The sequence below is a fragment of the Triturus cristatus genome, chromosome 6, assembly GCF_964204655.1.
Source record: "Triturus cristatus chromosome 6, aTriCri1.1, whole genome shotgun sequence".
NCBI classification, from domain to species: Eukaryota; Metazoa; Chordata; class Amphibia; order Caudata; family Salamandridae; genus Triturus; species Triturus cristatus.
The window spans coordinates 931,432,245-931,720,602 of record NC_140589.1 but is presented as its reverse complement, the minus strand read 5'-3'; the positions used below and the strand labels follow the sequence as shown (position 1 = coordinate 931,720,602).

Here is a 288,358-nt window from a genome sequence, read left to right as displayed (position 1 = left end):
TTGCCTTCAATAATATGTGCTTTATATTAGATATGTATCCTCTTTTTCTCTGCATATCTTGTCTATCTGCACACCTTCAACCCCCTCTCTTTCCTCTTCAGCATCCTCTTTTCACTCTTCCCCGAATGCTCTTCCTCGCATCTCTGTCACTTCACCGAACCCAACATGCACTGCACACCCTCAAATTAAAGTACTTTCATTTCTCTTACTTTTGCTTTGCAAATATTTTGACATCAGTGTAGCCCCTTCACACACATATCCACAGAGTTTCAGTTGCAAATGGAATACACAAACATTGTTCTGTGTGCTCTGCAGACAGGCCACCCACTGACAGGCACTTTGTTTGGTTTTAGCCTTAGCGCCTGAGCGCTCAATCAAAGCCCCTCATAAACACTTGGCATGGCTCAAGCTTCAAAGTATGCACAGAAAGAAATACAGATAAAAAACAACATTATAAAATAGCTAACTAGTGGGGAATGCAAGATTAGGGAAAGCACGTAAAATAAGAGAGATACTAAATCGCTGAAATGCATTCCCGCGATGTTTTCAACATTCATTGTTTGCATGTGTTGTCAATCCATGTTTTTAGTGTCAGTGTTAACTTAGGGGCATGTACTCAGTTTTAATGCCACACATCAGAGAACTGGCCACTGTAAGCACATGTTACACAGTAACCAAATATCTCTTGCTTTGGGCCTGACTTTGTTGTTTGGATCCATTTCGAAAGGGAACAAGAGAGAACCCTGCTCCTTATTTGGATCCATTTTACAAGGAAGCAAATGGTGCAGCTCCACTTCTAAAGGAGCGAGCAATGTGCAGGGAGGGCCTGGGGTGTCATAGTGGGGGAGGTTAGAGTGATGAGGGGTCTCAGCGCAATATACAGAACACAGCATTAGCTTGCAAACACTTACCATTACCCAGAACAAGGCACCGGATCAGACATGCTTGTATCCAATCTCACGTATGACGAAAGGGTGGGATCTAAGTCTTTGAATGAGGGATGTCTGAAATCACGCTGGGATGAAGTCTTCTCCGCTCGAAACCATGAAGCTTATTGCATCACTGGCCTACAGTGTGCATAGCATACAACCAGAGACCCCAAGGCCAATGAAGGGCTTTAAAACAGAAAGCACTGTGCCATGGTTCACATTAAGAAAGTTGATTTACTGCCAGTCTGCTGTCTCCTGCTTCAGAGTGAGGCAGGGCAGGCAGCCTGAAACAGACAAACCAGACTTCAATGCATCAATTTATTTAGAGATACGATTGTATCTCTAAATAAATTGATCTATTTTATATTTTTAATGTAAATGTGTAGGAATTTTCAGAGGGGCACAGCCCCACAGCCCTAATGGAGAAACCGCACCTCCTCAGATCGTTATTCAGCAAACGGAGAGAGCGAGGAAGCACATTTTGAATCTGATCAAACTAAGGGTATCAGGACCTCTCACTCAAGTATCGTTAGCAAGGATCTGACTGGATTCATGCTCTCTAAACAATTTTCTGGTCCAGTGACAGCTTCTCTGCAATGGCAGAGGAGCATCCCCCCACTGCCTGGCTCAGAGCCAGCAAATGTAAAATAAAACAATGTTCTTGCTCTTAGCCATCGGTGTTGGGAGGGAGGCTTGGGAGGAGGGAGAAGGAGTGCTAGTGCACTCCACTCCCTAAGTGCTCATGCATGTTTGGCCAGCCGTCTCAGGCCGACCAAAACACACATGCGCACTTAGGTTTTCTCAAACCCAGCTGCATTGAGCAGCCGGGCTGGAGAGACCCCACAGACTCCCTGGTCTTAGCAGGTCGTCTTTCTTGCCTGCTCAGACCAATCCCTGCACTGCTCTGCAGGACCGGAATTGGAAAGGCAGTCTGTCCCATGGGCTGCTGGGACCCAGGAAGAAGAGGAGAGGCGGCGCGACAAGACGCGACACTGGAGGTGTCCGGTGGCAAAAGGTACGTTTATTTCTTTAAAAAAAATTGTATTCCCCTCCCCCTGCACGACACCTTCCCCGCGACCCCACTCGCACATCCACCCTTTGTTTATGGCGGCCTCAGCTGTTCTGGTCATCTGATTTCAGGGAACATTTTCTATGACCACAACTATTAGTCTACCATTAATAAAGGCGATCAGATTATATCATACACAACAGTTTACCTGGAAAGAAACAGATCAAGACTGTCCAGTGCCCAAGGCAAAACAACATTTTGCTGCTAAAGCATCGAATCCACTAGGAAAACTGGATTTTTTCAGCTGTTTCATTTTATTCCATTTTATGTAGTGGGCGATCACAAAGCAACAACCTTGCTCAGACTTATAGATGCACTGGACTTGAAGGCATTGAATTTGGCCTTATGCACTCCCAGTAGTCCAAACATTATTCCTCTTTAATTATTAGCTTTACCCAGATAGAAGCTGCATTTTAGGGTTACTACGGGCCAGATGTAAGAAGCACCGGTCACAGAATATGAGTCGCAAATTGAGACCAGTGTTTTTGCAATTACTGTGGTATTTTGCGTTCACGCAAATGTTCCAATGATTCATTTTTCAAAATTCGGAATAAGAGTGGGTCACAATCTGGCTTGCCCCATCAATAGTCATGAGATAGGTCATAAATTGCGACTTCCTATGATTAGTTGGCATTGCAGGGATGCTGGCATGTCTGTGATCACTTTCTTAAATTGGTTTCTGTAAATACAGCCCTTGTGCCACAATGGAACTGGGCAACATTTTTTAAAATGTTTATTTGAGAGTAGACAATGGTTCCCTGGACCACTGCCTACTCGCCAACATTTTTTGTTCTAAATCCAGAAATGGGAAGGGGTGCCAAGGGGACCCCTATACTGTTGTGAATTGATTACCACCCCATGTTAGGAGTTGATAACATTTCAATGTTTTGCAATTGAGTTTCAGTTGCAAAACATTGATACATAAGATAATGAATAAATAGGCTACTCTTAACACACCCCTTCCAAATAGTGATTCTTTGTGCCTTTCTAAACCCATTTTACTATTTATTATCCTATTATCAAATCACAAAATGAGTTTCATACACACCCAAAAAGCCATTTTGCAGTAGTAAACCCTATAATTTAGTAAATTACAGGGTTTGCGGCTGCTAAATAGCTCTGAAAATCTTTCCTTACCTTTCACTTTTACAATGTGTTGAATCTAATAAAAAAGATTTAAAACATACTTATGTAACATTAGGTAATTTTCTCACTTTGTCAAAAAAAAACAAGAATGCATAAAAATACTCAAATTAATAGTTGCAGAAAAAATGTAGCACCACAAAGGCAGAAAATGTTTTATTTCTCAATCTAGTTCCTTTACTCTTGACAGCACCAGCAGGCCAATACACACAGCCACTCAGCCGGCAAAGATTCTCATCATATCATCCATGAGCCTCACTTTGCCCTCAGCCAAACACGGCTATCTCTCAAACATCCATGGCCTGCCCTCAGAGACTCTTGGTGTGCCTCAAGAAACCTCCAGCAAGCTCTCAGAGACCCTCAGCCTATCCTCACTCACCCTCAACTGGTACTTACACTTCCCCAGCTACCCCTCAGAAATCCTCGGGTGGACAATAGACACCACTAGCAGGCCCCTCAAACACCATAAGAATGTCTCAGACACCCTTCATTAACCTCTAAATACCACCATCTAGAATTTAGACAACCCGGTCTGGTAGGACTCCCTTGTAGTGACCTGAGACTCATCTAGTATGGCCTCAGAATCCATCAGTGGCCTTCAGACCTTTCCTACCATCAGCTGGTCCTCAAATCCTCCCAGTTACACTCATGAAACTATTAGTGTGCCCTCCGATAACTTGGGCATGACCTCAAGAGATGCTGAGCCTGCTTCCAGACGCAATGAGCTGCCCTCGGAATGTGTCTTTCCGTCATCGGAAACCACCTTGTGGTGCTTAAACACCACCTCAGCTGGCCCTCATACAGAGACATTTTAAGGCATGGGCAAAGTGGGCTCCTGCCAAGGGCCCCAGCCTTTCAGGGGGCCTCCCTGATAGAGCCAGCTCTGTTCTGCAGAGTCTTGCCCTGATGACCTTGAATAATTCTTAACCATGCTGTGTTACAAAAAGTTTTCCTTTAATTTATTTTAATGTGGGTGATATGTGAGACTCCATTACAGACATTTTGCAAATAAACGATTTTGTGTGATTCATGCAACATTCTTAAAAAAGTTCTTTTAGATCAAAACGGGACCTCATTTATGAGAAATGGGAGGGTGTCATGGAGATTATTTACAGTGATATTAGTGAGCTGCTGCTGTGTATTACAATATTGAAAATACACATCACTAGCCCTGAATATTATATGTAAACACATTTAGAATATGGAACAGTGTGCCTGTACAAAATCAGTGACCTGCCCAAATTGGGCATAAAAGTGCTGAAATTGGATCATAAATTTAAAACTGTTCACCACAAGGGCCCCCAAAATACGTTTGGCCCAGGCCCCCAGTTTCATTAAGTTGTCCCTGCCCTCATATCCCCTCAGAGATGTGCCATTCAACTGGACAAAAATGTCCTGGTCTTCAGTGACTAGAGGGCTTCATTCCCCGCACCCCTCATTACATATAGTTATTCTCCTGCCCAAAAGACAGTGTTTATAGCTATTTTTATCACTGCCTAATCTGCAAAAGAATAATTTCTTAGGAGTCTGCTGCTGGCGATGCTAAATACAGGGGTTGGTGGAATAGCAACACTGCCTTGTCTTGATTCCACCTCATGCCTCTTACTTCCACCGCCCTACATTGCCTTTCTCTTTGACTCTTGGATCTTCTTTTTCTCTTCTTGCTCAGTTTTCTGTCTTTCTTTCTCTTGGTGAAATTCCGGTGTTGAAATATAAGTCCCAGTCCCTAAAAAATGTAACTGCAAAAGGCAACTTTGGGGACCCTTGGCCTGGTATGTTTTTGAAACTTGTTTCTCTAAACTGAACCTTCTCTGTGCTTAAGCTACCTGGCTTCGCCGTGGTTTAACCCATATGCTATTGGGCCAACATAGCATTTGTACTAAATGGATCACTCTCGACCTTCTTTACATTTGTGGTTGGCTATGCCTTTTTGTGTTGTTAAAAGTAGTGGGCACCATCACTAATTAGGGCATTTAAGAATGCAAGATCAGTAGTGAAGTGACATACAGATAAATAAATAGGTGCAGTTCACCATTCTCACCTCAAGGGGGGATTTAGTGAACATGGATAGTGTGATTACATTTTTTTTGTCATCATAATTTCAGTCCAACAAATAGATAATCAAGGAGAGTGGAGAGGATGTGGCCTAATGGCTAGAGCAGTTGACCTAGAAGCTGGGGAGCCGGGATCGAGTCTCGGCAGGGACCCTCAACATCCTGTGACTTAATCTCCATGTTATTAACAAAATGAACGTGTCCTTCTGTGACGCAAATGGTGCTCATGTAAAGCGTTCTGATACCTTAGGGTCGATTCTGTGCTATATAAAACTCCCAAAAAATAAGCTGGAAATCCCTTGAGTACGGTGTGTATTGCAGACATAAAAGGAACAGAGATCCCTGTAAGTGGACTGAATCTGTTTAACAGCTTAATGGGAGCTTGCCACTGTCTCTGGTCTTACTAAGTTGGGAGGTGGATGTGTGCACTTCTTACCCAATTGTGGGGTGCCAAAGCCCCTTATCGGTGGGGTGGCACACTACATCACAGTGGCCAGCTTAGTTGGCAGCCTGCTGTATTTGTTGTGATCCCATGTGGGAAGTATTTTGTTATTGTGCACAAGTGACCAGAGAGGTGCTCTTGCCCTGTCGTACAACACCTAACAAACTGATGGAAGAGGAGGTATGAGAGGTAGGTGCACAGAATATTGCAATTAACTAGTAGGTATAATTTACCATGGAGGTCCTTTGGTGTTCTTTTAGTGTTTCTTTCACCTTAAATAAGGGTTCTCCTGAATGGTCTGTGTTATAGGTAGTCTAGTTTAGCTTTTATTGGTAACCTCTGTAACACGAAGAGCACTGCCCATTCCTTCCTTTAATGAGTAATTGGAAAAAAACTAGGGGGGTCTATCATAGGGGAGTCGCCGCTGTAATCAAGGGCATGGCTTAAAACACTTAAGCTAAAAACCTGTGTTTAGCACTGTGTGCTGCCCCACTGGTATTTTGCTGCTTCTGTTTGTTCGTCCAAATATATAACGCCACAAGAAACATTACACCTACTACAAGCCAGGACTATTGGTGTAGTCAATGGTTATAAGTTGCATAAGATAAACAAGTAACAACTATGGCTTTGTGGTATAGAATATTGAAAATGCCACTCGCTCCTGTGGGCGAGGTTGTGGCTAAGGCTACAGCAGCCGATCTTCGAGCTGAGAAAACAGGTTCGAGCCTGACGTGTGATTCAAAAAATGAATATGCCCTTGTGTAATGTAACTCATGTAAAGCGCTCCAGGTTTGCGCTATATAAAACTGAAAAAGTGGGAGGATTATCAGCAACAACCGACGATAATTATTGCTAAGCGCCCTTAGCACTAGGATAATTATCGCCGGCTAGCGTGGATTTTTATCGCGGAGATAGCGGGCTATTAGCAACGCTTATCTCAAAAGCGATAACAATACAAGCGCTAACTGCCAAACGTGAGATTATCACTGGAAACCCAGCGATAATCCCACAAAGTTTGGCGATAGCTTGCTGATAGGGCCTCACATACTTAGCCATGATATCCACCTTCAATAGAATATCATGGCTAAGTCAGTTTCAAAGCAGGCGTAAGGAAAGTAGCGATAACAGAGGTTATCGCTACTTTTCTTGTCACTATGCTGCTTTGTGTGAGGCTTGATAATAGGAGAAATGTCGCTTAGCGAAATTTCTCCCGTTATCCTGGGGAGGAACGCCCACTTTGCATCTCATTAGAGATGCAAAGATGAGCGTTAGGAATTCAGGCGCTAAGGCAAGGTTTCACGCGATAGCGTGACCTTGCTGATATAGCGATAAAATTATCGCCGCTTTTCGGACGACAATGGCCACAAAAGCGGCGATAATTTTATATCGCCGCCTTGTAGATATGCCCCTAGTCTCTTTGAAGTTACATCAAAGGCAGTGACGGGTGGTACTATTTGCAGAGTTAAGGTTTTTTTTTTTCATCCTGAGGGTAAAATTGGAGAGCTCGATAGGGACCCGTTTCTGCACCTGCTTTTAAAAACTGCTGGCGCTGAGCAGCAGCAGGACCCGGAACACTTAAAGCCCTTCTGCCAGGAGTGATGTAAGCTGCAGCAGCTCTTGACAAGAGACCTGGCAATTATATTTTCTTACAAATTACGCAATGGCTCAGTTCATTTAGTGCGTGGCTGTCCTTTGATGAAGAGTGGACCTAGTTTCCTCGCTCTACTCAGCGTACATGCGTCAGTGCGCCAGACAGCGTCCGTGCACGTCTCTCCTGCCTGCTGCTACGGCGGCTGCGCCCTCTTCCTGTATATGTGTCTCAGGGAGAGGATGGCGCTGGATGCACGTGCTCATAGCAGCCCCCAGTCTAAATACAGACAATCTGTCGACAAAGAGGGGCGAAGCTGCCATTGGTACTGCAGGTGTAGTGGCACCAGGGCCCAGAGCGCCGAGCGATCCATTGACCCATGATAATTGTTGTGTTTTGCTACTCCTAACAGAGGTCAAAGGGGCGATTTTCCTTTCTTGCTCCAGGGCACATGGCATCCTTGTTTGCTACTGTCAGCATAACATCAGCTCCTGTGCCCATCACATTCAAAATAATTGGATTTATTTTCGAAGAATGTTGATGGAAGAAAAACTACATCCATTTTGTCTATAGGACATTGTAATGTTTAGAGGTAAGTCGTTTATGCAGCGCTCAATGGAACTATCGGCTGCTTCCAGGCACTGAAACTCCAACTCTCAAAGGGACATATTATCAAGGAGATGCGATAATTATCGCAAATCACGCTTAGCGCGATTTACTTTATCGCTGGATTACATCGCCGTGTTAGCGACATATTATCAACGTTTTGCTAACAGGCGAAGTAATTCCAGCAATTATCCAGGCCGATTATCAGGAATAGCGCGTGAAATCCAGCGATGATTTCACAGTGCTAAGGAGAAGCTTGATGATAGGGGAGTGTGGACCTAACCTGGCAATCGACCACCCATTATCAGTATGCCTAAGTCAATTTAAAAGCAGGCGTAACATTCCTGCGATAACCGCGGTTAGCGCGGTTATTTTTATCGCTTCGCGGGTCTGCTGCATGGCTTGTAAATATCACGAAGCCGTGTTAGCGAGGATTTCCATGTTGTTGTGCTCAGGAACGTCTACTTTGCATGTCATTAGCGATATTGATCGCTGACATGCAAAGTCGCAAGGAAACACGCGCTAATGCTTGTTAGCGTGTCCTTGTGAATAGGGTGATAAAAAATTCCCGCTTTTTCAGCGCTATGTGCTGAAAAAGTGGCGATGTTTCCCTTGATAATATGCCCCGAAGTGTTTTGGGGATCAAGTTGTTACGGAAAGCTTTATGAGGTCACCGTACGCTGAAGTGACGTGAAATCGATTTTTAATATCAGTTATTAAGTGGCATTCCCCAGACATTTACTTCCCCAGAGAGTTAATTCACTAATTATCACAGGCAGATCGGTTTTACTCTTAAAGTTCTGGAACACTTCATTAGTTGTTAAGAGAAATTAAATCAGTACTACAAGTCCAAGTATACAAAGGAAAGAGCAGGTTTGGATGTGCAAATTGCATCTTTCAAATTCTCATTCTCCTTTTTTGGGCCGGGTCCTGCCGGTGTTCATCACAGGCAGTTCTAACAAGCATTGGCATAGCCAATAGGTCTCGCCTTTGGGACCTTATAAGTGTTTAGCCATGCAACAGTTGCATAACTAAACACTTATAAGGTCCCAAAAGCGAGACCTATTGGCTATGCCAATGCTTGTTTTAACTGCTGCAATCTATTGAAGCCTCACGGAGAACATCAAAGCGGCCGCGAAAGTGAAAGTATTTGCGGTAAAACGCGACGCGCGCGCCCGTGCACATGCACTGTAGCTCTAGGCTGGCCTGGTAGCACTTTTTGGAGCCCTCACAAAATGTCTCGCCAGAACAGCGCATGCGCTGGGTCAGGTGAGACCTAAAAAGCAGATGCCGAGACGGGTCCCTACCAAGCTGTCAATTTTTGCCCTCATCCTCAATATGGAAAAATATCATAAGGCTGCAGTAGTAAAACTCATCACTTCCTTTGAGGTAACTTTGAAGAGACTCGTTATAGTCCTTTTACAGTTTCATCATTTCAAAACTGAAGCATTTTTAATGTTCTGTACAATGAAGCCATAGTTGCTTATTTATCTTACTCAACTAACAACCATTGATAAAACCAACAGTCCTGACTTGTTGGTGTAATGTTACTTGTATTATATATTTGGATGCAATGACCAGGGTTGGATTGGGATTAAAAATCGGCACGGGCACGCCACATTTGCATATTGCCTTTCCGCAAAACACTGTGTCAGCGAAATTTTATAAAAAAGGGGGAGGTGGGGGTTTAAAAAAATGCACGCATTAGTTTACACTGGTGAAACACACCTGAAAACAAGTGAGGCCACTTTTGCACAGCCCCCCTGCCCCCGCTCAATATGCATATATTAATGGGCGGCCCAGCGAGCGAAAGGGAGTAACACCTATGCCAGTTGATAAAAGGGTGTTAATGGGCCCATCTACCTTCAGACTGGCCACTCAGGCACCCACTGGGCCGCTGGTGGCATCAAACAACGCAGAAACAGCCTAAATCGGCTCCCCAGGCTGCTCAAAAAAGCAGCCCTAAGCTGGAATTCGTATACCGGCCCCTCGGGCATTGCCCGAGTGCCTGTGTTACCAACCCGACGCTGACAATGACAGAAGCAGCAAAATACCAGTCTGGCGGTACACTATAGTAGCACAGAGTTATTAGGCCACGCCCTTAAATACATCGGTCATGCCCCTTTCAGCCCCCCCCACCCACACACAGTTTTTTCATTCCACTTAAAACCATGGGATAGCCCATGAGAGGCATGGCGCTTCCCACATTGCCACAGGTGGGAGCGACACCAGACCGGGCAACTGGCAGCAGAAACACCACCTCTGGTTGTGAGGCAGGCAGTAGCATAGAACGAATACTACAGTCCTTGAAGCAAGCAATGAAAAAGGCCCTGATGGATGGCTTTGGGGTGGTAAAATACAGCATTGTCAGGGGCCATGAGGCCTCCAGGGGCTCTGGGCCCTGGTTCCACTGCACCTACTGCACCAATCGAGCTACAACTCTGGAGGGAGAAGCGTGCTGCAGCCAGAAGATGTGAAAGGGTTCCCTTTCTCAGTGGGTGAAGTCATAGAGAGGAACACAACGGTGTGGTCTAACGGCAACAGCGGTCCACCTGGGGACCTGGGTTCGAGTCTCGGCAGGAACTCTCGACAACCTGTGATTCTGTGCAAATCACTTAATTTCTCCTTGCCTAACAAAATCAACGTATCGGTCTGTAACGCAACTGATGCCCTACAAAAAGAAGCGTTCTCATACCTTCGGGTGGAGTTCGCGCTATATAAAAATATCCCACAAGCCGAGGGCAGCACTGTGACATTCCTCCTTTCTTTTATTCATTGTTGCAAGTGAGTGCTGACATGAAGGCATGTCTGTCACCAGAACGCAGCTGTAGCATAAAATAAACAATGGGAGTTTATTCAGAAGTGACCGTCTTCCACATTTTAGTGGCTAAAAAGATTACCGTTGTTTGGCTTTGCTCATACCTTCTTTAATATGAGGCTACATCTTTTTTAAATTCCCACAGTTACATCATTAAAAATACTCTTTATTTATAACCTGCATCCAATAAGAAATAAGAAACTAATGGGCTTTCTAACCTTGCGTTATATTCAGTTATGTATGTACCGATGTTTTCAATATTATGTACTTCTGCAATCACACTGTTCTTGAATAAAATGAGCTTAAAAAACCCCTCTTTATTTGCATAAACAGTCGCGCCTTTTCTTTTTCCCAAAACGACAATGCAAACAAGAGATAATAAGCCAATGCATTAATTATACTACTACTGTCTGTATTGCCTTCAATTTAGGGCTTTTCCCTTCATAAATGGCAAATCCTAATGCAAATGATTATTTTCTATTTTTTCTCCCAATTGAAACAATTCTTCATGGAGAGCCCCATCCCCTCCAATTGGACCAAGTTTGTGTGTGCTGCATGCACACCATGAACATTTATCTCCACTGTCCTAGGTAGGATGGGCTCGGTTTGTGGTATTCTCCAATTTCCAGGATATCGTGGACGTTTCCCAACACCGGCTGGGAATAGGATTTATCCATACCTAATATTATACCATAATGTGGTAATATTATGCAGGTGAAAATCAACTTTGGAGTGCAAATTAATCCTTTGTGAATTCCGTGCACTTGTAAATCAGACCATTTGAGTAGGTAAATTGAACTTACATATGCAATGAATCTGTGAGTTGGTCCGCCAGTGTTTCAAAGAATTACATTTTACTTTGGATATTTGTGTGCCTTTTAGTGTACAGGCTAAAAAATACAGCAGGCCTTATTTATGAGCCCTTGCGTCACTTTTGCGCCGCCGGTGCGTCACTTTTTGTGACGCACCAGTGGCGTAAAAGATGCACCGTGTTGTGTCATATTTACAAAGTGATGCATCTAGGTAGATGCGTCACTTTGTAAACCCCTGTGCCACATTATACCTGCGCCAGGTATAATGTATGCAGGGTGGGCGTTCTGACGCAAGTAAGCCTCGTAGAAGTGACACAGTGAAATCTATGAGATTTCACTGCACCACTTCTAGGACGCAAATATGGCAATATCTTACACCTGCCTCGCAGCAGGCGTAAGACTGACGCAGGCACATTGAAATGGGACTTGCCCATGTTAAATGACCCATTGCTAAAGTTGCGTCACTTTTGTGACACGCTCCAGCAATGCGTTGTTTTTGCGCCTACAGATACGTCAGAAATACTGACGTATCTGTAACTCCTTGCGACATGATGCGTCATATTGTAAATATGATGCATCCAGCATGTCGCCAGGAGGGCGCATTGAAAAGTGACGCATCGCTGTTTTCACACAGCGATGCGTCACTTTTCATAAATGAGGCCCAGCATTTTTTGCAGTGCAGCAACAAGAAAGCGCTATTATTATCACTTCTTTAAAACAGTAGATCGTAACCTGTGGTCCATGCAAGCCTTGGGCTCCTCAGCGCCTTTTTAGAAGATTTGCTGACCCATATTTCTTTTAACCATAATTTTCTGTCTACAATCATACGGATTTTGTGCTAAATAACTCTATAAAGGTGTTTCCTCCTCCAAAGACAAGTCTCAACAAGTAACAATATGTCTTAGTTGAAGTCTGCTGTAATTGCTCCCAAATGTATTTCAAAATCAATACAAATACGTAAGAAAATATATAAATATGTATTCAGAAGCCTTTAAAATGTTTAAAGTTAGAAGCTGATTGCTATTACGGGACAAAGCATGTCAGCCACTTTTTCTTCATTCAAATACGCTACGAAGTGAACTAGCATTAAGCTTCTCAATAAAACACTTTTGAATTGCTCATGATTTTCTAAAAATCACATGCACCTGAACACTTCGAGAGCCAGTCTTCTAACACTCAGTGATCTGTGTACACATACTCAAGTAAACTGCCCCAAAGGCCTTTCTAGGCTGCACGATTTCCTATACACTGCTTTACATGTGTTGGCACTTACTGACTCCAAGCAGCTACACTTCTTGGATTAGAAAGGGGCATGCCTGCACTTTCTAGCAGAGCTGAAATGCTTTTAAAGGCAGGATACCCAGTGGCGTAGGTAGGGGAGTGGTCCGCCCCAGATGTCACTTTTCTGGGGGAGGCAGTGAGCCGCAATTCTCGTTGGTGTCACTAAACATCCCCCGCTCCTTCTCGTCTGTTGCCTGCACCCCCTCCACGTCGTCTTTCCGCCTTTCCGTCTTTTGCCACCGCCTCCGCTCACCATCGTCTTTCGCCACTGCCCCCCTCACCCCCCACTCTTATGGGCACTGGGCGGCAAAATAAGGGATCGCCCGGGCGGCCAAAGCTCTAGCTACGCCTCTGAGTATGCCACTTCCCAGTTGACAGCATGTACTCTGGCATAATGGGCACCTGGTCTAATAGCTTTTATGCAGTCACTACCTTTGCAGCCTTTTGACACAAAGACAGGCCGGGACTCCAGCTTTTTCCATATCAAGCTCAATTTCTGTCCTGTGTCTGTCTGAAGTCAATGTTAATGGATTTAGTACTTCTGTCCCACAGCTTCTGCTGAATTCTCTGATTTTGCACAATGTACGTGAATATAAACTGGGTGTTATACAGGTAAGTAGTTGCTCTCATATTTAGACAAGCAGTTGCAGAGGAACGTATGTGTGCTTAGCTCATAAAGGTTATTATTGATGTGGTACAAATCATAGAAAAGGCTTGGAGCCCCTGCCTTCCAGTATTAGTCAATGGGATCCATAAAAGTCAACAAATTAAGATAACAGAGCTCACCATTTGATCACTACATGCCAATGTGGGTCATTAGACCATTTCAGGCAAAACAAGTCAATGGGAATCTAGTATGATGGAGGGTGTAACACAGTGGAAAATTTGTATCAAAACAGTAAGCTCCTCGCCTTTGCAGAAACACAGGAGGTGTTTGGAGGAGCTTCACCCAGTTTCTCCACTATGCAAAACTAAGAAACTCAACTAGGGAAATGTCGATGTGTTTTCCAGACATTCCAAATTAAACAAATATGATGACAACCATACTGAATGCAACGAACAGCAGGAAGTTAATCACAAACCTATGCACATCATTAATGCAGGTGATGGCGCTCTGATACCTGCACCTCAGTTTCTTAGTGAAATCATCGAGCATATTTTCCCACTGGTCATAAGGACCTTTGTTAGCTGACTTGAAGCGCTATGTGGGGGTTAGCATCAGAAATACATTTCCAGTTTGTGAAGCCAATATGATTCCACAATGGAAAACAAAAATCAATCAATCAATTCAGTTATATGGGTTTTTTCGGCACATTAATCCATCCATTATATATGCGAAGTGGAAATAAATTCAGAAAATTCAACAATATAGATTGAATGCTAAAATGTGCCAGTAAGTGAAATCGCAATAAAATGAGATACAAAATAGGAACCACCACAATGCAAAAAAAACCAATTGTTGCAATAAGATGCTCCATGAAGAAACTTCCCTTTTCTAATCTAAGCATAGGTTAAGATCAAAGTATCTAAAGAGCATTCCTCGCCGAGAGCATAGAAGGTGCAGCATTGAGTCAAACCTCTGTAGAAGTTCAGGGAAATCAGAGAAAAGCTCAGCAAAGAGGTCTACCCCCTCTCCAAGTCAAGGGAAAATCTGAGTGACTGTGCAAACACCAATTAAATATAACCATTTTTAGGAACATTAATATCTCTCTCCCACCACCAGGAGCCAATCATATTACCGTGCATGAAGGAAATCGACATACTCTCCAAGTTCCCATCTCAGAATTAGGTATGCAGCTGGTCTCCTTGAACATATCATCCTTTTGGTACGCCATCAGCAGAAGGCCTCCTGTCATCTTCAGTTCCTTGACATCTTCCTCCCCGCATGCCTCGCCATCAGTAGTCTAATACAAACAATAAGCCTTGCTCTAACCAGTGAGAATCATGATAACACCCCTGCCGAAGTAAGAATCAGCACACTGGCAATTTAAAGTAAGCATTTTCAACCAAGGCCTCATGTCAAGGTAGGCTCTTCCAGAAATCAAAATGGATGTCTGTTGCAGTATTATATATTGTATACATAAATACATTGAAAGCAATAATCATCGTTAGATGTGAATTTACAAAGCATGGTTATAGCAGTCAACTATTCAACTTTAATACTCTCATGAGGACATCTTTCGTAGGGAAGAGGTGTGGCGCCGCGGCCAGGGCGACTGACTCCGGAATCTGGGAATCACGGTTGATCCCCGGCGCCGGAGGCAGCTTAGCCCAGCACCATGTGACTCTGGTCAATAGCTTGCTTAATCTTCCCAAAGGCCCCCAGCGTCTAGAGACCCTTACGGGTGATTTTTCGCGTGTACAAATGTGGATTATTTTTGTTTCGTGGTGCAATGGATACATTATATAAATGTGTTTAAATGTAGCACACACGTTAACGAAGTTGAATCATGCGTTGGTGGGGTGGGTCGGAGTGTGTATCTAATTGCTGAATGACCATTTCTAAGTTTACATGTATTTTATGTTTATTTTATGATGCAAAGCTTAGACATTAACAATATTACTATGGAGCAATCTGTGCCTCAGTTGGAATCACAGGACCCTGGTCTCTAGGCTTCACAATCATCCTTGTATTCTATGCTTATTTGCTGCAATGGGGGGACTAAGGGAGTTTTTTCGCACTAGAAACAGCATCTGTGGGCTCCTGAACCAGGATCTGTTCGCAGTCTTCCAGTAAATGATCGATCCTGGCTATTATGCAATTTCTCCCTACCAATTCGCACGTTTTTTGTTTTTTTAAACTTTTCACATAGTTGCTGCCTAAAAGTAACTGATATAATAGGGATGAACCACACAAAAGACAGTAGGAAAAAAGAAACACAGTGACCCAATCTGAATGATAGAGTGTGCCAGGGTCCAATAATAATGCCTGTTGTACAATTTAGAAGAGTCCGCCATTAGAGGCAATAGTACCTTATGAGATGGACATTCGAGGGGGAGCGCAGCCCAGCCTCCTCCGGTCTCTGACCGGCTCTGTACCCGTCCTTTGCCCAGGTGCAGCCCAAGCACACCTGTGCTGTGGGAGTTGATAGAGCTCCCAGACCAGCCCCCAAGTGGCTGATGACACCTCCTGGCGCAGAGTCACCAGGGACTTAGAGTGCCCCTCGACCAGCTGAAGAAACAGCGTACCGCTTGACGGGAGTTGATGCAATGCTTTGTAGCACACCTCAGACTGGCCCCTAAGCGGCTGATGGCGCTTCCTGGAGCAGGGTCATCTGGGACTTGGTATCCCCCTCAACCAGCTAAAGAAACGGCATCCCGCACAGTGGGAGTTGATGCATGTCTTTGTAGCCTACCTCAGACTGGCCCTCCAAGCGGCAGAAAACGCCTCCTGGTGCAGAGTCACCTGGGACTTGGAGTTCCCCTCGAATAGCTGAAGAAACGTCCCAGTATTACTATATCTTTGACTGTCAGACCCACCAAACCATGACCTCCTTCTTCAGGCATTCCCCTCACTACCAGCATCCAATGATTGAGGCAAAAATACCAATATGGTTCTAAACCTATGCCTTGCTATTCTCATGCAGCGCTTTGATTCTAGTTCATGAACCAATATGCCTTATTAGATCTCCAAGTTACAAAACAATCTCTGTGACAGAAGCAGTAATCCACTAAGGCTGTTCTTATCTTTCCTTAGCTTGTCAAGCAAAGGGTTTTCCCTACAGCTTAGGACTCAGTGCAACAGGCAAACCATGTATGTATGTCAGCAAATCATGCTTGTAGGTTCTGCCAGTGCTTATGTTGCACAGTGACTGAGGACATATAAAAATGGTGAAGATAAACTTTCAAAAATGGTTCTAAGAGTAGATTAAAAATCTTTTGCCAATTGAGAAGTCATATGAATGGTAAATTCAATCCACAGTACAAGCAAGGTTCACAAAAACATGACAAAGTCCAGGCTAACAGAAGGATCAAAATACATTTTTGAACATCACGCCCTCACACCAGAAAATGTATGTGAGTGCTGTCACTCAATGCAGACCACAGCCATCAGGAAACAAACTACAAAAGACAATTAACTACAGTCACGAAAATTCAATACGTCTGTGCAAACCAAAGGAGCACAAAGCCTTCTAACAAAATGCAATTATGAAATTGATGCTCCCACCACCACACCACAATGCCTGTGTAAAATAAAAACATGCATCCAATTCACACATGCACACGCATGCACTCTAGCCGTGGACATGGCAATTAACCTCTCTCATAGTGGTAATATGCAGCCCACAAATAGAATGACAGATCAGTAAATATTAAGATAAATTGAGTACAACACAAACCCCATGTTGCCAAAATATATCAAGTAAAACTTCATACGAAATCATGGAAAAGGGCTTACCACTAATGTGGGCCCAATCCAATGCACAAAGACACGGAGCACACTTAGCACCAGACTCACTATGAGATGCATGCACCCACATTGCCCTCCCGCACACAATAGAACAAAAATGTAATTGCCAATGCTGAAGATCCTTTAATACATTCACTTGTTTCGTGCGCATGCAAATTAATTACTGTGACCACTATTTATTTTTTCATATTTTTTCATATTCTGAAATATTCATAAATCTTTTTTGCTTCAAAAACTCATAGAGAGTTGACCAACATACATGAAAGCCAATACTAGCACATTTTTTCAATCCCATTAATAACCCACAACATATTTAATGCAAATCATAACTTATACATGTGAAAAACATCAACAACCTATTCACATCTGTGGGTACACCTCAACTAAATAACCTTGTATCCTGGTTCTAAATTAAATAGCAGACTGAGAGCCACAGTAATTTAATTATTCACCTAGTTCCTATCAGTTTGGGCAAAACCAGAAGCATGACAAAAATTACTTGAATTCAATGAATGGTGCCAGGGATCCATTTTTACATATATTAAACCTAATCATGTTCCCTGTACACCAATAATGTCTTTGAAACACGTCCTCTGGTGTGCAACACTGCCGATTCGTTTCGAACCCTAATACATTTGGGGGTTCTCCTCAGGACGCGAACCAACTGGATACTTAATTGTACTGCAGAACTGATAGATTGGTTCTCCCAATCTTCCTTCTGTTTGAATGTCCCAATAAGTTTTAAATGTAGTAGTGAACCCTAATTAACTTGGGGGTTTTCCTCAGGACGCAGAACAAGTGGATGCTATAAAAGAAAAAATAATATGTTTTAGTGTTTAGTGAATTCTGTGTATGGGGGTAAACAGGGTTGTCTGTGACCCTAAACTGGTTACCTTAATTGTACTGCAGGACCAAAAGTATGGTTCTCCCAATCTTCCTTCTGTGTGAATGTCCCAATAATTTCTATAAAACAAACAAGGGGGTTTATTTAATTACATGGCTAAGTTGTAAAGAACTGGAAATTCATATAATCAGGATGAACTCTCATGCACTCACTTAAATGCAGTAGCGTACAGCATATGCCAATAAGTGTTCAAACCAATAAATGTTTTCATAAAGCTAAACACAGATGCACAGAAACAATTGGATATCTGCCAACTATTGCTGGTAGCATTTAGAGTTGTGAACTCTTGATGAACTCATGTCCAATGTGAGCAGGCGAATTCATGCTTTCAAAAATGTGTGTTAAGACATTCAAAATGGGAGCAACACTCCTCTCCAATGTTGTCAAAGCACAATCAAAATGAGGAAGCTGCTAAACTACATTATTGCACGATTCAGCTCATAAGTTTCTTGCATGCTTGACCACAGTGATAACATATCTCAAACATGCCAAACAGAAAATGTTTACTTCACTACCTTTAAGAAATTAACCCTTCATGGAAGCAGACATTTGTGAGCTTATTCTTCCTGAAACCAAAACATGAGTGCTGTTGGTTCTCCAGTTTAAAAGCAACAGCATCTACAATCTCAGTTTAAACCAAGCATTTCACCTTCAGTCGCACCGCTTACTTTATTGAATAGATTTTCTTCGTGCAACTTTTCAAGCCCTGTAAGAAACAAAGTTCTGTTGGTATCCTAGTGGCTGGCCCTCACTTATTTGAAAGTTCACCTTTCTCCTCCCCATTGAGAATTGTGGCCAATCTGGTCTGTGGGGATGTCTAAATCCAGTAGATGTTCTTATTCTCACAGCCCAACAGCTTTATGGGACATGTAGTGTATAAAATCTGATTAGTGGTAACAAATGCAAACAATGGAAAAATAACAGAAAATCTCAGCATGACTTATTAGGCAGAAGGAAGCAGTCCATATAAAGTAATTCTCAATCGAACAATGGACTAATCTATACTCTCTAAATATACACATGAGTGCTGTAGATCATCAACATTTCGAAACACTGCCCAAGGTACAGTACTCAATGATACGGATATCTAGATCATACAGGATGTTTTGGAATCCTCATGAATTTCTCATACATTTCCCAAAGTGTGCATTGAATGTGTGCTGCCTTGTGCAGCACACATGGAAAAAGCAAAAAGCCTTGGATTGTTTATGTACAGGAACGTCCCCCTTCCTGCACGTAAATAATCTTTGAAAAAAATTACATTTTGGGACTTCCACGGCACGTTCAGGAGACGCACGCCGAGTGGCTCAAGGCGCGCTCCTGCTGCCAAAACGTCCTTTGACATCCTCAACAACCGTGAAGAAAGAAGACGTTATGGAAGGCTCAGGAGAAGCTCCTCGCGGCAACGTAGACAAGGTGAGTTGCGTGCGCCACATTTGAATCAAAATGAAACGCAACCGTCATTATTACTTGCCACGTAGAAGGAACCACACACACCAATAAAATGAAATTTGGAAACAAACTCATTCGTCGCTGTGTAATTCCCACACTTGCAGCAGGCAAAAAAAAACCGGGGAGAACATCAAAAAGCCAGATTAAATTTAAATCGGCATACACATCAGTGCAGCGCTGGTAAGATGTGTAGAGACATTGTGCAGCGCCCACCACTTGAAAATGACAAACCAAAATGAGTCTCTGTGCCATGCTCACCTTGTAGTTGTTTACAGGGTGCTCCTCACATGTTTGTTGAAACGTTTGCTTGTTAATACACTTGAGCTGGATATGAGGCAGGGGCTGTTTCCTTTCTTGTTAAGGTGCTGCTGTAGGAAAAGCAGGCAGAGGATCTTGCACCTTTGGGTTGAGAAGTAGTTTCTTCGGGTTGTCTGTTGAAAAAGACGCTGTAGGGACAGCAAACAGAGCTTTTGAGAAGGTGTAGACTTTTCCAGACGTAGGTAGGCTTACCTTCTCTTGAAGGCACAGCACAGGAAGACACATTGAAGAATGCTTGGCTTACCCTCTCTTGAAGGCACAGCACAGGAAAACACATTGATAAATGCTTGGCTTACCCTCTCTTGAAGGCACAGCACCTGACCAAGGCGTTGTAGAGTGTCAGGCTTACCCTCACTGAGGGCACAGCACGGGAACCAACTGGAAGGATGATGAGGGCGACCGATGTGGGGGTCACTGGTGGGGCTGACGTAGCAGTTTGATGTTAGTACGCAGACAGGTACTGAAACAGATTGCTTGAGGTTCCCAGACACTTCCACTTGAACTTGAGAGGTAGAAATGCAGGATCTTTCTTTAACTCGTCGCCAATAAAATGTAGTAATGAGGTCCACATCCAGAATGTAGTTTAAGGTAGATCTATTGAAGTTGGTTACACGATGTAGGTTCAGTAGTATTCAGCAGTAGATTAGTTGTAATTCAGATGTAATCCAGCCCCACCAGGAGCAGCCAGCAAGGCGCTCAGCCCAACTCCAACTGTGTGTTTCACAGATCAACATTCCACACTACATCATCTCCACAGTGTTTCACTGATGGAGAAGTAAATGGCAAGAACCAAACTATACCAAGATACTACACATGTGTGCTGCATTAAGCAGCACACATGGAAGTGACAGAATGGCATTTAACGATTATTTATGTGCAGGAAGGGAAACCATCCTGTACATAAAAATCTTTCCCCTGCACGAAGACACCCTTGCACTATGGTGTAAGGGTGTCTAATTTGGCACTGCACTGCTTAGTGTAGCACCAGCACAGGGGGAAACGCAAGGCTGCACCATATTCTCATAAACATGGTGCAGCCTTGCGTTTCTGAAGTGGCGGAGTGAGGGGTTAAGCCATGATGGCTAACGCCTCACTCAGCCACTTCAGTTATAAAAAGTTCCCTCAGTTTGCTTAAAATACCACTTTGTAGGCACTCTATCAGAACACCTTGAACTATCTGTACAAGGGCTAAGGTAAGCGCCTGTTGGACTTGGCCCTTTTTCCCAGAAATTTTTCGCTTTTTCTGGGAAATCGCATAAGGTGTGAATGCAAAGCTTGAATGCTGTGTGATAGTGCACGCAGACTGAGTTTTCCCCATTTTAAAACATAGAACTTAAAATGGATGCCATAGCTGTGTGGTTGCGCCATTTGACTGAGCTGGGTTGACAGTCTAGGCGTTATTTCCCAGCAACCCCAGCTTTTGGAGGGAAGCCTGGCACCCAGGGTGCTCTACCCCTCCCCCTAGGCCAGTTAGAGCCAGTTTCCCCAGACGCTTCTAGAAGCTTCTGGCACTGTCTGGAAGGTGGGGTGAGGGGCGTGTAAAGGGCGGAGCTGGGTTGCCATGCAGTCAGTCACAGGGTGGACCAGAGAGAGAGGGGACCTGCTGCCAGGGGTTACCGCCACATGGGCCTGTGTGCTGGGCCCTGAGCCTACCTACCCCCCCTACTGTCCACAGGCCGAGGGAAAGATATAGTTGTGGCAACGCAGACCTGGAGAAGCCCTCGCAGGAGTTTTAGGTGGTAGGATTAGTCAGGGACCTATGCCTCTGAAAGTGACAGGGCTTAGGTGCTGCCTTTCAAGTGAGTGAGGGATCCTGAACTACCCACTGATCTGGCCCGGCGAGAGGAGAATCCAGGGACGACAGGCAGAGACTAATTAGTCTGCCTTCAGCCACCAACGCAATTTCCCCCCCTCAGGAAACCCTCAAACAAGGGGCAGGAACCAGAGAGCGCTATTCACAAGCTGCCTGCAGAGAGAGAGCGCTATTCACAAGCTGCCTGCAGGGAGAGAGCGCTAAATTCAAGCTGCCCGTGGAAGGAGAGCGCTTTAGCTGGTGAGCGCTATATTTGAATTGACTGTGTTAGCTGGTGGGACTGCCCAGCGCCGGGGAAGCGCTATACTCCATAGCCCAGGGGCGCTGTGTGGCCCGGAAGATTTGGTGATGTGCAAGCGCCGCGGGTGCCCACCCCGCGTAATGATGGTGTTTTGCAGGCTCCGGTAACTGATCGGGTGCCCACCCCGCGTGATTGCCGCCGAGGGAGGTCGCCGCATTGCCAGGGAAGCGGGTGCCCACCCCGCGGTATTGCCGCCCTTCGGCAGATTAGAATTAAAGCGGGAGCCTACCCCGCGCTTCAAATTGAGGAAAAATCACCGCCGCCGCCCGGGCGCTGTTTAGAGGAGGTGCCGGGCCTGGGCCGTGCGCGTTGCCCAGCAACCGGGGCACCGACCGCGTCATCGGCCGCGCCCCCGTGACGCCAGGAAGCCGCCCCGAAGACGGCCGAGACCGGAGGACGCCGGTCGAAGAAGTCCGGGGAGAGCGGGAGCCTACCCCGCCTCCCCCCTGGCGAGGAAGTGCCCAAGTGACGGTGGGGGCTCCCCGTGAGGAGTGGAGAGCCCCGCGGAAGAAGTCCCGGGTCTCAGGAGGGGGCCCGGGTGAAGGGGGTGAAGTCCGGAGGCGCCCTGACCCTCGCGGGGCCCGCACCTTGAAAGAAGAGTCCTGCGTGGGGTCACTGTGTCCCGGTGTAGGTCGGCGGAGCTGCAGCAGGGCCCTGACAGGAGCCTAAGGAGCAGAGACCGCAAGAGAAAGCCGGCAAGAGTCCTGAAGGAGCAGGGGACTGTCGAGGCAACTATCGGTGCCTGTCCCCTGCTGGAAGGAGTCCGAGGGTCCGTATTTACAGGCCCTGTTTAAGCGCTATGTCAAATGCCACATTTAAAGTGCTTTTGAGTTGCTGCGTGCAGCGCTATGTGTATCTGCCAAGTTCTGAGGGCTATTGAGTTGCTATGTGCAGCGCTATGTGTATATGCCTGTTTTAAAGCGCTATCGCCTTACTCGGGGCAGCGCTATGTTAAAAGGCTCTATGGGAAGCGCTATTGTTTTGCTCTGTGCAGCGCTAGTTTTAGGTGCCAGGGTTTGATGTGTTGATGCACTGCCTACCCTAGTTTCTGCCTCAGGCTCAGGAGTCAATCATATTGGTGATGCATAAGGGAATGCCATGATGTTTTTATTCCAGGTGTCCCGGACTATTGCTGATGTTGTGCCATGATGCTTTTCTTGCAGGGTTGCAGCTGATGAACTTATTTTTACTATCTTCTAAATCGCAATGATTCCGGCAGGGGCCCGATTGGTCCTGCTCTGTACATAATTACCCCCCCTGTAAATTTGAACCGAGCGCCAGTTGGCGCAGTGTAGAGATTACCTGACACCTTATGGTTTTGACAATACAAAAGTTATTTTTACCTAAACCAGTGTAGTGTCTCTTTTTGTAGTGTGCCTTGTGTGTCGCCTGTGTGTACTGCGTGGATGCTTTGCACATTTCCTCCGGAGTTTGGCCCGCCCGCTCTGCACCACGCTACCCGTTTCCAACATTGGTGTTCAGCGGTGGGATAGGACTTGTGTTTGCACAGTACCGCAGCGACAACGGGTTGCACTGCAAATTGAGCGTTTAAAAGTAATCTCAGGTTTTGGGGAATTATTGTTTTTCCTGATTGTGATTTCCTCCTAGAAGTGTGTTTTTAAATTGTGGCCCCTTGTTGCACTGTGGGTGGTGTGTCCCGGGTGTACCGTGCCAGGATGGGGTTAACCTACAAGGAGGATGATCATATGGAATACACAGAGCAGGAAGTAGTGGATTCTGCAGGGAGAGAGGGATACCCCCAGTAGGCAACATACTCAGGAAGTTATTTCTCTATGAGGCCCTCAAGAGGGGGGAACCCTTAGAGATTGGTGGGAACCTGTCAGATTACCCCTCCGCATATTTAAAGGGTGGATTTAGTGGAGACCCGGAGGAGGACCTCCAGTGTAGGGAGGACTCCGAGAGTGAGAGGGCCCAGTCCATAACCCAGGAGGGGGGTGACACTAACGAGGAGGAAGAAGATGATCGGGGGGAGACGCCAGTAGCGAGTGAGGACACCAGAGTTAGGGAGTCCCGCGCTGGATCCAGTCCCGGGGGCACTGCCCCGTCCCTTTCCCTGTCCCCAGAAGAGTGGGTAGATAGGAGGGAAGAGAGGGAGCATCAGCTGGCGCTGGAAAGGCTCAAGGTGGAGCTAGCGCGGCTGAGGGTGGAGGAGAAGAGGCTAGAGACGGAGAAGGTCCTAGCGCAGGAGAGGATGGCGGAGGCAGAGAGGGCCTTTGCCAGGGAGAGACCAGCTCGGGAGGGTAGGTTGTCCCCTGAGAGTGGTTTTTGTGGTCTGGACTCACCAGTAAGGGTGGGATGCAGTGGTGGCAGCGAGAGTGGATCCAATGTAGGGTGTCCCACTCCCAGAGCCCAGGGGATGGTGCCTGATTCCCAGCAGGAGGGGGACAGGTTGGAGTTCAGGGGCAGGGGAAAACTGTCCCACCAGTCCTGGGGGGAGTTTGAGGAGGTGTGTGGGACTGCATTGGAGGATTGGGTGGTGAGGAGTGCAGTGAGTGAGTGGGAAGGGCTGTGCCAGGTAGTCATCCGGGAGCACATGCTCAGGAATTGTTCCCCAAGGTTGCGTCACCACCTAGTACAGTGTGGGTTCCCCGACCCCAGGGAGCTTGCACAGGACGCAGACCTCTGGGTGAGGGCCAGGGTGTCTGAGGAGGCATTGGGGAGTGACCCTGAAGGAGGTGGTGTAGGGATCTTCCAACCCAGCGAGGTGGGAGAGGTGGCGAATAGCCCAGCTAGGTCCCCGGGAAGAGAGAGGGTTGTAGGGCCTCACGACCTATCCATAGGAAGGAGTGAGACGGGGAGGTGTCCCGAGGTGCCCCAACTGCAGTCTCAGGGCCTGGAGAGTTCCGTAAGGGAGCCCCAGGTTGGGAGCATAGACTGTCCTGATGTTCCGCCCGGTGAGGGGGAGCCCCTAGTGTCAGGAGGACCCGGGGCATCTGTAATCAGAGCTCCTGAGGTTCTGGGGTTGGCCCAGTTGCAGGGTTTAGATCCTGGGCTGGGATGCCAGGTTCAGGGGTTGCCTGACCTGGCGGGTGGGGCATCTGGTAACAGTGTCCCCCCAGAATTGACTTCCAGGGGTACTTCTCCAAGTGGGAGGGTGCGGAACTCTGGAAGGGGGTGCAGAGGGAGGAAGGTCTCACCTCGGGCACCGGCTCAGCCACAGGGCTTAGATCCTGGGTTGGGAGGCCAGGGATGGGTACTGCCTGACCTGGCGGGTGGGACATCTTTTAGCAGTGTCCCCCAGAATTGTCTTCCAGGGGTGCTACTCCCGTTGGGAGGGTGCGGAACTCTGGGAGGGGGTGCAGGGGGAGGGAGGACTCGCCCCTGGCACCGGTGCAGCCTAAGGGTTTAGACCCTAGGCTGGGGAACCAGTTGAAGGGTCAAGGCCCTGGACTGGGGAGAGAGTGGTGGTCTGAGGGTGCCACGCATGGGAGTAGGGTGAGGAACCCCAGAAGGAGAGGTAGGGGGAGGAGAGCCTCGCCCCTGATGGCTGGTCAGCCTGAGGGTGCGGACCCCAGATGGGTGGACCAGTGGCAGTTCGGAACTGCAAGGAGGGAGGAGGAGGGTGGTCAACGGGTACTACGGGCCTGGGGTTACTGCCCCCCACTCTGCGAGACCGCATGGGCCAGAGACATCTGGGTGGCCTAGGGGCCAGTCCTGGCCACAACCAGCTAGGGAACCCCCGGGTGGTGGCTCAGTCGGTCGAGGAAGGTTTGAGAGAGGGAACCTTCGGGTTCCAGAGTGGAGGAGAACCTGCAGGTGCTCCTGCAGTTGCGGGCCTGCGTCCACCTTTTCTCGCCCTAAGCAGGGAAGCCCATCAAGGCGTTGATCGGTCTACCCTGGCTTTTGGCTGGAAGGGGATTGTGTTGGACTTGGCCCTTTTTCCCAGAAATTTTTCACTTTTTCTGGGAAATCGCATAAGGTGTAAATGCAAAGCTTGAATGCTGTGTGATAGTGCATGCAGACTGAGTTTCCCCATTTTAAAACATAGAACTTAAAATGGATGCCATAGCTGTGTGGTTGCGCCGTTTGACTGAGCTGGGTTGACAGTCTAGGCGTTATTTCCCAGCAACCCCAGCTTTTGGAGGGAAGCCTGGCACCCAGGGTGCTCTACCCCTCCCCCTAGGCCAGTTAGAGCCAGTTTCCCCAGATGCTTCTAGAAGCTTCTGGCACTGTCTGGAAGGTGGGGTGAGGGGCGTGTAAAGGGTGGAGCTGGGTTGCCATGCAGTCAGTCAGAGGGTGGACCAGAGAGAGAGGAGACCTGCTGCCAGGGGTAACCGCCACATGGGCCTGTGTGCTGGGCCCTGAGCCTACCTACCCCCCCCCTACTGTCCACAGGGCGAGGGAAAGATATAGTTGTGGCAACGCAGACCTGGAGAAGCCCTCGCAGAAGTTTTAGGCGGTAGGATTAGTCAGGACCTATGTCTCTGAAAGTGACAGGGCTTAGGTGCTGCCTTTCAAGTGAGTGAGGGATCCTGAACTACCCACTGATCTGGCCCGGCGAGAGGAGAATCCAGGGACGACAGGCAGAGACTAATTAGTCCGCCTTCAGCCACCAACACAATTCCCCCCCCTCAGGAAACCCTCAAACAAGGGGCAGGAACCAGAGAGCGCTATTCACAAGCTGCCTGCAGAGAGAGAGCGCTATTCACAAGCTGCCTGCAGAGAGAGAGCGCTAAATTCAAGCTGCCCGTGGAAGGAGAGCGCTATAGCTGGTGAACGCTATATTTGAATTGACTGTGTTAGCTGGTGGGACTGCCCAGCGCCGGGGAAGCGCTATACTCCATAGCCCAGGGGCGCTATGTGGCCCGGAAGATTTGGTGATGTGCAAGCGCCGCGGGTGCCCACCCCGCGTAATGATGGCGTTTTGCAGGCTCCGGTAACTGATCGGGTGCCCACCCCGCGTGATTGCCGCCGAGGGAGGTCGCCGCGTTGCCAGGGAAGCGGGTGCCCACCCCGCGGTATTGCCGCCCTTTGGCAGATTAGAATTATAGAGGGAGCCTACCCCGCACTTCAAATTGAGGAAAAATCCCCGCCGCCGCCCGGGGGCTGTTTGGAGGAGGTGCCGGGCCTGGGTCGCGCGCGTGCGCGTTGCCCAGCAACCGGGGCACCGGCCGCGTCATCGGCCGCGCCCCCGTGACGCCAGGAAGCCGCCCCGAAGACGGCCGAGACCGGAGGACGCCGGTCGCAGAAGTCCGGGGAGAGCGGGAGCCTACCCTGCCTCCCCCCTGGCGAGGAAGTGCCCAAGTGATGGTGGGGGCTCCCCGTGAGGAGAGGAGAGCCCCGCGGAAGAAGTCCCGGGTCCCAGGAGGGGGCCCAGGTGAAGTCTGGTGAGCGGAGCCTCACAGTTAAGCCTGCGACCCCCGGAGCCTCTCAGGCTCCATACGAAGTCCCGGGTCCCAGGAGGGGGCCCGGGTGAAGGGGGTGAAGTCCGGAGGCGCCCTGACCCTCGCGGGGCCCGCACCTTGAAAGAAGAGTTCTGCGTGGGGTCACTGTGTCCCGGTGTAGGTCGGCGGAGCTGCAGCAGGGCCCTGAGAGGAGCCTAAGGAGCAGAGACCGCAAGAGGAAGCTGGCAAGAGTCCTGAAGGAGCAGGGGACTGTCGAGGCAACTATCGGTGCCTGTCCCCTGCTGGAAGGAGTCCGAGGGCCCGAGGAGCTCTCCAGCGAGCCGGTGAGTGGGACTCTAACGTCGTGTGGGACTGGTAGTGGAGGAGGGGGGGCAACGGGGTACATTGCCGGTGCCCGCCCCTGGTGCCAGGAGCCTGCACAGCTGCCCCACCTGACAGCGGGCAGCTGCAACGGGTTGAAGTACTGGTTTACAGCCCCGGAGGGCCGACTTGCCTACGGATGGGCTAAGTAAACCCCCCCGGAGTAGGCATGGATTGGGCCTCATACCAACTGCCCAGATAGTGGCTGTAAGGATGGAACATGCTTAAGGCCCCCCTTGGAGGCCCTGACCTATTGAAATGCTGAGGACTATAATTAAATGCCAGGGTTAGAGCTTTGATTTTGGGCCTCAGGTTATGCTACGTGCAACGCCATATTTACAGGCCCTGTTTAAGCGCTATGTCAAATGCCACATTTAAAGTGCTTTTGAGTTGCTGCGTGCAGCGCTATGTGTATCTGCCAAGTTCTGAGGGCTATTGAGTTGCTATGTGCAGCGCTATGTGTATATGCCTGTTTTAAAGCGCTATCGCCTTACTAGGGGCAGCGCTATGTTAAAAGGCTCTATGGGAAGCGCTATTGTTTTGCTCTGTGCAGCGCTAGTTTTAGGTGCCAGGGTTTGATGTGTTGATGCACTGCCTACCCTAGTTTCTGCCTCAGGCTCAGGAGTCAATCATATTGGTGATGCATAAGGGAATGCCATGATGTTTTTATTCCAGGTGTCCCGGACTATTGCTGATGTTGTGCCATAATGCTTTTCTTGCAGGGTTGCAGCTGATGAACTTATTTTTACTATCTTCTAAATCACAATGAGTCCGGCAGGGGCCCGACTGGCCCTGCCCTGTACATAATTCCCCCCCCTGTAAATTTGAACCGAGCGCCAGTTGGCGCAGTGTAGAGATTACCTGACACCTTGTGGTTTTGACAATACAAAAGTTCTTTTTACCTAAACCAGTGTAGTGTCTCTTTTTGTAGTGTGCCTTGTGTGTCGCCTGTGTGTACTGCGTGGATGCTTTGCACATTTCCTCCGGAGTTTGGCCCGCCCGCTCTGCACCACGCTACCCGTTTCCAACAGCGCCCAAGATGTTCTTATTTATTTTTGGTCGTTGGACGACAGAGCTGCGGCCTGACTGGGGCTTCAGCATGGAAACATGGAGGATCTTATTACACTATGACATCAAGCCTTTGTTTATTTAGAGGAGCATTTAGCTGGCACTGAGAGGTGGATCCATGTTGGAATTGCAGCTCAGCTGATTCCTGTCACCTCATGCAAATTATGCTGTCCAACTCTACACCAAGATGGGCAGTTTGCCGATATTTACCCACAGGTAAAGTGGAGTTAGATCACCCAACAGGCATTTGAAAGATCCACTCTCCTTAGACGCGATAGGGTAGAATGCGGTAGGTAGGAGTACACTATATTATTTCACCATTCTCATAATATTAATTGCATTATTATGTTTCTTTCTATTTATCATAGCAGTGTTGCATTATTATGTTTCTTTCTATTTATCATAGCAGTGCAGATATTTTACTCTAGAATCACAATGTTTCAATAAATATTTAACGATTAACGATAATGGGGTGACCCTGTGTCCCTCTGAACCTGGATATAAGCAATATGATCTACAGTGTGTTCTGTTGGATAAAGCAACTACTTAGTGAACATATGAATTCTGCATTCCAAGATACAGCTGTGTCATTTCCAAATTGGCCTCAGTGTGCAGTATTTAATAAAAAAGAACCTGAAACCACACCAAACAGAATATTCAATTTGACTTTTAAATATATGTTATAGGTGAGAATTAATCAAGTGTGTGGCTGTCACATACAACCCATGAAAAACATATAACACAGAGAAAGTGACTTTTGTGACTCATGTGACATAAAGTGCATAGGTGCTGTACATATATGGAATCAGAGGATACAAATAAACAATATATCAAAAAAGAGGGTTAGTTTTGGTCCGTCCTAGAGATGAAGCTCTACAAATCCCCTTCAGGTTCTCTTCTTCTTAGTTTCAGGGTGATGAGACTATGACCATGGATGAATTAATATGCGTCTATTTTTCGACCCAAGGTGTATGCGTAGATTGTTGTACATCACGGCGGGTCTCCTTCAGGACTGGTTAAAACAAAGTGGGTATCCAAGTGAAACACGAATCAAGAAAACTCCTCCAATCCTGGATGAAGTCTGTAAATTTATGGTACAGAGGGTACATGAGTGATTTCTCAGATGTGGTTGAGTGTATACCAAGTAGAAAATGAAAGAATTCTTTTTAGGTCAAGCCTGAGTCAGCACGCATGCGCTGCTCTGCAAGACTTGTTGTAGTGGAGTATGGAATGGAAGCCCCATCCACTCTCCGCTTATATTTTTCATTGGCTTGTATCTTTGTCCTTCGTAATTGCTAGCTTTTGATTCCTTAATAGGCTTGTTAGTCCCTCCATAGTACCTCCTTGTCTTTATCTGTAACCTCCATTGGCAACTGGCCCCTTTACTTCGGTGGTTACATGGTACGTGTTCTTAAGTCTGTGGGCACTACTTTCTTTAATGAGTTTTTACATGGGGGTAGAATCACCGATGGCGGCTGCCGCTTGTCTTTTTTTGTATCATATTTCCCTTCTTCTTGTTTGCCTCTTCTTGACTTGGGTCTTTGTTTTCTTCTTATAGTCTGATTTACTTTTATCACCGTCACATAATCTCATTTGCCTTCTTCCCGTCTTTTCTTTCGTCTCTTTTTATTTGACCTTCTGAATTCTTTCCTATCATATTTTTGCTTTTACATTATATTAATTTCTGCCTTCCATTTCTTTACCTCTTCTTTCTTCCGAGTATCTCTGCACCCATGCACCCAGCACTCTTTTTCAGGCTTTTCTTAAGTCCAGCGTCCTTGTAGTCACATCAATATATCACCCCTTGTTGACTACCAGTGTCATCTGTGTTATCTTGCAATTGGATGCAAGGCACGCTGTTTCAAGTAACGAAATGTAAAATCATTGCACATTTGCTCTTTGCTGGAAACAAATCGCCCCGGCTTCCGTTAGCATGGTTATCTGACCCCAAAAGCTTGTGAACCAGAGCGACGAGCTCAGTGAAAACTGAATGCCAAAAATTACCTCTCAGTCAGTGGGGAGAGGGCTTGGAGCAGCCTTTACCCAAACTACTTCAACCTCAGAGGGGCAGGAAATGCAAGAGTTCACTCAGCAGATGAAAAGTAGAGTAAAAGATTGTACAGGAGCAAGAAATAAAATCTAGAGTCTGTGAAAACAGAAAACGAATATGCAATAGTTAGACAACGAATTAATAGAGCCTGCTGGAAGATGCCGAGACGTGCACTCACATATCTAACTATGCTTTAGGACTGCCCCTTATTTCCAGTACCTAGTAATCACCTGTGGGTTATTAATGATGGAGTTTGTGAGGCGTTAAGGTGGTGTGACACCAATAATTCAAAACATAAAGAACACACTATTTACAACACTGCGCCCAAATCTAATATACCTCAGGGCCACAAACACAACTACAACAGGGAAGCCGGTTTTAACCCGCTGTGCAGTGTGCAGATCTACTAACTTAGAAGATGTGAAAGAAATCAATGAAGCCTTCTGCACTCACCTTTCACACTACATAATCTGTATCTATGGTACAATCAACAAGCATTTGCAATGTAATAGGTTCGCAATTACAAGACTGATCTCTTGGCATTGTAAATGACAATGCCTTTTATTTGTGTTTAAAAAACCTGCAATAATAAAAGGCATAGTCATTTACAATACCAATAAGTCAACGTTTCTAAAAAGCGAGACCTATTGCATTGCAAGTGCTTGCTATATTTATGTAGATCCTTCCAAATTTGCAACATGCTGAATATATGATTTTTAAAGTTGTATAACCTTTACTGAAATCTGGCACTGTATGCCGAAGTTAACCGTCACCCCATAACTCTCCTTTACTTGTAGCCTTCCATTGCTGACTTTGAGGGATTACTTTTTTTTTCTTTTTGCTTAAGCACTCTATGCTGAAACTGCCTTGCTCAGTCCCGGCGCTGATCACATTTAGCAAGTGAGCAGCACCAGTATTGGTAAGAATGGCCTCGCCCAGCGCTCCACAGGTCCCTGGAGGCCTGCACTGTCTCTCAACTCTGCTGTCTTAAGGGAGGTTTAAAGAGTGCATGTGAGGCTGGCCATTGCAAGACGGCCGGCCAAAAAGCCATGCACACCTTAAACAGTGCCATACCAGTACTGAGTGAGATGCTTCTGTCACTCAGTAGCGGCCCTGCCTCTGCCCTGATGCTCGGCTCGAGACGCAGGATGAAAAATAAAATGGTAATTAATTACCATTTTATTTTTCATCTTTGGGGGAATTTTTAAGTGGGGCGACGCACCTTCGGTCTAACGGAGGAGCTTCCCCTGATTATCAGAGCTTATTAGTCTCAGAAGCAAGACCTATTGGCTTTCCCACTGCTTGTTAACTTCTTACCATTCCTACTTTTCGTAGCTACACCTCTACTCTTTCCTTGCAAAGCACTAATTAGCTCAGATGCAGACACACCAGGTTCAAATCTATGCAATCTTTAGTGAAGAGAGGGCCAAAAGTCACCCAATTTTTCTGCATCATGATTTAAAATCATGCACCATGTTGGAAGGTCCTCTGAATAATTTGGTGCCATATGAAATGAAAAGATGGAGTAAACTAGCATTGTCGTTGCCTGGGTTTTTCCAGTTGACACTGTTCTTGATTTCATTATGTGCCATAAACATTAATCTTTGAAGCATTAATTCATTAACTTGATTCGCCAAATTTCTGACACACATAGTAGGACCTGAGATCATCCAGTGACCTTGAGTGGGGAACTGAATGTACTACGTTTCCATTGGCCATCTTCGCGCTGACGTCACAACCCCCAGAGGAATGACAGGCAGCACAAGAGAGTGGAGACACGGGTGTAGGGACTCAGAAGTAAACATAAATTCTCTGTCCGGTAAAACGATGATTTATTGTTTCATTTCAAATTTTCTGCTGCATCTGGAGAGTCATTTTTGGATGAGTTAAAAAAAGCACTGGGTCTGAGCAAAAACGCTACCTAGACAAAAGCTGAATCCTATTTATTCAGCATTCCCTTGCACACCCAAACACAGTACTTTTCCACATAAAGGAACGTTTAATAAAATAACTTTTAAAAGGGGGAGTAGTAATATGATATCCCTCAGTCGTCTATGTGAAAACATTCTCATTTTTTGATTCCTATAAGCCAGGGAGTTGCCCAAGTTGACACACTGCTTTGCAGTGCTCCTCCACAAAAAAGTGGCAATTTGCTTTTTGGGGGGATAGAACGCAAATTGCTCTGTCGTTTGGAGGGGTGCATTATAATCTTGGGTAGTCTACACCCGCATATGATCCTTTATCGTGTTAACATTTGTGCCATTAGAGCTTGTAATGCAATAACGTGTAAAGAGAAGTGATAGGCATAATTTTGTATAACGTGGAGAAATCGGCATTGCAATTGCGCAGGATTATATGAAAACCTCAATGTGAAGGATGTTATATGTGACTAATGAACGTTATAATTCATTTGTGTGTAAAGCATTGATTTAAATATGTAGTGACAATGATCATGTATGCGTGTGCTTAGTGAAATTACATGCCGTTTCGTACGTTGGCCCAATTCTTTAGGCCTGATGTGTATTTCTCCCTGCAGCTCTTAAGTTAGATTTGCTAGTAGAATTCATGTGTATGAAGAACTTGTTCTTTCTCACTTTTCTGTTGCAGGTGGAGAAACGTATCATTGTTAGTTAGAATAATGTCTTTGTTTTAGGAGTTAGGCTTAGGGACCAGAAGATACATTGAACGGCGATGCTGATAAAGTGGGATGGTGTTCTTTCCACCAGAGAGAGCCTGGGAATCAAGATCATTGAGCCAAGGCCTGGGAGCATCGCTGCTGGATGGAAAGTTACCAATGAGGAAGTGTCTTGTGTGGATGGGGTGATGTCGCAAAGCCCTATGGGACGTCTAAATTGATTCTTCTATTGGAGTTAGGGACAGACTCTGGGGACTTCTACCATGCCTTGAGAGAGAGAGCATCTTCGAACAAGCTCTGTAGCTTCATGCTACCTGACGCATTCACGGTGAATGGTCTTCTTAGGAAGCCTTTACTTGCTGACTCCTTTAAAGAACTTGCCTTGGAAATGCTAAAAAGGGATGTCACGTTAACGATAGTGTAGGGACAGACTAATGCTCTTTACCTATGAACCTCTGATGAAGGGGACTCTTGACGTAAGGGCAGCCATATTCAGTGTTCTGATTCTAGAATTGGCTATTTTGTGCATGCTGCATCGTCTTAACTTCACCCATGGGTTTGGCGTTGTATTAGGTCCAATATATTTCTACACCGTCATTTTGAGGCGTTTGTATGTCCAACTGTTCTTGACTTTGTAATAAACTAACTAACTTTGAATCTGGAGTATGTGATTTTTCAGAATCATGGTTCATTGGAACTGTAATGCACAATTGGCTAATGATAATTGTTCTCGCCTCCAAACTTTCAAGCAGGCAAAAAGAGTCATCGGCCAGGGGTTCCAGAGTAAATCAAGAATGTGGAACCAGGCTCCTGAAGGGGCAAGGCAAAACCAACCAATTCCCAACAGCTTGGCAAAGCTGTGTTGTGCCACATTTGACCTAGTATAAACCATTGGGGGCACATCATTTATAAAGTCGAATATCTATTAAATAAAATAGTTACAACATTTTGTAATGTTTTCTGCTGATAGATTTCTTGCTATACCCTCTGGTCTGGTCTGCACCATTGATACTCAAGTCAAATATTGTTGTTCGCTTATGATGCTGTTCATGGAGATGTATTGAAGGCTTTGATGGATGTGGTGGCAAAACAGTTGTAAATAAATGTAGATAAAACTAAAGTCATGATTAAGAAATCAAATGTTGTTTTGGAACATTCCTCTTTGTCATTTCTCATTAATGACCCACATCAATCGGCGGACAAGTTTGATTATTTGGGTAAGCATTTTGATATAAGACTGACATGGAGGCAGCATTGAGATTGAGAGAGAAGCAAATCATGGCTGCTTTTATCAGATGCAAAGTAAAGATATGAGATCAGCATGTAAGTATTTTATTGCATGCATACAAATCGAAATCAATATCCACAGCCGTCTATGAGGCAGAGATCGAGGATTACATGAATACTGCTGCTCTACCATTTTTCTGAGGTCATTTCTGCACCTGAGCCGAGGAACTCCCTTGATTGGTCTTTATTTGCAATTGGGTATTAAACTCATCTCTGACATTAATGCTGTTATCCCATCTCTATACTGGATCTGCTTGCATAAGAACCACTGTGTGGGTATTTATTTGAAATCTTTTTGGCAGATGGAATTCTTTGCAGCTGCAAACATGATGCAAACATGATGCAATGGTGGACTCAAAACACCCAAAATTACTTGATCTTGAATCCATGTATGAAGATTCTTCAACTATTACACACCTATGAGAATCATCGAAGCATTCTGGCAGTATTAAATCAAGGATGTTAGCAGTAAGGTTGAATATGATTCGCTGGCACATAGATACTCTCCGGATAAAAGTCAGTTTGGTTTTGATACTTACCTAGATGAGATTTACCCTGAAGAATAGCGCACTTAATATATGAAATTCAGACATGGTATGCTACCGCTGAAGACATATACTGCTAAATGGAATAAAGGAAAAGATTGTGATCACCGCTTCAATTGTGTAATGGGGGATAGTGAAACTATGTGTATTTTATGTTGATAAGCTCTAAGATGACAGCTGTTTGTATGAAAAGGCTTGTGCCTCTATTTGGAATTTATACCATATTTGATTGTTCTGATGCTTTTGCTGCGTACTATAGAACCAAGCAGTTGCTTCTTCTATCTGGACCTCTGGGATCGCGACTGGATTCATGGACTTGACTGATCGCTTCTTTTCAATGTCCGCTTGAGTTATCTGATTTCTTCCATACCCCATAATTACGACTCATAGTAGACAGATTGCTAAAGGAAAAGCCCAACAGGGTTAGAATTTAAAAATTGCACAAATACTAGTTATACAAGGAATTATCTACATTTTTATCTAGATATTGTGCATTTAAAATGTATGTTGTCCACTATTTATTACTTACAGAGGAAAGCCGTTTGTTTGAAATTATGCCAAACAATGACTATTATTTGTAATAATGCAATGGCTAGTTTTAGAATGTATTCTTACAAAGTGCTGACCTTTTAAAATCTTTTTGAATGTATTGTTAAGGCTTACGCAGTACTAGGTGTTTCCAATAAATAAATAAATAAATAAATACATTGACTTGAAGTACTGAAAGATTGATTAAAATTTCACAATACAAATTTATGTAGATCGACAGCATACAACTGTATACCAGCATAACAGCATCCACAGAACTCTTACAATGCATCTCTAGCCTTCTCTATTGTGAACTGCTATCTTTCCAGGGTGGAGAAATGCACCAAGCACTCTCAAAACACCACTACCTTGAATGGCACTGTATACTTGTATCCCAATATTGAGACAGTTACTTAGCACATTTATCCCGAATATCAGTATTTACTTGTGTCCACGTGGTGAGATCTAATCAAAGCTCTCAAAGTGGACTCTAGGTGTATCTACACTATGCACTAATATTCCAGCACTGAAACATCAAAAGAGCTCCCATGATTGACGCTTAACCTGATGTGTCATGCACCATTGCCCTACTATAGAGACATATTCAGAAATCTCACAGGCCCCACTACCCCTGCCTGTCACACATAGCTATTCCAGTACTGAACCCCCTATAGTTCCAGTTCTCAGGGCCATGCTAAGCTCAAGGTTAGTTAGTCAATCCCTGCATCAAATATTGCAACTTTGGCTAGAAATGCAGGACAGAGATAATTCTGGAAGCTAATAGAAATACAACATACCTCATTTTCCAGATCTGATGTTCTGGGGTGTAATGTGGAAAAGTCACATTTTACACTCGGAAGCTAGTGAGGGATACTATGGGTCTGATTACGAGTTTGGTGGATGAGTTACTCCATCACAAACGTGACGGATATCCTGCCCGCTGTATTACGAGTTCCATTATATTAAATGGCACATAATGGAACTCGTAATAAGTCGGATGGGATATCCGTCACTTTTGTGATGGAGTGACCCATCCACCAAACTCATAATCAGGCCCTATATCTAGATCAGTTACAGAATAATAGGGGAACCCGAACATCCTCCGGACCTGGGTAAGATACAGTACAAAAATAATGGTCACAGGGGAAATTTGTTTTACCATTAAATCAAAACATCACCTTGATAAATCAATTAATACGATTTATTCATATTCAAAATATGCTTATATTCATATTTAGATGACAGCACAATTATCAGTACATTTCCTAAAAAAGGTGCTTCAAGAAAGGGAAAGAGAAGGTGCTCAAAATGGGTGTGCGCTTGTGAGTGTTGTGGAAAAGGATAGGTGATGTGCAATATATACATTACAGACTGATAGAGACCTATCCAGCCACATGAAGGCAAATTATGCAAGAAACATAGTATCCTCGTGACACAGGAAATCAATTTCTGTTGTCTGTACGTGACAAAAAAAGAAAGACAGTCGCCATTTCGACCCCCTTGCTGTGGAGACACCATTAGAACCACCTAGACAAATCTGGCAGTAGAATTTGAAAAAATGGCTGCGTAAGCTCCTGCGTCATAGAGGCGAGTAGAGAGGACTCACAGTAATTTCTTTGTGAGTTGGTGTGGCGTCAGGGTTAATCATACACGACCCTCTGTGTAAGATCCAAATTGTTTTAACGGCTTGATAAATACGTGGATTTAATCAAAATCCACTGTGGCCTGTGTCCTAGTGGCAACCTGTTCGTGGATGTCTTTTTACGACCAATGGTGTCAGAGATGCCCACTTATCTTAAAGACACTTCCGATGTCTTACGGATGTTGCCAGATATCGAGTTCAACACCAGTACCGATATTTTGGCGAGTTATGATGTAGAGTCACTCTACACGTGTATTCCGCAACTAGAGACTCTGGATTCCATCAAAAGACTCTTGGAAGCACGTGATTTGAATAGCATGACCCCCGTCTATTTTATTATGGAGTGTGCCAGGATAGCCATGACTGAAAATTTCTTTAGATTCGAAGATCAGATCTTTTTACAAATCTCTGGCACCTCTATGGGGAGTGTTTTTGCGCCTAGCCTCGCCAACCTCTATGTTCATCTGTTTGAACAACATCATGTACTGAACCACAGCAACCCCTTTTGCAAACATCTGGTGCTGTGGAAGAGGTACATAGACGATATACTAGTGGTATGGCGAGGCACGAGCCAAGAGATCGAGGCTTTTCATACTTGGCTTAACCAGCAAAATGCCTTTTTGAAGTTCACCATCGAGTATAATCAACAACGTTTATCCTTCCTAGACATTTCCATCTTTCCCGTTGGGGACACACTACACTGTGAACTTTTCAAAAAACCAATGTCAAGAAACTCTCTCCTCTCATTTGACAGTTATCACCCCAGGGCCCTCAGAGAGAATCTTCCTGTGGGCCAGTTCCTACGTGTGAGGAGGAACTGCTCCACTAGGGACCTCTTTGATAAACATGCCAGAGAATTGGCACTCCAACTTCGGTCGCGTCAGTATCCTAAGCGACTAGTGCGTCAGGCTTGGAAGAGAGCATCCAACAATAATCGGGATGCGCTGTTGGATAACAGCACTCCTAGGACTCCCAACGACAGGCTTACTTTTGTAACTACCTTTTGCACCCTCTCCAACAGATTACAAAAAACTGTACGCAAACACTGGCACATTCTCAATGTGGCCTCAGATAACATCCCACTTCCCCTGTTTGCATTTAAAAAGGGTCCTAGTTTACGGAATAGCCTGGTGCATACACGACCATCATCACAGCCCGTACGTACCGTTAACACCCTGTGGTCATTACCCCCGGTACGAGGTCATTACCCCTGTGGCTCTTGCAGCGTTTGTCCTCAGACAACTAAGATTGCATCAGTTGATATAGGAACAAGTCGCCCCTGGATACTAAACAGTCACACGAACTGTAATTCTGAGTGCGTGATATACATGATTACATGCCCTTGCTCTCTACACTATATTGGGCGTACTACACGCAAAGTCAAGCTCCGCATCAGTGAGCATAAGAGCACGATCCGATGTAAGAAGCAGTCTACCTGCCTCACAGATCATTTCCTGGCTAAACAACACAAAGCCGATGATCTGAGGTGGATCGTGCTCGAACGACCTTCTATTCCTGAGCATGTAACAGACACTTCATGGTTTCTGTTTTCGAGAGAGCAGAGGTGGATTTTCAAAATGAAAACAGACATACACGGTCTGAATGATAGCATTCCATGGACCTCCATCTGAACTGTATGATTATTCGATCTTCACAATTCACCAACACCTCCATACCCTATTAGGGATTCCATTACGAACGAGAAATTGTGTCCATGATAATTAGGACTTTTGATCAGCACGAACCTCCATGAAACTGCATTTATGAGGACCTAATTGCAGGATCATCGGATGCATTAACATGATTCCCACATACCTTACCCGAGACTTTAAACATCTCTGTGCAAGATATAGGTGAATGAGATAAAGTGATCAGGACTATTGGTTGTCCCTGTGACTGTGTTTTGCCTGTTCACAAGCTGTATGTGAAGCATATGTCCTAATGGTACAGGCCTTCTCTTATAGCCTTAGATTTGACATATAGTGTTAAGGCTGGTCATCTTTAAACATCTTAAACATTTAACATGGGTAAGCTCCCCTAATCATCAAGTGCCTGTGCTGCGATAGTATCCGCTGTACGGGTGTCACCTACAGGTTGGCCAGAGTTAAAAACTTCAGCCCTCAGTCCCTCGTTGTGCTCGAGGTGTGTCATATCATGGTGAGTTTGTTCTGAGCCTCTGCTCGACTTCACTGATGCCCCAGCTGATATCGTGTGTGGTAGTTGTCTTAGCCTCTGTGCATTTTGTTGTTGGTTCCCACTGGGCATGGCTCTGATGCTATGACATGCTGAATACATGTCTGATCTATCTGCATCGAGCCGGGGTGAAAGACCAGTACGAGTGCATTTCATTTTATTAATTGTGTTGTTGATTGCACTCATTTAGCAGAGAGGGGTGGAAGCCTTCCTTCACTGTATATGCCTGTTCTGGTTGTCTTGCGTAGGACAATTCAGGTGTAGCGCGCTTTTTGTGATTCACTTGGCGCATGCGCTTGTTGCAGGATACTGTGGTCATCGCTATTGTTTCGACCAGTCCCTGTCGGGCACATGCGTGGAGACTAGTGTCTCAGCACGCATGTTTCTAGGGAGAGGTTTATACTAGACATCGGAGTGGAATGGTAGGTCCTGGTCCCGTACTCAAAAGGGGAATGATTACGGATGCCCGGAGGTTTGATCCCGGGCATTTTTTGGTGCTTAATTTGATGATTTGGAGACCGGCGACCCCAGCAATTTAGCGCGCTCATGAGCGTGAGAGAGACGCTATATTCTCTCAAGTAGTCCGGTTCGCGCATGCGTATGGAGACGAGTGTCGCTATACTCACGCATGCGCGTTCGGACGCACGGGCTCGTAGAGAAGACAAATACCAGCACCTGTTTCTCAAATGAATAATTGTCCCAATTAGAGCAGATATTTAAGGAGTCCCCTCCTTCCTGCCGTCACCTCCCAGACCGCTCGCAGTCTGGCTCGAAGTACCGATGGACAGGTAAGGAGAGGGGAGCTCCTGGTTCTGCAAATAGTAGGGTTATACATCTGGTTTGAATCCACTGTGGCGTTTTGGGAAGGAGACAGTGCTTTTGGATTATCTCCCTTTGAATAAATAAATAGGGTGGCAGTGCTCTCTCCAAGACTTGATGGCACAAGTCTGTAGAGAGAGGTTGACACTTTTAAACCACATGGAGGGTGGCAGTTCCCCTTGCCCCCCCTCATTTGACTGCACTGAGTTGCTTAATAGTGGTTTATCCTCCTGTTTTTGGGTATGAGGGTCTCTCCTTATGGACTGGATTGGTAAGACAACAACTTCCCCGCACACCTGGCCTGTCATGCTCATGGGGCAGGTTCCCTAAAGTCGAGGTTTTATTGGTTTTGGGGCATTAAATACATTGTAGGGAGTGCAGACGGACGAGTATCTGTGTGCAACTTGTTCTTTTCTGTCCTTACATTTTAACAGAGCGGTGCCTCCTTCACCGAGCAGTCAGCCGGGTGAGGTGAGGCTTTCCTCCCACAGAAAGCTGGGTGAGTTGAATCTATGTTTTCAAAACTTTACTTACTTGTAACCACGTTTTGGGTTTTTGATAACAAGTGCAGTGCACAAATGGCACAGCAGAATAGTAGTCATTGATGCTGTATACGGTTATGTGATATACCTTTCTAATGGTTTGATTCTCCTAACTCCTTTCAGGAAAGAAGACAAAGTTCTTATACCCAAGCAAAAAGGTTGCTTGTCTGGTAGGGTGGCTATCGCCACATACTTACCTGATGATTATAATTTAATGATTTTAAAGGATCTTTGTTCTTCACATTATCTTCACTGAATATGTTAATCCTGCAGTAGCCTTGATTTCCATCAATTTAGGTCCTGAAGAAAGCCGGGTCAGTTGACCACTTCGGCTGAAACATGTCGACCTCACAAGACCAAGTCAGGAAATAGTCAATTTTTTCAAGACTATTTGGTCTTTTAGATATGACACCTGGTCAATCCTTAATAAACATATTTTTTGCCCGCGTAGTCATTTTTAATACACTTTCACGTTAGAGCACTGCACATTTTTTGAGTCCCCACAAAGTTGGATTACACACTGTGGCAGGAGTTTTTCTCTACCTTGGGATCATTAGGTCAGGTACCCGGCAGGGCCGGCTGGCCCGATATTGCGGGCCAAGACCTTGACCCCTTAGAGTCTCAGATGACGATGCTCCGCCAATAAGGGTGGGCAGATGGACTCTTAACTCCTGACATAGTGATGTACTAACTATTTGAAGAGGCTTTCACTATGTTTATAGCATCAAGTGGCTTTCTGTTCTTTGTGTTTGGACTTAATACCTTCTGTTAGTTGTTTTAACCTGTGTGTGTCATCACGGTGAATCAGCAATATGGAGTAAATCAATGCTTACTGTGTGTTCAGTCCGAGATCATCAGTATCCTGATGTCTAGATCAGGCTGTAGATGTATTGGTTGTAATAAATATAACATCCAAGCAGTGTTAAACTTTTATTTAAAAAAATAAGAAAATATGCCTAAAAATAAATTTACACCATTGAAATTATCATCATTTGACCAGGTATCCTAATTTACTTTGTAACTAAACTACTCTAAACTTGTGTACATTAATATGTGTTACATTCATGAGGTAACACACAAGAAGAGTTTGATACCTAACGGTCTTTGATGTTCTTGTTGGGGGTGGTCTATATACCTAAGGGGTATACCCAACTCCCTCTCCTATATCTGGGTATGAAATACAATCATGTATAAAAGAACAATGATACAGAGGAATTAATATCTTGTTTTTATTTCAGTGTAGGGAACATTCAATTACCCTCACTAAAGGTCTTTAATTCTTACGGATGTATTACCTGAATTAATGTAAGGTACACATACACAATAGGACCGATCTTCAAACAAACAAAATAACAATCAGTTGTACAAAAACCATAAAAATGTACATAAAGAAATATATATACAACACAAAAACAAATACAAACAACTTTATGATGCCAACACCCTGGAATATATTTTCTATAGCTGGTGTCTGCCCAGTATTTTGGGCGGTCCACTCAGAGGTAGTCAAACAAATGTGTGCACAGAGGCAAAAAGTGCCCTTCCTGTAGCTCTCTTGTGTCACAAACAATATTTTATATATCAATAAATAAATTTGACATTTAAGCCATACATTCACATTATCTGACTTTGCAGCTCACCGAGCTCCAGGGGGCAGTGGGTGAAGGCAATGGTGGGTACCACAGTTTTGGGTGCACTGTAGAACATGGAATCAGGGGTGGAAAGGATGGAAAGAGGACCTTGTAGTGGGAGGCGGGAGTGGAGGCACACAATGCTCATGTTCAGTCATTTCTTGAGGAAGTTCTGATTCATGAGAGTTGTGGTACACATGCCATTCATGGTTGTGAGTCGCTTGGAGAATTGATGTGGTGCATGAAAATTAGCATAAGTGGGCCATGCAGGGTCAATAGTCACTTGCAGAAATGGTGTGGTACATATAGTCAGGGCACGTGGACCAGGCCCGATCATAATTGACATGAAAAAATGATGTGGCGATGCAGGGTTCTGGCACACAGGATTTTCATAATCATCTGGCTCTGTTGAGGATGCAGCGATTCAGGATCAATCACAGAAGCTTTGGAGGCCATGTGCAAACTACAACGCAGATCCCTCTGAGCAGTAGTTCACAACTGCTGATTTTGCAGGTTTGACTTATCCAGGATCCTCATGGCCACATGCTACTGCCCAACATAGTCTCTGGCTGAATAGAGAAGGCTCTTTCCACCAGACAATGTATCTCTGAGTTCATCAGAAGCAGCAGAAACAATCTTTCTTCTCAGTCTCCAGGTTGCAGTTCTTTCCCTTAGAAGAGAGACTGCCAAGTGTTTTGTCTCTGGTTCTTGCCTTTTTCTACACTGCTATGCAGACCTTCTATTAGACAAGACCTGTTCATATTCAGTCCATGGGATAGTTTTCTCTTATCAGCTGCAGCATTTGCACCAAACTGTGGGAGCAACAAATCACAGTGAAGTGTATCTTACCTTTAACTTCCCACAGCTCCTTAGCTAACCATCTGTAGGTGAAACTGCCAGATCCCTTTTGTGGATTTCAGTTTGAGGGTTTTTGAACACGTACAATGCACAGGGAGCCGGGATGGGCCTCCAACTCTAGTTAATGAGAAGGAGATCACAATTTGAGCAAAAAAGAGGGTTTTTTTCTCTTTCTAAATGGACATGCATTGCCAGGGCGGAAGTTATGTGTGAAACAGTACACCATGTGCCAATTCTTAAGAGAAGCAGGAACAAATACAATGAAATTTGTGGTCACCTTCCTTGCCTCCCAACTAAGTGAGACATACAAATACAGTGATGGCTGCATCCATATTTTTTCATCCCTTCCTGAAAATTAATATGTCCTACCCAAAAACTGTGAGTAATATAATTTAATTTCTGCTGAACTTCTTCCCTAACAATCAATTGATAATAGGATGTCAAATTGGTTGACTATATCAAACTTAGACGTACCCAATTTGTTCACAATTTGCCTCTTTTTTACCAGTAAGAGGGTATATTTGATCTTTTAGTCAACATTCCTTTGCTCGGCTTCAAAGCCATAAAATTATACTCATAAAATGCAACAAATAGTACATGGTTAGAAACAAAAATAACAATAACATAGTTTCAATGAATTACGCTATATAGCAATGGGGTGGCCTTCAAGTATTAAAAGCAATGAAAAGCTCTATATATTTTCCTTTCAGTTAGAGCACTGTTAGACCCAGATTTACTGAAATCACACGCAACGCAGCATAGCAGCAAAAAATGATACGCTGCATTGTGTGAGAAGGAGAGAGTAGGAGAGCGCCATATTTACAGAAACATGGCACTCTCCTCCCCCTCTCATTAGCACCAGCTCAGACATTTGCTCGCATGCTCCACTCACACATATTTGACCCTAGTGCAAGGGTATCTGCATGAGTCTAACATAGGTTTTGTACTGGAAGGGTATCCTTCCAGTGCAAAATGCTATGCTTAAACTAACTTTTAAAATGTTCCTACTTTGTATGTGTGCTGTACAGAACAGTACATATGCAAAGTCAAAAAAGAAAGGAGAAATAAATGCATTTCTCCATGATAGCGCCTAGTTGAAATGGACACTGTCTTTCGCTGCAAAACACTATCTACTTTTTGTTTTAGCTAATATGGTTTTGAGTCAAAAAGCATGGGTGATTTCATGGGAACACCCATACACATCCCTTGGAACACCCCCTCGATGCTAAGTAATGCAAAGCAAGTTTTGCCACTGGAAAGTAAATTGGTAAAAAAAAAGATTTTATGTCAATTTGCATTACTTTTGTGACACAAACACTTCGCAAAGGCTTAGTAACTATACCCCTATGAGTCTTAATTATTTGCTTAATGGCAGATCTGTGTGGTTTGCGCAGATCCTGATGGCTGACAAAGCATGCAGTAAGAATTTTATGCTATCTAAAATTAACTGCTCACAGTATCAGTGCTGTTCATAGGGCATAAAGTGAGTAGAGAGTTATGTGTGAGATTAGGGCTAAGGGAAATTCCAGGGATTGAGACAGAAGATTTCAGAGTTCAGTGACCAAATGTGCACACACATAACACACACTCTAAAAGAAAGGAAACATGTTTAAGAGCAAGAAAATCAACATTTCACGAACAATTTAACCCTGAATATTTTATGCTTTCGATTAACACTATAGCTCTTCATTCGCTATGCCAAAATTTAGCGGTCTTTCTGTTAGTATGTCACAAATGTGAGAAACCTGTTTTCATGAGGAGGATTTCTTTAGAAGTTGATTGTCAAGCATAGAGAATAGGCCTTAGACACTTAGGGCCAGAAGTACAAATCATTTAAATAGTTGCAAAGGCCTCAATTCAGTATTTGTGTATGTTAAAATGCTTTTTCTTATCTACTAATTGCAAAGTTTTCTGACCCCTACAATGGGATTCCGCAGTTCTACTGATTCAGTATCTGGAGGGAGCATGTTGTAAGTGTCCATTCCAAATACTGAATCAGTATCTTATGTATCACTGGTTTCTGACCATTGCTATTTTACCAACACCTCTTGAGGTTGTAATGTATTTGCAAAAGGGAAGGGGTCCCCTTTAGGCCCATTCCCCTTTGTGAAGGTAAAAATCCACTACTTTTGCTTCCCCATGCGCCCTCCATGTTGCTCTGTGCTAGCCCTCGATGTTGCTTCCCCTCTAAAAGTTGCGTCCTCTATCAGTTTTCCATCCCCAACCCTCATGTTGCTTCCCCCCACCCCTGCTACTTTAATTTTTGTTTTGTTTACCGATCCTACTCAGATCGGCAAATAAAAAAGAAATAAAAGGGTTTGCATCATTTTCTAGGAGCGCTTACCTTTAAAAATGACATGGTCGACAACATATGACGTTTCTTTTTTGAAAGCTATGCCGCACAACATTGTAGTTGCTGCACAGCCAGGTGTTAACCATTAGCTAAGCCAATAGGTCCCAAAGGTGAGGCCTATTGGCTTTGTCAATATTTGTTGGATAAGTATGTGTTTTCAAACCTCCCTCCCCAATTGCATTCTGGAAATTATTACCTTTGTTTAAGTTTCCTATGTCTCATACAGCCAAGACAATGACCTAGGGCACTGTAAAACCCATAAATGTGCATATTGATTACCTACACTGTCATTTGTGAGAAATATTCATTGTGTTTTTTCTACATACTGTTGGCTGCCATAGGCTTGTATGTTTTTTAACCCTGTACATAACATCAGTTACAATTACCCAAGGTACTGTAACAAAGTGTCTTGACCAAAATTGATCGTATAAAGGTTTATTTAAGTAGGATATAACAACGCTTCATCCACGATCCAGCCCTCAGTCTCCAACCGCCAACCTTCAGCCTTAGAACCTCTGGACCCCCGCAATCCACATCCTCCTGCTAGCGTGCAAATTAAAAAAAAAAGTTCCACAAAAGGTGCCACCGCAAAACGTACTTAGAGAAACTAGGAATTCCACACTTTTCTTGCCGGGTGAATCTTTGCCAATGTTTTTGAATGGAGCATTACACATCAAAGACATCAATAATCACTTTTGATGTTCAGTCAATAAAGAGAGTTGTTGAAGTTCTAAAAGTTTATTCCCTCATTTTAGTAGATTAGTCAGTATATTTGGATCAAATTAGTGACAAATCGTTTACAGAAATAATAAGATATAAGATTGGTTAGAACATGCATACAGGAAAAAAACTGAGTGCTCTATTCTAAACTAGAAGGACCTATCCTATCCTAACAAGAAGCCATAGAGAGTTCCTTCTGGAATAGAGCAAATAGATCAAATAACTAAGAGGAACCTCGAACTCTCCATAAAGGGTAGTTCTGGAGACTCAGTTGAGGTCTCAAGACAATTGCAGTAGCTGCTGTCTGAAAAGGTAAGAAGGAAAGAGTCATAGCAGTAGCTATGATCAGCATAAAACAGAAAAGTCTCCTCACAAAGTGCAAGGAAAACAAGAAATCATGTAAGCAGTGGCTTATGGCAAGTCAGGCTAGTACAGCAAAGTGCCAAGGGGCATGGCAGGGTAGGGGTGCATGGAATAAATCGTGATGAGTGCTATTACCTATCTAACTAGGAACACATACTATGTAGAAAGCAGCTAAACATGTTGCAAAAACAAGTGAATGTCATCATTACAGTCCAATGGTGATACGTCTTCCTATGGTTTGTCGTCTCACCTTCCGTTCCCACAGTAAACGTCCACACCAACATGAAGTCAGTTATTAATGGATACAGTGTATTACAAAAAGTCACATCTACAAAGTTTCTCATGAGAACCTTTTGCAAGCCTACTCTGTTAGCTATCTAGTGTCTCGTTGTATAACAATGAGCTGCTCTATGAAATGAAACATTTAAATTCTGGTAGGTCTTGGTTAGATCACGAAATGTAAGCTACAACAATTGTTTGCTTTTCATTAAAACACTTGTTCATTTTGCATATGTGGCAAATAAAACAATATAAGCACAGTGAAGTCATATGGTGTGGGGAAAGAAGGAATACATTTTTCCAAGACACAGCACATTTCAGTAAAAGTCAAACCTTAGGGTTTAATTATAACGTTAAATCTCTATTTTATGAAAACCATTTATTTTCTTAAAGATACAGAGCAGGATAAATGAGCAGTATGGCCTAGCAAATGGAGAACGATAGACATGAAAGCTTTCTGCAGAATTTAAACAGCTTTTTTTAAATGTGCCCGTTTGAAAAAGGCACATTTTTCTACTGTCAAGTTTTTATGCATTTTTCATGTTTATATGTAACGCATTTCTATATTATTATGTGGTGAAATGTGCGTATTCATTTTCAGCTTTCACAATTTTCCCATCTGATGATTTTCTAAAATTAGCACACATCTATGTTTCTCATATGAGTGCAACTTTATCATCAGTTGAGTCTCATCTTTTTCTTTTCAACCCTCTACAGTTTAGAGAGTTCATGTAGTCGTCATTCATTATGCTGTGTATTTCCATGTCCCTCCTATATAGTTTCTTTTGAAATTTTTCTTGGCTTTTTCAGAGTATGTATTTGCAGCTTAGAAGTAGAACACAAAGAAATATAAGACAAAGCTCTATTATCACTATTGGCATTAATGTAGCTTTCAGTATACCTTTCACTGCTGTTGAAAACCAGTTCCCAATTGTGGCAATTCTTTTCCCAAAATTTTCATACAACCTTGGTGTTTCCAATTTCATGTAATTCAGGTTCTAAACCTGAAATGTTCTTTGCAAATCTTTCCATTTCCCTACTCTTGTCAGGTATGTTTGTGCAGGAGTGAGTTAATTTCAGCATCCGGCAGACTCCGCCCTTTTCGGCAAGTAAAATGTCTAATGCGAGCCAGTCTTGTAGAACCATTGATCGTATAGCTATTAGTTCTGTATTTATTACAAGCAAAGCTCCTGATGTACTGGTTGCAATTTTGTCAACAACAGTTGACAGCTTTCTAATCTTTTCACTGTTTCAAAAGACTCCTACAGGTGGAATGATAGCTCCAAATATGTCCCCTACTAACCCGGCTCCTGTTTCGGTTCTACCTTTCTGTCTATGTGCGGGTGTTAGTGTCAGTGCATTTACACTCTTTACATGATACATCTTTGGAATTAATATGCCTAAGTAGCAGATCCCCTCCCAGTCAGCTGGCAATAGAAAGTAAGCGTTTCCTCCACAGATGTAATAAACTCATGGAATAACATTTTTGTTCCCAGCAAAATTTGCCAAGGTCCACCTGTCAGTTTAAATGTGTATTGACAGCTACTAGTCCCTATATGCCTAGTTCTTATAGGTGTCTGTCTTCTGTATATACAAATTTTCCCTTTGTGTTGGCTGTGAAGTCTCGGTTTAGGGTAGATCATCTTCTTTGTAAATTCATTTATTCTCTAAAACATCACTCTTTATATCAGTAGTCGGTGTCATTTTGGTGCATCTTTCTGCCAAAGCCATTATGTAAGCCTTTTCTATAGGTCGCATTAAACAGGTTAGATTGTCTTTATAGGCATTTACACTATCTATAGGTCTAATGTGACAGAAATAGTACTAGGATGTGTCCCTTTCTTTTATATGTGTGTATAAGTTAATGCTTTCTATTAATGGTACTTGGGAAAGAATTAGATCATGATTAGGATGAAAGTACTCAAAGTGTCCTCTTCTAAAAATTATTTTCGATAAGATACTGCAAGAAATAGCATAGGATAAAGGCATGCTATAGTAGGTAAACTCCTCTGACACTGATGCGGGTAAGTGAGCACAAACATAGCAATCGTTTGCATTCATTGTTTTAGTGTATTCTTGTGTTAACATAGAATAGACATTAGTAGAACAGTCATCTTTCTTGTAGCTTACAAATTAACAACTAAAGGGATCTTCCGTGGGATCATATAAATGTGAATTAGTAATGTTCTTGTCTTTAAACTCTGACTCTGGTGTTAAGTAAAATCATATCAGTACTATAATGATCATTATTATTGTTAATACAACAACTGAACGCATAATATATTTACATTTATTTCTAATGCAACACATTCTCTGAGTCAGTTCAAAGCACTTGTTTAATAGCTAGTGATGATGTTTATTGAATAGTTTCTTTAGTGTGGTTATTTATAATTTTTCTTCTTTCTTCTTCAATAAAACTCCCTTCCAGACAATCCTTAGCCCTACTCTGTGTTCCTCTAAAATGTTATCCCTATGCTTCTGTAACTTGCAGATCAGACCCAGGTTAGTCTTCTGTAAAGTAACAAACTAAACTAACAATATCTAATAGGCACAGTTCAGGTTCTTTCTTTTTCTTTAGATTTTTCTCAATTATTTTCACTTGTTTTGTTTCCTTTTCCTTTCAGGGAAGTGTAAATAGTTCAGGGTTCAACTTGCACAAGTCTTCCAATGTAACATTCAAAGCAGTGTTTACAAAGTATGACCATTCAGGTGCTAAATATCTAGGACAAGGCACCCATGGTCTTTTTGATCTTCAAAGGTTTTGCTGATTTAGATCGTTTCTAAAATTTGATTTATTGAAGCACTTCTCCTTGGATTTCTGTTTCATAGCCTTGTGGCCATTCTGCTTGTATATTGTTTCTCCTTATTCCAATGCTTGTTCCTTCGCCTAGATATTCATCTCTCAAAGCCACATTCGAAACTCTTCCACTTGGTGACTCGATCTCTGCTTCTCTTTTGTTAGAGATCTTCAAATCACTCTGGGTTATTTCTGGTACTTGCACTTGATTTTCTATCCACTGTTCTTCACCCCTTTCTTCCCCGTTTTGCTGAACTGGGAACAGTGTCACTGGTCTCGATGGTCTCTCAACTGGTGGTGTAATCACCACCGAAGGCACTTCTTTTAGATCTCTCACTCTATTTGTGTGTGAAGCATGAATCCAGGCCGGTACTCCAGTGTACTTAACAGGCGTGTGTGTAGTAAGGATCACTTGAAAGGGGCCTTTCCATCTAGGTTCAAGGCAAGTCTTCCAAACCTGCTTCTTGATCACGACCCAGTCACCTGAATTGAGGTCATGGTACTGTTCTTGATGCTAATTTTGTGTGGCAAAGAAGAGACCGGATGATATACAGAACGGACTATGTCAGCCAGCTCCTTACAATAGTCCAAGATAATGTCAGTAATGTTCAAGAGAGCATTTGTGGGAACAGCAGGTAATCTCATCTCCCTCCCCATCAGTATTATGTATGGAGATAACCTTGTCTTGCTGTCAGGTGTACTTCGAATACTCATCAGCACCAATGGTAAAACATATGGCCATTTCAGAGAGGTGGATGCACGGATGTTTGCCAATCTAGACCTGATGGTACTGTTGACCTGCTCAACAATACCAGAGGCTTCTGGTCTGTAAATGCAATGCACTCTTTGTTCGATCTGTAAGGCTGTGCAGATCATCTACATGACTTTGTTGTTGAAGTGTGTTCCTCTATCTGACTAAAGGGTAAATAGGTATGCCGAACCTGGGGATCAGTTCACGTAATAAAATGTTTGCTACTGTGAGTCTGTCATTTCCTCTAGTTGGGTAGGCTTCCACCCATCTTGAGAAGGCACACACTATCACTAGGATATATCTCAACCCACTATGGACAGGCATCGCGAGAAAATCCATCTGCATCCTATTGAATGGGCTGCCTGATCTCCCTAGGTGTATTTGTGTGACATGTGTTCACTTCCCTATATTTAGCTGTTGACAAATTATACACCTAAGGCAAACCTCTTCTGCCAGCATCCTGAATCCCAGGTTATACCAACTCTGTCTGAAAAGTCTCACCATGGCGTCTCTTCCCTAATGTGTGTATCCATGGTAATATTGCATCATTGGAAACAACAAGCTGTCTGGTAGTACTGGTCTCCCATCTGCTGACATCCAGAAGTCATTTGCATTTTTCTCAGAACCTGCTTTTACACAACTGTTCTGCTTCTGATACATTTTCCTGCATTCTCGTCAGCTCATCCCACTTATCAGTGATTTGCGTCAACATGGTAAAAGAACACTCCGTCTCAGACTTACATGCAAAACCTCCATTAAATGAACAGGAGGTTAACAGAGCACGGTATCTGGCATCTGAGTCAGCATATTAGTTGCCCATGGCAATGTATCCGCTTCCTCTTTGATGTGCTAAGCACTTCACCACAGCAGTTTTCCCTGGAAACTGTAGTGCATCCAGCAGGTTCTTGACATGCGTTCTGTCTTTATGGGGGTTCCTCAGGATATAAGAAAGCCTTGCTGTGACCGAAACTGTCCGAAATCATGGACTGTACCAAACCCATATTAACTGTCAGTAAACATGGTGACTATCATTTGGGCAGTTAAACTACATTCTCTAGTAAGAGTAATTAATTCAGCAATTTGGCTGAGAATAATTTTTTGGAGCCATGAGGGCTCGACCACATCATTTATGGTGCACACAGCATATGCTGCTCTGAGTGTGCCACCATTATTTCTCAAGCATCAGCTGTCTACAAATAACACATGATCGAGCTCAATCAGGGGTTCATCCTTAATGTAAGGGCGGGGTTTGTTCATATTTTGTCAGTCTATTACGGGTAATGTTGTGGGTCTTTGTTCTGGCAAACAACAACTCCACAGAGTGTGAGACCATGACAGTTAATGGCTATCCCATCACTATGTTCTCGCTCTTTTACTTGCTAGTACTTACCACAGCCACCGGTTTAAAGCAACCGAGAAGTTCTACTGCTACAGTCTCAAGAGTGGTAGAATAATAAGCAACAGGTTTTCAAGATCCGCCCTATATTTGTGTCCAAAACCGAGAGTGCTCACCCATCTCTCTCACTGCAAAATAGTGTGGACTGTAGTGTTTGACATTCCTAGTGCTGCTGCGTGGCAAAGTTAATCTTTCAGCTTCAGGAATGCTTTTGCACATTCAGTGTCCCATGAAATCAGATCAGACACATCTCTGTGTGTTAGTCTTAGTAGAGGCTTTGCCACCAAGGAAAATTTTGTTATTCACTGTCTACAGTAGCCAACCATTCCCCAAAACATCCTGATTTCTTTCTGAGTTTGTGGTGGGTTCCTTTACAAAATAGCTTCCACTCTTTTTGGTGACCCAAACGTCTCCATTCACTGTTTCTCTCAGATCTTTAGGTAATTCATCAGCAGTTAACAAAGGAAATAGTTCTGCCTTGGTTCGTTGTCTGATCAATTTGAAATCCACATCCTTATCATGTGTGTGGAATGCTACACCATTCAGTGTACAGTAAATAATGCAATTTAACTTGCACAATAAATCTCACCCTAACAAGTTTACAGGACCTGTTTTCCAAACAACAGTTTGATGCTACCCTTCAAAAGATCCTATTTTTACTGGTACTTTATCAGAAATTGGAATTTGAATTTTTTTATTTGTTACCCCTACAACTTGGATTGTTGTTCTAACAGTGGACCGGGTAGCACCGGTATCAATGAGAAAGTATACGGGCTGGCCATAAACCTCTGCATCCACTTATGGGCCACTCTGGTCTAACTCTAAGACTGTGCCAAGTACACAATCTTCTTCCTCTCTCAGGCACCATCATTGTGAATTCTCGTAGCCAGAACCATCTGTATCAAATAATGGGAATTGTTGCAAGGTATTGTGATTTGGGTTCTGAAACTGTGGCATGGCATTTTCAAATGAATTTGTATTCATTTTTGGAATCTGGTTTAAATAAAATATAGGATTCCTAATCTGTGCAGTTACCAGTGGCATCATTGGGACCTCTCCCTGTGTTGTCACTAGCATTCCCTGACTGGGCACATTTTGCAAATGCATACTTTGTGGCATTTGCATATTTACTTCAGAAATGTTAAGATGATATCGTCATTCCCTCTTCCAATGCCCGATTTTATGGCAGATGTGACAAACAGTAATCTTCCTCACAGAAGCAACATCTGATCCAGATCCTGTAACCACAGGAACTCCTGTAACTCCTCCCTGTGATACAGGCATGCCTTCTTGACTTCCTTGGAAACCTGTTTGCAGCATCAAAACACCCTGCTTATGTCATTGGTTTCCTACAAAAGATGGGCTCTGAAAACCTTTCTGAGCCAGCTTAATCTGAGCCAACATGAACTTTTCTTTTATCGTTTTTTGCTTCATGTCCAACTCATTGTTACAATATTCAGCATATCTCAGGATTTCGCTGTGTGAACTATTTTGCCAGCAAATCAAGCTTTGAGTTATATGTTAACTGATTTCTGGTTTCAGTGTGTTTGCCTAATACAAACTCGGCCACAAAAATCCCCATATCCTTTTCCTCAGGATACTCATGTCCACTGTGCTGCTGGAATACCTGCAACAATCTCTCATAATATTCATGAACAGTCTCTTTTGGATCTTGGATAGTTCTTTTAATTTTGAACCAATCGCAGTCATGTTGGCGGTCCTACCACCGCCACACTGTGAGACCACCTGCAGAATTACAAGTGTGGTGGTTGGACCACCACAGAACTGCTGCTGCCACCACGGATCAAGGATCCTGCAGCGGCCTGGCGGTGGTTTGAGGCCAAAATATAGAATATGCTGGTGTGGTGCAGCGGCACAGCCAAGCTTATCTTGAGTTGCCTCACTACCACCCTTTTCATGGCGGTCGCACCACCATGAAAAGGGTGGTGGTGAGGCAATAAAGGGGACCCTACAGGGCCCCCTTGTGCACCTGTGCATGGGGGTGCATGCAGGGGGGCACCCGTTGTGTTCCCTTGTAGTTATGCACCCCCAGTTTCTGTATGGGAAGGAATGCACAACATGATGCATTTCTTCCCATGCAGGAACGTGCACTAGCTGATACGTGGCATTGCTGCGTAAGGCTCGCAATGAGATTTTAAACAGCACCTCTGCAGGACCACCACGCCACCCGTCCACCAGACCACAAAATTGCTTGCAATCTGGCAAGAGGGCGACAGTTGATTTTGGCAGTCCTGGAGCGGAGTTGATCAACCAAAGTTGATCATATAAAGGTTTATTTAAGAAGGAGACAACGCCTCATCCACCTTCCAGCCCTCAGTCACGAACCACCAACCATCATCCTCAGAACCTCTGTACCCCGCATTCGACAATCTCACTTTCCTCGTAATCCTGGATACCACTGACACCCTTTCAATTACTTCTGAAGGATGAACGAATGAGTCTGCTTCCTTGAATTCAAAGCGTTTACATGGAAATTGCACATATAACTGTGAACCAGTTAGATTTATTATCCAAAATATATAACCCAAATGATTGCCAAAGCGTGGCTTTGATTCACAAGTAGCAATCCTCACCAAACATCATTGTAAGATGTATACTTTTTAAAAACACTCTTACATAGCTGCCAAGCTTCCCAGGTCCATGAGTGATATTCTGCCCCAGTACAGTGTTTTGCACTCTGAGACTGTTAGTCCTGTTCTATAATTGAATAAAGAAGACTACAAGTCCCAGAATGCAAAGGAAAACCACAACTTCAGCAGCACATCACACATGGACCTGTGAAACTAAGCAGGGCTGCTCTTATGTCTAAATGGGTTTCATGGCTCGGAGAGTAAAAATAAACCCATCATTATTTTTTAAAGAAAGCAGAGCAAGTTCCAGAAACCAGGCACTTGTACCGAAAAATGGACGCAGAATCATATTTTGAAAAGAACATTAATCCATTAAAGTCAGCACATTCATCTTAACAGCATTAGAAAACAATATTTTCTTTACATTTTTCACGTAAGGGCTGATCTATATTGTCACTTGTGTGCTCATGCAACGCTTTCACGTTGCCTAGGACCATGTGTGATTAACTCATCTAGTCTATTCTTTTGCTGAGCATTCTTGGACTTGTTGTCCTGAATTCATGAAGTAATAAACAGGACTAAAAGTCACAGAATGCCAAGAAAAGGACATGGCCTGAATGAGCTACTCATGCATGGACTTGCTGCAGCTTGAGAGCTCTGATTTGTTTGTCCTGAATATCACATGCCAGGGTTCGCTGTAATTATTGTCACGTTTTGCAAGACAGAACTAACATCGTGGCTCAATTCGATTGGCTTTTCAAAGAAGCTTTTTGGTACAATATTTCTGATAATTTCTTCTGTTCCCTTTTTTTCACTTTGCACAGACGTTGGACAGCACAACCTGAACCAAAGCGCAGCACAGATACAGTGTGCAAGGATAGGGGTGAAATGGAACCCACCCACAGCAAATAGCAGCAGTAACTAGCGCAAGCAATTCATATATTTCCATTCAGCACTTACCTTTTTTTCTTATTAAGGAATCGCTCTTTTTAAAAAAAAAATGGGGGCATTTATCAATGAAAAACACAAAAACAAGGGAGCTCAGTCACGGATATCCACTTGGGTGTTTAGGCTATACATTTCTATTTTTATAATTCACTGAGTACATATGATACTGAGGCCAGAGCGAACCAACTCATGCCATAAACAGGCATTATAGTATGGAGTGTTATTCTGCAAAGAATTGGACCAACAAATAGGTTCTGACTCTTCAATGTGTCGTCCAACGCCTGCATACCACAACAGGGGTACCCATGCATTATCTCAAATGGGGGGCTGAGGCAGCATCCTGATCACCATCCTATATGGTATGTGACTCCCAATATGACTTACGAGTTATCGACAAAGAAGAATGGTGTTGGCAAAGAAAAGAAAGGAAGGGCTCCCATATGTCTTTGAGATGGGAGTGTAAAGGCATTAGCTCCTAATAATTTAGGGGCATATCAGCAAGGCGAGGCGATAGAATTATCGCCGCTTTTGCGGCCGTTTTCGGGCGAAAAGCGGCGATAATTTTATCGCCTAATTAGCAAGCTCATGCTAATGCGTGAAAACTTGTGTTAGCGTAGGAATTCCTAACGCCCAGCTTTGCATCTCTAATGAGATGCAAAGTGGGCGATCCTGACCTGACATGACAGGAGAAATGTCGCTAAGCGACATTTCTCCTATCATCAAGCCCCACGCTATGAAGCATAGCGGCAAGAAAAGTAGCGAAAACCCCTGTTATCGCTACTTTCCTTACGCCTGCTTCAGGACTGACTTAGCCATGATATCCTATGGAAGGTGGATAGCATGGCTAAGTTTGTGAGTCCCTATCAGCAAGCTAACGCCACATTGCGTGAGATTATCGCTGAGTTTCCAGCGATAATCTCACGTTAGGCAGTTAGCGTGAGGATTTTTATCGCTTTTGAGATAAGCGTTGCTAATAGCACGCTATCTCAGCGATAAAAATCCACGCTAGCCGTTGATAATTATCCTAGCGCTAAGTGCCCTTAGCGATAATTATCGCCGGTTGTTGCTGATATGCCACAATTTAATTGCTCCTGACAATATGTGACATCTCACATCCATGTCCTAAATGTAGGCCCCTGTTCCCGCCCCCAATGCATGGCCACTCTGCGATTATCAAGGAGTCATGCTAGTGGGTGTGCCTTGGTGTGGGCCTCGCAGCTCACTGTGGAATAGGAACTCAAGCTGCTCCTCACTGGCGATGATCAATGAGGGCGAACGGTGCTTGCATTATCATTCAGAGTAGCCATTCGGGCTGGACTGTCCCATTTTGAGCAGCACCCAGACTACATTATGGCTGGTCCCTGTTTGTGATGGCTTAGTCAGTATTCAAAGTACTCAGAGTAATTATCAATGGTTGAGATGAATTCAGGCATTTAATCTATCACTACAAATGGTTCCGATCAGGTTTATCAGTCCAATTGTTTTAAAGAAGCCATCCATGGTAGAGAAAAAAATTGTTCCCTTCGCCCTTACCTGTACCTCTAACAATCCCCAGCAATACTTCTTCCAGAATGTTGCTGATGTCTGTTAGGGTATTGAAATCTATTGTGATCTGTTTTGACAGATGGGCCCACTACGGCTACAACCCCCCAGAACATACTAGGTTCTTAAATAAAAGCACAGGGCCAGAAAACATGATGTCCTGATGTCATGGAGGCAGGAAGCAGTCCTAATGTTTTTTGGCATGTCAATGTGAAAATGGAATTCACAATTGATCTGCCAAAACGCCTCTTTGAGATGCTCCAAGCTTCTCCAAAATTGCTACGGTGCAAGCCTTCAGGATTGTTTTTTCAACCAGCTGATCTAACTCTGGGCAGCTCCTAAATTCCCTATAGACAACCAATAGAACTAATAGGTTAAGAACATTAAACATTTTAATGACGTGGCCATGCTTTCAAATCACCGTGCTGTGACAAACAAGCCACAAAACAAAAAAAGCTGTCAAAAGGGTTTTAATCGCAACAATATACCGTTTTTTGCTCTGAAGAGCTTTTTTATTAAATACAAAATCTTTTTTGCACATCAGCTGTCGAATACCCATTCCTTCAGAAGACTTACCATTTCCTACAGATTATGGGGAGAAGTGATGGGCACACACTGGTCCTGCAACCCTTTATACGAGGTTGCACACCCACAATAGGTCTTTGTTGTTGTGCGTTACATTTTCCTGTTCGGATTTGTGACTGAATACCTTAAGTAAGGTTTAGGGAGTGAACCAGTTATTTCGATTCACTAGGTAGCAATAAAAAGGGCAAATAGAGGTGGCCGTGGACTCATCAATGTTGGTCCATTGGTTCCTCAGATTATGTTTATATGTAACTATCGGTTTCACACTGGCTCCTTAGGAGCCCGTGGAGATGACTCCTAAGCCACCATCTCAAAGGAGGATGTAGGACCATTGAGAGTAAGGGTGGGCGTAGTTCGCGAAGTAGCACTTCGCGAAGCTACGCAAAGTGAAGTTCGCACTACGCGAGCTACGCGTAGCACTTCGCGAACTGCGAAGTAACATGTTCGCACTGTGCAATATGTTGTTTTCAATGATTGCACAGTGCGGACAAGCAACCGGCACTGTGCAATCATTGAAAATGGCATCTTGCACAGTGCGAGCTGTAGTTTTCTGCTGCTCGAGTAGATTTTTACTCGAGCTGCAGCTTTCTCAACGCGAACTGGTAGTTTCTCATCGCGAGCGGACGCGAGCATACGCGACCCCTCGCAATGAGAAACCTGACCTTCTCGCGTTGGGAATCTCGCCGGGAGGTTTATTTTCCATGCTCGCGATCGCGAACAAGGAAAAAGTCTCGCCAGGATGTCATTTTGCTTGCTCGCGGTCGCCAACTTGACGTTGAGGACCGCGAGCAAGCAAAAAATGACCGCAGCACTACGCAACACTACGCTACGCGTGTTCGCACTGTGCTACGTGCAGTTCGCGTAGCGCGAAGTAGCGCGAACTTCGCAAACTACGCGAGCGTAGCGTAGTGCTTCGCCCAGGCCTAATTGAGAGGAGGTGGGAGACGGGGGCCGCTTAGCCTGTTCGGGTATGCCAATCCCTTCACGATCCCAAAGAACCACTATATCAGATCTCAGCAACTTTGGTCTGTCAAGGTTTAATAACTCAGTTTTGGTGATTTCATAATCGGGTACAAAATAAAATTCCATTCACTGTGTAAATATTGCCCCCAATATTTTGGCCAGAGGTGTGTCCTGGCATGCAGGGCTTTAAGTGGGACGGAAAAAACTGTCACGGTCTCTCAAAGGGGCATAGCCGATGCAGTTAAGGGCGTGGCTTAAAAACACATAAGCTAAAGAATCTATACTTAGCATAGTGTGCCCCCCTCTGCTATTTTGCTGCCTCTGTGATTGAATCCAAATATATAATACAACAATTAACATTACACATACAACAAGCCAGGGCTATTGGTCTTGTCAATGGTTGTTAGTTGTGTAAGATAAATAAGCAACAACTATGGCTTTGTTTTATATAATATTGAAATGCTTCCGTTCTGAAATGATGAAACTGTGAAAGAACTATATGTGAAAGAACTATAACTAGTCTCCTTGAAGTTACCTCAAACGAGTGAAGTGAACTGTGGTATAGCTGCAGAATTAATATTGTTTTTTCACCCCGAGGGTGAGGTCAAAAATGGAGAGCCCGATAGGGATCCATCTCAGCACCTGCTTTTTAGCTCTCGGCTGGCGATAGCAGCGCGCATGCGCTGCTCTCGGCATTCGAGAGCTTCTTGGAAGCAATACAGATTCCGAAGCTCTCGGAGGCGGAGTTGAAGCCCTGTCCATCTTTTAAATTGGGTAGCGTCATCTTCCATGCAAAACGCTGGCTTCTGATTGGCTTCAACTTCTAAACACAGGTCCCACTCATTGTGCCGGTCACTTACTGGACCCGATCCTATCTAACCTGTCCCTAGATTGTTCTCGTGAAGCCCTACAAATTACCTGGTCCGACCACTTAGCTGTCCCCTTCTCTTATGACATGGCTGATACAGTAATAAGACCTGAGGTGGAAACTACGCGGCCAGTTCGGAATTGGGGGAAGATTAACTTGCCAGAACTCAATAAACTACTGATTAAAACACTTCCATGTGTTGAACTACCAACTGCCGCTCTCAATTGCGCCACTGAACTCTGGCTAACCACTGCAGTTAATACAGCGCTTCCAATGACATCAAAGCCCGCATTTTCACACCACCCTCCTGCTCCATGGTATTCGGAACAACTTAAAAGCCTCCGCTCACATTGTAAGACCGTGGAGCGTAAATGGAGACAAGGCTATTCTCCTTCACGTAAAGCCACATATAAAGAAGCCTTAAAAAAATACCACTACAGTTGTAAAACTGCTAAAGCAGACTACACAAGGAAAACTGTGACTGATGCACAAAACTGCCCAAAGGTGCTATTCTCTGTTGTCAAAAAATTGACTGGTGCTAACTCGATCCCTCCTCCCCCGGCACTTGATGGCACTCAGTGTCAGTCCTTAGCGGATTACTTCATAGATAAAGTTGATCTTATCTATGAAAATTTCACTACACCTCCAGGTACTATGTACACTGCCCTTGACATAGTCCAAAAATTGGAAAACAATGACACTGATGCAGTAGTCACTACTTGGCAGCCCTTAGACGCCATTTCTTTCCTCTCCTGTTTAAATAGTGTGAGATCGGGCTCCCCACAGGACGCTCTCCCGGCCAAAATATTAAAACAATTAGACCCCCTCACTCATCCCCCCATCATTAAATTACTCAACGCTTCTCTGAGCGAGGCCCATGTCCCACAACCTTGGAAACACGCCATGGTTGTACCGTTATTAAAAAAACAGGGTGCAGATCCTTCAAATCCTGCTAACTTTCGCCCTATATCTTTGTTGCCAATTTTCTCAAAGATATTGGAGAGACATATAAATTCTCAGCTCTCCAAACTGGTTGAAAACACTGGATTTCTCCATCCTTCTCAGTCGGGCTTTCGGCCTAGGCACTCAACCGAGACAGCCCTCCTGGGGGTGACAGAGAGTCTTAGGCACGGTGTCGATCAGGGAAACACCATGGCGCTCATCCTGCTGGATTTGAGCGCAGCTTTCGACACCGTGTCACATTCCATCCTCATTGACTCTCTGAAATCTCTAGGTGTGGCAGGCCAGGCCTTGGCCTGGCTGGCGTCTTTCCTTAGTGACCGAAGCTTCCAAGTGTTTTCTTCTAAAGCTGCCTCCGCCATTTGTCCTTCCACCCGTGGCGTCCCCCAGGGCTCAATTCTTAGCCCTTTATTATTTAATATTTATGTTAAACCCTTGGCAACCATAGTCGAACAAGCTGGGCTAACCCTGTTTTCCTACGCAGATGACACCCAGATTGTCTTCTCCTTGTCAGGGAGAGACGTAAACAACATCTCCGCACTCAAGTCGGGCCTCACTCTTGTGGCCGACTGGATGCGGAGAAATTGTCTCAAGCTGAATGGGGAGAAGACCGAGGTGGTCATTCTAGGACAGAACAAACATCTTTGGGGTCCTCGCCATTGGCCCATCGAACTGGGAAATGCGCCTACACCATCTACTGCAGTTCGCAACCTGGGCGTCATTACTGACGACAGGCTAACTATGAGACAACAGGCTATTAAGGTCTCAGCCATCTGCTTTTCAACCTTGCGATGGCTTCACAAGATTTTGTGGATGCTCCCCCTCTCCTCTCGCAGAACTGTAGTCCAGGCACTTGTAACATCACGCCTGGACTATGGCAACATTCTCTATTTGGGCGCAGATAAAGCTACTATACATGTGCTGCAGGTGGTGCAAAATGCGGCCGCGCGCCTGCTAAAGAATGTCCCCAGACGCACCTCAGCCACTGCCGCTTTGCGTGACCTCCATTGGTTGAGCATCCCAGAACGCGTTAAATTCAAGGCACTCTGCTATATGTTCAAGGCTAAGCAGGGTAGCGCCCCAGTATATGTTCAGGGGCTGGTAAAACCCTATAGACCCCTGCGCTCATTAAGGTCATCGGACATTGGCAATTTCACAGTACCAAGATGGAAGCTGGCAAAAATGGGAGGCCGTTCCTTTTCCACTCTTGGTCCTAAATACTGGAACTCCCTCCCATTGGCATTAAAATCTGAGACCAACTTACTCCGCTTCCGTAAGGCTTTGAAGACCCTGCTCTTTACTAAGCGTGACCAATAGTCGGCAGAGGCCTTAAGTCAAGGTGACATTCTCTTTTCTTCTACAGTCTATCCCAGGCGCCGGGAAACCCATTGTGGGTAGCTGTGCGCGGTACAAGCTTAAATAAATAAAATAAAATAAATAAAGGAGGCTTCTTAGTCCCTCCTTGTTGCCGCCTTGTCTCCTTTTGGCCCCGCCCACCGGGATTGGATCGTTTACTGGCGGCGTGACACTCTCTCCTTCATTGGTCGGTACGCACTTTTTTCTTCAGATTCGGCTTTGGCAAAGTCAGCCGCGTGATTTTTTTCACATCGCGCTTTCACTTAAAGTAAAACCGCGATGCGAAAATAAACACGCGCCTGCCTTTGCGGCACCGCGCTTGCCTCTACATATTTACACGTGCCAGCCTTCTGTGAACGTGGCTGCTGTTTCTGTTAGTGGTTGCTCCCAGTGGTGGATTGATTGTGGGGTATAATGGGCCCCTGAGCTTCATCATCTCTTGAGGGAAGCTCCGCGGCAAGGGGTGGTGGGGTGTTTGGGTATTCTCGGCTACACTTGTGTCCCCCCTCCCCCTCCAGAGCGGCAGTTTTACGGCACCGGTTTCAGATTTCTTTCCTCAGCAGAGTCTTCTCCAGCCGGGCAGTGTTTTGCTCTTCCGCATTCCTCTGAGCAGGGAGAGGGTCTCAGTGCTGCGCACTTTAAGATGCTCGCTAAATTGTGATCTGCGGGAAGCCTGGTATTCTTGCGCGTCCCTGTCCTGACATTCATTAGCAAAACATGAATGTATTATTCAGAGCCCCTGGGCCCAGATCCCCACAGGCTACTTGGGGCAGCTTGAGGTGAACGCCAGCGGCTAATGAGGCCAGTGGAGCCCGCACGGGGGCCTGGCACTTCTGCTGGTGTGCAGTCTGGGAGGGGGTGTGTGCCTCCCCGCAAAGGGCAGCAGTAGCGCTGCTATTCGGGGACTGCTGCGGTCTGTGTAAACGTGAAGTAGACGTGAAGCTATGCTGGGGTAATAACACCACGTGAGGGTTACTGTATCCCTAGGAATGCCACTCCACGTCTGCCTGCTGTTACGACTCAGCCGAGCTCATGGTATGTATCGTGATAGTGAGAGAGGTCTTAAGTTGCCGAAGAGCTGCACTGCTCAGAGAGCAGGGGTTGCATCGGATGTGTAAAATGGCTAATCCATTGAATGGATCTTCCTGAATATTTGTCATTTCCGTGGGCTTTCCCGCATTTTACAGTTCGGAACAGTTTTTTGTTTAGTTAGCTTCCTGTGCCCCAGGCAGCGCAATGCATGATTAGTGCAGAAATTGAGTAATGCACAGATCCGTTTCCAGTGCCAAGATGTCTAGAGTATGATCGCGCTTTATACATTATTTTAATTTTCATTGGTCAGCTGAAAAGTACTAATTTCAGCGATTTTTTTTAAAAAGTAATTGTATTTGGTGCACTGTTGCTTTTTTAAAAGAAAAAGCAAATCTGTCATAGAATCTCAAAATATCAGCGCAATCAGATTTCTAGATTTGTGTGTTTCTAAAGTGCAGAATCCTGTAATGAGTAATTCGTACATCTGGATAGTAAAGCCTTTTGTTCCTTCTCTTATGCTCAGAGGGAGGCCTGATGCATTAAGTTAGTGTGGCGGGGTATTATGGAACACTGTTGGGAGGGAGGAGCAATGGCGTCAGATATGTTGCAAATTCTGCAGAATGGCCAATCAGGGAAAAGAACAATCACGAGGCTGTGTATAGAAACAATAGGAGGAGCTACTTAGTTCAATAGACGTGCCTCTCAGCCTTTGAATCTCCTAGGAGAGTGAGTGTAAATGGCCTTGGAGGGATATGTGTTCTTGTAAAATTAATGGCGATGCAAACATGTTTTTGGGTGGGTGAAGAGTGTTTTCCGGGCTAGTGATCCCATTGAAGTCAGTGCTAAATTAGGGGCATATTATCAAGACAGGCGATAAAATTATCGCCGCTTTAGCGGCAGAAAACTGCCGCTAAAACAGCGATAATGGGCTTGATAATATGCTCTATGGAATTCCAATTGAAGCCCATGTTAGATGTGAAGGACATCTAACCTGAGCTTAGTAATTGGAATTATGCCCCTCAGTTCTCTGGTTAGAAGATGGGTCCAGAGGGGAACCCCTCTGGACCCATGAAAGTCAGTTAAGAGGTAAAACAATATTGCCAGGACACCTATGCCTCCTTCACTTTTGTCACCATAACAAGGAACGGACATTCCGAAACTTCAGGTGCTGGTCAGTTCTCGCCGAACGGGATTACAAACAAATTCTAGACTTTGCCCTTATTGCAGCATCTCAAACAAGCGTTGAAAATTCAATAGGTCTCGCCTTGCTTTGCTATACAATACCATTAGCAAAGCAAATGGCTTTAACTTAATGAAAGGCAAGACCTATTGCATTTTTAATGCTTGTTAGAACTGCCAGTGCTGAGTATTTTAAGCCGTGCCGCCATGCCACCCCACTACATTAGACACCCTTCCTGCTATAGATGCTAAAACTTTTTCAACTCTCCTGGCACGGGTTAAGTCTGGATCACCCGATGACATCTGCCCACCCCACATTTTTACAGAGATTGGGCACTCTATCCCTCACGGGATCCTCTCTCTGCTTAACGACTCACTTAACCAGGGAAAGGTACCGGCAGGATTTAAGCATGCTCTATTGATTCCCCTGATCAAAAAACCCAGTCTTGATTCTCACGATCCATCTAATTACCGCCCGATATCCCTGCTGCCATTCCTATCAAAAATCCTGGAGGCACACGTTGCTAGCTGCCTTTCTAGCTTCGTTGAAACCACTGGATATCTGGAGCATAACCAAGCTGGGTTTCGACCAGGGCATTCAACCGAGATGGTGACACTGGCGGTCCAGAATGTACTAAGAAGCAATGCAGATAGGGACATTCACCAAGCATTGGTACTTCTCGACCTATCGGCCGCATTCGACACGGTCGACCACACCATCTTGGTCGACCGTGTCGAACAGGCTGGCCTGAGAGGCTCGGCACTTAGATGGCTGAAGTCATTTATCTCGGAGCGTACCCAGGCAGTGAGATTGGGAACTTTTACAGCGCCCAAAATCAAAAATGAATGTGGAGTCCCCCAGGGCTCGTCCCTGTCCCCACTTTTGTTTAATTTGTACTTACGACCCTTGTTATTTTCATTAAAAAAGTTTAGCGCCTTAATTTTTAACTATGCAGATGATCTGCAACTGATCTTCTGTCTGGACTCCCCTGGCGCTGCCACCGAATTTCGGGAGGTCATGGTTCACATTCAGAGATGGATGGGCCTAAATCATCTGAAACTCAACCCAGGCAAAACTGAACTGATTTTGCCTGGGAAGAGTGAACTGCATTGGGGACCACACTTCTGGCCTCCAGAAATGGGAGATCCTCCAGCTAAATCCCAAACAGTTAAGAGCTTAGGTATCACTTTTAATGAAGATCTTTCGCTCAAAAGCCAGGTAGGGACTGTGGTATCTGCAAGTTTCTTCCAACTTCGCAAGATTAAGAAGATCGCCCACCTTTTAATCCACCCTGCTCTGATTCAGGTCATCATTGCTCTTGTGCTGTCCCGTTTGGATTATTCCAATAGTTTATATCTGGGCCTACCGGCGGGGCAGCTCAAGAGACTCCAACTGGTTCAGAACCAAGCGGCCAGGTTGATCTGTAAAATTCCTAAGTGGCAGTCTATTAGACCTGGACTGGCCAGTCTCCACTGGCTGCCTGTAGCGCAGAGAGCAGCATTTAAAGCGGGATGCATTATCTTCAGGGCTCTACAAGGTAAGGGCCCTGGATTCATTAGCTGCCTGCTGGTCAGTTACACTCCCTCCCGTGCTCTCCGTTCTGGCCAAAAGAATTTGTTAGTCGTGCCCCGGATCAGGAAACAACGCCAGGGAGGAGGATCTTTCCACTTCCTAGCTTCCTCCCTGTGGAACTCCTTGCCACTGCCACTAAGACTCCACGAAGATCTGTTAGCCTTTAGACAGGCTTTTAAGACTTGGCTCTTTAAGCAAGCTTATCCTTAGTTAAATTTTCTTTCTTTCTGTCACATGTTATGTTTTGCTAGTCTTCCACAGCGCCATGAAGCCTACGGGCGTACGTGCGCTTAATAAATTTAATTTAACATAACATAACATAACATGCCCATAAGTCTGCGGCCGATCACACACGCCGTATCCCCACTTTGGCAAGCCACTTTGCCATCCTACTGCTGTTGTACGTGACCTCTCAGGCATGACCAAGAACTCAAAAACACGCCCCTAAGATTGTGTAAAGAGAACTTGCTGAAAGGAGCAGGCGACAATTGTCAACCGAGAGAATAACTGCACGTCGTCAGGGGCAGTGTGAATAAAAAAAAAAGTCCTTACATTCTTGGAGATACAAATCACATTTCTCAGAGTAGCTTTTAAAAAAAAAGTTTAAGGCTTACATTTACTGAGTTTGCAGAGATTTACAGAGAACAGCAGATCAGGAAACTGTAGTGTTGAGTGAAGTAGGAGTTCACAGGAAGCAGATCTCTGATTGACCTCAGTATGAACCCAGAGAGAACAGCAATGGTCTTTGTGCTAACCAGCCTGTTGACATTGAAAAGGATAAACTTAGTAATTGGAGTCCTTTAATGAGTCTTCGTAATATCTTTTTTTAAAGTTCAGTAAATGTTTCAACTACTTGAGGTATGCTAAATTCTGCAAAATGTTGTGATGTCGGTGCAGTTATCCACTCTGTAATAGGTTCTCTCAATTATAAAAATAGGTATATTGCGATTAAATGCCCCATAGGTTCCCTTGGGGAAATACAATTTTACAATTATGTGTAATGTTTCTGGTTTCAGGTCTGTGATTTATCATCATGTCACCAGAAGCCTTCCATAGCATTATTAGCAATACCTGTATGCGTAGATGTCAGTTTGTAGATGACAATACTAGCATAGATCATGAACGCATTTTTAAAACACCTAATCTACTAAAAATTATGGATATGACTACATTTTCCCAATATAATGCCATGTTTGCAGGCGCGGCTGGCACAAATAAGAGCGGCGGAGCGGTGCGGAGTGGGAGCGGGAAGTCAACAGACGACGGGATAGGTAAACTTAAATAAAAAAAATAATAAAACCACTTATTTTGCGCTAACCGCATTGCCCCCATCCACCACTCTTACCTGTGCCGGCCGCCCCTGCATATAAAACGGAAATTTGAGTTTTGTGTTTTCTTGCTTTTATTCGCTTATGTTGCACCAAGTTATGGACAGTAGCTATTTAGCTTCAAACATGCGATATTTGTACCCATTTATTTTCTTCTGGTGGTCAATGGTGTTTTACAGCAGTAAAATTAATGCTGAGCATTGATTTTTGCTGCCACAAAGCAGCAGTGACTGCTGAAAAAGCAAATAGAGTAAATTAGTGCAGCCTGACAATATGCATTGTGATGCTATACAACACCTTGTACCAAAATAGCAATCCATGACTGTTAATATAATGATGCCAAAACTAGGGAAGGTAGATTCACAATGAAATTTTTTTTAATAAACTTTATTGAGTACCACTTATCTTATATTGAAACTAGTGATATATATATTGCAAATATAATATGGTTATATATAATGATGCAAAACATTTAAAAACAGACGAGTTGCAGTTTCCTATTTTCAAAATCATAAAATGAAAAAAATGAGATGGGTAAATAAGATATAAGAGTAAAAGAGAAGAAAAGACAAAGACCAGAAAAAAAGGGTTCCAAATTGTCTTAGCGAAGTGTAAATCAACATGAAATCTAAAGGCATACTAATATTGTAGACGCCAACACAGGCGTTAATTGGCATTATGGAGGTATATTACTTAGGGAGTCTGCAAAATCTCATCATTACTAGACATATGCAATGCAATTCAAAATAAATAGGAATTTGAGGGTAACCACATTAATTGTCATTTAATAGCTAATGCTTACAATTAGGTAATCATTACCAAGGTCCAGCACATGAGTTGTGAAGTGAGGGGCTTCCGTGTGTCGTTGTCAGTAATCCTATAAACAAAGTTGGATGTCCCTGTGAACAAATGATGAGTGGGTTTTCATTTAATCGAATGTGACAGTTCTTCTTGTGCGTTTTAATAATGTGAAAATGTGATTTTCTCCATACATATAAATTTGTTTTTACAAGAACTGCTTAGGTGTTTACCAGTGGTTAATTTGTACAACAATAAGTGCCAGGAGGCAGCTTGCACCAGCCCATTTCTACTGTTAGTACCTCCTAAAACAGAACCAACTACCAACCATGAAACTTAGGAGAGGATGTATAATGGCCAGAGTTGCCGACATCGGAGCTAGGAAACAAGATTTGAGTCCCAGCGTTGGCTGAATGTCCTGTGATTCTGGTCAAATCACTTAATTGCCCCATGCCTATTATAAATGAATGTGCCCTTAAGTGGTGCTTATGAAAAGCACCGGTGTTGATGATTAAGTGCCGGTGCTGAGCACTGGAAACCACTGTCTCAAATTAAGCACTGGTATTTAGTAGTGCAAACATTACTGTTTAGGTCGAGGACCGTCCGGTCTGCCGAAGGCAGAACCGGAAGTCGGAGATTTAATGTTTTGGAGAAGAGGGGCTTGAACCCGCCCCTCTTCTCCCCTCTTCTCCCTTGGCTGGCCTCTTGAATGCTGGCCAGCCATTGGAGAAGAGGCTTTGTCACTCCGAACAGGCCCCGTCCTTTTCGGATTCGGGGGCGTGTTTTTTCGTTACTTTTCTAATTATCTCCTCCAGCCAATGACAAGAGGAGAGAAAAAGAAAGACACGCCCCCGAATCCGAAAACGCCACTGCGTTTCTCCGAGGCATTTCTGCTTCGCCTCGGAGAAAGGCGGTGGCGTTTCTTTTGGCGGTGCGCATGTCGGTGTTATCTCGTGAACACTCGTTCACGAGTGTTCACGAGATAGACGTATTTGAAACTAGCGACCAGGAGCTGTGGTGAGGGTGGATTGCGTCATGCAGCTGACTATTTTCCACTATCGGGCATACCTCGAGAACGCAGTTATCACACGCGGTCGCCCTTGTTGTCTACCCACTTTTAAACGGAGGCTATTTTTTTGTACTGTCTTGATTTATGCCTGTGTTGTTCGGCGTTGTAGTCTGTTGTTTCCTGGGTGCACGTGTTGGGGTGTCGTTCTTTGTGCCGTCGACATAAGTACTGCCTGAGGACCTTACAAGGTCAGTGGGTGGTAGCCTTTCAGCTCTCGTTTCTAGTTGAGCGGGCGGTCAGAGAAGAGGGTGCCTTTGTGCATGGCTGTGTTTTTTTTGGGGGGGGGATGAGAAGAGCTTAACTCATCCTCGATGTTGCTGGAGCGTTTGGTGTTGTGGTCAATGTGTACTGTGAAAAGACGTGCGGGCGTCTCTTTTTTGCCTGGTATTTAGTGTCATGAACACTCATCGAAGGCGGATGCTGACAGGCGTTTTTAAAACTTGTGGTCGAGTTATGGTTGATGCGGAGATTCGTTTCTCGTTAAAAACCTGTTTTGATGGTGGTGATCGCCCAATTGGAGACCGTGGGTGCCTTTCTGCTGAGCTCTTGAGGGCATCGGAAGAGAGCGGCCCTTTCCACTGTGATTAACCGTTCACTTTTGTGCATGAGCGAAGCATTTCCGACCCATGTATGTTTTAACGTTCGATGTGTGTGTTTTTTAGCTTCATCCTGACTTAGTCTTTTTTGTCGCTGAAAACTACTATTTTGAGCTGCTTAAACATATGCCCCTTTTTTTGTTGACGTACTTTGGATGGAATTACTGTTGTAAACTTGTATTCTGTTAACGGCGAAAACGCCAATATGAACTTTAAAAGCACTCGATGTGTAGTAGGGGTTTGTTAGGCTGAAGTATTAGATCACTATCTTCTCGACTGTAATTATAAATCATGGGGAATTTACCGAGGAGCGGGGCAGAAGAATCGGGTCCTGTCGGTCTAAACTGCACACAGTTCAGATACGCCAATACGTTTGTTTTATCCAATTATCCACCGTCACCACAAGTTTATTCAGTCAACGCACTAACCCTTTCAGTTGAGGTGAAACTTTCCCTCAACTATTAAGTGTCCCTGAAAGTGTATACTTTGCGGGGATGGGCTTGTGTGCTGTACAACCATACTCTCATAAACACTTTTCTATGGGTGTGCCATTTGAAATCCCCATTACCTTTTTGCAAGACATATGAGAACCCTAATAGTTCTGTATTATCATTTCAATTTTGAAACATATAGACAACTGCTGGTCATTTAAGTAGTGGTCCGGGTGATGATTGAATAAGAAGGGCCAGATGAATTGTGATGAATCTTTCAGTTGTCATTTCAAAGAGTAATTGCTGCTGCTTAACTGTATAGTAGCAATCAATTCTTTATCATATGGTCATAAAACGGTGATATTGCCATGTGCAGCATCACTTGTAAACAATATGGGGACCATAAGAGCTACATGTTTATTTTCAAGGAGAGTGAATCTTCCTGTGTTCCGACTTGATCCTGAACTGGCCTTAGCCTACATGGTGGCTAGCATTTTAACTCTTGTCTCTTTGTGTCCAATCATGGTTTTGCTCTCTCCTCTTGCTGCCCTCTCCACCATCGTTTTCACACATGTGGTGTCTAACATTTGAACTTTATTCCTGCATGTCTAATTCAACCCCATCGCACGTTCCCCTCGTGACTTGTTGCGCCTTTTGTGTCCTAATATGACCCTAGTGTCACTAACTTCCTGTTCTTATTCCAGTCTCTGTCCTATTGCACCTCTTGTGTCTCTGTTGGCCCATGTCCCTACAATACCAGGCACCTTGCCTCAAATTAATTTGCATACCCAAGATGGTGGTGGCCATACCGCATAACTTGGTCAGATACAGCTATTTAATTATGGCTTTGTCTAGCTGTACTGAGAATACCTATTCTCCCTGAAATTCCATCGTCAGTAAGTTGAGCACTCGCTTCAGATTCATGCGACCTGCAGTTCACTGCATTGGCACAAAGACCTTATAAGGCATGGGAAATTGTCCATGCTTTTAAAGTTATTGGGACAGTAAAACAAAACCTTGCTTGTTATCCTGCTGTATTTTACCCTCTTCTATTTACCCACCCCTTCTTCCCTATTCTACTTTTCTATCAATCTCTTTTCTTCTCTCCACTCTTATCAAACTCTTTTCTAAGTCATATCTTGCTGTATGTGGGAACTGACACAAAGGAAACCAGCATGCAAATTCAGGTAGATTGAATTATTCCTTTATAAAGTTGCAAAGGTGAAGGAGCCCACAACCTGTGCCTCAGTGAGCCACGAAAATCTGCCTCTAAACGACGTGCAAGCCGCATCGGGTAAGCTCAACCGGTCTCAAAACTAAACATACAACAGGTTAATGGCACATGCATACAAACAACATTGCAGGTGAAAGTTCCCTTTTAAAACAATACCATGCTATGTGGAAAGTGCACTGTGTCCTTAGCCGCTCTAGAGTGCAGCACATGAAGCCACACATGTACGGACTTGAGTGGCACAAGATCAACAAATGAGCCGCTCTTGCAAACGTTACTGGGCAGTCAGTTGTCTGAACAAGAAGCTTCACCATTTGTTGTCTAATGAACCTACTCATTAGGACCAGGAGCAACCATCAACGACTGAGAGAGCATAAATTCTTGTCCATTCCCCACAAAATCATAACTTTGATCCACGCTCAAACCTTTCATGTTTCTCTTTACCAGCTCCTCAGTGGCCCTAACTAGATCTCTCTTTACTCCACCAATCCGTGTTCTGGACAACACTGAACTTGAACCTTTCTCCACCTGGACAGGGGAAGAAAACAAACTCTTAACTTCCTCGCTCTGGTAGGCATTTTCACCAACACCCAATCACCACGTGAACTGGCATTAAACTATATTTCCTGTAAAACAGAACCTTGGTATGACCTTGTCTGGAGGCAACCCGGGATGCCACCAACCCACACATCAAATTTGCCTTTACTCGTATGTCAGAGCCAGTCTAGCCAGAAAACACACCTGGCAAATCTTTTGCGCTACAGACCCAAATGACATACCACAATGGTGCTGTGGGGGAGTCACCAAATATGACTCCTCAACCTACCCAAACAAGCATTTACAATGCAATGGTCTCGGCATTGGTAAAGTTAGAGCTATTGGCATTGCTCATGACATTATTTTTGTTTATCTTTTTGTTTTTAAAACATTTAAAGAAACGGCATTGTCACGAGCAATGCCAATAGCTCTAACTTTAACAATGCGGAGACCGTTGAATTGTAAATGCTTGTCTTAACAAGTGTTTGAGCTAGCTTTTATAGCCCAGTCAAGCAAAATCGTGAATGAAGTCTGCACACGGCCCACCTATGAGCAGAGCTTATTGTTGTAATCAAAGCTTTGCAGTTTCCAACTCTGCACAGCAGTAGGGCTGACTTCAGCGCTGGTGACGACCAGGTGCAATAGTCCTTTTTGGTGCCTCCATGACCACCTTCTCCAAGAATTCCCTCACTACGGGGCATATTATCAAGCTCGGCGTTAAAATTATCGCCACTTTAGCGGCAGAAAACTGCCGCTAAAGCGGCGATAATGGGCTTGATATTATGCCGCAGAGAATTCCAATAGAAGCCCATGCTGACACCAGAACATGGGTTTCTATGGGAATTCTCAAGGGCTTATTATCAAGCCCATTATCGCCGCTTTAGCTGCAGTTTTCTGCCGCTAAAGCGGTGATAATTTTAACGCCGTTTCTTGATAATATGCCCCCATCACTCTCCAAAAGTGCACCTCATCTCTCCATAGCCTCTCTCTGACATACATTTCATTTTTTCTAGTGCTACTCATAGTTCAGTCACACTCAGTTCTGTGATCTGCATGGTACACGTTCTTTGCAGCAGGCTCATTAACCCTGGGGGCAACTTTATGATAAACCTAAACTTCCCCATGAAAATATTCTGATGTCTCATCAGTAGGAATATTAATAACCAGAATTATCTTGACACTTTTATTGTTGCCTGAAAACTGTTGTACGCACAAGTAAGTTCACTTCCTTTTAAACCAAAAGTTATTTTTAAGCACAGTGTCCCCCACCAAAGTCAGAGCCAGGTGTGGCTGCACCGGCTGCACCACCCTATAGATCCCCTGCTCAGAAGGGCTTGGCCTGTGGCACCTATTGCCTACAAGGGCCATAGGTAAGGCGCAAACTGTCCTATCTTTTGAGGGGGTCCTATTTATCACTCCCTTCAATGTCTTGAGTAATGCGCTGTAAAAAGGTGCACCTCTCACAGTGTGGACTCGTGCCACTGTTGCACAAATTAGGAGGCAAAACTCTATAGGTCATGAATGACAGTTGCAATCAACCAATGGCTGGTAAGTAAATTACACTTACAATAACCAATGGATAAGTGGTTTGATCCTATCCTTCGGCACGTGTGCAAGTTCAACAGTTTATTACAGTTAGAAATATATAAATGTGGAAAATATTTTAGATTATCGCTTGCTCTCATATACACTTTAAACCTATTTAGATACCATACGTCTATGACGTAACACAGGGCCTGGCAGCTTGCACTCGTCGCATACGGAACGCGCAGCCGGCGCGACCCTAAACTTATATGACGTAACGCGCGTATTGGTACCGCGCACCCGTCGCATACCAAACTAGGAGCTGGTGCGACCTTATAAGTATATGATGTTAGGCGGGACACGGTGCTACGAAGCCGTCCGATACGAAATGCGCATCCTTAATGAGTTTCGCAATATGGCGGATAGGATTCGCGTGGTGATGGAGCTTGGTACACTACCGGTACGGGAGTCTAGTTTTCTCAAAACAAAAAAATATATATACATGCTTTTTTTTTAAGATATAAAAAATTACATAATTTTTCAAATAAGAAAAAAGGATAATAGAGTTCCAAAATATTACAAAAAAATTGAAAAAATATAGGTTTTATAAATATTAAAATATGAAATTAACATTTAAAAAAACCTTTGAAATTCACTGAAAAAAAACATAGATTTTACAGACGTTATTGTTAGGAATTAGCATTTAAAAAACCTTAGAAATTCACAGAAAAAACCATAGGTTTCAGGAACGTTATAGTTAGTTGGACATTTGACTCATAGTAAGTAATTCCAAATGTTTCCTGTTTTATTCATTCTTTTTTTATTCATTGTTTGAAAAAACACAAAAAAAAACTACAAAATCGTTCAAAAAAATACAAAAGAAAAAAGAAGACAAAAAAAGTTCTTATCAGAACTACCTTACCTGGTTAAAGAAAGAACTATAATTGCAAGGTAATGTGTGAAAGTTTGGTTGAATGTATGTATGCAGCATGATTGACTGAAAGAATGCATTAGTAGTGTATGGTGAATTTATAGGTGAAGATTTATGAGGAAGTACTGCAGTATGACACTGCAAGCTCTTTAGCTGCACTGCACTGTGGCACTTCCGAAGCACAGGGCTGTGACATATGTACATGAATATGTTGCAACTCTGTGCTTCCCTCTGCACTGCTGCACAAACTGCAGCCATGCGGTGACACAGGCACCCTTGGACCATGGTGCAAGGATGTCTGTGTCGTGTGGAGATGGTTTTTGTGCAGGAAGGGACACCTTCCTGCACAAAAACAATCAGTAAAGGCATTTTCCTCTTTCAATGTATGCTGTGGAATGCAGCATGCATTGAAAGAGGAAAAATGAGGAGAAATGAAAACAATTCTCCTTGTTGCGCCTTGCTACACCAACTCTAGGATGGCGCAGCATTCACACACATCTCCAGATTTACGATTTCTCATAAATCTGGAGATGTGTCTTGTTCTATGGCTGTTGTGTGGGACCACCCACAGCAACACCTATGGGATGCCTCTTCAACGCAAAGTTCTGTGTATGAAGGGGTCGTATTTACAAGGAGAGGAAAAACCACGCAGGGTGGCTTTTCCTCTCCTTGTAAATATGAAGGAGTGCCTGGCGCCATCACTACGTTACAAAACGTGACGTACTGGTGGCGCAGGGTGCTTGTAAATCTGCCCCATACGTGCTTAGGTATTGGCAGACTGATACAATAAGAACATAGTGCTGGATGGGTGATTGAAGAATTGCATGAGACTGACAGGAGGTATCCTACGCTGCATGGGTACTACTTCAGTATTTAATGGAGTGGACCAATAGTATGTATTTGCTTAGAGATTTGTAGGGATTATGCACAGAATATTTTATGAGTACTTGTGTTGGTGCCTAGGTCATTTTATAGGAAATACCACTAGTAACTGGAATGATGACAGTGCTGCAAACAGAGTGAACACTTCATTTATAAGTGCTTACGTATTGGTGGAGTGATAGGATAAGTAGATAGTGGTAGATAAGTGATTAAAGAAGTGCACGGGACAGACTGGACAATTCCTACACTGCATGAGTACTAACAGGGTATTTAGAAGAGTGTTTTAATAGTATGTAGCTAGTTAGAGGTCAGCTTGGATAGTGCACAAAATATTATAGATGTACTTGTGTTAGTAGCTAGGCCATTCCATAAGTTCATGACTAGTAACTAGAATATTTACAGTATTACAAACAGAGTGTATAGTGAATTTATAAGTGCTTAGGTATTGGTGGAGTAATAGGATAAGTAGATAGTGCTGGATGGGTGATTGGAGAAATGCATGGGACAGCAGGAGGATTTCTACATGGCATAGGTACTAACTGTGTATTTAGAAGAGCGCATCAATAGTTTGTAGCTGGTTAGAGGTGTGCATGCATAGTGTACAAAATATTGTACCTGCACTTGTGTTTTTGACTATGCCATTCCTTAAGTATACAACTAATAACTGGAGTAATTTCAGTGTTGCAAAGAAAGAGCGTGCTGAATTTATAAGTCCTTAGGTATTGGTGGAGTGATAGGATACGTAGATACTGCTGGATGGGTGAATGGAGAAGTGCATGGGACAGACAGATGGATTCCTAGACAGCATAGGTACTAACTGAGTATTTAAAAGACTGTATCAAAGCTATGTAGCTGATTAGAGGTCTGAATGCATAGTGCACAGAATATTGTAGCTGTACTAGTATTGGTGTGTCTATGGCTTTGAGAATGGTAGTCTGTATTTTAGGGTGTGAGGAGGTGCATCAGATAATCACGTAGATGATGTCATCAGTGATGTCAGTTGAGATGTCATCAGTGATGTCATCAGTGATGTCATTGACCATGTCATGACTGATGTAATATGTGACGTCATCAGCAGTGCATTACTTTAATCTAAAAAGCTGGCGGCCATATTGGCCTGGTCACGATGTGAAAATTCAGGAATTTATACAATAAAGAAAAAAAAACAAGTGTTAATATGCACACAATGTCATTTCAGAATATCTTGCCCCATGACCGGCATACCTGTATGTTCGTCAACGTGCCTTATTCATAATAAACATACTTAGAATTTAAAACATCAACATAAACAATGGACTACACATTACTTTAAAGTGAAAGGCTATCGGCCATATTAATCTGGGCATGTTGCGTATTATAATGGTTCTTACACGAAAGAAAAGGAAAAAAAGGGGTGTTAATATACACACACTATCCCTAAATAAAGTTCTAGTGATTATAGTTCCATTCCATTCACAGCTCCTTTGAGATGTCATGAGTAATGTCACTGACCATGTCATGAATGATGTAATGTCTGAGGTCATCAGCAGTACATTGCGGGGGCGTAAGTTGTAGTTAGCTCAGGTAACTATAACTGCTGAATTTCACTGGTTGTGTATGAGTGAAATCTGAGTCTAACTATACCGTCCCTGTACTCTTTGTTTTTTTCAGCAAATTTCTAGGTTTTTTTTTAACGTTAAGTAAGATGTATATCACAATGGATGGTGGGGGTTGGAAGTAGGGCCTGGCATTGTGCTGCCCTCACCCAAGCTTGCTGCTCCTGCCTTCCCTCCTCCTAACCATCCATTGTCCAAGTCCATATCCCTGCTCCCTTATTACAGCCCTATGTGGCTGTTGTTCTGCCACTGGCCTTCTCGTCTTCTCTGAACAGTTAGCTTGCTGCCCCATCCACCTCCTCCCTATCCTCTGTTGTCTGCATCCATGGACTCCTCCCTCCTGCCATGCATGGTCTGATGTGCTGCCACTGCCATCCATTTAGCATGATGTACCAGTCCACTCCTCCTGCCCTCCATTGCCCAATTCTATGCCCCATCATTGACATCCTGCTTAGCCTCTGTGCTTAGCTTGCTGCCCCTATTCTCCTTCCCCCTGCCCTCCAATGTTTTTGTGCATGCCCCTGCTCCATCAAGTTTGCCCACTGTGTTCCATGGACCTGCCAATCCTATCTACTCTGAGTATTCTGTTGAGCTGCCACTCCCCTCCCACCTGCTTAGCATTGTCAGATGACTCTAACCTGTCCCTGACACCTCCACCCTGCCTGTCCACATTCCATGCCCCTATCCCCTTCCTCCTGTCCTCCATGTTCCATTTTACTGCCACACCCTTCTGCCCTCCCTGGTCTGTTGTGCTGCAGCTGCTCCTTCTGCCTGCCCTGCGTGGTCTGTTGTGAGGCCCCTTCACCTGAACTCTCTTGTCTGTGCCCAGGTCCTGACCCTCCCTTCTATCCTCCATGGTCCTTTGTGCATGCCCCTGCACCCTCCTTCTTACCCATCATAGCCATTGTGCTGCCACTAACCCTCCCGCTTGCCATGCATGGTCTTCTGTGCTGCCACGGCCTCTCCCACCTTCCCTGTGTGGTCAGCTAGCTGCCCCTGACCCCCTCCCACCTTCCCTCCATGGTCTGTGTGTATGCCATCATAGTCTCACTGTTGTTCTCCATGGTGTGTCTTGCTTCAAGGGCCCATCCTGCCAGACCTCCATGGTCATCTTGCTGCTCCTGCCCTGCCCCCTTGCCCCCAGCCCTCTGTTTCCATGTGCAGACCCCAATTCACGCCCTCCTGGCTTGTCTGTTCCATTGTAATGCCCCTGATCCGTCCCTCCTGCCCTTTCTGGTCTGTTATGCTGCAGCTTTCTCTCCTATCTGTCCATTATGGTCAGCTAGCTACCATTGCCTCTTTCTCCTCTGTTCTCTGTTGTCCATGTGCATGGTCCTGTCCCCTCCCTATTGCTTTCTATGGATTGTTGTGCTGCACTCCCATCCTGCATGCCCTGTGTGGTGTATTGTGCTGCTGCAAACCCTGATGCCTGCCCTGTAGGGTCAGTTTGGTGCACCTCTCCATGTCCCTCCTGTCCTCTGTTATCCGAGTCCACGTCCCTACCCCAATTCCTCCTGCCTTACATGATCCAATGTACCATACTTGCTAACATTTTGAACTTTGTAAGAGGGAGATTTTGAAAAAAAAACTGGGGTATTGATTTTCCCCTTTGACTTACATTGAAAAAGAGGAGATTGTAGACAGGAGATAAATCAAATAAAGCCCATTTGAGCTTAAAAACATTGGACGTTTCCTGGCTGAATCGGGCCTGTTGGCATGTATGGTTGTACTACCACTGCCTCTTCCTGCTGCCCACAATGGCCTATTATGTTGCCACATCCTCTCTTGCCAGTCCTGTATTGTTGGTTTGTTGCCCCAGCCCCCCTTTCCACTGCCCTCCATAGTCTGTTGTGCTGCCACTGCCCTTCCTGCCTGCCCAGTGTGGTCAAATTGTTGCCTCTGCACCCTCCTATCTGCCTTCAATTTTCAGAGTCCGTGCCCCTGGCCTCTGCCTCTCAACAGTATCCTAATGACCAACTCGATTGCTAACATTCTATATTTATTACAAAAGTGTGGAACGCCTGACGTCATCTTGATGTAATCAAAACTGTAATACCTAGAGCATTTCCTTTAGAAATTACATATATGAGAGGGTCTTATTTGCATCAAAATTATGGTTAGTGCTCTAAAAAACTAAAATAAGGACATATTTTCAGAGTTTACAAATAGCGACAAAGCACTTTTAAATTATTTGTTATCTTTATGTTTTTTTATCCAGTTGACCACTTGATTAAATGTTGCACTTAGGGGAGAGGATGTGGTGTTACTTCCAGAGCTGCAGACTTTGCAACTGGGGAACCAGGTTGGAGTTTCTGCTTCAGCTCGACGTGCTGTGATTCTCGTCAAATCACTTAATCTCCCCATGTCTACAACCAAAATGAATTTGTTCTTGTGTGACGTAACCAATGCTCATGTAAAGCACTCCAATACCTGACAAGTCTGCACTATATAAAACTGCAAAAACACAAAAAATAAAAAATGTGTTTTGCACACTTCTGTCATTGGGCTACATGTGGGCTACATCTGGCTGATATTTGTGCTACATTTGGGCTCTTTTGTCTCTGGTGGCCATCTTGAGAGATTTATGTGTTATGAAGTTTCCTAATTTCCTCATTTACTGCAGTCTCCTCAGTAGGAAATGCTTTTAGTTTTTTACTTTGATTCCATCAAGAAGGTATTCAGATATGTCACACATTTGCCATACATTCTGAATGTTAGCACTCTAGTTGCTCATTAGATCACTGCAGTAAAGCTACTGCTCACCACGGAAGTCTGCTGCTGGTATTAAAACTGCATGTTTCAGCCTGCATGTCAGAATTTTTTAATGAAATAGAAGAGGATTTGAGAAGTCACTCAAAATGTGCCCTAATTTTTCTTTCTTCAGCACTAATCATAATTTCTATGGCAAAATGAACCCCCTCATTGTGTTCCTTTTTAAATTAAATGTTTTAAGTGTTACCAGTTTATTCCAATCAAGATGGCTTCAGGTGTGCCATACTTTTGTCATAAGTAAGACAGTAAGCGCTCTAGTTGTTCTTAAGAACACTCTGGGACATTCTGTCATTGGGCTATACTTGGGCTACATCTGGGTGATATTCGTGCTACGTTTGGGCTCTTTTGTCTCTGGTGGTCATCTTGGGAGACTTATTTGTTATGAAGTTTCCTAATTTCCTCATTTACTGCAGTCTCCTCAGTAGGAAATACTTTCAGTTTTTTACTTTGGTTCCATAAAGAAGGCATTCAGATGTGGCACACATTTGCCATAAATTCAGAATGTTAGCACTCTAGTTGCTCATTAGATCACTGTAGTAAAGCTACTGCTCACCAGGGAAGTCTGCTGCTGGTATTGAAAGTGCATGTTTCAGTCTGCATGTCAGAATTTTTTACTGATATAGAATAGGATTTGAGAAGTCACTCAAAATGTGCCCTAATTTTTCTTTCTGCAGCACTAATCATACTTTCTATGGCAAAATTAACCCCCTCATTTTGTTCCTTTTTAAAATAAATGTTTTAAAAGTTACCACCTTATTCCAATCAAGATGGCTTCAGGTGTGCAATACGTTTGTCATTAGTAGGACTCTAGTCTAGTAGCTCTAGTTGTTCTTTAGAACACTCTGGGAAGCTGCAGTAGAACACAAAGGAATCGACTGACAGTCTCTGCCCTTGTTGGATGTACATGTTTTACTGAGAATGTCAGACTTTATTCTCACATGACTGAGAAAGATAATGTGAATTTACAGAAAATATGCTCTCAGTTTAGCTTATAGATCACCTTCCAAACCTCTGTGGGAAAAGCATAAGAAAATAGTTTTCTCTCAAACATGATTCATGATATCCCAGCAGAAGGCTTTTACACATGGTAAAATCACCTTAGAACACACCACAATTCCTAAAATGAGTATGGTACCATCAACAAATGATTTATAATGTAACTAAAGTCTTAAAACCTTCTATTAACTGCAATGCTTTTAAATGAGATGTTATCATGTATATTGGTCCCAAGATGGCTGCCAACGCTTCTTGGATGAAGTGCTGACAGCCAATCAGATCTCACGATGAGATGTGTGGTTAGGCTCCGCCCAGATATATATATTTCTGTTTCCATTAATATTTTAGAAACTACTGAACTGATTTAGACCATTTAACTAAAAGGCATGACAGCCAATTAGAATACAGCTCGCGCACGGCAGGGTGCGCGGATCCTCTGAGGCCATAGATATATATCTACTTTTAATGTCATTTTCTCAGGAACTACTGAACGGATTTACACCATTTAAGCAAAAGGCACGAGACTGAACCAAGGGCTACCTTTTTGCCAAATTTGGTGTAATTCCGTTCAGCAGTTCGGGCTGTAGCTGCGACTAAAGGTTCCTATGGAAAATTGCATGGGGAAAACATGTTTTGGGATCCCCCTTTTTTCTCAGACCTCGCTTGATGAATCACCCCGAGACTTCAGGATAGGAGGGGACCAGAGCTGGCCAAAGGTTTTGAAAATTTCGCGAAGATTCGTCAACCGGCGCTAAAGTTATTGGGAACAGAATGTTGCGGATTTCCTATGGAAAATAGGTCCTAACTTTACCTACCTACTAGCGTCCGCCAGTAGGTAATATGTAAATAAAATAAAAATCCAACATATTTAAACATAACATTGAAATAATGTAAAAGAAATGCTTTTTAATATTTTAACTTTATATAAATATATACTAATGAATATATTGAAACATATATAGATATATGTATGTTTATATATACATATATAATGCAACACTATTATTAAAAAGAAATTTTAATTTATATTGTATTTGTTAAATTATTGTTTTTTATTTAAAAGCATCAATAAAAGATACATTTGTATATCTAAATGAAACATAAAAAATATTAAAACACAAGTACAAAACATTGAACAAAATTACTAAATTAGTAAAAAAATAAAAAATATAAACTTAAACAAAATGTCTTAAACTTATCACAAAAATTAAAATAATATCTATACATCATCATCATTCACAGCTTTATTTCGGTTAAAAACCATAAAAGCACAGGTATATAGTACAAAAATACAATGATAAAAATTCATAGTACCTACTCAGCCATAATACAATAGATAAAATAGTTAAAATATGCTTAGAAAACAATATCGACAATAAAAACAGTTAGTGACCAGGAAGAGGAAAATTAGATCTATAAATAGAATAACATAATGCTACACATGGTTTGCCTTAATCATTACATTTCTTGCGAACCACATGGAGAGAAGAAATCTCGAAGTGGCAAAGACAAACACAGGGGTAGTATCAAATTTTAATAGTCTAAAGACTTCCCTGTAATCCCTAAGACCTCTTAAATTGCAAAGGGAAATGATCCATTTAAATAAAGCCCTGTTATAGGAGGGTCAGAAAAGCAAAACATGCACATCAGTCTCATCTACATGCTCGCAATCAGGGCAAGGGCACCACCTGGATGACGAGGGCATCCATTTGTTTGTCAAAGCCCTCATAGGTAAAGATCCGTGTCTGAACTGAAGATAAAGTTTTTTTGCTAGTGAGGGCTGGATGTCATCTAAAAACTTTTCAAAAGCATAATAGTCCTTCACCTCCAAGAATTTAAGAGACAGCCTGCCCATGCTAGATTCCAGATCTCGGAGATTCAGGTGATGCTGTTTAAGAATGCCCCCCAACGCCCTCTTGCTAGTCAGAGGGCAAGATGTTTCTGGTGAGGTCCACAAATCTTCCCTATGTATATCGTAGCAGAGTTGTTTGACATGTTTAAGCCACGCAATTTTGCCCGATCCCCTTGTAGACAAAAGGTCGACTAACTCCTCCTTGTAGCTTAATAACTCTGGAGTAGACCAAAGTCTCCTCCAGTAAAACAGAGGTCGATGAAGAATAGTCTCCTGGATAGGACACAATCCCAAATCAATCTTAAGGGGATCAAAGGGGTACTCTTAGGGAGGTTTAGAAGACGTCCAATAAAATTATTTTCGGTAACGGACATAGAGCTGGCATTAACATGACCCCAGAGCTCTACACCATATAATGCCGCTCCCCTAGCCTGAGCCCTATAAATTTCCACTGGGGGACCCACGGGTTTGTAAGAACATTCATTAAAAACCTTTAAAATTCCACCTGATGATTGTATTAACTTAAGATTAGCCTTGACCATATGGGAATCCCACTCCATCCTGTCATTCAGAGTAGCTCCCAAATAATCAAATGTGGAAACTTTCTCGAGAAAACATCCCTCCAAATGTGGACGGGGATAGGTTGATGGTTTGGAATTAAAAACCATATATTTGGTTTTAGAAAGGTTTATTTCCAAATTTCTCGAAGAGCAGAAAGAACAAAAGGCCTCCAATGTTCGCTGGGCTCCCACTGGAGATTTTGAAAGTAGGAGGGTGTCATCAGCGAACATTAGGGCCGGTATTCTGCGTGCTGCTAAAATCGGGGAATCAAGATCCTTTGCCTCCAAAAGATGAGTAATCAAACCATTAATGAATAGAGTGAACAAGGAGGGGGCCAACACACACCCCTGCCTAACACCCCTGTCCACCGGGAAGGGCGCAGAGAGCTCACCATTCCTACCATAGAGAACCCTTGCAAACGTTCCAGAATGGAGTCGCTTGAAGAGGTCACAAAGGTAAGAGGGGGACCCATCTCGAGTAGGATTAACCAGAGCTGATCCCTCTGTATCAGATCAAAAGCGGATCTAAGATCCACAAAGATCAGGTAAAGAGAACCCTTCCCCAAGAACACTGTTTTCCAGTGTACCAACTGCAACCTAAATAGTTGATCAACTGTGGAAACTCTAGGGCGAAAGCCTGCTTGGAAGGACAATAGAATGTGGAATTCTTCCATCCAGCTTTCTAGCCTAGTTAATAAGATTAGGGCAAACACCTTTTGGAGGACATCAATGAGACTGATAGGCCGATAATTTACTGGATCTAAAGAGGAGGCCTTTTTATAAATAGGAATGATTTCTGCGCCCTTCCAAGTATGAGGGATAGCCATACCAGAAAGAATTGCGTTATAATATATCATCAGGTAGGGAACCCAAACCGTTGGTTCACTTTTAAATAGATCCTCAGGGATCCTATCTAGACCAGGGGCTTTACCAGAAGAAAGACTCAGTAGGGCAGCCTGAATTTCAGAAGAGGTGCAGAGAAATGAATCAGAGTCCCCTACTTCAAAAGGGGCTTAGGGAGATGTGTTAATTAAAATAGGTGAAGGTGCAACCACAGTGTCACTTATCGGAACACAAAAAAGGGGCTTAAAGTGCCTCAACCAAGCCTCCTCACTGAGACCAGGTGTTATAGCTGGGGATCCTTCTCTTCTACCACACCTGACTAAGTTCCAGAAAGTCCTGGAATCATGACTATCCAGGGCGTCCTTTATATTAGCCCACCTGTCTACCTCCCAGTCTTTTTTAGCTATGGATGTAACAGATTTATATAGAGATCTCGCTCCTCTGATGCTATGAGACATCCCATGTTTCACCTCCCATAGGAGGGCCCGTTTAGCATCCTTACAGCTAGAGTTATGCCGATTGGCTTGTTTCCTTACCCCATTTAGCTTAGATTTTGCCGTGATATAAAAAAAGCTAGCGGCCATTGAAAAAAGTTTGGTGTGGATAGTCTCTAAGGCTTCAAAATTTAATAAACCCTGTCCGGCCTCCATAAGAATAGATACTTCGGCTAGATGGGTGACCACCTGTGAATAGAAAGCCGCAATTTTGTTTGAGGTAGACAAAAACTTAGCCCACCTGATGCGATGACCACCAGCCACCGCTAATAGGTTGGGTACCGCGGATTGAACTAACGTCCCTATGGCTCGAGCTGGATCCAGATGATGTAAGAATTCCAGACTGAGGAGATTATCAGCCCTGTCCACTATGGTAAGAGATTTGAGATGGGACCAAAACTCCAGAGAAACCAAGATGACATTGGACTTCTCAGAAATAAAGTTTACCGTTCCCACTCCAGTCTGTGCAACAGTAGGGATAGCGTTGGACTTTGGAGGGGTCAAATGTATCATTCCCAGTCCAGTGTGCAACAGTAGGGTAAACATGGAACTTCAGAGGGGTTACATTTATTATTCCCATTCCAGTCTGAGCAACAGTAAGGAAAGATTTCGACTTTGGAGTGGTTAAATTTACTATTCCCTCTACAGTCTGTGCAACAGTAGAGAAAGCGCTGGACTTCAAAAGGGTTAAACTGACTATTCCCACTGCAGTCTGTGCAACAGTAGGGAAAGCATTGGACTTCAGAGAAGTAAAATTTGCTATTCCAATTTCAGTCTGTGCAACAGCAAGGTAAGCACTGGACTTTGGAAGGGTTACATTTGCTATTCCCACTCTAGACTGTGCACCAGAAGGGAAAGTACTTTACGACAAATGACATATTTTAATAATCCTATTAGATGACCAGAAATATACAACTCTTTATGGAAAAATTATATATATAAAATTAAAAACACAACTAAGCAATTTACATGATTGATGAACATTCTAATAATTAATTATAAATTATACAAAAGTTATAATTTATTATTCAACTAAGTTCCCACACTATACTCCAACAAACCTAGAAGCCCACACTTAACATATAACTAAAATAAAGGAATATAGCACAATTATCATATATAATGATCAAATGAATTTTTATGAATAATTATTTGTTAATTAAAAGAAATTCCCACCCTATGCACCTACAAACACAATAGCCCACACTTAATATAGAACATAAAAAATATATTATTATTATTATTATTATTATTATTATTATTATTATTATGCAATTTACATAATTACTAACGAATGAAATAATGAATAATAAATTAATAATTTATTGTTCATGAATTATTACCTAATTAACTTACCATCCTACACCCCTACAAAGAAACAACCAGCACCTAAAAGACAACATGAAAAATATATTTACACAAGTTACGTAATTTGCTATCAATTAAATAAGTGCCAATAAATTAATAAAGTATTATTAATCAATTATTACTTAATTAACATCCCACTCTATACCCCTACAAACCCAACAACCCACTCCCATAATATAACTTCAAAACATTTAATAATAACACAAGTTAAATAATAAAAAATACATTAATAATGAATAATTAATTAATTATTCATCAATCATTACTTAATTATTTCCCACCCTATACCTCTACAACCCCATCAACCGATACCTAAAATATGACTTAATAAATATAATAATTACACATTTTACATAATTATCAATTAAAAACCTTATAACAAATACAAAATGTATTATTCAATAATTATACTTAAGTAACTTCCCACCCAGTACCCCTACAAACCTCACAACCAGCTACAACACTATAAATTACTATTAATAATTACATTTTAAATGATAAATTACTTAAAATGACAAACAATATCTAAAAATATTGCCAACAAATATACAAGCAATATTTAACATATTAAATTAATATTTCTATTAAAACTCATAAAGATAATTTTAAAAGTATATTTTTAACAACTATATTATTGAAAACAATATTAAACACACAGCTATAATTGAAAACAATATTACTTACCTACAAAATTGATATTCTTATCAACGATATTTCTCCATCACAATATTTAAGTGTCACAATATTAAAACCTTCAATATGTGTATCTCGATATTTATAATTCGATATTGTGTAAAAATACTACTAGAATGTTCACCTAGCTTAGAGAGTGCACCTGTACTGGGAGATATGCTGCTAGAGAAGAAAGCTTTAGAACCATTCACTTCCTGTGCAGAAGGTTGATTATGTACCTAAAAATTTTCTTTTCTCTGCAGGTTCAAGTTAATGGAAGAAAATTAATCCCACAAACAGTTCTTTTAGGTTTGTTTGTATTACATTTTTTAATTATTCCAAGTCTGTGAAAATGGTTTCCAGTTTTCACTGTGTTTTAAAATAGAACGCTGGAGTTAGATGGGGATCTTTCTTATTAACTAGCCCTTTTAAAAACATAATATACCCTAAATGATTCAAAATTCATACGTTCCCTCATATGTTTTTAAAACATTCATTTTCACATATGCATTAACCAATTAATGCTCATTTATTTTAGCCTGCTCCATAGGAAAGTGTTTAAATTCAACAGCTCATATTCCAGGAAAATGGCATTCAGGAGTGCCAAACTTTTGTTTTGAATATAGAATTGTATCCCTGTAGATGCTCATTAGAACTCTGTGGTGAAGATATAGAAGATCTCTGCCGAGGCAACTGACAGGTTGCCGCTGAGGTTGGAAGCACATTTAACTCAGCATACTAGAAATGGATGACGGACATAAATAATAATGTTTTGAAAATGTGTCCTTGTTTTAGCTTTCTAGAACATTAAACACAAATTTGATGACAAAATGGAACCCATTATTTTGTTCATTTACTGCAGCCTCCTCCACATGAAATGATTTCAGTTGCAGTAGAACACTGGGGAACCAACTGACTAACTGCTGCTGTTGCAAATAGGTTTTTTACACATTGTGTCAGATATTTATCTCATGTGTTTGAGGAAGGCGTATGTGAACAGAACATGTGCCCTAATTACAGGTCTGGAGCACCCTCAGCACCTTCCAAAATTTCCATGAAGAAATTATGATGAAAAACCATTTTCACTCAAACATGGTTCATCAAATCTCAACAGAGGACCAGCAGTGTCCACACATTACAATAATCTTATAACTAACTGCAATCTCAAAATTCTGTCTAATATGATCAACAAATGATCAAAATCTGCTATCACCATTTGTATAAGCCCCTTTTGTGCCCTCAAATCCAGGAATTCATAGCAATGCATTTCAAAAGGACAAAAATGGCAGATCTATTCACCCAAAAGTTCCAACAGTCTTGTAACCTTCCAACTAAACAGTCCAGTGAAAAACATACTGTGTAACAATTTTCTTGAATTTCTCCATAATTTTGAAAGATCTGATTCACAGCAGCAATATTATCCAAGGGGAGTGCAATTCCAGATAGTTATTAACCGGGGTGTTTTAATGTCTTCAACTTGTGTGTCCGGGGGGTGAGGAGGTGTAAAGAAAAAAGAAAAAGACACTTACCTCCTAGCTGCTCTCTCCCACATTGTCTCTCCTCTGCATTGTGATTGGTCTGCGCACCGTAGATCGGCACCTGGGGGCATGGGCATGTTCTCCACAAAGGGTGTAATGCAGCTCGGGTGTAGAACATGCTAAGTGCACATGAATGTTTGGCTGGACCGAGACTGCCAGCCAAAGCGTCATGCGCACTTCAGTGTGCCAACCACTCATTCACTGCCCTGCGAGCAGAGCAGCCCCGCTCCACCCCGATGCTGCTGCAGCAGGAACAAATAAAATGATGATAAAGTCAAGTTATTATCATTTTATTTTTCCTTTCTTTCACTGCTGCAAAGCAGTGGAGCGATGCTCCTTCAACTTAGTGGAGAAGCTGCCACTGTCAGCTTTGCCTCTGGCCCTGTGACTCCACCCCAGCAAAAAACGTCCTGCTAGTGTCTCCTCTTGAATAATGTCACTTAATTGGGACACTGGAATGCTGGCAGCTTCGTGGAAGACATGGAGTGTAATAAGACTAATCATAAATATTAGAACATTGGAATGTTGGTAGCTCTATTGAAAACAATGGAGTGCTCCGGGCTTATATTGGCTGGTATAAGCCCGGAGCTCCAACATTCCAATGCTTCTTTGTTCACAGCTCTGGCTGTGAACAAAGGCTTCAGAGAGCCCGAGGGGAATTCAATCTTTTATTTGTTAGAACATTCTGCCCTCTAGTGGCAGAATGTTCTAATAGCCTTATAGCCCTTCGTAGCAGGGCTATACCAGCAATTAAAGTCCCGCTGCTTTGTTAAAGTCCCTTGCCTTTGGCTCGGGCCTTTAACGCTGCATCAGGCCTTTAATAGCCGGTATAGCCCGCTACGGCGGGCTATAAGGCTATAACATAGCCCACTGCTGAGGCTACGCTGATTGTTATGGACCCTGAACTTAAATTGTAGGCCCGATCCAGAAAGATAGGGCCTTTTACAAATGGGGTAACATGAGGCAGAATGGTTATAGGGATATTAGAACATTCTATGAATTGAGGTATTATATTCTAAGCTAAAAAGTGAGAAACAGAAAGACAAACAGTGGAATGTTGGCTCAGTAGCTCTTTTGCAGCCATTAATGTTCTGAGCCAATCCGTTGTCTTCCAGGGAGTTCTCAACACACCGCTGTTCTGTAGATGGGATATGTCTTCTGTTCCAACCTTCTCTCAAGTTAAACCATGAGAAGGGGCCTTTTAACCACAAGTAAAAGCCCTTGGGCTATAATGGGATTTTAGTGGCTCCAGGCACTATCTGCATTATTGGTGCTAGGACATAAGCAATAGATGCATCAATTGCTTCAGATATTGTAGGTCTTAATAGCCCTGACAATCCAGGCACCAATTGTCCAGGAAGCAAATGTGCATAATGGTCCAGCGCAGCCCATCACAGTAACTAGAATTAATCCAACACGATGACAATCTTAAAGCTCCCACAGAGTACCAAGCTTTATAGACACACAAAGTAATTAGCATTAATAGACACACAGTAAAAGGGCATCACAGATCCATATGGTAATGAGCATTTAAGCCTCACATTAATGGCCCCACACAGTTATATGCATTGATGGTCCCACATAGATGAGAATTATTTGGCTTACACTATAATGAGCATGAATTGCTCCACACAGTAGCAAGCATTATTGGGTCCAGTAAGTAGACAACACTGTCTGACTCTTGCCCCTGATCTATGACACCTGACCAACCTAAATCAAAACCCGAGGGGCTGGAAGTCTCCCTACCGGGTGGGTTGTATATTTACTTAACCTGCAATAATATCCACTGTTTTGTTAACCTACCGTTGAGATTCCTGCCAACACCAGAAGGAAGAGCAAATGTAATTGAAATGATTTTTTTTTACCCGTCATGATAACAGCACTTTGCTTATCTTGGTAAATGACTGTGGGAGCCATTCACTTTACAAAGGGGCATATTATCAAGGACGGTGTTAACATTATCACCGCTTTAGAGCGGCGATAATGGGCTTAATAATATGCCGCAGAGAATTCCAATAGAAGCCCATGTTGACACCAGAACATGGGCTTCTAATGGAATTCTCTGCGGCATATTATCAAGCCCATTATCACTGCTTTCAGCCTTGATAATATGCCCCTAAGTAGTTTCAGGGACGACACCTACATTGTTTTGCAATTAATAGTTCTACTCAACTTTCTACTAAAATGGTGCCATGTGCCGTTAGGGAAAAACCTAAAAAATATTGTCATCAATGGCATTGCCAAAATGGAGCTAAGCCATCACTTAAATGGTCCTCCAGACGTTTGGTCACCCTGAGATCCTCGAGGTGAACTATTCCAGGGAGCACTATATTAGCCCATTGGAGGGTTATTCCATAGAAGTAAATGTGGATGAACCATTGCTGGTAAGGCAAGGAAAGTTTGTGAGATGGCAATGCTATTGAAGTAAAGGAGTGGGTGAGCTTGTGTCGAAGGTGATAAGATAGCTTAATGCAATTGAAGTAAATTAGGTTTAACCATTGTTTGGAGTAAAATGCAAGGGTGGTTGTAACTCGTGTAATCATGTGGATTTATGCGATAATTCCGCAAGATTACACTTGAATTACGCAAGAAGAAGAATTCTGCATTTAGCACTATTTCTTAGAACAAAAATGTCCCTTGGTGTCCATAATGGACAAGAGGATGCATTAGGTGCCTCAAAATAGCGCTAAATTCAACAGACCACAAATAGTTAGTGCGATCAGCTGCTCAAGCTTCCTAAATGTGCTCTTAGGGTAGGATTTTCCCCGAAATTACTACCGGCATTTAGTGCTATTTTCTTAGCATAAAACGCACCCTTGCATCCAAGTCAAGCCAAGTCATGTCACTTTATTCCGATGAAACCATATCCATAAAAGCATATCAGACAAAATCATTTTAAAAGACAAGGGCATAATCATAATACAATTCATTTGCATTGGTCATAAATACATAATATTTGGGACACATATTTAAATAAAAACTCATGCATAAGAGAGGGGAAAAACTTTTCACGGGTTACACATCATATTGCGGGCATGCACGGCAGTTCTCAAAAAAGTGCTGACGCAAAAAACTAGCCCTTCATCTGCCAGTGTAAGTATCCTCCTATAAGCATCTACCAGGCTGATAGGCATATTTCCTTAAAAAAGTGGGATTAAAAGCCATTTAGCGTATTTTATGTAAAATTTACAAAAGAATAAAAAATGTAAAATGGTTTGAGTACTTTGTCCATCACACGGACAGGGAAGGAAATCAAGATTGGCATTATGACCCAGGGGGAAACAGAGCAAAAATGTAACAGTGCCTGCCCTTAAGTGAAGAGGAGACCCCTATCCCAGTGAATCCAAAATGGACACGAGTATGAATTTTGCACTAAGAAACAGCGCTAAATTATAATTACCGAAATCTCTCTGATTACTCCGGCGTATTCGAAATTCTGCCTAGGCCTAATGAGCTCCTGCACTATGATGCCATTGAACTCAACAGAGGTAAACCACTGAGGGGGAGACTATGCTGTGTGTTGGAGGTTAATACCAATGAAGATAATGGATGAACCATTGTTTGAAGGGTTACACAACTGAAATCATGGAGATGACCAATTATTGGGGGCTGAAGAACTTTTGTTAAAACATTATTTTACTGAAGTAAATATAGGAGAACCAGTGTTGGGGTAAAAGGTAGTTTGATGCCATTGTAGCCAATGGAGTGGAACCATTATTGGGTTGGCAAATGTTTTATCCCATTGAAGACAGTGCAAGTGCACCCTGGATTGAACAGTAATGCAAGTTTGTGAGAGAGAAATGCCATTGAAATACAAGGAGTTGAACCATTGTTGAAAGGTTGATGCACAGGTTAGATCCCATTGGGGCCCTGGAGGTGAATTATTCCCAAGAGGGCTGCACTGGATTGTGAAGGGTAATGTGACTGTGGTCAGTTTGATGAAATCAAATGTTGGGAGTGTGATACTGTCGAAGTCAGGGAAAGTGAGCCATTGTTGGGATGATGAGAAGGTTTTTGATAGGGTGAAAGCATTGGAATCATTGGAGACAAACCAATGTTGGAGTGACTAGAGGTAAAATGCTAAGGGGCTTATTTATGGGATTATTGTGTAGAGCAGTGCAGCAAGGCACCCTGCTGTGCTGCCCTATGCCCAAGTGAAAGGGCAGGAATACAGCGTTTTTATGCAATACGGTGCATTGCTGTCCTTTCTTCCTGCACTGTTGCTGTTTCGGTAGCCTAGCACCAGAGTAGGCAACCTTGCACATTGGTGTAATTCTGGGGCAGTGTCAAATTCCATGAATCTTACTTGGAAAAACCCACCGCTAAGCCCATGGAACGCCTGCCGGTGCAGAGTAAGGTGACGCAGTGATTTTCCCCGTGTGGCACCTCACTCATGATTTATAAAGCCATTCAAAGCCATGCAGGGTGGCTTTGCTTGCTTCATAAATCGAAATGAGAGCCCTGCGTCATGCATGTACCACGTTACGTGGTACAAAAGTGATGCAGGGCTCTCATAAATAAGCCCTTATGGGGATGACTATAGTGCGCGATGGATAATACCACTGAGAGTAATTTGGATGTACCATTGTTGGAAGGTGGCACCATTGAAGTCACTGATGTTTAACCATTGTTGGGGCTGATAAATATTGAGTCTGGTTAATAAATGGAATGAGGGTGATCCAGTTTTGTGGTAAACGGTAATTTGAAACCATTGAAGTCAGAGGAGGTGAACCATTGTTGAGAGTGTTATGCGTGTTTGTTCATGCTATTGTAGTGAATGCAGGTGTACCAGTGTTAGGGGTGATGATGTAGTCTGATGAAATATAAGTGAATTACAGTAAACAATTGCTGTTAGTGTGGTGCTGTTGTATGACAGCATTGAAAGCATTGGAGGTGAACCATTGTTGGGAGGAAGATTTCATTCAAGTTAGTGGCGCTGACCATTCCTTGGGAATGTGATGCCATGGAAATCAATTGGGAATATGCTGCAGGGGTGGTGATGCAGGCATGCTAGGCTACTGATGCCATTGAAGTCTGTGTAGACATTTGGGGCCTGATTAGGAGGACGGTCGAAGAAGCGTCCAACCACCATCGCAGCGGGTTGGAAATCGACCAACACGTAGTCAGCCATTCCTTCCACCGAATTAAGATTAGACCGCCGTATAGGTGGTCAGAAACATCCCCTTTTCCATTGCGGCTGGTGCTATGGCCGGGAAAAGGGCTGTAATGCAAGCCGCAGTGGAAAAGGGGATGTTTTGAACCATCCATTCCCTGAGTGCCAGGCACTATGTGGTGCCTGGCACATGGGGCAAGGATGTGTGGGGGGTACCACAGGTGTCCTCTGGGCCTCATAGCGGAGGCCCATGGGGGATGGGGTCCTGCTAGGGGCCACCAAAGTTCCTTTCTGACAGACTTTCCATGGCAGTCAGTCCACGTTTTTAACCCGTTTTATTTTTCAAATATTTTAAAGTGATGTTGGGGGGTGCGACACTTCTCCGTCAAAGTAGAGGAACCACCGCTGGTCAGACTGCTATGCTCGGTGGTGGTCTGACCGCCATCCTTATCATGCCCTTAGAGTACTTGGGTGGGGTGAAACATGATTCTGGAAAGGGTGACATGGTCTTCACAAGGATGAATCTAGAGAAAAGGGGTATATCACCTACTCTGTACATTGGTTTCAGATTAGAATGCATGTATCCCCATCCCCAGCAACCATACGCTTGATAAAAACACCTACAGTCAAAGCACCAAGTACTATGTAGTCTCTGGTGTGGGTTATATGAACACTATCTTTACTTTAATTTGAGCATCATTTCAGAGATTTCATTATAACCTTCATATCAGGACTGGAACAGCACTATGATTTTTTGTGTATTTTAACTCCTTTCCTTCGTTAAAAGGCTTTCTTGTCATTCTCCAAGAGTTGCAGAGAGATTTATTGCTTAAGCCAAAAATCTCAATTGGCTTCATGTCCAGCCAGCCCTCGGTACTTCCTCATCAGCACTCTGCATTCTTGCACTTGCGTTTTTAGTCCCCTGTAATAAATACAGTGCCAGACTCCCATAAAACAAAGTGATGTGAGCTAGAAAGGCAATATTGGTTAAAGATCTGACCAGAGAAATCTGATTGTGCCATAAAAGGACCCTAAGGGCCTCATTTCGATGGTGGTGGGGCCACCATCGACAGGACTTCGGAATAAATCATATCAGGGGACGGTAACGGCACTGTTTGAATGCTCTCTTGGTGAGGTTAACAGAATGAAAGGCCTTTCATTCTGTCACTTAATCACCCTTGCCCTGTTTCTAAAATAACTTTTTTGATTGCTTGTGACAGCCTTGCTGTGTCATTTCTATACCACAAAAAAAAAAAATGATTAAGCTTTCAATATATTCTTCTGATTTATTCATGATTGGTGTGTTCTTCTCTTCTTCATTGAATTCTTCATTAAGTGTTGGAGTAATTGAAATTCTCTTTCTAATGTTCATTATTCATTAAGTGGTAAAGCAATTGTGTATCCGACAGAACCATCATTACTTCATACTCATTACGATGGCGGCCGGCCAGATCGCCGACTGCAATCGTATCGGGCAGGTGACCACCCGACAATGAGTTGGCGGTCTCACTTGCCCTATTATGATAGGACCACCACGCAGGCAGCCGTAAAGTGCTCTATTGTACCATGGCTTGTGCTGTGGCCTAGGAAAAGGGCTGCAGCAAAAGTTGCATCCGCAGTAGAAAAAGGCACTTTGTGAATATCCATGTACCGTGTGCTACTCACAATGTGGTGCCTGGCACACGGTGCATGGATCTGTGGGGGGCACCACATGTGCTCCCCAGCCTACGGGGGACGGGGGCCCTCTTTGGGGCCCCCAAAGTCCCTTTCCATCTGTCTTTTCATGACAGTGGGACCGCCATGAACAGGCAGTCGGAAAGGGATATCCTGATCCCTACGGAGGTCCCTTCCCTGGCACTGCCTCCATTGTAGGCATAGGAATCCAACCGCTATCCCAATAAGATCTTTGATCCTGTCAGAGGCGCGGCCCTACACCCAACCAATGTGGCCCGACTGGCTGCATTGCAATGCAGCAGTCAGACCGATGCCCTGGATGCCGGGCGGACCACCACCGACTGCCTGTCGGCGGAGGACCACCCACCATCGTAATGAGGGCCATAGTGTTAACTGTCAAATCAGATTTATGGGATATGAGTTTCAAAGTTTATGGTGCTAGAAATACTTTGAAGGTATATTATGATTTGGATTTTGATCTTTCTACTAGTGAAGTTTCAGGGCCGGAAACCGTCTCCATTGCGAAGCGGCATCCAGCACCCTAGTTGGTTGGCTGAGAATCAGGTACTATTCCCTGACAGACCTGCTGGCACAGACTGGAAAGGAATGTACATTTTCAAGTCCACCCTGAAGGCACTGGCCCAATAGGGTCACCCGGGTCACTCTCGACATCCTCTAGCCTTCCAATAAATGAAGAGTCGACGACGCAGTAGAGATCACTAAGTACACTGCAGTGGAGTCCAATCAGACCAGCCTACTATGATGGCTGATGAGGGACTGACTCTAACAAGCATGAAGTTACATTATGTATTTTGCGGAGCCCAGAAGACCTGCCTACAAAGGAAATACACTGGTAGATGTCGTAATGCAATGGGGGTACAGAACACAAGTTTCGATTCCACAACCTGGCACAAGTTATCTACTGTCCAAGGTTGTCTGGCTTATCCTCCCCTCTAGACAGGTGGTAGAGGTCCTCTTTGTAACAGAAAAGGCATGCGTTAATGAGCAAGTTTCAACATTGGAGAAATGGAACTTACCAAGGACCATTTCTCGTAAATGAGAAAGTAACAGTTTTGATTATAATACAAAATGGCGTCTTCGAGAACTAAAATGGTTGCACAGATGTCAACCTAACTTACATAACATCTGCACTTACTAATAATGTATGAATACAGCAAGGACCTATTTCAAGATAGCTACATGAATGCCAACATAATGTCAAGTAAAATACGACTTATGTGGGAGTAAAACATTTTAATTCTATCAGGCCCTCCTTTTTTATATATATATATATACATGTATATATATTCAGTATGCAAGAGCTCCCACAACCTCCTGGAGGCGAAGAAGGAGAGACGGACCACATAAATCTTCAGGCAAGATGTTTTATTCGACCGTTACTTCTCTACAAAATAACGCGTTTCGGGCTCGAGAGCCCTTGTTCACATGCGGAATAAGGTCATAATGAATGTTTTTAAATGCTGCAAAGTGTACACCCACTTCATAGTCACGTGATAATGGACCAGGAAAACAGACTTCGTAGGCATTTCTTTGCCAAGAGGTGTAAAATAAAACCTATTAGATAAATGTGCAATACCTGAGAAATAATGCATATTTCATATTGAATTTACAACCTTTGAAAAAGATTTTTTCTTATTTAAGGAAAAAGAAAGGACCATCTTATTGTATAAATACACAACTAAGGAGATAAAACACAAGATGTCGAAATAAAGACATGTGGGAAAAGAATATAAAATATGAAAACATAACCTACTGGTCATTTGTTATTCTAAATATTCCAAATTCCCACCTTGTAACAGAAGCTCTCTGTGACAAAGCATTAATAAATGCATATTTTGATGTAAAGTATCTCCTCATTCAATAATAACAGGATGAATCCTTAATCACAAATCAGATGACATGAAAGGTTGAGCATTAACTATGAAAAGAATTTCCTATATATTTGCAATAAATATTTGTGATAGAAGACCTATTGGAGTGCAAAAAGTGCATAGCAGCATTTTCAATGATTGTGCAAAAGCCGTGCTAATGTGCAAAAAATGTTTTGAAAGATATACAAATATTGAGCAACTGTATGATTAAAAAAAAATGAATAGATATTGATAACAGTAAAAATTAAATCCTGAAAATTATTGCTAAAATCATATCAATATCATCTCTATAATTTCATCATACTGTAAAAGGTACAATCATACCATGAACATATATTTACAATATTGTTGCATTTGGAGATGTGTGGATCATTCTATATTAACGCACTGGTTACAAATAATGAATGTCCAACTAAAGTGCAAAAAAGAGAAGAACCCATAAGTAAAAATAATCTAAATAAATATGGCCCTTGGATCTGAATTCTATTTTCATTGTATCATTTAATCAGACCACAAAGAACCAAGGCACTAGTGCAGGCTCACTAAAGAAAGTTGTGCATATCTTCGGTGGTATTCAATCCGTTCGGCCATTTACTGTCGAACTCAAGAATCTTTCTGGTCTCCAATTGCCTTAATTGAAGTTCTCTATTGCCGCCTCGCCGAGGTTTGGGAATAGATACTATTACAAAGTATTTAAGGCAAGTGACATCATTATTGTGAGCCTTTTTAAAGTGGCGTGCCACTGGGTACGCAGGGTCATTGTGTGAGATAGCACGGAGATGCTGCAAAATTCTGACGTGCACCTGCAGCTTGGTGCTACCGATGTAGTTAAGGCCACAGGTGCACGTCAGAACATATACAGCAAATTCTGTCCTGCAAGTAAAACTCCCTGTTTATATATATATATATGAAACCTACTGGCGGTCGCCAGGAGGTAGTTATAGTTATGACCTTGTTTCTATTCAAAAAGCATTTTATCTTTTTCCAATAACTTTGGCGCCGGTTGACGAATCTTTGCGATAATTTCAAAACGTTGGTCTCGCTCCGGTCAGCTCCTATCCTGAAAGTTTCGGGGTGATTCGCCAAGCGGGGGCCAAGAAAAAAGGGGGGTTCCAAAACACGTTTTCTCCATGTTATTTGTCATAGGAAACTTTAGACAAGACTACAGCCCGAACTGCTGAACGGAATTACATCAAATTTTGCAAAAAGATAGCCCTTGGTTCAGAAAGAGACTTTTTTTTAAATGGTGTGCATCCGTTCAGTAGTTGCTGAGAAATTCAAAAAATAAGAGTGAAAAAATTCATTTCCCAAAGGAAACTTTATGCAAGGATACAGCCGAAACTGATGAACGGATTTACCCCAAATTTACCCCAAATTTGGCAAACAGGTACTGCTTGGCTCAGAAAGCGACCTTTTCAAAAATGGTGTAAATCCGTTCAGTAGTTGCTGAGGAAATGAAAAATAAAAGTTTCGATATTTAGAGGCACGGAGGATCCACGCACCTTTCCAATCACAAGCTGCATTCTAATTGGCTGTCAACACTGTAAACCAGGAAGTGTTGGCAGCCATCTTGTGCCTCGGTAGAACCAAGGCACAAGAAATCAGTAAAACTAAGGCGCAAAACAAGAAAAGGGGGCAGGGTAGAAACACCCTGACCCCCTAGGCCTGCTTAGGGGGTCCCACAAGGACCCCCAGGGCCAAAAAAAGCATATATTTCTTTTTTAATCGCGGTATGCGCGGAGGATCCGTGGATCCGGCTGCGAAAATAAAAAAAACAAGCGCGGGCTCCCGCTCTTTGTTATTAATTAGCCCCCGCGTGGGCCAAGTCACAGGCATGTTGAAAAAATATTTGCGGGGGGCCAGGGGGACCCCCGCAGCCCCGGCGAACACCACCCCCGGGGCTTTCTAAAAATATTTGTGGGGGACACACAGCCCCCCCGCAGCCCCGGGGACCGCCACCCCCCGGGGCTTGTTTTTTTAAAATAAAAAGTACCTGTGTGGGGGGGCTCGAGCCCCCCACATGCCCTGGGGACCGCCACCTCCCCGGGGCACTAAACATGCAAATTTGGGGGTTTGTTACGGACCCCCGAGCCCCGGGGACCACCACCTCCCCGGGGCTATGTTAAATGATGGGAGGGGAGCTGCGTGGCCCCCCTCCTGGAGCCAGTGATGGCCCTGGGGACCGCCACCCCCCAGGGCCAGCTCCTGCAGTGTCCCGGGGTGCCCACCCCGGGACACCGCTGTTTGCAATAACAGGACGGGAGCCTTGCGGCTCCTGCCCTGTCATTGCAAACTCTGGTTTGGGTTTTGAAAGCGAGAGCAGGAATCCTGCTCTCGTTTTCAATATCCAAACCACATTGCTTTTCCACACAGGGAGCTGCATCTTAGCAGCTCCCCGTGTGGAAAAGCAATGCCGTCTCCCGCAGGAGGCGGGGAGCCGGCGAGACCGTAGAGGAATTGGAGACCCCCTCACGGTCCCCAACTATAGGCCAGGCCCCGGGGGATGAGGTCCCGCGACCCCCCTCCCCATTATAAAAAAATAAATTAAAAAAAATAAATGAAAGGCCGGTGTCCCCGGGGCCATAAATGGCCTGATGAGGGGGGCCACGCAGCCCTCTGCAATAATTTGTTTTTTTTTAAAACATGACCATGCCCCGGGGGATGGGGTCCCCGGGGCCGAATATGGCCTCGGGAGGGGGCCCAAGCAGAAACCCTTCCCATTTTTTTAAATAAAATAAAAAATAGGGGTCAGGCCCTGGGAGATGGGGTCCCCAGGGCCAATAAAATAGGAAAGGAAGGGGGGCGACACAGCCCCCCTTCTTAAAAAAATATGCCCCCTCCCTGCAGCACTCTGCAAACGCGCCCCTGGCACGTTGTAAGGTGTGGAACTAATTCCCATTGGATACTGGGGGTCCCTGGGGGCCAACTAGCCCACCAAGAACCTCCAGTATGCGCCAGGGAGCTGCGTTGCAGAGAGGTGTTCAGAGGGCACGTTCCTTTTTACACCTCTCTGCAACGCAGCTCTGTGGCGCTTACTGGAGGTACCTGGTGGGCTAGTTGGACCCCAGGGACCCTCAGGATTCAAGGAAACTTAATCCCCCAACTTAAAACGGCCACAGGGCGTGTTTACACAGTGGTGAAGGGAAGGGACGGGGCCTGAGGTGACATGTGCAAACACGCCCTGTGGCGCTTTTTAAGTTGGGGAATTAATTCCCCTTCAATCCTGAGGGCCCCTGGGGGCCAACTAGCCTACCTTGTGCTTCCAGTAAGCGCAACTGCGGTGCGTTGCAGAGAGGTGGTCAAGGCTATGCCCCTTTTCACACCTCTCTGCAACGCAGCTCTGTGGTGCTTACTGGAGGTACCTGGTGGGCTAGTTGGACCCCAGGGACCCTCAGGATTCAGGGGGACTTTATCCCCCAACTTAATACGGCGACAGGGCGTGTTTGCACACATGTAACCTCAGGCCCCCCTCCCTTCACCAGTGTGCAAATGCACCTCGTGGCGCTTTTTAAGAGGTAGTTTTAATCCCCCTGCCCTATTATGTACTAGGGTCTTACAGAGGAGGTCATGCTAATCACAGGGGTACCCCAACGCATAATGTTCCCTAGTGTACGTAGGTGTTTTCACTGTATTCTAAGTGTCTTTTAGATCAGCACTGGCTCTAGGCCTGGTTAGTCAGAGTCAGTTACCACCAGTACCCGTCTGAAACTGTTGTGGGCACAGGAGGACTTTCTGCTCCTCTGTTGGTTCTTTCTGCACATCTCTTCTTCTTCCTGCACTTTTCTTCGTCTTTGTGGACTTCTGTTGCTTCTTTCGGCATTTCTATTTTTTTCTTTTTGTGCGTTGTTTCTTCTTTCATCACATGTCCTACCTCTGTAGGCATAGTTAGAAACTAACATTTAAAAAACCATTGAAATTCACTAACAAAACCGTAGGTTTCAGGCACGTTATAGTTAGAAATTAGACATTTAAAAAACCATAGAAATTCACTGAAAAAAACCATAGGTTTTAGGGAAAGTTATAGTTAGTTGGACATTTCACTCGTACAAAACCAGAGAAATTCCCGCGTTATAGTTAGTTCAGCTAACTATAACTCGCGCCCCCGCAATGCACGGCTGATGACGTCACATATTACATCACTCTTGACATGGTCAGTGACATCACTGATGACATCTCAAATGACATCACTGATGACATCATCCAGTGACTGTGTGTTTCTGTAAAGTTTAAATATGTTTAATATATATAGGGAAAGGCGTATTGAAGAATGAGTGGGTGTATAAGTGTCTGAATGGATGATTTAGTAGGTGCGTGACTGACTCTATAAGTGAGTGATTAAACATATCTTACTGAATGCATGGGTTAGTGACTAAACTGTGTGAATGTCTGTATCCGTCTGTCTGTTGGTGTGTAAGCGGCTGCATGGGTTAGTGAATAGCTACATGAGTGTCTATATGGGTTATTGATTGGTTGCCTGAGTATCTGTATGGGTGCCTGAGTGTTTGTGTGGGTGGGGTGTGTGGGACTCCGTGCATAGATGTGTGAGTGGGAGATTCACTGGGTGCATGGTGTCAAGAGTGCATCTGTGATGTACTGTATGGGTGGGTGAGTGTGTGTATGGGTGTGTTAGTGAGTCAATGTATATCTCAGTGGTACATGTGTGAGTAACTACACATGTGAAAGGCATTATATATGTGTGTTGGAGTATATAAATGGCTATAAGTGAGAGTGTGTAATTGTGAGAGTGGCTGTATGGATGAGTGTGTGCTTGTATCAGTGATTGTATAAGAGCGTAAGAATGTGCTAGTATTTGTATGAGTAAGTGAGCTGGTGTGCGTATAACTGTATAGGTGAGTAAATGGCAGTGTTATTAATTGTTTGCATGACTGACTAGGTGTGTGAGTACCTCTATGGATGAGTGGCGGTGTGTGAGTGTCTTTATAGGTGTATGAGTGCATATGATAGTCCTGTACTGAGTGACCATAAGTATGAGTGACTGTACGGATGAGTGAGTAGATGTGTGTGTAAACCTAAGAATCAGTGAGTGAGTATGTAGTTATTGGTGTTGGAGTGTCTATAGTTTTGAGAATGGCAGTCTGTAATTTAGAGTGGGTGTATCAAAGGATATATTAGGGTGTGAGAAGATGCATCAAATTATCACGTGGATGATGTCATCAGTGATGTCGTCAGTGATGTCATTTGAGATGTCATCAGTGATGTCACTGACCATGTCAAGAGTGATGTAATATGTGACGTCATCAGCAGTGCATTGCGGGGCCGCGAGTTATAGTTAGCTGAACTAACTATAACGGGGGAATTTCTCTGGTTTTGTACGAGTGAAATGTCCAACTAACTATAACTTTCCCTAAAACCTATGGTTTTTTTCAGTGAATTTCTAAGGTTTTTTAAATGCTAATTTCTAACTATAACGTGCCTGAAACCTATGTTTTTTTCAGTGAATATATATATATATTTTCATAGCGAGTACATCAAAGAAAAAACATCATTATATATTAGCAGTACAAGAAATATCAAGAGCAGAACCTAAAAGGGAAGTAGTTGAATCAAAAACATTTTCATCAATTTGCATAATAGTATCAAGCTCCTTTTGAAGCATAATAGTTCCACTGGTGTTATGTATGGAAACCCTTTTTGGAGAGAGGAAAGTAGTACAGTACGAACAGCATGGAGGGAGGCACTGAATCAGAACATAACAACAAATTAAGAGTACAATGAAATAGATCACGTTTTTGACAATCCAACCCCAACCCCAACCTCCAAATAGAGACCAATTTATGTTACCACTTTCCATTCCTCTGACGTTTTCGAGGATGTCTAGAATATGCTGACTGATATTCCTTTCCATATTTGTGATACCGACCACACACAGCTCTCCTATTATTGCGCATGCACCACCATTTTGAGCCAAAATAAAGTCAACTGCATATCTCGTTTGTTCGGAGTATATGAGCATACTTTCCAACTAAGTGGTGATGTCCTGTAAAGCTGCCACTGTAGAATTAGGTAAAATTTGCAACTTACACCCAAAATACTCTCTAGCTCGTTCACCCCTGGCCATGGCGGTACCACCAAATGTAATAGAGGAAAGGATATATCCAAAAGTAATACCATTACTATAATTATTAACTTCCAAATCGGTAACACCCTCACAAAATTCCTTGGTCAATGTTCTTTTCACCCATCTTATTTGGTTCACTATACCTACAAGGTACCCCAAGAAGTAGCATCATTCCCAAAGTCACGTCCTCTGTACCGTTGTACATATTAGAATACGTCCAATTGGTAAAAAATAAAAACCTGGCTGTGCATAGAGTGGATCTTGATAATCTAATGGAGCATATCTAGTATTCATTCCCTTTATACTGGGATCATCCTTTCTTCCTAAACGCATTATATTTTTGCACACTTCTTCTCCAGAGCAATTGAGATACAAATAAGCATCAGTACTATTTATTGCAGGGCAACACACAGGATAAATACCTGCTTCTTGAGTGACAGTCAGATCGTGGTAATGCCAACCTGTCAGGGTAATCGTTTTTTTTCAAGGTACAGATCACCACAATATATTTCGGGCATGCTCCTTGGGTACCCTGTCCCCCTCTGCTTTCTGTAGTTTAAGCAAGGTCCAGGATATCCCAGGCCGAATTTACCTTTTGCCTCTACGAAATGGGGAGGACGAACATATGTATAATTCACCAATGATAAGGGATAAGCATTCCATAAATTTGTGACAGAATCAGTGGGATAACAAGCTGTATTATCCCCAAAGAATTTTCTGTGTATGTCTAAGAAAACATTGTAATGGATAGTTCTTTTATTACAATCTGAGGAAAATGTCTGATATAAAACACATGATGAGGTAACTCCAAAGCACTCCAATGCCCAGAACAGCCCCCTCCCACCAATAAAAACAACAATATACCTACAGCCCAAAATATTTTCTTCCTGAGCAACCATTCAAAACGAATCTGCCCCGAGCGCAGGGCAACAGAAAGCTGTTCATCTTCTGCAAGAGGAAGACCACACAGATACATGTTTATCACAAATTTGCTAATAAAATCACCAAAGAAAGAGACGTCCTACAATGGAGCCAATGATGGAAAGTACACAAAAAACAAAAAGACAAAACGTCAAAAAGAATCAAGGTCCGTTCCAAGGCTCCCTGGCAGGCTTTTATTGTCCAATCCTCGGTGATGCTATTGAGCACGTCGCGGTGGAGCCACACTGTTACAACCCATCAGCAAATGTTCACTATCCTCAGGATAGGGCACCATCCCTTCTTGGGAAAGAACCCTCAGCCTATCCTGTCCTGCGTCACAGGCAGTGCACCAAATCTTGCAATCCCTAGTCTAATTGGAAAAATGCAGAAACAAGGGGCATTGCACTAATCTTATCCAATGAAGTCCATCCCTACTACACTCACTTCTCTTCTGGTGCACTACCCTTCAGTCAAGGACGCAAATTGTACCTTTCTACTCCAGGCACTGTCTCATCTCAGAGAAGAATCTGAAATTCAGGGGACGCCGGGGACTGAGACACAGGCTTCTGTGGATCAGATGAAGAGGAGACCTGGGCAGCCCTAATTTCTGTGCGGACTGCCGCATTCAGAACGGTATCATTTTCTTCCTCTGTCTGTGCCCAAACTATTTGGGCATCGGAGAACGGAACAAAACGTGGAACTTTCTCCGTCTCATGGTCTCCAATGCCTTCATGCACTCAACCGTCGTAGGGAAGGGGTAACGGCACCCGTCTGCAGTGAGAAGCATGAATCCAGTGCTTCCGGCCCTTCACTCTTACCGCCGTCCTCGTTGTGTTGAGGACCAGATACGGTCCCTTCCATCTAGGCTCCAAACTGTCTCGTCTCAGAAAGTTTTTCACAAGGATTAAATCACCAGGCTGAATGGTGTGCCTGGGCCCCTCAGGTGCTGAAGGCAAAGCTTCATGTATCTGTTGGTGAATAGAATGCAAGCTTTTAGTGAGTTCATACAAATAATCGATAAGCAGAGGATAATCTATTTCAGAAAACTTCTTTGGTCTAGGGACACCCCACACATTTGCTGGACGACCAAAAAACACCTCATAGGGTGATAATCCTATTCTAGAATGATGGGCTGTCATTCTGGTGGACAACAGGGCAAGGGGTAAGGCATCTGGCCATTGCAACCCAGTACTTTCCCTAATTGTTGCCAATTTTTGCTTGAAAGTACTGTTGTACTTCTCAACTAAACCTGCTGACTGAGGGTGATTGGCTGCATGATATTTTTGCTCGATGTGCAAACCATCGTACACCAGTTTGATCACCTTTGCATTGAAGTGACTTCCGTTGTCACTCCAAATCAAACTGGGCAAGCCGCAGCACAGAGAAAACTCCTTAATAAGAGCCTTTGCTGTTACCATGGCAGTGTTTTCCTTTGTTGGGTAAGCCTCAATCCATTTACTAAATGGGTACCCCTCCCAGGATTGTGTTTCAAACAAACCATACAGTGTGTCATCAGATGAGCAGCAACCTTAGAAATATTGTCATTTTGCCACACAGGATCTAGCAATTTGATAATGCCTTTGGCACTAATATGAGCCGGACCATGTGCCATTGGTAACTATGGGAAGTACGTATGCATCAGATAGCATCCATCCTTTGTCATTTAGACACCCTGTACTCTCCTGCCACACTGACAACTCCTCAACTGTTGCCTCACTCTGTATTTCCCTAACACTCTCCAATGAATTCTCAAACATAGCAACATCTGGTACCCATCTTACAGGTCCTGTCACAAATATTTTCGGCGTTCTCGACCTGGCTGTCTCTTTCGCTATCTGATCTGCAAAGGCATTTCCTCTCCCCGCATCAGCAATAATTGCTTTATGAGCACTACATTTCACTATTACCAGTCGTTTGGGAAGAGTCAAAAGCCTCTCTATCAATAGACCGTGTTGTATCTTGGTCCCATGTGAAGTCAAGAATCCTCTCTCTGCCCAGAGGTGTCCAAAATTATGGGCCACCCCAAAGGCATACTGGCTGTCAGTATAGAGGTTGACAGTCAGCCCTTCACTTAATTCACATGCTCGCAAAAGAGCTATTAGCTCGGCACTGATGGAGCAGGTAAAACAATTTTTTGTATACCTCCTCTAATTTGCATGTAACTAATTAAGTAATCATTCTAAAAATAATTTAAGTAACATGTTTGCAGTGAAAATGTATTAATCAACTTTTGCACCTTGATAAACACGAGATACACGTGGGACTAAATTGCTAATTGCATGGCAGAATAATTAATTAATTAACTATGGTACACAAACTAATCATAGATTGTGGTGAAATAGTAGAATTGCATGACTTATGTTGCTTTGTGATTGTCTGTGCTTTAAATTCATCAAATGGTAAGTATTATTGCTTTAAATGTTGCCACAGCTAGGAAAATACTAATATATAATGGGATTAGTGTGGGTTTAAACATTAGCATCTTCATTTCTATATTTTAATTACGGTTATGTCTATTTTTGCTTAAATTGGCATTCGGGCCTACTAAGCCGCAGCACTCAAGATGGCGTTCTCTGAAGCAGATGCCACCATGTGAGCGCGATGATTTTTGCGCATGCTCGGATGGCCCTGGATATCACCAAGTAACCTGAAATTCTGACACCGTGTTCCCTACCAAGGGTAGGAATTGGAATTGACTGCCAGCCAAATACATGACTATGTGGGAACAGCGGAAAGGACAATAAAGAACCTGTGAAGCAATGACTTCTTTTCCTTGAAGTGCTACATTCGCTGCTCTCGCCTGGGAGCCCAAATGAAACTTAACAATTTGCACCTTCCCATGCCAAGTCATCTTGAAGAACAGGTTTTTCATTGAGAAAACTTTCAATAACCTACAGATAACCCCGAACTGTCCAATCAGAACATTTTCTCTGCCCCTAAATGTTGCCGTGTTAGTATGAAGTAAGAGGGAAAAAGGGTATAAGAAGCCATCATCCGCCCATGGGTGTCGTCTATTGGGTTGATCATTCGTGGGGTTGAGTGGCACTGAGCTGGTATTGATCCGTTGGTTTGCCTTGGGTTTATTTGGCTTTGGGAGAGGGGTTTGCTGTGCATCCTTTATTTCTGCCTTACGGTTTGATCCTTTGCTGTGGGTCAGACAGCCTGTCCAGTGAGTTTTACTTGAGAATGCGGGGAACTCTCTATTTGATCTGAGACCATCATTGCTTGCTATTTGGTAACTGATTAATTGCATTTTTCCTAATTAATGATTATTTTCTAAATGTGTGATTTCTCTTTAATAAAACTAGAATTTTATATTATGAGCTGTAGTTAATAAATGCAAACGTAAGAAGTTTTTATTGATTAGATAAATAACAATTGAAATAGTGAGAAATTAGTTTGTGGTTCTTTAATTAACTACAGAAAATACCAAATGTTTCCTAGGCTTTAATTGTGATTTAGCGGGTTCTAATTCACCATCAACCAGTCCAACTAATTGGTCCATCGACCAACTGGTGGAGTGCCTTGATGTTAAAGTCCGGATTCTGATGTATATGTAGAAGGTGTATATAATGTAAATACAATTAAATTGTGATTGGTAATAAGGTACCCACATGTCCAGCGCCTTATTCTCCCGAGTACAGATTCGTGAAAAGATATTGAAGGACGAGTGTGTTGGTGTTATGGGTCCACCAATGAATGAGTGTATGAATGAGCTGTTGTGAATAAGAATCTGTGACATAAGGAGAATATCCTAATCTTGTCCACCGCGCTGCAACAGATTTCTTGGTAGCAGAGGATGGATATTATTGTATTGGTTTGGTGATTATCGATTTATGTTTAACACTTTATGGTGAGTATTGTTTATGTTAAGTGTAGTCGGAAATTTGAAGCTTCCGGGAAGTAGGGAGTGGATTTATGTGGCTAGAGAAGCCACATGGAATTGAACGTTGTCTGGTTTCAAGAATTGTAATAACACGGAATTGTGTTATATTAGGGAAATCTCTGTATGGATGTGTGTGAGTGGTATAGTAATAGGTTCTCTTGTGAAACCGTGGCCTTAATTCTCAGGAGCATTGTAGTCTCCACATATGTTTTATCCCCAGAGAAACAGGTTTGCCTTTTGCTTGATAGAAGGGTAAGGTAGAGGGAAGTGCTACTTTATCGGCGTAACGGAAAATTCTGTGGTAGGTTAGAGGTAAGCGCTGCCTACTGGAAAGACAGAATTCTTGTGTAAATGAATACAAACTATCTCTTTGGTTTAGCGAAACGGGCAATGGAGATGTTTTATGTTGTTACTAACAGGTTTTGATTAAAGAAAAGAAAAGTTTGCTGAAATTGTTTGTAAAGAAGGGGTCAGCAAGAGCAGGAGTAGTGAGGGAGGCTGACGTCAGAAAGACTGCGCTGGGATTGGTCAGCTACAGACAGACAAAGCGTTCACTGATTAGTGCGTTAGTGTGAGATGCGCTGGGAGTGGAGAATTACCAGAGTGACGTAGACGTACAGGATTGGTGCTTTAGTGTGAGTTGCGCTGGGATTGGAGAATTACGGGGTGACGTAGATGCTCCGGATTGGTGCGTTAGTGTGAGTTGCGCTGGGATTGGTCAGAATACGGAGAAGCCGTAGAGAGGGATTTGAGAAGCTTAAGTTGATTAAGAACTTTTGAAAATAAAAATGATGTACTACGATCCACCTGAGAAGGAGAAGAAATCATGGTTTGGAAAGATCAAAGGCCTAATTAAAAAGGATAAGCAGATTGTAACTAGGGAAGGACAGATACTTCCTCAACCGAAAACGCCTGCATCTTTTATGGTAGCGAAATATGGTTATCATACATGTATTTGGTTGAAGAATTGGGCAAAGTATACCAGAGATGATGGAGTGTTAGCGTTTCCGGAAAATGGTTAATCTAGTTTGGCAGTACTACGAAATTTAAGAGATAGAATGATGAGATTAGAACCGAAACCCAGACCTACCCAATTTGAGGTTTTGACTGAATGGGAAGAAGAGATGTATGAAAGGGAAACGCATCGGAGTGGGAGAAGGTATAATTATATATTTGGTATACATTGTGGTCAAGAAAGTCATGATGACAGAATGAGAAGATGGCGAAATGCAAGTATGACAGATTGTATGTTTCCCTTGTGAAATGCTAGAGAGATGAGTGGCAGAAAATGCACAGAAAAGAGAAATAGCACAGGGTCAGAAGGCTACAGATATGGAGTGAGTGAATCAGAGGATGAAGTGCTGGAGGACATGTTCTATAAAAAAAAACTCCATATTAACAGGATTCTGCGTTGATGACGGCAAGTGCACCACCACAGGAGACTGTAACGAATACGAATTTTGAACAAATGCCGAATAAATTTGGGAAAAATAATCCGTTTAAAGATGCAGAAATCTCACAGACAGTAAGAATTGAAAACGAAAAATCTGCAGAATTAGCTAGAACTACACTGGAATTAACTGAAAAGATTAGAGAGTTAACAAAGAATATGGAAGCAGTGACTGTGCCTGTAACTATAGGACCAGTGATACCTGTTTTTGATAAACAAAAGGATAGTGAGCATTGTTTAACGGTCCCATATAATGGCAGTATGCAAAAGGAGAAAGAAAGGAGTAGTTCAGGAGAAAATGAGTGGAAGGTTACTGCAGGAATATCAGGATTAAGTACCCCTAAAAATTCAACTGTAAATCAAAGTCCAGCAAATAAAACACCTATGGCAACAGAATCAGCGACTGAAACCCCAAAGGGAATGTCAGATAAAATGAAAATAGCGACAACCCCTGAAGGACCAACATCTGAAGAATTAAGTGACTGGTTAAGGAGTTTACAGAAAAAGGATACAGAACCACAACCTTTAGATGTGGCAAAATTAAAGGTGAATTTAGAAGAATTAATTGTAGGAACAATTCCAACTGAAAAATTAAAAGCATATCAAGATGAGGAACTAATGTTTTTATGTAAAAGCTTTACTTGGAGAGCAAGGACTTTACATGAAAAGCTAGAAGAGACAGCGAGTGAAATGGGAATAGATTTTGAAAAAAATCAGGTCATTACAGAAACCATATAGGGTAGATTTTTCTGAAAAATATATTGAAAACTTGAATACTGCAGGGAGATTGACCCAAATTAAAGAATTAATTGCGTTACTAAGAAAATGGGGTGATGTGGATCGATGGAAAAGTAGATGGTTTAGAAGGAGATAGGAAACCACAGATAAGGCCTCTCTAGCTTTCCCAATGAGAGAAAAAGAGCCAGTAGTAAAAGAATGTCCCATGAGAGAAATTGAATGGTACAGACAGGTAGATAGATTTGTCAAACTTTCAAAAGTATTATGGATAGATCTGAATGGTCTTTTTGATATAATTGTGCCTGCAGATTTATGGGCAGAATGTAAGATTACAATAGATTGGCCGACACAAGAGTATCCTAGAGATCCTAAGACGGGAGCCCCAGATCCAGAAGTAATGAAAAAATATGATCAGGTTATTACTTTTCTGAAAAATAAAGTACCTCCAAAAGAAACTGATTGGGTAAAGATCGACAGAACTCACCAGAAGGTTAAAGAATCAGTGCATGCATATTACGAAAGGTTACTGTTGGATTTAAACAATACAGTGGAGATGAGAAATTGAGTGAAAAGGATTTGAGTCATTTTGTTTACAGATTTGTTTATGGTTTAAGACCTGAAGTTAGTGAAATAATTAAACAGCATACAGTAGATTGGCAAAACAAAAAGATAGACGAGGTGTTACGACATGCAAAATATTTTAGTGATGAAATTGAAGCCAAACAGCGTAAGTTGAAAGACAAGGCAATGTCGGTACAGGTTAAAGTAGCGGAACGACAAGAAGACCAGTTAATTGAACAAGCCAATGGAATAGGGCAAGCAAGACCAAAACCTAATATTGGGAAAGGAAAAGGATAGATCAGCATAGATGAAGCTAAAAATAAATGGCCGTGTCATAATTGCAGAAAATTAGGGCATTGGAAATCCGAGTGTAAATTACCACCAAAAGCTAATGGTGATAATTCATCATTAAATCCACAGGTGCAGAATGAATGTGAGTTGCCAACCGCCGTGACAGCAGCAGGTTGTTTCCCAACAGTGTCAGTTGCCAAAGCCACCTTTTCCGCAGAACGTAAATCCTCAAAGATACAGTAATGAGACAGGATTCTACAACGACAGGTAACAAAGCTACCGCGCGCTGTTGCCAGTTCGCAGTATTGGCTGCAACACGATGACAGTGAGTCAGAAGAGAGTTATTGATGGTGCCTAGGAGAGGAAGAGGAGTGCGTACTTGGCGCAACTCTAGAGGTAGACCAGACAGGACCCTTTGTAGATGGAAAGGTGAATGAAGTAAACATTGCTTTCCTAGTGGATACTGGTGCTACTCGTTCAACTGTTAGATCAGCTGAAGTGAAAAATCTTCCGCTCTCGGGTGAAACAATCCAAGTAGTCGGAGTTTCAAATAAACAGATAAAAGCTTATCTTACTGATCTGGTGAAGGTTAGAATAGGGAAATTTGCTGATATGCATCGTTTCGTAGTTTGTGACACTAGTCCTGTAAATCTGTTAGGAAGGGACTTACTCCGTAAGATGAACTGTACCATCTTTTGTACACCTGATGGTATAGCCTTTGGAACTCCAGACGATGATTTACTGTATAAAATGACAATGGCAAATTTAGAGCCGGAAATTACTGAGGCATTTGCTGTATTTGATCCACAAGGATTACCTCAAGAGTTAAAAGAGACAGTGAAAACAGAAGTGTGGGATTTCGCAGGAGAAGATGTTGGATTAATGAAAAGAGTAGATCCTGTGAAGATAACTGTAAAAGAAGGAGTAAATTACCCGAATATTCCTCAGTATAAACTAACACCAGAAATAATTGCAGGAGTAACACCTGTAATAGACAGAATGTTTGATCAAGGAATTCTGAGAGAGATAATAAGCAGTCCATTTAACTCTCCGATCATGGGTTTGAAAAAGCCAAATGGGACTTTTAGGATAGTACAGGATTTGAGAAAGGTGAATAAAATTGTTGTTCCCTGCTGTCCCATTGTGCCAAATCCTTCAGTAATTCTATATCAGATTCCTCATGATGCAGAATGGTACACAGTCATTGACTTGTGTCAAGCTTTCTTTTCTATTCCATTGCACCCTGATAGCCAACAAAGTTTTGCGTTCCGGTTCGGTGAGCGTATTTTGGCATGGTGCCATATCCCTCAAGCGTATACAGAGAGTTCTTCTATATTTAATCAGATTTTAAAGAAGTCACTGGAAGATCTAACAATGCCAGAAAGTTCAGTGCTTGTTCAATACATCGATCACCTATTAGTGGGATCGAAGACGCGAGAAGCATGCGTGGTTTACACAGCTGCACTGTTAAATCATTTGGCAGATGGAGGACTTAAAGTATCACCATAAAAATTGCAGTTTTGTCAGAAAGAGGTACAATACTTAGGTCATAAGATTGAAAAAGGCCTGAGAAAAGTAACAATGGACAGAATTAAAATCATTAAAGGAATGAGAGCCCCAATGACACAGAGAGAAGTCAGAATGTTTCTTGGAATGGTGGGATACTGTTGACAGTGGATCAGCAATTTCTCGCTGATCGCAAAACCATTGGTACGCTTGACAAAGAGTGATGTGAAAGATCCCCTTGAGCTGGATAAAGAAGAGATGAAATCTTTTAAACAATTGAGAGACAGCTTGTGTGAAGCACTGGCTCTTGGAATGCCTGATTAGGAAAAAGAATTTGAGCTTTATTGCAGTGAGAGAGATGGATGTGCTCTTTCCGTATTAGTACAGAGACATGGAAGATTGAGACATCCGATTGCATATTTATCAGCTGTACTAGATCCAGTAGCTGTGGCATTGCCTGGATGTTTGAAAGCAGTGGCTGCCACCTGTAAGAGTTTGGAACAAAGTGAAGAAATTGTAATGGGATACCCTGTGAGAGTGTTTGTTCCCCATGATGTGGCAATCCTTTTGACAAGAAGTAAAACACAGTTAATGACACATAGTCGTCTAACTAAATACGAAAAGGTGATTTTGGGTGCTACAAATGTGAGTCTTGTAAGATGCATTAATGTGAACCCATCGACATTACTACCTGATGCTGTGAATGCAGAGGTGAAAGATTAAGTTGATCATGATTGTTTGGAAGTGCTTGATTTTTGCACCAAACCGCACCCGGACATAAAAGATGTGCCTCTGAAAGACAGTGACTGTGTGATGTTTGTGTGTGGTTCATGCCTAAGAACTGGAGAAGGGATTTTAAGTGCTGCATATGCTGTGTGCACTGTAGCGACTGTGTTAGAAGCATCTTGTTTGAAAGGAGTACGATCTGCTCAAGTTGCCGAGTTATTTGCACTAATTAGAGCATGCAAGTTGGGAAAGAATTTGCGAGTCACTGTGGTTACTGACAGCCAGTATGGGTTTGCAGTGGTGCATGATTTTGGGCAAATTTGGTCCCAAAGAGGTTTCTTGACGTCGAGTGGAACACCGATTAGAAATGCAGAAATAGTTGGAAAATTACTTGCGGAGATACAGCTGCCTAAACAGATAGCTGTTATAAAATGTAGCGCACACAGAAAAGGAACTGATTATGTGTCAGCAGGCAATGAATTTGCCAATGATCTAGCGCAATATTGTGCACGAAATCAAACTTCCTTGAATTGTAACAGGGAAAAGGAAATGGATTTATGTCCCTTGCTTTTTACTAACACTGTAAGTACATGGGATGAAGTTAGACAGTTACAGGAAGAGGCAGGGGAAGAGGAGAAGAAACAGTGGATAAAATCAGGATGTACACAAAGAGAAGTAGACAGAGTTTGAGTTTATAGAGATGGAAGACCAGTAATGCCTGATAGCATGATCTCTACCATGGCACGGATGTACCATGGGCAGGCCCACATAGGCAGAAATGCCATGATTAGACTTTTTAAGCAAACTTGGTATAATGCAAAGTTTCGGCTTATAGCTGAGAGCCTTTGCCAAAGATGTCTCATATGCCAGCAATTCAATCCAGGAAGGAAAACTGTAGTGAGCCTGGGAACCATAGGACGGGAGGGAGGTCCTTTCACTCGTATGCAGCTTGATTTGATTAAAATGCCTTCTTGCAACAGGCTAAGATATGTACTGGTGATTGTCTGTCTGTTTTCTCGTTGGGTTGAGGCTTACCCGACCTGAAGGAATGAGGGAGTTACTGTAGCGAAACTCTTACTGAGAGAGTTCATTCCTAGATTTGGTTTTCCAGTAACGATTGAAACAGATAGAGGGACACATTTTCAGAATGAAATTATACAATTGATTTGTGAAGCATTAAATGTACAACAAAAATTGTATGGTGCCTACTGACCAGAGGCTTCTGGAGTGGTAGAACAAGTGAATGGCACCATAAAGAACCGATTGGGGAAAATGTGTTTGGCCACAGGTCTAAAATGGCCAGATGTTTTGCCTTTGGTTCTAATGAGCCTAAGATCAATTCCTGATTTAAAAAACGGGTCTGAGCCCCAATGAAATTATCATGGGTAGAGAAATGAGACATGTTTTCATTCCTGTCAACAAACTGTTGCCTATATCTGATTACTTCGTCTTGGATTATTGCAAAGGATTGGCTGATATGGTACATTCTGTGTTTCATCAGGTTGGACCAGATGCGACCACTCTTGAAAAGAAGCCAGCTCATGACTTGAGTCCTAGAGATTGGATCCGCACAAAGGTACACCCAAGACGAAAATGGCTGGTTCCACACTGGGGAAGACCACGACAAGTGATTCTGACAACAACAACTGCTATGAAGTGTGCAGGGGTGAAGAACTGGATTCCTGCCAGTCACACTCTTCGAGTCCCAAATCCGGAAGATCAATCTGAAGAGGAACAAAGAGAAGTATCAGATACTAGTTCCGAATCAGAATCGGAACAAATGAGAACAAGACGGAACCCAGAAACAGGGGAAGAGGGTCCAAGTCAAATTGTTGGACAAGAAAATATACCACTGAGAAGACGACTTGAAATTTCTGATACAAGCTCTGAATCCGAGACAGAACCAGTGGGAATACAAGAAAGAACAAGTCAAGATAATGGAAGAACTGAACAAGTAAACTTTGGAAAATAAATCCCGAGTACAAGCACAAGAGAAATTCCCCCCAAAATCATAGAGATAGAAGGTGAGGAATTAGATACAGAGAGTGAGGGTGAATTAATTGTGGAAGAAACCCAAGGATGTGTAGGGACACGACACACACAGGTAGAAAAAGGGACAGATAGTCAGCATGAAGATTGTGTGGAAGAAACACGAGGAGCGATAGGTACTGACAGTGAACCTGAAATAGTGAGGATAAAATCCAAAGAAGGTGAAATCCAGACGGAGACAGAATCAGAAGAAAGTGAAAAGGTGGAAGAATTTTGAGGAAAAGAGCTTGAAAACAGAGCGAGAAAGGAAGGGAACTAAATTGAAAAGGCCTTTGAAAGAAGATATTTGGCCCAACAAAATCAAGAGGTTGAGATACCGACTGACCAGAATAAAGCCTGATAATGCTGAATAAGTGAATAAAGTGTCTAGTCAAGAGAAACAAAAGGACACAGATCAGAAGCACTTGCAAAGCACAAAGAGGATAAAGAAACCAAACCTAAAGTACAAGTCATCGGAATGGACATATGTGGCACTTCCTGATATACAAGAGGAAGCTGATAGCCAAGAAAGTCTAAGAGTGACTGTGCAAGAGGTGGACAAAGAAGAAGAAGATTCGGAAATTCTGAGAGTTATCTTGTCTGACACTAGAAAAGAAACGGATGATCAGGAAATTCTGAACAAGGACTGTGAACCTAAAGATAAGGACGATTCACACATGGATTGTGTGACAAAAAGAAATCAAAAGGAATTAAAAGCCGGACAAGACACATGACCACAAAAGAACCAAGTAGGCAACTAAAGCCTTAGGTTTAGACAAAGGTAAATCGTTGAAGAAAGAGGTTAAGTCAAAAGACACTGATCATTACCAAAATGGCATACAATGAGAATAGAACTCCAACATGTGGATTTCTCCAAAGATGGTGTAAAATGTGTTTTTGTTGTATAGGATTATTAATGCTTGTGTGGATTATATTGGCAATAACAATTTCATTTAGAGTAACATTTGAAGATATAGGTGGACACACAGTAAATGGAACTAATGATGCAAAGGCAGATGACAGTCATCTCACAAAATTGGTAGATAAAACAGAATTTCAGAAAGATAAGTCTATAAATAATTTTTCTAACAATGTCTTTTCAAAATTGTTGTACGAATATGTAAAAACAATGGATGTTAGAGACTGCTACGTATGCATGCAGTTACCTGCATCTGTATCAGAAGGTGTCACTTATCATCACCTTCCTTTGACATATGGGATAACTTGTAATGTTTTAGCCAGTTTTTTTTATAAAACAGGAAAATTAGAATACTGTTACACTTATATAGATAATATTTTCTCACAAATTCCCGTAGTTCCCGAATTAAACAGGGTAAAGCCTGGTAAAACTCTTGGTGAATTCTTCCCAGAGAAAAGCAAATTAACTTTAGAAGAAGTGTTTAGGAATAACCTTACTTGTAGTTTGAGAAAAGAAGAGAAAACTTTCCTGATTATGGTAGAGGAGAGGAGAATTAAAATGCAAAAGAAGGTGACTGGGGAAAAGATGGAAACAACATTTTGGGATGTTGGGAAGGAAAATCATTTAAAGGGAGAAACAAACCCAGCAATGGCTTTAGATTGGCCCCAGAAAGGGAAGTTATGCGTAAGTAGAGATAATACTGTATATGATAATTATTTTGTAGGAGCAAGTGAGTGCCATGATTTATACAGAATCATAGGAGGATGGGGATTTAAAGGAGGAAAAGATCCAGTATTCCCTGGAATATATTACATTTGTGGGAACAGAGCTTATTATAGATTCCGGACCATTGGTATGGGACTTGTTATGTGGGCCTGGTCTTTCCAAAAATATTTCACGTGGAAAGGGGAAATGACGGATTGCATGATGTAGGTAGACAACTAACTCGTAGAAGGAGGGAGAGTTGGTCAGAAATTATTGGGGATATTTTTGGAGCACTGATACCAGCAGTTGGAATATCTCTGAATGCACATAAAATTAGAAAATTGTCTACAGTTGTGGATCATTTATCAACAAGCACCGCTGGAGGGTTCTTAATGGTAAATACCGAAATGGTTGCCATGAGAGCTATGGCAATGCAAAATCGACTTGCCCTTGACATTTTATTGGCAAAAGAGGGAGGAGTCTGTGGAATGCTGAAAGTACAACATTGCTCTACTTATATTCCTGACGAAAGTCAGAACCTAAATAAATATATTAAAAATATAACTGATTTGCATGAAGAAATTGTTCCAATGGAGGTTGAAGGTGTATGGGAGAAACTTGGTAAGGGTTTTTCCACTATTAAGAATCTATGAACAAAACTAGGTAGCTCCTTTGTGGGAACAATACTGATACCTGTAACCTTTGTGATTATTTTTGTGTTAATATTAGGATTAGAATGTGTGTGCATGAAAAGAAGAACATTACTAAATAAGATAAAAAGAGAAAACAGGAAAAAGAAAGAGAAGGAAATAAGAGAAAGAGAAATAGTAGTAATAGAATTAGAAGAGTTGCAAGATAATGTGTACAAGAAAACAAAAGAGAACAATATGGAGAACAATATGATTTAAATTAACAAATGCAAGTGGAATTGAATAAAACCATTTCCGTAGCTAAATTTAGTGAAATTAGTGAGTAGTGGTGATGTTTAAAATCACCAAAGGGGTGATTGATGGAGCAGGTAAAACAACATTTTGTATACCTCCTCTAATTTGCATGTAACTAATTGCGTAATCATTCTAAAAATCATTTAAGTAACATGTTTGCAGTGAAAATGTATTAATCAACTTTTGCACCTTGATAAACACGAGATACACGTGGGACTCAATTGCTAATTGCATGGCAGAATAAATAATTAATTAATAACTATGGTACGCAAACTAATCTTAGATTGTGGTGAAATAGAAGAATTGCATGATTTATGTTGCTTTGTGATTGTCTGTGCTTTAACCCCTTCCCCGCTCATGACGGAACCGTTCCGTCATGAGCCACGGTTGCCGTGTGCTCATGACGGAACGGTTCCGTCATGACAATCCTGTTGGCGGCCGCTCCGCCTGCGCGTCGCTGTTTCCCCGCCTGTGCGAGGGGACAACGCAAATGGGCGGAGTCATGACGGAACCGTTCCGTCATGAGCACAGCTCAACTGTGGCTCATGACGGAGCGGCTCCGTCATGAGCACAGGCCCACCGCGCTGCCCCCCTGCCCCCCCCCAGCGCTGCAGCGGAATGTCCGCAGCAGCGAAGGGGTTAAATTCATCAGATGGTAAGTATTATTGCTTTAAATGTTGCCACAGCAAGGAAAATACTAATATATGATGGGATTAGTGTGGGTTTAAACATTAGCATCTTCATTTCTATATTTTAATTACTGTTATGTCTATTTTTGGTTAAGTTGGTGTTCGGGCCTACTAGGCCGCAGTACTCAAGATGGCGTTCTCTGAAGCAGATGCCACCATGTGAGCGTGACGATTTCTGCGCATGCCTGGATGGGCCTGGAGATCACCAAGTAACCTGAACTTCTGACACCGTATTCCCTACCAAGGGCAGGAATTGGAATTGACTGCCAGCCAAATACATGACTATGTGGGAACAGCGGAAAGGACAATACAGAACCTGTGAAGCAATGACTTCTTTTCCTTGAAGTGCTACATTCGCTGCTCTCGCCTGGGAGCCCGAATGAAACTTAACAATTTGCACCTTCCCATGCCAAGTCATCTTGAAGAACAGGTTTTTCACTGAGAAAACTTTCAATAACCTACAGATAACCCCAAACTGTCCAATCAGAACATTTTCTCTGCCCCTAAATGTTGCCGTGTTAGTATGAAGTAAGAGGGAAAAATGGTATAAGAAGCCATCATCCGCCATTGGGTGTCGTCTATTGCGTTGATCATTCGTGGCGTTGGGTTGCACTGAGCTGGTATTGATCCGTTGGTTTGCCTTGGGTTTATTTGGCTTTGGGAGAGGAGTTTGCTGTGCATCCTATATTTCTGCCTGACGGTTTGATCCTTTGCTTTGGGTCAGACAGCCTGTCCAGGGAGTTTTACTTGAGAATGCGGGGAACTCTCTATTTGATCTGAGACCATCATCGCTTTCTAGTTGGTAACTGATTAATTGCTTTTTTCCTAATTAATGATTATTTTCTAAATGTATGATTTCTCTTTAATAAAACTAGAATTTTATATTATGAGCTTAGCTAATAAATGCAAACGTAAGAAGTTTTTATTGATTAGATAAATAACAATTGAAATATTAAGAAATTAGTTTGTGGTTCTTTAATTATTTACTGAAAATACCAAATGTTTCCTAGGCTTAAATAGTGATTTAGCGGGTTCTAATTTACCATCAACCAGTGCTTTGATGATAAAGTCCGGATTCTGAAGTTGTATATGTATAAGGTGTATATAATGTAAATACAATTTAATCCTGAGAGGTAATAAGGTACCCACATGTCCAGCGCCTTATTCTCCTATGTACAGATTCATGAAAAGATATTGAATTACGAGTGTGTTGGTGTTATGGACCCCACCAATGAATGAGTGTATGAATGAGCTGTTGTGAATAAGAATCTGTGACATAAGGAGAATATGCAAATCTTGTCCACCACGCTGCAACAGCAGCTTGCGCTGATTGGTGAGGAACACGCGATGTCTCAACTACAGTGCGCAGCGTGGTAATAGCATACGACGCTGTAGTGGTGCCATCAGACAATTTGAAACAAGAGCCATTGACATATAATTCCCCTTGAGGGTCAGATAAGGGAACATCAGTCAGCTGTACCCGTCCCTTCGTCTCCTCCTCAGTACGAAATAGACAATCATGGACATCTTTGTCCTCTTCTTCCGAAGGGAGGGGTAGTAACGTGGCTGGATTCAATGTGGCACATCTTTTGATAGTAATATGAGGTGCGAATAATGTTAATTCCTAACCAGTCAGATGAGCACTGGTAAGGTGCTGCGTCTTTGTTTTGTTCAAAAGTACATCCACAGCATGTGGTACCATTACTGTGAAATCATGATTAAGGATGAGCCCTACCAATTATCGAATAGAGATCGCCGCGACTCTTAAACAACTCGGAAGGGCTCCGGCAACAGGGTCAAGCTAGGCAGAAAAATATGCACACGGCCTCTGCTTACCTCCAAAAGCTTGTGTTAACACTGAAAGCGCACACCCAGCCATTTTGTGTATGTACAGCATGAAAGGCTTCATATAATCAGGCGTACCTAGCACAGGTGCAGAACAAAGCGCAACTTTTAATTGTTCAAAAGCATGCTGACATTCATGTGTTCAAGGAAGAGGTTCATACACATCTTTAGTTGTTAAGCGAAGTATAGGCTGTATTAATAAAGAATAAGCAGGTATCCAGTGCCCACAATACAAGGTGATGCCTATGAAAGCACTCACGTCCCTCTGAGTCACAGGAACATGCATCTTAACAATGGCATCAACTCGTTCAGGTGTTAGCCTCCGACCCTCCTTCGACAGCAGGTGACCTAAATAGGTGACCTGCTGTTGACAATATTGGAACTTTGAAAGGGACACTTTATGTCAATTTTTCGCCAAATACAGTAATAATTGTACCGTGGCATCCCGACAACCCTCTTCGGTTTCGGAGGCTATCAAAAGGTCATCTACGTATTGCAATAATACATTACCTGCGGGAAGAGAGAGAGTATCCAATTGAATTTTCAAAGCTTGGCTATAAATACTATGACTTTCAGTGTACCCCTGAGGAACTCTACAGAATTCAAAACTCCTGCCGGCCAGAGCGAAGCTAAATAAATGCCAACTGTCTGGATGAACAGGAGTACTGAAAAAAGCATTTTCCAAATCAATGACAGAAAGGAATTTAGCTGTGGAAGGAATCATTGTTAAAAGGACTGTAATATCAGGGACTACCGGAAACTGAGGGACATCTATTTTGTTTATTTTCCACAGATCAATCACAAAACGATAGACATCAGGATGTGCATCAGGGGAATCCACAGGTGTCTTTTTAAGAATAGGGAGAATGGGGCTATTGCACACGATCTCTACTGTCTCCTCAACCACCCCCAATTTGATTAGGTCCTATATAATCTGCATCAAAGCCTGTTCCCCAGCCTGTGATATTTTGTATTGGGGAATACGAGGGAGCACAACATTATCTTTGACCTTTATAGAAACCAGTGGTATCTGCAACAACCACACTTCCGTATCCCCTGTGGCCCACAATGAGGACGGCACATCCTTAAATTCAGCAGAAAGGGGTGCATCTTTCGCCAAACACTGTTTTGCACTAACCACATTAGGTCCGAAAGTCATATAAATGCCATCCAGAGAACAATAAATGATAGCATGTAACTTCTTCAACAAATCCAATCCTAATACATTTTTCCCATGATGTGCCGTCAACAAAAATGGGGAGTCCACAGTAAAAGGACCAACAGTAAAAGCAAGAGGTCAGGAAATGGGGCACACAACTGGTACGCCTGAAAAACCTACTGAGATATTATTACGGCCAGACAGGGCTGCCCCGGGGACCAGCGAATAAGAAACAGAGTTATTCATTGCACCAGTATCCACCCAAACCTTTCTGTGCTGAACCATGCAAATCTGCCGTGAAATAAGGACCATGCTGATCTACAGGAATTAGGATGGGTCCCTTGCTGTCCTAGTTATAGGACATCCCTGTAACTTCATCCATATCATATTCGTCATGATAGTACTGCCTTCCCCGGGGGGTTATTGAAATATTTGTGATCTGAACGACCCCCTGAAGATGCACCAGCTTGAGCCTCATCCCGACCAACCACCCCATGGCCCCTTCCACCTGAACCCCGCCCCCTGGGTAAGGCAAGCATCTGTAACAGATCAGGACACTTGCTTCGCCAATGTCCCTCCTTTTTACAATACGCACACTGATTCGGCCCCAGGGGCGCACCACCTCTACCATCACTCTGTGACCTTTGAGCCAGCCAGTACTTCGGCCCCTTCCAGACCCCCTTGCAACCTGCTGTAGCAACACGCTTGTCTTCAAATCCTTACTCTTTTTCTCTACCTTGTCTTTTTCCTCATTTTCTCGATGTTCATAATACTGAGCCATACTCAATATCACTGAAGGGGAAGAAGTAGTCCAAGTACTCTTAGAAGCTTGCAGCAGAGCCGCAATTTCAGGAAGCAAATTCGTAACAAACCTATCAACAAACAAACACCGCCTTCGACTGACAAATCCTGCCCACTGAAATCCAAGAACAACCCTTAAAAAAGAGTGAAAAAATCAGACACACTCTCCTCTTTCTTCTGACGAAATGCCGTTAACTTGTCCCAATCCAGTCGTCTAGGTGGGATAAGAGAATGCAAAGCCAAAATTTCAGCTTTAGGCTTTTAACCAGCCTTTCTCTTCTTATCCCATGCCTTAATGTCGTCTAAAGTGCCACCCAGCTCCACTACATGATCCTGCATATGCACCTGCCACCAAATGTCAATTGGCACCAAAAGCCTGAAAAACATCTCAATGTCTGCTAAAGTCATAACTGATGAGGAGGCAGCCTCTGTTAATTCTTTATGGTATGTGGTAGGATTTTTCCTAGGGTCCGGTAACTGACTCTTAAGAGCAAGCACCTCACTTCTCCTCCATGGGGTATAGACCCACTGTTCCTGAAAATGAGCCTCTAGCCGCTGCTGAACAACATCTCCTCTCTGATTATGCTGCTCTGGGATCTCGGGATGAAAAACAGGATGCACCTCTCTCATCGGAAATTGGGACACAGTAGTCGGAGTTTGGTGATATAATCTTTTAATATAACCAAGAAGTATCCCAACATTATTGAAAACCTCTGTAGGGGCCATATCAGCTGAATAAACACGGTCTTGAATGTCATAAATAATTTGAGGAGCTGTACCACCAATACATTGTTCCCACAAACCAATCAATGTAGCCGACATATGCTGAAGGGCATGCTGCTGCACAAATGGCTCGAAATCTTTCATCACATCCCATATATCCTCCACAGTATAAATCGGACTCCGAGGTTATTGCGCTGCCTGATTTGCCACCATCTTTCTCTCCTCCTCACCCACATTAGATCTAATCAATACTCCTCCAGTCACTCTCGTGTTGCTGCCCAATTCCCTGTGTCCGATCCGTGTACCGGTGTCCCAACACTACACAACACTGGAGATGAAATACTCGGGGAAGACACAGGAGACAGAGACATAGGTGACAAGGCTAACAATGGCTGAGTTGTAGGTGTAAGAGAAGGGGAAGAAACATAAACAGGAATAGCAGACGCTGTGGTGGTGCCTGCAGTCACCCCATTTGCAGCTTGCGAAACTGGAGAGGAGGCAGGCAAGGCTGGAGTAGAAGCAGTCGAATCTGTACAAGGACCAGAAGAAGGCAGGGAAGCAAGAGGGGACTGAGACAACGGAACAACAGCATGTATTTTCTGCGGGGCATAGGGAGGTGGGGGCGAGATTCCAGCAGATCCTACACAAAGGGATCCTCTTCCTCTCGAACAACATAGGACTTATTACATTGTAATCAAAACTTCCTATCTGCACATTCAATACATGTCTCTCTTTGTTCTCTGTCATAAGCTACAGCTTTCTGAACCACTGTTTGCATTGCTTTCTTCCTAGACTCCTTCTCAGCCCTTATACGTTGCTGCTTAGCTTCCTTCTGCCATACCTGCAAGGTTTTAAACATCGACTGCCTACTTCTCCTAGCAAACAATTTGTCCTGTAAATAATTCAGTTTTTGTTCATCAAAAGTACCATCCAATGGCCACTGAAGCTCAGTATTGTCCCTCGCATACTTGTGCCATAATGTACAAAACATAATAGGGCCAATACCGTGCTTCACATACATCTTAAAACTCGGAGTGCCTTCTGGAGGAGAAGGCTGCCTTTCCTCCAGCCGATGCTCAGCAGAACAACAGCGGCACCCCAAGCACAACACTTTACTTCGATAAGGCATTCTAGCATCAGACGCATTCACTCTCCACCTGAATCAACACACACATGCGCGATTAAAACACACACAAACAAAGAGCTCTCAAAAAGCAGTCCTCAGACAGCACCAAGACAAGCAGTCCACAGACTGCACCAAGACAAGATAGGTTCTAGCCCCAGGCCTTTTCAAGAAGAAACCAAATTCAACAATTGGCCTGGCAGAGCGTTCAAAAACCCTCCGTATCAGAAGGGTCCACAGACCCATCAAGTTAACCAAGACAGCGCTACATATACCAAAAACCAAAATAACTCACCTGGTGCACACAGGTCAAACAAGTTATTCTCCACTGCCGACTCTTCAGGCCAAACGGTCAGCTCCAAGGCTTTCGCCTTTTCAGGACCCCAGCCGAGATGACCACTAGACGAGGAGCCACCCGCCGCGAGAACCAAGCTCTAACATATGGGGATCCCAGATCCGCCCATCCAAACGGACGCAACCCCGACCCCCACGACCCGACTACAGGTGGGATGGGTCACCTGGTAGAGTCCCTGTTTGGGTGCCAACTGAAGGAAGTAGCCCACTAGGGTAACCCGGGTCACTCTCGACCTCCTCTAGCCTTCCAAGAAATGAAGAGTCGATGACGCAGCAGAGAACACCCTCAGACTAGTTTATTCACTAAGTACACTGCAGTGGAGTCCAATCAGACCAGCCTCCTATGATGGTTGTTAAAGGACTGATGTTACATTATGTATGTTGCGGTGCCCACAAAGACCCGCCTACAAAGGAAAAACACTGGTAGATGTCGTAATACAATGGGGTACAGAACATAAGTTGCGATTCCGCTGCCTGGCGCAAGTTATCTACTATCCAAGGTCGTCTGACCTATCCTGCCCTGTAGACAGGTGGGAGAAGGCCTCGATGTAACAGAAAAGGCATGCGTTAATGAGCAAGTTTCAACATTGGAGAAACAAAACTTACCAAGGACCATTTCTCGTAAATGAGCACGTAACAGTTTCTATTATAATACAAAATGGCGTCTTCGAGAACTAAAATGGTGGCACAGATGTCAACCTAACTTACATAACATCTGCACTTACTAATAATGTATGAATACAGCAAGGACCTATTTCAAGATAGCTACATGAATGCTAATATAATGTCAAGTAAAATACGGCTACTATGGGAGTGAAACTTTTTAATTCTATCAACCCAGAGATGCAAGGGGACTCTGAGTCAAGTCTCAAGTGGGAGAAAGTCAAGTGTTGTGTTAACACAAAGGAACACCTGAAGGTCTCTGCTATTTTGTGAAACTTTCACCATGTCTGCCAAGGACGCCATTCTTACTGCCCACGGTCTCCCATTGGACTCACAATGCATACAGTTCACGCACAGAGGAAGTAAGGACCACAGTAGTTGGAACTTGATGTTATTATAGCAGAGAATGGCGCTAGACTTACTCCCCATCAAGGACACAGGTTAAAGGCATGCACACTCAAGCTAGAACCAGTAGGTACCAAGTGTCCAACTCCCCTCAACCTAGAATGATGGAGAAACAGATATCCTTGGATAGGGGTGGGGTGCAATATGGATGTATGCCCAAGCTAGCCAAGGCTGGTGATCTGTTGGGCAAAGTCAACAAAACTTGGACCACCAGATTGTCAAGCCCACAGGGTAGTCCCAAAAAGCTCAACTAGGGGCAGGATGGCACTGCATTCCTTGTCATGCAAGCACATGTATCCCTAAAAGATGCAAGGCAGCAATAAGGCTGCATATAAGGCTAGCAAGTAAATTTATGTAGGAAAGGGAAATGGCCTTTACAAGGCGGGCTGAGACACGCGTGCCGTTTCCCTGCAAGCGTAACAACACTTGCCAGAACAACACATCTGCCTGAACCATGCACATGCGTGGCTAAGGCAGATACCAGTCTAGTGTCCGAATGAGCGGGTAAAGGAACGGGAAACATCGGACCAGGAAGCTCTGGACGTGGAAAGGTAAGTTGGGCAGGCGCTGGGTTTGGGGGTATTTTTTAGGATTGTGGTCGGTTTTAGGGCTCAGAGCGGGAGTCGGATAGTTTTTGGAAGAGGGGCAGGGTTTTAGGGCTCAGGACGAGGGGCGGGGTTGTGGTTATTTTAAGGGTTGGGGTGGGGTTGGGAGGGTAGTTTTTAGGGTTGGGGTTGGTTTTAGAGCTCAGGGCGGGGGAGTTGGAGTAGTCTTTTTAAAAGGGGGCAGACATTTTAGGGTTCAGGGCGGGGTGGGTAGGAGTCGTTTTATAGGGTGGGGATCGTTTTTAGGGGTGGGGCGGTTTTAGGGCTCAGGGTGTGGGGGTTGGGGTAGTTATTTTAATGGGGGCAGGGTTATAGGCCTCTGGGTGGGGGAAGGGGCAGGGGTAGTTTTAAGAGCAGGGCAGGGGTAAGTTTTAGGGCTCAGAGCGTGGGGGCTGATGTAGTTTTTCATAGGGGCAGGGTTTTAGGCTTCAGGGAGGGGGAGGGAAAGGGCTAGTTTTAAGGGCAAGGCGAGTTGGTTTTAGGTCTCAGTGTGTGGGAGGCAAATATAGGGGGATAGGATTTTAGGGCAGGGAGGGTGGCTCGGGGTAGTGGTAATTTACCACACATATACCTTTAGCAAACATGCCTAACAAGGAAATTTGTTGTAAAGGCTTGCATGGTAAAGGCATGCATGTTAAAGGAATGCGTGATAAAAATGCATTTGTTGCTGGGGCCGCATTGTAGAAGCATGCGTAGTTCAGCCAGTGTGTGCTTCTGCCATACAACCATGCAAATATAGGCAGAATGAGTCAGACAAATGAGGCACACATGCAGGCAAGGCTCCAAATTAGATTTAATTAGCAAGTCTCCGACTGTAAGGAATGTGTGCTACTCTGTATAAACTTCGGAAGTAGAATAGAATGTTCCCTTCTCTCTGTCTCGTCATCTTGTTGTTAATGTTTTGTTGCTTTATCACAGACCTGAATACTGGCAGTTGTTTCCAATAAACCCAGCGTCTCTTGCTGACGCGGCCTAGTTTTCATCAGGGCAAGGAAAACAACGTTCTTTTTAGTTGACAATACGCTAATCAATCCGTGCTACACTTACAATTTTGAAAGATCACTGTGTATGGATTACGTAAATTCTTTTTATTAACTGAAGAAACTCTTTTAAAATGATTTTTTTTTAAAGTGGGATGAAGGATACAGGGGCATATTATCAAGGACGGCGTTACAAATTATCGCCGGTTTATCGGCAGAAAACTGCCGCTTAAGCGGCGATAATGGGCTTGATAATATGCCCTTGAGAATTCCCATCGAAGCCCATGTTCTGGTGTGAACATGGGCTTCTATTGGAATTCTCCAGGGCATATTATAAAGCCCATTATCGCCGCTTCAGCGGCAGTTTTCTGCTGCTAAACCGGCGATAATTTTAACTTTATGTTCTAGGTTCAAAGTGAGGGTGACAGAAGAAGGTGAGCAGCTGGTGACAAGTCTGGAGGGGTGAGACCCATGTGTAGGGCCAAGACTCACTGAATAGACTACTGAAAGGTTATTACATTGCTTTTTAAAAAAGGGGCAGATTTACAAGCCCCTTGAGCCACTTTTGCATTATTTTTAACATGGGAAAAGTGACGCAAAAGTGGCGCAAGGGGCTTGTAACTCTGCCCCAAAGAAGTTAAGGAAACGCTGAACTACTACCTCTCGAAGGATCCTATCGGACGGCATTTTCTCACTCTCCTCAAACAGAGGAAAATATTGTGAAATCATGTGTCGATCCGTGAAACTGGGCATTTACAGGTGCAATAGGGAAACGGTCAGACTGGGAACCGAAACAGGCCTGGCAAACAGCTCGGCTAGCTCCGGGGGGGAAGGGGGAGTTGACGGGGTGTGCTAGCTGGGAGCACCACGCTGGATGAAGCAATCCTGGTTCAGAGAACTTGTTTTCCCAACGAGGCCAGTAACGCCTGTTACTAGCCCCAATTGGATTTCCCGGCCACTGTGATGACCCCCTATGAACTGAATTCCATTAACAGCCTAGTGCTAATTATTTCTTGTCCTGGGAGATTTTGCACTGCAGTACTGTTTAGCACCATGTTACATGTTTGTAACACTTTATTATGCTATTTTGCACTAAAATGCCATGTAGCACCGTGCTACACGAGTGCAAAATAGGGGCATATTCTCAAGGAGGTACCGCCGAGTTAACGGCACTTTATTGCAGCCTATATTGCGATAAATTTATCACCCCATTCACAAGCTGGTGTTAACAGCCCATAACACCAGTTTACCGGCAATAGCGGCCACAAAAAACATTGCCACAGATGACCCCGGCAACTATCGCTAATGAGATGCAGAATAGGCGTTCCCGTGAAAAAGCCGTGAAAATACCACTCCACAACATTCTCAACGACCAGCCACATAGGCGAAAAGGCGCGTTAGCAGCAGGAAATTCACACCTGCTCTGACCTGGTGCAAAGTCGGACAACAGCCTGCACCACAAAATTGAGCCCAGCCCAGAGCCACACCTAAAGGGCAACAGATGCCATTGTGCCACTGATCATGCAGTTCAGAGCCCCAACAAGGCCACAACACTCACTGCCACCACCATCAGGATCCCCCCCTCCCCGGGCCCCCCCGGCCAAAGACATGCCACATCAACTACACGGAATCATGTACCAAATAATCCACCTGATGTCGCACAATCACATTTGGTGACATGCATGCGTTGTCACAAAAATGAGCATCACACATTCACCTTCGATGTAACCAATGAAAATGTATTCAAACAAACACAGATCAGAAATGAAGACATATGGTGGCTCCCCTCGGGACAATCTGTAGGTCACAGCCTGCAAGACAAAAATCATAATGAGAAGGTGTGTCTTGCGCACATCAAAGGACAGAGAGAGAGCGAAGGAGAGAGAGAGAAAGAGAAGGAGCGAGAGAAAGTCGGACAGAGAGGGGGAGCGAGTGAAAAACGGACAGAGAGGAGCAGCGAGGGAAAGACAGACACAGACGGGGAGCGAGAGAAAGACAGACAGAGAGGGGAGCGAGACACAGACAACAGAAGAGATGGACAGGGAGAGAGAGTGCCAACAATGCACACCCAGGTCACACCGCTCACCTGCTACCACCGGTGTGTCTCCAACCACATGCCAGTATGTATTGCAGTTCACCAGGTCACACATCTGAAACAGATCCGTCATCTGAAACAGAGTCCAGATACATGAATAGCAAAGTACATACAATTGCACAAGAAATCATCGTCTGTCCACCCCAGCGCACCCAGGCAGATGCACCCCAACCCCTCCCGCCACCCAGTGTTGCATGCCTGCCCGTGCGCACCCAGGTAGATGCACCCCAACCCCTCCCGCCGCTCAGCGCTGCATGCCTGCCCCTGCGCACCCAGGCAGATGCACCCCAGCCCCTCCCCCTGCCCAGCGGTGCATGCCCGCCCCTGTGCACCCAGGCATCACTGCTCGCCTTCTTCCCTTGGCGTGTAGCAATGAGGGCCCGCCACATGCCGCTGCAAGCCACATGCCCGGGGCCCGCGGACATGGCGCCCTCCACATCATGCAACCCCGATCCGCAGGCCATAAGGTCTCACATTTGATTCTGGGTCTTGATTTCGCCATGGCAGAGGACATACTAGTGCACTCAGCATCATCACAGGCTGCACACCCGCTCAGCCCTTGAGGTGCCGCTAACTCTGTGATCCGGGATAGGACGCCAAGTGACGGTAGACCCGCGCTGCCCGCTGGCTCAGGCCTACACTGCGGTCCAGCAGGGCACACAGATCCTAAGTAGTCCGGACTGCCGGGACAGGGCATCATCGCAGGCTGCACACCCGCTCAGCACTTAAGGTTCCCCTACCTCAGTGCACCCAAAGTCACCGTCCCGTGGCGGTGTGCCTGTGCCAGGCGCAATGTATCCGGTGCCACCAAGTCTGTGCCCCACAGTCATGGACCCTGTATGATTGGGTATCATGTTGCGGACGCCATCATGTCACCTCCGAGCCTGGGGAATGTGATGATGCAGGGTTCGAGGCCCTCATGCCTACATTAACACCACACAGATGCACCCAGATGGAGAGTACAAATGTCGTCGAGCACGTGCGCCCCGCCCTTTTTATTGGCAGGGTCACATGTCCTGTGACGTGTGTGCTGGATGGGTGTGGTGTGGGTGTTAAACTAGCCATTAGGGAGTGGCTGTGGTATGCTGACAACTAGATCTGTGAGCAGCAGATCACTACAGGGAAGACATGGGACATGTAGAATTTGCCGCCCCCCCCCCCTGTGAGCGTAAGCGGAGTGGGCTGGCCTGGCTTATGCCAGTCCAGCGGAAAGGTTTGTGAATGACCCCAGGGCCCTGGGAGTGGTTCCGTACTGGGCTGGACAAAGAAGTAACTCATGCGTCTGCGTCAGCGCCACCCAGACCGCATTCGGCAATGTGTCACCCTGTGACCCCTGTTCTACGACATGAGCCACATGGACGTAAGAGGAGTCCAGTGAGCCTACATTCATCCATACTTCCACACTTGAAAGACCATAGACGTGACACATCTGTGTGAATATGAATGTTTAATGCACATTCAGTGGCGTGTTGTATCTGGAGCAGTACAGGGTCATGCAAACCACACGTGATGATGTTGGCCCATGGAGGGCCAGCCAGGGTCCTTTAGGGAATGACAAGTCCAAAGGAAGAGTTCAGTCCACAGTCTGATTGCTGTGTCATTGGCGATCAAACAGTCCATGCCGAGGTCCAAGGTGAGTGTCTCAGAGTGCATTGGGGGACAGTGGAAGGTGAAGATGCAGAGGGCAGAACCAAGCTGAAGCTGGCCCTATGGCGGAGATGCATGCTACTGCATCCTTCTTACCACAATGGCAGATTAATCCGCATCTTTGTCCTCTGCAGTTTCATGTGCCACATGTGTGGGTGGTGGTGTTCTGTCTCCAGCACTGTGTGGCAGTGACACATCAGTGGCCAGAGGTGGAAGGTCTGCCACACTGTGTGGCACTGACACTCCAGGGGGCGGAGATGTGGATGTAGTGGTATCAACAGCATGCATCAGCGCCAGGTCTTGTGGCAGCAATGCAATGAGGATGGTCTTGAGGTCATTGAGGAACCCAGCTACCACTCGCTGGTGTGCAGCCGTGGCAGCTGCACTTTCCACATTCGCCCGCTCCATGCTCTCCACTAACCTCTGCATGTTTCCCAACTCCCGTGTGACATCGCTAGAGCCACTCTGACTGGACAGTTGTTCTATTCTCTGAGTCAGAGTTCCAGCGTTGTCAGCCATGGTCCATTGGAGAGCATGGAGAGGACTGTGGGTGTCCGTTAGGGACCGTGAGTGGTTCCTGATGGGACTTAGACACCCACGTATGGCATCTAGTTTGTCTGCCATGCGGTCGAAGCACACCCGCACCTGTTCAGCCAGATTCTCCTGGCACCCCAAAACACAGCGTTGGAAGGCCATGTGTTGTTCGTGGGGGACTTGGGAGGCAGCCATGGTGGTGGGGGCTGCCTGCTGTGTGGTCTGTGCAGGGGGTGGGGTCTCCTCTTAGCAGCTGGGCTGCTCAGCTCCTGGAAGTAGGCTGCGTAGGCTGTCCACGAGAAGTTGGAGTGTGTCGGAGTCGAAGCTGTGGTGGACCTCTTCGTCATCAGAGAAGAGAGGGTCGGGTTGCTCTGCAGGAGGTGTTGATTCTCCCTATGCAATATGAAGGGGAGATGCAGATTAACAATGTGTCCACATGTATGTTGTTGCATTGTACATGTTTTCATACAGACAGCATGACTGAGTACATTGTGGCTGTTTGGGAGGAGCTGCCTATTTGAGGGGGGAGAGTGGACATTTTGAAAACAGACGTGTGTGTGTTTGTACTTGTACATTATCAACTCACATTTCCCTGCAATGCCAAATGTGATTGGCCAGTGTCTGCACCCAAGCGGCACCAGTTGTGTCCTGTGTTCTGTTGTAGGTGTTTTGTAGATTGTGTCACATCATTGTCAATGTTGATGTGCTATGCATGTAATATATGTGTGCTGCATTTGGGTGAGTCGCCCCTGCAGCTCTGATTTTGCTGCCTCTTATCCCTTTCATGCGGTGTGCCTTTGACTTCTGTGCTTGTACAGTTCTGACATGTTGCATACTTGGGTACATTGGTCTCTTGGTGGGAGTTGGTGGTCTGGGGCATGGTTTGTCCGCAGATGTGCTTTACTTAATTGTGCATGTGTGCCATTGTGCCCATCTCCCCCCGTCCCCCAGGCCCTGGTCGTTACTCACCCTGTTGCTGTTGTGTCCGGTTCTGTTGAGCAGTGTGCGGGCCCCCAACTCCTGCCACCGTCTCCCCACCGATGACTGTGAACACCATGTCCTCCATGTTGTCCAGCTCCTCCTGTGGTGCTGGGCTCCCACCTCCAGTCTGCATTGCTGCCTTCCGGTTGTTGGCGAGTTTCAGCTTGGTTTTGCGCTTGACATCATTCCAGCGCCTCTTGACGTCGTCCATTGTCCTCTTTAGCACTCCAACTGCATTCACCTTGTCCACAATGGACTGCCATAGTCCTTTTGTTGTTGCCAATGACAAAGTGGAGGTGACGAACAGTTGCTGATGGTGTTCTACCACCTCTGTTATCAGGATCCTGTTTTACTGCGGACGGAACCGCTTCTTCCTACTCTTCTTGTCTTTGCCCTTCTCTGACCCCGAAGTCCCAGGCTGGTCCTCCGGGGGGATTGTGGCGTTCTGGTTCTCCGCCGTACTTGCTCCGGCAACGTCCATTGTTCTTCGCTGTTGTTTGGCATTTGTTTGTCTGTTTTTTTCTACATTTATGGTGATTGTACCCGCCTGACGTGTGTGAATTGCAGGCCTGTAGCTGCTTTTCGCTGATTTTGGTATCGCGATTGGCCTCATCGCAGCTTTTCTTGCATTCGTGTTTCGCATTTTTGTGGCGTGGCATTGATTTTAACGCGGTCAGTTGACGCGTTATCTGGGGACTATCGCATGGTACCTCCGTGTTGTGAATACTTGGTAAACACGGCGTAAATTTCCCGCAATAGACTGCGATGTTGATGGTTGCGTTAAGTAACTTTTGCGATGGTTATCATACGTTCTTGAGAATATGCCCCTCAGTGCCATGCTATTTTGCACCAGAATCTTATTTGGTGTTTTATATCATATTTGTAACACTATGCTGTTGTGCATTGTGACCTTATCACTGCTGTTTGGCAGCAGCAAATATCAGCTGTAGATAAGCATAAATATTGACTTTTACTGTAGTAAAGCAATTATGTTATATAGTGCCAAGTGACCCTTCAGCACTGATTAGCGCGTCATAAAATATGTCCAGTTGTGCAGAAGTCAGGTGAATGTCCGGTAAACCATCTGTAAGACCATTTGCCGAAGCTCGAGAGGGATGTGTCCAGGGCTGTAAGTGGAATGAAAAAACTGCGGGTTCTCTCTAAGGGGTGTGTCGCCGATGTAATTAAAGTCTTGTTTTAAAAACATGTCAACTAAAAATCTGTGCTTAGCATAGTGTGCCACCCGACTATTATTTTGCCTAGTTCTGACATAGCATCCAGTGATCGAAGTGGGCGGAATCTGAGGGGAACGACTTCCCCTTGCTTTTTTAAATGTAAGAAAGACAACTCCCCTACTTTTTTATGAAAAGGCAGCCATCCGGGGAGGGTTCAATTCCTAGAATTGAAATGCTTCAACTGAAGTGTAAGGCAGGGAGTCTACTGCGCTGTGTAACCGAGGGAGGGGCAGACAGTTAAACAAGCCATCATGCCAGGGTGCCTCCTTGCCTGAAAGAAATGTAAATGTGCGCCACTCCTTAATCTGCATTTGGACCCGGCCCACTTAAAGCTCTGGATGTGTCTGTTGAAAAAGAGAATGGAAGTGTCCTACGGAAATGCAATATGCGGTGGTGGCTCACCCACATTGCTCAGAAGGCCATCTTACCCTGAATGCAGCAGAGAGCTATAGACAATAATGGCAGCTGATGACGTGCATTCTCATTCATAACATTACCTCACAGTTTTATTAATTAAGGAAATAAGGGGCATATTATCAAGGACAGCGTTAAAAATTATCGCTGGTTTAGCGGCATAAAACTGCCGCTACAGCGGCAATAATGGGCTTGATAATATGTCCTTGAGAATTCCAATAGAAGTCCATGTTCTGGTGTGAACATGGGCTTCTACTGGAATTCTCCAGGGCATATTATCAAGCCCATTATCGCCACTTTTGCGGCAGTTTTCTGCCGCTAAACTGGCGATGATTTTAACGCCGTCCTCCATAATATGCCCCCAAGTGTTACCAAAGGCAATAGGTCTGACTTTAAAGTGCATGAGCAGTTGCATGTGTTAGCCCATTAAAGCAGAACTATTGGCTTTGGCCAGGCTAAAACAATTGGAAATCCATGCAAATTGTGATTCAATATGAAAGAGACAGAGGGGGGAGAAACTGGTGGCAAAAACGACAAGAAATTCATAGAGAGGAACAATGAACGAAAAATAAACGTAAATGGAAAGTCATTTGGAAAGACACCGAGGGGATAGCATACTGGGGAAGCCAGTCAGAGAAAATGTGCATGAGTCCTGCCTAAATCCTGCTGCAGTGAAAAAACAAACATAAATACCCAAGAAAGGATTGTTTTCTATCATTCATTTATTAGATAAATAATTTCATGCATGTGGATTCAGTGTACCTTTGAGATCCAAAATAGTCACTCATGCATTGCAATGAAAGCACCTCATAGGATGTGGAATGATACACAAAACAGAACAGCATTAGGTGAGAGGGATATACTCCCCTGGGTGGAGTCAAAATCCACTATATGGGGCAGATTTATATCAGACTTGCGCCACTTTTATGCCGCCGTTGCGTCACTTTTGTGACGCAGCGGCGGCGCAAAACAAGCGCCAGGCTGCGGGGTATTTACAACGTGACGCATCTGGGAGATGCGTCACGTTGTAAAGCCATGCGCCAGAAGTAGGCGTTCCAGTGCAGGGGGGGGCCTTCCGTCGCAGGAACGCCTCCTAAAAGTGGCTGAGTGAAATCTACAAGATTTCACTCAGTCACTTTTGAACCCATGCTGCGTCAAAACCCTGCGCCTGCTTGAAGCAGGCGTAAGGATTGACGCAGCATTGTGGAGATAGGGCACCCCAGAGCCTTGCTGGAGCTGCGTCGCGCTTGCGACGCAACTCCAGCAATGCGCCGCCTTTACGGCACAGATGCGTCACGCATCTTCCCGTTTTTGCCCCATGGTGCGCTGCATTGTAAATGCGGCGCATCCATGGTGGCGGAGCCGTGACACAACATAACTGGCGCATCCCTGCTGATATGCAGGGATGCGCCAGTTATTGTAAATCTGGCCCTATGTAAATTGGAGAACAAGGGGGCAGATTTACAAGCCCCCTGCGCCACCACTACATCACTTTTCGTGACGTACTGGTGGCACAGGGGGCTCCTCCATATTTACAAGGAGAGGAAAAGCCACCCTGTGTGACTTTTCCTCTCCTCGTAAATATGACCCCTTCACACGCATCACTGTGCGTGGAAGGGGCGTTCCATGGGTGTTGCTGTGGGTGTTCCCACGCAACACCCCGGGAACAAGACACATCTCCAGATTTACGAGAAATCGTAAATCTGGAGATGTGTGTGAATGCTACGTGTAGCGAGGCGCAACGAGGAGAAATGTTTTCATTTCTCCTTGTTTTTCCTCTTTCAATGCATGCTGCATTCTACAGCACACATTGAAAGAGGAAAAAGCCTCCTCTGATTGTTTTTGTGCAGGTAGGTGTCCCTTCCTGCACAAAAACAATCTCCCCATGATGCAGGCATCCTTGCATCATGGTGCAAGGGTGCCTGCGCCGGCGCATGGCTGCAGTTTGTGCGCCAGAGCAGGTGAAGCACAGAGATGCGACATATTCTTGAAAATATGTCGCATCTCTGTGCTTTCCAAACTAAGGGGCATATTATCAAGAAACGGCGTTATAATTATCGCCGCTTTAGCGGCAGAAAACTGCTGCTAAAGCGGCGATAATGGGCTTGATAATATGCTCTATGGAATTCCAATTGAAGCCCATGTTAGATGTCCTTCACATCTAACATGAGCTTCAATTGGAATTCCATAGAGCATATTATCAAGCTCATTATCGCCGCTTTAGCAGCAGTTTTCTGCCACTAAAGCGGCGATAATTATAACGCCGTGCTTGATAATATGCCCCTAACGCAGCACGGCGCAGCAAAATGACTTGCTGCACCGTGCTGCGTTACTTTGTTGTAAATCTGCCCCAATGTCTTTTAGACAGCCGTGCTGCTAAACAGATCTAAAAAGGATCTTTGCTTGTGGTAATGTGATAAAGCAAATTATCCATGTGGCAGAGCCCCAATCTGGCAGCCTACACCAGCTGAGCACAGCCTCTGAATCGATTTTTATCTATTATCAAAAACAATGAGAGGGCTCCCTAATTGTTGAAGAAGCAGGGATCCCGTCTCACTCACTCCCCTTTTCATCTTAATCTCTGATAATTAGTACAATGGTGCTGTGGCGACAAGATGTCATATGGTGATGTGATGTGACACTAATTTAATGAACATGTTTAAAAACTAGGCAGTTACATTTCGAAACCATTAAAATATACTAACATTTAATTGTTAGCTGGATCGTATTATGCTTGTTGTCTATCTTTATATAATTCTGAATTTAAGAAACTCCTGCTCTGTGATCCTGGAACGTTTATTCAGCACTTTTTTTCAAGGCCGTCACAGAGACTTCCTAAATGTGGTGCTGCTTCGCCTCCTACCGGTGATCAGCGCAAAGTGCAGATGAAATTTAAGCTGTGCAAATTGTGACAGTGCAGAAACAGACTGAGGAAACATGGAACCAAGTCGAATAGGTCAGGTAAAAATAAAATCATCGGAAAATGTAACCGGCAAGGTTTGGAAATTTAGGGCCTCATTTACGACTTTTGGCGTAGGGCGGCACCTGAGTCGTTTTGCTGCGCTATCCTGCGTCAAAGGGAAAGGACAAGAATGCACCTTTTTATGAAATATAGCGGATTCCTGTTCTTTCTGCCTGAATGCGCACACAAATTGGTGCCTAGCACCAACGCAAGCACCCTTGCTCCATTGTTGTTGGCAGAATTGTTTTTGTGCCGGAAGGCACACCTTCCTGCACAAAAATTATCAATTGAGGTGTTTTCCGCTTTCCTTCCAGTACAAAATACAGGGGTATATTTATTAGAAAGTCATACAGCGCAGCAAGTCACTTGGCTGTGCTGCGTGACAGGGAAAGGGCAGGAATGCGCCATATTTAAAAGAATACGGCACATTCCTGCCTTTATCCCTGCGCTGGCACCGTTTTGTCTGCCTAGCACCAACGCAGGTATCTTTGGACCGCGGTGCAAGGTTGCCTGTTTTCCATGCAGGATTGTTTTTGTGCAGGAAGGGGCACCTTCCTCACAATAACAATCCTGAGAGGCATATTCCTCTGTCTATGTGTACTGAAGAATGCATTACACATAGAAAGAGGGAGAAATAACGATATGTCTCCTCATTACGCCTCCCTTGAGAAGGCGTGCCTTTTTGGCGCATTCCTGGTCTACCACTTTTGGTATATCTGCGAATGGGTCAAAAACCTGGGAAGGTGAGTGTGAACACCCATGCCACACCCATGGAATGACTTCCCAGGGCAGAGTAACGCAACACAGCGATTTTAAGATGCGTTGTGTTCTCCCAGATTTATGGACCCACTGAGGGCTGCGCAAAGTGGCCTTGCATGGCTTCATAAATCACATCTTGGCCTTGCGTCGCACTTGCACCATGTGGTGTGGTGCAGGCTTGATGCAACCCCTTTCATAAATATGCCCCACAATGGGGAGACTAACTTTAATACTTTTCCCACTTTGTATGTGTGTATAACAGTGCAGCACGCAAGCAAATTCAGACAAGAAAGGAGACTGAAAAGCCTATTTGAAATGGGAGTTATTTTTTTTATGTAAAACCCTCCTACTTTTTTTAGTATATAGGTCTTTGCATCAAAAACCTTGTGTGGTTGCATGGAAATGCCCATGCACCACCCATGGAACTCCACCGTTGGCGCAAAGTAATGCAAAGCATCCATGCGCTTATTAGACCTGGCATCTTTTGCCGTGGTTTCCGTCATTTTGCCTCTAACCTCCTGTTTTTGACTGTGTGCTGAACTTCGTTTTTGCTGGTTTTAGGACTCTGGGCACTTTACAACAGCTGACCAGTGCTAAAGTGAATGTGCTCTGTGTCTGCATTGTTATGGCATTTGGTTTCTCCATGACTGATATAATTGATTTACTAATAAGTACCTAGTTCAGTGCACTGTGTGTGCCCAGGGCCTGTACATCAAATACTACTAGTAGGACTGCAGCACAGTACCTTTCAAACAGGTCTCAAGCCTGCCACTGTACAGCCTGTGGGTGCAGTCTGGAACTGCCAGGTCGACCTGGCAAGTTCACCTACTTGCCAGGCCCAAACTTTCCCTTTTATTACATGTAAGGCATCCTTAAAGGTAGGCTATAGGTAGGCCCATGGGCAGGGTGCATTGTATTTAAAATGCAGGACATGTACTTTGGATTTTTACATGTCCTGGTAGTGAAAAACTGCACATTTTTAACTACAGCAAGGCCTATCTCTCCCATAAGTTAGCATTGGAGGTGCCGTGTAACACTTTACAAGTGTATCTTCCAATTGGGAGCAGATAGAAGATGGGAGGTTGGTGTCTCTGGACTCACAATTTAAATATTTTAGTGAAGTTGGTTTTTAACCTTTTCGGTGCTCATGATGGAATGGTTCCCTCATGAGTACCAGTGCTCCTGTGCACGTGACAAAACCATTCCATCATGCGTACAGGGGGACTAAATCCCTCTGCTGCAGACAGCAGAGGGTCTTCCTTTTTTTTGGTTGGTCTCAGGAGGTGGGGAAGAGCTTCCCCAATCTCCCGAGGCCATTTTTTAATTTTCAATGCAATGACGATCGCGTGCATGGCGCACTGACATAATTGCATTGAAAACAAAACTGAAACTTAGTTTCAGTTTCAATGTTTCGGTGCTCTTGGGATAGATATTGTTGGAAAGGGGAGATTCTCCCCTTTCCAATGGTACCCGTCCCTAGTGGATCCCCTGAGTGGATCCCTGCTTGGGGATCACCCCAGGAGGGCAAACGACTTTCTGCCCCCCAGGAGGCAAATGGTGGCAATAGCCCCTGATATGCCCCCCAGGGGGGGCAGAAAGCCCACTAGGCACCAGGGATTTTATTTTTATATGTGTAGCAGTGGGGGCTGCCCAGAATGGACATGCCAATGCCCCAAACACCCAAAAAATGCTACAATCTTTCTGCCCCCTTTGGAGACAGATGGGGCAATAGCCCCTTATATGCCCCCGGGGGGGGCAGAAGGCCCACAAGGCAACAGGGATTTTTTTCCCTCCAAATTTCGGGGTGGGGCTCTCAGAATGGACATGCCAATGCCCCCCCCAAAAAAAAAGTCACAGTCTTTCTGCTGCACTAGGAGGCAGATGGGAGCAGTAGCACATGATGGAGGGCAGAAAGCCTACTAGGCACCAGGGATTTTTTTTTATAAAGCTAGGGGATGCCCAGAATGGGCATGCCATGCCCCACCTCCCAAAAAATGCTACAGTCTTTCTGCCCCCCCCTGTGAGGCAGATGGGGCAATAGCCCCTTATCTGCCCCCCTCCCCCCGGGGTGCAGAAAGATCACTAGGAACCAGGGATTTTTTTCTTCAAAGTTTGGGGTGGGGCTGCCCAGAATGGGCATGCCAATGCCCCCAGTCACCCCAGAAAATGCCACAGTCTTTCTGCCCCCCCCCCCCCCCCCCCAGGAGGCAGATGGGGCAGAAGCCTGATCTGCTGCCTCGGGGGCAGAAAGCTTGCTGGGCACCAGGGTTAAAAAAAATCAAAATTCTTGTTTTTTTTTTAATATGTAGAGGTGAGGCCTGCCCAGAACAGGCATGCCAATGCCCCCAGTCACCCCAGAAAATGCCACAGTCTTTCTGCCCCCCCCCCCCCCCCCCCCCAGGAGGCAGATGGGGCAGAAGCCTGATCTGCTGCCTCGGGGGCAGAAAGCTTGCTGGGCACCAGGGTTAAAAAAAATCAAAATTCTTGTTTTTTTTTTAATATGTAGAGGTGAGGCCTGCCCAGAACAGGCATGCTAATGCCCCAATCCCCGAAAAATGCTAGTCTTTCTCCCCCACCCCGGAGGCAGATTGGGGCAATAGCCTCTTATCTGCCACCTCAGGGGATTCTTGGTAGGGAAACATTGGGGATCCATGCAAGCCATACCTCACTGGACTCCCCAGGGTGTCTAGTTTTCAGAAATGTGTGGGTTTGGTACTGGAGTGGCAAAGTGAGCTAAAGAACGATGATGGATTCAACACAGATCTGTGACTGGGGGTGAATGTCTGAAAAGTTTCAGCGCTCCGTCCATAATATCCATGTGTTTGCTTTGTTTGCCCTAAGTTGGCAGGGCATGCCCAGATGTGGGTCCCTTGCTCACTTTGCCACAGGATTCAAGCTAGCCTGGCTGATGAGGGCTGTTAGCCCGAAACTGGACCCAGGATGCTTGTTTCCGGTCCAGGGAAGACATGGCTTGGCAGTTCTTGCTGGACTGTTCCCATGAGGCACAGGGTCAAGACTGATTTGCACATAGCTGTGTCTGAACTGGGGTGGCAGAGTGAGCTAAAGAACGATGATGGATTCAACCCAGATCTGTGACTGGGGGTGAGTGTCTGAAAAGTTTCAGCGCTCCGTCCATCATCTCCTTGTGTTTGCTTTGGTAGGTTTCCCTAGATGGCCACTGAGCCCGGGGTCAAAAACCCAGGTGCCCCCCCCCCCCGCAAAACCAGGTCATTTTGTGATAGGTAATTTTGATGTCCCCACAAAAAGTTTTGGGCCTTTACCTGTCACAGGTACTTGACCCACCCACATGAGTGAGGTACCATTTTTATCGGAAAACTTTAGAGAATACGGGGTGGGTGGAAGTTTGTGGACCAACGCAGATTCCAGAACATTCCATCACAGAAATGTGGGGAAAATGTATTGTTTTTTTTTTACAAAGTTTGAGGTTTGCAAGGCATGCTGGGTAACAGAACCTGGTGAGAGCCACACAAGTCACCCCAACCTGGATTCCCCTGGTTGTCTAGTTTTCAAAAATATATAGGTTTGCTAGGTTTTCCAAGGTGCCCGCAGAGCTAGGGTTCAAAATCTACAGCTAGGCACTTTGCAAAAAAAGGGTCAGTTTTCACTGTAAAAATATAGTGTGTCCTCGTTGCATTTTGGTCCGTTTCCTGTCGTGGGCACTAGGCCTACCCACACAAGTGAGGTACCATTTTTATTGGAAGACTTTGGGGAATGCGGGGTGGGTGGAATTTTGTGGATTTACGCAGATTCCATAAAGAGCTGCATATCCCCTTGAAGTGTGTCTGGAGCCAGGGCCAGGAAGGACAGGGTCTTGTGCACTACAAAGGCCTTTCTTTGAAGTCTCCCTATTTCATAGGCTGAAATGGGTATAAGGACCTCTGACACCATATACTCTGAATACTTCCGGACTGAGTACATTCTGCCAGGAAGAAGAGCTGTTGTGATGCCTCTTTGCTGTTTTCTTTGCTGTGTTGGCCTGTTGCCGCCTGCTTCTGCCCTGGAGTGAGAGGACTGGACTTTTCTCTCTGCATCCTGATTTCTAAAGTTTCTCCAAGGGCTTGAGTTGAACTTGCCTCCTGTTGGAAGTCGCAGGGCTATCAAAGGCTTCACCTGCAAAGTTAGGTATCCTCTGCTGAGATCCTGACTCTACCAAATGCTGCCAAATCCAGTTCCTGGGCCCTTGGAAGTGAGCTTTGGTGCTAAAAAAGAATAAACTAGCACCTCGACTTCAAGCGTAACTTCGACACCACGCTGCTGCCTGCACCGGAGCCATCGTCCCTGCTCAATGCAAAGACCGTGACTCACAAATCAGGTCCTGACGCAGCGCCTCTGAAGCATCGCCACCGTGTGAGTCTTGAGTACCATGTCACCAAAGTCCGTGTCACCTGACTCCAACTCTGCCACAGCATCTTTTGCCTCGTGGTGTGACATCGTCACTGTGAAGTCGACGCCTCAGAGCTTGAACCTCTATGCTTCATCAACACTGCACCACCATTGGAACCGGCACCTTGCCACAACCTCCCCAACACCTCGCCTCTGCCTTGTAATGTCCCCAAGCATCAGTGGCTCAATGACTCTGCACCACCTTCAGGAACCGACGCCTCACTTGCTAAAGTGATGCCTCACCTCCATTGTGCAATGCCCCAACCCCGCGCGCTGACGCATCAATGACCTGCATAGCAGTAAGGAACTGATGCCGCAACTGCCTCAGGGATGCTTCTCCTCCACGTCGCCTTGCAACGTCTTTGTTTCTCAATGTCTACAAGGTACTGCACTGCGGTCTGTACGACTACGCAGCCGGCCCGCACTCCATCTTGGTCGACCTGAACTTGTGGATCCGACTACATCAAGCATGTCGAATTAGCCCGTACTAGAGCTATTGTGTTTCTAAGCGCTATAACTGCACTCAATCTTTGCAAATTCATGTCTTGACTTGTGTATGTTGTATTTTTATCATTTTTTTCTTGTTTTACTCATATAAATATTGGCTATTTCTCTAAACTGGTATTGAGTATTTTTGTGGTGTTTTCACTGTGTCACTATGGTATGTGTACAAATACTTTACACAATGCTTCAGGGGATAAGCCTGACGGCTAAGTGCCAAGCTAGCTACCTAGGGGGTGAGTACAGGTTATCATTGGTGTGTAACTTACTTACACTGACTAGGATCTTTGCTAACTAGAGATCCCATATCTAACAGCAATGCTTTGCGTTACTTTCAATTGATTTTGCACTGGAACCTAAACTGGGGGGAAAAAGATTTTCCTATGATTTGTGTCACTTTTGTGACGCAAACACAGTTCAAAATCTCAATAAATATATCACTGAGGGCCTCCTTTATGGGGTTTGGTGTAGGGCAGAACAGCAAGTCACTTTACTGTGCTGCCCTATGTCAAAGTGAAAGGGCAGGAGTGCACGTATTTATCTAGTAAGGTGCATTCCAGTCCTTTCCCCTGCGCTGGTGCCGTTTCAGCAGCCTAGCGCCAACGCAGGCACACTTGCTCCATGGTGCAAGGTGCTTGTGTTGTAGGCAGGTTTGTTTTTATGCAGGAAAGGGTACATTGCTGCAGTAAAACAATTCATAGAGGCATTTTTCTCCTTCTATGTGTGCTTCAGAATGCAGCACACATAGAAAGAGGTAAAAATGAGTAGATATAATGATATTTCTCCATGTTATGCCTGCCCTGGGAGGCATAAGATTTTGAAACATTCTAAGGATTGCAAATCCGTTTAAATTTGACAATGCTTCAAAATCCATGGGAGTTGAATAGGAACACCCACAGCTATGCCCATGGAACACCTCCAAAGCATAGAGTAAGGCGAACGCAGCGATTTGTGCTGCATTGCCTTACCCAAGATTTATGATGCCACTTAAAACCACACAGTGTGGCGTTACACAGCTTCATAAATGTGACTCAGAGCATTGCATCACACATGTACTACTTTGAGTTGTGCAAACGTGATGCAAGGCTCTCATAAAAATGCCCATTAGTTTTCCTCCTTTTTTGGATATGCACCAGTTAGCAAAATAGCATGGTCGAGAAAAAAGTAAAATACAAATCTATGGTAAAAAGAAATGGATTTATTTCTGAAAACAATCAATATATATCCAATTCAATTAACTATCTATTCTCGCATAGTGGTGCAATGATCACGCTGATATACAGAGTTTTGGTCAAAGTACATGGAGAATAACCAGACCAAGCCCTGTTTTATATTTTCCGCATGATTAACTCAACCACTACACTCTCTCATCGACAGTATACAAGGTACAGATCAACATTCTATTATGTCAGCATAATCTTCCGAAATTAAGCAAATTGCATGTTCTACTTGTTATGTGAAATTCCTGAAGTAGTGCCATTATACCACCCTGTCCACCCTGCATCAGCTTTGTCAGTGTTGTCAGTTCTTGAAGTGACACATCGTAAATAGTGGAAGTGACATGTGCGATGACGAGTTTCTTTTCACAACTTTCAACACTAGAAGTGGGGAGCCACGAAGAATGCTGACACACTGGTGGGTATTGCTAAAGCCCTTAGAAGGGTGACCATGTGAATAAGTCCCAGAGTGGGAAGGATGAGAAAGTCTATAAGGAATCTTCTTCTAGATAGAGTCTCTATCAGATAAGGTGTTCCCAAAGGTAATTAACTTGTTCATCTTAAAGAGACTTCTAGCTCAGATTCCTTTCCTTAGAACAGATATCCAAGTAATACCTCCCTGGAGCTGGGTATGCCACCTGACCATTCAGGCCGCAGTGTTTGGTGAACGTGTGCAAGGATGCCCCCATTGCTGCCTGACAGATGTCTAGGACAGTGTCTTCACGAGCTACTGCAGTGGTCACAGCCTTGGCTCTAGCATAATGAGTACGCAAGCCTTCATGCCGTTGTCTTTTGGCCAAAAGCGTAGCAGATCTTTGTGCAGAACACTATTCATCACAAGATAGTCCTCTTCTGCACCACCTTCCCTTTCTTAGCACCTACATTCCCCATAAAGAGTTGATCATCTTTTGTGTGATCTAGATAGAACAAGGGCATTCTTTTTGGGTCCAGACAATGGAGTATCTGCTCTACTTCATAAGGGTGAGGCAGAGCAAAGAAGATAGCTAAGGTGATGGTCTTCCATACACAAAAAGGCATCACAATCTTTTGGAGAAATGAAGCACGCATCTGTAGAACCAAGGTGATGTAAGGAGAGCGCACAGAAAGTGCCTGCAGTTCACTGCCCCCCCCGGCCAATGTTATGGCCACCAGAAAAGCCACTTTGATGGTAAGCATGCGAAGTGAACAGTTTTGTAGCAGCTTGACCGGCACATTTATGAGAAGAGTGAGGACTAAATTAATATCCCATTAGGGTATGATGAAGGGCCTGGGAGGAAAAATATGTTGCAGGGCTTTGAGGAATCTTGTCACAACAGGTGACTTGAATAAAGAAGTCTGGACTGGAAACCATAAATGAATGGCAAAATGGCAGATAAGTAACCATTAACAGTGCCTGGAACAGAGCCCTTGAACAAACAAGAGAATTTGAGATAAGGGAGCAGAAAGATAATCGATATCCTATGAAGCACATCATACCACAAATTTGCTCCAGTAGCAGGTCTATAAATCATCTTTTTGGAAAGACCCCTGGCTGCAAAGATAACATCATAGACTTTGGAAGGAATATCAAAAGCTGTCAACTATCGCCGCTCAATCTCCAAGCACAAAGGTGGAGTGTGCACAGGTTCGGGTGCAGAACCCTGCCCTGCTGCTTTGACAGAAGATCATCCTGATGGGGCAGTCTGAACAGAGGACCGATGCTCATGCTCAAAAGCTCAGGATACCAGTCTCCCAATGCCCAATTGGGAGCCAAAATAGTGACTTGGTCCTGGTCATTCCTGATCTTCTGGAGAACTCTGGGCGAGAGTGGCATCGGTGGAAATGTGTACAAGAGGCCGGAGTTTAACTCAAGATAAAAAGGATCTCTGAGCGAGAACTGCATTGGAAACTCCAGGGTGCAAAACTGCTGACATTGCGTGTTCCTGGCAGTGACAAACAGATGTAAACAAGGCTCTACCCACTTTAGAAAAAAACCTCACACAACCTTCGGGTTCTAACGCCATTCATGATCTGCTAGGTATCAATGGCTGAGTTAATCTACCCTGGTGTTCAGAGAGCCAGTCAGGTGTCGAACCAACAGGGAAATGCCCGAACATTCCAGCCATGTCCACAGGTGCAGGACCTCTTGACAAAGGGTCCATTACCTCTCCTTAGCTTGTTTGTTGCAGTACCACATACCGGTGGTGTCGTCTGTGAAAAATTGTACTAGTTGTCCCTTGATCGAAGGAAGAAATGCTTTCATTGCCAACCGGATTGTCTAGAGCTCCAGCAGGATGATGTGAAGCCCAGACTCCGCCAGAGACCAGAGTTCTCTGATCTCCACCTCTCCTGGATGGCAGCCCCATCACAGCAGTGGCGCATCTGTCAATAATTAAGGTCTGATTGGGGAAAGGCGAGGGATCTGTTGCTGACCCAATCATGGTTTATCACCCACTACTGCAGGTCTTTTGCAGTACCCTTCAAGATCTGGAGCAGGTTGGAGAGATTCACTGGAACTTCAGGTCCCATTGCAGAACCCTCCTTTGTCAATGGGCATGTGTCACAAGAAGGAAGCAGGAGGCCATGAGGCCCAACAAATCAGAGTCAGTCTCACTCAAATCCAGATAGCGACTGAAACATCAGTATGCTATCCTGAATATCTTGGACTCGTCATTCAGGAGAATAGGCCAGAAACTACACTATGCCCAGAATGGCAAAGATGAAAGGGAGGATCTGAGAGGAAGTCAAGTGTGACTTTTGCACATTGCAAGTGAACCCCGGCTAGTGGAAGAGATTCTCTGTAGTCTGAAGGTGGTAGTAAACTGCCTGCCGTAAGCCTGCCTTTAACAGTCAATCGTCGAGATAGGGTAAGACTGGAACCCCTGACCTCAGCAGATATGCTACAACCACCACTATGTCTTTAGTGAACAGCCGAGGGGCACTGGTGAGGCCAAAGGGGAGTACAGCAAACTGGAAGTGCTCTTGGCCCGCTGTGAACCGCAGAGAGAGCCTGTGAACAGGCCAGAGAGGGATGTGGAAATAAATATTCAAGCTCCAAGCACTACCATCCAGTCTCCATGGTCCAGGGCAGACAGGACCTGCTCTACGGTGAGCATCATGAACTTCTCATTTTTCAGGAAGAAGTTGAGATGGTGAAGATATACAATATGATGACCTCCTCCATCCTTTTTTGGCACCAGAAAGTATTGGGAATAGCAACCATAACCTTCTTCTGATGCTGGTACCCTCTCGATGGTTCATCTAACCAAAAGAGCCAACACTTCCTGATGGAGCAAGAAGAGATGGTCTTCCATTAGCCAGTCGTAAGTGGGAGGCATGGGTAGAGGAGTTTTCAGAAAGGTGATGGATTTGCAAAACCCACTTGTCTGATGTTAGAGTCTTACAGTGAGGCAGGTGATGGTGAATGCTGCCCACCCCACAGGCTTCCCGCTGTGGTATAAGGGCAACCTAAAGGAGTTTGGAGGCTGAGACTGACGGTGGTGTGGTGAACTGACCTTGCCTTTGGCCGATGGTCCCACGTGATCTATAGGAACTGAGTTCATGACTACGAAAGGGCTGGGAAGCATTTTTGCCTTGGTGTCTGAGTGGGAAAGGATGCAGCTGGTAGCCCATACTGTAGCCACATAAGGGGCTAAAGGCAGACTGGTATTCGCAAGAGGTTATGGATATGCCAAAGGACTGGGCCATAGCTATGCAATCCTTAAAACGCTCCAATGCTGAGCCTGCCTCCTAACCAAAGAGTCAAGAGCCCTCAGAAGGCATGTCAATGAGTGAAGCTTGGACATCCCCTGAGAAGCCAGTGGTTCTCAGCCAGGCGTAGCGTCTCAGTGTCACTGACGATGATGTTGTGTCAAGCCCACATCTAATGGTGAACTTTGCTGCATCTTTCCCATCATCAATTGCTTGAGAGGGTATAGCTCAAGCTCCTCCGAGACCATGGGAAACACTTGCACAACCGAATCCCACACAGTGTGTTAGTATCAGTCCAAAAGGCACCTGGTGTTCAACAACCACAGTTCTAGGATGGCGGAAGAGAAAATCCTCTTACTGAAGGTATCCAGCCTTGTAGATTCCCTATCTGGTGGAGTGGTAAGGAATGCACCGGGATTGATCCTGGAAGTGGAAACTTGGAACAAGCTCTTGGAGGTGGGGTTCTGGGTGAAGAAACTGGGGTCTCTGGGCTTGGGGCGATGGTGATGAGCAATTGCGTTGTGCACAGGAACCCCTGTGCAGAGCTTGTACCAGGCCCCAAGTAGAACATCTGTCAGGGCTTCATTGAATGGGACTTAGAGTTCAGAAGGGCGAATTCCGGCTGTATCACGTCTGTCAAGATGTATGTCTTGACTGCCACTGTGGGCAACAGAAGGACCTAGACCTCAGCCACCCTCCGTACCACCATTGCTAATGAGGTGCCCTGCTCCGTAGCCATGGTAGGAAGAGAGACCCGGCGAGTGTCTGGTGTAGTGTCCAAACCACTAGCATCCCCCAGGTCCTCATAACAGTTTTCCTCTGTGTCATCAAGGGGATGATGGTATCCATAGGGTCCTCTGACCCCTCTCAATCGTCACCATCTCCAGGCCTGTCAAAAGAAAAAGGCACTGGCTATGGCTCGGAAGAAATGGTTGGGGTTGTCACCGAAGTCGGTGTCAGACGATGGCCATATGGCTCCGTGTCAGAGTCTGGTAGAACAATGGGGCCTGCGATACTGCACTGGAGCGGGCACTGAGGAAGCAGGCGGTGCTGCTGTGGATCCAGTACCGGATTCATGGAGCCCAATTGGTGATAAGGGCATACCCACTGGTGCTAAACCAGTAGGAGCCCCTCCCACTTGCTCTGTATGCACTCCTGAGAGATCAGACCACCCAAATATGAGATGCATACATAGTCTCATGAATCTCCTTCAGTTGGGCAGGGGTTGTTCCAGCTCCGGTAAACTACGGGAGGTGCGGAGTCAACTCTGGTACAGACTCTACTATGGAGCGAGGCCTAGAGATCCAACACTACAGTGCCAGGTCTGTTGACTTGGACCAGCATAGAAAAATCGAAGATCACTTTGACTTCTTCAACTTCACTTTCTTGTAGGACTTACACCACGACTTTGATCAAGAACGACCATTGTTGGGAGTGTACGAAGGTAGGATCCTTCTGCATGTGTACCCCCACTTATGCCTGATGCTAATCTGGTTTTTGACTAGTCTGACTGAGATCCTGCTAATCAGGACCCCAGTCTATCTGTTTTTCCCTAAACCATTTTGTTATGTACTTACGTACACTCCAGATTGGATACTGGGGTATCCTTGTCAGTCCTTAGTTTATGGTACACATGTACCCAGGGCATAGGTATCCCAGAGGCCTCCCTTGGGCTGAAGCATGTATTATGCCACCCAAGAGAGGCCATGCAAAATGGAACCACAGGCCTGACATTGCAGCCTGTGTACGTTGGTGTATGCACCACTTATTTAAGATATAGGTTTACTATATCTAAGAGTCACTGTACTTAAAACAATAAGTCATCCCTATAGCCGCCCTTTACAATCCTGAAGGCAGGGTGCTTGGTTCTAAGTGAGAGGGTGCCCCTGAATGAGCAGGACGCCCCTGCAGCCTACGGAGTTCATTCACCCGGATTGTCAGTGTAGCAGCCATAGACTCCTTGCATTATGCAACGGCTTGATGACCAACTCTGAAATGGCTGAAACAAACCCTATAGTGTTTGGTGTCAAACATGTTGGAATCATACCTCCACACCATTAGCTGGTGTGGGAGGTATGATTCCACCCCTCAGTAGCGTCCTTCATGGGGCTCCTGGTGTTCCCGGTACGAGCCTTATAGTCCCAGACAGCACAAAATGGTTGCTGCTGACCAGAGACACATTTCTGACCTCCTGCTGAGCCAAGCTCGAGCAGGGGAAGGCAGGGCAATAGGCATCCTGTCACAGGGAGGTGTGACCACCTCCCAGACAGGATTTAGTGTATTAGGACTGGGTGGATGCGCTTGCCAGCGACTGCAAGTCTTCATGAGGGGCACATTTGGTGTCCCTGTTCATAGACCAGTTCAAACCAGTCCTGGGAGCCATTGGCTGCCGCTCTGGCGTGAAACTGAGCAAAACCAAAAGGGATGATGGACGGAGGGTTGAACATGGCAAGCAGTCATCCCCAGTCAACTGATCTGGGTTTAATCCATCATCATTCTTTAGCCCACTCCGCCATCCCAGTTCAGACATGGCCATATACAAATCAGTCTGACCCTGTGCCTCATGGGAATAGTCCAGCCCGAACTGCCAAGCCATGTCTTCCCTGGACCGGAAACAAGCATCCTGGGACCGGTTTCTGGCTAATCAGCCGTCATCAGCCAGGCTAGCATGAATCCAGTGGCAAAGTGAGCAAGGGACCCACGTCTGGGCTTACCCTGCCAACTTAGGGCGAACAAAGCAAAACCAAAGAGGATGATGGACGGAGTGTTGAACATTGCAAGCACTCACCCCCAGTCAACTGATCTGGGTTTAATCCATCATCATTCTTTAGCTCACTCCGCCACCCCAATTCAGACATGGCCATATGCAAATAAGTCTGACCCTGTGCCTCATGGGAACAGTCCAGCCCGAACTGCCAAACCATGTCTTCCCTGGACCGGAAATAAGCATCCGGGGACTGGTTTCTGGCTAATCAGCAGTAATCAGCCGTGAAACTGGACAAAGGATATGGGAGTAACCTCCCCCCTGTTCAGACCCTCCCCAGGGAGGGTCCCCTGAATCTTTCCAATGCTCTCCCGTGGGTACTTAAGGGCTTCCCTGGCTGTAGGAGCTTAGATTCATCGTGGACAAGATTCAGAACCGAAACCACAACACTTCGACCGTCTGGGCACTCTGGACATTGCTGGACTTCGTTCTGGCCTGACTTCGTCTCCCTCTCAGTCTGCTTCATCGTCCATGCCTGTGCACCATACAGATCCGTGCAGGACCTGTGGAGCATCCAAGACACCTGAAGATAATTTCCCTTGGAGTGAAGGAGTCACTCCCCTGCATTCACAGGTACTGCAACACTGCTGACCGGTCTACTGTTCCCGAACTCCTACCAACTCTGAAGGGTACATCAACACAGGAGGTGGGTTCCTACATCCCTCGTGGCTCGAGCTGCCCTCTCACCAAGTTTGAGGTCAGAATCCCTCTTGGGGGTTGCAATACTTGAACCCCTGTAAACCAAGTACTTTTGCAAGTGCAAGTACTTGTTGACAATTATGTAAAAGTACATTGGGCTCTGTGTATTCCCAACCTCTGGCAACTTTTCCTACAAAGATCTTTGACAACCTTTCACTGAGTGCTCCATGGCCTGCTGTTTTGTAAAGCTGCTCGATGTCTTCTCGCGACTCCTGTGCCTCCAGCCTGTGGGTCCAATTGAGGGTCATCTTTGCTTTCCCTGGGCTACCCTCTTTGCTCAGGGCCTGCCCTGACTCCCCTGTGTCTGGTGAGTCTCCTGGACCTTGCTGGTCCAAACCGTACACTTCCTTGACCTTCTGTGGAGGTTGCAGTTGCCAAGGCTTGTTGGTGCTCCCGCTGGACACCGACCCCTCAGCACTCAACATCCTTTGTGGGACAGCGTGTATCCGGCTCCTGGTTGTCCTCGACATCGCCTGGTCCCCACAGCAACAGAGTCAAGGACCCCATCAACTATTCTGAAGCACCCGACATCGGTGGACATTCATCTTCCGAGCCCTTGGTCACACTTCAGTGACCAAGACTCTGTCCCCTCTGCTTTCAGGTACTCCTCAACAAGAATCCACATTTGGATTCCAACTGACACTTTCTCCCCTTCCAGCAGCAGCACTTTCTCGAAGTCCTCCATTGGGTTCGACGACGATTTCTGTCACCACTTCAGACCTAGGCACCCGGCTCCCCTGGGATAGGTAACTTCTGGTACTTCGGTATCCACGGATGGGGTGGCTCTCCAACCTTCTGTCTTCCACTGGGTTTCTACGAAGTCCACTGGGAAGGGTCCTTAAACTCTCAATTCCAACTGCAACTTTCACATAGACTTGTACGGAGCACGTGGTTGTATTCTCAGACTGCACACGCACTCCGTTGGGTCCCTATTTACTCACATTGGCTGGTTCCTTGGGGTCCCAGCAATTCTACATCCTCTCGACACTGTCTTGACTCGAGTCGTGGTTCTTATACCACTTTCTTAGTATATGGTTTGGTCCCCCCAAGCCCACTGTGTATTAGTACTATTTACTGTTATTTCTTTGTTGAAGTATTGTGTGCTTTATGTCCATGTAGGAGATACTATAACATACCAGATAGTGATATATAATAAATACATATTTTTATAACTGTGTGGTTCTCTTTGCATTTAATCTATACTATAAGATTGCATTCTGGTAAAACAAGCTGCTTTACACTCCTTCAAGCCTTAGCCTGAAGGCTGCTCTCCACAGCTACCACTTGGATAGCTTTCTAAGGTTGTCTGAGACCTCTTAAATCACCATAAGGGTTGTCTGGACTGGTGCAAGGTGCCCACTTTAATTAGTGGAAATCAAATACCAGGCGGGCTTCTCACAGGGAGCAGCTAAGCGAATGGTCCTGGGACCTTCCACACGACCGGGATCAACAGCATTGCAGGGTCGTCTGACGTCAGGTGGTGAGGGGCTTCAAAGACCATCCCCTCAGCACCTTGGGGCTCATGGCACAGTAGTCCTTGAGGCTCGGAGTTGTGGTCCCAGTCCAAGCACCAGAGGCAAGCTAAATGAGGGTCTGTCACGGCAAACTAAATTAGGGTCTGTCACAGACATCTGCCTCTAACAGGCACCACATGGTTTTAAGCCTGTAGAGGTCTTTGGGGATATCCCTAACACCATGAGATGTAATCCCCAAAAAAGCTTCAACAAAAGGTGGTGAAAATGTCAGTCAAAAATTAACTGGGGTTAGCTCTCTCTGGACCTGTGCAGACTGGCATGGAAAGAAAAGAACTGATGTCAGTGTCCTGGGGTGGGACATATATAGGCAATGCATGTGTTACTTCCGGCACGGACGATGCCGACAACACGGAGTCAAACTAGGCCACCTACTGGTGTACAGGGGTACTGCTTGAAAGTTTTCCATTCCAGTCTGATGCCTTGGGATTATTCGTTGGTAAGGATTCTGCAGCTAGATATCTCTGTCTGACAGGGCCGGCGCTAGGCATGGGCAGTGTGGGCAACTGCCCAGGGCCCCACGCTCAGCTCAGAAACATGGGGCCCCATTTCTGTGTGAAAGGCCTACATGCTCCTTCAGAACCCCCTTCCCAAACCAATCACTTTACTAATGCGTTTTTAAGCGAGGTGTCTCGACCTCGCTGGTCAGGGCGTGGTGTCATTCCTAGAGGTGCAGTGGTGGGGGGGGGGGAAGACTGGGTATAGGACGTGACAGCAGCAATGCCAACAATTATGTCAGCTCTCAGGGACAAAGGTGGAGCAGTACCTCTGTTAAAAACCTGTGGTGAAGTCTTATCTGCCCTTTGTGTATTCCGTTTCCAGGCAACAGAAGGATATTTTGTTTCTAGGACTAGCTGGACAATAACAGGTAAGGAGAGGTGGCTGAGGGGAGCAGGGAGCTTCCAGATCAGACTGGCACGGCAGAGTAGTGCAGTGTTTAGCAAAGTGTCTCGCTACTGCTTCGAGGCACAGGGGAGGTGTTCCCCCATCCCATGGGCCTCGAAGCACTGGCCCAGGCTACAAGGTTATCTGTGGGACCCCTTTCACTGGGACTTGGGCCGTTATTCAGTGCTGCGATGTCCAGGGCGTGTGGGCCTCGCAGCATTACAAAAGGCAGCAAGGTCGAGGTGTGGAGCCCCCTTTGCAGGGACTTTTATCCATTATGTAGTCCTGGAAAGCTTATGGCAGTGTGGTCCTGTCCTTGGCCTTGCAGCGCTATACTGTTAGATCACCACATTTTATTCCACAGGTGGACTAGCATGTTTGCTTTCCAGACCAGGCCACCAGTGCTAAACTTAGAGGGCTAGAGGGATAAATGCAGCTAAGTGCAGAAACCCTGATAACTACCCAATTTCCAAATCAGGGCGCTCTGTGGCCCCTCTTTTCATGATTGTAGCAGATTAACTGCTCCATAACAGACTTTGAGTCCCCCGGCCCATTTATGTCCCAGGGGCTGTGAATTAGTCGTTTCTTGTCCATATAAATACTTGTCGGAGATTTCATAGATACACTTTTGACAGCCCATGGCGAGTGCAGCTCCTGGGTCTTGTTTAACAGGGCAGTGGGGGTGGGGTGCAGGGGCAGACAGAAAGGATCTAATGTTGCTAGACAAGGGTTCTCGTTGTGAAAGAGTGCGACACGCCAGCAGCCACGAAACCTCTTTACCTGCCTTTTCAAATGTAGAAATAGCAAGCAACTTCCTTGATATGATGAGTGGAAAGACATTGAAAAACCTATCAAGTGTAATGTGCAGAGGTATAGATGTATTCTCATGACCTTCTCCAGTCAGGGCCACCCTTTATCCGTTGTCCCCAGCCCCAAATCAGTTCCTTATGAAAATTCGAGGGTCCTTACATATCTCGATTTTTTGCTCTTAATGTTGATCTCTGGAGAGATGGATCCAAATGCAGCTGCACACGAAATTGTTGAACATTTTTTAGTGCTACTTTGACCCTTTTTAGGGTTGAGCCTGCAAGAGCATGCGCTACCGCATGCGTATTGCTTGCGAGACACTGTTGTATACATAATAGGACTTAGAGCTCACCCGTTGCTAAACATTTGTTGATTTGCGTGCCACTCTTCTGTACAGCCTCGCAATTCGTCAAGGAAGACCTAACATAATTTCTGTTCCTCACTGTGTAGCAAGGATCAAGCACTGATTGAGTAAACTTAACCTCTTGCGTGCCCCGCCCTTTCCCCGCCCTGTGCCGGGCTTTCTATTAGCGGGCGGAGTTCATGACGAGATGGTCTCGTCATGGGCACAGCGCAACCGCGGCCCATGACGAGACCATCTCGTCATGGGCACTGAAGGGGTTAATCAGTGCCCGTCCACTGCTCTGGACGTCATTGAGGTACTATTTTGTTCCGTTTAATTTTTAGTGCCCTGCAAGTAGAAGGCATGTTACTGGCACAAAGGTGCCCAGCAGGACAAACAAAATTGCAAAGACTTATTTTCTATAGTCAAGTTTTTTTTATTTTCCAAGTCTTTGTTTCTTAATTTGCCCTCATGCTTTCTTTTGTTTTTGCTTGTGGACACTGTTCTGAAAAGAGGAGGATTAGTTTATTGTAAAGCGACATTGTTTCTTTCCTTTGTGTATTTTCTGAAATTATGCTTTAACACATAATTGTGCAGTACACCCCAATCTGCCCCACTCCAATCCGCCCCACTCCAATCTGCCCCACACTAATCCACTCCACTTAATACAATCCACCCCAGACCAAACCAATCCACCCCACCCCACCACATTCCAATCCTCCCACCCCACTCCAATCTTCCTCACTCCAATTCACCCACTCCAATCCACAACAATCTGCCCCACTCCAATTTCCACACTCCAATCTGCCCCACTCCAATCTGCCCCACTCCAATCCACAACAATCTGACCCACTCCAATCTGCCCCACTCTAATCTGCCCCACCTCACTACATTCCATCGCACTCCACTCCAGTCCACCCCACTCCTGTTCACCACACCACACTACACTCCACTCCAATCTACCCCACCCCACTCTGGTTCACCCCACTCCTGTTCACTCCACTCCAATCCACCCCTCTCCATTTTAATCCACCCCATTCCAATCCACCCCATTCAGTCCATCCCACTGCAGCCTGCATGGAGAACATGCAAAGTGCACATGAATATTTGACCGGCTCCGAGGGCCAGCCAAACGTGCATGCGCACTTTAGGGAGTGCAAACCACTCCTCTGCTCTCCTGCTCTGTTAGCAGAGCAGCCCCGCTCCATCCCGCCCGCAAAGCTGCCTCAACAAGGAAAAAATAAAATAATAACTTACTTATTATCATTTTATTTTTCCTTAAGTGACTCTGCTTAAAAGCAGTGGGGCGACACTCCTCCGCCACTGGATGTCGGTTTTCTATGATGTCACTTCTTATGATGGCACATGCAAATTCGAGGGGCCTCCCACCTTCCATTTCGCCCAGGGCCCCAAAATTCCTAGGACTGGCCCTGCTGTCTGATATGGTATTGCCAGTGGTTGAAGTTGGGAGGATCTTTTGGGGATGACGTTCACAATCTTTTTTATGCACTTCAACCTCCAGGTATTGTCGTGGGGACAGGGACTGGAAATTTGAGACGCAATGTTATCGCACCGCCAGTACAGTGTATTGAGAATAAGCTCCCTAGTCTGAAAGGCCACACTAATTTTTGGACCCACACTCTGTCAGAAAATGGATTAGCACTTGTGTTGAACTCAGAGAAACATTAGCCATTGCTGAGCCGGTGGGAGAGAATGCATTGATTTTTAGGGCTTGTCGATCGCTATTACCCTGTCGGTGCTTGGCCCTGTGTCTTTACACATGCACCAGGTTTTTGGTAGTGGGGGAACAGGTGTGGGAGCAGCTGCAAGGGTATCAGAGCAGCTGCGTAGAACTGGAATGAAAAGTAGATTTTGAGGAAAATCTATGTACATAATTAAATAAACACTCTAGAATATTAAATGGAGCAACTCTTGTGGTCTCTTTTATTTTTTACCTTGTGGATTTGCTCCTTCTTTTGACTCACCATCAGTGACGCCACATTCAATGGTTTCCTGGTGTGATTACCCTTCTCCACTGTCCTTTGCTTCTCATATTTTTCCCTGGGAAACAATGTAACACGTGTGATGTCAAAGGACAGGTTGTACTTTCTGTAACAAAAAATCTTAACAATTATCTCTCTGACAAGGAGACGGTAAATGGAGCTGTCCCTTTTCAGTAATTAGTCCCAGGTCTCGTGTACAAGTCTTGGCTTCTTCCCAAGGGCAGAATCCATTGAGATGCTGTTAGTTTGCACTAAATGAAGGGAAAGCTGTCTCTCCTTCACCCCTCTTCTCTTTCCTGCCAGAAGGTCCCATTGTTTGTCAGTCAAAGTCATGTGGGGTGTTCTTGGCAGTGAGGGAACTAGATGTTCTGTGATTTTATGTGAAGGACAGAGGCTACCATGATGCATAATATCTTTTATTGACGCTTCAAGACACCTTTTAAAGCATAACACTAGCACAACTAAAACTCTATCATTAGAGAACTCCTGTCCATATAATCTTCCAGTTCCTTAGTTTCATTGCTGCTTTGACAGCCAAGGGCCCTTTTAGATCTGGTTTGATAGTGCAGAGTGGCCAGAGGTTATATAGCCAATAAAGAAGAACTGTTGTTGAATCATCTGAGTACAGCTTTTGATTTGTCAAAAGCTGTATGCTTCAACAGAAAGAGTGCTTTCCCTCTAAACAGATGTGAACATTTGTTTATCCAGCTGTTAGAGCCAGGGTCTTTATCAAGCAAGTGCTCTGCCAACCATTGAGTTGGGTTGGGTACCAATAGACATCTGTTATTCAGCGCCAAGATACCCTTCTGGGTGAACGTGCGCTTAATGATATGTTATGTTTATAACATTCAGCATGGGGCAATGGGTCAACCACTTCAGATATTGGCTGTACTGCCCTATTAGTGACGAAATTTTTATGATTATGTGCACATGTGAAAAAGATTGTGCTTCAGTGCAAGGGCTGCTGGTGCAGTCCTTCATTTATCCATTTTTTCCTCTAATTTCTTTTCTTTCTTTTCATTATTTTTAGTAATGGATGCCTGCTTGCTGTTCATTTCATCTGCTCTTTGGTGCATCGTGAAAGACCACAGCCTCTAGCCAGGCCATCTTGATGGAAAGGTATTGTCCATAGTTTCACTGTTTTACCAGCCCAAGATGGCTAACACATTGGTTCCAAACATGGTAGCCATACTGGAACTTCAAAACACTAGAACATCATGTACAATACTATTGCAAAACGGCCAGCTGGTGCTATTTTTAATTAATTTGGCATATGCATGCCAAGGATAAGCAGCAGTGGGTTTTCTTTTTCCACTCTTATGTTTTTTAATTTATATTGCACATGCTGAGTTTGTGTGTGAGTTTATTGAGGTTGTTTAAGTGTATGAACGTGAGAATGAGTCACCTGGAAGATGATTGGACACCTGAGTACTAAAATGAATAACACAGTGCGGTGATTTATTGAATGCCTAAATGCATCATTGGCTGAGGAGGCGCTGTAATTTAAAAGCCAAACCTATTAGTATTGCCAATGCTCATTCTTATTTACAGTTTGTTTTGAGATGTAAGACTGGAGTACTCTCGGAAGTGAGAAGGATGATGTGGTGATTTCATCGTGAGATCACATGGTTGGTTTCCGTGAGATAAAGTTCTATGGGGTCCCTTTCCCAATTTATACAAATTGATTTGTTATCTAGTATGGGTTAATTATTTTCATATCCTAGTTGGTTTTTAATTTAAGCAGCAGTCAGTTTTAGGATTAAAATAAAAAAAAATAAAAAAGGATATTAATTTCGACTGTTGGTCAACTGTCACGACACTCTCATATTCATGGTGAAGTGCAACACAGTTCAGGCCCTGTAGAGGTAGGCTATTCCTCAGTTTAGCACTCTGCACACGAGACCGGAGTTTGCCGGTTACGTTTCCTGTGCCAGGAGGAAATTACGTCATCGCGCTGGCGCCTGCGATTGCTAGTTACAGTGCAATCTTTATTTTAGAAGTGTTCATTTGTTTGCTATTGTTAGAATATAGGCAATTGGATGCTAGCACCTCTGAGGTGCCGGCCCGGTTTTTTTTGTCATTGGAGGCTCAAGTGATTAAAAAAGGTGGAAAGGTTTTAGAGTCATTTAGAATATACAATTTTTAATAGCGAAGGATATAATGGACCATGTGAGGACGTTAGCGAGGCAGTTCAAGAGAAAGCGATAAAAAGGGTGATACATAGGGAGATCAAGCTGTCAGTAAAAAGGCCTTGTACTCTGCTCTGGGAACAATGAGGTAATTGGGGTTTCAAATGAACGGTAGTGGACAAATGACATCGGTGACAGGGGAAAGTAAGAAAGGAGGTAAAAAAGTTAAGGTGGCGAAAGCAAATACCAAAAATCCTCAGGGAAAGAGAGAAGTGGAAGGGAAAAGTGAAGTTGGTCTGACAAAAATTGAGAGAGGTGGTGTCCTTCATGGCACAAAAGGTGGTCTATCCAGAACAAATAAGAATCAAGATTTGGGAGGTGGAACCACTTTTACAGTAGTATGGGTGTGAAGGTACCAGACCTATATGAGTGTGCTTTAGACATATCAGAAGTGATGGGTTTGAGGAGGATATTGTAGAATAAGGTGTGGTTTTACTACAAATGACTCCACACTACCCCACTCCTCTGTGCGGCACTCTACAACACTCTACTCCACTCTACGCCACCCCCACTCTATGCCACCTCACTCTACGCCACTCCATTCCACACCACTCCACTCCACACCACTCTCTTCTACTCCTCTAAATAAATTATAGCCATGCTGAGCAACAGCCACGCTGATGTACAACGTGGCCAAAACAAATTGGGAAAGTCCATTGATCTTGCATAGGCAAGACCTATTGGCTTTCCCAATGCTAGTAATCTCTCTGCTGTGAAACCTCATGCTAGATCAGAAGCTGCAGCAGGCTTAACACATTGTCTTCTCAAAAAATCATGCCCACAGCTGTGAATCCTATCATCACCAACATTCTTCGAGGCTGACAACATTAAATAAACACAAACTGAGAGAAATTACAGTATCCTCCTGTTTGGCAAAATGCCCAAGATTTGCTTTTTTGAAGGTAATTTCCATACATAACCGTGCAAATTAAGAGTATTGAAGCTGATACCACTGCTCTGCAACCCTCATTGTGCTCAACAAAGGGGTTTCCAAAAAAAGATGCAAACATGAACTGTGCTGCCTTAATAGGAAACATCTGGTTTCAGTACAAGTTTGGTTCCTTTCCTTGCCCTGCTTCCTCCCACATCCTACTTAATAATCCAACATTGAGTGCTATAGTTAGACTGCGCGACCCAGCCCTGTAGAGCTGGTACATTGTAACGTGGTGAGGGCGAGCAGTGGGGTGCCCTGAGCGTCCTATATGGCCATGTCGTGATCTACGTCTATATAAAAGGTTTATCATTTAAGGGTAATTGTTTTCTTTTATATTTTGATACTGTATTTTTTTTAATTGCAAAGGTTTTACAATCAAGCAATAAATAACTCTCTATCTCTATCCTATTTAGGGGTAACCAGGGGTTGTAACTACTGCTTTGTGTTGCTGCTTAATGTCCCTTATAACTGATATGCAACCCTTGTGATTTAACCAAAGTGACTGCTGATTTTATTTTTTTAAATGAGGGCGCATGTGACATATGCGTTTTAATGAAGATTGTTTAAGAGCCGTGCAATGTTTGAATTTCATACGGCAATCCTCATTAAACGTGGTATTTTTTTCCTCACTTCAATCCAGATGTTAGAAGGCTCCTGACTCCATAAACAGAATTCTTTTTCATATCTTCTTTTGTTACCGTCCACTCACTGTCCAATGACATCTACTTCCTGTTATTTGTATGTCCTCAGTTTGCCGAAATTAGGGAAGGATGGCTGGTGGATTGGTTAATCCAACATGGCTGCTACCAGAGCCTAATCTGTAAAAGAATAAGTGCTGGGCCCCAAGTTTTGCTCAGAAGCCCGTGGATGACACTATCAAGGTCGGGATGCTGAATACCAAGGCTGCGTTGTCTTTATGCTACCTTATGCCGCTTACGTCAATCACCAGAAACTCCCTGCCCCTTTAATTCACTCTTGCAGGTTCTTGCTTTCTCCCTTTGTCATGTTTATGTCTGTTTTTCTTTTCCTCCTTCTTTTCCCCTTGTGTGTTTATCCCTGTCTTGTTCTGGTTCAAAGTCAAATAAGTGCTGGTCCCCACAAAGGAGTGCTGGTGGTCCCCCACCTGCAACCACCACCTCAAATAAGCACTGGCTGCCAAGCTGTCCTACAGATTGCATTTTACTATCTCTTTTCAGCTTGACTAGATGAGGGAAGGCATGACGAAGTCGGTCATTGATTTTGGGGCCGAATGAGATGACTGGTGCCCTGATATCATTTGATCATGTACCAGTTTCCGGCAGTGAGCTGCTTATATGGCAGCAGTGCTGGTAACTTTGTGTAATTTGGGGCAGATTTACAAGGCCCTTCCGTCATTTTTGCGCCGCTGTTGCGTCACTTTTTGTGATGCAGCAGCAGCGTAAAAATGCGTCCCATTTACAACGTGACGCATCTAGGGAGGTGCGTCACATTGTAAAGCCCTGCGTCACATTATACCTGTGTCAGGTATAATGTATGCAGGGTGGGCGTTCCAACGCAAAAAAGCCTCGTAGAAGTGACGCAGTGAAATCTACAAGATTTCACTGCGCCACTTCTAGGATGCCACTGCGTCAAATTCTTATGCCTGCTTGAAGCAGGCGTAAGGAGTGACGCAGCACAATGATGATAGGCCTCCCCCTGCATTGCTGGAGCTGCGTCGTGCTTGCGACACCACTCCAGCAATGCATGATTTTTGCGTCAACAGATGCGTCAGAAATTCTGACGCATCTGTCAATCCTTGCGCCATGGTGCACCGTATTGTAAATACGGCGCATCCATAGTGGCGCAAGGGTTTCTAATAGTGGCGCAGGGAAAGTGACACATCTTTATAGATGCGTCACTTTCTTGTAAATCTGCCCCGTAGTTTTCACAGACCTGTGCGTGTGAGTGTGTGTTGGCAGCAGGGCTCCTGTAGACATTTTTTAAGACTTCAGCGACAGAATGGTCACTTGGCTTCATCCTCATTGGAGTCTGAGGTGGACGATCACAAGGGGATTTAAGAAGCAAAAGTGCTGAGTGTGGCAATACCACAGACAGGCATTTAGCATATTTTTGGTAAATAAAGAAGTGTTGTTGCAATGGATCAACAATTGATCAAGGTGCATTTCAACAACCTCCTGGCGCTGTTGATCACACTCTGAGTTATTTGAGAGAGGGGCCACCCATTTCCATGTCATCTCAGTAGACAGCTATATCAGTGCACCTTCGAGTTGACTCAAAATTACTGCAGAGGGAATGTACACAATCCATTCACATCTTTTCCTCCAGAATATCTATGTTGTGGAAAGAGTGGCCCCTTTTTAAAAATCTGCACCATGACTGAGGAACAGAGATTTGGTCATGAATCCTTGGGCTATAAGAAGCCAGTGAAGATATCAAATCTTGACAGGGGTAAATGAGCACATGGTCACAAAAAAGCAGGCAGCGACATATTGGCCATCAGCAATCTACCCAGAAGTTCCCAAAGAGAGGGCAGTACAGGAGCACAGGTGGGTGGAAATGGTGGCCAGCTGCAGTGTTTTTCAGACCTCTGAAAAAGTAGTACAGCATCTCCTCAACACCAAGTCAGGTTCATCTCTGGATCCATTGAGAACTGCAGTCCTGCATATGGCAGCACATTCTGCGGCACGTCCTCTTACTGTCTAACAAAGCCATTCTCTCGGGCTGTTATCCAAGCCGATCGAAAGAGGCAGTAATTAGGACTCTGTTAAAGAAAAACAACAATATCAATAGTAAGGATACTAAAAACTACTGTCCAATCTTGCTACTTCCATTAACAACCAAGATTCTTGAGAAATATCAGAATGGTCACCTGATGGAATTTGCAGAAAAGCAGGGATAGCAAGATAAATCTCATTTTGGGTTCCGAAAACATAATGGAACCGAAACTGCTTTGGTCTCCGCCCCGAATCGGATTTGGCGTTTAGTGGACGAGGGGCAAGGCACAACTTTGGTCCTTTTGGACCTGTCCGCGGCCTTTGACACCATCTCCCCCTCACTGGTGATTGATCACCTTCAGGACTTGGATATTACAGAGCAAGCATTGGCCCTACTGTCCTTCTTCCGCAATGATCACTCTCAGAGAGTATTACTTAATTAATTCCATTCAGATGTTTTTTCCTTGCCATGTGGTGTGCCGCAGGGTTCATCTTTGAGCCCTACGTTTTTTAATTTGTATTTGTCCCCACTTGCCGCCATCATTTGTGCCTACGGGATGTACGCATCATCGCACGCTGATGACACCCAGATTATAGTGTCAATCCCTAGGAACTCCGCTGCTACTGCGGAGAATTTTCTCTATGAATGGTGGCGGTTGCAGGCTTGATGGACAGGAATTTCCTCAAACTGAATGGGGAGAAAACCGGGGTGTTGCTTTTTGGGATGCAAACCTCAGTCTGGAATGGTAATTGGTGGCCTGTTCCCCTAGGCATCCCCCTGATTCCAGTTGAGAAGGCTAAAAATCTCAGGGTAGTCATAGACTCTGACCGCTCTCTGAATAGACAGGCCAATCCATCAGAGATCATCAGTTCAACAAGTACTTACTTGCACCCACTGGGGTGAACCACTCAAGAACTTCATGTACCAGCTTCCCTTGGGGCGACCCGGAGGAGGAGCTAGCGGAGTGCGGTCCATTGCGGTTGTTTATAAAAATGGCTCCCTCGAGTTTTGAGCTGACGAGCTCCTGGACGACGCACCTGCGTGCCTGTGCGGGCACTGAGGCCCTTGACGGTTGCTTGGCGGCCCTCTCTTCCACCCCTAACTATTTTCTCTACTGAGGAGGGAAGTTATCCCGAAACCCGAGCCATGTCTCGGGCGATATTTTAAAACCCGGGACATGTATCGGGTCTAGAGATCATCAGTTCAACAAGTACTTACTTGCACCCACTGGGGTGAACCACTCAAGAACTCCATCAGAGATCATCAGTTCAACAAGTACTTAATTGCACCCACTAGGGTGAACCACTCAAGAACTTCATGTACCAGCTTCCCTTGGGGCGACCCGGAGGAGGAGCTAGCGGAGTGCGGTCCATTGCGGTTGTTTATAAAAATGGCTCCCTCGAGCTTTGAGCTGACGAGCTCCTGGACGACGACCTGCGTGCCTGTGCGGGCACTGAGGCCCTTGACGGTTGCTTGGCGGCCCTCTCTTCCACCCCTAACTATTTTCTCTACTGAGGAGGGAAGTAATCCCGAAACCCGAGCCATGTCTCGGGCGATATTTTAAAACCCGGGACATGTATCGGGTCTAGAGATCATCAGTTCAACAAGTACTTACTTGCACCCACTGGGGTGAACCACTCAAGAACTCCATCAGAGATCATCAGTTCAACAAGTACTTACTTGCACCCACTGGGGTGAACCACTCAAGAACTTCATGTACCAGCTTCCCTTGGGGCGACCCGGAGGAGGAGCTAGCGGAGTGCGGTCCATTGCGGTAGTTTATAAAAATGGCTCCCTCGAGCTTTGAGCTGACGAGCTCCTGGACGACGCACCTGCGTGCCTGTGCGGGCACTGAGGCCCTTGACGGTTGCTTGGCGGCCCTCTCTTCCACCCCTAACTATTTTCTCTACTGAGGAGGGAAGTTATCCCGAAACCCGAGCCATGTCTCGGGCGATATTTTAAAACCCGGGACATGTATCAGGTCTAGAGATCATCAGTTCAACAAGTACTTACTTGCACCCACTGGGGTGAACCACTCAAGAACTCCATCAGAGATCATCAGTTCAACAAGTACTTACTTGCACCCACTGGGGTGAACCACTCAAGAACTTCATGTACCAGCTTCCCTTGGGGCGACCCGGAGGAGGAGCTAGCGGAGTGCGGTCCATTGCGGTTGTTTATAAAAATGGCTCCCTCGAGCTTTGAGCTGACGAGCTCCTGGACGACGCACCTGCGTGCCTGTGCGGGCACTGAGGCCCTTGACGGTTGCTTGGCGGCCCTCTCTTCCACCCCTAACTATTTTCTCTACTGAGGAGGGAAGTTATCCCGAAACCCGAGCCATGTCTCGGGCGATATTTTAAAACCCGGGACATGTATCGGGTCTAGAGATCATCAGTTCAACAAGTACTTACTTGCACCCACTGGGGTGAACCACTCAAGAACTCCATCAGAGATCATCAGTTCAACAAGTACTTACTTGCACCCACTGGGGTGAACCACTCAAGAACTTCATGTACCAGCTTCCCTTGGGGTGACCCGGAGGAGGAGCTAGCGGAGTGCGGTCCATTGCGGTTGTTTATAAAAATGGCTCCCTCGAGCTTTGAGCTGACGAGCTCCTGGACGACGCACATGCGTGCCTGTGCGGGCACTGAGGCCCTTGACGGTTGCTTGGCGGCCCTCTCTTCCACCCCTAACTATTTTCTCTACTGAGGAGGGAAGTTATCCCGAAACCCGAGCCATGTCTCGGGCGATATTTTAAAACCCGGGACATGTATCGGGTCTAGAGATCATCAGTTCAACAAGTACTTACTTGCACCCACTGGGGTGAACCACTCAAGAACTCCATCAGAGATCATCAGTTCAACAAGTACTTACTTGCACCCACTGGGGTGAACCACTCAAGAACTTCATGTACCAGCTTCCCTTGGGGCGACCCGGAGGAGGAGCTAGCGGAGTGCGGTCCATTGCGGTTGTTTATAACAATCGCTCAGTTGTTACCTGCTTATAAGGAAGTTATAGAAGATCTTTAATTTTATCCCCCTCTCTGAGCGAAAGCAGGTTGTACTGGCCATGGTCATATCCAGATTAGACTATTGTCTAATTTGAATATTAGCTCTCAGGGATAACTTCAGGTGGCTCGCGAGAGCTATTTTTGGCATTCCTAAGCACAAGCCATCAGTTGAAGAGCTGGCTGTGCTGCATTGGCTCCCAATTAGGAAGCACATTTTATTCAAATCCATTTGTATTGTTATGTTATGTTAAATAATTTGTAAACCCCTCAATTATCTGGAGGTGTTTTGGCGATGGCTTGAATGTCAGTGCAAGGAATCCTGAAGAGGAACAAATTATTCTTAGTTTCCTATATCTACTTAGTTGGTAGCCTGGATCTTAATGGGAAAAGCCTGGTCCCTTGTAAATAGCCAGGTTTTAAAGGCTTTCCTGAATGCTACTAGATTGGGAGATATTTTGATGTGTATTGGTAGAGCATTCCAGGCATTTGTTGCTTCCTGCACAAAGCTTCTTCTTCCCCAAGCAGAACGTTTAAACCTAGGGACAACAGCAAATTTGGCTGATGCAGACCGTTGGGTCCTGCCTGAAGTGTACCAATTAAAACTGTCTTTGAGAAAAGCGGGGCCTAGGTCATTTTGTGCTTTGTAAGCAAATGCAGAGGGCCTTGAAAACAATTCTTTTTTTTATAGGAAGTCAGTGTTGTTTCTTAATGTATTTATTTATTTATTTATTTATTTATTTATTTTGCGATTTCTAAAGCGCCTGGTGACCCGTAGGCATCCCCGCGCTATAAACTATAAAAAAGAGATCCAGAGGAGGGGGAGAGGGAATGAATTATTTGGGGAACAAGAGGGTTTTAAGTTTCCTGCGGAACGTAGTGAGGGAGGGTTCCAGACGTAGACTGAGAGGGAGTGAGTTCCATGCTATGGAGGCTTTGACCGAAAAGCGACGACCGCCGACCGCCGGTGCGAGCCTTCCTAAATTTGGGAACCGTGGCAAGATGTTCGGCGTCAGAGCGAAGGGGTCTGGAGGCTTTGTATGGGGTAACCATATTTTTTAGCGCGGCTGGGCCAGCTCCATTGATGAGCTTGTGGGTGGTGCATAGGGCCTTGAACTCAACTCTCTGGCGAACAGGGAGCCAGTGTAGGGCTTTAAGGGCAGGCTTTGCTGAAACTCTTGGGGGGAGGTTCATAATAAGCCTGGCCGCCGCATTCTGGGTGCGTTGGAGTTTGGCCAGGGTGTACTCAGGGGCCCCAAGATAGATGGCGTTGCTGTAATCGAGCCGGGCCAAAACAAGACCCTGGACCAACAACTTCCTGGATGGGAGCGGAAGAAGAGGCAGGATCTTGCGCACGGAACGCAGGAGACCGAAGCAGGTGCCTGCTGTCTTGGCCGCCTGCGTTTTCATGGTTAGGTCAGGTTCCAACCATACTCCTAGTGTTTTGATCTCAGTTTTAGGAGAGGGGATTTCGCCGAAGGTGTCAGGCCAAGATGTTGGTGGAAAGGACGTCCATTTGTTGCCCAGGAGCATGATCTCGGTCTTTGCACCGTTCAGCTTCAAGGCCGAGTCACACATCCAGGTATGGATGTCCTGGAGACAATGCAGCAAGCTGTCAGGGTGGTTATCCAGGTGGGACAGGGAGACGACTAGTTGGGTGTCGTCAGCGTAGTTAATTATTTTTATACCGTAGGGGGCCACTACGTCTTCCAGGGGGGCCATATAGACATTAAACAGGGTAGGGCTGAGCGACGACCCCTGGGGAACTCCATTCTTCAGTGGAAGAGGTTCTGACCGGGAGTTGCCGTCCCACACCTGAAAGGATCGATAGGAGAGAAAAGATTCGATCCACGCTCGCGCCGTACCCACAATTCCTGCCTTGGCCAGGCGATGTAATAGGACACGGTGATCCACCGTATCAAAGGCGGCGCTAAGGTCCAGGAGGATCACTGCCACTGATCCCCCTGAGTCTAGGATACACCTTGCCTCCTCGATGACAGAGAGGAGGGTGGTGTCCGTGCCATGGCCAGGTCGAAACCCAGTTTGGGATTGGCGCAGGATATTGTTTGTCTCAAGAAATTGGGACAGTTGCGAGTTAACTAGCTTTTCAGCCATCTTACTGATGCATGGGAGCAGTGAGATCGGTCTGTAATTAGACATGTCATCCGGGTTAAGTTGGGGTTTTTTCAGCAGGGCCTTAACGACTGCGTTCTTCCAATTGGGGGGCACCGTTCCTCCAGCGAGGGAGGAGTTGATAAGGTCCATGATGATAGGGGCTATGGTGGGAGACACCTTTTTTAGGAATCTGACCGGGGCTGGGTCAAGAGGGGAGCCGCTTTTCATTATCTCTAGCGTGGACATCACCTCGGTGAGGGAAACTGCTCTAAAGGTGTCCAGCTGTGGGCTATTGTTGCCGTTTGCTATATCCGGGGTGAGAGGGGGGCTGATGGTAGGAAGAGAGTCCAGTATCCGCAGGATTTTCGAATCGAAGTAGTTAGCCAAATCCTTACTTCTGTCTGGGGGGGGGGGGGAGTGAGGGGGGGGTGCTGTTGGGATGTTTAGTAATTCTTTGACTATCTAATAAGATTCTTTGGATGAGTTAGTCGCGGTTTTTATTCTGTTGTCGTAAAACGTTGATTTAGCTAATTTCAAGGCTGTTTTGTATCGTCTTACCGCGTTGTGATATATGTCCTTGTTACTATGGAGCCAATCTTTCCTCCATACTCTCTCGGCCTTTTTGCACTCTTTATGGAGCGCTCTGAGATCTGAATTATACCAAGGTGCATGGCCCTTGGTCTTATTTTTAACCTCTCGATTTTTGATGGGGATGAGGCTGTCGAGGGAGGAGGAAATCCAGTCCCTGAACTGGATATCTGCCAAGGCGGGGTCGGCTGCAAGACTGGGGGTAGTAGCGTCAAGAGCCAAGGCCCAGTTTTCCATCGAAAGTCTGGCCCAAGATCTATCCTTGGTGTAAGTTGGGGGGATATGGGGTTTCTTAAAGGACCCTGGGAGATGGGCCGAGACCAAGAAGTGGTCCGTCCACGGGAGGGGGAGGGAATTGGTGAACTGGAGGGAAGGGATGTTCGAGAATACAGGGTCGAGCAGATGTCCTTTCGAATGCGTGGCTCCTGAGTTAGCCAGGGAGAAGCCAAGGGCGCCAAGTTCACAGATTAAGTCAGATGGCCCTGTGTCTAATGGATCATCGAAATGGATGTTAAGGTCGCCTGTAATCAAGAAGTTAGATGTTAAGTGGGCCAGGGATGAAACGGTTTCTAAGAAAGCGGCGGAGAAGGGGCCGAAGTGTCCAGGGGGCCGGTAGACCAGAAGGCCTGACAGGGAGTAGGTCGGTGAGAGCGTCAGCGTGAACAGACAGCTCTCCGACTCCTGGCTCTGAATCTCAGTAGATCGGCAGGTGAAGTAGTCTCGGTATATGATAGCTATTCCACCACCTCGACCCAGAGGGCGGGATTGGGACATGATGAGGAAGCCCGGGGGAAGGGCCGAGACTATGTCGGAGTTGGAATGACTGGTGATCCAGGTTTCGGTTAGGAAGAGTATATCCAGATCGTGATCGACAATCAGATGGTTTATGAGTAGGGCGTGCTTGGGAAGCGATCTGCAGTTGAGTGTCGCTAATTTGAGGCTTGGGAGTGGGGCGGCCATCCTGGGAAGGAGTAGGTTTCCAGGTTTGCAGATGTTACAGCTGGTGAAGGGGACGTTTGGGTCGTGTATAGCATGACAGGAGAAATTTTTCGGAGGTCTGAGGCTGAGGAGATCTCGACGTGAGTAATGTCTCCTAGTGGCGGTGGGTTCTGGCATGGGGGCTGGCCCTAGGCCCGGTCGTGCGCGGACGGGCGCAGACGGGCTTGCCTTAGGCGCGCCTTCGGCGCGCAAACGGCGCTCCCGCTGCGCTCGTCCGCTGCGCTGGTATGGTCTGCACATTTGAAGTGATTGTTAAGGGCGTGGCCTCGCAGTGGGCGTGGCTCGCCTTGTGACCGCGCTGGCGGTGTGGGCGTTTTCACCTGTGTCAGCGGTGGTCTCGCTGTATCAGGGGGGACTGGGAGGGCTGCCTTAGCGCGTGAGAGGCCGGCGCTTCAGTGCAGGTGAGCTTTGTTTCTTTTTTTAAAAACAACAAATCAAGTGACAATTTTAAAACAATTAGCAGTCCTCCGGCTTCCGCCTCAGAGGATACAATCAAGTGGGATCGTTGCGCTGCTGTCAGCGTTTAAGTACTAGACTAGGTGGGCGTGGCCTCGCAGTGGGCGTGGCTCGCCTTGTGACCGCGCTGGCGGTGTGGGCGTTTTCACCTGTGTCAGCGGTGGTCTCGCTGTATCAGGGGGGTCTGGGAGGGCTGCCTTAGCGCGTGAGAGGCCGGCGCTTCAGTGCAGGTGAGCTTCGTTTCTTTTTTTAAAAACAACAAATCAAGTGACAATTTTAAAACAATTAGCAGTCCTCCGGCTTCCGCCTCAGAGGATACAATCAAGTGGGATCGTTGCGCTGCTGTCAGCGTTTAAGTACTAGACTAGGTGGGCGTGGCCTCGCAGTGGGCGTGGCTCGCCTTGTGACCGCGCTGGCGGTGTGGGCGTTTTCACCTGTGTCAGCGGTGGTCTCGCTGTATCAGGGGGGTCTGGGAGGGCTGCCTTAGCGCGTGAGAGGCCGGCGCTTCAGTGCAGGTGAGCTTCGTTTCTTTTTTTAAAAACAACAAATCAAGTGACAATTTTAAAACAATTAGCAGTCCTCCGGCTTCCGCCTCAGAGGATACAATAAAGTGGGATCGTTGCGCTGCTGTCAGCGTTTAAGTACTAGACTAGGTGGGCGTGGCCTCGCAGTGGGCGTGGCTCGCCTTGTGACCGCGCTGGCGGTGTGGGCGTTTTCACCTGTGTCAGCGGTGGTCTCGCTGTATCAGGGGGGTCTGGGAGGGCTGCCTTAGCGCGTGAGAGGCCGGCGCTTCAGTGCAGGTGAGCTTCGTTTCTTTTTTTAAAAACAACAAATCAAGTGACAATTTTAAAACAATTAGCAGTCCTCCGGCTTCCGCCTCAGAGGATACAATCAAGTGGAAACTGAATAATATTTTGGGATGCTCAGCACCAGTAGGGCTGCTGCATTCTGCAAGGTTTGCAGTTCTGTACGTACTAGTGAGCATTAAGGAGTAGACCACAGCAATAGTCTGACTTTGACTTAGCCAATGAATTAACAAGCATTTTCCGATAATTTGCAGGAATGTATGGAAAAATCTTCTTTAGTGATCTGAGATGAAGAATGCAGAGGTCACTGCGTTGACATGATCGAGGAAACATCGCCTGCCATCCACGAGCTCTCCAAGATTACGTGCTTTTCTTATTGGAATAGGGAGCGAACCCATATCCTGTGGCCAGCACAAGGGGGACCAGAACAAAGTCTGGGCTCCAAACAAATAAACTTCAGTCTTCTTAGCCGAGCTCAGTTTTAGACAATTCTTGCTCATCCATGTGTTGGCCGCCGCATGTCATCACGGAATCTGAGCCCTGTGTCGTGTCTTTGCTGGAAAAGAGACTATGATCTGGGTCTCATCTGCATAGGAAGAAAGAGAACAAATGAAAGATCTGATTAAAACAGCCAGTGAAGTAACATAGACATTAAAAAGAATTGGACTAAGCGAGTGGCCCTCAAGGAAGAGGGAACGTCGGGGATATACATTTTCTCAGATGGACCAACTGCTCGCGAACAGAGAGGAAGGAATTTATCAGCTCCCAAGCTGCTCCAGTGACTCCGATGTTAGCTAGGCGATCCTTCAGAAGCACATGATTGACAGTGTCAAAGGCCGCTGAGAGAGCGAGCAGGATGAGCGGTGCCCTACCTCCCCAATCAAGAGACAGCCTGATCTCCTCCTTGTCCTTTATCAGTGCTGTCTCCATGCTATGACCACTACGAAAGCCAAACTGAGTGGGATCCAGAGAATTCTTGGAGTTGATGTGATCGACAAGTTGTTTAATGAGTAGTCTTTCACCAATATTGGCCGGTAGTGGTAAGCACAATATGGGGTGATACCTGTTGGGGTAATTGGGATCCATGTTGGATTTTTTTTTATGAGAGGGAGTGCTAAGGCTTTCTTCCAGATTGCAGGATAAGCCTCACACTTGAACATTAATTGAAAAATGTCCAAGAGCTTTATGGCAATGGTCTCAGCCACAAGTTTGGCCACTCTAGGGGGACAGTGGCCCATTTGGGACTTAGATTTTAATGCTAATTAGTTGTGTGACTTCCTCCAAGGAGGGAAAGTCAAACTCACTGAGGATCAAACCCTCAACTGAAGGATTTGAATTGACCGAGTTGAATCATGTGAAAGAGGTTGAAGAAAAATTGCTGTGAACTGCTTCATCTTTCTGTTGGAAAAGATTGGCCAGTGGATTTTCAAAAAGTTTTGGCTTGTGTCTTTAACATTATTTGTTTCAACCGCTGTCAGTTTAATATCCTTTTGAAACAACACTTTGGTAGAATTCTTAGCTGCTTCTATAATTTTGGTGAAATAAGCAGTTTTTTTCTTAACAATGATGGCTTTATAGGCTCCCAGATAGTTCTTATACTTAGCCGTCTCAGCCTCGCTGTACTCTAGACTCCATCTTCTCTCCTGTCATTTGCAACTCTTCTGAGAACCAAACTGCAGGGATGTTGCTCCTTCTGAGTTTGACCGATGTCACTGGAACCACAGAACTAGCAGCCATATCTAGCCAATTTGTATATTGAGATATGGCTTTGTCAGTGTCCTCAGAGAGTAGTGGCGGCACCTCCGCTAAGGCGAAGGAGTGTCTCCCCCTGCTTTTTAGCAGTGCAAATAAAGGAAACATAAAATGATAATAACTGGTTGTCATATTACCCTGCTGCGGCAACTCAGCGGGCAAGGTGGGGCAGGGCTGCCCTGCTCTCAGAGCAGGGCATGGGAGGAGAGGTTTGCCCACTCCAAGTGCGCATGAATGCTTGGCCGGCCATCTCGGGCCGGCCAAACATTCATACGCATGTTGCATGTTCTCCACGCAGGCTGCATTACAGCCTAGGTGGAGAACATGCCCAGGACCCAGTCCCTGGCTGAGCACCGAACCACGGCGCTCAGACCAATCACAACACCTCATTGCAGCGTTGTGATTGGCTATGGGAAGCCTGAGAGCCGTGTGCTTCCTGCTTCCCTGTTCCAGCCTAAAGAGACGACGGTGGAGAGATGAGGAGGGACGCAGCAATCAGGTACGTTTTTTTCTTTCTTTTAAACCCCTCACTGCCCCCTTACCCTGCCTCCCACGGCCGATCTGTGCTGGCTGCCACTGTCAGAGAGGGCAGATAATAAATCTGTTAGCATGTTATGAAGACGGTCTGGTTGGAGTTTGACCCTATGTGTATAGCATGGTCAGTTGAGTTTAAGCAGCATGCTCCAGATGATTAAAATTTAGATCAAATAGAACTGAGCTATCGTATGTCCAGGTCAAAGAAAGAATCTTTATGTTGTTCATAAGTCCCTCCATCTTCCATGCCCTGCCATGATTAAAGATAAGTTTCATCAGTATAATATTGCAGGCAGGACCTTCCCTCTGTCAACCGTAATCTGGTCATCATGCCCAGGGATCGGAAGAAGAGTTGGGCAGGATAGAGCATTCCCATGTGCTGCTGCCAAACTTTGGAACACACTTCCTCAGTCTTTGACCTTAATTACTGAACACCTGCCTTTTAGACCTGGCATTACACTATCCAGACAGCTTTCTCTAGAATTAATTTGCTTGATCTGACTCTTAACAGGTCGTATGGACATGACTACAGTACTTCGATGCCTAGGGGTAAATGCCAGGCTTTATAAATCAAATCAAATCAATTAAAAATGAAAATCAAGAGTTTGGAGGAAAAAGACGAAGGGCTGACTCACAGTGAAGAAAAGCTTCAAGTTCAGTGTGAGGATTTGGAAAGGCATTCCAAATAAGGTCAATGGAGTGCCCTCTCATAGCTCTGATGGGGATTACAGCAAAAAAAACTGCTTCACGATGTGAAGTTGAGTGAGAGGAACCTGCTAGCGAGACCAGACCATTAGGCATGGCCCTGCAACTGAAATCCCCCCAAAACCCCAGGAAGTGCATGGTGAGGTCCATAATCATCCATGCCGTCCTGGAAGGAACTGTTGATGGTGTGGAAGCTGGAGAAACCATTGACCAAGGTAAGTGCTCAACAGATCTACAGATTTCCAAATTATAAACAAACTGTGACAAAACAGCCATACGATGAATTGAAAAGGGTTGGACAAGGGTGTAAGTTGGATCACCTATAGCGAGTAGATGTTGTGCAGAATTTTATTACCAGCCAAGAGTCTGATATTTGTTGCATGGACTACGGTAATGTCTGAGGAGCAATTGTGTTAACATTTTTTAAATGTAGTTGCTGAATTTGGCCTCAGCTTCACAGAAAATGCAAAAATGTACCTTAAATGTAATGAAGGACACTCAAAAAAGCTATATCAGACTTTTTGAAGTTGAACTTGTAACCAAGTTGTGTAAATTGCAGTTTTATGCGATTTAGTCACGCTAAATGGGGATTTAATTCATTGTATGTCAGGTAGATATTTACTTAGGACAGAGCATCATGGTCATTTTCAAGAAGAATCAACACTATTCGTGCTGCAAAGACTCCGGTGCTATTCTTATAGACTTTAGCATAGCGCATTTGAAATCCCAATGCGCTAAAGGCGGACCAGTTTCAGCTCTCAGGAGCCAAATTGTGACAGAAAAAAATCATTGGAAATATCCAAAGTGGTTTTGTATTTTTTTTACAGACAATGTGATTAATAAGAGCCATACTATGCATATCTTGCACTGCAAATGTGTGTGTATGACTATTTAAATGTCCATAGTCTAGGACTATGTGTTGGGAATGTCAGGTTTCAGAACAGGAAAAAGATGATCATTCATTTGAGAAACACAGGGTTCAATTATTCCCTGGTACCCCAGTTGGGAAAGAATTTCCTCTACGGGTGCATTAGCATTCCATTTAATAGGTTACTGTGGTTGTACCTAAGGTGTGGACCTTATAAAAATTGCATGATAAGGTGAATCCTTGTCCCAACCAGTATGACTAGGATAAAGTGCAGGGGCCAGTGCAAGGGCCCATTCGGATGCATAAGCTTTCTCGACTTCATCCGGGACAAGGTGTGAGAAAGAATGGAGAATAACATCCTCACCCCAGGGGGCATGCAAGAACAAACGGTGGTAGCAAATCGACCTCTGCCAAGAGAATGTCATATGAAGCAGTCAAGTTGTCCCTGAATATTGGTTTAATGGTGTGTGATGTCACCTTCAATTTGAATATCTAGAAGATCTCATCTGTCAGGAGGGGCTATGCGGGTGTCTCAACTGTAATGACTGTTTCCGTTGCTTTCGCTACCAGAAATTGGTGGAGATTCCGGCGTACTATGGTGACTTCTGCTGTGCTTTCGAGGAGAGTCACCGCTGAACTCCTGTTCAGGAGGAGGATTCTCACCATCTGTGGCATATTTTGCAGTTAAAGCCACAACTTTATTTTTCTGATAAGGGGGTATATATGGAGGAGGTCTATCCCCCTTCTTTATCTTCACGTAAGATGAGCATTGTGTCTCCCTTTTCGGTTTCACACACTCTTCTTGTCCGCAGTCAGGTCATCCTCCTCTGTTATACTGTTGGTCGGATGATTCCTGAAAGGAAGGAGGAGAATGTGTAGCAGATGACTTATACCTGTCTGGAGTCTTAATTTTAGTATGATCACGAAAATCGTATTGTCGTTCAGAGGACTCCAGGTGTGGAGAACCTTTCAGTTGTTGTTGTTTAGAATTATCCTCTGTTTTTTTAGCAAACTAACGGGCGGGTCTGGCAGCCTTTCAGTTACTGTTGTTTAGAATTATCCTCTGCTTTTTTAGCACACTCATGGGTTGTTCTGGCATCCTTGTCAGAGCTAGGCTTGCCAAGAGGTAGTACTGAAGGTCTGGTTCCCAAACTGTTATGTCCTAGTGACGTGTATACATTAGCAGTAACAACAGGCAACTTGCGATCGCGTTAGCCACCGCCTCCGCGGCAAGTCACTGGTGTATAGCCAAAGACACTGATTCACCCTTAACAGTAGAAAGAATCATTTTGAAGACCACAGGAAAATTACTGGCAAGTTTCATCCCCAAATCAAGGGCAGGATCTGCCGTGTGTTTATTCTGTATTTGTTTGAGGACATTTAGTAGAATGGCCATCGAGGAAGTGCCATGACAAAGAGTGTAAACCGTGGTATTGCATTCAGCTAGAGAGGGACCAGCCCAGTGGCTAAGCGCATGGTAAGAATTGCGTGTTTGTTTTGAAGGTCCCGTTAGGGGAAACACGGCTTCAAGTTGATTTATCTTTTGGGCAATCCAAAATGGTATTTCATCACAATTTGTGGGCCGTTTGCCCTTGACTATTACAGGACTAATGATAGGCCCTGCAGGCTACGGAGCCTGTGCGTGCAGGTCGATCCTATCCATACCAGCTAGTAAAGCAGGTAAGATATATTGGGTAAGACATATATATAGGACGACAAGCATTTTTGTATAAAGCGCGAGTCTGCATTAGATTTCTTTCATGCAAATCTGGATACCGGGTATAGCCCGCCGGTGCCGGCATGTGGCCCCTTCAATACTGAAGGGGCTGAATCAGACAGTTATACACAGTTGGCAACCTGAGCAAAGAACACAAAAATAGAAGCAACAAATAAAGTCCAAATGTCAGTCCTTAGTATTATCTTCTGGCTTTATTCCAAGCTCAGCGGGTATATATTCATATTCTCAATCTTCTTAACACTTGTAGTGCAAGCCACAAACCATGCCAACACGTGTTTAATCTATGTGGCTGTAGGCCATAGACTTCATCAGGGCAAAAGCAATACTTATCCGAATCATCGTGTTCCTAAACAGTAGGTTTTACAAGTATCCAGAAATATCCTTAAAATCCAAGAGCATTTCGTGTATCAGTCCCAGCGTGGAGGTTCGTCAGTAATAGAAAACTGTATACAAAAGAAGGTCACAATAGACCATATGTCCTTAATTCGGCATTGCAAAAACGCGAAAGTATTCCTCATGTCCTACGCGGCATGTAGATTCAGACAGTCTCAAGTACATTAGGTAGGGCGCCATTAAACCAAGTATGGTGTTCCCAGAGGGTAAGAGGGATTTCAAGAGGATCATACGGACAATATGCATTAGGAGCCAGGGGCGTTGTGTATTCATGAAAGTATTATCACTAGCGTCCACAGCTAGAAATGTGACCAAGGAATAAAAAACTTCAAAGTGGAATGCCGTATCCACTCCAACTTCAAAAATCACAGCACCTCCAGCATTAGTAACCCCGTGTTACATCAAATGTTGAGTAACCGCCAGGCAGCAATTACCTGCAATAGCAATGGGTTGCACCATAACTAAATGATGAATAATCCAAAGGGTAGCACAAACAGGGTAGAAAGCTGTTAATATTCAAGCTTGAAAAACCAACAGAATCAGGTGTTCCCTAATAACTCTGGAGGACAAATCCAACACCAAGGACTTCTCCGATAAAAGGTGCAAGGGTATTTTGGACAAGCACAAGTACTACTCAGGGCCCCCCGCAAATAAGTACCTGACCAAAATGTTGGTGGTGCCATGTTGCAGGGATTGTGATAAGGAACTGAACTATGCTTAGCACCATATAACATTGGCATGTAGGGACTGAGTCACCATATAACCTCAGTAACTATGAACCCAAGTTTAACTAGCTACAGTGCCTCACTAGCCCTCCTAACCTTACCAGAGAAGCAAGTGAATTGGCACCCTGGGACACAACACTCTTGACCCTCTCAGGGATCACGGTAACAGAACACACCCTTTAGCTCTCTCACTCGTACTTATCCACAATAAAATAAACATGAGAGACAAAGGAAATTTTGAATATTTATTCAAACTATTGTGTCATAAAATGCAGTATTCATGCCACAATTAGAATACAAATGCATACTAATAATACTGTTAGCATGGCCAATAAACCATAGCTCATAAAAAACGTATCATGTTATATGACAGAATATTCTAAACCCCCTCCCATCTACTGAAGCAAGATGATTTTTGAAGTAAAAAGGGGAACCAATTGAATTAGGAAAGGTTTATTGAAGATAGGTAACAGCAACCCCCAACAGCTGAGTCCTCACCACAGCTGTCCTGTCTCCGTGACTCCACAGACCGGCTTCACGTAGTAGAACACCTGTTGCCAAGCTACAGCTGCTAGGTAACCATATGGTGACTCCCAATAGAAATACATAAAATCACAACATTGTATTGTATTGTATTGTAGATAAATTTATAAGGCGCACAGCTACCCACCATGGGGTCTCCCGGCGCCAACAATAAGGAGGCTAACTGAGATAATTGTCTACTGCGCGAAGAGCCAAGTTTTCAGGCCCCTACGGAACTGTGTAAAAATGGATTGACATTTTAGGGATACAGGCAGGGAGTTCCAAAGCTTAGGGGACAGATGCGAAAAGGAGCAGCCCCCCATTCTCGCCAATTTGAATCTGGGGATCACGTAATTGCCCTGGGAGGCTGATCTAAGAGCGCGCGAAGGGACGTAAGGGTGGACCCGTGAACGCAAGTACTGAGGTGCCGAACCATGTTTGATTTTAAACATGACGCAAAGAGCCTTGAATTTAATACGCCTCTCTATACGCAGCCATTGTAAGTCCCGCAAACAAGGGGTGATGGAAAATCTCTTCGGGGCCTTGCAAAGGAGCCGAGCGGCAGAATTCTGCACCAGCTGGAGCTTCTTACGTACCTCTTGTGTGCAACCCAGATAGAGTACATTGCCATAATCAAGGGGAGAGGTTACAAGAGCTTGGACCACGGTACGTCTTGTTGGAACGGGAAGAAGCCAGAGAATTTTTCGAAGCCACCTTAAGATGGTAAAACAGGTGGCTGAAATGCTGACAACTTGTTGGCGCATCGATAAAGAATCGTCCAGCAAGAAGCCCAGGTTGCGTACATGCGTAACCGGTTGAGGTATCGGACCCATTGCCAAGGGCCAGTGATTAGGGCCCCAAAGATGTTTATCTTTGCCCAGTATGACTAACTCGGTTTTATCATCATTGAGTTTTAACAGGTTAGCCTGCATCCATTCAGCAACACGACCAAGTCCCTCCTGAAGTGTAGAAGAGGAGCATTCCTTATTAGAGGAGAGAGAAAATATGATCTGCGTGTCATCTGCATAAGTGTAAAGAAATAGTCCCGCCTTCTCCACTATTGAGGCCAGGGGTCGTACGTAGATGTTAAAAAGCTTGGGGCTTAGTGTAGACCCCTGAGGAACCCCATAAGCAGTTGTACGGATGGAGGAGGAGCAGCTTGATGAACAAACCTGAAATGAGCGCTGACACAAGAACGAGGCTAGCCAGGACAGAGCAGGCCCAACCACCCCAGCCTTTTTTAATGCGGTGATAAGAATAGAATGGGACACCGTATCAAAGGCGGCGCTCAAGTCAAGTAGTATCAGTGCCATAGTTTCGCCTTGATCCAGATGACTACGCAGAGTCTCAGTAACCCCCAGTAAAGCAGTTTCTGTGGAAAAATTTGCACGGAAGCCTGACTGAGAGGAATGCAAATAACCTGTTGCCTCTATATGTGCCGTTAGATGAGTATTAACATGCTCTCCAAAATTTTTGAAAACATGGGTAGTAGGGAGATAGGCCGAAAGTTAGCAAAACTTTTGGGGTCCGCCCCAGGTTTTTTCAAAAGGGGAATCACCATGGCCCTCTTCCAGTCAGCGGGGACAGTGGACTCCCGAAGAGAGGCATTAAGCAATTCTTGAATCACCAAAAGGGGGGCTGGTGCGAGCTGTCCCAGAATAGTAGGAGGCATGGGATCTAAAGGGGAGCCAGATTTCACCTTAGAAAAACACAGACGTAGGGACTCTTGGTCCAGTAATGGCCATTCAGAGATCACTTCCTTAGGAGAAGGGCTCTCACCATACATAATGGGAGAAGACTCACTTCCGGGCAGTGGTGTATTAACTGCCAAGAATTATGGATAGTTTCGACTTTGGTAATAAAAAAGTCAGCGATCTCATTGCATTGGGATTCATCCAGTATTGGAGGGGCTGGAGAAGTATCTGCCCCGGCCTACTTTTTTATCATGGAAAAAAGAGCCTTAGGGCGATTGGTGGCCTTGGAGATGGATTCAGAGATGAAAGTCCCTTTCGTCTTCCTACAGGCTAGATGATAATGTTTTAAAGCTGCCCTATAAGTTAATTTACTCTCTACTGAGTAGGTTTTCCTCCAACACCTTTCCAGGTGTTTGCACTTAGCCTTCATTGTTTTGAGGTCCTGCGTAAACCACGGAGCAGGAGGCAAATGTACAAGGGGACGCTTGGTGCATAGAGGAAGATGGTGCTCAATTGTGGATGATAGCCACTGTGACACCTCCAAGTTCAGAGAGGATAAAGGGCCAAATGTATCCGGGCATGTAGATGTCAGCTCAGCGTTGAACTTATCCAAGTTCATTTTAGACCAAGCTCTAAATTTAGTAGCATTAGGAGGAAGGACTGGAGGAATGCCGCTAACTGAAATAAACCTAAATTGAACAGCAAAATGATCGGACCAAATAAGGGAGAGGGGTGAAATACTACAATCCAGTGAGATATTAGATAAAACTGGATCAAGTAGATGTCCTGCCTGGTGGGTGGGTCCCTGATTGCATAATACTAGATTAATTGCCTCACAGTCGGCAAGGAACGCTTTGCTCAATTTGTCATTCGTGTCTTCTAAATGAAGATTAAAATCACCCAAAATAACAAAGTTTGCCGCCTTCAGAACATAAGGAGCAATCAGCTCTGAGAAAGAAGAAAGCCACTGAATGGATTTATCTGGGGGACGATAGAGGAGAATCCCTGACATGGTAATGTGAGGTGAAAGTGCTAGTTTAAACAGCCCAGCTTCACAGTCTGGAAATGGCAGGGCTTCTAACCGGCATGTGTAGGTATCTTTAAATATAACTGCAATCCCACCACCTCTCCCCGAACTGCGATCTATTCTCAATATAACATAGCCCGGTGGAAGAGCACTGGCCACATCTGCGCAGGAACTGGCATGAAGCCAAGTTTCTGTGAGAAATAAAGCGTCCGGGAGAGCGGTGCTTAGGAGATCGAATATATGTTCCTTGTGTTTTGGGAGGGACCTACAGTTAATACTCCAGAAATTGAAAGTGGTGCTTACTGACCCCCGTGAAACTTTTGTTATAGAGGGTACAACTTGTGTTTTATCTCTATTATAGTTAAATGTAAGGTCACAGCCTGTGCAGTTGGTCAGAGGTCTAACTGACAAGTCAGATGGCATGCCAACGCATTCCTTACCCCGTAAGTGGTGCAATTCCTCAGCAGAGTATATGTGGCGAAGGCTGCCATCCCCCTCATCAGAGACATAATTTCTGGCCGCTGGGCGCTCAAGGGCGCGAACGGGCGCAGACAGGCTTGCCTCTGGCGCGCCTCCGGCGCTTGCATCAGATGGAATAAATAGCAGCCGGTGGAGCAGGGGGCATGGCCTAATGCGGAAGCGACCCACCAACCACCTTCGCGGATTAGGAGCGAGTGATTGTGGGCGTCTTCACAACACAACATCGGTAACAGCAAATGTTTCCCACGTATGCCCCCACAGCCTCACACAGCAAGCGCTTCTAATGGCAAATTAAAGGAAATGAGGAACAAAGTTCCTCTGTTAAAAGTTTTAAGTGCAAGTATGAGGGCAGAATAATTGGCTCAGCGGCAGCGGAAAAGATCACAAAGGTTCCCTTTCCATAATAATTACAAACAACAAACTAGATTCAAAAACGAATATAATCTCGAAATTTCACAGGAGTGGTTATCCTCCTTGTACTGTGCCTTGAGCCTTTATCATTTACCTCATAGTACTTGGAGTGTTTGTTCTCTACCACACTTCTGGGCTTGTATGCAGTTGTGCCCTCAGGCGCTGATCCCTCACTTCCTTCCACTATGTTTTCCTTCAACCATTCTCTAACCTCCGTCTCATTGCACTTAGTTACCCTATTAACATTCCACCATTTGCCATCAGATAGTTTCAGGAAAACCCCGTTGTCAACCAAAACTTTTTTAGGCTCAGATTATTTAGAATTCCCTTTTCCATGAAAGGAATCCAATTTTACTCTCACGTACATACCCACACCAAATAATCTAGGTTTCTTGAGCAGATTGTCATTGTGTTTCCGTACATAAGAGTTTTGATATTTCTCAATCTTAGATCTAAGTTCACGCTCATTTATTACCTTCTTGCCACCTCTTCCCATCCACGCAGGAACGGCATTGGAACATGGTGTCCTGCCCTTCAATAAACAAAAAGGGGTTTCACCAGTTACAGAATGAGGTGTTATCCTGTAATTCCATAACATGTTTTTAACATCACTCTTCCAACACCCGTTGTTTTGGAAAGACATCTGGATGCACTCACCAATAACACGATTAAAGCGTTCAATTAGTCAGTTTCCCCTGGGGTGATAGACAGGAGTTTTAGAGTGTCTTATATCCCATTTTTTGAGAAACTCAGAGAATTCACCAGGCTTGAATTGTGAACCATTGTCAGTGAGAATCTCCGCAGGACAACCCTCTCTACGGAATATCTCTTCACAAAATTCAATAATGTTGGTAGTCTTAACTTCTCTGACAAATGTTACTTCTGGCCATTTGGAGAAATAACCCATCAACACAATAGCAAATCTGTTGCCAATTCCTAATATGTCAAATGGACCACAAATATCCATTGCTAATCTCTCCCACGCACGTTCTGGCCACTTGGAATGCTGAATGGAACTCTCTTGAACTGTATGAGTTTTATCACTTCGTGAACACGCCACACAATCCCTCACGAATCTCTCAATTTGCCTGTCCATTCCTGGCCACCAAAAATCATTCCTTGCTTTCCTTTTCATTGCGGTCATTCCCCCATGCCCTTCATGTAACAAATCAATCAGCTTTGGTCTGAGGGAACTGGGAACCACCAACTTGTCATTTCTCCTCAGTATACCATTCACGACAGCTAATTCACTCCAAACTTCTTTGTATTGTAATAAATCTTCTTGAAATTTCCACCCATCAACACTGGGTAGACATTCGATTGTTTTTTTCAATATACTATCTTCTTGCATAGCTTCTTTCCATTCATCTTCGCTGATAGCCTGACACACATCTGATAACTTAGCGACCACCCAATCATCCATTTCATGATCAATTTCATCATTGTACGGTTTGTCCACTGGCAGACGTGATAAACAATCAGCATTGATGTTCATCACGCCAGAAACATACTTCACACTAAAATTATATTCTTGTAATCGATAAATCCATTTAGCTATACGGGGAGAGGCTTTAACTGCACCCGACGTGGAAAACAAATCAATTAATGGCTTATGGTCTGTATGCAATTCGAAACATGTTCCCCACACAAAGTTCCTGAAATGTTGTACCCCCCACCAACACGCTAATGCTTCTTTCTCTATTGCGGAATACGTACTTTCCGCTCCCTTCAGCGTGCGAGAGGCAAAAGCTATCACGCGTTCCTTGCCTTCATGCACTTGCATTAAAACCGCACCAATTCCATAACCACTAGCGTCTGTCACTATTATACTCTTGTCATTAGAATTGAAAGGTTTTAAGGCAATAGCATTTGCAACAGCGTTTTTGACATCCTCAAATGCCCGCTGACAATTATCAGACCACTCAAAATTCATTCTTTTCTTCATAAGTTCTCACAAAGGAGAGACACATGTAGAAAAGTTGTGAATAAATCTTGAGTAATATTCTGCTAAGCCTAAAAATGATCTTAATTGGTCCTTGTCACTTGGAATAGGGGCATTTTCTAGGTCTTCAACAAGTTTAAATTTAGGCTTGACTCCTTCTGGTGACAACGTGTGACCCAGGTATTCCACTTCTGATTTACTAAATTTGCACTTCTGCAGACTTATTGTCAATCCCGCTTGTTCTAATTTGCTTAAAACATTCTCTAGGACTTTGTCGTGATCACAACTGTTACCACCCCAAACCAAAATATCATCTTGAAACACTAATACATTTGGGTTGTCACCTAGTATCTTCTGCATGACCCTTTGAAACACTGCCGATGCCGAAGCTAATCCAAACGGCATGCGCACAAATTGAAACGCTCCTTCAGGTGTGATGAAGGATGTTAAATGCTTCGACTCAGACTGTAACATTATTTGATGGTACGCACTCGACAAATCTAATGTGGAGAAAATGTTACCACTTTCAATAGTTGATAGCATTTCATTTATGTGTGGTAAAGGGTGACGATCTACCCATATGCACTGATTTAGATCTCTTAAGTCCACACACATGCAGATACTGCCATTGGGTTTGCGTGCGATAACAATGGGACTTAACCAATCCGAGGCTTCAATAGGTTCGATGATCCCTTCCTTTCATAACCTATTCAACTCCTCTTTAAGAGGACCTCTAAGAGCTAATGGAACATTCCTTACTTTATGTACTCTAGGAATGGTACCCTCCTTCAGAATAATACGATGTTCGAATTTTTTCAAACATCCTAACTCTTTTTTAAATAAATTTGGAAATTTGGATTTCCAAACTTCAGAATCTGAAGATTCAGTTGACAAAACTTGGGCCGGATGGTTGGGATTTAGAATAATATCTAACTTTTTCTGCTCCCTCCACCCTAATAAGGATTTACCTTTCTCTACAATGTATATCTTGGCTTCCGTTTCTCTGTCTTGAAATTTAATTTTGGCAGAAAAATAACCTAATACCGGTAACCTCTGACCACAATATCCTACCGGATTAACATCAGTAGGTGCAAGTGTTTTAGAACCTAACTTTTCCAAAACCAGCTTGTCAATTAAGGTAAAAGGGGAACATGAATCTGCCCATATAGGAATCATTGTGTTGTCTATGGGGAGGTTACACTTTGGTGGAATGTAACTGTCACCTTCCTTTGCGCCAACATCGTTAACATCATCTATAACATATATTTCTACCTCACTATCTTCAGAACTTTCAACGGAAAAATCTCTAATTACATTCACTTTTGTACTAGGTTGAATGATACTAGATGCTTTACACACTCTAGAAAAATGGCCTATTTTCTTACACTTATAACATCTAGACTTCGCAGCGGGACAATGGATGGCATCTGCGGAATGTCTGTTGCTTCCACGCCTATAACATGCTTTGCTTGTATAAGGTTGTTTCTTTTTGTTCTCTAAAACCTTGTTGCCTTTCTTTTCTGCTACTACTTCACAAACTTTCGAATCATTTGTTTCACCTTGTGTGGAACTGGGATTTGTTAGTTCCTTGACATATCTCGATGTGTTTTCAATGCGTTTTGCGATCTCAATAGCCTTGTCCAAAGTGGGATCCGTTAAGTCTAACAGTTTTTCTTGAACCTTTTTGTTGCAGGTAGCATTAATTAATTGATCTCTTATAATCTCATCCCGTAAATCTTTAAATTTATAAGAAATGGCTAACTTCCTTAGTGCAGCTACATATTGTTCAATTTTCTCGCCCTGAGCTTGTTTGCGCGAAAATAATTTATGTCTCTCCACCACAATGCTCAATTTTTTTCCCGTAATTTTCTTCTAAAATAGCCATAGCCAAATCATATACATCTTCATCTTCCTCATCGTCGGAGTTAACATTTCCTCTCCCAATAGATAAGGGTTTGGGAAGCGTTTTAAGGACATTCTTCCCTTCGACCCCAAGGTGATGCTTCAAAATTGCTAGTTTCCTGCTTGCTACATAAATTTCAGCGCCAATGGCTTCCAAATACGTGATGAAAGATTCCTTCCAATCCTCCCAAACCATACAAGGGGCACCAGGTTCTTGTAGGGGGAGGAGTAATGGTCTGATTTGCCATGTTGCTGGTTATCAACAAAGTCGGAGTAGTGATGTAAGTGTGAACAGTCTCTAATCCACCTAAACGCTACAGTTCCAAAAATTGAAATTGGAAGAAAAGCTCACGCTCACCTACACAGTCTTCTTTCTTCTAGAAATCCACTCGTGTAGAGTTTATCTTCCAGCACGACGCACCGTTCAGGCGATTTGGTAGCTAGGCAACCATCAACATGGCAGCACGCACAACGTGACCTTACATAAGGTCGCGCTCCGTCTAAACGCTCCACGCATGCGCATTCAATGACATAGAATGCCGCTCTGGATAAACTTCGTAAGGACACAAGTATGGTCGCGCGTCTTAGCAACCAACAACGATATTTCCGCACTCGCTATAATGGTAAATTACATACATGTTTACTTACAAAGTTCAGTTGAGTCCTATTGCGAGACTTGTATCGTAATCGTTGTAAGTTCCCTTACAAAATAGAGGATTGTCTTTCACACGATAAAAGGTCGCGTTGAGTCGCGCAGATCATATGACAATGCCCATAATGATTTCCGTCATAAACACACTTGACCGTGTATACAGACGTTGTCCACACTCAAAGTTTTCCCCTTTCCTCTTCCATGAAAGGTGAACATAGCAACGACTTAGGTAAAGTTCGCTGGCACCAAACTCCTTTTAAGTTTTATAAACAGTTTCAAGGCAATCAACGAAGTTCCTCCTTAACCAAATCCTAGGTTAGTACGCTGCTATTCCGCTGGCGCTACCACACGCAGATGTTCACTTGCCTTGGGGTTCTCCAATGATTTTCAAACCAATCACTATGCTGTGTTGTTAAACAAAAATCTTCCCCTTCTTCTTCCTTTAAATGAAATCTTTGCACTCCTTTCCATCTTTAATACTGCATCCCATCCTCGTCGCCAATTTTGAAGTAAAAAGGGGAACCAATTGAATTAGGAAAGGTTTATTGAAGATAGGTAACAGCAACCCCCAACAGCTGCCTCCTCACCACAGCTGTCCTGTCTCCATGACTCCACAGACCGGCTTCACGTAGTAGAACACCTGTTGCCAAGCTACAGCTGCTCGGTAACCATATGGTGACATCACCCAATAGAAATACATAAAATCACAACAATGATTAAATATCAAAGATCTCTGGGATTAGCGGCGGACCCCATTACTTAGCATACACAGATGGGCATTCTACATCTCAGTTGACGTAGCAATATTGCCTTAGATCTTTCGCTCAAGTGTCTGTGTTCTTAAACTCTTGTGCTCAGCTATATGACAAAACATGTGCGCTCACAAACAGCAGGTGCATTCTTGTGTTATGTCTAGGTGCTAGTGTCTGACGACAGAGAGATATTAACAAGGGGCATTGATGTTTGACCTTGTCAAACCTTGTCTAGTGGGTTCAGACTAAATCCCAGGAAAAGAACAGAACACAAAAACATATACAGATTCCGTGTGAAAGTACAAAGTGGCACAAAAGCAAGTGTGCTCACATGTGCAAAAGAAAAGGCGACCTACAAAGTTCACAATTAGGCTAACATACGAAAAACTACAATGGGCCATTTGGGAAACACATGACACTTTCATTTGCCCAATGTCATTTCACAACATTTCCGCCATACTGAACTAAACCACACCAGTCAGTAATGAACATCAACCGCACCCCAGGTTTGTTGGTTTAAAATGTAACGGAATATCACCTTGGTACTGCATAGTTGCATGCCCCTAGGTTTCTCCTTCCGCTCATAAATGGTTTGGATATTGCCTGATGGTACCTATCTTTTATATTTAGCTTATAACGCTAAAAGTAGGGTCTGTTGGTTTCAAAATAATCAAAGGGCTATGCCCCTTATGTTGCTCTATTTAGATTAGCCTTATATAGCTAAATATAACAATAGTATTTATCCATATTTACAACCCACTGAGATATAATAATAAGAAAGATGGTTTACAGAATAGGTTGGTCTTGGGCGGGTGGCAGCCATTTTGTGTGTTGGCCGCCATCTTATATTATGGTTATGCATAAGTGATAGAGATCAGGGTGTGTACAATATTCCCACTACCACGGATAAAGTAATCTCACAGTTACACGCACATGCATACATCATACGCTAGGGCCCATTTCACTAACATACGCTCAAATACTCTACCAGCAATAATCCTGTGGAAGGAAAACACTCCTGAACACCCTGAATCTATATCGAGGTCGATAAGACCTGGTTTTTGTGACTGTCCCTAAGCATAATCTATACAATATATACAACAATAATCAATAATGCAAACCCAATAATTGACAAGAAAGAATATCCAACACCATGTTTAAAATTATATTGCTTTATCTAAAATTAGTCAAAGGAAATCAATCAGAGTAAATCATTTCTCATAGTTACCTATTCTAGCTAAATGTCAGAACGGGTCAGGACAAGTCTCTCGGTAAATGTCTCTCAAGACGAAGTCCCATCAGCATCAATCCTCAGCAACGCAGATTCGGTACGCGGCAAAGGCAAAATGGCAAGTGGCAAAAACCCTCTCTAAGCTAACATCTTATAGTTTCTAAACAATAGAAAGATACATTGGGAACATAGAAAAAAAACTATAATGTCCGCCGGACTTGCTGAGCAGAGCGAGAAGGAAAGGATGTAACATTGCTACATTTGAGAATCTCCGCTCAGGAAAAATACACATAACGAAAACTACGGAACAGGAACCAAGAAAATAAAACATGTATCACAATTATCCTGCTTCTCCTCGGCCATCGAGCCACAGTTCAGAGCTTCCCTCTAAGGCTCCTTTGTTTCCCAAGGCTGCCAAGGACACTTTCACTTCTCTTGGAGACTTCCCAAAAACTGCTGCTGTCCTCATGGAAAGTTTTTCAACAAGGACCATGGTCAGTTAGCTTCAGGACCATTTCCTGCAGGGGTCTCCCTCGTCACAGTTTTCATATTATAATCACAGCCAGGCTCACTATTCGGCCATCTTTTCTTAGACCAACATAGGCCTTAATAGACCATCTTAATTAAAAGAGACAAAAACAACGTTACTACAGCATAGTGATTAAACAGTGTTAACCCCACTAATACCCTTATGTGTATGCATTTATCTAGCACTTGCAACATAGAAAAGCATTAATTCGGAAAGCGTTTTGTGCTCAAAAATAAACAGCACATAGCAACGTTTAAACATGAAAACACATTTAACGCGTGTGTTATTATCAGTCAGCACATTTATGCGAACCCACATATAATTTTCTCTTGTTAAAACAAACAGATTGATTAATATAAACGCACTTGCACAAGACAAATAATTAATTATTAATTATTAATAAATTAATACAACGAATAGACATGCCAGAGCTTCAAAAGCCCCAGAATTTTCAAACTGAAAACTCTGCTCCAGCAATCCCCCCTTTGGTGATTTTATCACCAAATAAACCCAAAAAAAAAATTAGTGAAAATTTAGTCCCATTTTAGGAGAAATCGGAAATGTCTTTTCCCCTTTACACAACATTAAACACCAGTCACTCTTTCATCATCCCTTTTTGTCTCTAAGTAAACACTCTCCCTCAATTCTTCTAGTTCAATTTCTTGAGGTTCTCTTTTCAACCTCTTGTTTTTCTTTTCTTCATTCAATTTCTTCCTCCCTCCCCTGTTTTTACAACACACACACACCAATCTTATTATTAATAATGCCACAATTATACAAGACAAGGGAAACAATATTCTACCTATAATAGTACTACCTATCTTTGCAATAAAATCCTTAACAGCTATCATTTTATTAGCTATTTTAGTCCATAAACTCTCAGCTTCAAGTGGTACTAATTCTTCATGCAAATCAGTAATATTTTTGATATAGACCTTCAGGTCTTTGCTTTCATCTGGAATGTAAGTGCAACAATGTTGAACTTTCAGCATTCCACAGACTCCACCCTCCTTGGCCAATAGAATATCAAGGGCAAGTCGATTTTGCATAGACATGGCACGTACGGCACTTAATTCCGTATTCACCAAAAAAAACCCTCCAGCGGTATTTGTCGATAAGCGATCAGCCACTGTGGACAGTTTCCGAATTCCATAAGCATTCAAAGAAATTCCCACTGCTGGAATCAAAACCCCAAAAATATCACCCACTATTTCAGACCAAGTTTCTCTCTTAAAACGCATTAGTAAGTTAATATCTTCTACATCTGTTATTTTATCTATATGAAAAATCTTCGGAAAAACTAGGCCCACATAACACGTGCCATACCAATGGTCAGGCAACTTGTAATAAGCCTTATTCCCACAAACATAGTATACTCCTGGAAAAATTGCATCTTCACCACCTCTGAAACCCCAACCTGTTGCAATGAAGTATGTATCATGGCACTCACTAGTCCCGACAAAATATGTATCATATTGGGATTTCCTTCTCGTAATACAAAGTTTACCCTTCTGTGGTGCATCTAGAGCTAAAGTTGGACTAGCCCCATTCTTCAACTCTTTTCCCATCTCAATGTCCCAAATTGTCTCACTCACTTTATATTTTCCTGCTTTCTCATGCATGTTCAATCTCCTTTCTTCTACCATATCCAGGAAAGCTTTCTCCTCCCCTTTCAAACTGCAAGTTAAATTATTCTTAAAAATGTAATCTAATGTTAATCCTTTTTCTTCAATAAAAATCTCACCAAAAGTGTTAGCTTCTTTAGCTGGATTCAGCTCTTTGTTCATTGGCAAATGCCCAAAAATACTATCTCTGTTAGACATCTTATAATCTACTTTCCCTAACAAATAAAAAACACTACTTAAAATACTACAGGAAATACCATATGTAGCTGGTAAATGATGATAAGTAACACCCTCTGAAACGGATGCAGGTAATTGCATACAGACGTAGCAATCCCTTACTTCCATTGTCTTCACATATTCATATAACAGTTTCGAAAAAACATTACTAGAAAAGTTATTAATTGACCTATCTTTATGTATGTAAGTATTACTAATTCTAATTGGAACTACTTTTTGTGAATTCTTCCCTATATTTGTCACATTCTCTGTATGCATCTCAAACTCTACTTTAAAAGTAACTAATAAAACTAAAACACCCCATAGAAGCATTAATAATCCAGTACAGCAGCAGCACATCCTACACCACCTCTTAAAGAAGGCACATCTATTTCTATTATCCTCTATGTTAGCCATTTTAGTTTAGCCTCTACTACTCCACTACTTTTGGAACTTCTTCAATTCTTCAGCAAATTTTCAGCTTTCAGTTTTTCCAAATGATCTCTCTGTTCACTTAATCCAAGTGAATCCTTCTTTATTCAGTTTGGATACTTGTCATTCTTCACTTCAATTTCTTCAGCATCAAATTGTATTAGATCTCCAACATCAAAATCCTCAGTACTCGACTCTTCTCCAATGTCAGTCAAGAGTACTTTCAGAATTTCACCAGTATCTTCCTCAACCACTTCTCTCAAGACCTCTTCCGGATTATCTCGAGTCACTGCTTCTTCTTTTCCTCCTTCAGACAGTGCCACATAAGACCATTCCGGTGATCTGTACTTTTGGTTGGGTCTTCTTACTCTTTTTATTTCCACTGGTTCGTTTGACTCCTTTGATTCTTCTCCTTCAGCTTTTGAACTTTGACTCGAAACTTCATTCACTTGTTCAGCTTTCGATGTATTTGCTCTTATTATTTTGTATCTCAGCCTCTTAACTCTGTTGTTAGGCCAACGGTCTCCTCTTAACACCTTTTTCGGCTTTATTTCTTTATTACTTCTTTCTCCGATCCAAGTTCTCTTTCTCAGAACTCGACCCTCTGTTTGTTCATCCTCATCATCTGTTTCAAGTGCCTCTTGTTTCCGTTTTCCAGCAGCTCTCTTTTTTTCCACAGATTTTTTCACCACTGTTTGAGACTTCCCTACTCCTGTCCCTCCTCGGGTCTCCGACGCGCAATCTTCTTGCTGTCTATTTGTCCCTTCACCTGGCTCATCAAGAATATTCCCTACACCTCCTCGGGGGTCTTCCGCAATCTGTCCCTCTCTACCTTCTTCTGACCCTACTTCTTCAAGTATAATCTCAAGTGGTTCTTCAATCTCCTCTTCTTCCGATTCAGGAGTAGTCTCTGTGTGATTTCTCTTTTCTTTTCTTTTTCCTTCACTGCTGTTTGAAACTCCAGGCTCTTTTACAGAATTTGATCTCTTCTCTGATACTCGCAGTGGTTCATTTGAAGCTCTTCTTACTTCTTTCCCCACTGATTCTGTATCTTCATCATCGCTAGAATCTGACTCTTCAAAATACTCTTTACCAGTCCCTTCTTTCGGGTTTGGAACTCTCAGAGTATGACTTGCATGTACCCAGTGCTTCACTCCAGCACACTTTACTGCAGTCGTCGTAGTCAGAATAACTTGTCTTGGCCATCCCCACCTTGGAATCAAGCAATTTCTTCTTCTGTGAACTTTTATCCTCACCCAGTCTCCTGGACTCAGATCATGGGCTTGCTTCTTCTCAAGTGTGGTAGCTTCTTCTCCAACCTGGTGAAACACAGAATGAACTGCGTCAGCCAGGCCTTTACAGTAATCCAAAATCATGTCATCAGTTATTGTCACCAACTTATTGACAGGCACGAATGCATGGCGCATATTGCTGGTAGAGTATTTGAGCGTATGTTAGTGAAATGGGCCCTAGCGTATGATGTATGCATGTGCGTGTAACTGTGAGATTACTTTATCCGTGGTAGTGGGAATATTGTACACACCCTGATCTCTATCAATTTCCTGGTAGCAGAGATTGATGGTTTTTGATGATTGTCTTGATCTGATAAGATTGTTTTTATTGATTATTGATTATTGGTTCATGTTGGTATATGTACTAATACTATATGTTGGAGTCGTAATGTTGAGTTATATGTAGTGCTTCTGGAACTTGGAAGCTGTAGCAGTTCCGTAGTAGGGCAGAGGGAAGTAAATGCTGCTCTCGGGAAAGACGGAATTGTAAGGAATAACGTGTGACAATTGAAGTTGCACGTCACATTGTCTGGGTTCGGAATCAGTGACATCGTCGTATGTTACTATTAGATATTTCTGGTATATAAGGGGTGTGTATGATAGTGAAGGTTATCTGTGAAACTCTGGTCTTAAGTCCCAGGGATCCGTAAGGATTTCCGTTAAAGCTTATCGCGGGAGGAGTAATAGGTATTCTCTGAGCTTATTTGAGGAACTGGGCAAAGAAAGCTTGCTTAGTTAATGTGTTATAATTCTGTAGTGGAGCAGATTGTCTGTTCTCGGGAAGCAGGATTCTGTGCGTATGTACTATATTTCCTTTGTATGAATGTGCGTGAATGTTTGTACATTTAGTTGATTGTAAGACTCTTTGGACAAGTCCTAGAGGAAACAGTTAATGAATGTATGTTAGTAGGGCAGAGTAGAAGAAGTGCTACTGTGTCAATGAAAGGTTTCTTATGAAATAGACTCTCTTTTACTATTCTGTGGTTAGCGAAGCAGACAATGGAGATGTTTTTATGTTGTAACTAATAGATTTTGTAGAAATTTTGACACAAAGTCTACTGAAAAGATTTTGTAAAGGAGGGGTAGACGAGTGACAGAAGACAGGAGACAAACTGCAGCGACTGTTGACGTCAGAAAGACCGCGCTCGGATTGGATGGTAGATCAGAATAGTGCTCGCGCTAGGATTGGTGCGTTAGTGTGAGCCGCGCAAGGATTGGAAGAGCTATTTAGTGACGTAAACGTTCCAGGATTGGTGCGTTAGTGTGAGTCGCGCTGCAATTGGTTAAAAATTCGGTTTTGTATATTTATAATACGGAAAGAGTAGAGAGTTCTTTGCAAATGCTAAAATGTATTACCAAGAAGAGAAAAAGAAGAAAACATTTTTTGGTAAAGTTAAAAAGTGGTTTAGCAAGGATAAAGATGTTAAAACAAGAGAGGGCGAATTGTTACCTCCACCGAAAACACCTGCATCCTTCATGGCTGCAAGACATGGGTTTTATACCTGTATATGGTTGGAGAATTGGGTTAGGTATACTAAAGAAGATGGTGTTCTAGCATTTCCAGAACATGGTTCATTTAATCTGGCCGTGTTGAGAAATTTACGGGAAAAGATGCTATGTCTTGACCCGAAACCGAGACCTACACAGTTCGAGGCTTTAGTGGAATGGGAAGAGGAAGTACATGAGAGAGAGAAACAAAGATCTGGGGGGTGGTGTGGCTCACTGGTTAGAGGCAGCAGATCCGCAAGCAGAGAATCGGCCAGGGACCAGGGTTCAATTCCCGACGCGGCAGGGTCGTGGACCAGGGTCAAAACGGACTCGATAATTCTCGCCTCGGTACCTACTCTAACCAGGAACACACTCGGCAACTCTGGGCATTAGCTTGCCTCATCTCCACAACGGCCCCCCACATTCGCCGGGGATGCCTGGTTTCACCTTGGAGATACCCAGGAGGGACCATCTCACAGGGATAGCCAGGACGGGTTCCCCAGCGGTCTACAGCGCCACGACGCCTCAGGGCAGCAGTGCGCTTTACAAGACACATACATTTACATTTACATTTACTATAGGTACATGTTTGGGAGGAGACATGATCGTGAGACTCATCATGATCGAATGAAAAGGTGGCGAGATGTTAGTATGTCAGAGGGATTATATCCGATGAGAACAGTTGAAGGAGGAGCAGAAAGGGTTCCTGAGTCAGAAATGAGAAAATATGGAGTTAATGAGTATGAGGATGAGGTCTTGAATGACATGATTTACAAAAGACCACCTCCATATAGACCAGAACCGGATAAAAGTACACCAGTTGTTTCTCCGATAAGAGATACAGTTTGTGTTAGTGAGACGGAAAATGAAACACCTGAAGTGAGAAGTGATCATTACCTTGATAAAAATGCCAGACAATTAGCCAGAACTACAACAGAGTTGACTGAGAAGATTAGGGAGTTAACGAAAAATCTAGAAGCTGTTACGGTGCCTGTAACAATAGGTCCAGTTATGCCTGTGTTTGACAAACAGAGAGCAGGTGAGAATGGACTGGTGATTCCATATGTTGGGAATAATCTGACAAATTCAGTTGGTCCTTCAGGAGATTCAGGCAAAAGAGCAGAAACAAATGACCTGAGACAATCAAGACATGACACATGTAGTGAAATATTGGATGCTAGTGAAGCTAGTTGTTCAGGGATGCCAATTTTAGAACCGCAAAAGAGAGTGGTTCCAGTGAGAAAAACTGCTGAAATAACAGTTGATGATTTGAATGATTGGATGAAGGTTCTACAAAAAAAAGATAAAGATTCACAAGTAATTGATGTAGCTAAGTTACGTGTAGAACTAGAAGAGCTTGTCACAGGGACAGTTCCAACAGAGATTCTGAAGAGTCATCATGATGGTGAACTAATTTTTATGTGTAAGAGTGTTACCTGGAGAGCAAGGAATACACATGACAGGCAGCTCTAAACTGCGAACGAGGTAGGCCCAGTCAGAGCTCCTCCATGACATTTGTTGTTCACTTAATTAGTATACACCCAGTTTCGCTTTCCTGACTCAATAAGGGGCGCTCCTTCTCTTGAATAGGCCTTTATGTGTGTGTACGCAGCACCTCTCCTACGCTGGGAGGAGCAGAGATGCAGTTGGATGACCTTGACTAAGAGATACTGTGTGCCCATCTCGAGCTGGTGATGTACGCCCCTCTGCCTCCCTAAAGTACGCATCCCAAATCTGTAACTTTCCCTTGTAGGCGTACTCTGTGGATTATAACGTGTTTATACTATGCTGCGCATCAATAACGATTCAGTCCTCTTGTAAGCACTGCATTTGGGCTCCTCTGCAGAGTATAGATAATAAACTGCTTGTTTGTGTTCTCTACTGGCTGACCGACTCTTCATTAGAATGGGTAAGGCCAAGAGGTGGTTTAGTAACCCGAGTGACCCTATTCGGGTCACTTCCTTCAGTTGGTGCCCGAACAAGGACTCCACGTTATCACCCATCGCACCCGCAAACAGGTCGTGAGGTCGGGGTGCAGGCTAGTTTGGCGGGCGGATCGGGGGCCCCCCACAGATGGAGCCCTGTCTCTGTGGCTTGCCCCACCCTTTTGATCGAGTGTGCCCTGTCTAGTGGTGATACGCCGGGGTTCAGAGATGGCAAAACCCTGGAGCAGACCAGATTTGGTCCGGAGAGTCGGTGGTAGAGAATTACCTATGACTACTGCGTCAGACAGGTGAGTGATTTAGTGTATGTTTGGTCTTTGGTTCTTTGGAGTACTGACACCAGTCTTTGTTTGAGGTAGTGCTGGACTGAACCGTGTGAGGCAGACCATTGACGACCGCTTTTCGGTGTGAACTAGAACTGCTCCGAGTGATTCGGGCTCTTGAGACCCATATCATATTAGTTCTTGGGTAGCACTGGGAGGGGCAGGGCCTTCGGGACGTGTCTCGAGGACGGAGCCACACTACCGACTTTGGGAGATGAACCGATCGGTCTGTGGTCTGTTAGTGGTGCCAGACTGCGAGTGTGAGGACGCCCATCGAGCTATCTCAGTGGTCTTGAACCATGGATTGAGATGAGCCTTAGAGGCGAAACCTCACGGGAATTGCCGGATCGCGCTTTGACGAGGCAGCACCTTGAGTTGTTCTCTTAAGTATTGGGGACAAGCTGCTTGGGCTGTGCTCTTATAGCGAGTTTTGTCTGTGTTGCGTGGCATAGTGCTGAATCTTGTAGTGGTTTGAGAGTCATTTACTACAAGTTACAAGGTGCGAGATGGGCTTTAGATCGTGTCGAGACGCAGGAAGGATCGAACTGGGTTATCCATACACGTATCAGGAATTCTTAAGGAGGAGCTTAGTGAAAGGCTGTGTGGGCCGTGTTATATCGCACACCTTGGGAGGTCTGTTTGTTCTGATTTTTTAGTGTAATTTTTGTGTACGATTCTCGTAGGGAGAAATGGATTTGCATTGCGCTTGCACAGTGGGAATTTTGTAAGTATTTATATTAAAATGACGTGTTTCAGTAAACTTGGATGTTTTGTATGTCGATGTTGTTGTTTAAGTGATCGATTGGAGGAAAGACAACCCGCGCCTCCAGAGGGCACACCGAATTTTGATATGTACATAAAGCACGGAATTGGCCTTATTATGTTTAGCACTTTATGGCATAAACATACAAAGGACAATGCTGATTTGCAGTGGCCACTTGCTGGCTCGTTTGATGAACAAAAATTAAAATTTCTAGAAGGAAAGCTGTTTGCTAAAAAGAGTAGTCAGTCAATGTTTGATATGTTATGGGTTTGGCAGAAGGAGGCAAAGCAGCGGCGAATTAGAAGAAAAAGATGAGGAAAAAGCAGGCGCAGATGATTACGCAGAAAGCCATGGCTTATGATAAAGCGGCAGTAAATAAGACATTGAGGGCCCGATTCACAGAACTAACTTAAGACAAAATCCTAAACTTACAACCATTTTGGTTTTCACAGAAGGCACTTACTCATTTTGGTATTCACAGAAGGCACTTACTCATTTCGGTATTCACAGAAGTTAGGAGTCCTAACTTTAGGACTCCTAAATGCCTTCTGTGAATACCGAAAGTCTTAAAATTAGGATTTTTCTCAGTTTAGTAGTAGTATAGTTAGGACTCCTAACTTTAGGACTCCTAAAGGCCTTCTGTGAATACCGAAAGTCTTAGAATTAGGATTTTTCTCAATTTAGTAGTCCTAAATCTAAATTTAGGACTACTAAATTGAGAAAAATCCTAATTTTAAGACTTTCGGTATTCACAGAAGGCATTTAGGAGTCCTAAAGTTAGGAGTCCTAACTATACTACTACTAAACTGAGAAAAATCCTAATTTTAAGGCTTTCGGTATTCACAGAAGGCATTTAGGAGTTCTAAAGTTAGGAGTCCTAAATTTAGGACTACTAAATTGAGAAAAATCCTAATTTTAAGACTTTCGGTATTCACAGAAGGCATTTAGGAGTCCTAAAGTTAGGACTCCTAACTTCTGTGAATACCGAAATGAGTAAGTGCCTTCTGTGAATACCAAAATGAGTAAGTGCCTTCTGTGAATACAAAAATGGTAGTAAGTTTAGGATTTTGTCTTAAGTTAGTTCTGTGAATCGGGCCCTAATACTTCAGTTTGCCAGAATTGAGCTTCAAGCAGTTGCTTCTCGCCCACTCTGCTACCATGGTCAGCGTAGGAGATGGTGGTGATATTTTGGGATCGCATGATTTAGACGAGCGGTGTGATGTAGACGTTGAACAGGGTCGGGATGAAAGACGATCTCTTGGGAATTCCTCAGTTCAGGTTCTTGTCTCCGAAGTGAAGGGTGGCAATTTGACTCTTCGGGTTCTTTCTGTGAGGAAGGAGCAGATCCTGGTGAGTGTGGGTCCTTGGAGTCTTCTATGAGTGTGTTTGAAAGAGATTTTTTTTAAATCCATACACAAGTGGGCAACTAGGCAAAAAGAAACAGAGAGAAAACACTTAGAAATCCTACTGGGAAATTCAAAGATTTTGCAGTAGACGTCTCACCCACTGAATAGTGTCATGCTTCATCATCGGCCCCTATCCACACCTTTGCAGGGTAGTACCACCAGGGCGGACTCAGCCATAAATGGTAGTTCTAATATAAAGTATCTTTCTGGATAAAGCAGGGATCCAGTTGGGAAAAGAATATTAAAATGTCTCGAGGTACACCGAAAAAGAATTCCTTTTTATTAGTAGGGTACCATGGGCATGATTAAAAATAAGTACAGGGTCTTAATTGAGCATTAGTTTCGCAATTGGCCCTGGTTTATGCCAAATTCGTGGAGTCTTCTACAGGTGTGTTGTGGGAGACTGTGTCATATGCCATGGAGAGGTCGAGGAGGAGGAGGGCTGCTGTTTCTCCCCAGTCTAGGATAGTCTGGATGTCGTTGGTAGCTGCAATTAGTGCTGTTCCAGTGCTGTATTTTTTTCTGAATCCTGATTGAGTGTTGTCCAGTAGGTGGTGTAGTTCGAGGTGGCTTGTGAGTTATTTAGTGATGGTCTTTTCTATCACTTTGGCTACGTAGAGGAGCAAGGACATCAAATAGATGTTGCTCAGTTGTATCGGGGTTGGCCAACAGCTTCTTGAGGAAGGCATTGACTACTCCATGCTTCCACTCTTCCAAGAACGTGCCAGTGATGGAGGTGTTGATGATGTGGGAGAGGGTGGTGCTGATCAGTGATACTCCGAGGTTGTAGATGTGGTGGGGACATGGATCAGCCGGGGCCCCTGGGTGGATGGTGGTATGATTGTTACTGCGTCTTCTTTTGTGAAAGTTTTCCATTCGATCAGGTGGTCGTCTTTGTTTGTAATGGGCAGGTTGGGGAAGAGATCTCCAGGTTCTGGTTGGTGTGACAATTTGCTTTAGATGTTTGTGATTTAGGTGTGGAACAAATTTGATAGGTCGTCACAGAGCTCTTTGGAGGGAGTGATGCTGCTGACAGAGGACGAGGGTTTGGGAATTCCTTGACAATCAAGAAGATCTCCTTGTAGCTATTGGAGTTCCCTTCGATGTGATCAGCTAGAGTTCTTTTCTTGGTGTCTCTCAGTGGCTGTGGTAGAGTCTAAGTGCAGTCTTCCGTGGTAGGTTCTCTATTTTCTTTCTAGCTGTTTGCTGTGACATTTGATATCTCGATGGACCTCTGTGTACCAGCCGGCCTGCTTGTTGGTTCTTCTTTGCTTGTTGGGTTTGATGGGTGCAAGGGAGTCTGCTGAGTTTAGAACAAGTTGTTGAAGTTGGTGATGTCCTCGTTGAGGTTATCCGTGGGGTTAGGTTGGTCTGTGGTGAGGACATTGAACCACCCTGCCTCTGAGATTTTGCCCCAGCTGTGGTTAGGTAAGCTGTGGTTAGGTAAGCTGGCTAAATTGGCTTGCGGTGGAAGTGGATGATGGAGTGCTCGGTTCATGTGAGCGGCGAAGTGGAGTGTGGCGGTTGATATGGGGTCTAGCTGTGGCGCAGATGATGGTTCTGTCTTCTAGGTGGAAGTTGAGATCAAAGAGGAATATGAAGGCTCTGGAGTCAATAGTGAGAAGAGCGATGAAGTCAGTGATGAGGCTGGTGAAGGTATCTTATGGTCCGGGTGGTCGGTAGACGTGGGTTAAATTTCGGGTGAAGTTGTTGGAGATGTGCAGCTTGAAGTGCCGGTGTTCCATGAATAGGGTGATGCTCTCTGAGGATGTGTAGCATTTGATGGAGTCTTTGTAGATGACTGCAAGTACTTCTTCTGGCTTGTGAGGGTGGCCCTGTCTTGCAATCTTGTAGTTCACTGGGATTGTTGCAGCGATGTCGGGTACCGATGAGGAGTTGAGCCAGGATTCCCTGAGGAAGAGGCGTTCCGGTGCATCACTGCTCAGCAGGTCCCAGATTTCCATTGCATGTTTGCAGAGAGATCATGTGTTGAGTAGCATGCATGCGCATACGTGTTGGTGTTTGGGTTTTTGGTGTGGTGTTATGTGGGGGTTTTGATGGTGTTGCCAGTGCTTGAGTGGGATGTGTGGGTAAGCTGCTGCGGGGTCGAGCAATTGAAGGAGTGATGCAGGGTATTGCTGGTGGTGCGATGGGACCAGGGTTCGGCATGCCACCAGCTCGTCCGCTGTGCAAACGTGCAGCAGCCGCCATTAAGTTTGTAATCTTATGGGATAGGAGGTTGGGGGTGGTGGGTGGGGCTGCAGAAACACTTGAAGTAGAGGAGGTAAGGAGACACAGCAGGAAGAGCAGACAAGGAGGTGGGAGGTGGGAAATTTCACATGGGGGGGGTTACTGAACGACCAACAGAGAAGGCAGGAGGCCTGTAACAGGGTGAAAAAGGCACAAAAATGAAGGGGATGAGCAGAAAGGTACTAAGGGGTGAAAGCGAATACAGACACAAAAAACGTGTGAAAACAAGTGATAACAGGCTAAACAAAAGGGTGTAAAAGAATGACAACAGGCACAAAAAATAAGTAAATACAAGTGAAATCAGACACAAAAACCGGATGAATAAGTGAAAACAGCAACAAAAAATGAATGAAGAGCAAAAGGCACTATGGGGAGAGAGAGAAAACCGGCACAGAAAAACGGTTGAGGCACAAAAAAGGCACAGACGAGTGAGAGATCTAGGCAGCAGCCAAGGAGCGGGTGAAAAAGAGAGGGAAGAGAAAGTAGAAAGGAGCACGCTGAAAGAGGACAACAGAAGGGAGAGCAGGAGGAGCGAGACGGGAGCCTTGAATCAAGAGAGCCTGGTCCGATAGGGCCTTGACTGTTCGGAGGACCAGTCTCAGGTAATTGGAGGCTGGGCCTAGGCACATGCTCAATGGGGTTGCACAAGGCTGTCATTTATAGGTTCAGGGAGGAGTGCGGGCGGTAGACTGGGCTGCAGAGATGCGGGAAGAAGATGTGGGAAGGAGAAGCTGCAGGGACAGCAGGTAAGAAGAGGGGGTGGGGAGCAGGAAAAGGCATGGGAGGGCGTCTTTGTGGAGAATGACAGAGGAGGGCAGAAGCCTGGAACGGTATGAAAAAGTCACAAAAACGTGCGAGAAGAGCAGAAAGGCACTAAGGGGTGAAAGCGAAAACAAGCTGAAAAAACTATGAAAACAAGTAACAGGTACAAAATAGTTGAAAACGAATTAAAACAGTCACAAAAAACAGGTGGAAATGGGTGAAAACAGACACAAAAATGGGTGAAGAGCAAAAGGCACTAAGTGGTGAGAGACAAAACAGGCACAGAAAAACGGGTGAGGAGCAAAAATGTAAAAAAGGGTGAAAGAGTTTGGCAGAAGCCAAGGAGCGGGTGGAAGAGAGAGGGAAGAGTAAGGAGAAATAAGGTGATTGAAAAAGAGATAGACAGCAGAAGAAGCAAGGTGAGAGCCTTGAGGGGAGGAAGTTGGGTTCGAAAGGGCCTTAAATGATCAGATGACCGGATCCAGGTAAGTGGGTGCTGGGCCTAGGACCCACAAAGATAGACACAAGATGTGGAAGTTGTGACCAAGACGCAAGAATGTTGCGGCTCATCAGGCCAGGCTTGCTGTTCATTTCAACCAAATATATAAAATCCAGGGAAGACAAAAAGAGAGTGAAATGGAGCAGGGTGGTAATTATTTAATGACTGATGGGTTCTTTACTAACCAAACTTTAGAAGCCCTGCAAGATCTCAAATGTATGACTTGAGAGGCATCTGAGTCTCAAGATCGTCACGATAAAACCATTACCTCTATTTCTTTGCATATTGGCTCAGACCACAAAAATCAATTTACAACTGGTAGATCTGTGAAGAATTGGTGACTCTATGGACAAGTATCATAAAGATGGTGGCTCTGAGCTAAAAGTTTAGTTGGAAAATTTTCTGAGCACCTAAGAGTCAATGACAATATCAAAGAACTCAGACTTCTGCTAAGTAATCTGGAAAACTGGTACTCTATCAGTGCCAGGCTGTAAGAGGACTACAAAGGCACACAATCAGTCCTTGTCTTGTTTGGCCGTGTGTCGGGAATAGATGCTTGCCACATACTGGGCAATGTGTTCCATGCTCCTGGTAGGGAAGTAGATTCTTCTACACTCCCCCCACCTCCACCAGTCCCCAATAAAGCCAGAAGTCCTTATCATGGATCTCAGAGAAACTAGGGGACTAAACCACAAGGAACCCTATGAGCCAGTAAGAAAAGCCTTGGCCACTGAGGCAGCCACTACTGACTTACTGTAAGAAGATTATTTTATTCAGATTTGCAATAAAAATAAGTAGTAAAAATTCTGCAAATTGTTGAGACTTAAGGACTGATTTTGATCCTAGCTCTGTCAGAGCGATGGAGTAAATTACTCTCTCGCCATGAGGGAGATGTCGCCTGTCAGATGTATAAATGACCGCCAAGCTGGCAGTCATTTATAACATTTATAAAGCACTGGCAGGAACAGCTGTCATGGCGACTCCTGTCATTGCATTTTCCTGTTTGGTTCAGGGCTCCAGTAGCATGATGGGGCCCTGCACCAAACACTGTTGTTTTTTGTTTTCAAAAAGGAAATCCAGTTTCTGGAAAATAAAAAAGGTAATCATCTCAGTGCATGGGAGTCTTCTCCCATGGCGAGGGGGGCATTATTTCTTTTTTACTGTCCCTAACCACCGGGGTTTGCGTGGCAGTGATGGAAAGTAAAAAAGCTGCTATTTGTCCTCCCATCCTAATTGGACGGATGGACAAATAGCCAATTCTCTTAAGGCTCTTACTCTGTCGGGCTGTCTGACAATAGTTTGCCACAGCTGTATCAGAGTAAATACTTCGATGGCGAAACTTAAGGTCCGCCACCAATACAATTGAGTGGGTGGACCACTGTGTTGGAGGGAATGGAACTCCATCACCATTTATGATTGAGTTCCCCCTCAGCCAACATACAAATAGAGCCCTTAGCAAGATACACCAGTCCTCAGAGGAATCTAATCCACAGCTCCAGGCAAAATCCTCCATCAGTGCCGTTGTTTTTCCATTTTCCAGCCTAATATCCAAAACCAGTCGAACAATCTAAAACAAATCTGTAAACTAGGATAATCCTCGCCTTGTTCCCCCAATCTTTCACCATCAGATACTGCACAGGGCCTCCTTGTGCTACCTAAGTTCATAAAGACAGAACTTGTGAGGAAGGTGTGAAGAAGGCACCCCTAGGCAGCATTCAACAGAATCTGTTACATCCCAACCTTTCCATCATGCCGGCAAAGAATCCAGCAATCCAAGGATCTCACCCTCCAACTCATAGAGCTTACAAGAAATTCCATCCTAGGTAATCCTTGAAATTAGCTACAAGGTTGAATAGCAACATTACAAGAAACATGGGCCAATAGTACAGTACACAACACCGGGAAAGATGCATTCAGCGCCCCTGCACCAAAGGCGCTGAAGGCAGACCTTCTAGGGTGCTGATAATTTGGGAACATGCTAGTTTGAATTTCACACCAGAAAAACAAACTACCAGTCATCATGACATCCAACAATTGTTATTAACTTTTAAATCAGGAAAGCAACTAATGATTTTCAATCTCAATAACAGGAGAGCTAATCACTGGGTAGAATCTGCAACATTGTATCATGTTGATGCTTGCCTTAACTTCTCAATAGTTCCTCTCACCAAAAAGAGGAGCCATCAGTGGTTATGGAAGGTGACTTTAATACATCTTTCGACAAACAAGCAACTAAGGATTGATCACAAAATAACAAAACCAGGTTTGGTGTGCCCCTGGTGTGCAGGAGCAGGGCATCAAACACCTACATCCATGGGGTTCAAGCTGGCTCATTTAACTCTAGCACACTGCCTGCGAGCATACAATGGATGAATCAAATCAGACTCCCCACACATAACACCTTTGAGAATGGTTTACATAAAGGAATACTTCACTACATAACGGTTGCTCTCCAAAGCTAGAGATTCATCATTGACATGTCTCTTGAGGAGCACCCAGAAAGTGACCACAGTCCTTCAGCCAGCCAGAGTTTGCACCAGGAAGTTATGCCCTAGGAATCTTGAAGGTCTAACTACAATTATTCAAATCCATGCATCTAACAACAAGAAAAGATTCAAGTGGGACAAAGTGCAGCTTGAACCCATCGTTAAACCAATGAATGACTTGGTAACCAATGTCCTGGATTCTGTAGATTTGTCATTACTTGAGTGTGTAATCAAGGCTTGAAGATCCATGAGCTCAGTTTTAGTCATATGGCCCTTTTAATCTCTAAGGCCATTGTCCACCAACCAAACCTTAGACCTGGTTGTCATTCTTGGCTTGACAAAGACTGTAGACGAGCAAAGGTATCACTGCCTCTGGTCCTAAGAAGTAATATTAGACCTGCACTCATACAGTAGAGCAGTTTTAAGTTGCTGCCCAATAACAAGAAACTAGAATAAGAACTGCACTCAATGTGAGGCCATAAGAGGGTTGTCAACCTGAAGGATTGTCGAGCCTCCTGGCATATCACATCCAATGGCAGTAAATGCCAATAGGGCAAAAACAGAAGCTCATATTACAGAGGATCCCAATTCAAACATTTTTCAGGTTTGACCATGGATCCCCGAGCACCGACAGAAAGCTCCATGAACTGTGGAGCTATTGGAGACTGGTTTTGGGTAAATGGAACACTTCACACTAAATGAAGTACTTGCAGCAATCAGTAAACAAGGGAAAGACAAGGTCCCTTGTCTTGATAAACTACCAGTTGACTTACATAAATATGATCTCATCATATGGAGGCATTATAGTAGTGTTATGTCAATGCCATTTCATGCATGGCTCCTATAGCATCTTCCTGGCACGGAGCCAAAACAATACCTATCTATTTGATATATGACAGACATGAGCCAGTATATTATTGCACTATTAGACATTCGGAAAATCTACAAAAAATATTTTCATTTGTTGTGCTGTACAAACTTGAGACTTGGCCCAGTCCTATTTGATAACTTCTATAAATCAAGCTGGCTTTAGGAAAAAGACAATCATAATTGGCCAGGTGTTCAGATTCCATTTTATATTGAAAAGATTTGTCAAATTGAAAAGTATCCCCTTATAGGTTGCCTTTGAGGAACTCGCTCCAGGACATGGGCATTCTGGATGTACTGAAGATTTGACTTCATGAGAATAATTTGGCTTTGGTTAAATGAGGGACAGCAGGAAAAAACACCTAATTCTTCCAGTGCGCAAAGGTGTTAAACAATTTGGCTCCATTGTACCCCTCTTGTTTTCATTGTACATTAACTAGTTAGCTGAGGTGGTCAGTGACTGTACCAATGATGACTACAGACTGAGATGGGGTACGGATTGCCACTTTATTATTTGGTGACAACACTCTTGGTCTCTAAGTCCTCCGTGGCCTACTAAATCTTTTTGATACGTTTGCAGATTTTTGCACAGCCAAAGGCGTGCAAGTCAATATACAGAAAACAAAACGAATGAGGCTCATACCATGTAAAGATGTGAGAAACAACTTCATGCAGAGTAGATTCAGTCTGGAGATGTTAGGTGTGTTTCTCTATCTAGGATTTACTTTGTCATCTCATATACCTTGAAGCCCCATATCAGCAGAATAAGGACCCTTATGGCACAAGGGGTGGGTGCCATGGCCCACTTTACAGACAGAAGTGGGGGCCTCTTTGTGTCCCCACTCTTTAAGTATATATAGCCCACTACTAGAATGCTTCCCTCTATGGCACGGAACTTTAGGGCTGCTCAAACTTACCACAATTGTCCTAGTCCTAAAAATACTGCTGAAACTTCCTCTCTGCACACCTATACTCCGTGTACTTGGATTTGGGAATTATTGAAATCACGTTGAGTCTAAACTAATACTGCTATTTTACTGGGTCAGAGTCTTGGCACACCAGAGCTCTCCTACCTGAAAGATGCCCTTGGAAACATCCTGACCTACGCTAATAGTAACTCTTTGGATTGGTTCATATATGTAAGGGATATGCTGGGGCAAATTGGCCTTCAACGTCTTTGGGATTTCCACATGCAATCACACTTGACTTTGTAATAGAAGTTAAGACAGCATACATGCTTTGGCCAGTTGAAAAACAGTTTTTTAAATCTCACCATGCTAGAATGACCAAGACACTCTTGCTGTGCAGATATACACCCAAATTTGAGCTATTCTTAGATGATGTTGTACCAGTTTTGTATAAAACAACTGCTATTGAAACTCAGGTTGGGCATTCTGTAATTAAAGTATTTTACTTTTACTTGTAGCAATTCACCCTCTCAAACACATTATTCCCTAGCTGTGTTATTTACAGTGAAGATAAGATACACATTTTGGTCAAGCCTACTAGACAGTGCATGCACTGTCTGGTGTGAGGCATATTGTGGCTTACCAAGAACATAGAGGGGCTTAGAGCCCTCCATTGCTCACCGATTGCTGGCTTTTCTTGTCACTCTCATTTGCCTTCTCCTTATTGGTATCCCAGATTGTCAGTTTTGTGTTTGTCCTCACAGGGAGCATTGCCTCTTTACAATCTCTTTTACTGAATGTCATTGCTGCTCCCACAGCTTGCTTTTCAAGAACTACTTTTTTCTTTTATGTTTGGTACTCCATTAGAGTGCATGTGTTTTCAAACCTTCTCCCTCTTGATAGTCTCTCCCCCTGTTCTCCATATTCCTCTGTATTGCTCTCTGTTATCTACCTACTTCTCCCTGTCCTCTCCCCTCTCCTCCTCCCTCTTGCGCCCATATTTTTGCTTCACTCCAACCCGAATCAGTAATAAAAAGAAAAACAAGTCCCCATGTCATTGTGTAGGCTTGCACATGCATGAAGAAAAGACTTCTTTTCTTTAGCCATGCTGCACAGCAACGTGGATGCTGTGCATTGTGGCTAAATCCACTGGCCAAGCCAATAGGTCACAAAGGCCCTCCAAGGCATAAATGGTTGCTGTCCTTACTAAGAGCAACTTGTGTCTGAAATGGGAAACCTGTCTTGAAGCTGCTGAAGACTTCAACTCGAAGTGCAGTGGTGGTAGCTGTTTTTGGGTCGAGCCTGGCCAGCGCATGCGCTGCTCTGTGATGCATGCTGTGTTCAGGTATGGACTGGGAGCTCTGCCCACTCTCCGCCCATATTTTTCATTCGCTTGTGTCATTGTCCTTTGTAAAGTGTGGCTTTTCATTGGTCAATATGCTTAGTAGTCCTTAGTACAGTCTTGTCTCATCTTGTAACCTCCCATAAGGACTGTCCCTCTTACGTGTGTTGTTACTCTGTAGGCTTTAATTACAGCCTTCCACTACTATTTCATTAAATTGTTTTCACCTGCCTGCTGTTGCAGGCAAGACAGCTCTCTCGTAACATGTTTTTTTTTATAGCATGGCATGCTACAGTAGCGGCCATGCTTTGGATTATTTGCAGCACCGAACGTTGCCACATGTTTTCTTTGAATATTTATTCACTTTTTGTTGTTGTTTACAAGCACCTGTGCCGTGCTTTCACGTTAATAGAGGCCACGCCCCTTTCTTTAGATGAGCCGCGTCTAAAGAAAGGTCAGTGGCCGCTAATAAAGTGAAGCCGGGGCACGGGATGCTTTTACCAAAAAAGCATTTGTTTGTCAACTTGACAAACAAATGCTTTTTTTGTAAAAGCAGCCCATACCCCGCTTTCACTTTAATGGCGGCCACTCCCCTTATCTTAAGGTGCGGCTCGTCTAAAGAAAGGAGCGCGGCCTCTATTAATGTGAAAGCTCGGCATGGGGCGCTTGTAAATGAAAAATATTTGCAATGCAATAGGTGTTGCATTTGCAAGAATTTAAGCTATTGTCATTTACAATGCCAATAGCTCAAACTCTTGTAAATGTGAGACCTATTGCATTGCAAATGCTTGTTCGTTATCTTTTCACAGTGATGTCATTGTCACCAGACTGTTGGTTATTGATATAGATAGCTGTTTAAAAAATTTATACACCCCTTCTTTTACTTGCATTTCTAGTATTCTTTCATGTTTTAAAGGTTATACCTAAAATAAATAAATACATTGATTATTAACCTAGTCCACAGTAGTTTATTTTATTGTTCCAAATTTGCACAAATCAGCGGGCATGGGTACATATTGATGTGCTACAGCTGACAGGCGCAAAACTGCATCTTTGCAAATCAGTGTGTCAATTGGCTTTTGTAAAAGCCATTGGCCTTTCTTTATAAAAGGTTGTATGGTCACTTGCATAACGCAATTTAGTGCTTCACCATCAGATCTGGCTAGTAAATTGACACTTTGGAGCATATTTACAAGCCCCTATCGCCACCACAACGTCACTTTTCAGGAAGTTGTGGTGGCGATAGGGGCTTTACCTTATTTACAAGGCAATGTTAAGCCACTTAATGTGGCTTAACGCTGTCTTGTAAATAAGGCACCCTTTCACGATATACTTAACGTGAAAGAGGAGGGCAATGGGTGTTGCTGTGGGCATTCCACCCCACCAACCATTGATTTTGACGCTGCTCAATATTTACAAGGGGGGAAACAGCGGTTACAATGTGGGTGTTACCACCCAGGTAGGTAACAACGCGGTCATTATAACAACTTTGTTGTTATCATGAGTGGCTTTACATCGCAAGTCGTTTCTACGACTTGCGCTAGGTGGCTTGCAACACCAGGGTATTTGTTCGGTTTTTACATCCAACACATTCCCTGCTGTTACGCTAACTTGAGTAGGAATAGTAATTTATACTATTCCTAAGTCTAGCATGCCATCTAGTGCAAGTCGTAGAAACGACCTGTGATGTAAAGCCATGCGTGGTAACGCAGTCGTTGTAACGACCGCGTTGTTACCTACCGTGTGATAACACCACACGTTGTATCATCACATATTCTTAAAAGGGTGGCATAAATATGGGGCAGCACCAAAATTAGGACCAGGGATAACCTGGTCTTACCCTGGCAAAACGAGGAGAAAAGGTTTCATTTCTCCTTGTTTTTGCTGTTTCCATGCATTGTGCAGCACAAATGGAAACAGCAAAACGCCTATGATTGTTTATGTGCAGGAAGGTGATCAATCATTTTTTTTTAAATTATGTTATGCAACTTCTATGTGTGCTGCATTGAGCAGCACACATAGAAGTTACAAAACACCATCCAAAGATTGTTTATGTGCAGGATGGGACACCTTCCTGCACATAAACAATCTTACCCTGCAATGCAGACACCCTTGCACTATGGTGCAAGGGTGCCTGCCTTGGCACTAGGCAGCTAAATTTAGCGCCAGCGCAGGGGGAACTCAGGGCTACACCATATTCTTGTAAATATGGTGCAGCCCTGCGTTTATAAAGTGACAGAGCGTGTTGTTGACATTCTTGGCTTACAGACACGCTTCGCCACTTTACTAGTAAATATGCCCCTCTCTTGTGGGTCTCGTTGTGAAAAACGAGCATTAATGCAAACCCTTTGGAAATAAGGGCCATTTGTCTTAATATACCTCAGAGAAGCAAGTCACCTCCAGCACAAAGCAAGGACGCACCCTTTTTAAACTAGTTGTGCCTGTATTACCTTTGAATGAGGCAGGATTGGTCACAGCAGGCATTCAAAGGTAAGGCTTGTGATATCATGAGGTGTATCCTGAACTTAGGAACTAAAAACAAACAAATGTTTTCTCTGGTCTATGGAAACGCCCTAATTTCCGAACTCGCGTTGGGAGGCAGAACAAAAACAGGGCAGCCAGGGAACATTTTAAACCTAAATAAGAGCAACCATCCAATCACACCTATAAAGAGTACACAATAATTATATGATGCCTTAAGTTACTCCCAATACTCCACACATCAGGAAGATAGATTCCTACTGTCTCTTGCCTTCATAGGCACTGGATGTCGAGGTGTCCTTGCTACAGCACTCCAAAATAAACATGCTGTGGTTCAGAAGGCAATAAGCACGCCTTTACATTTTTATTGGGTTATATTTGCTGTACTTTCAATGGCAGACCTCAAATGTTAGTCTATATCTTTTGACAAATTGATGCTTATTTTTTCATGTGTAGAAATGTGCTTACTATTCTTCCTCTGACTGCAAAGTTAGAGGATTTTGTAAAGCGAACTATCTGACAATTTTGCTGGTGCTCAGTGACTGTGTGAAAGTAAAGGCTGTAGGGTGTCAGTTTGATTTCTAACACGTACTGTACAAATATTTGAAAACATATCAGCAGGTAGGAAAGCACAAATGAAGCTCATTTTTCTTCAGTAAATTCTAAATTAGTATGGGAAAAAAAAAGACTTTAACGGAATCAAAACAATTCAAAAGACTTTAATTGGTGATGTGCAAGTGATAAATATTTGTTGAAACCTAATTTTCAAGCATTATTGTTTGTATGCTATGTAGTTTTATCAGTAAAACTGCATGTTAGTGCAAATTGTGTTGCCATTTCAATGGAAAATGCACTGTCTGAAAATGCTTTCTTAATATTTTACAACAATGTGCCCCTAAATGCCCATTTGGCTACACACCACACCCCTACCATTCTCCTGCTGAATGAGTGTGACTAATTTGCTATACTTGTACTTTGTGCCACACTTGAATTTTTCACAATCCATATGACTTCAGTAATGTAGCATTGACAGCAGCACCCTCACTCCGACAAGTGTTCCAGCACTGCATGATTTCAGAGATAGTTTTCAGTAATGGTGCTTGGGTGCTGCTCAACGAAAGTTTGAGTTGCTATTGGGTCAATGCTACAGTGCAGTACAATGCCAACTCTGGCAAAAAGCACACTAGATGCACTGGGTTCAGGCATGGAATAAACTCGCAAATTCACATGAAGAGTCACACGGGCATATTATGTTCGTGAGGAATATGGAAGCCACATTTTTCCAGAGACACTTTTTTGTGACCTGAATAACACTGTTCAATGACATGGCAACAGTGCCATGGGCTCGCATTCAGGTAGGGAATTTGGTCCTCCTGCACTCTGTTTGATAGGAAAATGTTGCTATAGTTGGAGTGCAGTGGGACTTTAATGTTCATGAGCCTCAGTGACTCTGCACCTACTGGCCATTGATCGCTAAGTCTGAGCTCCCATCTTCTACCTAAATTATTATCCATACTCTGGAAAAGGAAATGTACTTCTACGTTTTACATGTCCTAGTAGTGACAAGCAGCTAAATTCATCTTTCACTACTGTGAGGCCTACTCTTCTCGTAAACTAACATTGGAAATCCCTTAAAACACTTTTAAGCTGTAATTCCTGATTACAAATGAATAGCTAAATCATGTTTCATATATTTGGAATGGTAGTGATCTTTAGTGGTTAAGCTTGATTTGACATTACTATGTCAAATGCCACTTTTAGAAACTGGACATTTCTCTGCTCTTAACTTTGCTCTGTGTGCCTGCAGCCTGCCTCCAATACACGTCTGGGCTGGGTGACAGCTACAGTTAGTTAATTCCCTCTAGACAGACACAAACACAGGAAGGGTGGGTGTGACAGAGGACTTGTCTGTATTTATTTGCAGTCTGATAACCTTCCTGGGCAGGAAGAGAAAGAGGGAGCTCACACTTACATCTGAATAGGCTGTGTCTTGTCCCCACACAAAGGACTGATTATCCCCCACAGTTAGCATGGCAGACAGGGCTGGATGACAGGGGACCTGTGCACTTCAAGGAGCTGCAATGAAGTCACCGCCCAATTCAAAGGTACATTTGGGTATAAGTACTGGGGATCTGACCCTACCTAATCAGTACACTACTGAACCTGGGAAGAACTCTGTTACTCTGTTAGAGTAAAGACTACTGTGCTGTAAGGGTTGCCATTTTGCCTGGACTGATGTTCAGAGGAACTGCTTCTCTGCTTTGCTGAGCTGCCCTGCTGAGGACAAGGACTGGGCCCATTTCACTTGAACCCAGAGTGAATCCAATGGCTTGCTGGCTTGCCTCTTGTTTTCTTAATACTCAGGGACACAACAGACTTCCTACAATCCTGTTAGTGCTGCTGGACTCTGCCACTCGTGTGTCCTACCATTGCCTGAGGTGCCCTCTCCAGTCTTGGGCCTCAGAAGTGGGTTCTACAGCTTTTTTGCCACAAAGAAGACGCAGTGTCACCACTGCACTGGTCAATACCGATGCTTTGCCCTATGATACCGATGCCGAGGCTGTTCGATGACAGCAGTTCTACAGCCTGTGTGACCTAACGATGACGCTCTGCGCACCTTGACGATGAGTCATTGCCTGGATTCCAGCCGAGCTTGATGTGGATGCAGTGGCCCGATTGCGTGGAAAAGATTAACTCATTGTGCCCTCTGCATTGATACGTTGCTCCTACTTTTTGAGTGGCACCTGCATGAGTCTCATAGCTGGCTTGCCCTCCATCGGCTTAGGCTTGCACTTTTGATTCACCCCAGTCCATCGCAACCTCAAGTAACCTCCTAGTGTTATTCATTTCTAAGCACTGTGTTTGCATTCATTCTTTAAAAATGTGTCTTCTACTGATTGGATTTTGTATCTTTGATCTTGTTTTACTCAGATAAATAATCTCTATTGTTCTAAACATGTGGAGTCTTTTTGTGGTGTGTCTTTGTGTAATATGGTGCATTCCTCCTGTTGCCTTGCGTTGACGCCCTTTTGGCTGCCTAATGCCAACACAGGCACCCTTGCACCATGGTGCAAGGGTGCCTGCGTTGTAAGGTATATTTTTTTGTGCAGGAAGGGGAAACTTCCTGCAGAAAAACAATCCCCTGAAGCTTTTCATCTTTCTATGTGTGTCGCAGAATGCAGCACACATAGAAAGAGGACAAAACGAGGAGAAATAAACATATTAAGCAGCACCCTGAGAGGCATAGGTTTTTTGCACATTCCCAGGTCTACCACTTCTGCTAAATCTGAGACTGCGTCAAAATCCAAGGTTGTTGCGTGGGAACACCCAAGCAACGCCCATGGAAACGCCTCCCTAGAGCAGAGTAACGCAACGCAGAGATTTGTGCTGCGTTGCATTGCTCAAGATTTATGAAGCCACTCAGGGCCACGCATGGTGGTCTTGCATGGCTTCATAAATCTCACTTTGACGTTGCGTCACTCTTGCACTACTTTGCGTGGTGAAAGAGCATCGCAAAGGGGCTTGTAAATATGCCCTCTAGTTCATTACTGATATTGTCGTTAGGGTGGGGCAGGAATTAATACTGCTCAATGCACTTATATAATCTGATGTACTAAGGCGAAAAAAGTCTGCATGTTAAGGAAATGCACTTTTTTTATTTTTAAGAGACTTTATCCTATTTTCCCATGACTTGTGTTACATGATTATATGTCCACTATTTTCAGGGCTCATGTCGTGCACAGGCTCTTATAGCCAGAAGCCGACCCTTGCTTGGCTGTTGCCAATTTGTTGGCTCGCCCATCCCTAATAGGTAGAAGTTAAGTAAAGTAAAGCGGAGATGACGTTTGAGAGGATAAATCCACCTACGCAACACATTTTTTGCATTGGTTTGTTCCAAGCAGTGCTTTAAATGGGCCGGTACTCACCGGTACTGAGTACCGGCACTTCTTAAATTTATCACTGTGAGTACCGGCACTTCTCTGCTGCCTTGGAGAGTACCGGTACTCATGACAAGGTAGGTTTAGTGGCTGTGAGTGCTGGTGAGCAGGAGTGGAACTTGTCTCTGGCAGCAAAGGCGCAGCTTCTGTCTCCCGTCCCCGATCTGAGCCCCAGCTGAGCTATTCAGCAAGGCGCAGTTGAATAATGTTCGGTGCTCACCATCACGCTGTGCTTGACAAAGCAGGGTCGAGATTCATTTTACCTGCTAGTGTGCACGTGTGATTTTCAAAGCACAGCACTTCAGGTAGGGTAATGTCCGTGCAGGGTAATACTTTAAACAAACATTTTATGAGGGGCAAGGGCGGATTCTCACACTTCCCGTACTTTCTCTGGATCAGAGGGTTCATGCCCAGACAATGCGATCGAAGAGGCCCCTGGAGCGCTAATCTGATTTCTGCAGTGAGGCACCTACCTTCCTAACGCCACATGCCTCAATTACCGCCAACCCTGTGTTTTCCACACATTCCCAACACTTTCCTTTAGATGCGCCTGGCTCCCTTCTTGCTCTGTCACACTGTTGTGGAGGAGCCATGTCTGGTCGGCGCCCAGGCTGTGACAGGAATTCCCCTGCTACATGAAGTTAAAGGAGGAAGCCGCTGTTCCAGAATCGATCACCTGCTCCCCTCCTCCTGACCTGGACTGTGCTATTGCTGTGCCCAGCAGAGCCCAACTTCTGCCGCAGACTCACCACGCCAGCGCTACTACCTTTTGTCTAAACTAGCAGTTTTGCTGATTTTTTAGTAGTGCCAAGTGTTTAACATCCCTGCTTGACAGTGACACCAGGAAGCAGCAGCCTTTATTTTCTCAGCATAGTTAGACTTGCTAAGTCAGAGATGTCATGTGATTATTGTTCCAGCTGGAGAGAGGTCAGAGTGTTCTCTCCTGGCAGTTTTCACTCTGACCATTAAGTAGTGTAGAGAGTTAATATGCCTTCTTCAAAAAAGCATATTGTATTGTACTGTATTGTATGTGGATAGCTCAGTGGGTTGCTGCTTTTGTCACAGAGAGCCCTTCGTTACATGTGGTTCAACCGCACCTGAAGCTGAGGTTGGGGTGGAGGGTGCTGATTTTTTTTTTTAAATGTAATAATAGCTTCAAAAGAACCTACTGCAGAGTTTGACCTTCTTGTTGCTTAAATGAGTGTGATTTCTGATGTTTGTCTATTTCCATTGACTTCATACCATGATTATGCTCGCAAGAAAGTGCCACTCTAAGTGTTACACATCTAGTTGTTGCCTGACTCTCGTAAATCCACTGAATCTATGAAAATGTCACACATAAGCAATCTGAAACATTAGCAGCTATACTCAAATGGGTGTCTTTTCTGATATTTATATGATTCCCTCGTCTTCATTGCTTAATTTTGCTAGTGAGAAAGTGTCAATCATAGTCGTTGAAATGTCACTCATAATTACAATGCAAATATGAAAATGTCACACAAAGCAGACTGAAACCTTGGCAGCTATGGGGTCCATTCAGGCCCTGTGCTGTCAACCACATTCACACTATCCTCTGCATTTGCGCAAACACAGGAATCATGGCAGTCCCCAGGAAGTGGCAATTAAAAAAGCCATGGTGAAGACTACAACATGGCTTTTAACATACCAAGAGTCTTTTTATGTTTGTGTATTTGCCTACATTTGTATGCCTGTTTTTTGTAAGAAAAATGGGTGGCACTTTGTGTGTACATGTCTGCTCGGTGACAAAGGTTAATAAATAACGTATTAGAGAGAGTTAGTGAGTGAGTGAGTGAGTGAGTGAGTGAGTGAGTGAGTGAGTGAGTGAGTGAGTGAGTGAGTGAGTGAGTGAGTGGATAGATGAGTAAGCAAGGGTGGATGGATGAGTGGATGATGGATGAGTGAGTGAATGGATGGATGGGTGAAAGAGGGTGGATGATTGGATAAAAGGGCGGATATGGGTGGATAAGTGAAAGATTGGATGGATGAATGAAAGGGAGGGGGATGGATGAAAAGGTGGATGATGGATGAGTGAAAGGAGGGATTAAGTGAAAGGGTGGATGGAATGAAAGGGTGGATGGTATAAAGGAGTGAAAGGGTTGATGGATAGATGAGAGAAAGGATTGATGGATGAGCGAAAGGGTGGCTAAAGAGATGTATGAGTGAAATGATGAATGGATAGGTCTAAAGATGGATGGATAGATTTGGATATGAAGGTTGGACAGACGGAATGGTGAAAAACTGAATGTTGGATGAAAAACTGAATAGACAACAGAATGTAAAGAGTAAATGGTGGACATCAGCAGGTAAATGGTAGGATGAAGGGATGAATGGCTAGATCGAAGGAAGAGACAAGAGATATCTTCTGGGGAGGGTCGTGCTGATTTGCTTCATTTGCTTGGTGCCATAAGAGCTTTGGTTCGAAGTGGGGTTATTTTCAGTTTCTTCCTACTCACATGTCCAAAAATATATAGTATTGTGCCAAACAACAGCATTTAACAGTATGGCATTAAGAAGGTGCAACTATTGCAAAAAAAGGAAATGTTAACATATCGCATTTCTCTTTCATTTTGCGTAATGAGTTAACCTGCTTTGTTTATATACACACAATTATGTGTTTTGTTGTGTGCTGCAACTATTATAGAAGTCGTTAAGTATCACTTTGTCTTGCCCTTAGCCCCGCCCCTGGCCCCGCCCACTCACTACACCTCTAGCTCATTTTAATGAGTACCTGCACTTATTTTTTCCCATTTAAAGCACTGGTTCCAAGAGAACAATCTGACCTTTCTTCACTGAGGATGACTCACTGCTACTTCTTCACCTAGCGTTCTGCAGCGATACAAAAAGCGATGCACACTGGTGCAAACATTTCGATAAACTCGCCCTCCTTGCCCTTCCAGTTTCACTGTCCTCTCACGCAGGTATTTCCGCAACCAGAACGGAATGTTCCTTAGGGAAACCGCCGGAAATGCCATCAGAATACCTAACAACGCATATAATATTTGTATGTCACTGAAACGAGTTTAAAGATTAAGAATGAACGATATTAGGAGGGCGGGGGATCCTCGCCTAGCAGATGTCCTCAGCGCTTAAAAATTCTAGAAATTCGTAAATCGACTGAATCGACAAAAAAGCTACTTCCGGATAAAATGTACTTTTCAAATCCAAATTTGAGTCATTTGTTGTTAATTCACTTGGGGTGTTTATTGTTTGCATCTATCTTTTCTGAAATGTTAAAGATTTTGGGGCAGTTTTACAAGCATCTTGCGCCACTTTTGCGTCACTTTTAACATGGGGAAAGTGACGCAAAAGTGGCGCAAGGGGCTTGTAAATCTGCCCGTTTGTTTGCATTTTACATAAAGTAGCAAGAGAGACGGCGTTGTGTTTTTACATGAAGTACAGCACTCTATTGCCAATTCTAAGAAAAAGGTCACGTTTTATTTTTTTGTGAAAACAAAAAACTACTAAGTAAAGATTTTTTTTTTTTAAAGTACCTTCTGTTTCCCTAACTTCATCAGAAAGGGCTAGGTGATGTAGGGGTACAGAAGATGAGGAGAAGAGAGAAGGAAGAGTCACAATACAGGCAATAAGGACATTTCTTTTGTATGGAATAATCTTTTCCTAAAAGCTGGTATATCACCGGATTTAACAACAAGAGCATTCAGGGGGACCGCTCTGACTGACAGGTAGGGGAGTTGGACAGGAGAGGTAATGTGGCAGGGGAAACAAGATGCAATTCATGGTGGTCCATGAATAATTGAGAAGGATCTTTAGAGTGCTGTGGTAGAGATCTAGAAGTCATGGCAAATTGTTCAAAAGATGATGGGACAGGACAGATACCCACATCCAGTGTTTAATTTGTAAAACAATAAGACAGGGCCCGAAGTTTTGCTCAGAAGCAAGTGGGCTGCCCTATGAATATTGGAGGTGCCGAATACCAAGGCTGTGTAGTGTTGATTCCACCTCATGACTCTTCTACTCACCACCAGACACTCCCTGCCCCTTTATCTCACTCATACATGTTCTTTTTCTTACCTGTTTTCTCCCTTTGTGACTGTTTTCCATCTTTCTTTCTTTCCTTCTTTCTTTCTTTCTTTCTTTCTTTCCTTCTTTCTGCCTTACTTTTTTTTTCTTCTTTTTTCTCCATTTTGTATCTTTCTCTCGATTTGGGTGAAAGTCTGATGAGGAAAAAAAAGTGCTGATCACGAAAAATGAGCGCAATTGGGTCCCACCTACAACCACCGGTTGTGCTTACACACCATACCAACAGAGTTTGCACATCTCCTGCTTCTTCTCTCTAGCAAATATATTCATCTGCATGACCAGAATTGGCGATAAAGAGATAGGGAAGGAGAAAGGGCTGTGGAGCTTCCTATTTTCCTGTCTTCCAGGAGAACAAGAACACCAGAGGATTTCCTGGCACAGCGGAGATGCAGTTCGATACTTTGCTTTGGCAGCTGTTGTCCTGTGAAAAGCGGCTTTTCATGCCCCTGATATCTCTTCAGGTAATGTGTAGAGTTAAAGTATACTACCCTCTACTGAAAGGTACATTTCGCCAATTTCTCCTATGCGCTAAAAGTGTATGCATGAACAACGTAGAAGGGCTGTGACCCAAAGTCCACCTTTCATTTTCACAACTTATGCTAGACTCCGTTCCCTATGATCCTTACCTAGCAACTTTAAATGCATGTTGTGTCCCATCAGCACCATGAAACTTTGTGATCAAGCACATTATATTTAAATATCACCACAAAATAACATTACACAACCTACTCCTTCTCATAGAGACCAGCTTATCCCTGGTGCCAACCACCGCCCCCATATCCTTACCTCGCTCCATCCAACTCTCGGTTCAGCTGTGGGTCAACAACTTAATGGAGCTACTGGGGTGAGGCTTGAATTGGAGGAATGACTGTGGTGTTGTATTAACGGGATTAAGAATTGGTTTAATGCCCCCCAGGTACCCTCACTGACAATGTGGAGTACAGGAGGAGACAGCCTCCTTCCTCCATGGGACTTCCCCTGCTCTCACCTCATATCATAAAACTGGTTGCTGTACATTTGAACTCTGTAAGGACCTAATTCTTCTCACCATCACCCCTATTGGCCGTACCCCCATTCTTCTCCTTTTCAATCAATCAATCAATCATCAGTCTTATAGAGCACACACCTACTCAATGAGTGTCCCGTCTCCAACTAGGCTTTTAGACTATCAGTGCTAAAACAGGTTACTTAAATACACTTTCAAATAGCCAGATCTTCAAATGGCTTTTAAAGGTGAGTTCATCCTTTATCGTGCGAAGCTGCAAAGGGATTGAGTTCCAGGCGGCGGCCACAAGAAAGGAAAATGAGGAGCCGCCACACTTTTTCCTCTTTGCCCTGGGGACCACTGCCAACAACGCATCAGAAGAGCACAGAGGTCAGGCCGGATGATACAGCCTAATCCTTTTTGTAAGTTCTATGACCCTGATTGGTGAAAGGCGTTGTAAGTCAACATGAGTCCTTTGAACGTCAATCAATGCAGTTTTTTAGATGATACTGAATATGACTTCTTTTAGGAGCTTTTTAAAAGAAGCCGAGCTGCCGCATTCTAAACTATCTGCAATCTTCTCAGTTGGTATGATGGTAGGCCCCAATAAAGGGTGTTAGCATAATTCAGTTGAGAAGTCACAAGGGCATGGACAATCATTTTCTGATATTGCCCGGGTAAAAGGCACAGAAATGTCTTCAGGGAAAGCCACAGCACATGCCTACAAGTTTTGCTGTCAAATTTAATCCCAAGATTCTACACTAGAGATAGGGGCCGGCGGAGGTGGGACGTGACAGGGTCAACAGTGGCCATTCCATAAAGGGGAGGGTGTACCAAATAACAGAGTCTCTGTTTTACTAGTGTTGCACTGCAATTTGCTCAAACGCATCCACTGGAAAGTTTCCAAAAGGGTGTCAGGACATATTGAGAAAGTAATAGTTCAATCACGGAAAAATTCCAAGAGTCGATTGATCATATGCAGTGTTTTATATACAGTTTTTGAAGTTAAGACTCCCTCTCAGGAGAGTAGCAAGAGGTGACATCCACTGGAACACAGCTGAGAGGCATGCCTTAAAGTGGATTAAGGAATTGGGAGCGTTCCTGTCTAATTTGAGGACATCAGCATAGGACACCACTTGCACGCCAATGGCTTTGAAGGCCTTTCCCTCCTGATTCCTCCTCTCACACTCTCCTCTACTTACTCATTTCTTTTTCTAAGACTGACACTCATAAACGGTTACCACCAACACACTATTTCCTTGTCTAGTGAAATGTAAGTAAATTTGCGCTCTCGCTACATACAACTCCAGCTGTCTGTTGTAAGCAGAATTGTATATAATGCTACAAAGTGTCAGTCCACGCTTGTGATTATATGTCTTTCACACCAGTCTTAGTTCCATGTTTTTAATGGTGGGTTTTCCTCTCTATTCTGTGATTGTCCCACCCACGTAGCATTGCTGATATATTCTTGCTTTTGATTGACTGTGTTATAGCCTTCCACTGCTGATGTCATCAAACTACTTTTTTTTAAATGTCGTTTCTTTTTTGGTACTCCATGGGAGCGCACATCTTCATCTTTAGAGTGCACTTGTGCTCTTTACTTTTCCCTCCTCTGACTCACTCCTTCTCTCCTCTCTCGCCCTCCCTCTCGATACTCCACTGTGGTCCGCCGGATGCTCAATGGCAGCCATGGTGATGCCCTGGATGTCCTCCTTATCCTGTCTGTCCCGGCCTCCCTCTCTCTCCCGATGCTCCTCCATGGGTTGTATGATGTTACCCTGCATGCTTTTACCCCGCAGTTTTTACTCTGCAAAATCTTTTACAACGCAGGGCTTTACAACGCACTCTGTTACAAAACATTCCCCATTACAACGCAATTACTATTTTAACTCCAGGGGTGGTTACTTTGGGGAATGCGTTGTAACAGTTTGCGGTGTAAGGCCCTGTGTTGTAAAAGTTTATTCGGAGTAAAAAATGCAGGGTAAAGACATGCGGAGTAAAAAATGCGGGGTAAAGGATGTTTCCCTCCTTCATGGCATGTCAGGTGCCAGATGATGGCCTTCGTTATGCTCTGGGTGTTGTCCCTCTGCACTACCCAGTGCTGTCAATATCTATGGTGCTACCCACTATTGTCTTTGCCAAAGCTGGAGGGTGTTAAACCTCACCGGTGCTGTCAAAGCCAAAAGAGACTGTCCAGGTTTCGAGATAACCACCTTGTGTCTTGAATCTTGAGATGCTGCTATATTTATGAAATGCTTTTATTATCTGCACTTTTATGGGCATGATTGGCCGAATAAAGTTTTGTGACTGACTGATTGACATCCATGTTGCATGATGCAACAAGCATTGCATTGTGGCAGCAACACACATGACACAGGTTACAATGCAAAGCACATTTTTTCATACAACACAGCAGCCATTTTTGTAGGTATAGAAAACAGTGACTGCATTGTTTTCAATAATTTTGACATGGATGGTCAGACATTGGAAAGCTAATTGCATCACTCGCCCAGCATTGGCACATTGGTCAGACATTGGAAAGCCAATTGCATCACTCGCCCGGCATTGGCACCATGAGACCAACTGGCTTTGCCAAATCGAATTGTGTTTGATTTACGTATTTGAAAGATGCTGTTTTGTGAGAAAGCCAATTACTGACCATTGGACATTTTTTAGCGACACGGGCTAGGATTGTTAAATATCTCTGTAAGATACCTGTCTGTGAGTTTTAAATAGTGTCGCAAGATTCCAGTCTGTGTTTGTTAAAGATTAACCGAAGCCTTACAGCAGGGATGGCGATTTGCAGTGAAACCCTCTAAAACCTCAAACAACCATCTTTTAGAGGGAGACTGAAAAATGTTAGACAGGCCTTGCAGAGCCCTCGTGCATAATGCAGCACCCCAGTGACATTGCTGACAAAACGAAACTAATCAACAGTACAACACCCCCATAACACATGCCTCACTCACAGATACAAACAAGCATTTGCAATGCAATAGGTCTAGCATTTTCGTAACTTTGACCTATTGGTATTGTAAATGACAATGCCTTTTATTATTGCAGGTTTTTTAAACAGATAAATAAAAGGCGTTGTCATTTACAATGTAAAAAGCCAAAATCTCGCAAATGCGAGACCTATTGCATTGCAAATGCTTGTTTTAGAAGGAATAGGGTAACTGTTCCTGGTAAAGACAGTGCTCGGTGCATGATTTAATAGTGCCATTTTTATGGAGGGAAATCCTGTGTGCCATGCACCGATCAGTGTAGAGGTAATGTAAACTGCAGAGATAGCACCGCGTGCAATTATCTTCCAGAACTACCATGTACCCTGCACTAACGGAGCTGGCATCCAAATAAAGAATATACCTAATGCCATCGATGCAAGCTGTTTCCAGCTGCATGAGTGTGCAGAGACAGAGTAGGCGAGGATAAGCACTCTGCACAGCTGGTGTCTGCCTCCCCCTACTTACCCACCTCTGTAGATTGACAGCCAAGGAGCTGGCAAAGGACACACTCCCTGATTGACATCTCAGCGGCGACATCAACGCTGGTTGTGGTCACCATGGCGACGTCTTGGCAGTGAACTGTGAAAGTTGCAGGCCCAGCCTCTCCTCTTCCAGGTGCCCTGACGTCACCGAGGGGCGGTGCAGGGCGCAGGCCCCGCCCCCGGCCGAGGCTGAGCTCTGTCATCGGAGTCTGAGCTGTTCGAGTCGCTTCCTCAGGCTCTCGCACCCCGGTGCCACCTCCGCTGCTCCCCGGCCCCAGCATGGGGCACCCCCAGCGCGGCCCGGTGCGGGTGGGTTTCTACTTTATATGACATTGACCGCACGCTGGGGAAGGGCAACTTCGCCGTTGTGAAGCTAGCGAGGCACCGCATCACCAAGAGCGAGGTGAGTGCCTACAAGGACCTATGGAGGGATTCCTATAGATGATGCACATTCACCCATAGATACAGATACATGCAAGCCAGGCCCTGGATCACCAAGGAGGAGGTGAGTACACGTGGGGAGCCAAAAAAAAAAGGAAACAGTAAGCGGGAGCCACCATAGCTAAGTGAAACAAAAAAAAAACAGAAAAGAGGTGTATTACAACAGCGCACTGTTGAAGCTAGCCTGCATTTCTCCTGTGTTTATTAATTAGGGAAGCCCACATGGCGCCAGTGAGACGCCCACCTATTTCCTCTCCCGGGAGTTGTTGCACAACAAAGCAGGGGGCTCATTAATGCGGTGCCTGGCGCCAGCTGTACACGTGCAGATCTTCTGCACTGAAAGTTAACTAACGCCTCACGGTGTAAGCTGGCACGTGTTCACAGGCGCGTTCACAATTGCAGTCCGTCCTGCGCGTGCACATATCCTGTCTCCCTTCCAAAGCTAGTCAGTAACAACAGATCTCGCTAGCGACAGCGCTTTCGCGCTGCATCGCTAGGCGAGACCTAAAAAGCTAGCGTATGCCTACATTATTAATGTTTGCTATTTAAGCACAATGCAAAACGCGTGTTAACCAAATGCAAAAGGCATGCGAAACAAATAAGCTAGCGCGCACACATATGAATGTTCTGTGAGGCACTGAGCAAAAAAAAGGAAAGCGTATTCACACGGCGCCACTAATACACGTGCACATCTCCTGTCCTGACTGTCTTTTAAACGCGTGCACAAATTACAGCAAGAAAGCAAGAGGCGTGTTAACGCGGCAAGCAGGAGGCGTGTTAACACGGCATCAATAATACGCGTGCACATGTCCTGTCCTGCAACTTCAGCTAACGCCGCCGTACGCATTCACAGCTGATGTCTTTTAAGCGCGTGCACCTATCCTGTCCCGCATCGCTAAGCAAGTCGGCAACAATAGGTCTCGCCTACGCGAGCAACACATGGCGCTGCATCGCGTAGGCGAGACCTAAAAACACCAAACACATGCCACACAAGAGTCCTCCGGTAAGCTAACAGAGCGGAACCATTGCCAAATACTACAATGAATAGACACACTGTTACATATGCTTGACAAACATGTAACCAACTTCCTATAAATGACAAAGCCCAAAATCACGTGGAAAGGCTTTCCGGGCTACCAAGAGTTAACTGCCAGAAAGGTGCTGTATAAATTCTGATAACATAACATCCCACAAGCACAGAATTTGGATTAAAAAAACTGCTTATGACTCCCCAGAGTCAACCTGTGCAAAGGAAGGCAAAATCACTATATTGTGGGCCAAGTCTCTTTTCATTAATAACAGTAATGCAACAGAGGCTTAAAACTGGCAATGCACATGCTAGGAAGGCTCTCTATGAAACATAGCCAGGGCTTTAAGTGAATCAATACAAAAAACAATGGTCCTAACTCAATTGTTACCACAACACAATAATGTCATCCCGTTAAATCTTTTCAAAATTTAGAGCTAAATTGCAAAAGAAATCATTTAGGATAGCTCAAAATATTCAATATAACATTCTAACATGAAGCGATGCAACATCCATTATTTGATTCATCAATATTTATTTGCAAAAATTTTTTATAAATTATATAATGTTCGGCGCATGGTTGCTCCAGAGGGAACGTGCATGAAACAAGAGTGCTGAGAAGTGAATGTGTAGAAGCAGAAGATTTGAAGAACAATAGAACAGATATTAAAATCATTTACAAGATACACGGTTATAATTCACCGTAAGAGGTGTCCTGGTCACGTTTGAAAATATCAACAATCAGTTTCAATTTTTCATGCACAGAATTTAATTCATATTGTAGCACGTTTTGGAGATGGCGTGTACCATGCTTAACAACAAGGGGGTGTCGACGTTTCGACCCGTCTCGGGGTACAGAGGTATTTTGAGACCTTGACCGTGCGGGTCTTCTTCAGGACAACAGGGGGGAGTTAGGGGCAACCTGACGTGGTCCTCGACTTGACTTCTGTGTCATGTAAGCAGTCCTGTCTGGTATATTTCACAGGCTGTCGAGCTGCAGTTGTGGAATCAGTCAATTCTGCAGTGTCTCGGGCCTTCTATTTAAAAGGTAAGGAAACGGAATTCAATTGGGCATCTCGTTTCCAGCCGCTGGGCGCGCTGCGTCTATATAGGTTCGTGCTTCCCGTAGCGTCTCTATTCCGTTTCCTTTCCTTTTAAATAGAAGGCCCGAGACACTGCAGAATTGACTGATTCCACAACTGCTTACATGACACAGAAGTCAAGTCGAGGACCACGTCAGGTTGCCCCTAACTCCCCCCTGTTGTCCTGAAGAAGACCCGCACGGTCAAGGTCTCAAAATACCTCTGTACCCCGAGACGGGTCGAAACGTCGACACCCCCTTGTTGTTAAGCCTGGTACACGCCATCTCCCAAACGTGCTACAATATGAATTAAATTCTGTGCATGAAAAATTGAAACTGATTGTTGATATTTTCAAACGTGACCAGGACACCTCTTACGGTGAATTATAACCGTGTATCTTGTAAATGATTTTAATATCTGTTCTATTGTTCTTCAAATCTTCTGCTTCTACACATTCACTTCTCAGCACTCTTGTTTCATGCACGTTCCCTCTGGAGCAACCATGCGCCGAACATTATATAATTTATAAAAATATTTTGCAAATAAATATTGATGAATCAAATAATGGATGTTGCATCGCTTCATGTTAGAATGTTATATTGAATATTTTGAGCTATCCTAAATGATTTCTTTTGCAATTTAGCTCTAAATTTTGAAAAGATTTAACGGGATGACATTATTGTGTTGTGGTAACAATTGAGTTAGGACCATTGTTTTTTGTATTGATTCTATTCCCAGGTCCCTGACTTTCGGGGTAACCCCATTTTTTGTAATGGCCAGGGCTTTAAGTGGGCCGGGTCCTTCTGGTGCTCAGCACCAGCAGGTGCTGAGACGGGTCCCTACTGGGCTTTCCATTTTTGCCCTCAGTGTGAAAACAAAATCTCAACTCTGCAGCAGTACCATGCTTTACTGCCTTTGATGTAACTTCAGAGACTCATTATAGTTCTTTCGTAGTCTCATCATGTCAGAACTGAAGCATTTTCAATGTTATATACAACGAAGCCGAATTTGGTGCTTATTTATCATATGCAACTAATAATAACCATTGACAAAACCAATAATCCTGGCTTGTTGTAGGTGTAATGATACTTGCTGTATTATATATCTGGATGCAATGACAGAAGAGGCATACCAGTCGGGCGGCACACTATGCTAGGCACAGATTTTTCGCTTTTTTTGTTTTTAAGCCATGCCCTTAATTACATCCACCAAGCCCCTTTGAGAGACCCCTCCTAGTTTTTTCATCCCATTTAAAGCCCTCAATTTTACCTAACCTGCTATTACTTCATGGCTGGACCACCGCAATGAAGACCACCCATAATTCCCCCAGGAGGGTAGCTTCAATTGGTGCAGTAGGTGCAGTTCAACCGAGGCCCAGAGGCCTGATGGGCCCTCAGAATCCTGATTATTGCTGTATTTCAATGTTCAAACAGCGACCATGGGCCCATTTCCTTCCATGCACATGCCTGACAACTTGTAGAACAATCTCACAGTGTGAGGAGGGGGCGGAGCCTTGAAGGGGGCAGGTCCTTGTGTAGAGAAGTACCTATAAGGCAATTGTGAACCCAGGTCCCCACCCCGCCCCCAAGTCCCCTCCTCCCCCTAAAAACAAAAAGCTGACTGAGGCCTGTGTCGATGTCTTGGGGTGTTTTCTCGCCCCTTAATGGACGTCGGCAGTTCAAAGCTTCACAAAACGAGCAAAAAAACACTATTTACAATGGGTATGAGCTGGTTTTCCCCGCCACTGTGTGATATCGGCTCCTCACAGGGAGACCTTGAGATGGGAGCCGATATTGTGTGTCACACTGTGGCACCATGTGAGTTGACAGGTATACATGCACTAGGGCCCATGACACACCGGAATCCCTCACCGTATCAAACACACTTTGCATAATAGTCCAATGTAATCCCGTATCAGGTTTCCTCTCATTTGTGTCTTTGATTCTCTGCTTCTTTTAAAACATTAAATTTAGTAACATTACCTTATATTGCTGCATGGTTTTACAAGTGAAAGCAGAGCTCAAATAAAACTGACTATGAATGAATGAATGAATGAAGATGTTCTTGTATAGCGCATGCTGCAAACCATTGAGGAACTTTGGCCATCTCATCTTTGGATCGAGTGGATATTTTTATTTTAGTGTGTGATATTAATGGGACAGGAGCGCATTATTAGCAAAATATCAAACAATGTCTTTCAAATTCACAGTCCGAGAAACATTAACTATTTTTAAAGCATTTAGATCTCTAGGAGAAAAGCACTTTTTTAGTAGTGAATATTTCACCGTTTGATTATTCCACAAGAAAAAGTTTTTCAGTATTAAACTTATTTAAGGTCATATTTTTCATGTTTTTTTTTTTTTCAAGCCAGCTAAATTGAGTTTCAAGGCACCTGGTTTTCAGGTCAACGTCTTGGGAGCATTTATATTTAAATTAGCAAAATGGTATCGCCTTCAGCTGTCCCTGCACTCTTGCGAACTAGAGTTTTGTGGCCAAGACGAAAGCAGTACTTTCTGGTCCCAGCCGCTTCTCTCTTCTCAGAAAGCTAATGAGACGGTACAAGGAGACCGGTTTTCTAATCGGGCATTGCCCTGAGAACGGCTCCGATGATGCATTGTATTCACCCGGAAGCCCCGCCCCGGGGCCCGAGCTTGACCTGAGACAAATCCAAGCAGCGCAAAAAGCAAGGGGTGGTGACTGGCAGGATTACATTCTTCTGAGGAGATTCCTCAACTCCAAGGCATTTCAAGTCAGCCATCTTTTGCAAATTGCCTGGTAAGAGGTACTAAAGTCGCATATATGGAAGGAGAATTTGGTTTTCAAGTTCGGGCTAAGAAGAATAGTTCCAATGATGCTCTTACTGTGGTTCACTATTCCAACACCCCGGCCCTACACTTTATTACCCAAAAACAGACAGTACCAAGTGCATGACATTTCGGATTGCAAAGAATAGTTTACTTCCCATGATTTCGTCTGCTGATTAAAATTTTAGTAAGCACCAAAAGAATGTAACATTTATTAATTAGCAGATGGGCCAGATTGACAAGAGTCCCCTGGATAAAGTCAGAAATGTGCTAGTTTTGAGTTTCGCCTACTTTCAAAGCAACTGTCCAACTTTTAGGAATTCGCCAATAACTCCTGCTGTACTGTTGGGAATCTTCAATCAGCGCGCCACATGTATAGTAATTTCCGCTTCCCGCTTCGTAACTGAGCAGATCTTGGTTTCCCATTCAGAAATGTGGGACTGAGGGAACGAGTCCAGATCTTGAATGGGGTCAACGGGCAGACCTTGTATACAGGACAGGGTGCAGATGCAGAATTTCTGCGGTTAACCCCTCACCTTTCCTGTGCTGGATTGGGCCAGTGCAACCAGGTTGCGGCTGGTGCTTGAATGGAAGCCATTTGCCCCAGGGGTGGATGGGTCTGTAAGTGGAGAGCTGCATACACTAACAGTATCTGGCACAACTTGAGCGTGTATGTCCAAGGTAGGAGAATAGCTCCTAATGGGAGCTGAACCCCAGAAGCTTCAGCAGGAACGTACACAAATTCAGCCTTCATGTTAATTATATTGTCAAACATGTCCCCCCCGGTACACTACGCCAGGCCCGCCCCTTTTCATTCCCGTTGCTTCCTGTTGCTTCCTCTTGCCTCCCTTGTGCTACTATACCGTTTGTGTGTGATTGTGGGGTATGTGTGACTGTGTGTGTGTTGTGTTTGCGGCTGCGGGTGATAACCCCCCCCCCCCCCTATTTGTCCATGTGTGTGCCTTTGTGCCTCTGAGGATGTGTGCCTGTGAGTTTGCATCTCTTTCGGTACGTTTGGATGTGCGACCTTCTGCATGTATGCTTGTGTGTGTTTGGAGTGTGAGTTTGTGTGTGTGCCATATAATAACAATCATTTTGATGGCATCGTATGTTGTAACACACATTTTATTGGCCCGTTTACTGTCATGTATGATATTGTAATTTCTGATGTTTATTACTTGGCACAGGTGGTTTTATGTCACATCGGTTACCCTGCATAGTCTTTCTTCACTACTAGCCATGGGGATGAGTGCAGGCCCTTGATGAGATGGGGGTAGTGAGCACCATATTATTTGAAACAGACTTTAATAATAGAGCAACTACTACATGAATATATTGGAGGGCCACTAGCATACATGGCACCACACCTGGCTATTAATAGCAATTCTAAAATCATTTTGGTTTCTAAAATGTGATTTTTTTATGGGCTTATAACTGGTACAGGAGCAATGATGGATAATCTAGATCCCACTACCAGAGTTAAGTTCCATTGTAATTTATCCAGGAATACGATTTATGTATAGCTGGTATTTCTACAGAGGAACGCTGTAACAGACACTGCTTCAGTGACGCATCATAAACATTTGCCTGATTTGCATTTATTGTTTCTTCTGGAGGGTAATATTTTTAAGGGGCACCCACATTAGACGCAGGTGCAGAGACGTTGTGCTCCTGGCTACTGTGACACACCACAATGTACTGAAATATTTCAGAAGTTGCACTTTAGAACTTCCTGTCAGGCAAGATTTTTTAGTAAACTATGGCATGCCTGCCCTGTGGCAAATAGGATATGCTGCTTTATTGTGTTATGGTCAGAGGAATGTCATGGGGAATCTCTGCCCCATGTACAGAGTCAAGGGTGAACACTGCCCACAGAGGTAATAAGGTGGAGGTGAAATGCAAGCGAACCCCAAATTAACCTGTGCTCAACCCTCTGGTAGAATGGCACAAGCAGTCAGGCTTAACTCAGAGACAATGTGTGAAGTATTTATGCAGCACTTCAAACAGTTGAAAGGTTAATCCTGCTGAACAAAGTACCTTAAATCCTCTTTTCGGAGCGTTGTGAGAGCCTGCGGCAAGGATGTATCGAGCAGCGTTGGTTCCTGTGCGCTTCAGGCAGTGATGCGTGGTCTGACATCGAGGATGCGTCGTGCAGCACCAGTTCCCATGAAGCTGTCGACGAGGCTTGCGATGGGAAGTCCTTCATCCGGGATGCATCGCACAGTGGTGATTCCAGGTAGCTGCGGGCTGCGATGAGAGGTCCAGAGTGGGAGATGCGGCATGCAGCAGTGGTTCTGATTCAGAGCTGAGAGGAGATGTGTTATGCTGCATTGGTTCTGCACAAAAGTCCACAACTGGGCTGGCAGAGCACCTTCAAGACCACTTCCAAGGGTCCAGGATTGGGGTGGCAATACTTGGGGGGTGGCAAGTCTCACAGCAGACAAAGTCCTACTGCTGGGTTCCAGGTGGTTGAAGCCTTTTTTGTCCCTGGTGCACTGATCAGGAGGACAGCCAGCTAACCCTTGGAGTAAATATGGTGGTCTTGGTTTTAAGATGCAGGTCCAGTCCTTCTCATATAGACAGCAGGGCAGCAAAGTAGAAGGACAGCAGAGTAGCAGTCCTTCTTGTAGCAGAGCAGCACAGCAGTCCTTCTGAGTCTTCCACAGGTTCAGAGGTGAAAGAGTTGGGTTTGAGGGTCCAATATTTATACTTGGTGCCGGCTTTCAAGTAGAAGATGGTTCTAGAGGTTTCCATCTTCCAGAAGTGTTTGGAATCTCCTGCCTCCCTGCCCTGGCCCCAGCTTGTCAGGGGGCACAAAATACTAGTTTCAAACCCTTTGTGAGTGTGCTGAGGCAGAGGTTTTGTCATGTGTAAGTGTAGTAGGAAACAGCTTTGCCCCCTATCGAGTCAGAAATGGTCCATCCTGCCAAGATGTTGGTTGAGGTGTGTGAGGTTCAGACATATGTTGCTGCTCATAAGCTGTGGTGCTGCAGATCTGATGATCTGATGGTACAGAAAGCCACATTGCCTGTTGCCATCTTTTGATACCCGCTAGACTTTGATACAGAGCAGCAGGATGCTATGGACCAACGACAAAACATCAGCAATGTAACACTCTTGACAGAGAGGCATGAAATGAAAGATTATATTTATTACTCTCCATCATACACGTGGAAGGAAAGCATAATTTAAAGATAAAAAAGCAAATATATGAAACACTATCTACATAAATAGTTATGGCAAGTACACAGTACCAAATGGAGGGTGCATCTAAGTCTAAGCATGTAATAAGGGTTGTTGAATGGATATAAGAATTGACCCTCCCTTTAAGGGCCCAATACAAGTTCTACATGTGGTATCTCCTCAGGAATAATCAACCTGCATAAATATGAGTTTACCAGGTCTAGACTTGCACCCGGTAAGGACTCCTTTATCGCTACTTCTGAAAGCAGGTGGAATTAGTGGGAAGAAAGGGGCCCAAAAAAGTGGGGGGAAATGTGGAAAGGACTACCCGTGTTATTCCCAATTCTGGCTTAAAAGTAATAACTGCCCATCGCAGGGGCAGAAATACAGTTAACAATTGTCAATTCCAGACCTGGTACTCCTTTACGCCCTGTGCTGGACACCTCAGAACCTACTGATGGGATCTGTGATATGCTTGTGCACTTCATGAAAGAGATGTAAACCTGGGACTTCAGTGGTGCCATGCCCAAGCTCACACTGTGCAACGGCACTTAGTCTGATGACGAGGACGGACAGGATGCCACAGAGGCATGAGCATGCTTACATTCAATGTCCATGTCTCACTCTCTGAGCCTGATGGGGTAAGTAGGACTCAGGAGTTCTCAGTGTGGTTTGAAGGCCCCTTCGTTGGATTTTCACGATTACATAACCAGTGATTAAAATTAGGGCTGTAATCCTGTTTTGGGCACCCGCACCAGAATTAAAAGGCAGAATTACCCCTTCGCTGCGGGGGTAATTCCCCCACGGTGCGGGGGTGGGGGGGTCGTGGCGCCGTGGTGCTCGTGACGAGCCCAGCTCGTCATGAGTCACAGTGGAGCTGTGCTCATGACGAGCTGGGCTCGTCACGACTCCGCCCACTGATTAATTCGCCCGCACAGGCGGGGAATCAATTGCGCGTGGGCGGACCGCGGCCGTTATCACGAGCCCGGCTCCTCATGAGCACAGCTCCACTGTGACTCATGACGAGCTGGGCTCGTCATGAGCATGGAAGAGGTTAAAAGTGCAAATTGCGCCTCCCGAGTTTTGCCAGGAAAAACCTAGCAAAAACCAGGAGGGCAGTTAGCTCTAAATGCTGGTTTATGTGAATGGGACTTCGTAAAAATGTCTGGGCTGTGCACAGTTCCTCATTCCGACGCCTTGGTGAGCTGCTGTTTCAGACCAGTAGTGTAGAGTCATGTTTTCTGGTCTTTCCGGTTTGTACTCATTGATGTCAACTCTAACAATGTCATGTATTTCAGCGCTGCATTGGCCCCTAACGTGTTGAGTTTTTCTTCCAGGAGTGGTGGAGCTCCACGTTGTTTTGGATTGTTGCTTATCCAAACTCAAGACTCTGCTGGAGAGTACATCACACCCATAGTGGAGGGTTGCTACTGCCCCCTGTTGGTTGTGTGGAGAATGATGGGTGGTGACAGTGATTGATCATCATAGGTCATAGGTGCAGGCAGAGATGTTTTAAGGCATATGGGCAAAGTGGGCTCTGGCCCAGGGCCCCAGCCTCTCAGGGGCCACTTGATAAAGCCATCCCTGTTCTATAGTCTCTTTCCCTGATGACCTTGAATAATTCTTAAACAGATCGTTTTAAATACCGTTTTCTCTTAATGTATTTTTAATGTGGGTGATGTGTGTGTCTGTTACAGACATTTTTTAGAGTAACATTGTGTTGATGTTTTATACTACATCCAGAAATCTTTTAGAACCAAAACATGACCTCTCATATGAGAAATGGGAGGGTGTCTGAGAGATTATTTGCAGTAATATTAGTGAGCTGCTGTTGTGCAACAATATTGTCACTATCCCTGAATATTAGATGTAAACACATTTTGAATTTGAACGAGTGCGCAAGTGCACTCAGTGACCTGGTCAAAGAAGGCATTGAAAGAGCTGAAACTGGATTTCAAATTAAAAGCTGGCCCCTACAGGGGCCCCCAAAATACGTTTGGCCCAAGGCCCCCAAAATCCTTACGATGCCCCTGGGTACAGGCCTCTTTGCTAGGGCCCCTAGGAGATGAATTTCCCGACCCTGTAAAAAAAAAGCTGTAGTTTCCAGTAGCTATCGTCTTCTCCCACTGGTTGTGGGGTGTGTTGCCAAATGTTATGCCACAAGAATTTTTGCTTCATGAATGGTGTACTCGGGGAGGATACATTGCCTATCACAGAAGATGGTGATTCCATTAATTAATGAACATTCTAGCTCCTTGTCATTGCTGCAGTCCCCGGAGCCTGCACATTGGAGTTTTAAACTCCCCTGGTTCCTGAGATACAATGTACATTCAACCCAGGGGCCTGCCCTGGAACAATGGATTGGCTGAGACCAGTTTGGCTGTCTGTCTCACCACTGTTTGGCCTGTGGCTTCCCAAACCATATCCCAGTGGCCATTTGCTCCCCCTCCACCCCCCATTTCTGGAATAGGCCTTGGAAAACATGAGTATTATGTCCCCCTTCCCTGATGTGCTGACAAATGAATTTTGAAGGTGGATGGATTTTGATCATGACTTGGCTTCCAGCCAGTTCCTCATATGTTTTGATCCGTCACAGCCAGAATTTTGCATCTATCTTGACGTCAAGCTGGACCATTGCAGCACCAGCCGACAGGAGAATGATATAGCAAGTCGGCAAGTGAGGAAAATCTTACTCCACATCACCTCCCGGCGAGATTCCTCAACACGGGTGGTCCCAGATGGCCACTACCGCTTGCGTTGAGAAACTTTCCATTCACGTTGAGGAAGCTGCCACTTGAGTAGAACATCTTCATGAGTTGCAGAACGAAGCAGCGCCCTCTTGCGCTGCGCATGGTGCCGTTCTTGCTGATTTTCCAGCGTGGAACATACACCCGCTGCTAAAAATCAGCATGAAGGGCGTGACCTAATGCACTTCGCTGCTTTAAGAGCTCCGTGTAGCGGGGCAGAGTTTTTATGGTCGCTTTGCGGAGTTCCTCGTGTGAACTCCGCCCAGGCCTACTACTGTCAAGCCTTCTCTGCTCATTTTGTAACTAGCCCACTGACTGGCACTGAAATGTAGCCTGTAGAAAGTAATTTAATCTTTCACAAATTCAAGCTGTCTTATGGTCTTGCTATTTGTGTACTATTGGGCTAGTTGTGTCCTAAATCTAAACCAAGATGACCCGTTGCCTGCCCCCACTCCCTAGTGCAAACCAATGAATCCATCGGGTGCTCAGAGCTCATCTACACCTGCAATATTAGGAAACTGTGATCATAAGCAGTTGTTTTTGCAACACATGCTTCACATTTATTTACATATATTGAGTGCTTGCATCCTATTTCTAGATGACTGCGCTTATTGCACTCTACTAGTTAAGACCCTGAACAAGTTTGGTCCCTGCTAACGACTCCTGAACTGTTCTTTGGGTCCTGGACACCACAGTGCACCAATCACAGCGGTAGTTTGAGACTATCTAGATTTACTTTGCATGCCTGCTTACTCTTGGTGGTGGGCTATTAAGTTGTGGGCACCGTGTCTTCACTCCTGGCACAGCGCCGCTGAGTTACTTGACTTGAACCAATAGCACACAAAAAATCAGCAAAGAATATTGAGGAAGATGACTTTGCTGCATACCTTTCAATGGCATGGGTACATCTTGACATGACACCCTCCAGGAAGGTTGTCCATACCCTCGCATCCAATGCACGGGGGGCTTTACGTCTTGCTCAGTCTCTTTTCACTTTGTGAATGGTACACTATGTAAACTGAGTAAGTTAACTCCTTTTCTACAGAGATCTGGGCAAGTAGTTTGAAATCCCTGGTTGGATGGGCTAAAAATCTCATCCTTCTGAGTTTAACTAACTGGGTGATGCTGAGTTTCATATTTCTATGTACTAGATGTCTAAAAATATTTATTATTTACATGTAGCTTGTTATTACCATAGTGAGTTATTGTAAGTGTTGAGTATGTTTCTCTGCCAAAACCTTGATAGGTAAATCAGTTTTCTCTGCTATATACAATCCCACAATTAAATTGCATAAGTAGGAAGGTTAATGCAGTATCCCAACCTCAACCCCCAAATACCATAGCCCCAATACACCCCAAGCACTAACCAATGTGTGTGCATGTAAGAGAATCCAGACACTTCTCAGCCAAAATGACTAGAAGGTGGGACGGCATCAGCCTTCTCTCAAACACAGCGCCCCATGTAATGCTCAAAGTGGTGGAAGCCCCAACAGGGCAACTTGGCATCCTGCACCAGTGCATACCTGCCAATTCACACGGTGCCACCGTGTGACACATGATATCGGCTCCCATTACACAGTCTCCCAGAGAGGAGCCGATATCACAAGATGGCAGGGGAAACAAGCTTTTTTCCAGCTCATTTCCCGAGGCTTTGAAGTGCCGACATTCCTTAAGGTGTGTGGAAATACACCGGGGCATCGACACGAAGCTTTTATGTTTAGGGAGAAGGGGGCTTGGAGGCGGGGTCGGATTCAAAAGTGCCTGGTAAGTACTTCTCGTCAGGAGGCTCCGCACCCTCCTCACTCACACTGTGAGATTGTTCTTTGAGTCGGCATGTTTGCCAGTGCCACACAGTGGCACAGGCAACCGGCGCGCTTGTGCCTCCTGGCTTTCCAATTGAAAGAAAGGGGACTCGTTGCAATTGGACACATAGGAAGGGGCCCCTCCCCAGGGTCTCACTGCTATGGTGTAGTGAGCGGCGCCTCCTATGGCCTCAGTTGCAAGGAGACACTGTCTGCAGGTTTGTCCTGCAATTAGACCTCCTGCCCGGCAGCCCACACAGAGGCACAGGCTCCACACAAAGATGCCGCAAGATACCTACTGCAGTTTAGCGCCTCCCCCCCCCCCCATATTGAAAAGCAACTCTCACACCCTCAGCCCTGTATAAGCTGTAAATGGCTTGTAGGTGGCTGAGAGGGAGTGGCAGCAGCCCAGGTGGGGTCTGCACAAAGCAGTTTCAGGAGTAGGGGCATCTAGTGAGATGCTAACAGCCCTGATTGTGTCACGTTGTATGAAAATTAGAGGGGCCTCGCACATTCCCTTTGTGCTTTGGCCACCAAACATCCCAGAACCGTACCTTAGCCCCAAAGTTCAACCCCGAAATGCATAACAGTATGTTTTGCTTATTAAAAAAATTGGCAGCGCGTTTTTGGGTCATCACTGCCGAGGTGATCCTTACATTACAAAGTGCAAGTATAACAGCACAATAAACTTAGCACAGCATCCCGTGGAATGCACTTACCCATTGCACAGAATGTTCCTTGCAGCTTCCTGCTTTCTTTTCTCGTGGTACATTGCATAAAGAACTGATGAAAACCAGTCCGGCTAACAGCACCAGTTTCATAAACTGGAGCAACAGGTCTGCCCTAGGCCCGCGCGTGGGCCCAGTTTCAGTCAGTTTCAACCGGAGCTGGGCGCGCGGGCTGTTAATAGCCCGACTGCACCTCTAAGACGCAACATCAATCAAGTCCGGCGGTGCTCCGAGTCATACATTAACAGCCGTTCTTCCAACAGAAGTTGCCTAAAATATGTTTTTAGTGAGAAATGGCCCTGGAGAAGCACCTCTTTGCCTGACGAGTGTAAATAGCCAGCCCAGCAGATAGATGTCAAATGCCACATAATTCCAAGTCCGATGGAAATGGGTTGTTGAGGTTTTGGGGGGGTTTAAGTATATATAGTTGGCCCAAAGAGAACGCTTTTATAGAGGCACATTTCAAGCAGGCCTGTGGCCCAGAAACAGTCACGATATGGTCACGAATGACACCAAGCCGAATACAATGAACATCAGACCTAAAGTAGGAACTGGCTGGAGAGTCACGGATATCTGGGGATATGGGAATGCATTTCCCTATCTATTGGGGCACTTCATTTACAGCCGAATGAACTACGAGTGAGTGGTGAAGGAAGTGTTGGAACATGCAATGATATATTTTCAATGAGATATGTCCAGAACGTATTGCCATGTGAATTAAAGGGAAAGAAAATGCAATCAAAATTAAGAACCAGCATTGGCAAAAAAAAACAATAGGTCTTGCCTATGCAAGAGCTATAGGCTTTGCCAATGTATTTTATAATCATGTGGTACTCCAGTGCGACTGCCGTTCAGCATGGCTAATGGTTAGTGTTGTAGAGGAGAGCTGCATGGAGTGTTGTAGAGTGGAATAGAGAAGAGTGGAGTAGAGTGTCATATAGTGTAGGGGCATAGAGTATCGTGTATTGGAGTGGCATAGAGTGGAGTGGCATAGAGTAGAGTTGCACAGAATGGCATAGAGTGAAGTGAGGTAGAGTAGAGTGGACTGGCGTGAGGTGCATTGACGTAGAGCATTCCAGAATATAGTGGCGTAGAGTGCAGCGGCCTAGAATTCAGCAGCGTACATTGCAGCATAGTAGAATGCAGTGGTGTAAAGTAAAGTGGTGCATAGCGGAATGGTGCAGAGAAGAGTACAGTGGCATAGAAGACAGTGGCGTATAGTACATTGGTGCAGAGCAGAGTAGAGTAGTCAGAGTAGAGTAGCGTAGAGTTGTGAGGAGTAGAATATAGTGCAGTAGAGTGCAGTGGCAAAGAGTCGTGTGCTGCAGAGTGCAGTGGCGTAGAGTGCACTGGCATAGAATGCTGTAGTGCAGAGTAGAGTGACGTGGAGTTCAGTGGTGTAGAGTGCACTTTTGCACAGTAGGGTGGTATAGCGTGCTGAGGTGTGGAGTAGGGTGGTGTAGAGTAGAGTGGTGTAGAGTGCAGTGGCATTGAGTACAGTGGTGCAGAGTAGAGAACATTGGAGTATAGTGCATTGGTGTAAATTGCAGTGGTGTAGAGTAGGGTGGTGTAGAGAAGAGTAGAGTGCAGTGGAGTGCAGTGGAGAGGAATGGTGTAGGGGAGAGTAGTGTGGACTGTTGTAGAGTGTAGTGGCATAGAGTGCAGCGGCATAGAATTCAGCGGCATATAATGCAGCAGCGCAGATTAAAGTGGTGCATGCAGTGATGTCGAGTGGCGTAGAGTGTATTAGCGTAGAGTGCAGTGGTGTTGTGTGGAGTGCCATAGAGAGCAGTGGCATAGAGTACAGTGGTGCAGAAAAGAGTTAAGTGGTGTAAAGTGCAGTAACACAGAGAGCAGTTGTGTAGAGCACAGTGGTGTAGAGTGCAGTGGTTTTGAGGAGAGTTGTGTAGAGTGCAGTAGCATAGAGTGGAGTCGTGCAGAATAAAGTAGAGAGGCATAGAGTGTAGGGGCATAGAGTATATTGTTTCAGAGTAGAGTGTAGTTGTTTAGAGTGGAGTGTTTCAGGGTAGAGAGCAGTGGCGGAGAGTAGAGTGACACAGAGTGTGGTGGCGTAGAGTAAAGTGGTGTAGAGCGCAGTGGCGTAGAGCGCAGTGGTGCAAACTAGATTAGAGTGGCCTACAATGGATTAACCTACAGTGCAGGGGCCTAGAGTGGAGTGGTACAGAGTAGAGTGCATTAGAGTAGAGTGTATTGGTATAGAGTGCAGTGGCATAGAGTGTAGTTTTTTGCCAAGCGGCATAGATTGAAGTTGTACAGAGTAGAGCAGAGTGCCCTAGACTGGATTGGTGTAGAGTGCAGTGACTTAGAGTGCATTGTCCAAGAGTAGAGACTTGCAGAGTAGAGTACAGAGGTGCAGAGTGGAGTGGCGTAGAGTGGAGTGGTGCAGAGTAGAGTGCAGTGGCGTGGAGTGGTGCAGAGTAGCATGGAGTGGCATAAAGTGGAGTATTCATGGTGTGCTAGCTCACTGCCATTACAGACAACACATTTTCAATTCAAACGACCATTACACATTGCACAGAAATACAATTTCACTGATAAAAGTATACACTGCACAAATAATAATGTGTGGAAATGGCATTACGTGGTGTATCTGATTTGTTTTGATCTTATTAAAGTATTTGTTTAAAATACACTTCAGAATAAAAAAAAAGCTTTATTTGTGTTTTCCTGTTTGTGTTATATTCTGAAATACATGCGCAGTTCCTTTTTAATATTGCTATGTTCTAGTAAAAAACCCTTTCCTACCCCCCAGTATCCAGCAAGATTGTCACTTAAATCCTCTCAATTTGAAGTCAGAGAAAAAAAAGTAAACACCAAGCTCCCTCGGGAGATAGATCCTGACATTTGACCTCTGTCTTTGAATTGCACAGCAATGTGGCAAGATAAGAACAATATTTACAGGCCAGTTTACAGAAAGGAGCACTTGTGGAAGAATACAAGGAGAGGTAGTATGAAAAGGCGTTGCTCCTTGGGAGGGACGAACTCAAGCTGAACAGACTCAACCAAATTAAGCCAGCAAAGAGACAGCCGGAAAATGTGAGTTACAACTCACAAAGCGAATGGCAAGCAACAGGCAGAATACATTTCCAGGGAAGCTTTCTGAACGCCCCCAAGATTTCTTTAGCAAATCAGAAAGCTGTGCTATCTGCTAAGCTTCAACCTAAAAAAACAGTATTACACATTTTCTTAACCTGAACTTTGCTAAGTCAGTGCAGTGTCAGGAAAATTGATGTAAACCACCAGTGTTTGTGTATACCATGAACATGTGCGCAGATAGCATTACACATGTCAATTAAGCTCATGTACCAGCCCTTTTTTTATAAACACTCAACTTCCTTTTAAGTAGCGCTTTAGAAGGGACTACAGTCATTTCTAAGGGACTCACCCTGAGCCCTTGTGAATCCAGTATCAGGCATGAACTGGATTGAGTCTGTTCTGTTGGATTTACGGCAGATCCAATATAATTTTTCCCCAGGGAAAAAATAGGAAAGATGTAAACAGAGGGGAGAAACCTTGTAAAGAGGAAAAACTACAGTATTGGTTGTACAATGCTCTAACCTAGCATTCCAAGCACAAAAACTCAGTTTAGATAGGGAATACCAACACGGTAAATACGACACTGCAGCACCCTTTAGCCCTCATTATGAGTTTGTTGGAATAGGGTGGGGGTATTTACCAGGTATTTACCAGGGTGAGGTGTGTACCACATATAGCAAATAACTCCTACTCTGAGTTTTTAAAAGAAAAATGGGGCACAACATGGTGAATCATTTTTTAAAACACCCTATATTGTATGTTATGCCTTTTTTCATGGCCTCTCCTCCAATACACTTCAGCAGGTTTGATCTGCCAGAAGTTATCATGGCAAAACTGTGAAAGTGTGATAAATATTACACAACAACATGTTTCCACAGGGAGTGGAATATAGGCTGTAACTTGTAATGAGGTTTTCTGTATTTATATGGGGTAATATTGCCTCACCAAAGACCGGGAGCTATATGACATAAGGTGAGCACTGGCGGGGGTCACAGTTTTGGGATGACTGGTGTGTCCAGTACTTGAAGGGTTGGAGCAATGTTATTTTGCCACTTTATAAAGAGTAAATTGGGGCTTCTCAAAGGTGCTTCAAAAGCCGGTGATGCTTTTGGCTAGAATTGGAGCTATACTTTTTGATGCCTTTAAAGTTAATAACGAAACCTTACACAATAGCATACACAAAGCAATATAACACCACAATTAAAACATAACATGGCACATCACAACAAAACAGAAAGCAACAAAAAAGCTGCAGTACATTAAAACAAAATTGCATTGCAATTAGGTGTGGTCGATACAGGTAAGAGCGGTGGGGCTATGGGGCGGGCGGGGAAGTTAACATACAACGGGATAGGCAAATTAAAATAAATAAATAAAAACACTTACCGTGCAAGGTAAGTGGTTTTATTTGTTTATTTATTTAATTTTCTCTATCCCATCATATGTCGACATCCTCGCACCACCCCACTCCGCCCCACCGTTCTTACCTGTACCGTCTGTGTCTGATTGCAGGAATGCAGAACAAAAAGACAGCAGCACAAAAAACGCAAGACATTATATTGCCAGCACAATAAAATGACACAGCAAAAGTGCACCAACATTCTTGTCACGCATAACCACCTCCAGAATCCTGTTTTTATAAGGCGTTAGGAGCAAGTACTGCCTTAAAAGAGTGAGCCCAAAATGTTTTTTGATCTGGACCCAGGATTCATAAAACGAGACGCCTAGTGCATCAGTTTCCTGAAATCCATTAACGTGGCTATCTCCGACCAGGTCCTCAGATACAGTCACTTTGTGGTGTTAGGTGACCTCAATATCCATCAGGATAAACCCATTGAGCCCAGGGTCATCTCCCTGACCGAGTCCCTTGCAGTCTTTAACCTGGTCCCTTATGTCTCCCACCCTATGCACAATAAGGGCCACATCCTCAACCAAATGCTCCCCAATGCAGAGCTCGAGGTGGATCTGCCCCTTCCAGTGGTGTGGTCGGATCATTGCCTTATCAGTTTCAAGGTTTCTAGGTCAGGGAGGGGTCTTCAGACCCCACCAAGAAATGGGCAAACATTCAAAGACTTTTCCACTGAGTCTCTCCATCTGCTCTAGAGGAGGCGTTGGATACCTCCACTCCTCTGCTATCAGACGATCCTGAGAGTGATGCACTCCAACTCGAGACCTGGGTGGAGCACAGTGCTGATGTGTCAGCCCCGATGCCCACATGTACTCCCAAGAAAGCCAGACTTTCTGCCCCATGGTTTAACGAGCTACTGAGAATGAGGAAAAGCACCCACAAACGCCTGGAAAGGAAATGGCGTAAAAAAAAATATTCTGACGATAAACTTGAGTACAAACTGGCCTTAAAAGCCCATTATACAAAAATCCTCCATGCCAAAAAAGCTATCTAAAAGCTAAAATAGAGATGTCCAGCAACAAAGGCAAGGATATCTTTAAAATCATGACCATCTTCTCCGCCCCTCATCTATTGCTAGGGTTTTACCCCTCTCTCCCGAATGGACTAATCAACTTGCAACTTTCTTTCACAATACAATCGTGACTATTCCGGACTCCTTCTCTACGGGGTCATATGAGGACCATGAGCCTGCTGACCATTTAGCCCGGGCGGTGCAACCCTCCTCAAGAGGCAGCCGGGCTCCTATACAGTTTCCTCTGCTACAACCTGAAGTATCCCTTGATATCATCAAGAGTCTGGAGTCAAGGTCCCCTGCTCACCCCTGCCCAGCAAAACTGATGGTCACGGTGGACACGTCCTTTAATCCTGTGGCAAATAAGGTGCTTTATTCTTTCCTTACTGCCGGCCATATGCCTGTTATTTGGAAACGTGCTAAAATTCTCCCGCAACTTAAGAAGCCCGCTGCTGACCCCTCAGTGTCAGCAAACTACAGACCCATCTCGCTATTGCTGTTCTTCACAAAGGGTCTAGCTAAATATGTCAATTCAGTGATCTCAGACTACGCTGGAAAAAAAATAATCTCCTGCACCCTAGCCAGTAGGGTTTTAGAGCCAACTATGGTACAGAGGCCGCCCAACTAGAGGTCGCGAAGCATATCAAGAAGAAGCTGGATCAGGGGGCAAAGCCATTCTGATTTTATTAGACCTATCTGTGGCCTTTGATACCGTTCCTCACGCTAGACTCCTGGACAGGCTACAGGACTTTGGAATAGGCAGCATCGTTCTGAAATGGTTTTCCTCCTTCCTAGAAGACAGGAGCCAGGAAGTCTGGACCCCTTCCTTTGCTGCCTCCATCCCAAGTCTGAAAGTGGAAGTTCCTCAAGGCTCTATATTGAGCACAATTCTTTTCAACCTATATATATCGCCCTTGGCACCACTGGCAGAGGCGTGTGGCATAAAAATGATTTCTTACGCTGACGCCACGCAGCTCCTTTTCACCTGCGACAAAGGAGCTAACTTTGAGGGTGAGAAGATCAGTACCTGCCTCTCAAAGGTGTTTTCGTGGTTGAGGAGGAACCAGTTTAAATGCAACCCAGAGAAATCAGAGGTCATCTTTTTTGGCTCCCGGCCTGCTGACGAGTGGAAACGCTGGTGGCCCGTGGATATGTCACCTCCTCTCTCTGCACAAAACTCTGAAAAATCTGGGCATCATGATGGATGGCACTCTCCCAATGAGATCTCAAGTCCAATCGGTAGCAGGCACCTGTTTTGGGCTTCTGTGGATGCTAAGGAAATTTCACCCCCTTTTGTCTCTTGAGCACAGGAAGACCGTAGTCCAGGCATTGGTCACCTCCAGACTGGACTATGTCAATGTTCTGTACCTGGGCCTCCAGGAGTATTTGACCAACCGCTTACAGGCCGTCCAGAATGCTGCCGCCAGAGCGGTCCTTTTGCTTAAGCCCAGGACTCCTATCTCCCCGCACCTTTAGGCATTACACTGGCTCAGGGTAAAAAAGATGATCAGTTTTAAAGCTCTGGCGCTATTCTTCGAGGCCCTACACGGAAGTGACGCGGAGTACCTCAGAAGAAGAGCTACGCACTATGTGCCACCTAGAACCTCGAGGTCTTCTACATTGAGCCTGGCAGCCACCCCCAGGATACGCCGTGTCCAATAGGCGGCCACTCTTTTTGATTCCATGGAGCCCCTGCCTGGAACCTTCTCCCACTGACTCTCAGAACTGTGACTGACGTAGCCGTTTTTAGGAAAATGCTAAAAACCTGGCTTTTCCGCAACTAAATCCTGGTCTCCTGTTTCTAGGGGTTGCAGCTGGTCTGATAGAGTCTTTTTAGCGCCGGGACACTCTGCTGAGTAGCTGCGTGCTCTATAAATGCTCTTTCATTCATTCATTCATAGTGCTGCACATAGTACGGATCATCGTCATCCAATGAAATGGCACTTAACAGAACTACCTCGGAAAAGTGAATTACTGAGTCAATCTTGCATAACCGGAAATCAATACTTGGCTCAGGGGTGAATGAGGAAATCACTTGGATATCTAGTTGCTGTGCAGGACTTTAAGTGGGCCGGGTCGTGCCGGTGCTGAGCACAGGCATTTTTTAAAAGTGGGCCTCAAAATGGGTCCCTATCGGGCTCTGTTTTGTGCCCTGCCATGCACAGCCGGTTCGTTTTTTTTCGGACTGCAGTGACAGCAGGCACATCGATGTGCGCGTGATCACACTGCTCACTTCTCACTAGTGGAGAAGTTACGGCATGACGTCATGCCAGGTGAGTGTTGTAGGGCAAGAGAAATCCTTTAAAGAGAGTCATTTTCTCTCTGGACTTCCCTAATCTTTTTGAAACGTAGGAGCAGCAACATCTTGGTTGTGTCATCAGGGCTTTAAGTGAAAGCGTTTCCAATATTATATACAACAAGCAATAGTTGCTGCTTATTTATCTTATGCAACTAACAACCATTGACAAAGTCATGGCTTGTTGTAGGTATGATGTTACTTGTTGTATCATATATCTGGATCGGATCGGACGACACACTATGCTAAGCACAGATTTTTACCTTACTTGTTTTTAAGCCACACCCTTAATTACATCGGCCACGCCCCTTCAAGAGACCCCCCAGTTTTTTCATCCCAATTAACCCCTTGTGTGCCCTTGACGGAACCACGCCGTCATGAGCCACGGGCACCGTGTGCTCATGACGGCGTGGTTCCGTCATGGAGCGGCCGCTCCTCCCACGCGGCTCGAATTCCCCGCCTGTGCGGGCGAAATAGAGAGTGGGCGGAGTTGTGACGGAACCACGCCGTCATGAGCACAGCTCGCCCGTGACTCATGACGGCGCGGTTCCGTCATGAGCACCGCGCCACCGTGCTGCCCCCAAACCCCCCCAGCGCAGCGGCGGAATTCGCGCCGCAGCGAAGGGGTTAAAGCCCTATTGATGTGTACATTGAGGGCTGCAATACCTTGTATCAAACTAACAAATAAAGGGCCGGGTCAGACTGGCCTAACAAGCTGTCTGACAAGTCAGTGTGTGAGCATTTTTTTTCTTGCCTGGATGTGGTCTGTTTTATGGTCTGATGCTTTTACTGTTGATTTCCCTGATATTAAAACAAAACATTGACTGCCGCATGCTCAAAATCCATGCAAGCTTCCGTACCTTTCAAAGGACTTATCTTTACAAGCTCAAAACTGCCCCAATATGCATACATGGGCTTCTTTATTTTAACTAATTCATTAATGAGGTGCACTTTTATTTTTGTGCCCGGGCCTATTTTCTGTCCCATTCCAACATGGTCGAACGGCCACGAAAGCCACGCAGCTGGTATAATGGGCCCTGTGCGGCGGTGAAAGCTCTCGTGCTTCAGCAGGAAGGAAGCTTGCACGTGCTGTCGGCAAATCTCCCGTCATAAGCAAACAAAAGCTGTGGGCGGTAGCTGCATTCCAAGCAGCAAGGGGACAGCAAGTCTATCATATTTAGCCACGCGGGCACGGGTGATACCGTCGGCAGCTCATAATGGAACACTTTGTGGTGTTTTATTTGTCCGGCCCATCGTTACAAGCTAAGCCTCCTCTGGCTGAAACAATGCGCTCCTGGGTGGGACGTTCTCCGAGAGATACATACAATGTGACGGACTACAAAGAGATTCTGTTGAGCCCCGAGCACACACAATACATGCCTTGACACTCAGGAATGTTTGTGTAGAATGTAGATTGTCCCTGCCGATGATAAATAAACAGTGTGGTGTTTCAGGAGTTGTTATCAGGCTTCAAAAAGAGTGAGGCGGCGAAGTTCATGGTTTCATGCTGGGGATCATTTTTGGAACATGCAAGCTAAACATCAACAAGAAACAAACAAGCACTGGACGTGCCATGAAGTCGGTTCTAGGCAAACTTGTGCGTTTTTTGTAACTTTTATTGCAAGCATTCTTTTAAAAAACGTTTGTATTGCAGTCATTTTCTACAACGATAAAACAAATAAAAAAGAACGAAAACACGTAGCCACTTATACAGGTGCAACAACATATTTTAATAATTTTTTTTGTTGCATATAATTGTTTTAGAACAATAGTGGTACTTTCTAGCAGGCAAGTATGCTTAGAGGGAGTATAGAATTTGTTTTCAGTTTTAATGCACATCAAAAGAAAATATAATTCTTATTGGTATAAAGAAAATACACTACTGACATTAAATTACTGTAACCAGTGGCAGCTGCTCTGCAATGGCGGAGGAGCGTCGCCCCACTGCATGGCTCAGAGCCAGCAAATGAAAAATAAAACGATGTTCTAGCATCGTTTTATTCTTCATTTGCCGGCTCCGAGCCAGCGCTGTAGGGAGGGGCAGGGCTGAGGCATGGGAGGGGGAAGAAGAGTGCTATGTACACTCCCTAAGTGTGCATATGTTTTTAGCCAGCCTTCTCAGGCTGGCCAAAACGCACATGTGCATTTATGTTTCTCTGGCCGACTGCATTGAACAGCCGGCCGGGGAAAACCCCACATACTCCCTGGTCTGAGCGGAGCATCTTTCTAGTCCACTCAGACCAATTCCCATGCTGCTCTGCAGCATGGAAATTGGATGTGAGTCTGTCCCACGGGCTGACGGGACCAGGAAGAGGAGAGGTTGCGCACACAATGTCAGAGGCAGCCGGCACTTCAGGTAAGTTCATTAAAAACAAGATATATTATCACTAACCCCCCCCTCCCGCATTTCCTCCATCCGCCTCACCACCCTTTGTTTGTGGTGGCCGCTACTGTCTGTAACCCAAAGACATCGTTTTGCTCCAATAACAGAGGAGCAGAGGAGGAGTGTTTTGCCCACTCCTAAGTGCCCATGACTGTTTGGCCGGGCCTCTTGGGCTCAGTGACTGGCTGAGTAGCTGAGACACTCCAGGCACCCAGACACTGGGCCTGCCTGCTTTTTTGTCCCTGGTGGAGATATGCTGGATGTGGTTTCATTCACTCTTTGTTATTAGGGGTGGGAGGCAAACTCAATTCCGCCGGCGGAGTTTGCAGAGATTTGCTACTCCATGCTCTGCTTTAGAGTGCGAAGTTCAGCAAATCTCCATCAGTCGCCAGCGGAGTGGAGTTTGCTTGTGCACTCAGTGGCACTCACCCCTCATTTGTTGCTCAGAGGCTGCTACTCACCTCTGTCACCTGTGAACCATCTGCAATCTCCACACAACACCCAAATAGAACCTCCCTATGCAGATTCAGCAGAGATAAGGGGCTCACCCTGCTGCGCATGGGAGGGGATATTGTTGAGTTAGGCAGGGTAGCAATTTAGTCCTAAGCCAGAGGGACCCCTACGCTAGTACCACTGCCAATCTTATCTAACTTTAGGGGTTGGAGTACCTGTCGTCCTTTGCAACGCTCATCTCCTGATCCCGAGCTCAGAATTCTTTCCTGCTTCTCCCAATCTCCATCCAGCTCCAGGAACCAGGGGCATGGACATTGAAAGTGGACTCAGGAAAGGGTCATCATACTGGAGTCAGAATTATGGAAATAGAGAGCGGACAGGTGCAGCTTTAACAGCTCCTAAAAACTCAACTATATTTCCTGCAGTGTTGCCTACTTATGGCGTCCTTTCTCTCTTTCATTGTTCCTGTAGGAACCAGTCAGTTCCTGTGCCATCAGTAGTGAAGTCAGTAAACAACCTGTCTCCGAGGTAGCAGGGAGATGCGCTGGATCGACCGAAGTGGAGACTGGAGCCGAGGTGCCGGGCCGGCAAGGGAACCGGTGAGATGAGGGAAGCAAAGGTAAAATTGGACAATGCAGGGGCACAACCTTCTTTTTAAACTTGTACATACATTGTACAATCAAATCATGCAGGTAGATACCCTTCACCAGCCTAGAGGTGGCTGAACAATATACTCCAGCAGCTCGCGGAACTCCGCAAATTTTGGCAGAGTTTTTCAGCAACTCTGCGGAATTCCACGGAGTGGAACTCCATGAGCTCCACCAAGGTCTATTTCTTATTGACTCCCACTGGCGCCTCATCATGGTGAAAGACAAAGGGTCAAGGGTGGTGCAAGCTAATACAATAGTGCAGTACATATTCCCTGGGCCGGACCCCAGGAAAAGGGGCCAGAAGTTCCTGTGGTGCAGGTGTCTGCCAACTGCCCACAGGGCACCACTGAATACTGTTCGCAATGCAGGAATCCAGACAGGCGAAGGTTACAAAAATAGATGCAATGTTCATTGACATGAATCATTTGTGCCTTGACCTACGTAAGGTAGTGGAATGGGTGACTACTGCTTACGAGGATGTAGCCACGCTTAAGATGGAAATCAAGGACCTTAAAGCCACGGTAGCAGGGCTCAAGTGCACCGTGATGCAAGTGGAAGAGCATGTAAAGGATGCAGAGGGGCGCTCCAGGAGCAATAATCTGTGCTTTATTGGTTTCTCTGAGACGGCGGAGGGCCCCTCTGCAGAACTTTTTCTTGAGGATTAGATTGTTAATACACTCAAACCCAAGTGCCTTTCAAAATTGCTTTCCAGAGAAAGGGCTCACAGTGCATTGGCAGTGGCGCCGAAGCCGGGGGCGCCGCATAGAGAGATGCTAGCCCGTATTTTTAACTATATGGATCGTGATATAATATTACAACATATGCGCACCCATAGCCCTCCAAGGTATGAGGATAAAAAGATACAGAATTTCCCTAACTACAAAAGGAGGGTGCAGGACCTCCGAAACACCTTATCTGTCAAGAGAAAACTGCGAGAGCATAATATAAGGTATAGCCGGATGTATCTAACCAGACTGCATATTCAGCACGATGGGAAGGTACACATCTATGAAACACCAGCGTCCTACTATCTGGACTCCATAGGCTTGGTCCGTGAAAAGTATTCGGTGGCATGGCAAATCCAGGTTCTGAATAGGGCGATGCTGGGGCACAATTATATTAGATGAATACAGCTACTGTATGGGTACCCGTGGGCGAGAGTATGAACCGGCAGATATGTTTCGGCTGAAATCCTACTGTAGAGAGGCACTAGACAGGGGTACCCCCCTGTCTCCATTAATATTCGCATTGGCGTTGGAGCCTTTGGCATGTTGCCTTCGACAGACTCAGAATATAGGGGTCATATGGGGTGACAGCTCAGATCATGTGGTGTCATTATACACAGATGATGCTAAGATATACTTGCGCAAACCTGACATGTCTGGCCCAATAATACTCAATGTAATGCATGGATTCTGGGAATTCTCTGTACTCCGAGTCAATAGATAAAAGTCGGCCTCTTTCCCATAGGGCAACTATGGGGTTTACCACTTGCCCAGCTGCCGTAAGTTGGGATACCATGGCAGGTAGAGTGTTAAATATCTGGGCATTCATGTCACTCATGGAGAACAGTGGACATATGACCTAAACTTGGACCGGGTGATTTCGAATCTGGGACCTGTTATAGCATTTTAGAACATGCTGAAATTGTCCCTGATGGGGAAAATATCACTCATAAAGATGGTGGTCTTACCCGATGTTTGATTGTGCTGCAAGGCGCCATATATGAGATACCGAAGAAGGTGTTCCTGGAGTTTGGTCAACTCCTGGTGGAGCTCCTTTGGGATGGTGGGCGAAGCAGAGTAGGCTTTAGAACCCTTCAGAGAGAATGAGACAAAGGCAGCATGGAGGTCATTGACCTGGAACTTTACTACTTAGCAGCACATTTACAAAAGGCTTTCCATTGGATGGATGGGGAGCATAACTGGGACAGGGCCTTGCTATATGGTGCTTGTGATGGTCACCAGCTGAGGGTGCTACTGATGCCTGATGTATTTCCACATTTTATCGGTCAGATGGGCCGGGTCTGGGAGAGAGCAGTGTGGTGGGTAATAAGTAGAGCGCCATAAACTCCAGAACTAGATATGTGGATAGTGTGCCCATTTGAAGAGATGTACCGAGCGATGGCAATAGACCATTGGTAGGAAGGAGGGTGCATTATGTTGTCAAATTTGCATCCGGCGGGTCGCTTTGTAACCCTGGCAGATGGGATGGAGACATTAGGGCTGGGAAACTGACAGTTTCTCAAATATGCTAAAATAGTAGCCACGGTCCAACGGCTCTGGCCGTCATTCCCTGAGGCCCATGAGCCTACACAGATGCTGGTGACACATCTTTCTATAGGGGGGCGACGTAAGATCATTTCACATCTTCCGTGTGCTCCGCGCAGACAGACGTTTAACTTGCCCACTCTTGGGTGGAAGCAATCTGACAACGCAATATTGGTGAGTCTTTGGAGCCTAAGGATTGGCCAAAGATACATCCAGCTGAGCGAAAGCTCTCCGTTAGCGCGCAGTTTAAGCTGATTCAATTTAACATGGTGCATATGACATATCTTTCCCCTAAGAGGCTCCACACCATTTACCCATCCAGATCACCGGGCTGTCCTAGATGTGCAGGAAATATGGCAGATTTTCTGCATATGGTGTGTCGATGCCCGGTTATCATGCTATATTGGACTGGGATACTACGCCATCTTCAAGGGGTGATGGGCTGGGACATGCTGCGTATGCTTAAACAGTGTGTGCTGTGACTACTCTCCAAAAACCTGAAGAAGAAACTGAGTCGCTGCTTTACAATGTTGGGGTTAAGAGTTGCTAAACGGCGTATAGCGATTCGTTGGATCAGCCCTAGACCCCTAGACAAGAGGAATACTGCAGGGATTTACTTGAATGGACTTGAGCAGAGGAGGCACACATGAGGCAAACGCTTAGGGATGGCAAGGTAGCAGATGACCTCACCTGGGGAATTATGGTAGAAGCAGTAATGGAGAATTCCGTAGAGGCTAATGGGGGGCAATAGCAACGGGCAGGAAGTATGGCTCGGTGTTGCAGCTTGTTGGACACTCAGGATTAGTGTGACCTCTCACGACATGTACTGAGATAAACAGATCCCCCATTGACTGTAGGTTCATAGGCGGCTGAATGTAGGAGGGATGGGGACCGGTGGGGTGGGTGGGTTATGCTTGAAAGGTAGATGGGCATTACAAGAAAATCCTTTGATGTCCATATTTACTTTTGTCAAAAGCATGCTGCATTGTTCTGGGCTCCCTCGGCTTCTCTCCCTCTTGTGTTACAATAGAATGTTCACCCTGAGATACATAAGGATCCTGCATTGCGAGGGGAGTTGGAGCACGTGTGGACTACCCGTGCAGTGCTTCACAATATGCCTATAGGATGTAAGAACAGCACAGTTGTGTACTGCTCTTTTGCCGATGTTCATGGCTGGCTTTCTTGTTTGTAATTTGAAATGCCAATAAAGAAATTACAAAAAATGAGAATGACAATAAAAGCAAGCAGTGATAAGCTAATTTGCTGTCCCAAAGCCCATTGTAAGCATTGGCATTGTCCGCAATAGGTATTCGACAACAGACAGCTAAAGCAGTTTGGCGGCGAGAGCTAAAATGTAAGAGAATGTTTAAATACAGAAGAGAGACATAAAATGTTTTGCAAATGAACCTATTGCACTTTTTTGATAAACTGTTTCTTTGCACCAAATATAAAATGGAATGTATTTTCAAGTAGGAGCATTTGTATTTGGAAGAGAAACTGTGAAATTATTTAACCTTCAAACAACAGCTTTAGTCTGACCTGGGTTTGTCTAGGATAATAGAGTACTATGCAGTCTGTTGGGAACCTGCAATAGGAGGCTCCAGAATATTATCAAATCAGAAAAGAATGACAAGTGGGAGCAGAAAAATCCACCTGCCCTAGAATAGCAGAGTTTCTTGCCATGCATTTTATAGGTTGAGCCTACCATACAGCTCAAGCTTTGTGTTTGCTAAAGACCTGTTGTGGGCTTACCAAGATATCACAGGGCGTACAGCCCACTCACTGCTTACCATTGCTTGGCTTTATTTCACTCTCATTTGCTTTCCTCTTATTCTATATCTTTCTTTGTCCCAGCTTGTCCATCTTGTGTTTGTCCTCCTGGAGAATAGCATATTTACCATCTCTCTGACTGGCTAGCTTCTATTCTTTTACTAAGCACTTTTTAAAGAACTATACAGTTTTTTCTTAAGCACTCAATTTAAGCCCATGTGTTTTCCACCTCTCTCTCCAGGCTTCATTTTGGTGTCTCCCTTGTGTTATGAACCCTCTCTTATGTGTATCTCCTTCCTACCAAACACTCCGTGCCTCATTAACAGTAGCTATAAATCTACACACAGGACTGTGTCGGTTTGTACTCCGAATATCCTTCCTCCGAGTGTCTGGAATCTACATTTGCTCTAAAAAATGTATTCCTTGTCCTTATTATGACCACGCAATCAAATCGAAACAGTGGGCCCGATTCACAGAACTAACTTAAGACAGAATCCTAAACGTACAACTTTTTGTATTCACAGAATGCACTTACTAATTTTGGTATTCACAGAATGGATTTACGACTACTAACTTTACGTCCGCACTCGGGCCGGTGATCCCGGCCCGGAGGCGGAGAGTCCGGCCCGGAGGTGGGAATTCCGGCCCAGAGGTGGGATTTCCGGCCTGGAGGTGGGGATTCTGGCCTGGAGGTGGGGATTCCGGCCGGTGGCGGGGATTTAGCCATGGCCGAAATCTCCACCTCCGGGTCGGAATCCCCACCTCCGGGCCGGAAGTCCTACCTCCGGGCCGGAATCTCCGGCCCGGTGGGGACATAAAGTTAGTAGTAGGAAATCCATTCTGTGAATACCAAAAGTAGTAAGTGCATTCTGTGAATACCAAAAGTAGTAAGTTTAGGATTTTGTCTTAAGTTAGTTCTGTGAATCGGGCCCAGTGTCAACAGATGAGGGCATAAAGACATTGGGGCTCATTTATGAGTAAATGACGCAGTGCAGTGCAGCATGTTATCTTGCTGCACTGCATGACAGGGAACGGGCATGTTTGCACCATATTTAAGGCAATGCAGTGCATTGCTGTCCTTTCACCAGCGCAAGCGCCGTTCAGCTGCCTAGCGCCCATGCAGGCACCCATACACATGGAGCAAGGGTGCCGTGTTTCATGCAGGATTGTTTTTTAGCGTGAAGGGGCACCTTCCTGCCCAAAAACAACCCTGAGAGGCAAATCCCTCTTTCTATACGTGCTGCAGAATGCAGCACACATAGAAAGAGGATGTATCAAGGAGAAATAGAGATATTTCTCCTTGTTACGCCTTCCCTGTGAAGGCTTAACTTTTTGGCTCATTCCCATGTTTACCAGTGCTGGTAAATCTGGGAATGTGTCAGAAACCATGGGAGTTGCGTTGGAACACCCAAGCAATCCCCATGGTACTCCTTCCCCGGGCAGAGTAACGGGTTTCATAACTCCAGATTTTTTAAGCCACTCAGAGCCACACAAAGTGGCATTGCGTAGCTAAAAAAAAACTAACTTAAAGGTTTGCGTCACACATGTACCACATTGCGTGCTGCAAACGCAGCGCAAGCCTCTCATAAATATGCCCCATTGTATTTTGACTATAGTGGTCTACAAGGAGCAACTAAGAAGCTCATGGATTCTTTCATAACAATGATTAGTCATTTATGGTATTAGCGAAGTGTGGCTCAATGATTAGAGCGGCAGACCCTGATGCAGAGGTCTAGCCCGGGACCAGGGTTCAATTCCCCACCTCGGCGGGTCTTGGGCTCAAAAATTCCACGGACCTGATAATTCTCACCTCGGTGCCTATTCCAATCATGGAGTCCCAGTCTGGGCAATAGCTTGCTTAATCTCCACAACGGCCCCCCAACGCTGAGGATGCCTGGCCTCCACCTTGGGGGTGCCCAGGAGTGGACGCCTCACAGGGAAAGCCAAGATGGGTTCCACAGCGGTATTCGTACAAGCGCCTTGAGATCCTTGCGGGTGAGTAGTGCGCTATACAAGTATCAAATTTACAATTCACTTCAACAGACCATTCCATCTATTGGCTTTTTTATGATCACCTCTATATGTTCTTTTCACTATGCACTCACTGCACAGTGTGATAATTTTACCACACAGAGCACCAACCAATATTATTTTTGTAGACATGACTGTGCAGTGTTCTGATTGTTAAAAAGCAAATAAACTTGCCTTGTATACTGATGTGGTTGTTCTGTATATAATTATGTGGTGACTCCGTAACAAAGCCAAAGGTTTTGCTTTGTATATTGATGTGGCCACTCCTTGATTAGATTGTCCTTTATATAATGATGTGGTGATCCCTTGACAAAGCCAATAGGCTTGCTTTGTATAATGATGTGGTCACCATTGACAAAGCCAATAGGCTTAGCTTGTTCATTGATGTGGTCACCCCTTGACAAATCCAATAGGGTTGCCCTTGAATAGCAATGTGATGGGCTTGCCTTGTATATTGATGTGATCTCTTTTTGAAAAAAGCGTTTAGCCTTTCCTTTTATATTGGTGTGGTCACCCTTTGATAAAGCCAATAGGTTTACCTCCGTATAAGGATGTGGTGACTCCTTGACAAACCAATAGGCTTGTGTTGTGTAAGGATTTGGCTGCCTGTTGACAAAGCCAATAGGCTTGTCTTCATATAATGATGCGGAGCCTTTGAAAAATGTAGAAAAGTACTAAATGGTGCAGAATCATGTAAAGCATTAATTACATAAATATATGTGCTTATATAAATATTACACTGAAGCTCACTCCCTCAAGACATGCTAGCTCCATTAGATGGTCAAGCCACTACTGTGCACATCCTTTACCATGTGAACACATTTTCACGGACAGCCTCTTATATACAAACATTCAGGCTTCATCAGGTGCCATAGTTTCTACTATGCATATTTTTCACCTGGAGCACAGAATTCCACCAATGATCTCACTCCCTGTAGACACCCAAGCTCTGTTAGGTGACCAACCCCTACTACACAGTTGTATTACGAAGCCTTTATTCTGTGCACAGCTCTTCACAAAAAGGCCACTCCCTCTAGACATCCAAGCTACAAGCCCCTAATATGTACTGCCTTCATTCACTCTGTGCACACAGCCGCGGCCAGTGCAGGTAAGAGGCGTGGGGCCGGGTGGGTGGTATTTTGAACGATAATGACGAGGGAAATTTAAATAAATTATGAATTTTCCCTTGTCATTGTCCGTCGAACCCCCCCTCCCCCACCTGGCCCCACTGCTCTTATCTGCATGGGCAGCAGCTGTGTGCACGGCTCTTTACGGAGAGCCGACTACCCACAAACACTGTTAGGTGGTGAAGTTCCTCCTATGCACAACCTTTGTCCTGTGGATACCTCTTCACAGAGAGCCCACACCCTCAACACATGCAAGTCCTATTAGGAGACCAACCATGTTGCAAAATTATATACTCAGTAGTACAGAAGCGATAGCACGTTTGCTCAAGATATAGCTCACTACATACCTTTCAGTGTCAGAAGCGTATAGCAAACCTTGACACTCACTTGATGATGGCATCGTTGATGTTACCAATGATGTAACTGAACATGTCATCAGTGATGTAATATGTTAGGTCTTGAGCAGCGTATGGCAGGGTTGTGGATTATAGTTCGCTAAGTAAACTATAGATTGAATATATATTCAGGGAAAAATACAAAGTTTAAAGTGATGTTATAGTTAGGTCTGTTAATGATAACTTACTTTACGTCTAAAAAACCCACCAGAAATAAAGGTTAAAGTGATGCTATAGTTAGGTGAAAATATCAGTCAGAAAATAAAAAAACTATAAAAGTAAGATATTATTACCAGACCTAACTATAATATCACTTTAATCTTTGTTTTTTGCAGCAAATTTCTGAGATTTTTTTTAACGTAATGTAAAATCTTATTAGCCGCCATAACTATAATGTCACTTTAACCTTTGGTTTTTTCAGTGAATTTCTATGTTTCTTTTAACACAAAGTATGATATTACTACCATACCTGACTATTACTTCACTGACCTGTGGCAGACAGGCCCTGCACTAAACCTCACTGGGGTTGGCCAACCAATGGAGCTCTTATAACAGTATGAAAGGGTATGATTTTAAATAAGGTCACTGTCAATGTACAAGTCAAACCTACTGGCTTTGTCAAGTGGTTAGCACATCAATACATTAAAGCAAGCCTATTGGATTTGTCAATGTGTCGCTCTTTTAATGAAACTGCAATCATGCACTGATGAAACATTACAACCAATAGAATCCAAAATCATATTAAAACACATTCATTATTCATAGAAATCATTGTCTCTTAGTTTTAGACTTCTCAGACCACATGCTATAGTATTAAGACCAACCACAGGAAGTCCAAGCAGTTCACCTGAAGAGCATACTGTTCAACTGCACAGTTGTATGAAAAACATAGTAATATCTCCTGGGGTCATGTTTTCAATGACCCAGGAGACTTGCTGTGAATTTTTTTAATGTTCCTGGAGGGGAGGCTGCTATTCTCCCTGCAAACCCTTTCATCATTTAAATAACTTGTTAGTGATGCTTCTGTTTCGGACACCACCACATGAAGAAAAAATTCTAGGACAAAGCCCTTGCAGGGCATTATGGGGCTTTCCTCTTAGGAGGAGTGAATATTTTATCAGCAACTAAGCTGCTGCTGTTTTCTACATGGGGCATAGTGCTGCACGTCTTTTTTTTGTTGGCACTCCTGTCCCACCCAGACACCCAACCCTTTTCCTCATGTCGGGGGCTGTGTGAGGAGACCCAAGGCCCTATAACCCCGCTGGCTTCCCAGCCAGCACTGCACCTGGTTGCTGGTGGGAGCAGGCCATACTTTTTTTGATGGGTGCCCCGTTCTTACCTGTGGAAGCCAAAACGTTTTACTGCATTAGTAGTTGCAAAGGAAGGCCTAATACACCCACGGCCCCACTGGTTCAACAGTCAGCACCCTTCCTGGGTTCCAGCGGGAGCCGGCAACCGTAAATGTGTTCCCACCCTGCAGGAGCAGCCTTACTTCCTATTCCCACGATTGGAGCAACGTACTGGACCTACCCACGGGCAGGGAGGGACATTTGTGCCCCTTCCCAGCGGCATCTTTTCAGCTCCTGTCTCAGCTGGGAGAAATATTGCTTGTTGGCCCTGGGGAATGGGGTCTCCGGGGCCAATACCCGGATCGGTGGGGGGGGGGGGGGGGGACCACACAGACGCCCCTCTGCCCAATATCTTATTTTTTAAAAGTTGGTCAGACCTCAGTGGATGGGCTACCCAGGCACAATACCCATCTTGAGGAGGGGGAGGCCACACAAGCTGAATATTCACAATTTTGAATTCCAGGATTGGATGCTGTCATGGGGTGTTTCCTCTGTTGCCAAGTGTCGCAACTGAACACACTGTGCATCAATCTAAAAACACCCATTTCACTGCCAACATCTTTTAATGACATCTCTTCTACTGTACACAGTGAACTACATTCTTTCAAAGGAATACAAGAAGTTCTTCAGGGCAGACTTTATGCGGTTCTATCTACAGACAGCAAACCTGAAACCTCTCTGACTAAGCACAGGTGTGGCAACCTAGGGCACCCTGAAACACAGTATTCCAACAGCAGACTTCTGCCCTGTGCTTTGATACTCATACCTGCAGGGCGATATTGACCTTCATCGACCATACTCATGGAGTCTCGTGTGTGCCGCGTGAGACACGCAAATGATATGCTAACTGGTGACAGGACTGGCCATATTACAGGCAGATGTATGACCTGCTGGGGAAATAATGCTCCTGCGCAATTTGCTAACCCTTTATTGTAAGACTTAATAACTTTCTCTTCAGAACTGTCTGTAAATCTGTAATCTTTTCTGAAGGGGTGCCCACATTTTTAATAATGACATATAAATGTAGGTTAGTTACCCAAATTTGATAGAGGCTGGCGTGAGTCCCGGCTTTATCGCTGGTGGGGCCTGGTGCGACAATCATTTTTGGCACCCCCACACCCCATGACTGTCTCCTTGAAATCTCTCACTACCACCAGGCAAAAGTGCCCCTCATCTCTCCACTCATAAGTTATTGCTTAACAAAGCACCCCCCCCCCTTGAATTCAGCGCTCCCTCCACAGGTCAGCGCCCAGTGCTGCCGCACCAGTTGCACTGCCCTAAAGCCGGCCCTGGCTGGCGTAGTTAACCTTGCCCAATTCCTGCAGCCAAGTATTCCACCAAAATCGACGGGATATCACATTAAAATGATTTGTTATTTCCCAACGCCACACGAGTTGCAGCAGGGGAATGTAATGGCTGCCCCTTTACCACGTTATCTCCTTTTCTTGCTACCGGAAGTCCTACTCCTGGATTTTCGATAGTGGAGAAGGAAGGAGTGCAACTTTGCACCTCAGCTTTTTAAAAAAACAAAACAGTCAGCACGTCATTGAGGAAAGTGTGGCAACTTGTGATTCTTTCAGCTTCACAGCTGCACGCAAAGTGGTTTTGCTGTGTATATATTTCGAAAATCTCTTATTCCCCTGCTCAAATATTGCTTTGCTGAAGAACGCATGAGACTGGAATTAAATATTATTACAAGGCAGTTTATAGCTCCAGTTCAGGTTACTAAGGGGCATATCAACAACAACCGGCGATAATTATCGCAAAGCGCACTTAGCGCTTGGATAATTATCGCCGGCTAGCGTGAATTTTTATCGCTGATATAGCGTGCTATTAGCAACGCTTATCTGAATAGCGATAAAAATCTACACGCTAACAGGCTAACGTGAGATTATCGCTGGAAACCCAGCGATAATCACACGTTACCTTGTTGATAGGGAGAGGCAAACTTAGCCATGATATCCTCCTTCCATAGGATATCATGGCTAAGTCTGAAATTTAGCAGACGTAAAAAAGCAGCGTTAACCGCGGTTAGCGCTGCTTTTTTTGTCTCTAACAGGGTTAGCGACATTCTTGATAATAGGAGAAATGTCGCTTAGCGACATTTCTCCTATTATTTCACGCTGGAACGCCCCCTTTGCATCTCATTAGAGATGCAAGGGGAAGCGTAGAGTAAAAGGGTGCTAACATGCAAATTTGCGTGTTAGCACCCTGTTGCTGATAGGGCGCTCGTTTTATCTCTGCTTTTTTGGCTTTTAAAGCCAAAAAAGCAGAGATAAAGCCCTTGTTGATATGCCCCATATTTTGTTGCTTTTCCTTTGTAAATACTTTGGGCATCTGCTCACTGAAAAGGCCAAAGCTTAGCTATCCATTTTTGGGCAGATATAACCAAAACAAATATTATGCGGTGTACCTCCGGTTCACTACAAACTAGTAATACATAAGATGTTGCACCGGTGCAAAACTGAGCAAACTAACTATGCACTATTTTGGTTGCTTGCATGACATGAAGGAAACAGATTTTTTGCCTAGCTTATGGGGGCGATTTACAGTATTGTGGCAACAAAAAAATCCTAAAATTTGTGGTGAAAGGGCAAAATCAGGAGGACATTCAGCTGGTGGAATTTCACACGCCGTAGTGCAATGCAATGAAGTAAATTCTGCCAGCAGATGTTTGTCTGCATTTGGCACTTCTTTCACAAGTCAGAGGATTTTCAGCTTCTTCCCAACTTTAAAGTCATGCTCTTTGTCCGGCAAATAATTCACAATGGTTTGCCCCAGGACAACGTAAAATGGAGCCAACCCATTGTTGACAGTCTGCCCTGAGGGGCTGAGGCGGGGCTTGTACAGCCACGTAAGCATGGCGGGTAACATGCCACAACCTACTTGATTTCTTACTGTAACCAGTGGCCGAAGTGACAGCGGCAGCTCTTCCGCTGAGGCGGAGAAGCGTCACCCCACACAAAAAATAAAATGATAATACCATAAGGTTATTATCATTTTATTTTTACGGTACTGGCCCAGTTCTGTTTAAGGGGCAGGGTGGGCAGGGCTGGACTGTCAGCCAGCAGGGGGAGGAGTGGTATGTGCATCTAAGTGCGCATGGCCATTTGGCCGGCCTTCTCGGGCCAGCCAAACCGTCAAGCGCACTTTTCATATTCCCCCAGGCTGCATTCCAGCCTGGGTGAAGAACATGCCCAGGCTCCCACTCCCTCTGTGAGCGCCAATCAATGGTGCTGAAACCAATCACGACGCTGCTATCAGCAGCATCATGATTGGCTTTTGGATTTTGGGAGGCTGGGTGCTTTCTGTTCCTGCGTCATCAACAGAAGAAGAGCGGAGGAGAGGCTGCGGCCAGGTAAGTGCAATTTTATTTCTTTTTTTTTTACCTCCCCTGCACTCTGCACCACCACGGCCCCATAGTAGCCGCCACTGTGAAGTGGGCGGCATCGGAGCAGCATGACGTGCCCATAATTTTCTAATTTGAATTAAACAGTTCACCTCCTTTTTGAGAAAAGAGAACTGTCCCAGGACGGTTAATTCCAAGAGTTGAAATGGTTCAGCAAAAGTGTAAGGTAGGGAGTCTCCTTTGCTTTGAAACCGAGGGAGGGACAGACAGCTAAACAAACCTCTTGCCAGGCTGCCTGCTTGCCTGATACAAATGTCCACAACTTGGTAATATGCAAATGTAAGGGGGCTTGGAAGCGGAATTGGCTTTAGTAGATAGGGTCAATTGAAACTTCCTGATGACAGTTTTATTCCATGAGAGTTACCAGCTGAGCTGTGAAGTGCGTGCTTTTAATGGACAGTTACAAAACAAATTACTCTATGTACAGTCTGGGTATTACTAATATATATATTTTGGAAGCACTTGATGGTAACATTTTTTGCAATTTTTTAGCAGCCTATCTTAAACTGTGTGTTATGCAAGCATATGAGTTACATATTCCCAGTGCCTTTTGTCACAGACTGGGACCTTGTAGCCAGTCGCAGCCAGCATGACTCGCGGGTGGGGGAGCGGGCGGGATCGCGCTCTAAAGGGAGTGGTTAAAAAAAATAAAAAATAAAAATTAAACTTACCTTCGCCTCCAGTCCCGCGTTGCATCTCCTCTCTCCTCTCCTCGCAGAAAGCAGGCAGCCTCCCTCTACTCCCCTGAGCAAATCTCAATGCTGCAATGGCAGCGTTGTGATTGGCTGGGACGCCGACCACACAGGCGTCTATGGGGAGGCCGTTTACTTCATGCAGGCTGCATGAAGCCTACACAGATAAATCGGGAGATTGCGTATGACTGGTTTGTTCAGCCCTGTGGCCGACCAAACAGTCAGCGCCCACAACCGTGGGCAAGCCACTCCTTCCCTGCCTAGAGCAGGACGGCCCACCCTCCCGCCTCCAACCAAAACCTTCTGCTTTCTCGCGGTGCGAAAAGCAGAAACATAAAATGGTATTCGTGATACCATTTTATGTTTCTGCTTCTTGCACTGCGAGAAAGCAGTGGAGTGACGCTCCTCCGCCCACGTGGAGGAGCCGCCCCTGCTTGTAGCACTAAACATACGCAAGTCACTATCTGCACTATATCAAACTGAATTAATTTCTTTGGTTCTCTGGTTACAGACAGACCTCTGTAGTGCATTAACTAATAGACGTTTTATAATGTATGATTTTTCATTGAATTTGTGCCTTATTTCATATGTAGTTACCTGAAAGTAAAAGGCAGTAAAAAGTTACAGAATATTTTGTTTTTAGCCACACCATTGACCTTTGCACACAGCATCATAGTTCCCTTACTTTTTGTAATGCACTTTGACTACTGACTGTAACAGAAACTTGATGAAACTGAGTTTCTTTCCCATTTTCACAAAGGCAGGAATAATTTTGACAAAATGTTGCAAATAGGCAAATATACTTAATTTTCTGTTGCTATGCCGGGATTGGTGGCTCAGTGGACTAATGTGTTCACTGCAGCGGCCTGTGTTTGACCTTATGGTCACAGGTTCAAATCCCAGCAATTCCACTTAGCCTTTCATCTATCTGTGGTTGATAGAATGAGTACCATTGAGTGGGGTAACAAAAAACATCTTTTATTCAGCGCCAAGATACCTGACCGCGCACTTTACTAATACATGTTATGTTATGCAATTGTTAATTAACAGGGACCCAGGAGCAGCTGTTGTAAAGTAGCAGGATGCAGGGTAATCTGGGATATCAATACATCAGAATAATAGCCGTACAGCAGAACGTTTTATCAATCCCAGTCTCAAAATGAGTCAATTTGTTTCAACAAATGCTTTCAAACTGCTTGCTTTTTGTGCATTGATACAAAAACGATGTACAAAAAGTCTTCCAGGACAGGGTCCATTCAAGCATGAAGGAGGCGAATACTTTCTCTGGAGAAAAAAACGTTATAGTCAGTTAACTAGTGCGCTAAGTCAAGTTAGGCGTAAAATGCCGCTGACCGCGGCCAACGCAGGGGGCCACTCAGCGGTCGGTGCCCTAGTGCCCCCGGGGCACCGGACACCCCTCCCCACCCCCTCACATAGGAAGGGGGCGGGGATGCCGACCGGAGCCCCCCTCCTCGTGCCGGCCGGAAGTGACGCGCAAGCGTGTCACTTCCTGGCCCCTGTGGGCAGGGGAGGCTATTTAGCCTTCCCCCACCCTCCTGGCAACCTCTTTGTCGCCCACCATGCCACATTATTGACCATTCAGCATTCTCAACATTCAGGATAGGGCCGGTAATTGCACCGAAGGTTTCTGCTGGTTCCCACAGACTTGTCTGCCCCCAGGGTTCTATGGGTCAGAACCTGAGACTTGAGGGGGCACCTCCTGCTCCGGTGCCCCAAATATGTCGATAGTCTACGCTGTGGTGGACGTACCAGGAAGGTCCTGACTACTACTGGGTTTCCCCCAAGCGCTGGGATCAACCTAGGTGGGACCACAAAGTCTACAGTTCTCGGGAAGCATCCAGCAGTAGGGCAGTCAGCGTCAGAGAAAGTATCAGCGAGTGGGTAACAGACACCAGCTCTACAGCAACTCCGTGCCCAGGGAGCACGCGCGCAGCGCTACACAGAGCTCCCACCATATGGTGCCGAGTAGCAAAATACAAGTAAATAGGTTTAATAAGGCGGGCCTCTGGCCTACAGCGGTGTGAAATCACTTTCATGCAGAGGTAGGCCCAGGTGAGAATGGGGCATTTCTTAATGTCCGGAAGACCATTGCGGTTGGTGGTATCTCCCAGCGGTGCCACTGGTCGCGACACTTTTACCTCACTTAGGGGATGCGGCCAGCCAACATATGGTGCTGCCGTCCCAATAACTGGGGTATCAGCGGGCCTAACGCAAGGGGACATTATGTCAATAGAACTTTTGGCACGCCCTGGGTGTCACTAAAACTCGGCTTCAACGGAGCACCGCTGGGGATGCACCGGGTTTGCGGGGGGCACCCCCCGGCCACCCTCCCACTGGGGAGCATGATGGAAGGGGCGAAGTAGGAATTAGTCAATCCTCAATGCTTGAACTTTACAGACAGCGCGCAATGCTTAAACCTGACAGATTCCCGAAGCTGGTATGCCTAGGGGGTTTCATCACTGAGGGATCTGTAGGGGCATAATTCCCATAAGGAATAAGGGATGGTGGGCATGGGCAAGAGTCACCCATGGTCACGCGTTGTCAGCTAGGAGCACTCCTGTGCTCCAGGTTTAGCAATCAGAGGGGACTGTCCAAAGGTTAAGTAAAACCCTTCTCGCCATAATAGCCAAAGCAGGCAGGCGGGTGGGGGGAGTGGCACCTAGCAAGTGGGCTGCTATCCCAGAGATGGGCACGCAGGTTCAGGCACACCCGGTGCGGAGGGCGGCTGCAAGGTGAGATCATCAAATTGATGGTGCTTGGCGAGCCGGGGTGCCGGTATCCTCCCGCCCAGATTAGCGGAGAGGTGTAACTTTCCCGCAGGGAGGTGAATGGTTCTTGGCACAGCTTCCCAGGCCCCAACGGGTTCTTTGTTTCAGCAGACACTATCTGACCCAGGATAGCGTCTAGGGCTTTGGGACATAGATGGGGCCATCTATAGCACCAGGAGCTATAATGCTCACTGGTAAGTCTTGTGCCTGTGGTTGCACAGGATCTCACAGGAAAAAGGTTTGAGTCCCGCTAGCACTGTCAAGTGTCATAAGGGGGTAAAAAATTCAAACTCTCTTTCTGCAGGGATGGTTCCCTTCCAGCTAGTTGCAGGAAGCCTTCGTCAGGAGAGGCTGCAGGAAGACTATAGTGGGTTGGTGGGGGGCCCTGGTTGCGACGGTGTGCCGCCTCCAGGGCTGTGGCGGAGTTACAGGGCGATCTGGAAGCAGGCCGGTACAAAGGGCACCTCTGCCCGGCACCATAGGGGGTGCCTGAGCCAAAACCGTGGAGCCTCATGGGAGAGTCCCGGAAGCCGTGTCGGCGCCCCACTAGTCCTGTGGGCGGTTGTGGGCCTGAACAACCGGGGGGTTTGCTATGCGACGCTCCGCCCTGAGAGGGGGGGCGTGAGTAGAAGTTACCAACGGCACGTGATCGTAGAAAGAATCACCAGGATGGCAGCAAAGACAGGCTTCGCTCCCGCACTGCCCGGCTCATCAGGCGGGCAGGCAGCCCAGTTGGTTGCCTGCCCTTGGATCGCCCGTAAGATAACCCACCCATTACATATTCTGGAATTATGTAATAAACCTGCAGCATTTGTTACCCAACCCAACAGTCTGTGTGTGTGTTATTTGGGTAACCTACTCTGGGGGAGGGGGGACAGAGGGGTGCCACTGGGGGTACTATGCCGCTGACCGCGGCCCCCGCAGGGGGCCACTCAGCGGTCGGCGCCCTAGTGCCCCCGGGGCACCGGTCACCCCTCCCCACCCCCTCACATAGGGAGGGGGCGAGGACGCCGACCGGAGCCCCCCACCTCGTGCCGGCCGGAAGTGACGCGCAAGCGTGTCACTTCCTGGCCCCTGTGGGCAGGGGAGGCTATTTAGCCTTCCCCCACCCTCCTGGCGACCTCTTTGTCGCCCACCACGCCACATCCCTCCCTACCGCTTACCCGGCGTAGGCATTGGGTGGGGGGGTTTTCTGAGCGTTGTAATGTTTCTTTTTTCATTGCAGTCGGAGTTACAGGGCGATCCGGAAGCAGGCCGGTACAAAGGGTACCTCTGCGCGGCACCATAGGGGGTGCCTGAGCCAAAACCGTGGAGCCTCATGGGAGAGTCTCGGAAGCCGTGTCGGCGCCCCACTAGTCCTGCGGGCGGTTGTGGGCCTGAACAACCGGGGGGTTTGCTATGCGACGCTCCGCCCCGAGAGGGGGGGCGTGAGTAGAAGTTACCAACGGCATGTGATCGTAGAAAGAATCACCAGGATGGCAGCAACGACGGGCTTCGCTCCCGCGCTGCCCGGCTCATCAGGCGGGCAGGCAGCCCAGTTGGTTGCCTGCCCTTGGATCGCCCGTAAAATAACCCACCCATTACATATTCTGGAATTATGTAATAAACCTGCAGCATTTGTTACCCAACCAAACAGTCTGTGTGTGTGTTATTTGGGTAACCTACTCTGGGGGAGGGGGGACAGAGGGGTGCCACTGGGGGTACTATGCAAGGGAAAAATAAATTTACAAAATCAAATGAAAAAATAAAGTGGGCATTGATTGCATTGTTTTTCTGGGGGCCCAAATTGGTGGCAGCTAGTCTGGGGACGCCCCTTCTTGGAAAGTCGCTGAGTTTCAGGAAACTGGTTCTTCAATGTTCCTTTGCAGGGTTCGCCTTTGTTTACATTTTTCAATGGTTAACAGCTGTGGCCTATCCCGTGCCTTGTCAGAGGTAAGCCACGCCTTCTCTATGCCGGAGGCAGGAGGAACAACCCTAGCCCGTCCTGTTCGGTGATGAAAAAGTCCTCACCTGAGAACGATGAGGAGATGATGATAGCTTTGTTTGATTGGCAGACGGATCAGGTCTGAACCAGCGCCATCCAACCCTAGCAGCCTTAGCGTGTTGCTGTTCCACTCCCTGTCCTTGTCTGGCTTTCGAAACGCTTGCTCGAGCTTTGTGTCCCTTCTACCATCCGGATGAGACAGAGAGATAGACGCCTATTTTCTCCTCACAGAACAGCAGACCTAGTTCAGGACCGAAGAGGTCGTGAACACTGGGAACCCCTTGAAAAATGGTACCTCAGCAACTCTGTGGAATATCTGTACGGCCACTCTCTTTATCATAAAGAAAAGGGCACTGCACCTAGTATTCGTTATTGGGAAATGCACAGAAAGAGAACCCCCCCAATGGTAGACGGGGGCAGCAAATGGGCTCGCCCCCAAAATAAATTGGTATACATTTGTAAATCGGGAAACTCTCGAATTTTTGCTATCCCGGTGGTCTCAAGGGGGGGAGCAACATTTACTCGTGGTTGCTGTGGATAATGTGAGCGTTCAAATTCAAGAAATGCGGCAGTGAAAATTAAAATGCTCTTTCCCTATCAAAACGATAAAAAATATTGACACCTCCCTGCCCTTCTCCTTATAAATTGTCATTCATCCATTCCGCTACATGCAATGAGATAACACTACAGCATCCACGGCCTGCATAGTGCTTCTTGCTAATGCCACCACGCCACATAACCAGCCTGGATGCCGCCACAAAAGTGGCCCACACACTGAGGTGTCAGACCTGCCTACCCGGCACTGCCAGATTGTATATGCTCGTTTGACCTTGAACATCCCTAGTTAGTATTTGAAATACTTGTGTATGGAAGCCAAAAGAAAGTCTAAAAAAACGATACTAAGTTATATTAAAAATGCCACTACACTTTTTTTTTAATTAACTATTTCTTGTATTTTATGATGTAGCGATTTTCTTACTTTGCAGTCCCTTTTAAGTAGCTACCAAAACGAATTAATTAATTAATCTGTTTATTCATTTAAGAGGTTGCATGGATATGCATGATCCAAGATGGCCGACGGAAAAGGAGCTCCGGCCGGGAGCTCCCGGGCTAAGGATCGCCTTTTCCGCAAAATATCCCAGAAAATGTCCCATCTCGACTCCACTACCCCTCGGGATCGGTTGACAGCAACACCGCATTCTCCAGTGCCGCCTAGCATCCGTCTCCGACTGTGATGAAGCTAAGAGATGAATGAAGAGCCGCTACTATACCAACCCTGATAGGCGCCCTGCTGGGAGAAAGCAGCTTCACCAAGGCAGCGCACCTAAGTCTAACCTGCACCTAGAGCAATTTGAACCCTGCAGCTGGTTAGGGAGAGCAACAGATATCGGGGACTGGATATTCCTCCCCCCAAAAAAACAACCAGTGGTTTTGACCGCGCTGGCTGAACCAGCTCCAACCCTTATACAAAATGGCAGTAGGGCCGCTGACGGCGTACTTCCTTGAATGATCGCCGGGACGAAAAAACTGCTGCTGATGAAGGTGAGCCGCGCAGCTGCCTCGATGAGGCTCCCCCATCACAGTGAAGCGAGTAGCGAAGTTTTTGGAGAAATGCGGCCGGCGGCGGTGAGAGACCAGGAGGAGTGGTGATTATAGTGGGCAGCTTGTGAGGAGCCGCCCCGGTATGAGGCTGGAAACCGGAGCCTGCAGTGAGTGCTGGCGGGCCCATGATTTAGCCCTGAGCTGACCTCACTGCTCCCAAACAGTGGCCTGAAGAGAGAGGAGACCCGGGGTGCTTACCGGGGCTGATGGCTGGGTATACCCAGGAATGTGGTCGTTCGTAGCTGGGATGACCGCCTAAGATTGGGACCCATATCCCGCCAATGCTTTAAGTGGCTGGGTATTAGCGAGTGAGGAGAAAAAGATGCCCTGGGGAGCAGCTTCACATCAGAGCTGGTGGCGTATGAGGACGGGCTTGGGACTAGGTTGTATTGTACTCGCCATTCACGGTGATCGGTCCCGAGATGCTGCCTGTACTGCCTGACTCCAAAATGGTGGTCACAATTACCACCATCCAATCGACGTCTGTATTCGTCTCGCGGCAATACTCGTTTCACGTGTACTACGGAGAACTAATCGCTAGTACTTTCTTCATTGGTAGGCCTTTGATCTATTGCAACTGCAAAACTACTCACTATGGGCCTCGTTAATTGGAGGCAGCCGAGTGCTCTGCGGACAAGTTGGCGCCCAACACATGTTGAGGCCATATTTTACCTATGATACGACTTCCAACTGCATCTGATGCATTCCCCGCGTACTTGCATGATAGAGGTGGTGGCTGATCTGCTTCCCAGACCCCTGTTTCTACTCCCCTCCCCCTCCCTATATCCGCTACTGGGGACTTGTTCATCTATGTTTACTAACTAATGTAACTATGCATAAACTGTCACTCTTGTTATATCTGACCTTTAAGACCTGAGCAACGTGGCTGATGCCCGGTGGAGCTGCTTGACAGCTATAGAGAATATCGACCCTGGTTCACCCTCTCGGCCGTCACCTACCCAAACGGACATTGGCCGCAGTTCTTCCTTGTCTTCTCGCGGTGTCTCCTTCCTTCCTCCCTCCCCCTCCCTCGGACGAATTACCGTAACATTGTTTTTTCCCATTTGTCTTACTATGCTCTTGGAACAGATGTAATTTGTAACTTGTAACTCAATTATCCTCATGTAAAGTGCTCTGATACATCCGGGTCTAGCCAGTGCTATATAAAACTCTTCAAAGATTTTTTTAAATTTGTTTATTATCTTGCATAACGCAAACTCTGCTTCGGATGTTTGTATAAATACAGTAAAACCAGCAAGCCTGCACTATCCGGGTTGTTACACAGGCACCCTGAAGTCGCTACAGGGTAGGGCAGGGAACAACCATTCAGCCTGAGGATTAAGAACAGCTGTGTAATATGGGAGTCTCTGGGGCCACTCAACACATTTTGATGGGTGGCCTCACCATTTTATGCTATGCCACTGTCCACTATGCAGAGCTGAACAAAAGAAACATATTTAAGGCCAAATCTTCATAGAAAGTCTCCATTAGTCCAATTGCCAATAAAAGTAAATGGTATCATAGCACAATACAACGAGGAGTAAAAGAAAAAGGGACATGTATAAGTAAAAACAGCAACATCATAGATTCACATAAGTCACAATTAGCTGAGAGTGCATCAGGACTACAAGACACTGAACCATCAGGTCTGGTAGCTTGCATCATTTATGTATTTAAGAATAGATAAACAAATGTATAGCCAAGAAATATGTTACAGAGGATTGTTAGTCATTCAGGAGAATGGGCCCTCCTAGGAGATGGAGCACAGAAAACAAAGAGTTGCATTGCAAAGGTAAGCCGCCTTATGAGTTTAATAGTAAAATGCAGTTGTTTTCCAAGGACTAAGGTCCAGATGTCTCCTTAAACTGGTCAAAAAAACTGGTTGCAATTTGTGATCAGTATTGAATTTAGAAAACTGACTTATGCACTAAATTCATAAAATTCAGAATCAGAGTGGGTCTTAATTCAACTAACCTAATTGATATTCATTAGGTGGATCACAAATTGTGACTCACTCCAATTGGATATAGTAACAAGAATGATGGCCTGTAAGGGGCAGCAGACCATCTGCGTCTGTGATTGCTTTTAAATAAGACAACTTTTTTTTTAACCCCTTCGATGCGCATGACGGAGCGGTTCCGTCATGCGCATCGGTTGCGCTGTGCGAATGACGGAACCGCTCCGTCATGGCCCCGCCCGCGCAATAGAACCTTCAGCACAGCGCGGTAATCCGCGCCGCGCAGAAGGGGTTAAGCAGCCTGATTTCCTTAAAGGTAGCAGCGCTGATTTTAAAAAAAAGTTTTCTTTTTTAATAGTGTCTTTAATAGTTGTCAGTGATCCCTGGACCCCTGATTACTACCACAAAATAGTTTTTCATATTTCGGAAAGAAGAAAGGTTGGAAAGGGAACCCTTCCCATTTGTGAATGAGTTACAACTCCTGTGAACTTTTCAATGGCTTGAGAGACCAAAAGTATTATCCCAAACCATTAATACATACAGTCCAAATTCGGTATTGAAAGGAACATCCTTGCACACTCCTTCCAAACACCAAATCGGTATTGTTGGAAGGCGGACCCCGGGGGAGTCGGAGAGACCACCCAGGGGGGCCCCCACACTGTACGAAGTAGCCGAGCGCTGCTGAGAAGCTTCCTAGGAGAGGTCCTTCTCCTATACCGTACCAGCACAGTAACACCACCACACAGGACTCGAGGCTGTTTATCACGATGAGCAATTCTTTATCAGCATTTAGGAGGTTACGGTTATCGATATATACAAGGGGGGGATCGAGGGATCCGCAAGACTCTCAAAGTTTTTGGTAGGGACGGGGTAGCGGGACAGTCTTTGGTAGTAGCGGGGTACGAGGGTACCTTAGGCCCAGTTCTTGTTCCTCAAGCTGGAGGGACTCCGTGTCCCGGAGTGGTCGAGCCGCGACGGCGTCAGTAGGGCTCTGGTGATCAGTTCGTGGAGCTTGAGCCGCGACTAGGTCAGCAGGGCTCTTCAGGTGGTTCAGTTCAGCTCGAGCCGCGACAATGTCAGCAGGGCTCTGGGGGAGGCTTCAGCGAGGTTGGGCCGCAACGGCGTCAGCAGGGCCCCGATGTTCCGTGAGGTTCCTTGTCTCAATAAGGTGGAGCCGCGACGCAGTCAGCTGGGCTCGTGGTATAGGGTCAAGCAAAAGTTCTTCTCCGTAGGGTCAGCCGCGATTCCATCAGCAGGGCTCTTGACTCCGGGATACAACTGCCGTTCCCTTGCGGGGTTGCCCCAGATATAGGTCTGGAGCTCTTTGATGTCCGGACCCTCGCGCCTGGGGGGGGCGGAGAGGCCGGGCTGGGAGAGGCCAGACACCCAGCGGGGGAGGCGCCAGGCCCGGGGAGGCCAGAGGACGATTGCACCTAGGTGTGGGGGGATGATGGGGGTCCCATCGAAACTCTCCTCCTCCGGGAGAGGTGAAGTGGCCACGTGGTGCCCCCTGGCCAGATCTTGGTGCCTCGATGTCGGGGCTTCGCTGGGGCCGCGGCCGGGGGAGCCGGGTTGCGTGGGCTGGTGCGTGGAGCAAGCATGAGGGGTTCCTGTGCGGCCTGGAAAAGGGGGCCGCTGAGGCGGGTGTAGGCAAAGGGATACAATCCAAGGGGGACCTCGAAGGGAGGAGAGGTCCCTGGTGGCCTGAAAGGGCGGCCCGTGTAGGCCGGTGCGGGGGGACGAGCACAAACCAAGAGGGTTAAGACCACGCCACGAGGCCGGGTCCAACAGGCGTCCCCCCCAGCCGAAGGCAGGGAGCGTCACCCATTTCCTTGGGGGTTCTCCTCGTCGAGGCGGAAGAAGCGGGACAGGCCGTCGGCGTTGGCGTGGTCACTGCCGGGCCGGTGTTCAACAGAGAAGTCCATCCCTTGCAGCGAGATGGACCATCGCAGCAGCTTGGGGTTCTCGCCCCTCATTTGCATTAACCACCGCTAGGGCCGGTGGTCGGTCTGGACCCGGAAGTGGGTGCCGAAGAGATAGGGCCGGAGCTTTTTGAGGGCCCACACTACAGCGAAGGCTTCCCGCTCGATGGTGCTCCACCGCTGCTCCCGGGGCAGCAGCCGTCGGCTGATGAAGGCCACGGGTCTGCCGAGTCCCTCCGAATCTACCTGGGACAGGACGGCCCCAATTCCATATTCGTAGGCGTCCGTCTGCACCACGAACTCCTTGCTGTAGTCCGGGGCCTGTAGCACGGGGGCCGTGCACATTGCCGTTTTGAGGGCCTCGAAGGCCGCCTGACAGCGGGGGGTCCAGTGTACCTTCTTGGGCTGCTTTTTTGACGTGAGCTCTGTGAGGGGGCCGACAATGCTCCCATAGTCTCTGATGAATCGCCGGTAGTACCCGGTGAGGCCCAGGAAGGCCCGGACAGCTGTCTGGGTGGTGGGGGGTTCCCACGCCTGGATGGCATCAACTTTCGGTTGGAGGGGAGCCACCTGGCCGCTCCCTACTTGATGGCCCAGATAGGTCACCGATCCTTGGCCTATCTGGCATTTACTGGCCTTGATCGTGAGCCCGGCCCTTTGGAGGGCGGTCAGGACTGCTTTGAGGTGTCCCAGGTGCTCAGCCCAGTGGCTGCTGTATACGGCAATGTCATCCAAATAAGCCGTGCTGAAGGCCTCTAGCCCGGCCAGGACCTTGTTCACTAGTCTCTGGAAGGTGGCCGGGGCGTTCTTCATGCCGAAGGGCATCACCCGAAAGTGGTAGTGCCCGTCAGGGGTGGAGAAAGCGGATCTTTCTTGGGCACCGGGGGTGAGCTGGATCTGCCAGTACCCGGCGGTGAGGTCAAAAGTGCTCAGGTAGCGGGCTGCCCCTAAGCGGTCGATGAGCTCGTCGGACCGGGGAAGAAGATGGGCCTCGGTCTTGGTAACGGTGTTCAGGGCCCAGTAGTCCACACAAAATCGTAGCTCCGGGGGGGTGCCTGGTGCGGCGGCTTTGGGCACCAGGACGACGGGACTGGCCCACGGGCTGTCGGAGGGCTCGATGACCCCGAGGGCCAGCATCTTCGCCACCTCAGCCTGGATGCAGGCCCGCACCCGGTCGGGTACTCTGTAGGCTCTGTGTCGCATGGGGGGACTGTCCCCAGTGTCGACGTCGTGGACACACCATGGAGTCACCCCCGGAGTGAGGGAGAAGAGGGCCGCAAAGGGCTGCAACAGTTGCTGACAGTCGTGGTGCTGTTCCGGGGTCAGGGAGGGGGCGAGTTGGACACCTTCGATGGTCCCGTCGGGGTCGCTGGTCCGCAGGAGGTCGGGTAGGGGCTCGGAGTCGCCTTCGCCCCCGTCGTCGGTCGCTAGCAGTAGGCTTAGTTCAGTCCGGGCAAAGTGGGGTTTGAGCCGGTTAGCGTGCAGAACCCGGAGGGGGTTCCGGGAAGACTCCATGTCGATCAGGTAGGTGACAGGGCTCTTCTTTTCCACCACCTTGAAGGGCCCGGTCCATTTGTCCTGGAGGGCGCAGGGGTCAACCGGTGACATGACCCAGACCTGCTGGCCCTGCTCAAACTCGATGGTAGAGGCGTTTTGATCGTACCATCTTTTCAAGTCCTCTTGGCTGGCCTCGAGGTTGGCTTCGGCCAGGGCTCGGAACCTCCGTGTCTGGTTGCGGAGGGTCAGGAGGTATCTGTAGACGTCGGGAGGGGCATCTCGGGGCTTCGTCTCCCAGCCTTCCTTGACCAGGCTGAGGGGTCCTCGGACGGGATGCCCGTACAACAATTCGAAAGGGCTGAACCCCAGGGACTTCTGCGGGACCTCCCGATAGGCAAACAGGAGACACGGCAGCAGGACATCCCATCTCCTCCGTAGGGGCTCTTCCAGGCCCTTGATCATGCCGTTTAAGGTTCTGTTGAACCGCTCGACCAGTCCGTTCCCCTGAGGGTGGTATGGGGTGGTGAACTTGTACGTGACCCCGCACTGCTGCCACAGGGACCGCATGTATTTAGAGATGAAGTTCGTACCTCGGTCGCTCACCACTTCTCGGGGGAACCCCACTCTCGAGAAGATCCCCATTAAGGGCCGGCCCACTACGGGGGCGGTCACAGTTCGAAGCGGGATGGCCTCAGGGTACCTGGTTACGTGGTCTACGAGGACCAGGATGAAGCGGTGACCCAGGGCGGTCTGGGGGTCCAGGGGCCCTACGATGTCTATTCCGACCCGTTCGAAGGGGGTGTTGACTGCTGGGAAGGGCTGGAGAGGGGCTTTGACCCGTCCCCCCATCTTGCCGCTGGCTTGGCAGGTCTGGCAGGACCGGCAGTGGTTGTCCACGTCCCTCCGCATCCGGGGCCAGTAGAAGTGGGTCACCAGGCGGCTGTAGGTTTTGTCCTGCCCCAGGTGCCCAGCGAGGGGCACATCATGTGCCAGGTTAAGGAGGAACTCCAGAAACCTGAGGGGGACCACCAGCACTCGACTGGCCCCTAGTTCGGCAATCTTCTGCTCGCTGTACAGTAGTCCTTCAGCCCAATAGACCCAGTGGGTTCCGGTCTGGTCACCGTTGGCCTGCGAGGCCGCTTGTTGCCGGACTCCTTCAAGGGAGGGGCAGGTCTTCTGTTCCTGCATGAACTGTTCTCTGGTGGGGCCCCCGTCATGGCGCCATTGGGCAAGTTCCGGGAGTGTGCCGAGAGAGGCGATCTCGTCCGGGGGGGGCACCGTGGATCTGGCATCGGTGTCCGCTTCTTCCTCGCTGGAGGCAGGCGGTGGCACGGGCCCCTCGGGCTCGACGGTGTCGGCGGCCATGGACGAACGGGGAGCCTGGGCGGCCATGGACCGGGTGGTGGCGCAGGCCCATTCGGGTAGTCCTAGCATTCGGAGATGCTCTCGCGTCGTCGCGGACAGTCACCTTCAGTATGCCCGTCACCCCTCCCCATTCGAAGGGAATCTGTGCCATCTGGCACATGCTCTCGCTGTTGTCGGCCGTCCGGACGGGGCATATCACATTTGGCAGGATCTGTTCGGGGGCCACCAGGTGGCAGCGGACAGCGGTGACACTGGCTCCGGTGTCACGGAGGGCTTCGGCCCGTCGTCCATTGATAGTGACCCACTGTTGGTACTTCTGGGTGTTGCTCGGGATGGGAGTTCGGGGCACCAATTCTCGGCTGCCCAGGCAGACCCGGGACATAGCTGCCGGCTCCCACTCAGTGGACCCCCCGCTGAGGGGTTCTTTCTCTTCCTCCCCTTCTCCCAGGGCAGCAGCCACTAGTTGTCGGGGCGGGGGCCCGCTGGTCCCACTTCGTCGGTTCATGGGGCAGGCAGGGTCGCTGGCATAGTGTCCTGTTTGTTGGCAGCCATAGCAGGTTATTGTGGGCCGGGGTCCGGCTTTGGCTGGCACCGTCCCTCTTCGGGCTAGGCTCGGGGAGGTGTGTTGCTGAGGCGGCCCTCGCGGCGGACTCCGGGGCGGCCCGGCTGGGATGTCCCGACTCCTGTTCGACCCTCCTCCCCCGCCGCACTGGCGGGGGGGTCCGGTGGGGTTTCGCTGGTACTCCCCCATCGAGCTCCGGGGGACTCGGGTGTTGACCCATCGATCGGCCTCGGCGGCAAGCTTCCGCGGCTCGGTCAGCTTGCTGTCGAGGAGGTGTTGTCTTAGCTCTACGAAGCAGTTGTTGGAGAGGTGTTCCCAAATAATGAGGTCGACCAGCTGCCCGTAGGTGGCGACCTTGCTCCCCTTGATCCACCCTTCTAGGGCCCTGCTGAAAAAGTCAACATACTCTACCCACGTGGTACCGGGGATTTTCTTGCAGTCTCTGAACCGCTGGCGGTACATTTCCGCGGTTAGTCCATAGCGGGTGAGCAGGGCCTCCTTCATATGGTCGTACGAGGTCATCACTTCTTCCGGGAGCTGGAGTAGGGTGTCTCGGCCCTCGCTAAGGAACCGACCCCATAGGCCGGCACCCCAATCCTTCCGGGGTACCCGATGGGAGGTCATGGCCACCTCGTACGCCTTAAACCACTGCTGGATGTCGTCGTTTTTATAGTACTCTTTGACGACATCTTTGGGAATATGGACCTTGGCCTCGGTGGGCGGCAGAGCGTCTCTATTACTGGGGGTGCCGGTCTCCCCCTTCTGGGCCTTGAGCTCGAGTTCTTTGAGGCCCCGCTCGTGTTCGAGGGTCAGCCTTTTCTCCTCCAGCTCTCGATGCCGCTTCTTCTCCTCTATCTCCTCTTGTAGCCGTAGCTGTTCTATGGCCAATTTCTTTTCGGCCAGCAAGAGTTCGCCGTCCAGCTGAAGTCGTGCGAGCTCTAGCTCATGGGTCCGGACCTTCTCCCGCTCTAGTATTTCTTCCGCGGAGAGGCCGGTTTCCAGGCTGTTTCTCCCCCCGTTCGCGGGGGTCGGGGCTGGTGGCGTGGCTGCATTCAGGGGCAGGGGACCTTCGCTCTGGGAAGGACCCGCCTCGGACTCTATCCAGGTTCTCAGGGCTTCCTGCATCTCTTCCTTGGTACCTAGGCCGGTGGTCGAAATGCCCTTGTCCTTGCAGAACTGTTTTAACTCTTTGTGTGTGTACTCTTCCAATCGTTCTGGTTGGAACTCCATGGTCTGTGTTTGTCTGGATGGATAGCGAGTGGGTTACTTGCTTGTACGCTCTGCGTTCGGCTCGGATCCCACCGCTGCCACCAAATGTTGGAAGGCGGACCCCGGGGGAGTCGGAGAGACCACCCAGGGGGGCCCCCACACTGTACGAAGTAGCCGAGTGCTGCTGAGAAGCCTCCTAGGAGAGGTCCTTCTCCTATACCGTACCAGCACAGTAACACCACCACACAGGACTCGAGGCTGTTTATCACGATGAGCAATTCTTTATCAGCATTTAGGAGGTTACGGTTATCGATATATACAAGGGGGGGATCGAGGGATCCGCAAGACTCTCAAAGTCTTTGGTAGGGACGGGGTAGCGGGACAGTCTTTGGTAGTAGCAGGGTACGAGGGTACCTTAGGCCCAGTTCTTGTTCCTCAAGCTGGAGGGACTCCGTGTCCCGGAGTGGTCGAGCCGCGACGGCGTCAGCAGGGCTCTGGTGATCAGTTCGTGGAGCTTGAGCCGCGACTAGGTCAGCAGGGCTCTTCAGGTGGTTCAGTTCAGCTCGAGCCGCGACGACGTCAGCAGGGCTCTGGGGGAGGCTTCAGCAAGGTTGGGCCGCGACGGCGTCAGCAGGGCCCCGATGTTCCGTGAGGTTCCTTGTCTCAATAAGGTGGAGTCACGACGCAATCAGCTGGGCTCGTGGTATAGGGTCAAGCAAGAGTTCTTCTCCGTAGGGTCAGCCGCGATTCCATCAGCAGGGCTCTTGACTCCGGGATACAACTGCCGTTCCCTTGCGGGGTTGCCCCAGATATAGGTCTGGAGCTCTTTGATGTCCGGACCCTCGCGCCTGGGGGGGCAGAGAGGCCGGGCTGGGAGAGGCCAGACACCCAGCGGGGGAGGCGCCAGGCCCGGGGAGGCCGGAGGACGATCGCACCTAGGTGTGGGGGGACGATGGGGGTCCCATCGAAACTCTCCTCCTCCGGGAGAGGTGAAGTGGCCACGTGGTGCCCCCTGGCCAGATCTTGGTGCCTCGATGTCGGGGCTTCGCTGGGGCCGCGGCCGGGGGGAGCCGGGTTGCGTGGGCTGGTGCGTGGAGCAAGCATGGGGGAACCCCGAAGAGATAGGGGTTCCTGTGCGGCCTGGAAAAGGGGGCCGCTGAGGCGGATGTAGGCAAAGGGATACAATCCAAGGGGGACCTCTAAGGGAGGAGAGGTCCCTGGTGGCCTGAAAGGGCGGCCCGTGTAGGCCGGTGCGGGGGGACGAGCACAAACCAAGAGGGTTAAGACCACGCCACGAGGCCGGGTCCAACAGGTATCCATTCGCATTCCCATTTGAGGAGTCAATTAAAGTTTACAGACTACCAAAATTACTTTTATAAATAAGAAATACCTAATTTACAGTTGTAAAGGATCCTATTATGGGAATCACAGCAATTACTATGGCAAAATAGGTAGGTACAATTATCCTATTGTTCTTTAAGTGTGATTTCAAAATTTGAAAAGAAGGCACATTGTTGGTATGAAGAGGGAGAGTTTCCCAGGTTTTGGGAGCATTGCTGGAAAAGGACCTGCAAAGCATGGCCTTCTTAAGACGGGACTTGGTTACAGATCCTCTGCCTTTTCAGCTTAGGTTTCGAGAACATCCAGATTTTGATGGATTCTGGGAGAGGTGTGAGAGTTTGGAGAATCAAAGTTTTGTGAGTGTGATGCATGCTGTTCTCATGGAGCATTGTGCCTTAATCGAGAGACATTTCACACAACACTTCCCACCCTGAGCGAAAACCCATTCCTACATAAACTGCCTGTTAGGCTTGGCATCCTTAGAGTGGTCTACCCCAACCTTATTGATATTTACCTCCACATTTTGCTGTATCTTTTTGTTGGCCGTAGCACTCTGAGCACTTTACCATTACTAATTAGTGCTAAAGTGCATGTGATTCTTCTCTAAACATGTTTGTAATTGGTGTATACCTGATTGACATCTTTAATTTACTTGTAAGTCCCTTGTAAAGTGATATACAATATACCCATTACCTGTAAGTTAAATGCTACTAGTGGGCTGCAACACAGATTGTGCCAATCACAGAAGTAGCCTTTCAAACCTGTCTCAGGCCTGCCCCTGAAGTGCCTGTGTGTGCAGTTTACTGCCACTTCAACTTGGCATTTAAAACTACTTACCACGCCTTAAAGTCCCCTTTAATTACATGTGTCACCCCAAAGGTAGGCCCTAGGTTGCCCTTAGGGTAGGGTGCTATGTAAGTAAAAGGTAGGACATGTACTACTGTGCTTTGCATGTCCTGTTTGTGACAAACAGCCTATTTTGTTTTTCACTTCTGTGAGGCCTACCCCTCTCAGGTTAGCATTGGGAATTCCCTTATACCTTTTTAAGTGGTAATTCCTGATAGGAGAGGAGTAGCTTTTGATGTTTCATATGTTTTGAATGGTATTGATAAGTCCTACTTAATAGCGAGGTTGGATTTAACTTTACTATATTAAAAATGCCACTTTTAGAAAGTTGACATTTATCTGCACTTACTGCTCTATGTGCCTGACAGCCTATCTCAAACACACGTCTGGGTTAGGCTGGGTGACAGCTATATTTGTGCATTCCCTCTAGACACCCACAATACAGGTAACTCAACTGCATCTGCATTCTGATGGGTATACTGGACTGGGAGGGGATTATACCCCACTTGAATAAGTAGTGTCCTGCCTACACACAAGGCATGGATAACCCCCAATCTATAGTCTGTCAAACAGGACTGGGTTGAAAAGGATCCTTGTGCACCTAATAGAACTTCTTTGAAGTCACCCCCTGAATCAAAGGGACTTTTGGGTATAAGTTCTGGGGCTCCGGCCCCCTAAAATTAGACATTGCGTGGGACTTGTAACCAGATGCTGCTGGGTCTTCATCTGCACATAGCCAGAAGGACTGCTATGTATGCCAGGAGGGATTGCCACTCAGCCACCTGCTTTGTGTGCTGCCTTCTGCCTGCTACATTTTGTTGTACTACAAGTGTTCTCCAAGGGCTTGTTGGCGTTCCCTCTGTTCCTAAATGTCTCAGGTTCTTTAAAGACTTTTTGCTGTACCAGCGCTGTTGTGGGACTTTGAGTCCAGCTGCTGAATCTTCCTCAGACTTCGCGCTTCACTTCTCTAGAGACAAGCGTTCCACTTTGGGAGGCCGATGGTCCATGCAACCCACGTCCGCGCCCTGCCAGCAGAGACTCCAGATGATAGTAGCGCCTCGGGATGCGTACTGAGCAGATCAGCTGTATGCACTTCAAATTTGTTGCCTGGGCAACGCGGGGTACAGCGACTACGTCATGCACGCCCCAGCTGCCTTGGGTCATCCGATGCCGGAGACCTGCTTCCCTTGTTCTCAGTGCCCAGAGCAGATACAGATTCACAGTAGACCTCAGAGGCCCTGGCAGCTTCTGTGCTCCCACTAACAGGCAGCGGGGTCTGCCTCAGTAGCTCCTCTGTTGTTTGCGCATGGTACTGTTAACCGGTCAGCGATACCGTGGTTGTCTGATCCAACGCAAGCGTTCTTTTGGCACTCCAGAGTTTGGTAAGCTTGCATTTTTGCCTACTTTAAACAAAACGCTTTGACGGCGAGTGTCCCTTTGACACTCAAGAACTATTGAACACTGATTCTTGGTATTCTTGAATTGTGCATATCTTGAGAAATAAATTTGATATTTTTATCGTTTTGCGTCTACTTTTGTTAATAATTCAAACAACTATATTAATAAACCTGTGCAGAGTATTTTTGTGGTATATTCATCGTGTTACTGTGTGTGTGTGTTGCACAGATACTTTACACTTTGCCTCTAGATAAGCCTGACTGCTCTGTGCCAAGCTACTGGCGGGTGAACACAGGTTATTCTTTAGTGTGTACTTAACTCAACCTGACGAGAGTGGTGGTTCCTGCCTGGCTTGCGGCATACTTCAGACAACCAGGAATTCCATTTCTAACACTGCCAACCTGTTGTTTGCACTTTAACCTATATTTAAAGGGATTTCCTTTCACTCTACTGTGCCAAATTTCCTTTCACCCTCTGATTTCTGCTTGCTTCAGGAATTCTGATTGCACAAAAACCAAGAAATCCCTTTTTAAATAGATCAATGATAGAACAAATGGATATATCAATAAACGTAATAATTGTCATAAAAATACAATTTAAAATAGGATTATGTGGTATATGTACTAGGTACAAAAGATAAGGTGTAGAAATATTTTTATCGTTATTGCCAACAAGAGACAAATCAATTTACAATTTACAAGTTGCTGTAATGTTTTGGAAAGATACTCAAACATCAGTGATATACTCGAAATTGATGTAATTTTATTAAAAACACAGTTGATGTTAAAAACTCGTTGTTCTAAAATTCTTTGAGGTGCAAAATTTCACAAAAATGCGAATAAATATATCTCTAAACAATATGATAATTCCCCTAATATATTTATGTCGTTGTCTTTATGCACTTCAAACATTCAAAAAACACATAACACCATAAAAATGAAAGTTTAAAACACAGAGAAACTACCCTGTCCCTTTTACAAATAATTGGGTACCTCCCTCCTATTGTTAAAGGAATCCCTAGGCCGCCACCCAACAGTAGAAGTTGCCCAAGTGTTTGTCTGGGTGACTCACCAGAGTCAGAGGCATGTTCTTATGTCTCTATGTTCATGAAAGAGGCAGCACATCTATGACCTCCACTCTTGCACCGATCTGTCAGTGTTGGCGTTACTGCAGCTCCTGCCAGTCAGAGAGATGTTCCGCAAGCTGTGCACAGAGCTGGCCCGGGAAGGCAACAGGCAGACTGTAGGAGTATTAAAATAAGGAAGACTGTCAAACAAGGGTCTCTGCTTCTCATGCCTGTAAGAAGCCATTGCCCTGAAGAAGAAGGCATGGATAGCCTGAAATATATGCCTTTCCAAGGCGGTTATTTTCCTATTGTCTGTTGTCTGAAATTTCCAATCCAAGATAATGTCAACCTTTTTCCTGTGCATTATGTCTTGACTCAACCACATGTAAGAAGGCTTTCTCTTGAGAAGAATGCATTGAAATGCCTTTTTACCATGTTTTCTGTCAAATTCAGTTCAAAGTCTTTTTGATTCCTTGTTTGGATTCTCTATATATAAAGAGCTTATACTTGGCTCTTTCTCTACCCTGACTCAGGATCGTCGTTTTGATGCCTTGCGTGTCAATCCTTTTATCTTCCATCATCGGCAATCAAAATTTCCAAGACTGAAAAGGAGCTTTTTTACCCTTGTTTTTTTCCTCCTTACCTGGACCCTATGAACAAGACACTTTCACCTTCTGTGGCTAGTGGGAGACGTAACCCTTCCCTCGAGCGATCAAGAAAGGTGTTTGAGAGACCTTTGCAGGATCCAATAGTCAACAGATTGGGAGGCCAATAACTCCATAGATTCATCTGTGTCATGGATCCTTCTCCGGACCTAGCATAACAGCTGCTCGCATTCTGGCTGTTTCCTATGCACTCGCAATAAAATTTTACCATGAATTGCACGTAATTACACAATATAATAATGTCATTTCAGGAAATTTGGATTAGAAGAGTGATGTACAGTTTCCAAAATTAGACAAATTAAACCAGCGTAATTTAAATTTCAACTGGGCCTAAACAAGAGCTCTCTGTATCAGTGCTCTGGTAATTGTTGAGTATTCTTCATCCTATAACAATTTACTGACAGTGGTGCCCCAAAGAAGCCTGGCAAGCAGACACTACCTGCACCCTACACCTTTTATGTATGGTCTCATTCACTTTTCATTTGTTTAATGGATGTATGCCATTAATATTCTAAAGAATATAATAATAATCCACATTTGTAAATCGCGAACAATCACCCGTAAGGGTCTCTAGGCGCTGGGGGCCGTCGGGAAGATTAAGCAAGCTATTGCCCAGAGTCACATGGTGCTGGGCTTATCTGCCGCCGGCGCCGGGGATCGAACCGTGATCCCCAGATTCCGGAGTCAGTCGCCCTGGCCGCGGCGCCACACCTCTTTAAATACAATTAAATTAAAGTAAAATAAAAAGATAGCATATGTGGGGCAAGGGAGCACTGTGGAGGTCATATTGAATTAACAAGACACTTCTGGAAGAAGTTAACAGTTCTGCAGTCCTCTAGCACTGAGAAGGCACTGCTGAAGAAGATGACACAATCTATGACTGCAAAACATTTGGGAAGGTACCTTGAGATAAAGCTCACATTGTGGGCATCCTGTATCACTTACAGCTCACTGAAACCAAATCACATTGGTAGAATACTCGAGCACAGAGAAAACAATGCTGGGAAGTATTTGAAGCTCGCGCACCTGGAGATCTGTAGGGTTGAGAACACATTCCACTGCACTACCTATTGATCCAAAAGTAGTAGAAAGGCATTGTACCATCTACCCTGCCTTATTCTATCAACAAATACTCCCTTCAACTCGATGCAAAGTTTCATTACTGAGCACCAGTGCTTACTATGTAGAAATGTTTGTGCCAGGGCCCTCGTCAGGACACTACAGCTTGCACCATTTGTTGCCCCTGCCAGCTCTGCCATTGACAGTGCCAAGACAACAACTAACCATCACACTCTTACAAGTGTGACAATTCATACTATTCCAGGCCCCCAAAGCTATAAGAATGGCTTGAGAGGCAGGTATTAGTCATTGTAAATGTAAATTGAATGAAGAAACAGCTGTTTTTGTGCTCTTGCCTACATTAGGCAGACAGCGCCACCATGTGGCAGAGTGTCATTAGCGCCGGTGCTGGCAATTAAGTGCCGGTGCCGAGCACCAGAAACCACTGGCTCAAATAAAGCACTGCTGAGCACTGTAAAAAAGTTGAAGAGCACTGCACAGCTTCTATGAAACTATGCCATTTATTACAGTGAGTGGTTACAGGCCCAGCTAAAATGAGTTTTTTTTCTTAGTTGGTATTTTAATTTGCTGACAAAAAATGAACCTGTTATGTATTCACCACTTGTTCTTTCATTCAGTTCTTGCACGCTGTGAATGAGACGTACAACTTTTGCCTTCTCCCTCTTGCTAAGCCAGTGGTGTAGCACATCTACCTAGTATCCTGCAAAGATTCCCTTTTAGCCATTATGAATCAGCAGAACTTCAAAATGGCTCCAGAAATGGATAGCCAATCAGAAACCGAATGTGAGTACTACTAGGGTGCAAAACAACAGCAGCATCCCAGAAGGTTGTTGTCAATACACAAGAGTGTCAAACAGGTTAGCAGAGTGCCCCGCATTATCAATAAAACTGAGGAGACGCAGTTGACAGATGCCAAGAAACCTGCGGACATTAATACTGAAGTCCACTTTTAAGCAGGCTAGAAGGCAGTATCATGAAAACCCCGGCAAGCGCTAAAGCAGTCATTGGAATGCTTGCAAAAGTCTCAGCCACTGGCTCGTTCCATTGTTTGGCTCATTCCATTCTTTTTCCCCACTCTCTCACTCCAGACAGAGGCCTCCTTACAGGGCTGTCTCAACAGCAGTATGGGCCCCCGGGCAAAGCAGTTCACTGGACCCTGCCTACACAACCGCTCACTGAAATATAAATATTTAACGGAAAATGAATGTTAGATTTTGCTCAGCGTGCCCGTGCGTGAAGACGGCACTGCCTCCTTACCCAAATCAGCCAAAGCCCTGCTGCAATAAGAACAGTTCAGGCCAAACGCTCAGGCCTGGTCCACTCTGCATAAGCACACAAGCAACCCTATGCCATGCCAGCAAGCCAGATACCTACTATTATTAAAACAGAGGAGGCTGTGGACTGGAAGGAGGCCAGAACTCCTGTAAATTGCAATAATTAATTTTCTGAATAGAACCAACACCACAACTGTTGTCATTTCTAAGCACCATAAATAACGTGTTACCATTACCCAAGTGATAGCACTAAAATATTCAACAACACAAAGATGAAAGTCTGAATGGGCCTTGACAAGTACCAAGCTGGTGCTCTGTTTCTACAGATATCAGCAGCGTGTGCTTAATTTGCTGAGCCATCTTGCTAGCGTTAAAATTAAGGATTTTTTTCTGGGGCTCGGTGGGGTGCTTTCAGTTAAATAGTGACACCAGGGCTGGGTTGAATATCAGATGTCCTTCAAAATATTCTGTGAGATAATTCAATTGGCTTCCCTTACACAACTTCCCACTGCAGGGTAAGTTTACAGGTTTGCACATGTGCTAGAGTAAAAGGTTAGCTCTGTCCCATGCCAGGCATGAGCAACGTGCACAAATCAAGTCTTTTTCTTTGCTTTTAGGGTAGAGTACTCTGGTATTTTTAAATGAGAAAAAAACTACAAATACCAGAATGCAATTAGAATACAAACAGGACCTGGGTCAATTAATCACAGCTTGAATGGAACAACTTGACATCTGTAATAGGGTTTCTATGGATTTATATTTTTGTAGAAAATAATAATGTTGAATATTAATTTGTATGACAGATCAAATACACAAATCCTGATATAATATGGTTGCAGTTGAAACAAGTCTAATATGATGTATAGAAGTGTGTTTTTACTAACATAATTTAGTTTTGCCACATTTTTATGAAAACTCAATTTTGGATAAAATTGATGTTGGTTTTGATGCTGCTCTGTTATTCACTCACTCCTGTATTCACCCACGTATTTGTTTAAACATCTCCGGATGGAAATAACCATAAAACATGCTAGATGCTTTCTTAGAATGGGTTAGTACTTCGAAAGTTAGAAAGTGATATTAAATATTCTGATTTGCAAAGAAGGTTATTACTTGTGATCATTCGCGAAGAATGTGCACTTTTACTGATAGAATTGTGTATAAAGACCCCTTGATTTGGGCTGAGTTAGAAAAGATCTTCCCTTACTAATAGGGGTGCTGCTTGATTTTCTTTTGATTTTGCTGTTAACCTGGTTCTTAGAGTTTACTGGTTTTTAATACTCTGCATAACACTGCATGTGAGCCTTCATTTTTTTAAATATCTTTATTGGTCTTTTCTTAAATGTTTTCCTTTTTTTACACTTTGCATGATAATACAGAATGATCAAAAGCAACATGAAAATCTGCATAATACAACCTCATTAGATCACTATGTAGATCAACACTGTATATTACAGGAATGGCACAGTGAGTGAAATAGCACATGCGCCTTAGACCTATAGAATGAAGTACGCCATTGCCAGCCACCGCAGACTCCTCTAGAGGACAGGTGGATGTAAGACCAGGGAGACCAAGGTCTTTTGCCGAGTCGAGGTCAGATCTGAGAATGTGGGTACCACCTGTGAGGAATCAGAATGGTAGGACGACAGGGAATAGTGAGCAAGATGATTCAGGAAACAGACCAGTCTCTAGGAATATAGCAGAAGAGAGTAGGTCTCGAGATCAGAGCTGCGAGTATGATGAACGGAATGGCACAGCTTGTCGAGAAATGTTGAGAGGTGCCACGAGGGCAAGGATGTTGGATATAGTGAGGTTGAAAGCAGAGGTAGATGAAATAATTAATGGAAATCTACCTTTGGATAGAATAGAAATTTATGAACAAGATGAGTTGCTTTTTGTAGCAAAAGATGTGACTCGTAAAGCGTGGACTGCACATGAGAAACTGACCGATTTCCAAAAAGGTATGAGGTGGATTTGTCCAAAACGAAGGCGTTGCAGGGAAGCCATAGATTGCAGTATAGTGATCAAGAACTGGAAGAAAAGAGGGTCATAGGATTGAGGACACACATCAGAGATTTGAATGTAGGGATGCGTGCATGGATCATGCTTGATAAATGGGAGAAAAGATGGTCTAAGAAGAAGAGCTCCAGAAAGAATGTAGGAGAGACGCCGCCTCCGGGTGGAGGGATGTTAGGGGTAGAGAATTACCCTTTACGAGATGTACAAAATGGAGGATACGTGCATGTGCCTTGGAGTAGGGGTGATTTGGCTGTGTTTACGAACGATTTTCCTTGGCTGAGGGAAAAGCCTGTAGAATGGTACAAACAGGTTGATCGTTTTGTTAAAATTTCGAAAGAGTTGTGGATTGATTTGAACACATTGTTCGGCATTGTAGTTAGGCCTGGGCGAAAATTTCGTTCCGTTCGTAGAAATTGCGATAATTTGACATTTTCGCGTTCCGCGGAGAGCGCGAAAATGTCAAAAATTCCGGTTTCCGCAGCTTGGCGATAATTTGTTTCTTGCTCGCGCTATAAAATAATACATTCTCGCGCGCGATCGCCTTACCTGAATCCCTGCGTTCACGACAAGTTTTCTTGATCCGGTCGCGTTCTCCATGAGATGTTGTATTGTTTTTAGCCATTTGCGCTGTCTCACGACAGTTCGCGCCCGCAGTGACGTCATGCGTCGCGCGATCACGTCTTTCTTCTCGCGATCATGCACCGCGAGAAAACTCAAAACAAGATGGCCGCGCCCGCAAGCAACCACATGGGTAAGTTGGCGACCCGCAACCATGCAGAAAATCTCGCGAACATGCCGGAAAAAAACTTCTGCATCTTCGCGATATTTCCGCTTGTTTGCGATAATTTTAAACATTTTCGCGATAATTTGCGAACGTTAATTTCGCAAATTCCGCCCACCCCTAATTGTAGTACCAGGTGATTTATGGTCAGCTTGTAAAGTTCTGTTGAATGGCCAACTTCTGAGCTAGAGAGGGATTCTGTCATGAATGGGCCATCACCTATAGTTATGAGAAAGTTTGAACAAGTGATCACATGGTTGAAGTTGAAGATCTCACCTCAAGATATTGATTGGGTTAAGATAGACCGAACTGTTCAGGAACCAAAAGAGACAGTGCATGAGTATTATGAACGGCTTTTGCAAGCCTTCAAACAGTACAGTGGGCTAGACACCTTAGACCCCAAAGATATGGGACAGTTTGTTTCGAAGTTTGTTTTGGGATTGAGGCCAGTGGTTAGTCTCATGATACAGCAACATTTGATTTGTTGGCAGAACAAGCCAGTGGATGACATTTTGCGGTATGCAAGGTACTGTAGTGACGAGGTAGACTCGAAGCACCGGAAGTTGAAAGACAAACTGATGCCTGTCCAAATGCAAACGGCTCAGGTCCAACCTAGTGGAGGGACACTGGGAAGACAGGGAAATAATCAAGGTAATTAGAATGTGCAAGGTCAGGGAAGAGGAAAACCGGTAGACCCTAAGACGGGAATCGATGTGGCGACATTGAAGAAGACCACTGCGTGTCATCTTTGTCACCAGATCGGACATTGGAAACGCAAGTGTCCCTTGAACCCGGCAAACCAGATGCAGCAGGAGGTAGAGGTAGCTCAGGGACCTGTATCTGAAGTAGTCAATACAGTGACAAGGCCAAGATTGATGAAAGGGGGGACGTTCAGTCCGCAGGTACAAATTCCCCAGCCACCGAGGGTCCCACAGGGAACTCGGACCTACCAGCAGATGCCTCTTTTTGAAGGGTATGATGAGTACAGCCCAGACCCGTTAGCATGACGGTGCCTGAGAAGGGAAGAGGACTGTACACTTGGAGTAGTCCTGGAGGTAGACCAGAGGGGACCATTTGTGGAAGCAGATGTTGAAGGTCACCCTACCACCATTTTGGTTGACACTGGTGCTACCTGATCTACTGTGAGATAAGCAGTAGTTCCTAACCTACCTCTCTCGGGACAATTGATACAAGTTGTTGGAGTAGCGAACAAGAAAATGACTAATCTATTGACAGAACCGATCCTTGTGAAAATAGGAACTTTTCGAGACCGACATCAGTTTGTGGTGTGCGACTCTAGTCCAGTCTGTCTGTTAGGAAGAGATCTATTGTGCAAGTTAAATTGTACCAGCTATTGCACACTTAACGGAGTTGAAGTACAGACAAAAGACGACGATGCCACCTTTAAGGTTGCCAATCAGCACTTGTGCATAGAAATGTACCCTGCGTTGACAGTGGAAGAGCTTCCACTCGATCTGAGAGATTCTGTGTCACATGAAGTGTGGGACTTCACCGGAGAAGAGATTGGATTGATCAAAGGTGTAGAACCAGTAAGGATTCAGGTCAAACAGAATGTAGAATTCCCTAGAACTCCTCAGTACAATTTGTCACCCGAGACTATTGCAGGGATAAAACCTGTAATCGAGTCTATGATCAAGCAGAGGATTCTGAAGGAGATAATGGGTAGCCCATGTAACTCACCTGTCATGGGACTACAGAAACCGAGCGGGAAATTCAGGATCGTGCTAGACCTGCGAAAGGTAAACACGATAGTTGTTCCATGTTGTCCAATGGTACCAAACCCATCAGTGATATTGTTTCATATCCCATGTGAAGCCGAGTGGTTTACAGTGATTGACTTATGCGAAGCATTCTTCTCGATACCACTCCATGAGGAAAGCCGATTTATTTTTGCTTTCCGGCTGGAAAATAGTGTGTTAATGTGGTGTCGTATCCCTCAAGGGTATACAGAGAGTCCATCGATCTTTAATCAGATCTTGAAGAAGAATCTTGAGAGTCTTGTGTTGCCGCAGAACTCAGTTCTCGTGCAATATATAGATGACTTGCTCATTGCCTCAGAAACGGAAGACGCTTGTAGGATTGATACAATAGCCCTATTGAATCATTTGGTAGAGAATGGACACAAGGTGTCTCCGAACAAGTTGCAGTACTGTATGAGCGAAGTGCAGTACTTGGGCCACAGAATTGAGAAAGGCAAGAGGGAAGTGTCACCAGACCGAATAGAGGCAATTATGAATATGGCTGTGCCTACCACTCAGCGGGAGGTCAGAATGTTCTTGGGGATGGTTGGCTACTGTCGTCAATGGATTCCCAACTTCTCTTTTGAGGCGAAGCCCTTACAGAGGCTGACGCACAAGGATGTGAGCGATCCGGTACCATGGAACCACGACTGTTTGGTGTCGTTCTTAAAGCTGAGAGAGGCCATGTGTCATGCCTCGGCTTTGGTAATGACTGATTACAGCAAGGCTTTCTCGCTGTTCTGTTGTAAGAGAGAAGGTTGCACATTGTCGGTCTTGACTCAGAGTCATGGAGGTGTCCGTAGACCAGTTGCCTATTTCTCAGCTTCTTTAGATCCAGTAGCTTCTGCGTTGCCCGGATGTCTCAAATCCGTTGCTGCAACAGGTGTCAGCATTGAAAGATGTGAGAGCATTGTGATGGGGCATCCCTTGACCGTGTACGTACCACACTCTGTTGAGTTGTTAATAACCCTGGGCGTAGTTCGCGAAGTAGCACTTCGCGAAGCTACGCAAAGTGAAGTTCGCACTACGCGAGCTACGCGTAGCACTTCGCGAACTGCGTAGTAACATGTTCGCACTGTGCAAGATGTTGTTTTCAATGATTGCACAGTGCGGACAAGCAACCGGCACTGTGCAATCATTGAAAATGGCATCTTGCACAGTGCGAACTGGTAGTTTCTCATCGCGAGCGGTCGCGAGCATACGCGACCCCTCGCAATGAGAAACCTGACGTCCTCGCGTTGGGAATCTTGCCGGGAGGTTTATTTTCCATGCTCGCGATCGCCAACTTGATGTTGCTGATCGCGAACAAGGAAAAAGTCTCGCCGGGATGTCATTTTGCTTGCTCGCGGTCGCCAACTTGACGTTGAGGACCGCGAGCAAGCAAAAAATGACCGCAGCACTACGCAACACTACGCTACGCGTGTTCGCACTGTGCTACGTGCAGTTCGCGTAGTGCGAAGTAGCGCGAACTTCGCAAACTACGCGAGCGTAGCGTAGTGCTTCGCCCAGGCTTAGTTGTTAAGGACAAGGACTAAGACACATCACCTAATGAACAATATGTTAACACGCTACGAGCAAGTCATACTTGCCGCAGAGAATGTGACTCTGAGAAGGTGTTCTATCTTAAATCCTGCTACATTGATGCCTACACCGAATACAGATGATGAAGATTGTGAGGACCATGATTGTCTCGATGCACCAAACCGAGACCTGACATTGTCGATGAACCACTGCCTGACCCTGATGAAATATTCTTAGTAGACGGTTCATGTCTAAGAGACAATGTTGGTCAGTTGAGAGCAGCATTTGCTGTATGTACCATCACAGGCGTTGTTGAGGCTGCTTGTCTAGAAGGAGTACACTCCGCACAGGTAGCTGAAATCATTGCCTTGTCTCGTGCCTGTTTGGCCGCTGAGCAAATCCGAATCATGATCT

The 288,358-nt window shown here is 45.1% G+C and overlaps 2 long non-coding RNA genes across 2 annotated transcripts; both read right to left on the bottom strand.

The window, feature by feature from the left end:
• Window positions 1-103,338: 103,338 nt before the first annotated feature.
• Window positions 103,339-248,020, bottom strand: LOC146820809 (uncharacterized). Its single transcript, XR_014962626.1, has 4 exons — window positions 247,957-248,020; window positions 128,605-128,686; window positions 128,236-128,329; window positions 103,339-104,385 (listed from the first exon to the last, which is right to left on the bottom strand). It is a non-coding gene; the product is annotated as an uncharacterized LOC146820809 (long non-coding RNA).
• On the bottom strand, window positions 187,295-235,045 carry LOC146820810 (uncharacterized). Its single transcript, XR_014962625.1, has 3 exons — window positions 234,996-235,045; window positions 216,710-216,852; window positions 187,295-187,724 (listed from the first exon to the last, which is right to left on the bottom strand). It is a non-coding gene; the product is annotated as an uncharacterized LOC146820810 (long non-coding RNA).
• Window positions 248,021-288,358: the final 40,338 nt, after the last annotated feature.